Source organism: Phoxinus phoxinus (genome assembly GCF_949152265.1).
Source record: "Phoxinus phoxinus genome assembly, chromosome: 23".
Classification (NCBI taxonomy): Eukaryota; Metazoa; Chordata; class Actinopteri; order Cypriniformes; family Leuciscidae; genus Phoxinus; species Phoxinus phoxinus.
In genome coordinates, this window is record NC_136898.1 from 20,136,414 (window position 1) to 20,393,416 (window position 257,003).

The 257,003-nt window shown below is 38.6% G+C and overlaps 5 protein-coding genes and 1 long non-coding RNA gene across 17 annotated transcripts in view; 4 read left to right on the forward strand and 2 right to left on the reverse strand.

The window, feature by feature from the left end:
• The first annotated feature begins 41,621 nt into the window (after positions 1-41,621).
• LOC306991479 (keratin, type I cytoskeletal 18) lies at positions 41,622-53,985 on the forward strand. 2 transcript variants are annotated; one of them, XM_079599356.1, is made up of 10 exons: positions 41,622-41,797; positions 42,478-42,638; positions 44,129-44,526; positions 45,765-45,847; positions 45,930-46,086; positions 47,355-47,519; positions 48,812-48,937; positions 50,832-51,049; positions 52,524-52,558; positions 53,475-53,985. In XM_079599356.1, exons 3-10 carry the CDS (start codon positions 44,134-44,136, stop codon positions 53,588-53,590), a joined length of 1,293 nt encoding a protein of 430 aa, XP_079455482.1. In that variant the 5' UTR covers positions 41,622-41,797; positions 42,478-42,638; positions 44,129-44,133; the 3' UTR covers positions 53,591-53,985. The 2 variants fall into 2 exon arrangements, with proteins under 2 accessions (XP_079455482.1, XP_079455483.1); XM_079599357.1 differs by lacking the exon at positions 41,622-41,797 and adding an exon at positions 42,111-42,128 and having other exon boundaries at positions 42,524-42,638.
• A 1,746-nt stretch (positions 53,986-55,731) lies between these two features.
• LOC306991491 lies at positions 55,732-66,761 on the reverse strand. The gene is made up of 3 exons (XR_013796111.1): positions 66,624-66,761; positions 58,889-58,950; positions 55,732-55,851 (listed from the first exon to the last, which is right to left on the reverse strand). It is a non-coding gene; the product is annotated as an uncharacterized lncRNA (long non-coding RNA).
• A 4,386-nt stretch (positions 66,762-71,147) lies between these two features.
• Positions 71,148-95,941, forward strand: rc3h2 (ring finger and CCCH-type domains 2). 3 transcript variants are annotated; one of them, XM_079599342.1, is made up of 19 exons: positions 71,148-71,419; positions 76,813-77,116; positions 78,370-78,487; positions 80,432-80,665; positions 82,259-82,434; positions 82,839-83,039; positions 83,910-84,042; positions 84,121-84,239; positions 85,628-85,740; positions 85,966-86,193; positions 86,913-87,073; positions 87,152-87,534; positions 88,821-88,958; positions 89,361-89,513; positions 91,792-92,005; positions 92,090-92,174; positions 93,098-93,275; positions 93,363-93,499; positions 94,782-95,941. In XM_079599342.1, exons 2-19 carry the CDS (start codon positions 76,886-76,888, stop codon positions 94,900-94,902), a joined length of 3,123 nt encoding a protein of 1,040 aa, XP_079455468.1. In that variant the 5' UTR covers positions 71,148-71,419; positions 76,813-76,885; the 3' UTR covers positions 94,903-95,941. The 3 variants fall into 3 exon arrangements, with proteins under 3 accessions (XP_079455468.1, XP_079455467.1, XP_079455466.1); XM_079599341.1 differs by having other exon boundaries at positions 71,151-71,419; positions 88,821-88,988; XM_079599340.1 differs by lacking the exon at positions 71,148-71,419 and adding an exon at positions 73,421-73,553 and having other exon boundaries at positions 88,821-88,988.
• Positions 95,942-100,357: 4,416 nt separating this feature from the next.
• Positions 100,358-190,160, forward strand: rabgap1 (RAB GTPase activating protein 1). Of its 4 annotated transcripts, none has more exons than XM_079599336.1 (27): positions 100,410-100,535; positions 118,223-118,428; positions 120,477-120,608; positions 122,387-122,615; positions 123,162-123,369; positions 123,459-123,633; positions 125,047-125,204; positions 126,505-126,615; positions 126,963-127,029; positions 136,144-136,246; positions 137,163-137,332; positions 137,603-137,762; positions 137,873-137,966; positions 142,823-142,973; positions 171,333-171,446; positions 173,594-173,668; positions 173,964-174,089; positions 175,190-175,333; positions 176,011-176,052; positions 176,386-176,514; positions 179,902-179,994; positions 182,525-182,635; positions 182,734-182,838; positions 183,947-184,030; positions 186,899-186,970; positions 188,466-188,663; positions 188,899-190,160. In XM_079599336.1, the coding sequence occupies exons 2-27, from the start codon at positions 118,279-118,281 to the stop codon at positions 189,019-189,021; spliced, it is 3,324 nt and encodes a 1,107-aa protein (XP_079455462.1). In that variant the 5' UTR covers positions 100,410-100,535; positions 118,223-118,278; the 3' UTR covers positions 189,022-190,160. The 4 variants fall into 4 exon arrangements, with proteins under 4 accessions (XP_079455465.1, XP_079455462.1, XP_079455464.1 ...); XM_079599338.1 differs by having other exon boundaries at positions 120,579-120,608; XM_079599339.1 differs by lacking the exon at positions 120,477-120,608 and having other exon boundaries at positions 100,358-100,535.
• LOC306991482 (putative G-protein coupled receptor 21) lies at positions 154,951-158,854 on the forward strand. Its single transcript, XM_079599361.1, has one exon. The coding sequence runs from the start codon at positions 155,810-155,812 to the stop codon at positions 156,836-156,838; it is 1,029 nt and encodes a 342-aa protein (XP_079455487.1). The 5' UTR covers positions 154,951-155,809; the 3' UTR covers positions 156,839-158,854.
• A 4,656-nt stretch (positions 190,161-194,816) lies between the features above and the next one.
• Positions 194,817-257,003, reverse strand: part of strbp (spermatid perinuclear RNA binding protein) — a 100,526-nt gene continuing 38,339 nt past the window's right edge. For 2 of the 6 annotated variants that reach the window (XM_079599348.1, XM_079599347.1), the window contains exons 3-19: positions 239,457-239,582; positions 232,478-232,722; positions 232,172-232,361; positions 228,763-228,907; positions 223,647-223,738; positions 223,137-223,232; positions 221,768-221,879; positions 220,196-220,293; positions 216,815-216,920; positions 216,248-216,331; positions 215,151-215,362; positions 211,876-212,025; positions 211,469-211,603; positions 210,338-210,478; positions 209,940-210,072; positions 208,339-208,389; positions 194,817-201,132 (exon numbers count right to left, since the gene is read on the reverse strand). In XM_079599348.1, coding sequence (XP_079455474.1) covers positions 201,038-201,132; positions 208,339-208,389; positions 209,940-210,072; positions 210,338-210,478; positions 211,469-211,603; positions 211,876-212,025; positions 215,151-215,362; positions 216,248-216,331; positions 216,815-216,920; positions 220,196-220,293; positions 221,768-221,879; positions 223,137-223,232; positions 223,647-223,738; positions 228,763-228,907; positions 232,172-232,361; positions 232,478-232,722; positions 239,457-239,459 — 2,088 coding nt within the window. In that variant the 5' untranslated portion in view covers positions 239,460-239,582 and the 3' untranslated portion in view covers positions 194,817-201,037. Of the gene's footprint in view, positions 201,133-203,576; positions 204,327-208,338; positions 208,390-209,939; positions 210,073-210,337; positions 210,479-211,468; positions 211,604-211,875; positions 212,026-215,150; positions 215,363-216,247; positions 216,332-216,814; positions 216,921-220,195; positions 220,294-221,767; positions 221,880-223,136; positions 223,233-223,646; positions 223,739-228,762; positions 228,908-232,171; positions 232,362-232,477; positions 232,723-239,456; positions 239,583-257,003 lie in introns of those variants that run through there. The other 4 variants (XM_079599351.1, XM_079599350.1, XM_079599349.1 and 1 more) reach the window with 3 other exon arrangements.

The following is a 257,003-nucleotide window of genomic DNA, read 5'->3' on the forward strand; positions in this document are numbered from 1 at the left end:
AATCTCGTTGAAAAAAAAACAAGATACAGCGATTTATCATAATTTGCGTAAAATCCAGAGTTTAAGCTGATCCACCGACCGACCTGGTGGAAATAAGAAATGGTGCTGTCGGTGCTGTCACCAAGCGTTCGTTTTTAAACAATAACTTTGTCTATTCTGTGTCTTAACAATAAAACATTATCCAATAGATCTTAACTAAAATTACCATGGTAAACCGATAATATACGATTAGAGTTAGCATTTAATATTTCTTTAATATGGACAAATCATTCACAAAAATAGTACATAAAGAATGCGCATGCTCAGGCTTGAATCAGGCCAATAAGATTGCTGTATAATAAGCCAATTAAATTGGGGGTGGGCGGAGCGACACGTGTAACCCCGCCCCAAAGTGTCGCCCCGCCCCATCGTCCAGACTGCACTCTGGGGTACTACGAATCCATCGAGTGAGACCACGGAGGAGATGAGAGATGACGCAGTTGCAGCGCGAAAAAGACGGAATTCACAGTAGTTTCTTGTAATAGTCCCGCCTTGCATTATTTTCACAATAAAAGTCTAAATACGGTATTATATTGTGAAATATCACAGTAAAAGCCTGTGAATTGGTAATACTGCAATTTATTGTGAAATATTACAGTTATATGTTGTGAAATCCTGGAAATATTTTACAGTGTAGTGTGACGCCTGTACCCACAGACTTCCATTAGGTCCATTACTTTCAAAATCTTTTGCTTTATAAACTGACAGATGATTCTGTTCTAATCGACAACATGCCACAAATAGCATCAACTTTAATTGATTCTGGAGATTAAACACAATTATGAATTTACCCCTACCTTCCACAGTGTGTGTGTGTGTGTGTGTGTGTTTTTGCTTTAGGTTTCCCTAAAAGCTTGTTATAAAGGTGCTTTCTTTCATTCACCTGGGCTGCTGTTCTGGCCAGACACCACCTCCTGTCTAAGTCCAGAAGTATGGTGTGTGTTTTAAAACCAGATTGTGGCTGTGTTGTATCATGGACCTCAGGGGCTGGAGACTCGGCCCCCTTGGGTAAAGGCCAATTTCCCCCAGAGCTCCCTCCTCACTTCCTTACCAGCCCCTGGAGCAGGACTGTCTGAACAACACGACAAGTTCAAAGAGTCAGTAGTGCGCTGCCACAGAGCAGCACAGGTCAATTGGCCCTACAGGCAACAGCACTGCTGCCTTAAGAAAATAAACCTGTGTGCAAAGCTCCATTTTTCAGAATATTTTTATAACAAGTTTTCATGTTAACCTTTATGACATGCAGGTAAAAGGCCCTTACTGTCCCGGTAAAATGATGCTCATTTTCTATAAACTAATGTGGAGCGTTTTCTGGGAGGTCCCACATGTGAAATTTAATCAAACTGTGGAACTAAATCTGCCCTCCCCCCCTCCATCATATGTGCAAATTTACTCAAGAGTCCTCTTGCCCCATACAAGTCAAACGTCATTCTGGATGAAACTCGTACTCTTTCAAGAACAAAAGTAAACTGATGTCAGATTGCAGCCTGAGAGGCAAAGCTGAATTTGCTCTGACGTTTTTTTGGCTAGAGAGTCGGAATAGAGCAGAGCCAGTTTTGTGCCAGTAACAGAGGAATTATGGGATAGGAGCCCTGCGGGTATCAGATCAAGGGATATATGACCCATACCAAGAGTACCAGTTTAAACACTGCGGCAAAACAATAACTATACTGATGATAACAAGATTTGTAAGCTATAAAACTGTCGCCTTGAAAAATTTTAAATTACACCAGGGTCGTCTTTAAAATTACCAGGGCCTGGGATAAATTTCAATGGGGTCTTCCTAATACTCATCAGAGATGACCCCGCTTTACAGTAAACCTTGATTTGAGATCAAATAAAATAATAAACCATGAGAGGTCATCCAATACAGTGATTTTATTGCACAAGCATGGTGAAAAACTCCACATACAATTCTACATAAAATATTGTTAATTGGCCTAATTGTAGAATTTCTGGTTGCAAGGGATATTAATTTGGCGAATTAATACAGAATTTACTGATAATGTGCGATTATAAGTATCTCGTCTGTGCAGCTGTTTACGGCTTCAATGACATAATCCAATCAGAATAGAGTTGAATATGTCACTTAAATATAAAAGTCTTCTCTTTGGTAAATGTAGATGGAAACAGAAGATAGATGCTATTTCTTTAGATTTTTTTTTTGGTTAATATGTGACATTGAGTGAAAAATATTTGACATTTAACTGGACTGCTGTACCATGCCGGAAGATTTCACCCAAGAACACAGTGATAGATGTAAGAACTCGGAAATTATTAATATATTCAAAATATTCATCCTGGCAGTCAGCATTTTTATGCTAAGCCAGCAAAGGCCAAATTTTTCCTCTTGGACTCACAATTAGGCCAAATGCATGTCAATCATTATTTGCAAGCATTTAACTGTTGCTCAAACTAAGGGTTAGTGATTTGATCATTACAAATCATACAACTTAAGTAGAGCTTCAGATTCAAATGTACAATTTTAATGTACATTAAAAACCACTCTAAAACCAAGAGAACAGACCAGCCTGGCCAGTCTGCCAGTTTTTTTTTTTTTTTTTTTCTTCGTTTTTTCTGGCTTTGACTTACATAACCATTTTCCTCTGAATATTTATTTATAAAAAATCATATGATTAATAAGTGATGACAACATATGTTTTTACATTGCTTTAACTCACCAAAAGAAGTTGAGCAATTTTCAACTTTGTAATATAAATTATACAAGATACATTTTTTCAAAGTCAGTTTAATGTAATTTAATTTGAAGTGACTTAAACACCCAAGTTGACAGTACCTAAAACATTTTTTTTACAGTGCGTTTACTACTTAAGGGATAGTTCACCCAAAAATGAAAATTCTGCCATCATTTACTCACCCTCAAGTTGTTTCAAACCTGTATGAGTTTCTTTCTTCTGCTGAACACAAAAGAAGATATTCTGAAGAACATTATGATGAAAACAACATTAGACCCCATTGACTATAATTGTATGGACCAAAAAAAAATATATATATAATATCCAATAATTTGGATATTTTCCAAAATATCTTTTTTTAAGTCATACCGATTTTTGGAACGATATTTTTGGTGAACTACCCCTTTAAGGACTAGCAAGTCAAGCACCATTGTTGTCATTGTGCCAAAAGTGTCTTAACTGCAAAATTCCCTCTAGATGTCCAAAGGTGCGGTCCGATCCACAGACTCCCTCAGGAAACCTCACCAGCGGTGACGGTGACCCGGGCCGCTCCGCAGGTCCGCGCAGGGAGGCCTGAGTCTGTAGGCAGGGCCCGGGGGCTCGTGGCAGCGCTAGTTCAGACCTCAACAAAGGAAATGGAGGTCAGTGTTGGTCGACTCGGCCCCGGCGCAGGAAGCACGCTTTGGCAGCGGAAAGAAATACAATACTGGACTTTCACAAAGCAACAGCCCGCACGGGAGTCCACGGTGCTAAAACACTCAAACAAACTAGCTCATTCTCGTCCCTAAACTGTCAATATTCCTATTGTTCGCCACAGACTTTGACAGGATCAAATAAATATTTGAGGCGGTGATGTGCACAAACCGCTTGTTGCCTAGCGTAACCTTATCGTTCAGTCATCGGGCCACATGTATGCGAGCCAGGGGACACGATGTTATGAAGCGTGAGCTATGACCTGTTCTGAGGACCTGCCGCCTGCGTGATATGTTGAAGCAACCTATCGATTGTGGTTTTGTCTTGGTGTATGCGGCTAACTGTAGTTTTAACTCCTTGTTGCGTCTGTTTTGCTGCAAGACCGCATGTTATATGTTTACTTGAAGCTTTCTCCTTGTCTCTGATTTGGCGTGTTGAGAGGCGCTTTCATGTTTCCACTTAAAATGGCCTCTCACTCGAACGGCTTTGAACTCACATGCAGGTCTAAGTAAAATACACAGGCTGCCACAGTCTGTAGACTAGCGCTCCAGATGTCACTGTGTGTAACAATACATGCATATTGCAGGATAATGCACCACTTGATCCATACCATAACTATAATGGGCCCTGCTTTTTAATGGGATTAATGTCATGTGTTTGACAAGGCAGAGTGATTTTACTCATGAACACATGCAAACTCAAATGGCAGTTGGCAGAATACAAGAAACACACTGAACACCTTGACAGTCTCCACCAAAAAAAGGACTGTTTGTAATAAGGTACAACAGTAAGATGCTCATACAATGGTACCAGACGATTACCAAAGTCACATAGCATGATATTTAGGCTATACTTTAATTGTACACTAAACAATAACGGTAACATGGTGATACCATTGATTTTTGGATATCTACAAACAGCATTTTTTACCATGTACATATCATGAATATATGGCAATCCTTCAGGACCACAGTACTTATCAAAATGGTTGAGGGGGGTATTGGGATATTGTGGGCACAAGTTAAGGATTTGTTAACGAATTAGTACAATATGGTTAGTCCCATGGCCACGATTGATCTAAAACAAGGGAATTAATTTATAAGCAAGGCTGCAAATTAATAAATTGTGGGAATTCATCTTAATTTGTGGCTATGATATATATCTGTTATCTGTTATGTATCTATCTGCTATCTGTAGCTTAATGTTGTCGTATTTTCCAGGTTAAAAAAGAAAAACCAAATACAATTCTATTTTGTATTTTTACATTGACTATGTATGTTCTATTTATTAAAACCAAGTATAGATCTCATTAACAGTAACAATTTAAACAATATCTTTTATTTGTGAACTGATGTTGGGCTGTTCTTTTTAATAGTCAACTTATTTTTGGAAAACCAGTCATCAAGCTCCGTATCTGTAATTTCACCAAGCTGATTGCTCACTAAACCCCCCCACAGTCATCATGTTTTCAGGCCATTTCAAGTTTAATTTTGAGTGACATAAAGCGGTGATATCTAAGGGGGTGAGTTCTTCGTTTATAATTAGTGTTCATTCAGATTGATTTGCAAATGCATGAAAACAAGAGGCGGGATTTATCGCATGAACTAATCATAACCGATTATATCCAATCGCGATGGAGGCATTGCCTCCTCTCACGTGACTTTCCCCCATTCATTCTCAATAACCCCCTACCAAACCCAGGGACCACATTAGGGGATCTGTTAAAAATCAATGGACTCAGGGGAGGCAAGAGAGGTGCGGACACCTGCTGTAACTTTACCTGCTGGTGTCGCTGTTGGACAGTGTTGCTTCAGAGATGTAGGGATTTATACAGTGATATATACAGTTTTTAATGTGTTTTAAAGTTTAAAAGTTGTAGTCGCCAGTTATTATAATTGAATGGAAAAGAATGAGCAGTACATTCTTCAAAATTTCTCCTTTTGTGTTTCACAGAAGAAAAAAAGATGTGAAAGAAAGAGGTGAGTAAATACCGGTAATGACAAAATATCAATTTTGTGGGTGTACTGTCCCTTTAAGATGCTCTTCTGGATGGATATTCTCTTCTACTATAAGAATGGATATTTACATTGTAGACTTTTTTGTGGTTATAATGTTTAAGATATTAAATAGATTCATTAATGTAAAATAAGGGAATGTAGTAGGATAGTGCTTGTTTAACAAGCCATTTCCACCCAGCTTTTACCTCAGCTGACTGACACATTTGTGTTAACGCACCATCCCTGGACCTCCAGTGCTGGTTTAGCATGTATCCTTGCTAAAAATAAATTAAAAAAAATAGTAATATCTGATATAACTGATGTCTACTGGCTCTTTGCATTCCAAACGGCATGTGGAGACTTTTCTGTTTAGAAAAGGCTCGTGACAGCCTCGATTGAGTTATCCACTTAACAAGTTTTTTCTTTTTTTTGTAACAACCAAAATTGGTGCTAAAACCTGATAAAAACAGCACAGGTGTGTACCATTTTGACCACACCTGAGCAATGGTAGAAAACGCTCATATTTTGCTTGTTTATCAATCACAGTAACCGTTATTGGCGCGAACAAGCGCGTGTTGAAATGGAAAGGTGTCAGTTCATGACCGCTTGTTTATTTTCTGAATCGGCTGCATAATGCGATATTGCGCGGGTCTGTTAACGTTTTTGAAAAGTGTCGGTGCGTCACAAATCTTTTGTGTAAACCGATACTGAAATATGTGATGACACGCGACGTCTAAACGCATCCCGAGTCCGACCGGACCTTCCTGCAGGTGTCGCCACACTTTTCCAGAAATAATTGCAGAGCTCCATCCATCCTAACACGACAGTTTTTACATGGCAACAGCGCTGAGTCCTCTGGAGTGTACGCTTGCTTTGAATGCAACAAGCCTGGCTGGAGGCTCCATACTTGACTTCATATTGTATATAGATAGATAAACAAATAGTGGAGTGATTGATTGCTCATTAAAAGAGGTTCCAGTGAATGACAGGCTCAGCTGTTGACAGCTGAGGGGATGTGGAGTAGGGCAGCAGATGAGGGCATGGGGCTCAGGATTTGAAAAGGAGGAAAACGGGCCCAGCGGTGCAGATCCTCTTGGGCCAGCCCTGTGTTTGTTTTGGCTCGTGACCAGCCTCCCATTTCTCCTTCTGAGATACAGCTTTCAGGACTATTTACAGCCCTGGTTCGTGCAAGCACCAAATCCTTTTCTCTTTTTTTCTCTCTCACTCCTTACCCTCATTTCTTGTCAGAAGGGCAGTGTTATATACGGCATTGTTTGTTGAAACTTCAACCTCGATTCATTGGTTTCGCTCAATGAAGGGAGAATAATCACGGTATCCCATGGGCAAGACTTGGCCGATGATGAACTGAGATGTTCAGGGGATAGTTCATCCAGAAATTAAACTCCTTGTCATCATTTATTCACCCTCATGTCATTGCTGTTTTTTCTTGGAGCTATTTCTTTCCCAGTTCACTTTTTCACATAACGACAGTTCACAGTGACCACAAAAAAAAGAAAGTGCTTCAAAAAGGAAAAAAAAAAGCCAAGTTGTTCATGTTTCTTGTGCATATTCCAAGTCTTCTGAAGTCATACATTATGTGAGAAATTTAGTTAGTATTTAATGAAAATCTTCCCTCCACTGCAACTCTTAAATAGCAATCTCTATTTGGGATTTTCCAACTGGTGTAGGAAATTGTTAAAATGTCAAAGCAGCTTCTTTTCCATTCAACAAAAAATGCTTGCTGATCAGTCAATTAAAATCCCACTGTGAAAAGATTTGAAATATAGTGCACATGTTATATGAATAACTTTTAGGGTGCTTTAAACTTATTTTTCTCCGTTTTGAACAACTGTCCTTGTTTGAAATTTTCTTTTTAGGTTACACAAGAAAATAATACCATCATACAGGTTTGGAACGACATTGTGGTTAAATAATGATGTCATAAATTATTTTTTAGATGCACTGCAATTAAACTCGCCATACTCTTGAGAGAATGGACTATCTTTCCATCCACTCCTTTGATTTTTTTCTTTCTTTCTGAGATGGAGTTACATCATGTGAGCTCTCCAGCCAATGCATGCAATCATCAAACGAGCCTCTGCAGTTTTTTATTCAAACTATTCACTGTCTTTTTGTCCATGCCGACACATTCCTGGAGGGTTATTTCCTTGATTTCTCCAAACATCTTGGCACCGTCTTGCAGGCAACGGCATATATTTGCTTCTCCCAAGCAAACGGCGAGATCTCATGTCAGCTCACTGGTTGGCACTGCACTGAATGCTTCCTGAAGGCAGTTGCTCATTTCCCATACGTATCTGCCTACATGTCATTTTAATGCATTTGTGTATGTGGTTTCAGGGCTTTTGGAGAGAGCGTGAAGGGGAGGAGGTGCAGGATGGAGACATTCTTCTTCTGTGCGCTCATCTAAACAGATTGAGTTAAAAGCTGTACTGAGCGGTGCGGCCGAGCTCCTTTGGTGGTACGTATCTGACTCTGCTCGGAGCTGGGCTTGAGTTTCCTATGGATGTCAAGGTGTGTTAAGCTTTCCCTGCAACTCGAGTTTCTTGGGCCGTGGTGGACCGTCAGTCACTGTGGACCACCTCCCACTCCAACCCTGGATCTGATCCACACGCTGCTGAGCTCTGGGAGTCCCAGACCCTTCACCTTCTATTGTCCATTTTCATGACTTTCTTTATCTAATGTTTCAATAGTAGTTGACCATGGTTCCAATCCATTTCTCCACCTATATATGTATGCGTCAAACTGATTCATGTAAGATATATGGACATGGTTTTTAGCTTTTTTGCAATTACACTCTTAAAAAAAAATATATAGGCTATATACAGGGTTCCATGTTGCGCTCCTGTCACTTCTTTACTGCACTGTTAAATAATAAAAACTTGATTTTAAATAATGAATCAATAAATAAATCTTAGACTTAATTACATTTTAATTAAAAAATGTTTTATTGAATTCATTTTAAATTAGTAATTAGTTATCAGCATGGTTTGAACCTTAAAAAGCTTGCCATTTATTTATAAAGACAAAAGTTCAAATTAATTAAAATAAACAAATATATATATTAAAAAATATATTTTTTAAAAGATACACACTGATGAAAACAGCAAAATAATAAAGAAAGAAAGAAAGAAAGAAAGAAAGAAAGAATAAGTAATAAACCACACTTATTAAAAGAAACATGCACAGTTGGTTGGCAGCATGCTACCCATCCAAAGTTCCTTGGTTAACCAGTTTCACCAGATAGACATGCTGGTGACCGTAATAAAGTTCTTACGTTCTTCACTGAAAGTCTTCCCCACTGCTGCAGGTTTTGCATGAATTCTCTGATGAACTTAAAGTCCTCCTGTGGTCAATAATTTTATCCCTTAAAACTAATTTTTGATCACCAAAATGACACATTTAAATGTTTTTTTCCTTTGAAAAATGTCAAATATCTTGAATAACTCTACACCCTTGCCTCATTTAGTATACTCGGTTCTATGAATATGCAAATGAGCCCCGCCTCCACTCACTCACACCAGCCAGAGAATGTCTAATATGGGGAGAATTGCCACTCTCAGTAAACTTCCTGCTTCTGAACTGGTTGCAGTTCCACTCTGATTGATATGAGGGCGCTCACAGGACGAGTGCAGAATGAATGGAGGTCTATGGAGCTATACCCCTCAAAATCCACTTTTCTCAGGATATAATTTTTGTCTAGTAATTTGAATGTTGTATTCGAAAGGAGATGCAAAGAAATTGCACATTGATGGGTGTTAGATTTTTTAGAGTCACTTATTTGCTTTAAAAAGTCTTTTAAAATGGCAATGACGTCATACACATCATATGACCAGAGATACTGCTTTACGGCAATCCTTCAGTCACTTTGGTGCTTTCGCGCTCTGCACTTTCTTTTCTCTCATTGACAACACAGCTGACACAGGTAAACACACAACTCAGCGGACACAGGTAAACACACAACTCAGCGGACACAGGTAAATACACGTGCTAGAAGAGTTTCTGCTAGAATACATTCTGGTCCCGCTTCGGATGCCACGATGCCATCAAGCGGTATCTCTGGTTGTAATCAGTCCTTCACTGACCAATCAGTGTTCATTAGCAGAATGCTAGCGTGTTATGGGCAACAACAACTCAACCTGTAAGAAATCGAAAGGACATAAGTACTCGTTCATTCAACTTTCGAACTATAACCCATGTTGAACTTGCAAAACCTACAATAAAATCTGAGATTTCTCAACGGCGATCGGGTGAAAGAGACCAATTTAGCCGTCTAGCTCCATAGACTCCCATTCATTTTGCACTCGGGCGATCACCCTCTGATGGAACTACAACCTAAATTCAGTACAATAGGACTTAATAGGTTTGTACATGCTTTGTCTTAAAGCACATTGAAAACACTACATAGACATATAAACAACATTAAAAACTTGATGTTTTTTGTTTGTTTGTTTTTTTTACCACAGGAGGACTTTAAAATGCTCCAAAATTTCATCCCATAATTAACTTTTATTTTTGTAACCTTCTCATACGTATACACCTTTCCTCATTTTCTTTTTTGTACCTTCCTATAACTTCCAGGTTTTATTGACTCATACAGTCTTGACCGCCACGTCATTCATTGCATCTGTGGAGTTTTCCAGCTGTATTGGCTCTGCGACATTATTTAGTGTTTCTTCCATTCAACATAGCCCCTGTGTTTCCCGCGTGCCGCCTGGACGTCCAAGTAAAGCCACGAGTCAAAGGAGGTGTGTTTGTTCCAGGTAACCACAGGATAGTGTGGGTCGGAAGAATCCTGTTTACTGCTGAAAGCCTCACTGCTGCAGCTGGTCACTGGGAACAAGCGGCAAATCCAGGGAAGTCAAGCGCTTAGTCACTGCTTGGACGACACAATAGTCTTGGCGCTTGACATGAGAATGCGAAAGGATCTGGATTCTCCAGCGCATTGTCCTGAGAGACCTCTGCACACTGTGATGAAGTATGAATTCCTCTGTTTATGATGGATTCACTCAGCCATCCTGGAAATCAAAAGAAGGATGTGAGGATCGGTTCATGATCTCGCAGTGTGCCGGTGTGTTAAAGGTTCAGATTATATTTACACTGCAGACCTCACTCAGTGACAGGAAGGCTGGAAGTGTTTAGCTGGTAAGGATCCTGAATCCAATTCAGTTTTGTCACTCAATGTAAAGGTCAGTGCTTTTGACATGATTACAACCATATTCATCAGGTCTCATGACTTCATTCTTGTTTACCGTGACCTTCCTACCCTTTCCACTTCCACCAGCTATTTAGATTAACGCCGAATGACAACAGATCTTATAGCGATCTTTGCCGTAACAACTAACAGAACTTGACTTGCAAATGGTGGTCGACCCATATGGGTTTCTCATAGACATAATTGCTGAACCTAAATGAACGTTTATTTGACTCAAATTCATTCAAGAATATTCAAGGGAAAAAAACGTCATCCATATTCTATCATAAAGTAAAGACAAACCTCGCCGGCTACGATTAGGAGTACAGGGATGTTCAGAAATGAGCAATTGGCTTCCTTTTAATTCATGAGTACGTTTGAACGTTTAAATGAACGTTTATTTGACTCAAATTCATTCAAGAATATTCAAGGGAAAAAAACGTCATCCATATTCTATCATAAAGTAAAGACAAACCTCGCCGGCTACGATTAGGAGTACAGGGATGTTCAGAAATGAGCAATTGGCTTCCTTTTAATTCATGAGTATGAATTTGAATTGGCCACACCCCCCAGGAATTTAGCAATTTCTTCTTAGTCTCGAAAAACTTTTCTAGTTTAAAATTACACTTATATGAATGACTTTCGATTAATCTTAATGCTATTTTCCTAGGATTGTCTCTAATGAATGGTGGGACTACTTCTTGGGGACGAACGCGCCCCCTCCTCTCCCCAACACACCCAGTCCGTCAGAGAATAAGGGGCCCAGTAGCAACATCAATTCATTGACCCAGAATTCCCAGCAATGGCCATGATTCCTTACATTTGAATTCAAATGGCAATTCTGCTTCCTATTTGCTACTTCCATACCATTCTGAATGTCTTACAGCTTACTTGTTAAGTGTAGTTTTATGGTTCATGGGGCATGATTAAATGTGTTCATTTAAAATAGTTTATTTTACGACACTTGGCAGATTGCTGAAGTGAAAAAGTTTTAAAAAGTTTATTATTATGAAAAGTGCACAAAACTACTGTTTGCAATTTTTATATGAAATATATATTTTCAAAAACACGTTTTACTCTAAAACTGCAAGAAAATCAAAACCATAAATCTAAACAAGTTGGTTCCAAATTTGAAGTTGATGTCTAAAAAAAATAGCTTTCATAAGATTTTGTTTTGCCGCAGTACCAAAAGTTTTCATTAGATTTGAATGAATTTGTCTCTCATTCATTTCCAATGAAGCCATTTTTGACTGCAAGGAGCTTTGACTATTTTTTCCAGGACCATTTAACCTTTTTGAATCATGTCCATGATTTTTTATTGTGTTCACATAGCAAGTGCCAAAACCGTTCGTACCATTCCGGTGAAGTCAAAAATGCGAACAAAAAACAAAACGTAAAAATGTTTGGTAAAAAATTACTGAAATATGTAGAATTCAGAAACCTTGGATAGCGACACCGGTGGCCGTTAAGTGAACTGCATCCGGCAACTTGCTCCTCATCCTCGCACTCGCACACGTAACATACAAGAGACTCAATGCCCCGATATACTCACAGCAAAGTTCTTTTGTTGTTGTTGTTCTTGAAGTTGGAAATACCTTTGCAGCGATATAGCTTTGTTTTAACAAATATCCAGACACTGTCCACACATCTGAGAGCGACGTTTAGATGAATGTAAATGTGCTGCACGCTTTCCTCTTAAATAAACAACAAAATAAACATGCAACAAAAATGACAGCGGTAAGAAAGCATCTGATCTGAGCGATGTGGATATGTTTACACAAGCTCTGCAATTCACCGGCATCATGTGGAGAGATGACGTAATTAAATTACACCGTTATGATTGATTGCATTGGTTAGGAAAGTATATCTTAGACTATGGACTATATATATCTGGTTATTTGAGACTATAGTTTGAATGAATCCCTTTTCTTTTCAAGACACATTGACATCACAGTACAGAATAGCTCTTTCGGCATTATCCCAAACCTTCCGTCATTGAGCGGAAGAGAGGCTCTTGGGAGCGTTGATGTCACATGCCTTTGATTTTCCGAGTCCTTTACATCAAAATCAGTCTACAGGCTTTCATAGACAACCTAGGAAGTAGGGAAAGGCTCATTTTTTTAAAGATTCGTTACAAGCTGTTCACACACTAGCAATAAAAAAGCAATTAATAGATGGAAGTTCTTATATAGATATTAGGAGATATCAGACTCAAGAGAGAGATGGATGAGCACAATGCTTTATTGAACTGTGTCCAGAGCAGTCGAGTATAGACAACAAACTATGAGAAATGCAATAATGCTTCAGTTCGTAGGTTTGCAGGTAAAGATAGAGAAGGTGACTTCAACTGGTAAGTATATTTTAGTCCCAGACAGCAACATAGTGTCAGTCCTGATCCTGCCCACATCTGGTACACATGGATTTCACACGGCCCAGATGTGGGCCGGATCTGGGCCGACACTATGTTGCTGTTGCCGTTAGAGTGAATGAATAACAATCAATGTCTTTGTCTTACAGGATTGCAGGAACGCTGGCGGGACGCTGGAGGTGGAGAACAGACGAGGGAACTAGGAGACAGGATCTTGGGAATTGTAGTTTTGAGTGATATGGCTGGACTATGTGTGTGTGAATGGAGTATGGAGTGCATGAGGGAACCGCAGACAGGTGAACTATGACAATAGCCCCTTTAAATAATTAATATTTTTAATATAATAATTTGAATATTTTAAAGTTATAGTTTCTAACAAATGCTTTCAATTTAAAATGAGCATTTTTGTTTTCATGTTTTGTCCCAGTGGGATTGGTTAAGCATTTTCAAATAAGTGCATCACTATGGGGCATCCATTTGACTAGCCAATCAATGACTATATCAAATCTGCTGTCAAACACTTCTGAGGTGAGATTAGTTCACCAGTTTATGGACATGAGCGGCACAGACAGTAGCTGAGGTTTGAAGCAGACGCGCACCTTGAAAGCGAGTCCCCGGTTCATGCCAGGCAACTGCGTGGTTCGGGTGTTTTGTGTGAACACTGATGTGATGTGATGGGAATGAGAGATGAAGTCCAGTCCACCCGTCCAACTTCCTGAACACAAATAAGCACCTCACTTCCACGTTTGCCTTGCCTGTTAGTGTCCAGCCGTACACAACCCAATTACAACCACCGTGGCTTTAATTGTGTATGCGGTGAGTTTGCGAATAGTAAGTAAAATAACTTTTTGCAAAGAAAAATAAACGGCGGGGGATTTTTCCTGGGAGGAAACCTTTAGTTTACTATATGACATGTTTCTTAATAGTGCTAAAGTGTTCTGTGTTCTTTAAATAAACAATGGGGAGTTTTGCATAGAGGGGCATGGAAGAATGCAGGATTTCACTGCTCCTCGCACACATGTCAGCAATTTGGCTGCCTTGTGTATTTTGGATGTTAAAAAAAAAGCAGCATTTCAAAGTAAACGAAAGAGGGAGAGTCTTATCCGCCTGGCAGCTGCGCTCGGTACCAAATTGCTTTCAGCTGATACTCTGCTGCTCAAACTTGCTTGGGTAATGTCAAGTGATGCATTGCAATACTGAGAAAACAACACAGACAAAAATAAATAAGGGGAGAGAAAATGGTGGAAAGTTCCTATCTCGGCCTTCACCTCTGAGACCCCTGTTGTGCATTGTCCATCTGGGCCTGAGACGAGTAGTAGACTCTGTAGACTAGTAGACTAAGCTTGAAAAGACAATCTTAGACCTGGACAGGAGTACAGAGGCATTTAGTTGCAATGACAGTAGGCGTGTTTCCATTACAGATTTGCGCAAAACTTTTGCGATTTTTTTCTAAATGTCGAAAAAAAACGATTGCGAAATGACGGCGTTTCCATTAACCGATGTTATGCGACTAAAAGCGTCATTTTTCACATATCTGTCTCGTATTCTGTCCAAACACACCGTGTCAGTCAGGTGACTGTAAATGCACAAAAACTGTTTCCATTGCAGTTTTGCGAAACATTTCTTTTTAGAATTGTCTGAAAAACCACTTCATGCGAGCGTAAAAACGTTAAAAAAAAAACTTATTTTTTATTTTAAATTTAAGGGTAATGGAAACGCGGCTTGTGATGCACCTTAAAAATGGCACATGCAAATATATATTTGCCAACATTTTAGTAAACAGGTTGTGTAATCTATGACATAAAAAAATACAGTTGAAAAAATGGTTATCATTAACATTTCAATAACAAATTTGTTTGATACCAGTGTCACTCAATGAAAAAAAGATATTGACATTATATAATACATTAATCACAAAATTAGGTTTTTATCTGATTCATTTTTCTAAACAATAAAAAATGTTTTAATTATTACCAAGCGTAGCGTTAGTTCTGGCAGGTCACGTTAGTCAAGCTCGCATCAGCTGATCCACATCTACCTATAGGAATACGACGCCTATCACTGTATACATATATAAGCTCCTTCAGTATTATCAGCAGCTGTCGCGTTTCTCAGGAGATAATTACCCTCCTCCATCCCCAGCTCCTCCTCTCATCCAGTCAGGATTTGGCATTCTGATTCCCCTTGAATCAGAATAAATTCTCGAATTATGTTGTACTTTAAAATCTTGAATGAATGATATCTGCAATACATTCCTGTTGGTTCTGTTCTGTTTACCCTAATGGGGGTTATTGCTGCTCTTATCCATGCTAGGCTGAATGGATGCGCAGGGAGTTCTCGCCCAGAACAGAACCATACCGCCAATCCAAACTGTATTCTAATTGTCAATCGTATTTGATGATAGTGGTCCTGACAGAATTAATTAGTGTTCTAAAGTCTGGAATAATTAAAATAGATTTATTTTAATTTTATATAGGCCCCCTTAATGTAGGTCTATGGGATTCTTTCCCGTTTTATCATCCGCCAGGTGATAATCGTGGTGTTGTTCATTACACAAGTCACCCCTGCCCATAACCAGTAGGCCCATATTACCTCATTATGAGCTCTTCAAAGCTCTGAAATAAAGCTCTTTTGCAATTAGTCATTGTTTTTGCACAATTATAAAAAGGACTACATGTTTTCTTTCAGCTCTGATATCTCCACATAGTTCCAGTTCCTGGATTCCCACCCACAAAAGACCTTGAAATGTATCCTTTGGAGTGAAGCCACCCACAATGCAACATGCTTTTGGAAAATTATCGAATCAACTTAGTTTCTCCTTCAAACCTGACAAGCATTGGTTAGGAAAATGGATTCAGCAAATTTGCACCCTCATTGTTCTACTAACTTCCAGTCTGACACACAGTCGTTCCCAGTGTGCTGTTGTTTATACTGTCAGAGCCGAGGAATCTGGAAGCATTTGGTGGGTTCGCTCGCTGGGAACTATCAGACGATTTCTTTTTAAACTATTTTGATATCAGCTCTGTGGAGAGTTGACTTGCGCCTGAGAAACGAGACCTTCTGGGCTCTAAGGCCTGGCTGCGCTGCAAGAATAAACACAACAACAGGATGAAACCGCAGCCGGCCGGGGACTTTCAAGAGCGTCGCACAGCTGTTGCGTAGTTTCGTCATCCATCACTGCGGGTGTTACGTACAGGACTGGTGGATCGGGATGGCACTGCGTTTGTGGTGATATCTTGGTATTTTAATTATCCAAGCCATAAAGGTCAACGGTAAACAGGATATTGGAAGCTCCTCTGGCCTACGGCAATTACGACTGCTTAACTTCGAACTCCGCCACACGCTCAGACACGTAACGGCCCTAAAACGAGCAAGTCTGTTCCTTGTGACCTATTACCCAAATGTGTTTATTCTGGGAGCCGCCATTGCCCTGGCCACGATCCCACTTTGGAGCTAATGGCTGAAATTCCCTGCATAAGTTTTTGTGAAATAATTGATCACATGTGAGTGTGCCGGTGCGTGTTTCCTCCATTTTGAAGGTGATATCATGCGGTCAGAGTTTTCCTGTGATACTGTGATTGCTTCCTTGGCCGTGGCCAGGGCATTGAGATGGCGGCATTACGCCACGGCACTGGAGCGCTCTTATCAAAGTGTGCCGTTATCACTAGCGCAAACTGCCCTGGACTGTGGCCACATGGACTCAGCAAGTATGCAGTGTCTGCCATCAACATTACGTGGCAGGGAAATTTGACTACAATTAAGCTTGAAGGCCTGCAAGATGTTTTCAAGACAAAAATCAAGGGGGGAAATTTCGACTAGGGACGTCCAGCTGTTGCTCTTGTGCACGTGTTGGCTCTTTCAAACGAACACAGTGTTGTTTTATACAAGTAAACTTGCCTTTGAGCCAAAGAAATCATAATTTGATAAATACTATGGAGACTTCAAAGGGTTTGCTTCAGAAGGAATCACTTCTTTGGGCGAACCTGCAAGTCAAGTTTCTTACGCAGTCCCACTACATTCACTCAGTACTCCGTTCAAACAGTTATTTGAATTGGATTTTTTCTTCCATCTTCATTTGTTCATCTTGTTTTGTATACATCTAGTAAAACCACGGAGTACTACAGCACAATCTTGACTCCTCTCCAACACTGAGTGAAGGACCTTCTGCATTAATCTAACTGCTTTATTTTTCGTATTTTGACAAATTTGTGTTTCCAGGAAGTGGCTGAGGTCAGCGCAGCATCTGTTGCTACTTATGTCCAAGATGCATGCGTTGCTTTGTGTTGGTTGCCAGGGAAACCATGTCTGCACAATCACCTCTAAATGGTCACATCTTCAAAGACCTCATGAGACGTCAAGCCGGATGATTCTGACCAAACAGCAGTACTAAGGGTATGTTAATGTAACTGTCCGATTTCAATGCATATTACTAATAAAGGCTAATTAGAATTTTTTTATTCACCCTTATTAATTCAAACCCTGTATGTATGTATTTCTATTGCAGAATGCAAAAGAAAGAATTCAGAGGAATGCCTTATTTATCTATACAATGAAAGCCATGGGGCTCCAGTGTTGTTTTGGACCCCATTGATTTTGAGTTCAATGTATATACTGAAAAAAATATATACTTTAAACATTCTCAAACATTCTTCAAAGTATCTCCTTTTGTGCTCCACTGGGTGAATAAATGGTAATCGGATTTTCATTTTCGGGTGAACTATCCCTTCCTTAGATATCTTGTTACCCAAATATGGGTAAAAAGAAAAAAGAAAAAAGTGCCTGTGTATGATCTGTACTGCTTGAAGATGTTACAGAAGTTAAGACAAACATTTAAACTCAAGTTTTCTTGTGAGAAACCTCTGTGAGAAATGAATACAGCATTCCTTTTTTTTTTCTTTCTTTTTTTTTACTCATACTGTACAGCCGTGCTCAAATGTTTAAATACACCTCCCAGAATCTGCCAAATATTATTTTCAAAAAATAAGAGGGATCACAAAACGCTAAATATATATTTTTTATTTAGTACTGTCCTGAATAATATATTTTTTTAACATAAAATAATTTGTAAAAATGACCCCGTTAAAATGTTTACATACGATTCTTAATACTGTATGTCGGCACCTGGATGATCCCCAACTCTTTTTTTTTTATGGTTGTTCTTGAGTTCCTTGTTTGTCCTGAGCAGTTAAACTGCCCAACGTTCTTCAGGAAAATCCTTCAGGTCAATTCTTCAGTTTTCCAGCATCTTTTGCATATTTGAACCCTTTCCAGCAGTGACTGTATGATTTTAAGATCCATCTTTTTACACTAAGGACAATTGAGGGACTCAAACACAACTATTTAAAAAGGTTAAAATATTCACTGATGCTCCAGAAGAAAACACGATGCATTAAGAGCCGGGGGGTGTAAACATTTCGAATTTGAAAAGCAAGGTAAATTGTACTTAATTTGTCTTTCGAGAAACATGTAAGTATCTTCTGTTGCTTCCAAAGGGGCTGTACTAAAAAGAAAAATATATATTTAAACAAAATAAGAAAAAAATTCAAAACTGTTCAAAAGTTTTCACCCCCTGGCTTGTGGACTAAGTAAACATATTTTAAGTAAAAAATCTTATTCAGGACAGTACTAAATATTATGAACATAACATCCATTTTTTAGGATCCCTCTTATTTTGTTAAAATAAATAACAATTAGCAGATTATGCAAGGGGTATGTAAACTTTTGAGCACAACTATACATATATACCCCATTTAAAATCTCACTTATATTGAAGTCATTTCTAGAAACCATAATATCATTTGACATGGGCCAGTAAGCAAATACCTAGCAACACCATCGAAACCACCCAGAACACCATGGCAACGTCCTGGCAACACCTTAGCACTGTGGTGGCAAGTTTACACAAGTGCTACTCACATTTTCTTGTTGTATTTACATGTCCTGGTTGTATTAACCATTTCAACAACATCACAGACTGATCCCGTCTAAAAGAAAGAGTTGTTTTTATAGAGGATCATTTCGTCAAATGGCTCTATCGACAGGCTAATGAATTCGAGATCTGTGCTTGACAACACTGGCTCACTCAGCTGATGCCTCAGTTAGCTTATTAATTTACTTTTTGGCAGGATCCACAAACTGTGCTTTCGTCTTTCCACTCTTGAACTGAAATGTATGCACTTCCACACAGGAAACCCTTCTGGGCTCTGCCAATACTGTCACCAAGGGAACATCTCGAAAACCGATTTATCAGTTTTGGCAGATAGGTCTGTCTCAAGGATGTACATCTGTGGTTTCCTACTGGCACAGTCCCTTCTGTATCCTGATGAAGGCTAATGAACTAATGAATCAATTTTACAGGCATTCCATTGATTAGTTGCAGCTCAATTCAAAGATGCTTTTGAATCTGATCTTGGTTCTCCTCTGGAAGAGGAACCCACATTCAGGAAGATGCTAACGCTAGGTTTGCGTACTGGGGGCGGACATTTAGCAATGTGTTGTGCTAACAGGGCATTCTCCTTGTTGTGAGAGGACCACCCCTACACTAGTTTCCCCCAAAACTCAACCAGATGTGTAATGAGCTTCGCTGCGCTAGTAGTAGTAATTATTTTCACCTGTCCTATGACAGTCTCCCGTGTAGATGCTAATGTGTGCAGCCCCACCGCGGCCCTCTTTTGCTCCTCAGAGACCGCATGAACCTCGCAAACTTCGCCCTCATTTCCGTGTGTCATTGGCCTAGAGCTACGCCTCTTTTGTAGACAAGCTGAGAAAAGTCTGTCACCAACGTGAGCTCAGTCCTGCCAATTGCCTACATAAGATCCTTTTTTTCTGACTCTCCCCCAAAATCCTTTTTTTATTTTTTATCTGGAGTGCTATTTTCCATCTCTGTTCAACAACATGAGGATTTAATTTAGCCGTTCCTTCCAAGCCCCCATCTTGCTCATTTTTACCTTACAGCTGTTGTTTTGGATTAGCGAAATAGCTGCTGTCAAACAGGACAATCTTTCTCCAGCGCCACCCACTAAGCCACTGGAACTGACAGGCGAATGTCAAGACACGTCAAGGGTTCCTGCAGTGACCGTGGACGGCAGTGTCCTATTCATTGCCAGGTAGCGGATCGAAGCTGGTGTGCTGTTCACACCTTCCTGTGGTTTGTTACACACTGGGAGGAATGTCGTAAATTCTGTGCTTTCTTCCTCACCTCTTGTACGTCCTGCGCACACACTGTTTTCCTGTCCCATAGACTGAGGATAACAACTGAGTTTCGACAGCTTTAATTCCTTTGTCATTGACGTACAAGCCTACATGCTATTTATATGTGGTATAAAAAAAATTTGATTTTTCCAAAAAGCATTCCAGTCACTGGGACAAAAACAATGAATTAACATCCATTTCAATTTGAAGTGTGACTAATGTCATCAAATGTATTAGCAATTTCCTCATACCTCTGTGCTTTCATTACTATGACATTGTCACACATTCAGATTCAAAACATAACAGAAACTTAGGAACCATAAACCCAAATGCATAATTCAAAATAATGAAAAATATCCATTCCTATCACAACTAAATTTTGTTACATAAATGATGTACTATACAAGAAAGCTGGGTGATTAACTTTACACTTGCTTTTGCTTTCACTGATCTCTAGATTATAGATATAAAATATTATAGTGTCTATAAAGAACAGTCTTTCCACCATGTTTCAAAAATCGACACACCCCTTCCAACATTACTCGCAACTCGTGTATCGTCAAGAATTCCAAGTTTCCTACTTGTAAATATGACTTCATTGAGCCAATTGTAAATATGATATTTTTCCAACTCCACTTGAAGGGCAAATAATACCAGGTTTCCTTAAAGGTCCCGTTTTTCGTGTGTTTTTGAAGCTTTGATTGTGTTTACAGTGTGAAATATAACATGTATTCATGTTTCCCGTGTAAAAAAAACAGTATTTTTCACAAAATGTACTTATCTGTATACCGCTGTTTTCACTGTCCTAAAAACGAGCTGATGACTTTCTTGTTCTATGAAGTCCCTCCTTCAGAAATACGAGTTCTGATTGTGCCAGCGGTTCCTGTGTTGTGATTCGACAGCAGCTTAGCGCACGTTGCCCGGAAAGGTCACGCCTCTTACCATAACGTCGAGATAGATACATGGCTCAGTGTTATTGTAAACATGGCCAAACAAAGGTGATTTGACTCCGGGATGAAAATAACAGCATCTCGACGTTCTCTGTAGGAGCGCAACAAGACCACGCCCCTTTTTTTGTGTATTCCTGTGTGCGGAGGTTAGTCAAAAAAACTGTTCTAGTGACGTTATTAAAGCAGGATGTAGAGGGATGTAGTCCAAACCGGCCGTTCGCTGTAGGCTTCGAAAGGGGACTTCTGTTAAATTAAATATCTCGCTTTGCATTGAACTTTGAGCTTTATCATTTTACAGGTATTATTTATTAGCCTGGCAAGCCAGACTTACATCAAGATGTTTAGTCTGACAAATCTCCATAGACGCGGCTTAATCCGAAGGACGGGATAAACGGTTGTCTCTCAAAATCCCTCTGCACGCAATAGGATAGCGCTACAACCAACCAGAGCAACTACGAAGGTGACGTAGTCTGAGCGGCAAAGATCCGGTCCAGCAAAACTCCGAACACTTCTTCCTTTTTTAAGAATGACTTAAGTGCCGTTCTTTGCTCTTTTCTTAAAGAAAAACTTAACTCCAAGTCCTCCAGCATTGCGGCCAAAGCCGATTCGAAAGACCGCTGTTCTCCATCCGCAGACGCCATTCTTTGTTTTCAAGTGGCAGCCGTCGCAACTCTGTCATCATATGTTAAGTCCGCCCCCGCCTACTCTATACACGACGTGATTGGCCTGACCCAATTTAGGTTTTTGCAGCTAGAAGGTCTATGGAGAGTTGCTAGACTGCCCTGGCTGCAAAATACATTTTACTGCCGCTAGGGTGCGTCTAGATTTCTAGGTTAATTATTTATGCTCTAACAGCAACATTACACACTAGTTAAAGTTAAAAAAATGGGATCACGAAGAACGGGACCTTTAATACTCCCTTCATCTTCCATTGGTCAGAAAAACTGATGGCCCCACCCCAAACTCACGCCATTGGTTGAACCGCTGTTGCTATGCTAATGCAAATAGCATTGTTTGTGCATAACATACCAATGATTTAAAAGTGAGCTGCCTCCCAAACCCTGCACTAAATTGAACCTTAAGCCCTCGTGATCTTCCTCTGAGGCCACACTTTCGTGACGTAATGCCGCTTTGTCTGTCGGGTAGAAGTGTGGCTCGGCTAAAGTGCGCATATCGGCCGCAAAGAGGGCGCTCGCGAGCACCCTTCTGAAACCTAAAATGGCAAATGGGACACCCGACGGTCTTGTGGATTTAACGAACACACGCAGGCAGCAGCCATTGTAAGTCTACAAGACCTCAAGTGCACACGTGACAGTTCTCGGACTGCTTTAAAACTTTCACAGAGACTTCAAACAGAAAGCACAAAGCCTTACTTTAAAGTGAATTCCGTTTTGTATTAATTGTATCTTCATTTTAATCAATGTTTCATCCACCAATTGCCTGGATTTAATAAATAATAAGTAAAGCAGATAATAGATATCACGACACGGAGGTGCCGGCGCATGAACTGGAGCTCGTCTCATAAATGAACCGAAACTCAGCATAGCCTCACAGACCTGAGAAATATATCTATTATCTACAGAACGCTTGAAATCATACTTTTAAACAGAACAATTCAAAACGAAAGAAAACTATGTAATCCGTATGAAATGTGCATTTCTCTCCGGCGCGTTCACTACTGCGAATATCGCGAGTCAGCATCGTCAACTTCATCTTTGCAGCCGACAGAGAAAACAGTTGTTTATTAAAAAACAATTAAAATGTCTCCTTGCTATATTTGACATATTCATAATCATTACTTTTGGCGGTTCTTTGTGACAGCTTTTAGGTGCTTTATTGGCAGCGCCACCCTTACATGTTACATTAACTCGTCACCACTGCATCAGCACCGAAAACATGGAGATTTTTTTTTTTTATCTCCCAAAAAATTGTGATATGAACCGAATCTTGAGCCAAAAATCGTGATACGAACCGAATCGTGGGTTTGGTGTATCGTTATAGCCCTAGCAACCCTAAAAAAAGTGGTGGGTACAAAATGACTCATGACGAAATCTGATGGGTACGCGTCCCCACCGAAATCGACGCCTATGCATTTGGGACAGGGCCCCAATTCTGAGGCTGCATTCGAAGGCCGAAATCGGCACAGCTGCGTGACGAAGGCCGTTCCAATTCAAAGGCTTCTTCGAACGCAGCCTACTAATGTGTCCTTCGTTTCCAGGGCTGCGAATGATAGAACAAGTGGATCCTTCACAGCCTAGCCTACCCTAAGATTCACTATGCGCTCGACAGTCATGACTGGATTTGTTTGAGAAAGAAAATTCTGGATATCAACATACAAATGGCTTACTTAGTTGTCTTTGGGATGGGAAAAAGGTATTTTAAAATGAAAAAAAATTAAACAATGTTTAATGATGTAATTAAACAACTTTAAACATAGTTTATTTTTCACCATTACCGAAGTGAGATCATTACATTACAACCAGCAGCTTGATGGCAAAGTAATAGTTTTCATTAAACACGAAGTCTGTTTCACATGTGCAAAACTGCAAACAGTATGCACATTTACCACATTTTCAAACTAAAATAAACACGTGCACAAATATTGTAGCTTTAATCAATGAAATAGTGAGTGTAATGATGTTTCTGTTGACCAGCTTCTCTTTTTTTAATCTGTTGCAGATTAACGTACAGTTGGAAGACGTCACAGATGAGTGGACATTGGAGCTAATTATTTTCAGCGTAGCTACCGCAGACATTACTGGTTGATGGTTGATATCCAGTATGTTTGCTTATTCTTCATGGTGACCCTAATACAACAGAGTGACATTGAACACAGCATGATGGATGGCCCCTGCTGATGGCTTCCAGAGTTGAGCTGTGATTGGATCAAGAGTTTCGCCAGGTGTTAGAGGGATTCTTCGCCTAAACGTGAAAACTCTGTCATCATTTACTCCCTGTCACGTTGCACAAGAATATATATTTTTAGGAATGTTTCAGCTGTTTTGTTCATGTTATGACAGTCAATGGGAGCCAAAGCTACAAGGACATAAAGATAGTATGGAAATAATCCATTTAGCTCAACTCACTGTAAAAAAATATTTCCATGATTTGTTATCACAACTTTTTTATATTTTGTCAAATCAACTTAGATAATGTATGTGGTTCAGATAACATCATATTTTGATTTTCTATTTATTAAACCACTCATTCATTGTATTAACTAATTTTTTTAAGGCGACCAGGTAACTTCCTTTTTTAAGTTAAACCAACAATATTTTTGTACAGTGTGTATTGCTGTAAAAAAGTTTCTGGCTTCTTTTTTTTTTTGAAATTTCAACTTAAATTTTATTAAACCTACTTAGTTTCCCAGTAATTAATTGAATCTTAAATAACTTATAAAAAAGTTGAAATTGCTTAACTTATTTTGATGAGTTAAAGCAATGTAAAACATACGTTATCATAACTTATTGATTATATATTTTTTACAGTTTTCACCCTCAAGTCAAATCAAAACATGCAACAAAGCACACAAAGACGATACAAAAATCCAATGTCAATTATTGTTAAACCACTTTGGGGTTTGTATTGCCATATTTTATGTAGTCTGTGTATGTATGTGTTGATCAGTTTTTTAAATGATCATTGAGTTTAGCTTGGAGCTACAAATTATGGAGTTTGACATTTGGTCATTATGTTCTTTCATTGTATGGAAAGAGAAGAATGAAAATTTTTCTTTGAGTTTCACACCGAATTACGAAAGTCAAACAGGTTTGAGATGCCATGAGGGTGAGTAAACGCTACTCTTTTTGTTATCATAGTTGCTGTTGCTCTTGCAAACATCTGCAGATCTCCCCTCCTGTCTTCTTTCTTCTGCTGCCCCTGTGGCCCCTGGATGGAGTGAAGACGTAGCCAGGCCTCACTTGTGCGCAGGTTTCCTTTGAGAGACAATAGGGGGGACGTTCCAGGGCTGAGGGGGCAGATTTATTGCAGAGGAAACAGAAACGGGTGTCAGAGAGAACAATAGGGGATTCACACAGCAGTGGTGTCCCTAGAACAGACACTTACTTTTAACCAGGACTCTTTCCCCTTAGCCAGGAACTCCCTTCCTACAGAGTGACTAAAACAGCCAGTCAGAGAGAGCAGGAGGGACCCAGAGAAAAGAGAGATCAACATCTGACAGGGGGTCTGCCTCAGACCTGACAGCACACGCCTGTAGGTCATCACATACTGATATATGGGTTCAGCAGCCCCCCCGTGGAGACAGCGGGGTTCCTGTCTGTACTGGCCTGCTGCCCATTTCTTGATATTGAGACGCACCACCCTTCTCAAGCGCTGCAATGTGTCTGATTGCACTCGAGAGCGCCCCTGCTGTCAGATATCAGAACTGACGGGCACACACAAAGACTACATGTCCCCCAAAAAGTAAGCAATTGTCAAAATAATTCGTCACTGCATTAGATTGTGAAGTATCAAACCAGGGAGGTTTTCTTTTTTTTTGGATAATCTTAATACACTTTTTTAAAGGATTAGTTCCCTTTAAAAAAAACTTTTGCTGATAATTTACTCACCCCCATGTCATCCAAGATGTCCATGTCTTTCTTTCTTCAGTCGAAAAGAAATGAAGGTTTTTGATGAAAACATTTCTCCATATAATGGACGTCAATGGGCCCCAAACGGTTCAAGGTCCAAAAGACAGTTTCAGTGCCGCTTTAAACGATACCAGACGATGAATAAGGGTCTTATCTAGCAAAACGCTCGGTCATTTAAAAAATAAATTAAAAAGTTTAAGTTTTATAAGCACAAACGCTCGCCTTGCTCTGTTCTGTGATGCGCGTTCGTGACATCATGTAATACGCAATTACGTTGAAAAGGTCACGCTTCTATGAAAAGTCAAAAATTTCTGTCCTGGCGAAAATTTTCTTTTAGTCTTTTTAATATTACAACACCCAGGATACGCACACGAAAAGGGGCATTTTAAACGATAAACTGACACAAAGACATTTGAATATGTGTGTATGGTCCTCCTTCCGCACATTTGTAAACACGTCAAGCGTGACCTTTTCAACATAATTGCGTATTACGTGACGTCACGAACGTGCATCACAGAACAAAGCAAGGCGAGCATTTGTGCTTATAAAACTTTAACTTTTTTATTTATTTTTTAAATGACCGATCGTTTCGCTAGATAAGACCCTTATTCATCGTCTGGTATCGTTTAAAGCCCGGTGAAGCGGCACTGACACTGTCATTTGGACCTTGAGCCGTTTGGTCCCCATTGACGTCCATTATATGGAGAAATGTTTTCATCAAAAACATTCATTTCTTTTCGACTGAAGAAAGAAAGACATGGACATATTGGATGACATGGGGGTGAGTAAATTATCAGCAAAAGTTTTTTTAAATAAACTAATCCTTTAAGTAAAACATTTCATGAAAAGGTTAGGCTTAAATGATAAAACAAGACTGTTCAAAATAAAAAGTGTGTGGACTGTTTTAGATGTCAAAAGTTGCTGTAACATGTTATTAGCTCATGCAATGTGGTTACTCTGATAGGACACCCTCTGTGCTGGGAGCAGCAGCTTATTTGCATTTAAAGGGACACACACGAAACTACGAGTTCTTACTGACCCTCAAAAAGGAACAATTTTAACATGCTGTAAAAAATGATCTGTGGGGTATTTTGAGCTAAAACTTCACATACACACTCTTGACCAGAGCAGACTGTGTGCACAGCGGAGGTTCACGTGACACTAACGTGAAACCAGACTTCATTCGCCCCAATGAAAAGCATATTCATACTGTCTGACTCGTTCCCTATACCCTATATAATGCACTATGTGCCATTCTCCATAGAAAATAGTAGTGTTGGGTAAGTTACTCAAAAAAAGTAATCCACTACAAATTACTAATTACTGCTCTAAAATTGTAATTTGATTACATTACTGATTACTGCATGTAAAAAGTAATCAGATTACTAATTACTTTACTTTCAAGTTACATTGAAAACCTATTAAACCTACAAGAATACACTACAAAGTGAAACTCAGTTCTTACCGTAATTTAATATTGACTGAAAAATATTACAGAAATACGAAAACAGCAACTTGACTTAAAGATCCAATGCATTTCTAGAACTTAACATTCTTAACATAAACTTGCCTAACAATGAAACCTGTAGTCTTTTTAAATGTCTACAGTATGTCTTATCTACAACATTCATTGCTGCGTGTAACATGCACTGTATGTGTGTGCTACTTATGTGTTGTGTGCATTAAAGACAGGAAAAAATACTTTAAATTGATAACACTTGAAAACAGTATTTATGGTTTGCATGGCGTCCCCACTGCGTATAGCTACGCAATACGAAGTGACCGTTCGAAAGGGAACTACTCGGTTACTATCGTAACCTCAGTTCCCTGAGATAGGAAACGAGTATTGCGTAGCCGGCCGCACCATAGTAACCTGGAGAGTTGTCGCTTCAGTCGTTCTATAATGGCGAATTCGCGGGGCTATTATAGGCTAAGGCCACGTCCCTCGGGGGGGCTCGCTCATTGGTCACACGTCAGAGGCGCCAGCGCCATTGGGTGTGCAGTTGCTTCAGCACAGCCTATGAGCGATTCAGATGCTCAATGTGCTAGCTGTGCAGCTGCAAATGCGTTTTACAAGCTTCAGTAAATCGAGGAAAGAGATACAATAGCCCCGCAAATATATTTTCTTAACAATACATTTGTAACGCAAGTAACTTAATTTTATTGACATCAGTAATCAAATTACATTTATTTTAAATGTAATGAGTTACATTACTGCGTTGTCACGAAAAGTAATTAAAGTAACGCTGTAACGCGTTATACCCAACTCTGGAAAATAGTAATAGTGTGAACTAGTGACCGATTTTAGCCGCAGCTTCAGCACCTATTTATAATGAACGCTTTAGATTCTAGAGAGCATTTGATTGGACAGAAAATCTGATGAGAAGCTGAAGTGCAGAGTGATGTCATCAAAATAATTTATGCACATTGGCGGAAGTGAGAGACTGTAAGATGTGAATGCTTATGTCTTCTAGCTATATGCAAATTGTGTTATTGTTTGCACAGTAGCTTATAGATAACAGTAGCCTAACCTAACATATTCATACTAAAAGCCAACAAAATTTTGATTTCATGGGGACTTTAATGCAGGAACTATAGCATGGGATCATAATATTGTAAAGTGCACCATTATGCCATTCCTGATGCACAGCATTTAATCACATTTATTGCAGAACATTTCTTTTTTTTTTTAATGTCAGTGCTAAATTTGTGTCTAAAAGTGAACTTAGTTCTTCCTAATTGTAGCCCATTTCTATATAATTTTAACAATTATATGATAGCATAGCCTATATGTTTTTGGAGTGAGTTGAGGGGGTCCCAAAGGGCAAGAAGCGACTCAAGTCCACTCTGCTCACAAGCTGCAGGAATTACCATAGAACCGTAGCCTACTATAGCTTTCCATCTGACATTTTTCATATTCCCATTATGACGGAGAGGTAATTGTTGTTCTCTCCACGCGAGACAAGCGGCTTCTAACGAGCACGCGCCCGCCGAGGGAAAAAGGTGATATAAATGCATAAGATTATGTTGTTTCATTAAGTTCGTCTCCCTTCTCTTTCACAATGCGTTAACAGCCATTCAGAGCATAAAGCGGCGTAAATATAGTGTTTAGTGTTGTTGGCTGGTAATTGAAACTTTTTTTATTCGGCTTTTGTGTCTGCGGCGGTGATTGGCAGACTCGAGTGCGCGCGGATGAAACGGCTGCAGTGTTAATGAATAGCGCGCTGATTGCAGGATCCCGAGCTGTAAATTAGCAGTGCCGCCACGCTGACGTGCAATTACCGGCCCCCCTTCATGCATATTCATCACCCTGTTTTGCATATTGATCAACAACTTCAGCTCTCCCCACCAACAGCTAGAAAGGACTTGAAGAATTCTTTGGTCGGAAGTCGAAGGTATTTCTCCTGGGGTTCATAATTGGTGGTAACAAGACTTTTGCATCCCACAAAGCCTGTTTCATGCGACATTTAAGTTCCAGCTCTTTTCCATACGCTTCTATAATGAGCACATTGCAGGTCACTGTGAAGAAATATTTCGGAAGCGCACCACAATTATTTCAGTCCAAATACTGTATGCACACACAATAACAGTTATTCACCTGGCATTTGTATTACATCACGAGCTTAAATATAAAACATGTATGACCCAAATGATGCTCTTATCACAATCAGCCTGCATTCAGTTACAATTAAGGCCTACATAATTCTGGCAGCAGTTATTATTTTATTAACTAAATAAAGTTGACAACAGCAAATGTGGCTTGTAGTTGACGCATAATAAAATTAAAAAGCAACTATGGATGCACATTTATCTTCAGAACTGTGTTTTACCAACTAATGCGTTTTAAAAATTGCGCGCAAAAATAAATCTTTTGGATTTGGCTATTAATTTGCAGGTAATTCAAACATTCTTCACGGTTGTCAAGTCACTTAGAATTAGAATTCGAGTTTTGTATTTTACATTGGCTAATGCTGTTTTCGACTTGGCTTTGCATTAATAAGTATAAATGTTGTTTTCTCATTTAAACCATAAATATGAATATCCTCTGCAGTAGGCTGATTTAAAATGGATTAAAACCAAGAAAAAATGGTTAATCTCTATACACTGGTTGTGTTATCGCACACCACATAGTCACTGAAAGTCATACATTCAATATGAAAATGTGAAAGGATAGATCGAGGAAACATTTAGTAATAGTGGGAAAGTAGAAATGCTGCCAAGAGCCGTATGTGCAATCTAGACGAGTCAGAATCAGTGGCCGTTGGGAACAGGCTTTAAAACAATGTGGTTGGTTATAAATATCATAATGGGATTTTTTTCAGTTTCTGCATTCATACATTCATCACACCCAGTGTTTCCTGCATCGATGAATCTCCATGCACACAGCAAAAGAAATCCCATTTTACCGGAGTTGAGCTTAAGTAGTATGGCCGATTCACTCACGAATCGTTCAAAAAGAATCGCATACTCGCGGCTTACCTGTCAGGTTGAATCAGTCTGACAAATCCTTCACTGAATGACTCACTGACTGAATCGATTAGAGCAGTTCCTGAAACAACATCTGGGTCAATGACATGACGTGCTTATTTTTCCAGAGTCCAAGTGCATTATTTCCTTTTAAAATAATTTGATAAATTCATGATATATATCACTCTATTCTATCAAACCTGTTTAGTTTGAATTCATTTTTACTATACATTTAAATAAATTTCATATTATTTTGTTTTATCATCTTAACCCCCAAAATGTCAGGTGATGCAACAGTCCGAACAAATGAACGGATTAAGAAAACTATTTGAAATGGTGTTTTAATAATAAAAAATTAGATTTTAATAGATTTGAAACTTTTAATACAAAATAACAAAAAATAACAAATTAGATAAATATCAGTATACTGTAAAAAAAAAGTTCCTGCCTTAAATTTTTATGTACAATCAACTTGGATGTTTAAGTCATTCCAACTTAAATGACAAGAAACGGACTTGAGAGTTGAATCTTGTATAACTTATAAAAAGTTGAAGCAATGTAAAAAGATGTTGTCATAACTTTTTTTTCAAACTTTTTTTTAAAGCTGTTGAGATCATTTGAAAACCTTTTGTCCAGCAATTTGTATATTCTCAAATGTCAGGGTGGCACAAATGCAAACACGGCTCTTTTAATATGAATTTACAAGGTAATAAAGATGATAATGCATCATCCAGGAGCCCAACTGATCCTGGCAGAGTGAAAAGATGTAAATCTCTCTCCTCAAATACTGTTAAAACAAAGCTGCCGATTTCAAGTATGGAAGTACAAGTATAGAAGTATGGTACACTTTCCACGTCATGTGGTACAACTAAATATATACAACTATTTGGTTGTACCGCCTGACATAAAAACAGTCACAAATTGTATTTAAACACTTTGAAATGTTATTCAACAACTGAAACTTGTTTAAGCACATTATTCATGACTCAAAAATATGCATTGCATCAGTTTTAAGCTTTATTTGTCAATCACCCATCTACATTTTCTTGTAAAACTAATATTTAAAAAACATTACAGTTTAATTTTGTATTGATATCACACATCTATTTAAAAGTATATTTAATGAAAATAAAAGCACTTATGTTTCCAGTAATCTATTAGCATTTTTTTAATATTTGTTCTGAAGTATAAAATAAACATTGTTCACTGTGTCATGTTAAAGAGTGATTTTTAATGTTATTGCCAATTTCTGTAAAAAAAAAAAAAAAAAAAAAAAAAAAAATGCTGCAATTAGATAACTTATTATTTGTTGAGATAACGTCAATATCCAACTTAGCTTAACTTAATATTTTAAGTAAAGCACAAACACATACTTTTTTAAAAGTTGAAACAACATATTATTTCTTATTTTGTTGTTAAATTTTAAGTTGTGATAAATAATCACAGCAATATTTTTTGTACAGTGTCCTAAAGGCAGCATGAATATAGGTGTCGTTTTGCACAAATATTAGAAAATTAAAGAAATAACCAGCTCTAAATATAATGCTATTGTCATTTGCTCATTAAATTCTTATCTGAAACAACAAACATGCCCATCTGCATGAGCCTTTGGAAGCCTAAGAATAACTTGGCCAGGCCGTATCACACTAAAAATCCTACAATTAACCTCATATTTTATGCAACTCAAATTTTTCTCCTTTTGACTTTAGGCCATTTTTTTGAAGGCATACTTCTCCTTGATTATCTCTCTCAGTCTTTTAACAATTTCCCAAAGCTTTTCACTATCGCCTGTGGCGGTTGTTTTAATACCCAGGGTTCTCATCGCTCGAAGGATGGAAAATGATATTAAAAGCGGTGGTTTTAAAAGCCGCTGTAAGCTGGCCAGCGGTTAAAGTGTTCACACACGGGCCCTCTCCAGATAGCGATCTCTCCCTCAGACATGTCCATTCACATTTTGACTGCCTCTGTTGGGCCTTTTGAAGCACAAAAGCAACCTGTGCTTTGGGAGAGGAAACACAAACTGCATGAAAAGAAGAAGAAGGGAAAAAAAAGTAATGAGCGAAAGGCAAATGCAGGTGCTGACCCCCAGTGTAATACACATCTGTTCGTATCTGTTTGCAATTTCACCACTAGTGATCTTTATCATTGATTCAATTGAGCTATGAACTGCAGTCTCTGGCTCGGGCTTTCCTGGCCGATCGCACTGGCAGCGATTCAAAGGACCTGAACTGTGTTCTGAGCCTGCGAAAACGTTTCCACTTCCCCCCTCGATGGGCTCTGGATATCAGCAGACTAATTCTGCTAAGTGGTCACTGTGTGCAGTTTGGAAGACAAACAGTAAACACCCTGGCAGCATCTGTGCGCGTAAACACTGGGACGCTGCAGCCGGTCAAACAGGAAAGAATGACTTAAGATAAAACGAGGGGAACGATAAGAAAAAATGCACTAACTACAACAGTTTGGCCACGAAATTGAGAGTGGAAGAGAGGCTGATAATGCTTTCCATGTATAGGGTCCAAAAGCCTGAGACCTCTAGAGAAAGTGCCTCTATTTTGCCTTTTTTTCTGATTGAATACACAATATTTTAGAGTTGGGGTAATGCATGTGTAAGTAGCTACACATAAAAATACTTTTGTCAAGTAACTTGTAAAGTAACGCATTATTATAAACTTTACAACAGAATATCTGAGCTACTTTTACAAATAGGTAGTGTAAGTTACTTTGTTTTCCCATTGACTGACAGCTCTCCTGTCCCCATGTTGAGAGGATCGTGAGAAAGTGCAGAGGCGTTGTGTGCGCTGTTGTGCATTTACTCATCTCACAGATTCAGTGAAACGCAAACTCTGAATATTATGCAAACCTGCAATAATTAAATATGTTAAACGACACAACACTTTATGTAGGCTATTTAATCTCACTTTATTAACCAATGTCATACTAATAAGCAACATTTATTTTAGATAAGAATCACATATGTTTCTTTTTTTTATTGCTGAAGTAACCATGTCTACACCGGACGGGGTCACAATAGACATTGAGCACAAGTCATTTCTACGGACGCTGTAACGGTCCGTAGAATGACGTCACACTCTGCTGTGTCTTTTTTATAAACAAGAATTCAACATATAACAAATAGTAAAACATTGAAAATGTAAACTTGTGACTTTACTGCAAAAATATGCATTCTTTTCATTCAGTCGAGAGGTCATGCTCTGACGTATCGATCTTCTGGTCACATGTCTTCACGTGATACGAATTCTCAAGTCAGAGTTCACCAAACTTCAACTTAGGCCCTGTCCCAAAAGACACACTTCATATGCACTTTCGGTCTTGTGGACTTACAATGGCTGCCGGGCCAGTGTCCTTTAAGTCCATGAGACCGTAGTGTGTCCTATTTGTCATTTTAGGTGTCGGAAGGGTGTATGTACGAAAGGTGACCATCTGTGTGTGAGTCTACTATTACATTTTTCACATTTTTGGAGCTATATTGTGCCGACTTCCCCCCCCCCCCCCCCTTTTTATACATTTCCTTGTTGAGCACCCAATTTGAGCAACATATTGCTTTGCTGTGGATGTGCGTGCTTTGGATCTGATTTTACCAAGGTGTCAGAAGGGTGCTCACGAGCTCTTTGCGGTCGATATGCACCCTCCATGCACACTTTTGCAGAGCCCATGAAACTCAGTCAATGGCTGGATCCCAAATGGCACACTTCATGTGGACTCGCGGTCTCGTGGCCTTAAATTGCGTGTGCTCGCCAAGTGTACGAGTCCGTAGAGTGTCCCATTCGGCATTTCAGCGCTCAGAAGTGTGCTCGCGAGCGCCGCCTTTGGCCCTGTCCCAGATGACACACTTCATATGCACTTGTGGGGGGTGCCGAGCTCGCAGCAGACTTCTTCCCGACAGTAAAAGTGGTTACGTCACGGATGTGAGGACTCATAGGAAGACCGCGAGTGTTTAGGGTGCCATTTGGGACAGGGCCTTTTTGCCCTCGATGCGGACTTTGGCAAAGCCCGCACTCTCGCACCCTCCACACGTGTTTCTTACCCAGGAATCATTGCGAACGCCCAATCAGATAAATGAGGGGAAGAGTTTCGTGTCTGTTTGACTTTCGGTGGCATGATTTCATCAAGCCTGTCCCAAAACACACTCTCGCGTGCCCTCGTGGACTCTTAGGTCTGCACTTCCTGACGTCGACGTGTGAACTCGAAGGAGTGTGGAAGGAGAGAAAGACGAAATGTTTGCACGAGCTTGCGTTTCCGGTCTGACGCATTCACATGTGTATGAATGGAAGTCACTGGAACGAAAGTGTAGTGTGACCGCACCTTGTTGACGCTATAAAGCGACCGTTGCAAATCCATTTTTTCTTTATGACAGAAGTCCATCAGATATAGAACGGGCCATCAGTTTACTGTCGGTAATATGTCAAGTCGCTTTAGGTCACGTCACGCTGTGTCCAGTATAAACAGCATCGATTATAACTGGTTATTTGCTTTTGTCATGTCGCGCCGCTCGCGTCTGGTGTAGACGCACACTGTGTTCGAAATCGCCCCCTATACCCTCATTCACTCTTCCCTACATTAGTCTAATGTAGTCCACTTGAAGAAGTGAGTGAATTCAGACAATACATGCGCTGGAAGGGCTTCCTGCTTTTTAGTTTGTGCTTGCTGTTTAATAATCATTTGAAACTTAGCAAATGGCAGCTCCAGTAGTGATGAAAAGATGTATCTTGAACCCTGTCATGGAAACTAGCATGTATAAACCTTAATTAAACAAATGAATAATCAATTAAAAGGAATTTATACCTGTATGATATTACGCTCAGAGTGTCAGAGTGCTTGAGCATTCGGCGGTTGCACACTTGTTGTTGCGGTGCATTGTGGGATTGAATGAGTGAACTCTTTAGCAGCCACAATGGTTTCGGACACCACTACAAATGGCTGTCCCCAATGGCTGGTGGTGAATTCACATAAATTCATACAATCTATCAAATCCAATCTCATGAAGATTTACAATACTTTCATAGGAAAACGTAACTATGTCACGAGGTGGCGATTTCATATTAATTGTACAAAAACGTTATTCGAATCGTGAATGTGATTCATCATTCAAGTTTCATCACGATCCGTGGCCAGTGTCTTGATTTGGAGTAAACAGTGTTATTGGTCAGAGGGGAAAGTGAGAGCGAGGCTACAGGGGTCTGTCCGGGCTAATCATGTGTGACAGAGGTCAGCAGAGGTCAAGTGGGGTCAAAGGCTGCATCCTGACTTTGCACTGACTGATCAGTCTATTATTGCTTTAGCTGATTTCACTGACCTCACACTGACGCACTTTTATATATTTGATGTGTCCACTTTTTAGGCCGCATTATTTGACACGACCTACCAGGAATAAGGATTTTGCTTTGGGTTTTTTTAGCGTTCCTATGAAAACATCACAATATAATGGCAATTCGTAACTATTTAACGTTTTGGTGAATTCGTATGAATTTGTACGATCTCATTGGTAAGTTTTCTTACGATCTGTTCACGGCAGTGACGGGTATGTTTAGAGGTGGGGTTAAGGGGTGGTCCTTAATCATTACTTTTTTTCTAAAAATCATTGTATGAATTTATACAAAATAAAATAGTTAAGTTTGGTGGACATACCATGTTTCCAAAAAGTATTTGGACACTTCAAGGGATAGTTCACCAAAATATTAAAATTCTGTCATCATTTATTCGCCCTCAAGTTGTTCCAAACCTGAATTAATTTTGAACACATAAGAAGATATTTTGAAGAATGTCAGTAACCAAACAGTTGACGGTAGCCATTGACTTCCATAGTATTTTTTTTTCCATACTATGGAAGTCAATGGGGTCCAGCAACTGTTTGATTTCCCATATTCTACAAAATATATATATTTTTTTGTATTCAAAATTGAGAATTTTCATTTTTGGGCGAACTCTCCCTTTAAATCAGACTCAGCACATCTAAATGTCATTGTATTATAAATATGGAAAGTATTAACTACAAACTAATGCTAATAGAGCTTTTTCTAAAACTAGCTTTTCTGAGTCGTTTTGGCAGTGACTTTTGATCGGCTGTTGTCAATGTGATTTTCAGTGGATGTATAAAGTCAGTTCTCATAGTTCCTCACATTAACTATGAACATGATCCTTGAGCATCCAAACATTTGATTCTATTTTTAACCGTTTTTCTATTGTTTTATCATTTGAAAACAAACAAACCCAAGGTGTGCTTGTGCTGTCTTTTCTTAAAATAAATGCATTTAGACTATTTATAAATGTTTTGCTGGAAGAGAACAGATATTTGATCAGGCAAATATATGAACTGATATGACTGTTGAACAGTCGAGGATAGAGAATGAAGTGATGCTGGATCAGCACAAAGGACAGACGAACACTGTGAGTGTCAGGACTGAAGCTCGTGACTGACACCTGCTGGTTCCGCTTGGGCATTGACTTTTTTGTAGTAGTAGTAGGCTATAAAACACAGTTAAAGTGCTTTTTCAGAACAATACATGATAACCTTTTGATCAAGATGTGGATTTTTAAAACAACATCAATCACAATGTATCATAATTACAAATAATCAATTTCCTGAAACCTAAACTCATAGAAAATCAGAAAACAATAGTCTCAAACATAATTTCCCTTGCAAATCCAACAGCATTTCATTTTTAATAACAATAATTGAAAAAAAAGAAGAAGTTAAATAGAAACCCTAATGATACTGTTTTAACTGAGGAACAAAGCACACTAATAATTGTACACTTTCATGCTTTTTATGAATTATCTTAAAGGGTTAGTTCACCCCAAAAATGTAAATGATTCCATAATTTACTCGCCCTCAAGCCATCCTAGCCAGGTGTATATGACTTTCTTCTTTCAGACAAACACAATCTGAGTCACAATTAAAAAATATCCTGGCTCTTCCAAGCTTTATAATGGGAGTGAGCCCTAAAAAAGCGAATCCATCCATCATAAAACTTATCCATACAACTCCAGGGTGTTAATAAAGGCCTTCTGAAGCGAAAAATATGAATATTAATAACTTTATAAACTATAATCTATAAACTGGCTGTAATATACACCTTGGATGGGTTGAGGGGGTGTAAATAATGGGATATTTTTTAGGATGATTATGGGATAATTCATTTTTGGTGGACTATCCATTTAGGATAATTCATAAAAGTGTTGATCTTAGTATACGCACCCAATGCATAACCAATCATCATTGTGTCTTTGAGTAAAGCACTTCAGAATGCATTGAGTAAACAATACAACACATATCTGCTTTACATGAAGGGGATTGTAGCAAAAACAAACAAACAAACAAACAAACAAACAGTGAATGAATGAATATGTGAAGATAGGATTTATTAGTAAAGATTAAAGATATGTTACTCGGAAAATGACAAAAAAAAAGATGACAAACCAGTATCAAACTGTTGTAGTTTTACTAAAATAAACAAAATAAAATGATCTCAAATTAATTACTAAATTCAATTAAAATAATATTAAAACTTCTCAAAACGAGCCCACCGAATCAGACTAATGTTGATATAGTTTAGGCAATTTAAAACCCACTAAATAGAAATGCACTATTTCCTTCACCCACAAGGTGGCGTTGTTGTTTTGAGCATTTCTTCCCCTGTCAATGTATTTTTCTACACGCAAATTTTTATATTGTATTATATTAATCATATTATATTATTATTATATTCTTCTACTGAATACTTCACAAAACTCCATTACCCACTCAAATATCTTAAAATAATAGGCCTATCTTAAAATGAAAGTTGTTGGCTGCCAAATCCACAGTAGGCTATCCTGTTTCCTTTTATACAATAACCTGATGCCTGCGACATTCAAAGTGACTAGTGTAGTATGACTTCTTGCCAGATATTTAACACTGGACACAGGCACGGTAACAAAGCAAGGTGATCTTTGACTTCTCTACTCCCTCTGGTAAACTTACCCTGTTCTCCTTCAGCTGAGACTAAAAACATAAAGCGTTTGCTTCAACAGTTCACCACTCCTCAACCTGCCCACATCATTTACGTTTTCTCTTGTACTTCACTGATAAACATGTAAATGTGAGGTGTGGACAGACAGTTCATAACTCAACACTGAGCGATCAATACATCAGCATAAAACATGTCCTTTTTCAGAGAAATGTGAAATGTGTGCCCAAAACGTGATGCAAATATAACAGGAACATGCCTAAAAAGAAGTGCAGACAGACTGTGTTTTATCTGCGTGTGTGTGTGTGTGTTCAGGCGGACTCCTGTAGCGACTCGTTACGGCACTTCTGTATTAAGTTTGCTTTATCTTGTCTCTCACATGTTTGTCTTTAACCTGTCATCATATTAAGCCGTGTCCCATCTCTTGTTGAGATACCGTGAGTGAATTATGTGCTAAAGGATTAGCTCCTCTCAAAATGACAATTCTGTAGTTATTTACTAAAGCTTGTGCCGTTCCAAACCCGTTTTCTTTTATTTCCGTGGAACTCAAAAAGTGAATCTCGGAAGAAATTCTTGTGCACTCTTTTCCATATAATGAAGAGGATGCTTTATTGAAGTTATTCAATGGCTTTGTCTGAGTAGCTAACAGACTCAATTAAGTCGCTTAAGTTTTACTCATAATCTTCCCCTCCAGTTGTTAACGGCTGCACCAGAATGAGTCTGTGAGTTGAACTGGAGAACTGGATCAATTCAATTCAAGAACGAATTGTTCAGACCAGTTTTGATTCATTAAAAATATATAATTCCTTCATTAGTTGAAAATTGAGGGTATGTTTACACGACAACAATGTAGGTTACTAAAAAGGTAAAGTTTTTCCTTTGAGTTTTCCGCATAGGCCTACAGACGACAATGTTGTCAAAACGATCCCCATTGGAGAAAGAGTAAACGACTAAAACTATAATTAAAACTATAATTAAAACTAAATTTTTGTATTATTCATGCCAGGCCAGTTGGTGGCGATGTCACTTTCTAAATAAACACTTTGCGTATATAGACTGAGCACGTAGCCATGTGCATGACAACATCGCTTTCACAAATACATGTTTTTGTAGTTTACACAGAGACTTTATCGTTTTCAAAAACTTGTACTTTGAGGGGCTGTTTACACGACACCGTTTTCAACTAAAAACTAAAAACTTTTTATGCGTTTTGGCCGATCGTTTACACGACAACGGTGTTTTGGGGGCCTGAAAACGCAAACTTTTGAAAACGGGTTTCAACGTGCAAGTTTTTGAAACCTGTCTCCGTGTAAGCAACAAAAACGTGAATCTCTGAAGATGACGACGTCTTGCACATGCGTGTCACATGTTCAGTCTATAGTGTTTCATCGCCATCTATTGGCCTGGCAGCAGAACACAGCGGTTTTAGTCGTTTTTGCGGTGGTGTCGTCTGTACGTGGAAAAGTCAAAGGAAAAACGTATCCGGTTAAAGAAAATCGTTGTCGTGTAAACGTACCCTGAAACGCGTTTTGAAAAGTGTTTTCAGGCCCCCAAAACACTGTTGTTGTGTAAATGAATGGCCAAAACTAATTTTTCTTCTTCCGTTTTTAGTTTTTAAACAGTGTCGTGTAAACAGCCCCTGAGTTAAGATCAAATAAAACTATTAAATATTAGATGAAAAACTTAACCTTTGCAACTAACTGAAATAGTCAAATCTGAAGTAATGGCTAAAACTAAAATTAAATTAAATTAAATGGAATAAAAATAATAATAAAAGTACCACATAACAATATTACTAAAGCTAAAATTATAATGAAAACTGAAACAAGTAAAAAGATTGGTAACACTTTATTTTTAGTGGTAACTTTGAAACATGCCATTTAACTCTCATTAGAGTATTAGAAGAGTTTTATTAGATGTTGGGATTCGGATTAGTAGAATAAGTGTTGCAAAGTTATAGTTAGTATAATGTCTAAAGTGGACCATTCAGAGGAAGTGTTACCAAAAGATCATTCAAAATATCAATACATATTATAACAACTGGATAACATGAATATCGTAATTTTCAGTGTATCACAACTTAAATTTTGGTCTGTTCCTATAGCACAAAACGTTCAGAAGACTTGAAATGTAGAGCAAAATATACTTTATGGTGTTTTTTGGAGCCTGACAGACTCCTGACAGACACCTTTACTTTCATCATATGGAGAAAAGTGGCCAGACTATTCGTAAAAAATTCACATAACTTTTATTTTTGCGTGAGCCGTTACTTTAAGGACTGTCAAAACAGTTGCAGTACTGAAATGCTGTACTACAGTAAAAGTTGTAGGAAGGGATTCAATATGACAAATAAGTCAAGCTCCTGTCATTACAGAACAAAGACTCAGGGATGAATGTGAGCCAAACGTATGTTGAGTGATTACTCAGACCCCTGTGCTCTACCTGAGCTGCTGGGAAAGCTCATATATGAATTGCTGCTAATTTGTCTTTCTTTTCAATCCCTTGCAATGTCTCCATGCTGCGGATCTACTGTATTTGCCCACCCATGCCGTAAAAGAGTGAGAGAGATGATCAAATAGTGAATAATCTATATATGAAAAGAAGTTTAGTCATTACAATTGCATCAGTTTTAATCACATAAAAAAAATTATGAAAAACAATTTTTCGTATTTTTTATGGACTACATGAAGTAAATTTTAATAAATGCCTGAAGATCAATTATAATATAAACAAATAAATAATAAACAATATATTTATAATAAATAATTTATAATAAAGTATTATATATATATATATTATAATTAAATTATAGGCGAGTTTTGCATTGACAAGCATTTTCTTTTCTCAAGACCATGCAGTGTTGGGTAAGTTACTCTAAAAAAGTAATCAATTACTATCTATACTATACTAATCTCTCTGAAAAGTATTGGATTATTACTAATTATTTTCTAAATCCATATCAACCTTGACCAGTTGAACAACACAAGGATACACAGGAAAGTACACTTTTAACTATTTTAAATAAACAATATACAACTGCATGAATTATTCTTCAACTGGCCAAAGTATTTTAAAGGGAGAAGGTACATCAAAAACATATACATTAAATTTTGATGTTAAATCCACTGTAGTTTTATATAGATATATTGTCTATAGTCTAGCAGTATTTAATGCAATTACACCAGAAGTAATCCCTTACTATTCTGTTTCAAGGGGAAAGTAATTCAATTAGAGTAATCCGATTACTTAATTAATTACACACCCAACGCTTAAGATCATGTAAAAATATATACTGTACTGAACCAAACCTCTCCTTTCACCGTTGCTCTTAACTATACAGAAACCCTGAACCTCGGTGTGAGTGAGAGGATCAGGAATGTCACTGCGGTGAACGTCCAATGTGTGTTTACAGGCACGTAGGAAATGGACTAGGCAACATGTAACCTGAACCACACATGGATGTGTGAATCGAATCAATCGTGGTGCCATCTGAGAGTCCAGAGAGTCCCGATCTGGATCCTTCATTGTGTTCAGAGCGGACACAAAAGATCTCTGTTTGCTACTCGGCTCCCGTTCCCATGGCACAGTTTGAGTGAAGGATTACACTGGAGTTGTGCACATTTAAGAGGTGTTAACCAGAGCAGCTTGACTTAATCGGACTGTGCGTATCCTATAGCCTATATTTATTGCAAACTTTCAGAAAAGGCGAGTGGTTCTTCCCTGCTGGAAAATAGCTTTGTTTTGCAATATGATAACTGTTCAAAGCTTGATTTTTAACCACGATTCCTGTTCAAAACTTGCAGGTTTGTAATAATACAAACCAAAGAAGACATTTTGTGAAATGTCTCAGTGTTTTTTTTTCTTCTTTTTTTCCAAGCAGTGGATGTTAATGGAAACCAAAATGGTTTGATTACTTCTTCAAGATATCTTAAGTCATACAGCTTTGAAACATCAAGAGGGTGAATAAATAATGACCTAATTTTTTATTTTAATAAAGCGCACAAATACAGGACAGCCATATTCATTTTTCTGTGTGAACGTAGTCCCTGTAAATTAGGCCAGACCATCATTTTAGTTCAGCAGAGCACAGTTTGATAAGTAAAGTACTGAAAAGATAGGCTATCCTTCAGATCTATATCAGAGAGATAAGCATAGTATAATATAGTATAGTAAACACTGTTCTGGCTCATAGATCTTGTCCTGCAGGCGCATAGAGCAGCCTTTGTTTTTTTTCTTTCTCTTTGTTCATGTTACATCAGAAACCTGTTGAATATTTCATGCCATGATCTCTGGTGTCTTGAGTAACAGTGATGTGAAGAACTGCATGAGAGAGTCGGGTTGACTCCGCCCACAGGTGTTCAGGTGCTGTAAGCCCCGCCCCCCGCCCTGAGCTCTATATGAGGACACCGTTAGGAACTGACCACAGCTTAACGCTCTACACATCCCTCACCACAGGAGCCGTTCAACAGGTATGACTCTTCTTAAACTTATTCTCTTAAAAAATAGCCATGTATAAATACACTTTTAATTTTAATACTATATATTTGGACTTTGGAATTATACAGTAGTCAACATTTGAAGTGGATCAAAAAAGTTCAGCAAAGTCGTTCAGCAAAGTATTATTCTAAATTCATGTATAAATTTGATGAAAGGTTTTGATCCACTTCAAATGTTGACTACTGTATATGTTGTGATTCACATTAAATGTGGTACTTGTATTAATATTAACTTACATAGATTTAAATTGAAGAAATGATAAGTGACTGTAATTCCAAATTTTATTGGGTGCATGGTTTGAGAAAGTTTCCTTTTTAATTGATATCTAGTGTTATACAAACCTCACATTTGCAGAAGGTTCATTGTTTGATGTGCCAACATAAAATAATAATAGAGTGTCCATTTACATGTCATGTGATCTTTATCGTTCAGTGAAGTTTTGTGCATTGCTTGATGCCCTTAATATTTCACTAAGTAGAAAACATAAACAGTTAAAAGTTTGTTCAAGCATTTCAACAGAAGTATTTTAAAACAACTGATGTCTATTGCTATAGTTGGACTGGGTACTTGTTTCCTCATTATTGGTTCAGTTTCTGCTACTGATCTGAGATATATTTCACCCCAAAATAAAAATAAAAGAAATTAAAAAAAAGAATGTAAGGAACATTTGAACCGTATGGCCTTATATGATTTGAACATTACTTATTTGAAAGAAAAAAAAAAGTTAATAAATAAATTATATACACACACACACTCATTGCAAAATGGTCTTATATTTTATACATATGCACAATATTTTATGGTGAAATATAACCAGACATTTATGTGTCAGATTCACCCCTGACATTACTGAGTTGGATTCTGGTCCCAGATCAGCATGAAAAACTTGCTCGGCCCAGAGCTCTTTTACAGAAGCAGGCTGTCAGACGGATATCACTTTGTGACAGGAGATAAATGGATTAGAAAGGTGTGAACCAACTCTCTTAAGCGGCCCAGAGTTGAGAAGTCATTTTTTACTGAGTTTGGACGTTTACTTCTAGATGTAAAATCCAGCATGGGGGAGCAATGGAAAATTCTTGGTTTGAAAAGTCCATATGAAGAGCATTTGCAAGCTGGAAGTCTTGAGGTTAGGTGGAGATGTGTGATGTTCTTCTACACCAAATATGATTTTCTTTGCATAATGTTGTTACTAGTTTTTTTTTTTTTTTCAGCAAAAGGTTTCTGGCTATGATGGAGGTTTTGGGCATATTTTTATCCTAAAAGCACACATTACATGTACTGTTGTATACCTTAGTGTACATTTTGATGTAGTGGAAGTGTATCTTTAAATTAAACAATGCTGTGCAATCCATTTCTTATATAGTGATATTTTACAAGGATGTTATTTAACTTTTTGGTGATAGGCATTCATCAAAAATACTGAGCATTCGGGTGTGACATACTGTAATACTTCTCCTTTCAGAGGTCATGTCGTCCAGTTTCTCAGTACGGAGTTTCTCTCTGGGCCGGCAGCCCTCGTTCTCCAGCATGTCCCTGAGGGACAGCGGACGAGCCCGGTCCAAAGCCTCCGTCTCGTTCGCTGCCTCCAAGCCCCTGTCTCGCTCGTCCTCATTGAGCATGTCAGATCTGAACGGTCTGAGCAACCTGTCCAACAACGGCCTTCATGGTAACAGCACCAATGAGAAAGAGGCCATGCAAAGCCTCAACAGCCGACTGGCCAACTACCTAGACAAGGTTCGCACTCTGGAGAAGTCCAACGCTGACCTGGAGCTGAGGATCAAACAACTGATGCTGGACCGTGTGCCGAAAGGCCACGATATTGATTCCATGATGGCCCAAGCCCATGCCCTAGAACAGGAAGTAAGTGGACAATTCCCTCAAGGCCTTTTGAACTCCATAAAAACTGAGTTTGCTAGCATGGCTAGGTATACACATGCTCTGAACGTCTGCTCAAAAATGTTTGTGATCATTAGCCATTACAGACAGACATAGTTAAATGATTACCTACCGTCAGACTAAACAGTTACCTTTTAACAAAGAAGGAAAGTACCTTATACTTAAATCTGAATAAATAGCTTTGTAGAAGGGGTTGTTTAATGGTTGAAACACTCGGCCGGTTCCCCAATGGTACTCTACTTTGTAAGTTCAAACAGCACCATGAACTGGTGAATTAAGTTCCCCTCACCATTGTGTCCCTTTAGAAAAGCGACATAATCCTGACTGAGTTCATCCATGTGTGACGTCTATGTCAGGACTGTCCAATCCTGTTCCTGGAGGGGCACCTTCCCCCAGGGTTTTGTTTCTACCCGCTCCAACACACATGCCCGAAGGTTTTGAGTGATCCTAAAGACCTTGATTAGCTGGTTCGGCTGTGTTTAATTAGGGGTGGAGACGAGGGGTGCTTCTCATTTCTTATCCTCACTTCCTAACTCCACTCCCCTTGGGATGCAAGGAAAGGAAATGAGGACAGATTCATTGAAGGAAAGCCTATTTGTATATTGGAATATTCTTGATCACTCAAGCGTCACTTCAAAGCGTCATCATGCTCAAGGGATCTGCACTTTCTTTTGTTAATGTTTGGTTTAGAAATTCATAATAAATAATACCGTAATAAAGCAAGATGCCTGTTGAAATATGTGAGATGTTGGTTTATATAAACTGCAAAGGTAAAACACTAATTAAAATGATTGAGGCAGATGTGAAGGAGAATTCATAAATGCATCAGGTTTTTTGACAAGAAAGACTGTAGGAGACACATGTACATCCTCGCTTATAGTTACTCTGGAAGCTTCCTCACTTCCCACTCCTCGCTCCTCGCCTCCTTGCGGTGCAATTAGAGAATTGAGATGTCCTTCAAGTTGACTAACTTTGATTGGTTTCCGAGTCACAGGCTAGACCAAGGAAACACATCCATTTGAATATTGAGAAGCACCCAAACCCTGTGTGAAGGTGACTTTCCAGGAGCAGGATTGGATACCCCTAGTTGTAATTGTGCCATGCGTAATGGTTAATTACACTCTCACTATAATAATTTTATGTGTGCTTTCAATAATGTGTTTGAGATGAAGGCGTTCATCTTCTCATGCTGTACCTTACAGTTAAGGAAGAAGACCCTGGAGAACGCCCGGATCATGCTTGAGATCGATAATGCCAAGCTGGCTGCAGATGATTTCAGAATCAAGTGAGTGCCCGCACCTCTCAAAACCTCTTCTGAACACCTGTCGAGGAACTTGAGGAGAAATGTACTGGATGTGTGCTTGCAGATGGGAGACGGAGAGCGCGATGTGTCAGTCGGTGGAGCGGGACTGTGTGGCCCTGAAGAAAGCCAAGTCAGACCATGACCAGATCATCGCCTCGCTCCGTGGAGACCTGGACAGCCTGAAAGAGGAACTCTACTTCCTGAAGAAGAATCATGAGGAGGTAAGGACGTGGAAACAGTGACGAGTCCTGCACCTTATAGAGAAGCAACTGCTTCTCCACAGTCTACAAACTGGTTAGACTAGGGGTGGCATGTTAGTGTACATTAAGAGTTGGACGTGAGCCAGTCCAAAGTTCAATGGTTTTCCGTTCCTTTCAACTTTCTGTTAATGCAAAGCCCATTTTTCTGCATACGTTCATGGAGAAATGGATGGTTACCTCTGTGACAGGCTTGTCTCAAACCCTTGAAGAGTGTCAAGCGGTGACCTCTGTTGTCTTTGATAGACAAGGACAAGGAATCACTTGTAACCCAATCCATGTGGTTCTTTTGTCAAATGAAATCTAAGATGTGGCTCGTAGCTAACCTCCTGGCTTGAAGTCAAATGCTGAAACTTGCTTTACACAAATACACAAAGATGCAAATACTTGGCCAGCAAATTCCAAGTGCAAAGCAGCAGTACAAATACTAATACTTGAATTCTTTGAAAGTAACAAGTCCCAGTACTTGTAGGGCAATAGAGTTACCATTAAAGATATGTGCCGTTAAACCAGATTAAGGTATTCAGGTATAGCTAGCTATACACATGTCTAGTTTAACTAACTTGCTCAGCAAATGACAATAGTGGATATGAAAAAGAAAAGTACTAAATAACAGTCTGTGATAATGGCCGTTAGGTTTTGTTGTGAATTACATTCAGAAATAATATGTGTTTGTTGTACTTGCATAAAGTACATTTTAAGCCTTAATTGTCGCTGGCACATTGACATAGAAAATAAATAATATTCAGGAAGTACAGTACCATTCTCATACTTTCTCACGCATACTGTACACTTTATATACAGGGTATATTTGGACAGAAGGGTGTGGTGTCATGGTTGTAGAATATTCAAAATATATCTGGAGTGTTTGGCTTTTTTTTGTGAGAGGCGCATTGCATGCTCCCTTTGTGAGTAACATAAGATCAACTCTATTAAATATTCATAGAGAAGAACTTAATAATGAAGTAACTTCTACCCACCGTGTGCCACCATGTGGTATCAAATTCCCCAAATTCACTCTGCAGTCTCAAATCACCACACAAACCACAACCCAATGTTCAAACACAAAATGCGCACATTTAACAGACTCAAACTTGTTTAATGTCTCATTAGTCCAAGACTAACAGTTGTTATTAGTTCCACGGAATATTATCCCACAATTTGTTTAGTCGTGACTCGTGCCACATCCTTGTCTCTATGATTGTCTCATTATTTTCCCTCTGTCTCTGCAGGAGTTGGACAGCCTGAGGGCCCGGGTTGCTCAAGAGGAAGTCAGTGTGGAGGTGGATGCGGCCCGTGGGCCAGAGCTGGGGACGGTTCTCTCCGACCTCAGGTTTCAGTATGAAGGCATTGTCCAGAAGAACAAGGAGGAAGCTGAGCACTGGTACCGTAAAAAGGTTGGTGCTCCCACGGGAACAGGGTCATAAACAGTACCTTGTCTGTCAGCCCCCATTTAGAGTTTCCTATAGACCCAGATATCATTTCACTTACAAAAACACCTTGGTACAACCATGTGCTTTTGTACTGGTTTAATGGTATATGGTATTTTTGTACACTAAAGCATGGTATTTACATGTTAGTCCAAAGTATTTTAAAATACTATGATATTACCATGGTAATATGATGATATTTTTAGAAAGTGAAGGTAAGGTATGATTTTTAGAGGCCAAATGCAAAGACAAAACCTTTTCGATTCACATCGTCGTCAGAGTTGAAGGCAAGCTACAGTACTTCAAAAATACTGTGGTATTATTACCATGTTTTTCGAATATGGAGCCAATTTAATATCATGTTTATTTGTAAGCTATGCATTTAGTACTTCAAGGTACTTCCAATTTTAAACTATTGCAATACCATGTTATTTTTGGTATGTGTAACCATAGTATTTACGTATGGTGTTTAGAAAATACTGTTATTACCATGTTTTTTAATATGGAACCAAATCAAGGTTTTTTTTTTATACATGTTGACTATGGTATTTACGAGTTATTTTAAGGTACTTCAAAAATATTGTGATATTACCATGTTTTTTTTAAGCTAAAGCATGGTATTTATATGGTACTTCAAGGTACTTCCAAAATACCTTTGGACATGAAACTATTGTAATACCATGGTATTTTTGGTACGTGTAACCATAGTATTTACATATGGTGCTTTAAGTGTTACCATGTTGTTTTTTTTATATATGGAATTTTCACATACATGTGAACTATGGTACAGTATATAGCCTACTGTATTTTAAGGTACTTCAAAAATACTGTGGTATTAACATGTTTTTTGGATATAAAAAAAAACCATGATATATTTTTTTGTGTATGAAACCAATAATCAATAAGCTTGTAATTGAAACCATGAAATTTTCATACGTTAATTTAAAAATACAGTGGATTACCATGTTTTTATGACTTGGTAGCTTGACATTTTTGGTATGTTTAACCAGGATATTTACATCAAGTACTTCAAAAATACTTTTGGATATGAAACCATGGTGTTATTTGAATGTATGTCATAAAATTCGAAAATGAATATGGTAATCATCTTTATGGTAAATGGTACCATGTTATTATACCTGAATTGGTGCTGCACTGCAACAAACCTTCAGCAGGATATATCACTTTGGACTGTTGCATGGTGGTCTTGAACACCGAACACTTTTGTAACCCATTTCCCTGTGTATGTGTGTGTATAGCTGGAGATGGTGCATATGCAGGTGCGTGAGAGTAACGAAGCGCTGAGAGGGTCTCAGAGTGAACTCACCGAGAGGCAGCGCTTTCTGCAGACACTGGAAGTGGAACTGGAGAGCCTTCACAAACAGGTCAGAACCAGGCAGGAGGAACCTTTTAAGCACCATTTCTGTTCCCTGAGTGAACTTCTAGAGCCGTGGCCAATGCAGATACAGTTACAGCTTACCACTGGAAAGTGAAACCCTGCCCTTTATGTCGAGGCTATTTGAATGACCCAGGCCATAAATGCTCCATCACATGCCATTACTTACTTTCACGAGTCAAATGTGCGATGCAAGAAGCACAGACACAGTTTGTTGTTGGATTATGTCGAAACCCTACTAAAAGTAGCACTCTCTTAGATCTCCAAAGAGGAGCTTTTCCATCAGAACGGTCAATCAGAAACAGGTTTGCTTGTTTTCATGACCTTTGAGTCTCTTGCCAGTCCAGGATCACTCCCAGCATCTCAGATGTAGTAGCTATCAACAGGTCACGCTTGTGTAAATAAGCCAACATGTGAGTTCACATGGGGGTTGTTTTGTAGTTTCTCTGCTGGTACTGTTATATTTTAAGGGTGAAAGTAGGTGCATTGAGCCATAGCCTACTTTTAATGCCTTAATTCTGTCCAAACCCGTATGACTTTCTTTCCTCTATGGAGCACAAAAGGACAATGAAAGCAGATCGTGTATTAAAGTTTTGCAGGAATAGTGGCCTGTACACGGTTCACTCCTCATCAGCATGTGAGCAGAAGTTAAAGAAGCCTCATTGTCTGGACGGTTCACCTTATCACTAACCGGTGGTTGGCAGTTTAAACATAATTACAAGATTACATGTAAAATAAATAGTATTTATGAATTTACTGATGGAATAGCTTCATTTCCATGGTAGTTATTCTCCAAACACAAACCCACATACCCACATTTACATGTATTTTGGGATGTAACAATTTACATCATGCAACGATTCCTTTTGAAACCAAGCATTAAATATTATGTGCGACCAAATGTATACAGCTAAGCAATATATATATATATATATATATATATATATATATATATATATATATATATATATATATATATATATATATATATATATATATATATATATATATATATATATATGTTAGGGCTGTTGATTTAATGTGTTAATTTAATTAGTTATGGGGAAAACTCATTTAATATTTAGTATGTCATCTTAACTTTCATACCAAATTTTGTTTTTAGTTTGGTGACGAATATGAAGCAGGGCAACTGTGTGATGGAGACTATAATGCAAATTCAAGATATCAGGACAAAAATGCCCCATATGAGTTTCATATCATATTTATATATGATATGATATCATATAGTTAAGCAATATCACACGAGTAAAGAGTGGAATATCATACGAGTGCTGTTTTTGTCCCGAATTGGACGAGTGCAAACGTAATACTGATTTTACACAACAGTGTAATAAATATGAAGTTAATATTGTGTCATATTTTAGACAAAATATTGTCTGCTTTTGCTCAATTTTCCAACGGAAATATTACCTATAATTCCAGAGCAGAACTGGTGAATGCAAGCTTGTTTCCGCCACAGAATATAAAAAAAAATATATTTTTTTTTTATTCTTTTTATCTCACAATTCTGACTTTTTTATCGCAATTTTTCTTCAGAATTGTGGGATATAAACTAGCAATTGCGAGTTATTAAGTCAGAGTTTATATATCGCACTTCTGACTTTTAATCCATTTTTAATTTTAAACTTTTTAATTTTTATTTTTAATTAGTTTTTAGTTGATTCATTTTTCATTTTAATTAATTATACATTCTTTTTTAATTCGCTTGATAATAGAGGGAAGACACAAAGTGTTTGGGGAAAGAAATGGAAACAGGATTCCAATTCCCACTTGACCACCACTGCTCCATGTGTTAATGTGTGTGTGCTAACCAACTCTTTATAAGGCTTCAACTAACAATCCCCTTGTAACCTCCCTGACAGGTGTCGGCTCTGGAGGGTAACCTGGGTGAGACGGGGCAGAAGTACACCCTGGAGATGGAGCGACTGCAGACGACCCTGGTCCAGATGGAGGAAAGCCTGTCGCAGCTGCGTCTGGACATGCAGCGCAACAAGACGGACTACGAGCAGCTCCTGCGCATCAAGCAGAACCTGGAGATGGAGATCGCCACCTACAGGCGGCTGCTGGAGGGCGAGGAAACGTGAGCGCAACGGCCTCTGATAGCTTAACTTGTAGTGCTGTCAATCGATTAAAAAAATCATTAATCACACATTTTCTGTAATTAATCACGATTAATCGCATATTAATATAATATTTCTAAATTGTAATAACTTCACATTACATTTTCAAATTGATGTAGAAACAACATAAATACTTTTTTGTTTAATGGCATCTTTTTTTTAACATTTAATAGACTTTAAAAAATATATAACAACTTTTAATTTAAGAGAACATAAAACATCTTCACATAAACTATACATTGTATATGCATAAAATTTAATATTATCCTTATTAAAGCTACAAAAGTTATTTAGTCTAGAGCAGCGAGTGATTTTCTCTTTGTCTTTTGTTCTCTGAATAACATTAATCACAGACATCAGGTTTATTAGGATGCTGTCACTTTAAGAGCTGGCGCACATGACGCGGATCTGACACGCATCCAATTCTCTCACAACTCTTTATGCTCAATGAAGACTTTTGAAACTAATTTAAGGCTGTACTCTTCAAAGGATGAGGGTGAGGATACAAAATGAGGACAGAAATTGTTTTTGACCGTTCAAACCAAGCGGCAACCTTCCGGTCTCTCTTTTGAATCCAACACAGATGTGACTTAAACTGCAATTCATCGACTGTCTGCTAGAGACAGGCTCCAAAAGAGAGTCAATCCCATGTACGCCCCATGTTAATATGCCCAACTTTACAGCAGAACTTTTTTTTTTACAGCCTGGTAAAAGTGGTTTTGGTCTATATAGTTAATTTTGCCCTTCATAAAAACTGTTAGGGGGGTGAATTATTTTATAACCCATCCGTTTAAATTATATTAAGCCTTAAAGTTCTGCATAATTAAGGGCGTGGCCACTGTTAGCCGTCACCTCAGCTAATCCCGCCTCTTTGCCCATTTTCTAATATACTTTGGACTTCAAAAATGCTCTTCAGAAACCTGTGGGTGACGTCACAGGCGCTACATCCATTTTTTTTGCAGTCTACACTGTAAAAAAAATGTTGGTTTAACTTAAAAAAGCAAGTTACCTTGTTGCCTTAATTTTGAGTTCGTTGTAATAAAAAATTTGAGTTAATACAATGAAGAAGAATGGTTTAATAAACAGAAACTCAAAATAGTATGTTATGTTTCAAGTGAGTGAACCCTCTTATCGCGCTTGAATGGTTTAACAGCACTTGGATGAATGATAGCGTGACTATATAATGCAACACAGCCAAAGGATGCCAGGAAAAAGCGGATGTTGCGTTAATGGTGTATTTTTTTTTAAATCTGCTCAAAATAATCGCAAAATGAACACGTTTATTTTGACAGCCTTAGAAAATTGTCATTATTTACTCACCGTAATGTCAGCCGTATGCTGGTGTTTTTTGTGACACTGACATTGTTTTCTGTGATTTTTGCAGCTTAATGATTGTTTTGATGCTTAATTAATGTTTCTTGTTTTATTTCACAGGGTTAAAGAGATTCCTCCTCCTCCACCCCCCAAGAGTGAGTACTGCACTGTCACACGCTACATTCAGCAAACACTACAACAAATATGCACAAACTAATCTTGCAGTCAACAAACATTTGAGAAAATTTGCATAGCTCTAACAAATATTGCCATAATAAAATTGCTATAAGCAATATCACACCCGTGCTGTTGTACCTGCCGCCTCATGCCTACAGCCAAAACACAGAAATGGATGTCTTTTCCTCAAGTCATGAAACTACAGTGTTGTTTACAATAGAAAATGATGGTAACAGGACAACATATTACGATTTTTTTTACTGACAAACATCACAAAACATAAGATAAGGTATAAAAAGCGGAGACATTTGGATGATGGTTATGAAGGTTTTTTATTAGGGGGAAAAAACACAAATGTATGGACGCTTGTTTCTGCCACGGAATAAAGAAATGTAAAAGATAATTGTGACTTTTTTTCTCCCAATTGTGACTTTTTTTTTCCTCGTAATTTTGACCTTTTTTTGGTAAATTCGACTTTTTTACTCGCAAGTCTGTCTTTTTTTCTTGCAATTACGAGATTAAAAAGTTGCAATTACCTTTTTAATTTTTTTATTCAGTGGCTGAAACAAGCTTCCATACAAAGGCCCCCTTTCAGCAGAAAGACTGATATTCGGCAGCAGTGTGATAGCGAGTCTGATGCTCAAGTATACTTTAAGCTATCTTGAACTGTTGGGTAAACATTGGTCAGATATCCGAGCGTGGCTCTGGAATGTTCTGGGAGTGCGTTTGTCCTCTCACCTGGGCTCCACAGCGGCTGTGACTGAAAACTAATGACACATTAAACACTGCCAAACAGAGCAGCCTCTCATAACAGAGCCGTCCACGGCAACACAGAGCGAAAGGAATCTGGCATATCGCTAACATCTCTCTCTGTCTCTGTCTTTCTATCCACAGAGGAGCCTGACGTTCGTACCCGTAAGATAGTGAAGGTGGTAACGCAAACCATGATCAATGGTAAAGTGGTGGACGAATCCAGTGAAGTTGAACAGATTGAAGAGACAAAGAAGTAAAACAAGAACAAGACCGTCTGTGTGATTCTCCTTATAAAAGCCTCTATTGTCCATTTAGAAGCCGCATTACCTTTGGGCCCCACGGGGCCCCTGAGTTTTGTTTCATTCCCAGTCTTTCAAAGAGATCGTCTTTCCTTTCTCAAGCAACAAAAGAGCTGAAATTACTAGGGAAGGCATCAGAATAAGAGCTGAAACTGAGGATGAAACAAGTGCTCCTGTTATTGCTTTTAGGAACTTATCAGACCAAATCACTTTATTCTTTCTGCATGCAATATTTATTTCTAAATAGAGTAGAGTGAGGAGGAATTTATTACCTTAAGAGTTTGCTTATCTGTCATTTCTTTCACTCTTTATCCATAATAAAACTATTACATGCAAACTGCGTTTGTTGAGCCATTTATGACTTTCACAAGACTTTTGTCCAAAGTGTACAGTGGGAATTGAACCTATGACTTATAGTTGTCTTTATTCACATAGAAACACCAGATAATAATATTTAAAAATAAAATGTATCGTATTTATTTGCATCCATTTTCAGGATACAGTTATTTGTAGAAACACTATTAATATTCATTTACATAATATGTAAAGTTATAAACCCGAAATAAGAAGAAAAAAATATGCAAATTCAAAGTTTAAGTAAGCAGAACTAGCAGATTTTTATTTTGTACTTATATATTTTAATTGTTCTTAACTTGAAATGTTTGAGTACACTAATTCATACAATTAACTTAAAACTTTCATGTAATCTCAATGTGAACACTTTTATTAGTATAAACTTAGCTAGCTTTAACAAGCTAATCCACTAACATGCTATATTGTTAACATATATGCATGTTACATGTTATACAGAAGCACTTGCTGTGCGAGTGCAACAATATAAAGTGATTATTTGCTCTCAAATCAATATGCATGCACCACTTGTCACCATGATGGTAACTATCCTAAAACCAACATTAACAGAAATTCTTCTAAATGAGCATAACAAAACATTAATCACTGCTAAATCTCCCACTTAACATTAATCTTGCACACACACACAAAAAAAATCTTATTACACTTAATTTTAGCATTTACTCTCCCTTTCGAGTGCCATCAGCAAAGCATGCTGGGAAATAGACATCCCAGCCGTTTCAGTTAAACTTAAGTTCATCTAAATTAAAAGAAATAATTTCATAAAACTCAAAACAATGAAACAGTTCAGTTTACTTAAAATATATCAGTTCTGTGAACTTGAAAGAAAAAGAAAGTGCTAAATACTCATAAAAGTTAATTTGACTGAACTAATTTGTTTAATTTAAGTTTGTCCTACTCAAACTAATTAATTATTTTGAGCAACTTTTCAACATGTTCTGAGAAGTTATCTTTAGATGGACTGTTCATTATGTTTGTATCAGCTTCTATAACAACGACTCATTTTTTGGTCTTCTTTTTACCATTTTGAATTCATTTATTCTTCATTTGTTTCAATTCTGTCAAATTAGGGCAAGGTTCTCATGTTTCTCCTGATAAAAAAAAGTAGTAGACTAATAATAATAATATCTGTCACAACAAGCGTGACCAAGAATGAGCTGCTTGACGGATATTCAATAAACACGAGTTGTAATAAACAAGAAAGCAAGACTACACATACACAAAATCTTTAACATTTGTTCCGTCCAAAATCGAATACTTCCTTACTATATAGTATGTGAAAAACAGTAATGAGCAGTAGACCCTATGTATGCATATATAGTATTAAAAACACAGTTGGCAAAAGAGACCCAGATAACCTACTACTGCCGGTGAGATTCTGTGCGCGTGCAATGGACACTTTACTTTCCCATGAGGCCACGGGAGAGGATTTATATGTGAAGCTGACGCTGTAGGTCACATGAGAGTTTTTCAAAATTGCACGATGTCAATTTTGCAGTCCTTCCTTGACCTCTACCTTCCATTACAATGGTAACCTTCAGAAACATAACATAAATGCCTATTAATCCCAACATAACACTAACATAATCTCTCCCGATGGTAATCTTGTGCAAAAACCATTTTTGTTCTCCTTATTTTCACTCATTCAGTGCAATATAATCAGTTATTGAGTTCACTTAACTTTTTTCTATTAAGTACAAGGAACTTTCAGTAGTATTTGAGTGGAATAAACTCATTTCATTTGGTTAATTGCACCGTTGGGGTTTACAGCGAGGGCAACTTTAAGACAACACAAGGGTGAAATGTCTCATTCAAATCCTCTTTGGTCATCGTCCTCTTTTTGTCTTCTGTAGAATACATAAAAAGTATGGATTTGCATGGCATAGGAAAAAATTATTTAGGCAAATGCAAAATACTGTACTGTGAGTGTGACAACAAGTACTGATGGTAGAAAATACCTTGATGTAGAAATACCTGCACGTTCCGGGGAACTTTCACTTTGCAAACCAAAATCACTTTTAAATTGTGATTTGAATTTTAAAAAAAACCTGTAAATCGAGTTGGTTCACATCAGGACAACTAAGCTATTCATTTAGGCCTATCACAGTTTACTGTACTAGACTAGACATTTGCTCTTGTACTGTATTATAGAGATTTTTTAGTAATGATCTCAGAGGCACACAGAAATAAAATGGCTGTAGGCTTCTTATTCTTTCACATGGCACAATTTGAGAATTATGGTAAATTGGATCTGGAAAGCCCTTCCTGATTGGTGACGCCATCCTCCGCTTCGGCTAAATGGACTCATTCAGAGGATTTGATCTGTTGGCCAGTGAACGCAGCGGTGGATAGGCTGGTGAGGATTGAAGAGCGGTTTGGCATTCGGGGCCGTCTAGAGACTTCGGCAATGTGAACTGATCCCTGCAATGATCTGTCAGTGCAGAACAAGAGGATGTTCACTGAGAAGCCTGTCCTGAATCCATTTAGGAGTCGATACTGGAACGCTCTGTTTAATGCCTGATAGGTCCATGAGGGTTTGATTATAGAGTTGTTCTAGTTTTTTTAGGTTTTACTTCTGTTTATACTTTTTTTTACTTTTTACTTGATTAATGTTATTTATATTACTGCGATTATTGTTATTTATGTTAAATATATTATTTAAACATATTTTTTAAGTTTAATTTTATTCACAATATTTACTTTAATTATTTAAAAAAAATAAGCTTAGATAAAATAAAATAAAATAAGCTTAGATAAAATAAAATAAGATTAAATAAAAATAATAATAATAATAAAAATAAAAAATAAAAATCCTGGTTCTTTTTGGCCAGTAAGCAACAACCTGTTTTTTACTTTTATTATTTTATTCATGCTTTTTTACTTTTTACTTTTCTTGTTTTCATATTTTTTTAGTGCTGTCAATTAATCTCATATAACATAAAAGTTTGTATACACACACATATTTTGTTATATGTGATTAATCATGAATTATATATATATATTTACACTTTTATTTAGAAAATTGTGTTTTTATTTTACTAGCAATGCTTGCTTTTTCTCAGTTTCTTCCAGTTCTTTTGACAGTAAGCAATCACCTAGCAACCACACAGCAATGGTCAAAACCATGTTGAACACCTTAGAAACCACATAGAAACCCTTGCAAACAGCCAGAACACCCCATAGCATTGTGGTGATGAATTTGGCATGGGAAAACACCACTCAATTTTTGTCAGTGAATATAATTTTTTTTTTAATGTTTTGCATCATAATAACGCTCTAAAAAACCTTTTCTTGGAAACAGGACAGGGAACGTTAGCCAACAGTTCAGCCGTGGCAATGAGTGGGGAAAATAATGTCCCGGTGGCTGAGAACATGCATTTCACTAACCACTTCCAACTCAAAGCAATTTTGCCGACACTGACACTGTCTCTATATAGGGTCAAAAATGATCAGTGCAATCATGATCAAAAGACTGTCTTGTTTCTTTTGAAGAAACATCCAACGAAACATGATTTTTCAAGAGGGGATTTGTAGGAATAAAATGAATGTACTTCCCCTTACACACCCTGATCCTAAAACATACAAACTGACATGCATGATGTCTCAAAAGCTGACTTACACATCTGTCAAAGTCCTGCATCTCCAATAGCTTCACACAGCTTGTCAGTTCCCTGTATGCTGGAATTTTTGTAGGTACACTGTTGAATCTGACTTTTACATGTTGTCACTTGAAACTGTCCTGCTTAGACTGATGTCTCTGTATTGTAACGCTATTCTGAAGTCATTATTGATGAGAGCTGCCGTAAGTCTCCACCTCAATGCCAGAATTCCTGGATTTAGTTTAGCGATATCTTAAGGACACAACTGGATTCCAAAACTTGGGGGAAAAGTGCAAATGCAAAAATGTTAAGCATGAAAACATAATAAACGGGTATATGCCTAATAATACAGCTGCAAGCAGCAATTACAGGGCCAAGCACATCAATGAATGCACATTATGGGTTGAGTACATGTTTATGGTCACAGCACTTCATTATGATTTCAGGAAAAGGCTATGACCGGATTCATCATTATTTAAAACTTTTCTGGCACTGTAATATAATTTGGGGTATGTATCAATGATTGTATACACTCCCATTCAAAAGTTTCAAATAATTTAATTAGAGAATAGAATAGAAAATGAATTGAACATTCAGAAGAAATCTATAGAATCAATTTACTGCATCCTTGCTGAATAAAATAATTCATTTATATAAAAAAACACCTTTTACTGACCCCAAACTTTTGAAAGTTTGTCAATATGTAAGAGCGTTGTCTTAGATATTGCCTCAATTCTTGTTTGCCGTCCTAGTCGGAAAATGTATTATTAAGATTCAGCGTCAAACTCAAAAAAATTCATTAGGTTAATTTTTTTGAGTGTGAATATAATGAGAGTCAATTTTAATGAAGATTCAGCCACCACTGTTGTTGTCACAGAAAAATGGTACACAAACCCATTCAAGATGGTGGAAAAACATTGTAAGCCTCAAAAATGTGTTTCAGCAAACCCACAGATATACAGTAGGCCTACATTAATTAAATTATGTTTACCAAATGTTTTGACAATCCCAATACACTTATTGTAAACTCAAAAGTTGGCTACCCTGGTAATAATAATTCTAAACGCCACTCATTTTTCTTAAGTCATCTTGTTTAGTAGGCTAATGCGCTTGTATGAACTTCTGCCAATATGTGCTATGACTCTTTTTTTAATATGATATGCAAGAGTGAGGGAGACATTTAGCTAGCATGTGAGCACAGCTGCAAACTTCATTTGAAAGCTAAATGACGCACGCTAACCAGTGAAGCAAACAAAATTAATACGCGTTAAATAAAATCACTCACCGTGAGACAAGCAAGCATGTACCGGTGAGATGCAACAGGTACTGTAATCATTTCCTGCGGCCCTGAAATGAGACAATAACAGTGTTTGTCAAGACTATTACGGTTTGCTAAAAGAAAGTGCTGAACTTTATGAGGGAAATACCCAACATCTATCCATATTGTCCTGTCAAAACAACACGTAGAATAAGGACTATAATACAAAAAACCCACAAATTACTGTTGCTAAAGAGCTTTAAGCCTTTAAAAACCACTGGAGTTGTTAGCTCCGCCGCTAAGATTAGCACAGGCTTACGCTATGATAACAGTCTTACATAACACAGTCTAGACAGATGTGCAGGATAAACCACTATTTCATGTTTTTCTGAAAATTGTAGGTCCACTCTGTAACTCTGTTCCAAAAGTTACCTCAGCTTTTCAAAGCACAGGTGAAGTAGGCCAAAGGTTTGGGAATGACAACCACATTTAATGAAGTGAATCCAGCCACTCTTAAAAGTGTATAGCGATAACCACAACAATGTTTAGATGTCTCATAACTGAATGCCAACAGTTAAACCCCAGTTTAACAGTTTTTTGTTGACAGAAATGATGTTTTATTAACAAGGTTCGGGAGGAACACGTTCTAATGATCAAGCAATCAAGTAACTCCAACCAGCTGTCATCAATCAGTAATCAACAGATCCACTCAATCAGCATGAGTAAAGCCTATAAATATTCACAGTCAACTCACCCTTATTCCTCGACAGTTTTCAGCATTTGGTTCTCCGTTTCTGCAAACGATGTCTCAAATGCAACGTTCACCGTCCGATGACGAGCTCAACCGCTCTCCGGTTCCTCCGCCGCCATCAGCCGGCCCTAGGACCACTTCTTCTCCGCCTGATATCGCCTCCGAGCCCCAGGCTTCATCTCGCGGGCGCCGGTCTGCACAAGCAACCCCCCGCACGCCAAGACGCCGAGGCCTGCCCTCACCTCCACCAGCGAGGACTCCAGCTTTCTCCCCGGCATCCTCCTATCATTCGGCCGTACCCACGATTCCACCCATTGGAAAGTGGACAGTCATGAGTCTGAGACAAGCGCTGATGAATTCTGATATTCAGCCTTCACGCAGGATGAACAAAGCGCAATTGTACAATCTGTACGTCACCTTGCAGTCATCCAATCTCTCTCCCAAGTCCACCCCAGCTTCCACGGCAGCCAGCAGGCTGAGAAAAACCCGGGAGGCCCCGAATCCGCCTCGCCAGACACCGTCTCCTCCTCATTCAAGATCCGCTTTTCGGCGTGCATCAGCCCGCAGTACCAGGCCTTCAGCGAGCCTGGGCCGCGCCCCAGATGCCACCGCTGCGAGCCCTCACTCGCCTCCCGCCTCAGCTCAGCTTTACACCGCGGCGCTTCCCGCCGTAGCGCCTTACACAGCTGGGCCCGCCGGCCCACCCCCAGCCTCCCAGCTTTTTCCTCCCGCTATTTCCAACTCTTTTCCTTTGCAGTGGCCTCCGGCTCCCGTAGCAGACGCTAGCGTGAGGCTGCCTTCGCTAGCGGCGCAGGCCCGGCCTTTCAGTCATCTTCCCGCGACTACTGCTAACTCCTCCCCTTTTCAGTGGTCTGCAGCCCAAGCAAGCGCGAGGCTGCCTCCGCTTGTAACTGAGGCTCACACTTCTCATTCATATCCTCCTTTTCCCCCTCATGTTTCTTTCAATTTCCCTCCCCAAGCCCCTCAGGCCGATTTAAGCGTGAGGCTGCCTCCGCCGATAGTCGCAGCCCCGGCTTCTCTCCCTTTCAGCTCTCTCTTAAACGTAAAATCGAACTATTCTCTTTTTACAGCTACACCGATGCCTGTCCCACAAAACGCCGTCGCTCTGGAGCCTCCACCAGTGGCCCACAACATCCGAGCACAGATCCTGGCAGGTGCAGACATAGACCTTTCACATTTACTTTCTCTGCTCCCCGTGTCCGATTCTAACCGCCAGTTGGACTGCGGGGATTTTTCAGTGACTTTAAAAAAATCAAAACATGCATTCATCACGTTTACTTTCGTTTTCTGAATTCTCCATCGCTTTCAGCCATTTCACAGAAGTCATTTGTTCAGCATTCCCTCATAGGCGGCGCGAACTGAACGACTATTTAGCGCTCATCGCCGAGCTCGCGTTGTCTTACGGGGGAGGGCACTTTTATACCTACCACAAACTCTTCTCGGCAAAATGCGCTGTTAGAGTTTCCCAGTGGAACCAGTGCCCTTACTGGGGTGCACTCGACACCGACCTTCACAGCAGAGTATTCCTTGGCTGCAGGAACATTTCTTGCGCGGTCTGCAGGTCAGTAGCTCATTCCACCATATCATGCCCACAAGTTAACCCCTCCATTCCCCCTTGCTCAAACACAGCACCAGTTAAATCCACCAGTTATGTACCAAGACCGGCAACCATCAACGCAAATCCCCACGATGCCGATTTCAGCTCCAGAGCTTCTACGGATAGCAAACAGCCTTGCAACAATTTTAACGCTGGCAAGTGCACCAGGCAGCGTTGTCGATACTTGCACATATGCAGTTTCTGCGGCGGCGCCCATGCCCGTCCTGTATGCCCCGTGTTTAAAGATGTCAATAAAAAAATCCAAAAATTATTTATCGACTCCCGTGAATATTTCTCGCCTTTCTATCGAACTAGCTCACCACCCGGACTCCGACTTTACTGAATATCTGCTTTCCGGCCTCCAACATGGTTTTAAACCTGGAGTGGTTTGCCCGCTCTCCCAAAACGTCATCTGCGATAATCTCCAATCGGCTCTCGCCGAGCCCGACGTAGTAGATTACCTGATTAAAAAAGAAGTCGATTCAGGCTTTATGATTGGCCCTTTTGACGATCCTCCATTTAAAGTTTTTCGCATCAGCCCCATTGGCGTGGCTACGAGAAAGTTTTCAGGTAAGAAACGTCTCATAGTTGATCTGTCAGCTCCGCATAATTCATTTTTCCCAAGCATTAACAGCCTGATCCCACTTGACGAATTTTCTCTCAAATACCATGACGTAGATCACGCAGTCGACCTAATAAAAATCGTGGGTCGGGGCGCTTGGCTCGCAAAAATTGACATCACCTCAGCTTTCAAAGTGATGCCCATCCACCCTGATTCATGGCACTTATTCGGAGTGCGCTGGCAAGGGAAATTCTATTTTGCCGTTCGTTTAACTTTTGGATGCAAAAGCAGCCCCAAAATTTTTGACATGCTATCCGAAGCTGTTTGCTGGATCTTGTCAAACAACTACGCAATTCCTCACCTCATTCACCTGCTAGACTATTTTCTAATCATTTCGCCTTCCAGTGCCATTCCAGCCGCTCATATTCTCACAGTTCAAAGAGTTTTTTCCGAGCTCGGAATCCCCATCGCCCAAGAAAAAAACATGGGTCCCGCCACATCCATCGAGTTCCTCGGCATTAACTTAGATTCAGTTAAATACCAGGCCTCCCTGCCCAAGGAAAAAATCGACAGAATAATTCTCATCTCATCTACCCTCGTAGACCATTCAAAGTGTTCCAAACGCGAACTCCTATCCCTGCTCGGCCACCTAAACTTCGCCATGCGCATCATTCCACAAGGACGCCCTTTCATTTCTCATCTCCTCTCTCTCGCATCTTCAGTGCACGCGCTAGAGGATCTTATTTCCCTAACTGCAGCGTGCCGAGACGAGCTCAGGCTATGGATAACTTTCCTTAATCAGTGGAACGGCCTGTCTTTTTTTTATAAGAACCTAGTTTCATCCCCCATCGACATCCAGCTATTTACAGATGCAGCCCCCTCAGTCGGCTTCGGGGGGTTTTGCCAAGGTCGCTGGTTCGCGTCTCCATGGCCCCCCCAAATCCAGGACACTCTACAGTCGTCCGCACTCTTCGAGCTTTACCCTCTCGTAGTAGCAGCCTTCCTGTGGGGAAAGGAATGGACTGCTAGCAGTATCTTAGTGCATTGCGACAACGAAGCTACAGTCCAATGCATTAATAAAGGCCGTTCCCACTCACCCACACTGATGCCACTTTTAAGACGTCTAATCTGGATTTCAGCGTGTGATCAATTTATTTTAATCGCTAAACATATCCCTGGGTCAAAAAATCAAATCGCTGACTCTCTGTCTCGCTTTATGTTTCAGAAATTCAGGACGCTGGCTCCAGAGGCGGACAAATTCCCAACTCCAGTACCTCATTATTCGGAATTAATATTCCCGTAACCCACTCGTTAAAATCCCTCCTCGACACATCGCTCGACACCATTCTTCAAGCAGTTTCTCCCAGAACTCTTCAATCCTACGTGACCGCATGGAAATGTTTTAAAACTTCCCACTTAAAACACACCATTCCCTGATTTTTCTCTCCTTTCAATAACCTCCTTCATCTCTTACCTCAACAGCGTTAAGGGCCTCCAAGTTGGGTCCATCAAAGGCTACCTGAGCGGCATCCAATTTTTTCACAAATTGATACATGGCACCCCCTCCCCGGAAATTAATAATTCTCAAACCTCCCTCCTAATTAAAGGCATCCAACGATCCCAGCCCACCCGCCCGGACACAAGACATCCCATCACGTTAGATATTCTCACTAAATGTATTTATACCCTGCGCACAGGCTACCAATCCCTTAACACCTCTCGCACGCTCGATGCCATGTTTATTTTAGCCTTTTTTGGTTTCCTCAGATGCTCGGAACTGGCTATCACTTCCCGATTTGACCCAAAAGTCCACCCAAGCATCTCAGACCTATCAGTACTTGACAGCGAAACAATCTCCTTTTTGATAAAACAAAGCAAAACAGATCAAACCAAAAAAGGTCATTTTATATACATTTTCAACCTTTCATCACCAATTCAACCATACCAAACCATACTGGCATACCTCCAACTGAGAAACTCTCAGGCTAAATCCCATCTCGAACCCCTCTTCGTGGACGACTCCAACAAACCTGTGACACGCTTTTGGTTCCAAAAGCACCTCAAATCCGTTCTCCAACAATCAGGCATCCTGGCAGAGAATTTCTCCAGCCATTCCTTCCGCATCGGGGCAGCAACCTCAGCAGCTCAAAAAGGCCTCTCTCAGCAGCAGATCCAAACTCTTGGAAGATGGTCCTCAGACGCCTTCCAAAGCTACATCAGAACCAACCGATTCCACATTAAAAAAGCCCACCAAACCCTCAGAGTAAAAAAAAAAAAAAAAAAAAAAAAAAAAAATTATAGTGAGTATTGCCCTGTACGTCGAGCATATAGGTCTTCTCCCGTCCAGCGAGTATTGATCTCCCAGCGGACACAGCGAGAGCCTCTCCAGCCAAACTTGTCTCCTCTTTCTCCGTCCAGCAAGTATTGATCTCCCAGCGGACACAGCGAGAACCTTTCCGGTCAAGCATCCAAGTCTTCTCTTTCTCCGTCCAGCGAGTATTGATCTCCCAGCGGACACAGCGAGAACCTTTCCGGTCAAGCATCCAAGTCTTCTCTTTCTCCGTCCAGCGAGTATTGATCTCCCAGCGGACACAGCGAGAGCCTTCCCGGTCGAGCATATGTCTCCTCCTCCTCTGTCCAGCGAGTATTGATCTCCCAGCGGACACAACAAGAGTTCCCCAGGCCAGGCGACTTCGTCTCCTCTTTCTCTGTCCTGCGAGTTTTAATCACCCAGTGGACGCAGCAAACTCTTCCAGTCAAGCATTTGCGTTTTCTCTTTTCCGACGAGGCTTACCCGTTCCGATGCCGTGACAATTGCCACAAGTACCCTCCCGTTCGAACATCCATACTTGCCTTCCCGCATGCCTGCTGAACTTACCCGCCCAAGACTTTACATATTGAACCCCCGTCGGACGCTGCGAGAGCTCTCCTGGCCAAACAACCAGGCTCTTCCTTGAAATGCCAGCCCGCCAATCTCTACGCTCTTTTCGGGGGGTCTTTAAACTGGCGGCTGTCCTTTTGCTCACTTAGCTTTTTGGGGAGTACTCTGGGTTCGGGCCCAAATTCCGAGCTCGGAGCCCTCCCCCCGGACAGCACGCCAAATACGCATAAACCTTTACTCTCTGATCATTCGTAAGTGTGAACTCGTGAAATGATGTTTTATTAACAAGGTTCGGGAGGAACACGTTCTAATGATCAAGCAATCAAGTAACTCCAACCAGCTGTCATCAATCAGTAATCAACAGATCCACTCAATCAGCATGAGTAAAGCCTATAAATATTCACAGTCAACTCACCCTTATTCCTCGACAGTTTTCAGCATCCCTCCACCACCCCATCTCCTCACACTTGCATGGCTATCTTCCTAACCAGAAACGGGGGGAGTACTCTGGGTTCGGGCCCAAATTCCGAGCTCGGAGCCCTCCCCCCGGACAGCACGCCAAATACGCATAAACCTTTACTCTCTGATCATTCGTAAGTGTGAACTCGTGAAATATTAGACGCTACAGTCCAAAAGACACACTGTCATTGTATTCCAGTAGGCGAAAAACAGTATGTGACAAGATGTTTTCATTCACAATATTCATAAAACAGTGAACACTTTACTATCCCATGAGGCTAGGGGAGAGGATTTGTGAATGACACCAGTAGGTCACGTGACAATGACAACATGCTGGATGTACTGTATATGTCTGGGTTTCATACATATTCATAGTACTAGAAATATATGGTGAAAATAGTAGGAGTAGCATGCTAGTGCTGTTCCGAATTCAGCTATACCTTTTTAACAGTAGCAAAATGCGTTTCTTAGCAAATACCTACTAGACAGTGTTTGATTTTCTAGCCAGGGTCCCTTTGAAATTTCTCATGTGTTTTTCACATAGGCTAGTAGTTTTAGATTTTTGAGTAAAAATGATCAATAACCTTTTTAGCAGCCACTGCAACATAGCGACATTAGCTATTTGAGGAGATTCACATACTGCCAAAATTGAATTGCTAAGTACCACACACACATGAGTTTACATGCTGTATAGAAACTTATTACCAACAAACATTTTTTTAACACAGTAGGCCTAAGTGTGTACGTTTTTTATTTTATTTAGAATAAAAAAACATGTTCTTAATCCAGTTTTGTTCATTGACTACTTGAGGAGGATTGAGGAGATGAGGCGAGGACTCAAATGCAGAAGAATGGGTTTTATTAGCCGAAGTATACAAAAACAAAACATGAACAAGCAAAAACTACCCCAAGGGAGGAAACCTTAACTTGAGTTGACTAGATTAACCACAGGAAGAACACACAAGGGTAACACGGAAAAATTACAAGGAACCAGCAGGGAGGACAGGTGGGGCAAATTAATCAATAATCAGGTAACAAGGTGGGCGGGGTTAGACAATTGACAGGAGAGCACATGGCACAAGGAAACACACGACAAGCCATGTGCTAACACCAAACATGACAAAACACAAGCACATGGCCAGTAAAACAAATCACAAGCCATGTGCTCACACAAAACTATATGAACACGCAGCTAATGAAAACACTCATAAGCCACGTGTTCACACAAAACATGACAACATGAAAGCACACAGCCAGTTTATAAAACAAACTGTGTGCTACACAGCACAAGACAAAACATGACATGAAAGCACACGGCCGATGTAAACACCAACCGCGTGCTACACACGACACAACAACGCACGCAGACGGAAGAGCGTGCGGCTCGAGCGAACTCGAAACCGCAAGCTCACGTGACAAGACAGAGCGCACGAGAACGAGCGAAAGCTCATTGTGCACTGACAACAGAACCGAAAACCAAACTAGACCGACCTGTCGGGATCCAAACACCATGCGCCGCACTTGTAACAAGGCACGCCACGTAGACAATTGAGTGCACGGCTCGAGCACGTTCGTAACCGTGCACAGACAAAGACGAGACAACGCGGGAGTGTCAGAGCTCTGTCACAAAATCAAGAAATGAACTGGACCGAAGTGACAGAAGGAGAACCCTGACAGTATTTTACCCAAAAGTGTAAACATTGAGCACCATGAATTTCTTTCTTCTGCTGAACACAAAATATATAAAAAAAGAGATAAAAGAGGTAAAAAAGAAACCCCATTGACATATGGAGGAATACAAATACTATGGAAGTCAATGGGGCGCATTAACATGACCTTCAATCTTAAAAATATCTTCTTTTGTATTCAGCAGAAAATATAAATTCATACAGGTTTGAAACAACTTGAAGGTAAGTAGGCTTAATGATGACAGAATAAAAAAAATGTGGGTGAACTATCCCTTTATAAAAACACATCATAACTGAACAGCTGCTGTTCTTCTCATTTAATAAAATAAAAGTGTCAGCGAGTATTCATAGCTCTGATTTCTCTGCATACTGTATGTCACTTATGGGTTCCTAAATATTTGCAGATGCTTTCCCACCTGAAAAACCTGTCCTGAAGGGCTTAATGGAAATCAAGAAAACCAAGGGGCCCTCGCATAATCACACAAAGGACCACTAATAGCAACTAGAGTCTCTTCATCGTGGAGTTTAAAAGAGAAAGATCTCTTAGCAATCCATCAGATACATGCAAGGGATTAGAGAGATTTGCTCTAATGATTTACCTATGGCAGTGCACATCCTTCAAGCACAAGACAACAAATGCAAAGGTGTGTTCTCTGTCAAATGTGAACTCCTCAAAGCGATTGTCTTCAAACGCTAGATGTGTGTCATTAGCGTTCCAGTGACATTCTGTTCTCGAACTGATTTGAGTGGCCCTATAATTATCTCTAGTCAAGCTGTGAATGCCTTTACTTAGCTAATGACACATTGTCATTGAAATCTTATTCCAGATGAATTATGGGTTTGGAAAGTGGTCGTGGTCACGAGAGGGATTGACAGAAAAACAAAGTCTTTTTTACCTGTTAAGTTTCAAATCTTACACTGAAATTTAGTTTTCTCTGATGCTTTTATATCTGACCCCAGAATGTTTGGATTAATTGTGAATGTTAAAACAATTTTTAGACAAACAAGTAAATAATGTAAAATATGTATTTTATCATAAAATGGAATAGGTGAGTATAAAACCTCCTGAGTTAATATGATTTTGTACGTTTTTGAATCTGAAGGTTATAGGATGAAGGTTAAAGATGACATAAAATAGAAGATGATTGGATGTACAAAAAAAAAAACGTAGTTGTAAACTACGGTACTCTTAAAATGTAGCCTACCACTTAAATCATACTTTAAAGTATACTTTTATATAGGCTAGTAAAAAGTAGGCATATTTAGTCCCAAGTATTGAAGATAAGTACATAAGATAAGTACTTGAAAGTACATTTACAATTACATTTCAATTAGTATTCTTCTAATACATTGATATAAAGTATTCTTCACCATAAAGTAAGGTCACCATAGTCGAAGAGCGCCCTCTTGTGTTTAAATAAAACATTTCAAACTTTTCTAAAATATTATTTGGGTAATTCCTGGGATTTGATGATATAACTAATTTGATGATACCCCACATCATTAAGGTCCAAACAGATAATATTTTTCCACCTTTTTTGTAATAAAATTTATTAAAAATAAAGTGAAAAACTCCCTGTCACAAGTTTTCAACCCCGAAACAATGAGAAATATCAATATAGTGACAGGGTTGAGGTTTTTTTTGCTCAAAATTGCCACTGCTCCTCGTGTAGTGTAGGAGAGTAGACCACATATGGCAGCAATGAAAATATGTACATTGTATACATTGTATACAGCACTTACGGATTAAAATAAAAATTTGAAAATGAATAATGTTCCATCTTAATTTTATGTGATTTAGTTCTAAATTAGAATGTTTGGTGTGAAGGGACTGAGGGACATAACATTATCTGGGTTTTTCTTTTCATTATCATTTTGTCTGTTTTTATAAAATATGTTGCCAATTTTTTTTTTGTGAAATATTTTTCACAAGAAAGTTACACAAATATAGGCTACACAAGTATTGCAAGTACAAATTCAGTAAAGTTCTTCAGAGACATGATAAAATGCTTAGTGTATGATAGAAATAAGACATTAAATGATCAAAATTATTTAAATGCAATAATTATTTGTATCCATTATAACTGACATAGTATTGTGAAAAGCTTTTAACATTTCATTTTGGTGAACCAATAGTCTGGGGGACTGAAATATTAGAGAATGACCCAATTCATTAATAATATGAATAAAGACATTTTGTTAGATGTTTGATAGAAAATAAGAAAAATAAAATAGCTCGTAAAATTTTAGGCTTGACCTCTTGAGATAGGATTTTTTTTTTAAATTGTAAGCCTCGTTTCATTGACTATAATGGTAAGAATTTTTGTGGAAAAAGAGTTTCATTATTGCAATTTGCAAATCAGTAAGTAAGTATAGGAAAGTGAAAGATGCATGTTAGGTAAAATTATGAATGACAAAATAATCTACAGTAATTGATTAATTACCGTATTTAAAGGGATAGTTCGCCCAAAAATGAAAATGCTGTCATTACTTACTCGCCATCAAACTTGTATGGGTTTCTGCTGTTGAACTCAAAATAACACATTTTAAAGAATGTCGGTAACCAGACATTTGATGGACCCCAATGACTCCCATATAACATTCTTCAAAATATCTTATTTTGTGTTCAACAGAAGAAACTCAGGTTTGTAACAACTTGAGGGCGAGTAAGTAATGACAACATTTTCATTTTTGGGTGAACTATCCCTTTAAATTAATAATTAATCAATATGACCGCAGGGTCTTTTTCTGGCCAGACGGTGTCGCCAACGTCCTTATCAATAATGTCTCCCTCACTTGGGCTTTTCTGTAATAAATGAAAAGTGAGTGAATGGGGGTAAACGTGTTAACATGGTGACTGTCTTGAAGAGCGAACTGTGTTTTTCTTTTCACAAAATATGAATATCCTCAACTAGAACAGTAATGCAAAATACATGTGGGTTCAGGAGGAGACACCCTTCCGCTAAGGAGACACCCCAGTATTGTGCGCTATTGTTTATGCCACTTTGCTTTGTATAAATGGGGTCTATTTGCTATCTCTGCGAGCACACAACTAGCTACTGGGTAGGCCTACAATACATTGAACTCAATCTAGTGATCTCAAATCAGCAGTGAAGCAGGAACAGAAAGTGTGCATGAAAAACATTAGTGTGCAAAAAGAGTCAAATGGTTTCATTGGCAAAAGGCGAGGAAGACCTTACAGTATTCCCATGAGGATGCTCTTTGTCTAATTGAGGCAAATTAACCATTTCAAGAATATGATCGATTATATATAAAGGGATAGTTTACCAATATATCCAATACCAATATTTCACCAAGAGACATATAAGGTGCATGAACAAACAGATTCACATGATTTTTTTCAAGAGCATTTCTGTCTCTTTAAAATACATGCAGCCTACGCCTCGAAAAGCGGCTTGTTCCGGCTTTGCCCCTTTACATCTTTATCCTTGCCCCCTTACATGAAAATAGTACCGTGCACAATAATCAACAACAACCTCCAGTGGCATATTCTGTTGAAAAGCAGCACTGTTTCAGGATCTAACCGAGTCATTTCATGTTTAAACGAGCACATCCACAGCTCAATCCAGGATGCGAGCATCTGTGGCGGAGGGATATCGATTCTGAATCTCACTGCTCGACGGATCTTTGCAATTGCGAATCCTACTATGGCGAAGGCTTGGCTAATGAATATTAATTAGGAAATAAGAAGGTTGCTTGGTAACTTTGGAGAGTAAAGCTGGGAATCGTAAGGAATGCGTAAGGATTCTGGTTCCATTAATGATTATTTTTATTTTTTATTCTACATTTGAGGGGGGAAAGGAAATCTGTAGTTTATAAAATATTTCAGATTGCAGAATTTGCAGATTGCAGAAGAGATAGGCTAGTATGATTTTCCCTACTTTTTAGAGGCATCATAAATTCAACTGCTAATTTTCTAAAATATGTAGGCTATTTAAAACAAATAGGCTACTAAACAAACAAACATGTTTATTTATTTTAAATAATACTGATTACGACGAAATATATCTTGAAATACACCTTGTCATATTGTACAACCAATAAACAATACTGATTTCAGTCTCACAACCTCAAGTTTCCCTTCACGTAATAAGTTTCAGTAGCCTAACATTACATTATTCATTTCGAGTAGGAAATGACGAAGGTATTAAGCTTATGGTCCAACAGTTGAGAGAAAAAATGTTTTCCCTCAACCCTATAGCAGGGCTTGGCTTGGCTCATGAATATTGATTAGATAACGCAGACGTCATGTTGTTGTGTTCCAATGGCACAGGCCTGGCTTTTTAATATTAAAAAGGAACGCTTCGTCATAGTAGATTTGGTATATTCGCTGACGGTCATGGGAGTGTACCTGCTCATGCCGAACATGTCGCGCTGTCAGGGAATGCGCTCCCAAATCTCTGGAAATTAAATATGATATTTTATGCGATGTCCGGACGGAATAAAAGGACGCCCAAAAAAATCGGGGAAACTAGTTCGGCTCAGCTGTGAATAATTTAATGCGATGAAGAATTTGGGCTTGATGGCGAAGTGCACATAAACTATGGACGGTTATGATGATACTCTGTATCGCCTACGGTAAGTCGCGCGACTTTGTATTGGGAAGTATATCATTGAGGGTGGCTGCTGGTGTGGCACGCGCTGCTTTCGAGATGCGCGCGAAATGCTTATGCAACATCATCCCTATAATAAAATTATCTTCAAACTTTTTTTCTATGAAAGCAAATAGTCAGTGATGCATGAGCAACAGCATGCAGATGTTGCCTTGTTTTAAGTTTGTTGCTCAGCTAGTTATTTGCTCAAGAAGTTTCGCGAATGCCTTTTGCATTTGGAGTGATGCGCATTGCATAGCCTATCATATTAGATATAATTTCATTCGTTTATTTCAACGTCTAGAATGCTTGGTCAAGAATACGAATTAAAGATCATTGATTTTGAAGATGGTTTTGTGAACCAGATGACCCACCTGTATAAGACAGAGTGTATCTGCACTGGCCTAGTATAAGTTTATAGTGCACAGATGTCAATAAAGTTGTACAACACCATCATGCACAATTCGCGCTCAAAAAGACTTCCGCGTCTTGCAGAACAATTGATTATTCCACGTTTCATTCATTCGATCCACCCAAAGTATTTGATAATGTTCATATTCCATTGAAACTAAAAACGATGCTCGCATTTCTTCACGTTTAAAAAATACAGTAGCCTATACAGAAACACATTTCAGACAATAGACAACGTAGTTTCAGTTTCATTATTCACTGTAAGAGCTGCAAATGCACTCTTATGACTTTAAGATAAATTTCCAACATGATTCAATTCTTAGAAAGTAATATTAAACATGAATCATTTATTGACTTGAATACAACTAGTTGATGTAATTCCATATAGTCTAATATAACATTTTTACAGTGATGGTCATGTGCAGGCATAGCCAACATGACAGGATAGCAAACAGTCAATATGAAATAAAATAGATGCTATATTTCAGCTGGAGGGATGAGACCACAGGTGATGACAACAGTAGCGAGTGAGTTATACAACAATAACAGTTATGGAGAACTCTCACTGAGAAGTTGATTAATCTAATTGTTACTTAATTAATGAGTGCAAATTTAATTTTGCTGTTCATTCGGATTTGTGGCTGTTCGAGGGGGAAACTGTGTATGTGCAGAAGTATGAAGACAGGGTGACAAGGATAGGATGTTCCAACTTTGAGGTCCCAGTGACCTAAAGATATACTGGTGCGCACATTTGCACCATTGCCCCCCCTCAGCATTCCTGGGGTTCAGGTTCTGAGCCGGTCGATATATTGGAGCAAGTGCTTTCCACGAAGCACAAGAGACCAATCCATCAAGGGACTAGTACACCAGGCGCCAGGTGCGAATTGGCTTGATGGAAGTGATCGTTTTATGGTTTATCCTGAGTTGTGGTCTATCTATTGCGGTGATGTTGAGATGTGGGTTAAATCAGACGGTTGGAATAACTCTGAATATTTATTTGCATATGATATATACACTTTTTTAGGCGTTCAGCAGTGTGCAGTTTTACTCCCCCCTAACTTTTAGCCCAAGAATGTATGAATACAATATATTGTGTTTTACAGTAGCTACAGTAGTAAATGACTTTCAAACGTTTTCCTGTTTGAGTTCAGATTTTCTATTTTCTTCAGCCCCCGCGCGTCACATGGTCACAAGACAGTGAAGTGATTTCCTGTTTATGGCTTTTTGGCTTTTGCAACATGTTCCACACACGGCGTGCTCAGTTCAGACAAACCAATTTTAGACTTTATTATTTTAAAATGTAGTAGGCTATTTTAACGTCACTGCTGCGTCATTTTGGCCTCATTGCATAAGAATCGAGTCGCCAAATTATTGATATATAATTATTTTGTAATTATAAAAGGTAAAATGTGTAACACGCGCACAATGCAAATTGTGTCGATGATTGATGTTCCCTCGCGTGAATCGGGTGTCCGTGTGGGCGTGTAGCTAAATAACAGAGTTCCCTCGCGCAGATGCTCCCCGTGACCATGAATCACTGAATCACGCCCCGAAACCCTCCACCGCAACTATATTCAGACCCCCACGGACACGTTTTGTCACACGCGTGAACCCAGAGACGTTAAATTCAGCAGCAGCGTGGAAACATGACTCGCGCGAGCAGATTCAAGCTACGCTGTGGATGTTTCGCGCGCGCGGTCACTTACATGGTGCGTAATTGATTAATTTTTATAATTTAGCCTGTTTATGTACAACTTACTATCGTAAAGTGTTACTTTATTCATCGTATTTATTTTCTAATGTTGCATCTGAATTGTTTACAATAGTGTTTAAATGTAATGCAGTATACATTGCATTTTCTATTAGGATATTGCTTTGTTTTTAATAATTCACTTCACATAACCAAGTTTCTAATAATATTTGCGACGATTTCCTTTTACCTTACAGTTTATAAAAAATGTTCATGCCTTTAGATTATCAATGGCTGTTGTTTTGATTGTACTTTTAAGAGTGTGATGAATAAAAATGTACTGAAAGAGAGGAGTCCCCACATGGCCACATGGCTGAATCTCTCCCTGCCAAATGATTGATTCTCAACAGCAGTGGGGGCCCTTGCATAATTTTGCATGGTGGTAGTCCTGACTCCTGACAGGGTGTGGAGTGTCACCGACGAGGGGTTCGTCCATGCAGCAGGTGCTAGAACAGCAGCTACATGACAGCTGAAGCTCTGTCCCAGCCAACACAAATATACTCCGAGAACGTTTAGCTAACATTCCCTTTAACCCTCTGGTAGTCTTCACATGTCAGTAAAAAAATGACCTTTTTATTATTTCAACGAAATTATTGTACTATATTTGGGATTTTATGGTAAATTATATTTATGCAGTAGTTATAATCTATTTATTCACGTTTTTGAGCATGGACATGAACATTTTATTTTTGTAAATTAAAACTTACAAATGTCATAAATCTTGAATGCTTTGGAGCACAGACCAAGTTTGGTTTCTTTCTAAAGACCACACTTTTTTTTTTACAAGTTTACAGGTTTTACAAAATTTTACATTTATTGTTATGAAAAATGCAAAAAAATAAAATAATAATAAGATTTAAAAATTTTATATGAAATATATATATTCCAAAAACATGTTTTACTCTGAAACTGTGAGAAAATAAAAGTCATAAATCTAAACACGTTCCAAATTTGAGGTTGATATCCCAAAAAATGAACTTTCAGTAAGATTTAGTTTGGGCGCAGTACCAAAGGTTTCCAAAAGATGAAATTCGTCTCCCATTAGTTTCCAATGCGGTCATTTTTGACCGCGAACAATAGCCTACATGTGTGACTTGCCCCCCCCCCCCCCCCCCCCAAGACCATTTAACCTTTTCGAATCATGTTCATGATTTTTTTGTGTGTTCACACAAGTGCCAAACACTTTGCCAAGTTTCGTAGCCTACCAAATGTTTGCAAATGTTATGAGCTATTTAGTGTTATAAGAATGTTCCATAAACATTATTTTCAGAACGTTATGCCCAAACGTTTAAAAAAACGTTAAAGGAAAGTTATGGGAAAGTTTCCTGAAAGCTGGGGTTAGAGCCGTACGATTAATCATTAAAAGATCAAATCATCTTTTGAGAGTAACTTGACGCTTCAAATAACGATTGTATCGTTGCATTGTTACACCAGTAGGTGGCGACAAGTGACTGTTAAAAAAACAATATTTGTCATGAATCATTTATTCAAAAGATTAGTTCAAAAACAAATTGTCGTTTTGAGTCATTGAATCACTAATTTAATCCTATTTGTTTTTTAAATAATTCATTCAAATTAATGCATGCAACATTTTTAAATAGACTGCAGCAATTAACATTTTGTCAGAACCTCCAGTAAATTGCTTCAGAATGGTGAGAGAATCGTGATCTCAGTTTGAAACAAAAAAAAAGGCTTCTCAATTTTTCCAGAATTGTGCCGCTCTAGTGTAGTGTCCAAGTAGGGGAATGAATGATTTATTTTACCTCTGTAATTTTACACCTTCCGACAAGAGCCATCCATGAGCAGCTGGTGAAGATAAAGTCCATTTTCAACTGTCCTTTTTATATGTTCCTGTCCCTGACATTTTGCCCGGCGTTTGTGAATATGAAGTTTTAATCAACATACTGTTGATGGCTGTTTGTAAATCACTCTTATCTGCTCCACCTTCTGTCCTTCAGGAAGTCCCTGAAAAGCAGCAAACAGGCTGAGAGGAGTTCAGAAACACATCCAGAAAAAGAGTGAGAGAGGGCTTGAGTGAATGGAGATGAGAAGAACATGAATGAGTGAGAGCAAGAGTTTATTTCTGCAGTGCAGCTGACAGGTGATGGCAATAAGAAAATACATCAGAGAAAGGGGAAGTGAGAGCGAAAGATCATTTTTAAAGAGAAAATAAGTGCTATAATGCTATGGTGTTGCTAAGTGGTTGCTAATGGTGTTCTGGGTGGTTGTTATGTGGTTGCTAAGATGTTTTGAGTGGTTGCTTACTGGAACAAGTAAAAAAGAATACATGGGTTAGGCTACACGCAAAAGCAAACCATATGTAGTCCGATTCACGAACAAATGACTCTCAAATGAATTGGTTCTTTTAATAAACTCAACGATTGTATCGTCACATCATTACACCAGTAGGTGTCGACAAGTGGCTGTTAAAAAAACGTATTTGTGTCATTGAATCATTCAGAGATTCGTTCAAAAAGTCTGATTCGGAATTGAAACAAGTGAAGTATTTTACGAGTGAGTCATTGAATCATTTATTAAAACCGATTCTTTCAAAGAAATAATTCATATTTATTAAACATTTTAAATAGACTGCAGTAATTAACATGTTGTCAGAACCTCTTGCTCTTGTAAATTACATGTTGTTTTGTTTAGATGTCTGTTCAGACTCATGGGAGAATCGCGATCTCTTTGAATCTTTGTTGTGATTCTCAATTTATCCAGAATCATGCAGCTCTACTGTACATGAAATGATGAAAGATGAATTATAAATGTATAAAACTTCATCCTAAGGCCACACAGAATTTGTGATTTTATGTTTGTGCAGTTTCAGTTATTTTCCGTAAATTCAGTAGTACGAATTATACATAACGTAAAAAAGTTCTTTACACCAACCTCATGCACAGATTTGTGTGAATGCACGATTAGTGAATGAATGTTCACGCCATGTCGTAAGTACCATTAGTTACGAGATTCCAACTGGAAAAAAGCGCAGTTACAACTCGTAAACTGGGAATATGCTGAGAGCTCCTATATACACCATGTGACTGCTGTACCAGCTGACTACTGCAGATTCATTTAGGCGTTGATTGTGTTACCATCAAAACGGCTGATTCCCAATCCGTGGAGAGTACAACATCACGTGTGTTGTCATCTCGAAATTACGATTATTACGACATGGCGTGAAAGCATCATGAGCCGACGTGTTCTTCTCTCCGCAGGTGTGTTTAAGGCGCTGGGGCGTGGCAGCATGCGATCTCCCCGAGCGTGATAGTTCCCCCTGGAGGTCACAGGATGCCGGTGCAGGCAGCTCAATGGACTGAGTTTCTATCCTGCCCCATCTGCTACAATGAGTTTGACGCCTGCAGCCACAAGCCCATCAGCCTGGGCTGCTCGCACACCGTCTGCAAGACCTGCCTGCACAAACTGCACCGCAAGGCCTGTCCTTTCGACCAGACGGCCATTAGCACTGACATTGATGTGCTGCCTGTCAACTGTGCCCTCCTGCAGCTGGTGGGGGCGCCGGTGAGTGATGCATGCTGGGAGATTGATAGGATTGCTGTTGAGTTTTTGTGTAGATCAAGTCAATCCAGTGATGTTGCCTTTCAGGGCTGTGAAGCTTAAAATGACATTTTTTTATCGTTTTATTTTCATTGTTTTTAAGGCATTACGTTTAAAAAAATAATAATAATAATATATAGGCTATACATACATATACATACACTACCAGTCAAACGTTTTTGATCTGTAAGATTTAAAAACACCAAAAAACAGTAATACTGTTAAATATTATGACGATTAAAAATAACTGTTTTCTGATTCAATGTATTTTAAAATGTAATTTATTCCTGTGATCAAAGCTGAGTTTTCAGCATCATTACTCCAGTCTTCAGGGTCACATGATCCTTCAGGAATCAACCAAACTTTTGAACGGTAGTGTTTAATGTTACAAAACTTTCTATTTCAGATAAACACTGTTCTTTTGAACTGTCTATTCATCAAAGGATCCTGAAATAAAAATGTAAATAACTGTTTTCAACATTGATAATAATCATAAATGTTTCTTGAGCATCAAATCAGCAGATTACAATGATTTCTGAAGGATCATGTGACACTGAAGACTGGAGTAATGATGCTGAAAATACAGCTTTACCACCACATGAATAAATTACACTTTACTATATATTCACATAGAAAACAGCTATTTTAAATTGTAATAATATTTCAAAATATTACTGTTATGTGTTGTATTTTTAATCAAATAAATGCAGCCTGGGTGAGCAGAAGAGACTTCTTTTAAAAACATAAAAAAATCGCACCAATCCAAAACTTTTGACTAGTGGAAAAAAATATTTTCATGATTTGTTATCACAACTTTTTACCTTTTGTCATATATACTTTTTATACACAACTTTTTATCTTTTGTCGATAACTAATGTGTGAAGATAACATACTATTATGAGTTTCTGTTTATTAAACCATTCTTCTTCACTGTATTAACTCAAATTTTTAATTACAACAAACTCAAAATTTTAAGGCAACAAGGTAACTTGCTTTTTTGAGTTAAACCAACTTTTTTTTACAGTGTAGGCTATATATATTTATATCAAATCCCAATTCATTTCTTATGTTTTTTTTTCATTTTCATTACTACCATGCAATATTTTTATTTAGCTTCAGGTCATTTTCACCAGTGGTCAGAAAAATTATGTTTTTTACAGTGACATCACGATGTAGACACACAGTAATCTGCCAATGTGTGTGTTTTCGCCCTGCAGGTTCCGGAGGGAGAGATCGTAAGTGTGGGCAGCGCTGAAGACACGAGACATTATGAAGTGTGCAGGATGTGTGTGGAGGAGCTGGCGCTGTATCTCAAACCGATCAGTGGAGGAAAAGGTGAGAGTGTGAAGAGAATGATACAGATACGATGTCAAGAACAGCGCCGGTGCGCGCTGCATTATTGTTTAGGTTTGCGGCTCAATGAGCTCAGATTAGAATAGCGCAACACTTCCTGTTGTTCAGCGGGTACGTGTGCTTGATCTGTCTGTGGTTGGAGATATTTGCGTCAGTGGGGAAAAAAAACAACAACAACTGAAACCCAAAAGGCCACTTCTTAAACAAAAGAAAAGCATGCTGCTATTTTATTTGTTTACAGTATACACATATGTTTAGCAATTATTCATAAAAGCAGTAAACAGTAAAAACACACCCAGAGCATTTCTCCATATCACTTATTTTTCGCTGAATAATTTCACGCTGTGTTGACTATCGAGCACTAGATAAAACACTTGGTCTCCGTGAGCAGTAAAGCTTCAGGAAACTGGTGGAGAAGTCTGTTTAAGGACTCAATTGACTGTTTTATGTGAGTTACAATAAAAGTTACTCCTCACTGCAGACTAGTGGGGCGCCAAAGGCCAAAGCTCTTAAACTCCTCATTGACGAGCTTTGAGCTCCTCTGCCAAGCCTCCGCTATATTACTGCGCGCTGTAGTCATGAGACTTTCACCCTCGGGATGTTTAGCAGCTCCTGGAAGGAAGAATAGTTGTAGATATTGTTGTAGATAGTGCATTAGTTGTAGATTAACTAAACAACTATAAGCTGAAGGGCGGTGCTGAGTTACTGATTACATGTAAACTGGATTTGGTAATCAGATTTTAAAAAAGAAGTACTTGCAATTAGATTAAATTACATTATACTGGGAATCAGAAGTTACTTTTCTATTGATTACATGATTACATGTTATTTTTACAATGATGAATTATTCATAATTCAATGATTTTACTCCTTCGTTATATTTTAAATGTTCCTTTCTATAAAAGTCTACTGCATATATACGCTCAGAAGGTCTTCCGGGTTTGTGAGAATAATTGCACACATATTTTGTCTTTCAAACACATTAAAATGTACAAATTCACATAATTTTAATATTTACATGCAATGCAGAGATTTTTTTTTTGACACTTTTTTGGCACTTTTTTTTTGTCAGATGAAATTCTTTCCCCTGATATATTTACTTGAAGCCCTTAGATTAAGAGAATAAGTTACAAAAAAATTTTTTGTCAATTATTTATTTTGATTGTTTTTATTTGAAAATTAGTTATTTAAATTTTTAGGATTTGATTACTTAATAGCTTTTCATTAAACTCACGAACCCCAGTCTGGGAAACCCTGACTTAATGTAATATTTAATGCACTTCATGTTGTTGATAACAAAGAAAGGAATATATTTTTTTCTCTTTGTATTTTTATATCAATATGGTACCAGATTACCCTATTCAAATCAATGTGAAAAACGAGTTATGTCGAAAGTAATCTAAAAAGTAATCAAAAAGTAGTCCAAATACATGACCTAACATAAGTAATCTGATTACTTTACAAACTACAAATTTTGTCATGTAATTTGGAATCATTTACTGACTACACTAAGTAATCTACCCAGCAATTTAATTGTCCTTTAATTGCATCAAGGATATTTTGACTTCAGATCAATATGTGTCTCTGGTCATATGTATATGTATATGATTATGTATAAAAAAAAGCATGCAGGTATTTTATATGCACTAAAAATAAATTCACTAAAAATAGTAAATGCTTACAATATACACAAATGTTTAGCAATGCATAATTAAAAACAGCAAAAATTGTACACACAAATACTTAAAATAAGTAATTAGTTTTATACATTTTTAAGTTTAATGTAACTTATTTAAAGTTAAATATGCATGTTACAGCCGCACAGAATACTTGATATTTATGGACTGTGGATTGACTTCTTGATAAGATCATAAATATATAGTTTTGAATCATGTAAGTGTGTAATTTGCTGTCCCACACACACAGGTGTAGTGACCCTCAGTCAGAGCGCGCTCAGTAGACCCATGCAGAGGAAGCTGGTGACCCTGGTGAACTGTCAGCTGGTGGAGGAGGAGGGGCGCACGCGTGCGGTGCGGGCGTGCAGGTCTCTGGGAGAGCGCACTGTCACTGAACTCATCCTGCAGCACCAGAACCCACAGCAGCTCTCCGCCAACCTCTGGGCCGCCGTGCGGGCACGCGGCTGCCAGTTCCTCGGACCTGGTGAGTTCTGTGCCGCCGTGTGTGGAGCGCTTCATTTTATTATTCCTCATTAAAGGGGTCATGACGTGAGGAATCAAAATGTGCCTTGATCTTTTGACGTATAAGTGAAATTGTGAAAAAAAATGTATTAACATATTACGTGAGTGAACCTCAAGGAACATATTTAAAAATAAAATCCATGTCATGACCCCTTTAAAGATATATGATTAAAGATACAGACCTGGTTATTTTTTGCATATTTTCGGGTTATTTACAACTTTTAGTGCAAATTTATATCCAATATTTCAATTTATGACATGACCAGAAAAAAGTAAATCTGATTCCTTTAATTCAGTTTTGTGAAGGAATCGGAAGGGATGTGACAACTGTGCATACAGGACTCTTCTGTGTTCTGAAGAATATGACCAGACGCTTTGGAAATGTTTGACCAAAAGGAAAATTAGACAACTTCACACTATCTTTATGGTAGTGGCTGTATGTGTCGAATAGGCCAATGTTGATAGTGATATCTAGAGAGTAAAGTATAATGCAGATAACGCATATAATAAAATTGAATGACAGTGAATGAGACAGATAGAAAAAAAAGACAAAGACAGAAAACAAAACAGATATGTTTATTATTCATTAACAAGTCGGTCGGTAGGTTAGTAAGCTAAAGGGAAAATGTGTATTTGTACCATTTTCCAAAGTTGTTATGGTGTATTAATAGTTTTTTATATATATATATATATAATTTTTTTAAATGAATGTATTATATAGACTACCAATGAGAAGTTTGGAGTCAGAAAGTTTTTTTTTTTTTAGAGAAATGAATAATTTTATTCAATAAGGATGCATTAATTTGATCAAAAGTGACAGTAAAGCTATAATGTTACAAAAGATTTATATTTCAAATGAATGCTGGTCTTTTTAACTTTCTATCATCAAAAAAATCAAAGAATCCTCATGGCTTCCAAACAATATTAAGCAGCACAACGGTTTCCAACATTAATAATACTAATAATAATAATAAATGTTTCTTGGTTATCAAATAATCATATTAAAATGATTTCTGAAGGATCATGTGAGACTGAAGACTGGAGTAATGATGCTGAAAATTCAGCTTTGATCACAGGAATAAATTACATTTTACCATATGTTAATTTATTCATTTTAATTTTTACCACAATTTTTCAAACATTAAAAAATCTTACCGACCTCAAACTTTTGAACGGTGATGTATATTATGTATATATATTTTTGTTTATTTTTTTAATGGCGATTCTAATAATATTAAAATGTCTATATAGTTTGATTAATCAACCTGCTGATAATGCAGTCTGTCACTAGATGCAAAAAAGTTAGTAAATAACCCAAAATGCCCAAATATGTCAACAAATATGTCCAAATATGTCCAAATATGCATTTGTGCTTGGCTGTCAATGATGATTACTCATAGGGCAGATTCTGAATGTGAAAACATGTGATCTCCATTTGAGTTTTCTAGTCTGAGAACATCCAAAGCATAAATCCATTCCTCCGACATGACCAAGCACACACTGATCACGGCACTAACTATGTGTCTTTGTCCATATATGTATATGTATATCGCAGCCATGCAGGAGGACGCTCTGAAGCTGGTGCTGCTGGCTCTGGAGGACGGCTCGGCTCTCTCCCGGAAGGTTCTGGTGCTGTTTGTGGTGCAGAAGCTGGAAGCGCGGTTCCCTCAGGCGTCTAAGACCAGCATTGGTCACGTGGTTCAGCTGCTGTACCGTGCCTCCTGCTTTAAGGTCAGAGCTAAAATCAGCTTCACGCAGTGATTGCGCTAAAACCGCTGATCACTTAACAGCCATTACTCTCAGTATGAACCCCCTGACGGCATGAATAGACAGGAAAAGAGTTATCTAATGCGTTAAGCCCGACGTAACTTGATATTATGTGGATGTAAAGTGCTTGGCAATGGGGGATATCCAATACAGTCTTGATATGCATCTAAACAGCTTGATGTTTGTAAATGAGCTGGAATATTTCACTGGGGCTTGATTTACTGTGGCACCTTATGAAATAAATCATCTTAATGAGATCATTTACATCGAACATCAATCAGTGTCGCTTATTCGGAGAATTCGAGTGTGTTGATTATAGAGGCTTGTACACAAACAAGCCTATATTCCTCTTTATTTGTTTCTGTCAGGTGACCAAACGTGATGAAGACTCCTCACTCATGCAGCTCAAAGAGGAGTTTCGCACTTACGAAGCCCTGCGCCGCGAACACGACGCTCAGATCGTTCACATCGCCATGGAAGCGGGACTGCGTATCTCACCCGAGCAGTGGTCGTCTCTGCTGTACGGGGATCTCATGCACAAATCTCACATGCAGTCGATCATAGACAAGGTACTGCGTGTATATTGCACAAAGCATCAAAATAATAATATAACAATCAAATATATAATATAACAATCAAATATGTAATATAATATAATATTTACTGGAGTAATACCCATTACTCCAGTCTCCAGTGTCACCTTATCCTTCAGAAATCATTCTAATATGATGATTTGATGCTCAAGAAACATTTCTGATTATTATCATCAATGTTGAAAACAGTCGTGCTGCTTCATATTTTTGTGGAAACCACGATAAAAAAAAAATCTGGATTCTTTGATGAATACGAAGTTCAATGAACTGAATTTTTTCTAAATATGAATCTTTTGTAACAATATAAATGCATTTAGTATTTACTGTTACTTTTGATCAATTTAAAGGTATCCTTGCAGAATAAAAGTATTAATTTCTTTATTTTTTCTACAATCTTTCACAAAAAGTATTTTCAATCATAATAATATTTCACAGTATTACCATATTTTGATCAGATAAATGCAGCCTTGGTGAGAGACTTCAAAAACATTATAAATATTCCAACTTTTGACTTTTGAATCATAATAAATAATAATAATAATAAAATATATGAATATATAATACAGCAAACTGGAATTTATTGAATATATATTTATATGTGTATTTTCTATACTGTATACTGCTATTTATATATAATTAGTTGATACATTTTTTTTTATAAATTGTTCTCTTTTTGGTTTAGCTATATATATATATATATATATATATATATATTTTTAAATAACAATTTAATAATTAAAATGTAATAAAGCAAATATTTCTATATTTTAGTTGACTATGTTTGGCACTTTTGTCTCTCTGGTGCAAATCTGAATGCATTTGTCCTTTTCCACCCCAACGCCACAGCTTCAATCCCCAGAATCCTTTGCAAAGAGCGTGCAGGAGCTCACCATAATCCTGCAGAGAACAGGAGACCCCGCCAACCTCAACAGCCTCAGAGCTCCTCTCGAGCGGCTGGCCGGCATCGACCACAACCCTGGTGAGGACTCGCACTTCCACAGGGGTGCAAACACAATCAGATTACAGAGCAATAACCTGTGTGTGTGTGTGTGTGTAGATGCGGCCGCTCCGTCCTGGGCGGAGCTGGAGAGCGTGTTATTGGCCGTGAAGGTTGTTGTCCATGGACTGGTGGAATTCATCCAAAACTTCAGCAAGAAGAGCAATGAAAGCCCTCAGGTACAGTCTGATCTCTCATTACACTGTTTCAGGAGGGATTCTGCTCAATACATTTATTCTACATCACTTTAAAGGCACAGTATGTAAGTTTCGCCGATAGAGGTCACTTATTTAAAACAATAACAAAGACGTAGGTTGATGACGCCGTGAATAAGCATGAAATCATGGGAGTTGTCGTCTTCACCTCCACAGCCACTGGAAAAAAATCTGATGGGACTCATGTTCATGTATGAGCTAATGCATTCAAGTTTTATTAACGCTACTGTGGTGTGAAGCAGGGCGGAGCCGAGAGCCGCGGGAGCGGAACGATGCCGGTGGAGCGAATGATAATGAGAGACACACCAGTCTCGAGTCACATGGGCTCTGGTGGTTTTTTTATGCTTATCTGCCGCAGTCGCCCGCTGCCGCTCCTTTTGTTTTGTTGTCTATGTTTATTTTACGATTAAAGTTGAACTTTAGCTGGTTCCCGCCTCATTCTTCCCTGAACGTTAACTTTGTTACAATTGCGTTTGATCACTTAAAATCACATTATTTTATTTCGTTTTAATTAAATAGCCTACGGAAGTAAAACTGGAAATCGAGGGTAACGTGGATATGACGTCTTTGACAGGTGACGCAATGATACGGGCCGTTAAACTGGTTAAAATGGATGATTTCTGCATTGCTGGAAACATTTGGGAAAAAGTCAACAAATCATTATAACTTTGTTCTAGTGGTTTTGGGATATTTTAATCCAAAAATCTTTCGTATTGTCTTGAAGTACAGCTTCCCGAAATGCAAAAAGCTTTGAAATTATGTCAATTTAATTAGAAAATTCACACATTAAATGTGGTTTCAATACTGTTTAATGTAGTGGATGATAGATATACCTGTCATTCCTCTATAGAGGTTTTGTTAAAAGAGAACGTAAAGCTTACCAAAATGTAAACATTTAGGTCTGTCAAAAATATTGATTTCTGCACTTAATATTTTCTGTTTAACGCGAAATGTAATTCATTAACACAGCATTCATTTCCCTTCCTTGCATCCTTATAGTTTTACAGTAAAAGCTATTTCATGTATTGAATGCATTTAGAAATGTACTGTATGTTCATGTATAAATGTATTTCTGGGTCTCCAAATGATGGAGTAGGTCACAAATGATCACAGCCATAATTGAATATCTCTATACTTATACAGTACGTCAACTATTGACCCATTTGTATCTATTATTATTTCACCCAAGGCATTTTGAAAGAAGCTTCTGACACAATTTTGATACTTGAATATATCATATCCATTACGTTTCTTGAGCTCTGAAAGAGCAATCTATTACCAGTTTATTTTTTACTTTTTTGGCTGATCCTGAAACAGTTTTCTGAAAACAGTGTACTGTTCTCTTTGTGCAGGCTCAACCAAACAGCAAGTACAAGACAAGTATGTGCAGGGACTTACGGCAGCAGGGCGGCTGTCCGAGAGGGGCCAGTTGCACTTTTGCCCACACGCAGGAAGAGCTTGAGAAGTGAGAACACACACACACACACACACACAGATTTGATGACCATATCCCGCCAGTCTCGTGCTGTAATGCACAAAAAACACAGGCACATGAACCTCCCTGCCTATTCCTCATTCTTATTCAAGCTCACCCACACAATCCCATCAACACAACAGCACACTTTGCAGAATTCTGGCATGACTGTGCCCTCCTTCCCTTCCTCACGTTCTCTCTACATCTTTCTTTTAGGCACAGAATGAGGAATAGGAAAGCCAGTGGGGTGGTGAGGCCCTTTCTGTCGGTTCCAGCTGTTATGCCAAAAGCCAGCACCAAAGGAGTAGTCCCAGGGTCAGAGGTGAAGAGCCATGAGAAAGAGGACGCGTCTCCCACTCAGCTCATCCCAAGAGGAGGAGACCATCAGGAGGACAAAACTCTCCTCAACGGTGCTAACGGACTGCCTGCTATCAGCCTAGAACAGTAAGTTACATCACTGTTACTACTCATACTTACTGCAGTAGATTTGAACAAACTTTGGTGCTTAACGCCGGCAGCATTTGTGCCACAGCCTTGAATGATGCCTCAAATCATTGTTGAGGAGCGGTGTACTGGTTCTTTTCAACACGGTTGAACTTGCAATTGTCAGGGTTGCAAACTTTTTGGCGAAAATCACACCTTTGATGCCAAAATAAGGAATGTGTGTGTGTTGTGTAGATCATTTGTAATCTGCTGTTGTGTTTATAAATCTGTCAACAAAACAGAAGTTTTGAGGTCTTCCTGGAGCTTTGCGCCAAAATAAAAGCTCTACGGTTTAACGTTTTAAACCAATTAAGGCTGTCATAAATGTTAGTTTTTTAATTTTACTGTAAAAATTGTCTGTAACATTATTATTATAAATATATATTTTTTATTTCACAGTACTATAAAATGATTAATTTAGTAATATATTTATGTATTGCTTTGTTTAAATTTATAATTGAATAATAATAGTGATATGTTATTTAGTTTCCTTTTTAATAAGGAACTGAATGTGATAACAAAAATAAAGAAAAATTCTTTAATTAATATAAAATTGTATGTAAAAAATGTAATGAATTGAGAGCCAAATATGATTGAGACATTTCTCTCTACATTTAGACTCTCTAAAATGTATTTCTTTGCCCATCTTTGATTCTTATGGAAGCTGTGTCTTTTCCCAGAAATCCCATCAATCACAGCCAGTCTTCTGGGATAGCTTTGGTAAGAGAGGTAGAGGAAGGTCTCCTCAAACACGGCCCTGTCCTCTCGAGAGCTCACCCTGAGATTTACCACCCTCAGGACCAGAGAACATATGACCTGTCACCCTACCACCAACCTGCCAGTAAGCCACAAACCCTGTATCTCTCTTGTGGCATAATATCCTCCATTACACTCACTCACTTCTGTTTTTCCTCCACAGTTCCTCCTCACAGGTCATGCAGTGCTCGCTTCCATCGTTCCAGCAACGTGCCTGAGTCCATGTTACCCCCTTCAATGGGCCCTCTGTACTCGGATCAGCACCCCTCTATTCCTCCTCCGGACAGATTAGACCCCGGCCCTTATGGGCCCCCCTCCACCTACACCTCTATGTCCCCCGCTCACGCACACGGCATGTACACCCCCGTCTACGACAGCAGGCGCGCGTGGAGGCCGGCGCTGTATCCCAGGGAGGGGGGGAGAAGTAACTCTCTCCCTCCTGAGGTTTTCCATTCCACCGTCTACCAGCCGCCGCTCCGGGAGCGCTACAACTCGCTGGACAGCCCATACTGCAGCACAGCGGAGCAGAGAGCGGCACTGCACAGGGCACGTTTCCTCATCTCATGTCTTATTGTATAGGCAGTGTTGGGGTAGTAACGCATTACAAGTAACGTGAGTTACTAATCAGATTACTTTTTTCAGGAAACGAGTAAAGAAACGCATTACTTGTAAATTTACAACAAAAAATACTTTTTCAAATAAGTAACGCAAGCCATATTGAGAGAAATCAGGAGTAAGTGTAAAGGTGTTGTGTGCACTGTGTAAACATACAAAGTTCTGTCATGAAACTCTAGATGGCGCAGGCTAACTCAATCTTCTTGCATTCACATCAGTCTCTATAGGGCACAGCTGATTGGTTCCTGCTGTATCAGTAGCCAATGAGCAGCTCAACCTTCAAGTGCTTGTTCAGCATTTGCTGTAGCAGTTTTCAGAAACCCTCCACCTTCCCCAGCTCCACCTGTATAGATCTGCTATGGATAATTCATGTACGCTATATTGTACAGCAGCAGTGTGTCTTACTCGCTCACAGCAGCGTGTCGTGTGTGTATTGGCAGTAGCAAGTCCCGCCAAGACCAAACAAATCAACATTGAGTATAGCCATTACCACTCTGAGAGTTGTCATGACAGAAATTATGATTATTGTACTTCAGAATATATTACGATTACGAACACCTGCAGTATTATGTTAAACAACATACATTTATGTAATTCATCTCAATGTCTCAGTGTCTTTGATGCTGACCTTTGTTTTTCAAATTCATCCATCGAATAAGCAAAAATTAAAAGATGTTGTTTGTTTTATCGTTGAAGTAAGAGTGTTGAACTTTCTACTACTGCTACTACTACTAGAACCTTTACATTTGGAAAATACATTTTACAATTTGTTATAAAAAAAACGAACAAGCAAGCTCAGCCCAGGTGAGAAAGAGCAACGCAAAAGTAACGTAACGTAACATTACTTTCCATAAAAAGTTACTAAGTAATGCAATTAGTAACTTCTATAGGGAGTAACTTAATATTGTAATGCATTACTTATAAAGTAACTTTCCCCAACACTGTTTATTGGCTCTTTTATGTAAAAAAAGTCTGTAAAAAAAATTCTTCCATGGTAATTTGAGTTGTAACCGATGCCACCTGTCAGCAGCTGAGTGTGACAAGACATTTTGTAGGTCAATCGGGTTCTGTTTTGATGGATAAAAAAAAATATTGTTTGCATACCGCTGGTTGCTCAAAAATGACACCCTTCACTTTTAAATGTAAAATAGGTGATTATGCTGTTTCATTATGAGAATAGAGAAGTTTAAAACTTATTTTCTGTCTTTTGTATATAGGACGCAGCATATGCCCGTGTTCCTCTTGGCTATGAGGAACTCTATCGCCATAAACAGGAACAGTGGGTACATCACCACGGCAACATGAACAGGCCCTCGCAGTCCTCTCCGGTCTTCACTGTGGATGTGTGTCCAGAGGTACGGCCCAGTGATATGGTGTTTTTAGAGGTGTGTATCCTGGGAAAACTACAACACATGTCTGCACCGTGCTAAAGCGGTGTTAAATCAGATTTGTTGTTTCTTCGAATTATAACTTTGGCAATAAAGCTGCAGTCGCCCTTCTGAGGTGTGTTAAGCTATTTTAAGTGGGTCTGTTGCTCAGCAACTGATAAATCCAAAGCAAGAAGCAGTTCTGTGCTGAAAATTGTGTGTGCGCACAAGCGCTTTGAAACGCATGAACTCTCAGAGAAAGATTTGGCACCATGGAGGCTGAGTCACTTTGCATTGTTTCTTTCCACCCCCATTTTTTAATTCTGGCAGCCTGTTGCACACGGGTGGGTGTGAGCTAGAATGTTGTCATCTCTCTTTCTCCTCCTTTAGCATCCTGAGGGTGTAGGTGGTGGGCGTATGACTTGTAAGTGTCATGGTGGAGAAGAGAGTCTTGCCCACTATTCGCCCTGGTCGTGCAGCACCATCAGCCCGTTTGAGTCAGTGCCCCACCATTTGTCAACCCACTCCTGTTCCAAACAGCTAGTAAGTGGTCGCTTTAGAACACATTTACATTTGCTTACTCAATAACACATTTCTGTTGTTTCCTTTAAAGTGCATCAAACTGAATATAAAACAGGTACGAGAGGAGTCATTTCAGATCACATTTACACATACTAATATATCATTATATACTTTTAAATTTGCTCATTCTTTGACAAATCTCGTTTGATTCCCTCAAAGGGAGTTAAAAATTAATTTGTAGAGAGTAGAGTATTACTGGAGTCACTTCAGATCGCATCCACACTGATTTATTCTTAATTTAACTTACTTAGTAACACTTTCCTATTGTTTCCATCAAACTGAATCAACATAAATGTGTGGCATAAGTGGTGTCACTTTAGATTCACACTGATATACCTTTAAATTTGCTTAACATTTAATAAGTTACTAATAATTATCTCTAACTGAATTAAAAATGAATGTGTATAGAGCACAACTGGAACTGGAGTCACTTCAGATCGTATTCACATTGATTAATTCTTAAATTAGCTTACTCAGTAACACTTTTCTATTGTTTCCATCAACATAAATGTGTTGCATAAGTGGAGTCACTTTAGATTCACACTGATTTACTTATAAATTTGCTTGCCAAATAATGCATCCTTGCTGAATAAAAATTTATTTATTTACAAAAGCCTAAATCTTACTGATGTAAACTTTTGAACAGTAGTGTATACAATTATTGATACAAATAAAACATGCATTTCAGACACTTTCATTGTATAGCTTATAGATGAATCTACCTTTCATTTCCAAAGAAAAAAATTAATTAATATTGTTTTTTGGTGTCAATGATGATTACTCATAGGGCAGATTCTGAGTGGGAGAACACCTCTCACCTGATCTCAAAATTGAGTTTCAAGTCTGAGACCACCAACAAACAACAGAAAATGAATTAAAATTAAGATTTAAGTGTAGAGAGCACAACTGGAGTCACTTCAGATCACATTCACATTGATACATTCTTAAATTAGCTTACACTTTTCTTTTGTTTCCATCAAACTGAATCAACATAAATGTGTTGCATAAGTGTGTCACGATCCACACTCAATGAGACAAGGGAGAAGATCCAAATGCAGTAAGTGCTTTTATTAAGGGGAAATCCGTTACTCACAATCCAGTCCAGGCAGGGGTCAAAACCATACGAACAATCCAAACACAAAACAAGAACAGACAAGAAACCAGGACTCCGAAATGGCGTGATAATCGATAAGGACTCCGTGACACATACTAAAACAGACAGGGTATAAATACACAGGGAATAGACAATGATAATGGGGAAATGGCTGAGTGCAATGATCAGTGATAAGGAACCAGCCGAGTGCAATGAGAAGACAAGGATCGTGGGAAATGTAGTTCAATAGTGTGATGGACACCGTGGGGAAAGAGGACATCTAGTGGTGACCCAAGGAACATAAACCAGACACTGTGACAAAGTGGAGTCACTTTAGATTCACACTGATTTACTTATAAATTTGCTTGCCAAATAACACATTACTATGAATTCTCCCAAACTAAATAAAAAATTAACATGTACTGTAGCAGGTACAAGAGGAGTCACTTTAGATAATATGCACTTTGCTTTATTTCTCATTTTACATACTCTACAACACTAGCCTATTGATTAACACAATCTGAACTAAAAACGAATGCTTAGCAGATACAAATGGAGTCGCTTCAAATAACATTCACACTGGTTTACTCTCAAATGTTCTTACCCAGTAACACATTCCTGTTAATTCCCTCAAACTGAATTAAAATACTATAAATGTGTTACAGGTGTAAGTGGACTCACTTCAGATCACAATTGGACTGATTTACACGTACATATGCTTATCATACAACACATTTACATTTTCTCAAACTGAATTAAAAATGAATATGAAACAGGGACAAGTGGAGTCACTGCACATCACATTCACACTGAATTAAAAACGGATGCTTAACAGATATAAATGGAGTCACTGCACATCACACTGAATCACTCTGATTACTCTGCAACACATTTCTGTTGATTCATTAGAAATGAATGTGCAGCAGGTAAATCTACACATTTGGCAAACACTTTTATACAAAGTGCTACATACCCTTTTGTAAAATTAAATGACATATTTCAATATATTCAATCATATTTTTATTGTGATAAATAAATAAATGGTCAGTTTCAGAAATGACCTCTATATCATGACACTACACAAAGCAGTGCTTCATAAATGAGATTGTGATATGGCTCCTAATGGATATCTAATTGTCTGTCCAGGACGAGGAGAGTGGTGGCAAGCGGTGGCTGCACATGTTCGAACCCTACAGGCGACTGAAAGAAGAAGATCCCATCATTCCTTTTGGAGAGGGGCCCATCATCTCTAAATGGGGAGCCATCTCCCGAGCTTCCCGCACTGGCTTTCACACCACTGACCCGGTCCAGGCCACCGCGTCGCAGGGGTGCGCCGGCACCACATCAATCAACTTCAGAGGTTAGACGTTTTTTTGGTTTGCTATGCTTTTGACTCTGAATTTCTTTGGCTTTGAGAGTGATTCGTGTTTTCTTTTCTTTACAGACTATGGCTGCCATATTGGTCACAGTGACCTCAGATGGGGCCCTCGTGGTTCTGATTCCTCTAGTCACTCCAGCTTTCTAGAGAGGTACCAAACTAAAAATCTCATAGATTTGCATTGAAGGAGGCACCTGAGCCATATATATAGAGACTTTGGAGTGGGTTCTTTTGACTTGGTCCAGTGAACAACCACATAGCAATATCATGCATGTATAAATTATTATTAGTGTCATTTGTACATTCCTTTTAATGTATTGTCGGGCACATTGTACAAGTGGTCTTCAAAGTGTTTCCCAGTCTTCACCCCCATCCCACCCCGCCGTAGTCGTCGCGCTGTACCATTCTAAAAATAGAGCAGCAGCCGGAACACAGCTCCACTCGTTTGTGTTTGCAAAGCTCTTACACACAGCAGTGAGGACTTGCATTTAATAGTGTCTCCTTAACACACACCTTATCCAGGGCCATAATGTAGCAGTTTATTTTTTCCCATGAAATCAACTATAGTTAGTCAATGTCTTTTGCACAACTGATAATATGTAAAAAGTATGGTAACCCATACTCGGAATTTGTCCTCTGCATTTGATCCATCCAAGTAAGCGCACACACATTAGGAGTAGTGAGCAGTGAACACACACACACACACACACACACACACACACACACACACACACACACACACACTCTGATACTTTTGAACAGTAGTGTACATAGAATTATTGATCAAAATAAAACATGCATTTCAGACACTTTCATTTTATAGCTTATTCAATTAAATTATTATAAAAAAATCCTGTTTTTCCTCTGATGTGTCCTCTAATAATTTAACAGTGTTTTTTGGTGTCAATGATGATTACTCATAGGGCAGATTCTGAGTGGGAGAACACCTCTCACCTGATCTCAAAATTGAGTTTCTAGTCTGAGAACACCAAACAACAGAGCCGACTGATTTGTGTACTGAAGTGTAGGTATGTTTCAGAGCTCAGTGTGTGTGTGTGTGTCTGTGTTTCTCAGCGATCAGCTGGCCGTGCCCGGGCTGCATGTAAGGCGTAATTCCTTCAGCAGCGGGTCAAAGCAGGGCATAGATCTGCTGGAGAAGGATGGGACGGAGAGTGAGCCTGACAGAGACATCGAGCTGGAGCTTTCCGCGCTGGACATGGAGGACACTGAGACACAGGACTGCAACTCTGAGGTAACATTTAGACTCAGACTTGAAAGCTTACAATGCATTCGCCGGTTTTTGTGTTGTTTAGTGTTTAACTGCTTGTATAATCTAAAGGACTCAATTGAAACGCAAAGCCGCTCCCAGAACATCCACCTCTCTGCAGTCTTCGGTGATCCGGCATCCAGTTCTCAGATGGAAAACAACCTGCCTGACAGAATGGACAACCACCTTATGAAGAAGATGGCATTCAGGTAAGCAGAGCTTTGTTGACACTGCACACAAATCTGATTCGGTTTTCAAACCCCTATTTTTAGGGCTGACTGTTTGCTTGTCATTTTGCAAGTAATGAAATCGGATTAGTTTGATTGTAGTCAATATCCAGTGCATCTACATTGGTTGCTGTTGTAATGACGATAAGCATCTGCACAATGTCAGGATTCTTTTCAGGATTCAATCATTTTATCTTCACTTTTTCCCCAGTTATGTTATAGTTTTTATTATTATTTTAGAATTTGTTTTACGTAATTTGGTGTGACTGTCTGAGAAACATATTTAAATCAAATCTCACAACACAAACGAACATGTTTTGGAAAAAGTTTGAAGCAACTGCTCGGATTAATGATCTGTTCATACCATGTCTGTGTAATAAATGTATTATTATTACTGCATAGACCTAACAATATGCTAAATAATTAACTATTTCCCCACCAGCGTTTTTGAAAGAATTTGCCAACCAGCACCAGCATTTTTGACAATTTTTAGAAAAGTTTTATGGCCCCCAGAATATTTAGTTATATGAATATCTGAACATGCTATATATCAAAAGAAAGAACAGACCCTCTTCTTTAAAAAAATAAAATAAAACTGTTTTATTCTAGCTTCATGCATTCTTTTTTATCAACACTTGAATGTGGATAAGTTTAATAAAAAAAAGCCACATTTTGAGCAAAAAGCTGAGAAAATTGGTTTTTGTCAAAGACTACATCACGATTTTATTCAGAATGATGATCAAAACCAAGATGGAGTAGATCGAGTTCATCAACACCCCTAATGCTTGCACAGTCCTATAGCTCGTCCTGGATTGACATTTAATTCGGCAGCAATAGGCAGTTTTGATTTATATGCTGTTTAATGGTTAATGATCCGTTATTTTACATATGCATATGATTACATATGCACTCGCTTGTTTACTGTATGTTTCTTTAGCTGTTTTTTGATCAGGAGATTCTGTACTCTTTCAGAAGATGCCTAATAGCGGCCCCTATTGTATAACATTGAAATCACAGAAACCCGGAAAATTCCGTCAATGGCGGGGAAACGTTGTTTAATAAATGACAGAATGTTGCGTCAATGGCAGGAAAAGAGTAACCATGACTGAGGCTAAAAAGGAAAATGTATAATTGTGTGAATGCAAAAACCTTTGAGATCAACAACAAATAATTGTGGGAAGCATTTTCTCTTCCCTTTTAATAGTTGATCATTTATTTATATTAATAAGAGCTATTATTTATTATTTCTCTAATGACATTACAGAAAGACCCTCTCTCCTGGAGGCCTCAATATGGGGAAGATGCAGATGAGGACGTGCTCGCCCAGGCCCGGAGACCCCCCGCGACCCAGTCCAGGACCTGAGATGCTGCTAAACGGGAACTGAGGCCGGCTGGACACACCAGCCCTCCTCATGTTCTCATTCCATGGGGTCATGCCAAGAATCCACCATCCTCCTTAGGTAGAAGGTAGAGTTGCCCTTATAGGAGTCAATCGAGGCAGCAAGACGCAGCCGAAAGCCTTCTGTATTCATGTGTTCTCTTCATAAGAGCTAGCTATGCCCTGTAATTGTAATCACTCATCATCCGTTCAGAGTCAGTTTGTTTTTCTTAATCACTGCTTGTGGATGAATGTTCACTTTGAGTCACAACTCCACCTCAGGTAACTCTTGATGTCAGCCAATCAGAACCCTCTCCAAGCCAGGAAACCAATTACCCATGTCCCGTAACTCTGTACAGAAGTGACGGTTCTCACTAGCTTTTAGCTCACTGTGGAAACCATAATCTACTGTATACAAACTATATAGTGGACTCTTCCAGTATATATCAAGAATAACCAAGGTGCTTGGAATCTATAGTACTTGCATTATTAATATTATTGCAGTGTTAGCCACTGAAATGTTATGTGCATTAATTATTTGTTGGGCATCATTGTCTGAAACCACCGTTCATTGACCATTGTTTAAATGTATGTATAGATTGTGGTATAGGTCTGATATCTCTAAGAGACATTTCATAGGCAATCAGTCAATATTTTGTACTACTACTAAAAAGAACAGTTCACCCAAAAACGAAAATTCTTTCATTCTGTCATCATTTACTCACCTTTATGTCGTTCCAAACCTGTATGATTCAAATAATGTATGTTTCATATAATGAAAGTAAATGGAAACAGGCTCTCCAAATTCAGGTTTTATTCTACATTCAAATACAGTGCATCTAGATGTGTCTCATCAGCTTTGACAATGTCGATTGGTCACGAATCCAATGTAATAAAATTGGATGTAATAATAACACTCTGGTGTGATAAAAACACTTTGCAGTGTTGTAGTCTAGACCAACTCATTTGAGTCTGAGTCCAGGCCAAGACCTGAGTAGATTGAGTCCGTGTCAAGAGCAAGACTAGAAGAGGCCAGAGTTTTAGTCAAGACAGAGACCAGAAGAGATTCAAGTCTTAATCAAGACCCAGACCACAAAAGGGTCAAGCCAGAGTCAAGAGAGAGACCAGAAGAGGGATGAGTCCGAGTCAAGACAGAGACCAGGAGAAGGTCAAGCCCGAGTCAAGAGGGATGAGTCTGAGTTAAGACAAAGACCAGAAGATGGTAAAACCCGAAACAAGATCAAGACCAGAACAGGGTCGAGTCTGAGTCAAGGAGTCCAGGAGAGGAATGAGTCCAAATCAAGACAGAAACCACAAAAGGGTCAAGCCCGAGACAAGAGCAAGACCCGAAGAGAGTCAAGTCTGAGTCAAGAGAGAGACCACAAAAGCGAGTCTGAGTCAAGACAGAGACCAGGAGAGGGTCAAGCCCGAGTCAAGAGAGAGACCAGAAGAGGGATGAGCCCGAGTCAAAACAGAGACCAGAAGAGAAATGAGTCCAAGTCGAGACAGAAGCCACAAAAGGGTCAAGCCCGAGACAAGATTGAGACCAGAACAGGGTCGAGTCTGAGTCAAGAACGAGTCCAGGAGAGGGATGAGAAAACAGAGACAAGAAGAGAGTCGAGTCTGAGTCAAGACAGAGACCACAAAAGCGAGACTGAGCCAAGACTGAGATCACAAAAGGGACGAGTCTGAGCCAAGACTGAGAACAGAAGTGACCACAGAGACCACAGTCAGTGCACAAACATATAGCACCGTTGCGCTTCAGGCGACCTGAGTTCGAGTCCCGGCTCGAGGACCTTTCCTGATCCTGTCCCCCTCGCCTACTTCGCTTCCTGTCTACTTACTGTCCTATCATTATAAAGGCAAAAATGTAAAAAACAAATCTTTAAAAAAGAGAGAAAAAAAGACAGAGACCACAAAAGGTCTGAGTCAAGACCGAGACCAGAAGAGGGTCCAAGGTCAATACTTCAATGCTGAATTTTGATCATTTTTGGGTGAACTGTTCCTTTAATAGCTACAAGCAACAAACAGCACAATAGAATATTAGAGTTCAGTCAAGTTTGAAGATGTGAGATTGTGTTTAGTGTGTATGAAATGACAGTTCCCATTTGTTGTTTACAGTGGTCCAAAGGTCACCTCGTTTTCATTGCTTCTGTTTCTGTTTGGTAACTTCTGTAGTTTCAGTTTAAAGAATACAGACAATTAGACTTAGTTGAAGTTCCCCCCCACAAAGTTCCTGTTTTCCTTTATTTTATTACAAAACATTGCTAACTTCCATGAAGTTGTTGTTGGAATATTTTGTATCCGGTTTTAGTTGTTTAGTTGTTGAAAGTACTATCAACCCAACCCAATGTTTTGTGCACTATAGTGCTCCTGAAATGAGATGAAAATGTGTTACATCACTTAGAAAAATATCTCCCAAAACAGCATTTATTTGATTTAGTGTCTAATTTATGATGGGATTTTTATTTATTTAATGTTTTTCTCCCTTCACTGACTTCTCCTTTGTTAAATGTATTGCCTGGACCAGTCAAGTGTACATGTATATGTTTGTATTTGTGTATGAATGTGCACATGTCTTTGTTAAGCCTGAACAAAATATGAATATGAATGCATTATCACTCAAGACTGTTAATCACGGTTTTACTTATGTGGTATATTAGTGTTTTTCCACTGAAATGAGTAGTGAGGAGTGAAATCTTCCTGGTCATTAAATCTCATTTTGCCTCCTGCATTCGAAGTGTTTTTCGACAGGGGATGTTACAGCTGCACCTTCCAGCAAAGATATTGTTTTTTTTTTGCTTGCAAAATGCTGATATACACAGAAATGTGTTCATTTTCTGTCCTAGTGTAGGCAAGCGCAACATCTTGTTGATTTAGTGTTCATGTAGAGAATTTTGCCTTTATTTTTGTATGTTTTTGGCCTCATCTGATATGAGAGTTTAAAAAAAAATGGTGCTGGGTTGGTAACGATACGAGTTTCCATTTTAATTTCCACGCTAGCTGTCAAAAACATGACCTTTTCCTTTTTTATCACCCGTTTGCGACGCAGCAAAGCCTTATTAGTACACGTTTGACTCGTTTATCTGCCCAGCTCAGCCCTGTATCATGCATGCTGCCTTTGGCAAAGAGGTTCTTTGGCAAAGGAAGTATGATTGTGTAGTTGTGTCACACAACATCCCAGCGCTGTGAGTGTCCTGCACTGTCTTACATTATGCTCACTTCCTATAGCGCTTACTGTCTGCTCTTATGGATTAATATCAGGATTATGATTGTTGTTTTATATCCATAGTTCTGTAGTTCTTTTTCCCTTGGAAATGTCATTTTTGTTTGCATTTAAATTTTAAAAATTTGCTTAGCTGTAATAATGGGGCAGGACGTGTTTGGTTGTGATGATGCTTGTTTGTGTCCTGTGCGCAACTGCAAAAACGAACTGATGTGTTGGATATTTTTACGTCTGTATTAGACATTTTCTTTGCAAATCTATTGTTCGATTCAATTGTAAATGATTAGAAGATGGGCATCCGTCATTTTATACAACCAGAGCCATCATTAGATGGACATACTGCACATTTTTATGATGTATAATCAGATATGAGGCTATTTATGGTCACAGAGAGAACGATTCTAAAAGTCAGGAATATCTTTTGATGAAATAATAGTAGAGATTATTTATAATGCATTTGTTTCTTTTTAAATACCACCGGGCAAGGATTTCCCTTTTGCTTGTGGCAATGCAAGAAAGAATATATAGAAATGTAGCCAACGCACAGTGGATTCTTACTGTTTTGGTTGTTTGTTTGTTATTGCTCTTGTATCTTGGCTAAGCTTTGCTCTGATATATAGGGCAAGCTGCTGAGATGAATCTAAAGGTCATGACATGTAGTTGCATGCCAAGATAATAAACAGTTACATCATCACTTGAGTGTCCAGACTCTTTCTTACCACGAGGATGCAGTTTTATGAATTAGCATGACATCTGCTGGTGTGCTGTGGTACGACGTGTTGTGGTTGGCCTCTTGACTGCAATAACCTCTCCTGGACAAGCTGTGTCTGAAATAGTCATTGTTTTTTTTAAAGATTAACCCATGTACCCAAGTTTATTTGTATTTTTATGTAGGCTACACTCAGACAATAAAATGTGATTTTGTAACATGTAATGTAATATGTAATGTAATCCTACTTCACTTCGGTGTATTTGTGTTCTGTGTTGCGGCTGATTTTTTTTTTTTTGACAAAAGTATAGTTTTTTCATTTCCCCATTCATCCAATTTTTTTTTTTTTTTTTTTTTTTACATGTATTTATATACATTTTTTTTTAAAAATACCTAGAGACCCAGAACATCCTGAGTGGGACTTTTTTTCATGCCAACATACAATATTATTCTAATTTATTTTACTTTTTTGTTTTTTCAACATTTCTGTCATTTGGGGGTCAAAAAGATATAGCGTATAAGAGTCAAAATCCAGCTCACAAAAAATGTATTGTGATTATGTGGTGTGAAAAATGAGAAGCCGTCACAATGCTCAGAACTTTAAAATAGATTTCCTTGTAGTTTGTAGCAATGGGAAGAAAAAAACCCTGTTAATTTCAGTTAAATATTTGGTTGATATGAAAGTAAAACCAAAGCTTCCTATGTTGTGAAACCAAACAAATGGTAGAGGAACTTCTCTTAAAGAGGAAGGAAAGTTGGTCCAAGCCAATGTTGAAACATCACAACCTGGGAAAGTTGAAAGGAACAGCCTTGCACATTCATATTCGGCTATAGTTTAGTGTTACTATTGTTACACTTTCAAAATCAAATGAATATAGTTATATTAAATTTAGGAAATATGAGTAGGAAATATTCAGTTTTCAACACTTAAGTTATCTGCATGATCCATGCATTCTATACACAAGATATAGAATTTCTGAATGCATGGGTTATCTTTATGACAAAGTAGCCTACATATTCCAAAATGTAGGCTACTTTTTCAAAATGTACTTGTACAACTTTTTGTGATATATATGCTATGTATAGGAATAGCATTGTGACATTCTATCAAGGCTACTCTTTTGTTTCTGAAGTATATAGTATGCAACTGCTTAGTATGCTAACTTTATGTAGCCTATGCATAGAATACCCGGATGAGCTACTACATTAAAATGTGCAGTATATGCAACAAAGCTCACGCAAACTTGAATGTAACATGCTCAATTTGCATGTAATATATCAGCTTTGATTTGTAACCGATCTTTTTGTTTTTGACTCACTGCTTAATTTGACAGCCAAATGTTTCGAAATGTTATGCACATTACATAAAAAAATGTAAAATGGTTATTTTCTAAATAAACGGACTCTACTTAATCAGGTTAACACATAGGCTAACACATAGCGATTTCACTTGACAGCAATGTTGCATGTTGAAATGTTTATTTTCTTCCAAAACCTTTTATATAGGCTACTATTATTAAATCCCATAATGCAGAATTCCTTGCGTACGCTGATATTCGACTCCATCCCGAACATTTCCGAAGAGCGGCAGCGCATGCGCAGTTCGAGCGGGGTTTGGTTTGTGTTTACAGCAGCACTGTTGCTGGCTAATGTTCAGCGCTGTTATGTCAAGCCTCTCTGGAATAAAAAGCTTTTGTGGAAACAGGTAGGATGAGTGGCAACGATGCACACCACTGTGCTTTTATCTAATCTACACGTCCGTTTCTTTATTCAGTACTTTTGTCTTTTTAAGAGGAAAATATTACACCATATGCAGATTATGATTTGATGCTAGCATGCTACAGTGTGTTAGCCCGTTAAAGGCCGTGTGCTGATCTCTGCTTCACTGCATGACACAAAACCTGCAAAGATCTGCTGTCTGCACAGCTCACATACCCACCTTTGTGACAGATTCAGTTTTGTACGAAGAACAATAGAAAATGAAGGACATTGTTTGTGCATTTATGTCGAAGCCATATAAGATTTAATTCTAGGAGTTGTTCGCCTTCTCACAGTAGAAATGCATAATTTGCGATAGATGCAAACATTGATGTATTTCTAAGGTTTTGCGCATTTGGGGATGTAATTGTAATGAATTTAGTTGAATGTGCTTTGATGAGCATGTGTTTGATTGCAATAGCTATTGATGGGGAATTTGATTCACATTCATCGATATCCATTCACCAAAAAGATCTTTCACTGTTCAGTGACTCTTTTTGTATTCGGCCAATAGGTGACGACAATTGACTGTCTTTCTGTGTGTAATAAGCAAGTCATTGAATCATACACTCAAGGTATTCCTTCGTTCATGACTGAAACACATCTTATTATTATTCTTTATTTAGGGATGCACAATATATCGTCACCATATTGGTATCATAATATATCCGTATATGATTTATCTCATATAGGATGCGTTAAAGGTACAATATGTAAGAATTTTGTAATACAATATCCAAAAATCACTTGCACAGTGTGATATATTTCCTGCAGTGGTGTACTTCCAATATCCTAAAAGTTCCCAAAAGATTTTTTAATTTCAGAGAAATTCCCATTTTAAATAATCCTATTTTTACTTGTTGCCTGTCAATGATGTAATATCCGCGTTATCCCTGGTTTCCGCTCAAGTACTGCCATAGTAACCATGGCGACAGACGTGGACAACTGTGTAGTGCGTAACGTCTAGCTGCTCGCTCACGCTGTTGTTGTTTCATTCAAACATTATGGACCATGGCAAGCAGACTTTGTGGAAAAAAGGAGAACTAAAACGAGGATCATTATCAGCGTGGCGTTTTCAAGACGCCGAGAGCTTCATGTTTGTGACAAACTTTGACTTGCCAGAGCTCTTGCATGTGCTTTATTAGACAGGTGAGCAAATGTAACATAAAACTAATCAATGTTATATAGCCTAGTTCAACATGATGAAATGTTAGAATATGATCTGTATGTTATTCTAATGTTGATCTTACTGCTAGTCTCATATAGCCAACAAACTAACACATAGAATAACATTATGACTTTCAACACACTCAAATGCAGTTTAGTGTGATAATGTAGACCAAGTGAAACAGCGCTGCGTTACCTCACACGATTCATTCGTCAAATAAACTGACCTGTGTGAGTAGTAACTCAGCACTTGCGGGTAGTTCGGTAGAATGAAATGTCCTTATTCCTTTATATCCGTGAGGCTCGCGGGACTCGCGTGTGGCTCTAATGTCTCTCAATCGCGCCCTGCTTCATACCACAGTCATGATAAAAACATCAATGTATTCACTCATCCATAAACATTATTAGATCCATCGGTTCCATTAAGTTCCATAATTCCGCAGGAAATTTTGCGTCATCAAGCTACACCTTTGTTATTGTAAGAGGTCAGCGACCCCTAGCGACCAAAAAAATTACATATTATATCTGTAAGTTAATTAACGCGGTAGTAAAGCTCTCCAGTCTGGTGGTGACCATCTTTAGCTTCAGTGCATGCAGCTCAAATGGCAATGCACAACATTAATAACTATGATTGGGACTATAACATTATAATGAGAACTCTTGTAATATTGCATTGTGAATTAGTTTGGGTCAATTGCCCTGTTTCAGCAGGTCGTTGTTACGGGAAGAGCGCGTCCACAACAGGAGTTACACAATCTATCTGACACATAACTTTGTTCAAGTTCACTTGTGCATTCGCATCATTTTGTGCAGATATAAGTTTTAATATTATGTTTGTTGCATACATATCTGATTTATCTCATATAGGTTTCATTGAGTTAATTAACCCTCTAACAAAGCGATCATTATCACGTCAGCTTCATCGTGCGCAGCTCAAACACCAGTGCGGTTATTTGAAACAGTGATATTAATTTAAGATGTTTCCTTTTCAAAAAACAAACAAACATTGATGCATTATTAATGATAACTAGCACTTTTTTCCTGTATTATTTAATTAAATTAATTAAAACCATTTCATTATTGTCTGGGCGTAGTCTATTTTTAGGCTATTCCATTTTATTTATCTATAAGCACATGCATTTTAATTTTTTTAATGTGTTGTCCAATTACTTATTTGCATTATTTAGGCATTATTTAATTTTTTTTAAGGTAATTTTAAAATGTATATTTATCGGCCAATATATTAGTTCTGTCAGGACCACTATCGTCAAATACGATTGACAATTAGCATACAGTTAGCATTGGCGGTATGGTTCTGTTCTGGGTGAGATCAGCACCTGATTTGGTACCACTAGGGTGGTGGTGGAGGGGGTTTTGTCAATATTGAAAGGGTTAATTCATCCAAAAATGTAAATTCTGTCATAATTTATTCACCCTACCATCTTCGCAACACGAATGAAGATATTTTTAATGAATTATGAGAGATTTCTGTCCCACCATTGACAGGATAAGCAACAACCATTTGTCGTACCATTTTTTTAACCATTTCATAAAGAGATCGTAAAACTAATCCATAGGAATTGAGCCGTTTAGTCCAAATTTTCCGAAGAGACTGCTGCGCAACATGAGAATGAACCTCATTGGTTCTTGAGGAAGCTCAAACGTGCTGCGTAACACCAGAATGAACCTCATTGGTTCTTACACGTCAAGCAAACATGCTCAAGCTCACTTTTACCATATCTGATGTGTGCTTTGATGAATGTTTAAATGTAAATGAATGGCTATTTTAAGCCTATTCATCATATAATGCAATTGTGTATCTTCAGAAAATTCTGACTAAACCATTCAATTCATATGGGTTAGTTTTACGATATTTCTATGAACTTTATGAAGCGTTAAAGTGGTAGTTGCGTAGACTGTCAATGGTGGGACAGAAAGCTCAGATTTCATTAAAAATATCTTTACTTTTGTTCTGAAGATGAAGGGTGAGTAAAGGATGACATCATTTTCATTTTTGGGGGGAACTATATCTTCAACAAAAGCACTTGTTTCACACGTGTAAGCAAGTGCCCAAAAGAGCCATAGTAAACACCTTATCTAATTAGGCCTACACTGCATACACCTTATCTTTTGTGATAAATAATATCATCAGGTAAAAGTTAATTTATTAGTTATGGTTATTATTTTTTGGTTAAAATGAGATCAGCCGATTAATCGAAAAAAAGAGAAAAAAAATAATCGTTTGTTCTCAGTCTGGAGCCCTGGTAACATTTTGTTGATTCAAAAGTTCTTTCTCAAAAACACTGATTTATTCATTAGGAATACATCTTATTATTAAGTTACATCACTAACACAACAATATTTCTCCACTCAGAGGCAGACATGCCTGTTTCTTACCGACAGCAGTTAGTTCAGCTATCATAACATTGCTAACATGGTTGCATAACATTAGCCTTGTTGTCTTTGGATGAACTGTCTGTCTAGTACGAAGAGCCACCAGCCACACCTTTATGATTTAAACCCAGATTGGTAACTTTTTTCCCTGACAGGTTAAGTAATGTACTCAGGCTACTTATTGTGTTGTTGCCATTATTACTCAACATGTTTTCATCCGCTCATTCTCAAGTGAGCCACACAACTAAACATTCTGCTCAAGAATCATTTTATATTCTAAATACATAATAATTCCCAGTGTACTTGTGTTCCTCAATAATAAACATCCCCCTCAGTGGATGTTATGTTGCCAAGGCAGCATTTGCGAGTCGCTCAAGGCAGGATCCATGCCTTCATATGGGAAAAATAACTGACTTGCAGCACCACTGCTTCCATAATCACATATTCGACATCATGTAGAACAGGATCCTAAATCACAAGGTTAGCGTGAGTGGGGAAGTCGGTCAGGTGTGAGTGGAGTGAAAAAAAAAAAAACCCAGTTGATGACCATGTGTCTAACGGCACAATGACAGATGCTCCTCATCTCTTGGGAATGTGAGACAGCTGCTCGTGTGCAACCGCACCCTGACTCAATATCAGTGACAGAGGCACATGCTTCATTTGGACATCTGAACTATCCATTACAAAGCCATCTTGATGGGCGTTTCTTTTTGTTTTGCTTATTAAGTAACTGTTTAATGCAGCTTTATGTAGGCAAATATCCTCATACTATTAGTTATTAAAGCTACACTGTGTAGGATTTTCTCCCATCTAGCGGTGAAAGTGTATTTGACTACCAACTGAATATTACTTTCTAGCCCCTCCCATCCCGAGGGCGTTTTAACTCCTATGGTGGCCGTATTATTTCAAATCTGCCGGCAGTCGCGAGTAATCTCCCGCTCGCATTCGTCACGGTGCCACTGAGTGTAAAAACGCGAAAAGCGAAGCTTGAATTTCCAGGTATGTCCCTCTTTGGCTAATGCATTTTCAAGATGGAGGCGCAACATGGCTTCCGCCATTCGAGCGACTCGCTCGTATGTATTATAAATGGCAGATTCTACGCTCACGAGAATGCTTGATTAGTTGGTAGAAGTAATTATACATTAATGAGCACAATTTTGAAAGAAAGAAAGTGTTTTTTGCTAAGAATTAACTTAAAATTACACAGTGTAGCTTTAATGACAGGCACTGGTGAAGGTTATTGGTGCAGACTGTATGCAAACTCGAAAGCAACTTACTGCTCACTTAATATGGATCACTAGTTGTTTCCTTGTATTATTCCCCTTTTTCTCTTTCATGCTGCCTCTCCCTATTTTGTTTTGTCTTTTACTTTTTCCCTTTGTCAACAAAGTTTTATTAGCGTGACTGTAAAGGATTACAGTATTGCTAAAGTCTTTGACCATACCTGCATAGCACAGGCTTGGCAAATAGGTGGATCTCATTTTTCACACACCTAATCTACGGTTTCATCAGCTACTCTTACTGATCTTACCTGCTTCTCACTCGTGTATTTTTCCCTCCGTATGGGAAGTGAATTGGTGTCAGCCACAGAGCGTACAGCAAGATCACTCTGCTTAATGATACAGTGGCTCTATACTGTATCTGTTCTTTGCCTTTTAATTCCCCTCTTATTCTCAGTACATCGCAGAGTACAAGGAGAGGACAGGAAGTGATTGGGAGTAGGGAAAAATAATGTGTGAAATCTGACACCAAGCGGAGAAATACAGACTACTGTCCTGGCACTGTAGACCGCCTCAGTGATTATAAGAATACAATTGATTTATCATGAAATGGCTTCTTCTTCTTTTTTAAACCATGAAATGTCCTTACTTTAACTTGATAAAGTGTTTCCTGTTTGGTTTGTAGTCCAGCAGTAAGAGTTCAAACTGCTGGCATGCTTTTGACCAGGCAGGTGTGCGGTTGCTATGGTGAACGAACGCTTTCTCAGAAAGTGTGACTTCAAAAAGTGTGACTCAATGACTTCTGAGAGAAACCAAGCTGCCTCCGTCAGTCTCACTCTCTCTCTGCCTCAGTCTCACCTGTCTCTCTGTCTGCCTCAGTCTAACCTGTCTCTCTGTCTGCCTCAGTCTACCTGTCTCTGTCTGCCTCAGTCTACCTGTCTCTCTGCCTCAGTCTACCTGTCTCTGTCTGCCTCAGTCTCCTCTCTCACGCTCTGCCTCAGTCTGCCTGTCTCTCTGCCTCAGTCTACCTGTCTCTCTACCTCTGTCTGCCTCAGTCTACCTGTCTCTGTCTGCCTCAGTCTACCTGTCTCTCTCTGCCTCAGTCTACCTGTCTCTGTCTGCCTCAGTATACCTGTCTCTCTGCCTCAGTCTACTTGTCTCTCTGCCTCAGTCTACTTGTCTCTCTGCCTCAGTCTACCTGTCTCTCTGCCTCAGTCTACCTGTCTCTGTCTGCCTCAGTCTCCTCTCTCACGCTCTGCCTCAGTCTGCCTGTCTCTCTGCCTCAGTCTACCTGTCTCTCTACCTCAGTCTGCCTCAGTCTACCTGTCTCTGTCTGCCTCAGTCTACCTGTCTCTCTCTGCCTCAGTCTACCTGTCTCTGTCTGCCTCAGTCAACCTGTCTCTCTGTCTCTCTGCCTCAGTCTGCCTCAGTCTCACCTGTCTCTCTGTCTGCCTCAGTCTCAGTCTATCTGCCTTAGTCTACCTGTCTCTCTGCTTCAGTCTACCTGTATCTCTGCCTTAGTCTACCTGTCTTTCTGCTTCAGTCTACCGGTCTCTCTGCCTCAGTCTACCTGTCTCTCTGCCTCAGTCTACTTGTCTCTCTGCCTCAGTCTACCTGTCTCTCTGCCTCAGTCTACCTGTCTCTCTGCCTCTCTGCCTCAGTCTGCCTCAGTCTCACCTGTCTCTCTGTCTGCCTCAGTCTCAGTCTATCTGCCTTAGTCTACCTGTCTCTCTGCTTCAGTCTACCTGTATCTCTGCCTTAGTCTACCTGTCTTTCTGCTTCAGTCTACCGGTCTCTCTGCCTCAGTCTACCTGTCTCTCTGCCTCAGTCTACTTGTCTCTCTGCCTCAGTCTACCTGTCTCTCTGCCTCAGTCTACCTGTCTCTCTGCCTCAGCTTACCCGTCTCTCTGTCTCAGTCTACCTGTCTCTCTGTCTGCCTCAGTCTAACCTGTCTCTCTGTCTGCCTCAGTCTACCTGTCTCTCTGCCTCAGTCTGCCTCAGTCTACCTCAGTCTACCTGTCTCTGTCTGCCTCAGTCTACCTGTCTCTCTGCCTCAGTCTACCTGTCTCTGTCTGCCTCAGTCTCCTCTCTCACGCTCTGCCTCAGTCTGCCTGTCTCTCTGCCTCAGTCTACCTGTCTCTCTACCTCTGTCTGCCTCAGTCTACCTGTCTCTGTCTGCCTCAGTCTACCTGTCTCTCTCTGCCTCAGTCTACCTGTCTCTGTCTGCCTCAGTATACCTGTCTCTCTGCCTCAGTCTACTTGTCTCTCTGCCTCAGTCTACTTGTCTCTCTGCCTCAGTCTACCTGTCTCTCTGCCTCAGTCTACCTGTCTCTGTCTGCCTCAGTCTCCTCTCTCACGCTCTGCCTCAGTCTACCTGTCTCTGTCTGCCTCAGTCTCCTCTCTCACGCTCTGCCTCAGTCTGCCTGTCTCTCTGCCTCAGTCTACCTGTCTCTCTACCTCAGTCTGCCTCAGTCTACCTGTCTCTGTCTGCCTCAGTCTACCTGTCTCTCTCTGCCTCAGTCTACCTGTCTCTGTCTGCCTCAGTCAACCTGTCTCTCTGTCTCTCTGCCTCAGTCTGCCTCAGTCTCACCTGTCTCTCTGTCTGCCTCAGTCTCAGTCTATCTGCCTTAGTCTACCTGTCTCTCTGCTTCAGTCTACCTGTATCTCTGCCTTAGTCTACCTGTCTTTCTGCTTCAGTCTACCGGTCTCTCTGCCTCAGTCTACCTGTCTCTCTGCCTCAGTCTACTTGTCTCTCTGCCTCAGTCTACCTGTCTCTCTGCCTCAGTCTACCTGTCTCTCTGCCTCTCTGCCTCAGTCTGCCTCAGTCTCACCTGTCTCTCTGTCTGCCTCAGTCTCAGTCTATCTGCCTTAGTCTACCTGTCTCTCTGCTTCAGTCTACCTGTATCTCTGCCTTAGTCTACCTGTCTTTCTGCTTCAGTCTACCGGTCTCTCTGCCTCAGTCTACCTGTCTCTCTGCCTCAGTCTACTTGTCTCTCTGCCTCAGTCTACCTGTCTCTCTGCCTCAGTCTACCTGTCTCTCTGCCTCAGCTTACCCGTCTCTCTGTCTCAGTCTACCTGTCTCTCTGCTTCAGTCTGCCTGTCTCTCTGCTTCAGTCTGCCTGTCTCTCTGCCTCAGTCTACCTGTCTCTCTGCCTCAGTCTACCTGTCTCTCTGCCTTAGTCTACCTGTCTCTCTGTCTCAGTCTACCTTTCTCTATGCCTCAGTCTACCTGTCTCTCTGCTTCAGTCTACCTGTCTCTCTGCCTCAGTCTACCTGTCTCTCTGCCTCAGTCTACCTGTCTCTCTGCCTTAGTCTACCTGTCTCTCTGCTTCAGTCTACCTGTCTCTCTGCTTCAGTCTACCTGTCTCTCTGCCTCTTAACCAATTCCTAACCAAATGCATTCTATATGAGATAAATCCGATATAGATAGGCCTACACAATATTACAACTTACATTTGCACAAAACAAAAGGCTGCGAATGCACACGCAAACTTAGTCATGATGAATGTGTAAATTGGTCCCAAACATAGCTCCGACGCGCTCGCTTTACATGTTTCACGGTTAAGCGGCACGCAAGCGCATGAACCTGCTTAATCAACGATCGATAAGTATTATCAATTAAATGTATTGTCGACAATTAATCGATTGTCGATTAATCGTTGATTCGTTAACATCCCTAGCGCTCACTCACAGAACCATTAGGTTCGCTGTTCCGTTGAGTTTCACACTTCAAGACAACCACCTCAGAGTTTGTTTGCAATCTGGCTGAGTCTCAGGGCAAATTTTTTTGGTGTGGATCTGAGCGCGATTGCCGTGTTCACATATGCCTAAACTGACCAAACCAAGAGAGAAAACGCACAAGATTCTGAAACAAACTCTCAGGTGTGAAATCTTCCTTAGCATCACCTGTCTCTGCCTCACTCTCTGCCTCGATCTTTCTGTCTCTCAGTCTGTTGGACTTTCCCCTCAGTGCCTCATTCTGACTATCTCTGCCACAGTCTACCTTTTTATCACCATGTCTCCTCCTGTCTATCTCTCCCTGCCCCTCTCTGTCTTACTCTCAGACTTTGCGTGTCTCTTTCTCTCATTGCCTCAATCCACTTGTCTCTTTCTGCCTCAGTGTGACAATCATTCTCTTTCAGCCACAAGCCGGGCTCAGACTACAGGACAGGAGTTTTTCAATCTTAACCAATTGTGATATCTGGTTGCATCACACACATAAGAGAATCTTTACAGATTTTCTTCTTTAAAATCTCAAACCCGCACACACTACAAGATCTGAAAATCGTGGCACATCACACACTCCAAGATATTCATAAGATTATCAAGCCATATTTAGCACCTCGCGGGAAATCGGATGTAAACATAATGGATACTGTGTCGCGGCAACTTCCTAGACATTATATGAGGAGGCAGTCGTGTTGTTGCCACATTTCGACCAGCCGTTCCTGCATCCCTGTTGTCCACTGGACCCGTACAGCTGCTTGTTGTTTCGCGGTTGCCATTTCAAAAGTTCCTTCACTTACGCCTCCTTGTAGACGTGTCTCTCATTGGCTATTGCCCTGGATGCAATTTTTTTTCTCTCCGAATGTCGGGAGGGGTAAATCGGGCATAAATCGGCCTGAAACTCCTGTAGTCAGAGCCTGGATTTCAGTCTCTCCCTGCTTAATTTCACTTCTCTCTCCCTCCCTCAGTCAGCCCGTCTGTCTCTCTCTGCCTTATTTAGCTGCTCTCTCTGCCTCAGTCTGTCCAGCTCTCTCTCTCTGTGCATCAATTTGCCTTTGTTTATCTCTCCTCCTCTTTTCTTTTTCCTCTTTGTTTTGCCCCAAGCGTCTAAAACACCATATTGCGTTTCACTCCTCATTTGGCTGTTGCGTCCTGAGGCAGAGAGCGAGAGAGAAGGGAAGACAGACAAGGCATCCATTATAACAGCGCGAGAACAGAGCATCAGTGTGAAGGAGCTTCCTGTGTGTCTGCTCCACACGAATCCATTCAGATATCAGCGGACATGCCCATGAAGTCAGTCGTCTGGCTGTTAGTCTGTGTGTGTAAGGAGCCACTCTTCTATCTTAACCAGTAGCACAAATCCACACGACTCTTTCTAGGAGATCTTTGAGGCTTGTGTACTGCTGGTTTCTGGTCATTGCTCCCCAGGGTGTAGCACTGAGCCTGGTCTCCATTAGGACAGAGCACAATGTGCCCAGTCAGGAAGACCAAAGCTTCACAAAGAAACAACCTGCCATTCAATGTCCTCTCTTACAGTATCCCTGCAGGCTGAACCCACTGACCTTTGAATCAACTCGCGTCGCTCCTGCTACATTTTGTGTAAAGGGATAGCTCACCTACAAATACTGTCATTAAGGGTGCTTTCACATCTGTAGTTCGGTTCATTTGGGAACTACAAGGGCGAAAAATTATACTTTGTAGCAATTTTCAGGTGTTTTGGCTCCTTTTCACACCACACTGATTTCTCTTGTCCAAATCAGTTGATGAAACTAACCAAAATGCAGTCACGTGACAACATCCACATCACTCGTTCGTTGGCCAGATGTGTCTTGAACGCATTTCCATAACTGCACTTCGATGGTTCAGAATTAACGTGCGTGAAAATTCCAACAGAATCTATGAAAAAATGAGCTGTTTCCTGAACAAAGCAAAGATCTTCTTCGCAAAGATCGCTATTCTTGTGAGTTTTTGAAAGTTGGGACCTAATATGGTCAATAGATATGAGCTCCGCACCTCCTCACAACTCCAAGTTTGTCCCCGAGCTGCCATGTTATAAGTGAAAACTGTCAACAAACATTAGTCCTCATCCCATAATGCACAGAGCAGCTGACTACGGCAGCTGGTTTAGCCCAAAAATGCGCAGTTCTGTGGCAGTTGGGTCTGTTTGAGGTCGGATCACGTTCTCACCACAAACGAACCGCTCCAGAGTTCGTTTGAAAGCGTACCGAGACCACCTCGCTTGTTAGGTCCGCTTTTGGTGCGCACCCGAGTGTGATTGCTGGATTTACACCTGCCCAAACGAACCGCACCACGGGGGACAACGAACTCTAGTGCGATTCAACCGAACTAAACGAGGCAGGTGTGAAAGCACCCTTACTCACCATTATAATTTACTCAACACAAAAGGAGTTATTCAACTCAATGTCCAAGCTGCTCTTTTTCATACATAATATTAATAATAATAATAAAATAATATACAATAATAATTGCAGACAAAATAACTTTGCAATGTCCAGAAATCATTTCCAATAGTACATTGTTTAATTTTAATTTTAGTCATGTTTAATTAAAATTTTAGTCATGTTTAACATGTAAGTTTCATCCTTACATCTACTATTATACAATATTATTAGTCCTGACTCCTGAGATTCTTCACATCAGTGAATAAATTCTATAGATTCGCATTGAATGCCCGTGTGCCTTAATGGTCTGGCGGTAGAACTTTTGTTAAGCATGTCAGAGAGGTTCTGGGTTCTGATTTCTGGCCTCACCACTGGACTGAAATGTTGTCTAGATGGTCACTTCGTTTTGTGGCAGAGCTAAGGGTATTGAGATATTGTGATAATGTTGAGTTTAAGGGTGAAATGGATCGTAGTTGAACTGAGATCTTTACAGACCAAGCCACACGGTTCGGCACGCATTTGATTTGCAGATTAATTTGTTTAACCATCATAGATTTAAAGTTTATCATTCATTTGCACATGTTTTGTCTTGGCAGTTTACACATTCGAGTGATTTTAAACCATTCCACAAACAGAGAACCGCGTTTCAGATAGTGTGCTAACAACACATTGATTCCTCTTTCGCTTTAGAAGCGTGTCTTTGCGCTTTTTGTTGTCAAAATATCCGTCTCTGCAAGTATTCTCGTAAACACAGTCGGTCATGTCTTAAGTGACCGTAAACAATTGAGAAAGAAATCAGATATTCATTATATTGGATCAGTGCATTCTGTCTTAAAGTGACAGAAGCCTATAAATACCTGCTGTCTATTTCATAAATGTTATTCAAACAACAAAGCAACTTTAGCAAAGATTGATCTAGGCTATATTTAATTTACAGTGTTATTTTACATTTAATTATTACATTTCTGTACCTGAATACTACTGGTAGCCCTTTTAGATTGTATTCTTGTAATTAGTGTAAATTTGTTCTTATTTTATTACTGACTGTTCACTTGTCTTTAATAATATTTAAACTTTATTAGTTACGCTAGTTTTTTTTTCTTTCTTTTTTTGCCGTGGTACTTTAAGTACTTAAAGTTTGCTTTAAATAATAAATGGAGAGCAAAATTACATTTGGCCTATTTTTTCTTTCTTTCTTTCTTTGCTAATACAAAAAATTAGTCGATCCGTGACTCAATATGAGTCCGAACCGTAACATAACCCGAACAGTGAGATCTGGGATCTGTTGCACCAGTAGTTGTGTTGCACTCTGTGATTCCCGCTGGTACTGAACAGGTTTTCAGTTTCATTTCAGTTTGCATAAGTTGGTATTGACGAGTGATCAACAGAGCCAATTATACAACAGCAAAAACAAATATTTGTGTCATGCAAATGCATGTTGAGTCAGTCAAACTGTCAAGTCAAAGCTGAGCACAAGTTGTTTCAGTTTGTTTAACTCACCCGGACTATTTGCCTCGCATTCTGGTGGCGAAAGCTTATAGTGGCTTATTACTTTTGAAGTAAGATTTAGGTTCTTACTTAGGTTCAGTAAAATGGGTGGATCTCTTTAGTTTCCTACTGAGTATAACTGTCAAAACCAGTGTGCCCAAAAATGTCCCTGGCTTCAAAGAACGGATTTTTATTTTTCCACATTCATCACAAACAATGGATTACATAATTAGCAATATCAGCCTATATATATATATATATATAAGAAGAAAAAGAAAAAAGCTTTGGTGTCAACTACGTTAAATTCCAGTAAATAAATATTCTAACTTTTACAAAACACAAAACTATTTTTAGGTGACACTTTACATTAAAGGATATTTTTCTCAACATTAGTTTATGCAAAACCTCACATAAAATAGTAATATAGGTTTTTCTATTTTTTGGACATATTTGTTAACATTTCAAGTTCAATAGTTTAACATTAACATTAAAGGGATAGTTCACCCAAAAACAAAGTTATTAAAAGTCTAGTGGTTAAAGAAGGCAGGTAACAAAAAAGTTAGGGAGAGAACACCGAAACACTCCCATTTCCAGGTCCCAGTTCAACAAACAAGTCCACAAGAGCTTACCGGGAAAAAAAATTATTCTTTCTATTTTAGTTTACATAAATTAAATGTTTTATGTTTGTTTTTCAAAATCATAAGTGGGGATAACATAATGCTTCGGGAAGGGAACAAGGCCAAAATAACAAACAAAAGACCAATCTTCCAAGAAGGGGGTTAGAAATAACTTGCCTTGAAAAGATAAGAAAACCAAAATAAATACAATATCCTTCCCTTACTCCCTTTACTGTCTAATAAACCGGGGAAAACGGGTATATTCACAAACAAGATTGGCATCCAACAAACAATTAGAGTGATTAACAACTCTCTCTGGGGATCTGGAGACAGGTGATCTCTGTGTGGAGGAAATATCCTCAGTCTCCCTCCAAGTGAAGGTCTCTCTATGGTGTGTTCATACTTGTCATGTTTGGTTTGATTAAAACGAACCCTGGAGCAATAGTTCTGTTAGTAAACGCTACCATCTCGAACCCTGGTGAACACCAAACAAGAGGACTGAAGTCTCAGTCCGCTTCCAAACAAACTCTGATGCGGTTCGAATGGAATATGAACGCAACACCGACCAAAGACATGGAAATGAACCGGACATGATGTCACAAGATGAGACCTTTAAACGACAAAATGTTAAAGCATACCTGTTTTTTCTCTTCATAGTCGTGATGTTGCCCATCACAGTTCAGTTCAGGCATCAGAACCGCGTCTCCTCACAGCAGATCTTCATTTGTGTGACGGAGGATTCCTGACGCTGTTTTGACTCTTTACACATTTTTAAGCTCTTCACGAGTTCTCAGCTGCTCAAAATACCATCATATGTAGCTACACACATCGCACGTACAGCAAGAGCATTTATCCCAGAACACAGCATTGTTTTGGATGTTCCGTAAGTTTCAAAATATATGACCAAATGAACCAAGCGAACTGAACTACAAGTGTGAACACCCCTATACCCCTAAACTCCAGCACTCCTCAACAGAACCAATCAGACAGAGCAGTCTCCACGGATGAGCAGGGAATTGCCCCTTTGCAGGGAGCTTGATTGACAGGTGATCTGGCCAATCATACTACGCCATCCGCCATTTTGTCCGACAAAGCAGTCAGGAGAGTTCGTAGACGTTGGAGGATTTGAACTTGAGAAGCGGAGTGTACTGACGCCTTTCCGCGGTTAAAACAACATTCCTTCTTATGTTCATTCATGTTTATTTGATGCTATAAAGGAAGAGATGATCGGTTCACGAGCAGCTTTAACTGAGGCTCTACAGCGATTTTTTTTCCAGGCACATTAAAGAGCCACAAAACGGTATTTGTTTAAATTTCTTTAAAAAAAATGACAAAATTTGATAGGTGACACTATATTTAATGTTTAATATCAAAAGTAACCGAAAAGTAACCCGGTCTGTCCTGTCTGTCAGCGTGTTGTCAGTCTCCTCTCTACTCCGCGATGTATTTTTCACTGCGTGAGAACATGGTGTAGCGTGAGAGCGGTGTAGGTTGTCGGACATAGCGACAGTAACTAAGGGGGGCGGGTCTTTGCGAACGGTCAATTGACAACAGGTGGTGCAAACCTGTTGAGTGATAGGAGTGGCAACAAGAAATAGAGCACACAAGGAAAAAGAAATTCATGAGAGAGAGAACAAATACAGACACCAACAGATCTCACACAACCAAAAGCAAATAAACAATATGACTCAAAGTTGTTCCAAACCTGTATGAATTTCTTTCTTATGCTGAACACAAATGAATATGGGTAACCTAAAAGGCCCAGGGCCTATAGTATTTTCTTCCATAATGTGGCCCATCAACGGTTTTGTTACCCATATTCTTCAAAATATCTTTCGTGTTCAGGATATCATTTTTGTTAATAATTAGTTCTGAATATACACTGCAGTTCAAAAGTTTTGGGGTAGTCCGATTTTGTTTTTGAAAGGAATTAATGTTTTCAACAAGGATGCATTTATTGATCAAATGTGACAGTAAATATTTTTTATAATGTAACAAAAGATTTCTGTTTAAAAAATATATATTTTGATGAACATAAGAGACTTCTCAAATACATTCAACAACCTTAACTTTTGAACGGTAGTGTAACTCTGAACAGTAAGAAGTATACACCCAAAGCCTTTCATGAACATAAATGGCATTGTTTTAAACGTGGCTTTACTTTATGGAGCAATATGAGCATTGTTTTTTTGAGAAGCATTGGTCTCCTGAAATATTTCTAGCTGTAGCCTCAATTCTCTGAGACGGACCCATTGAATGTCTTCAGGAGAACTGACTGTTATCTGCAGATCTTGAAACACTTTTCGCAGGCCTGGCTGTAACTCACTGTTGTGACTCGAATTTGTTTCAACGACCCCTTTGTGCAGGACTTCTGGGATTGTACCACATTGTATGCGTGTCTGTGTAAATCACACAGAGGTTCTGCTCATTCTTCGACACTTCCTCCAAATGGCGCAGTGGCTTTTGTCCGTGTTTTCATGTCTGGACCTGTACGGTCCCATTATTTCCCTTCCATATCCAAATATAGTTCAGCGCTGCCGCTGACCCTCTGCCAAACCCTCTCAGCTTGTCCAGATATACACACAGGTACAGCTCTCATAAACACAAGTGTTTTTTCATCAGCCTTCTCTTGTTTTGCAGTTGAACTGTAAAGTTTGCTGCTATTTCTTTGGAATATTAAACGTTTGCATAACCGTCAAGATCGTCAATCTTAGATCTTGTGTTTGTTTTGATCTAAAGTGTTGTACCCGGTCACATGCGTGGTAATGTAAACAGCACTTGGCGCTGAGCAGCGTCACAGTTTACAATCCACAGCAGCACCAACTTTGTTTGTCATTTGACTGTTGCCGTGGAGATAAACATGGATTTTTAAATTTTGTGTACAATTGACCCTTCGCAGGGAGCTTGATTGACAGGTGATCTGACCAATCATACTTCGCCATCTGCCATTTTGTCCGACAAAGCAGTCAGGAGAGTTAGTAAATTAACATGGGAGGATTTGAACTTGAAAAGCGGAGTGTACTGACGCCTTTCCACGGTTAAAACAACATTCCTTCTTATGTTCATTCATGTTTATTTGATGCTATTAATGTTTATTTTATGCTATAAATGAACTAGAAGGAAGAGATGATCGGTTCACGAGCAGCTTTAACTGATGCTCTACAGCGATCTTACACGACAGATTAAAGAGCCACAAAGCGGTATTTATTGTTTAAATTTCTTTTAAAAAATGACCAAATTTGAAAGGTGAGACTTTGTTTAATGTTTAATATCAAAAGTAACCGAAAAGTAATCTGGTCTGTCGGCGTGTTGTCAGTCTCCTCTGCTCCACGATGTATTTTTCACTGCGTGAGAACATGGTGTGGCGTGAGAGCGGCGTAGCTTGTCGGACATAGCGACAGTAACTAAGGGGTTTGCGAACGGGACCGTTTCCGTTTCCAAGAACTTCGCCATGAGTATATCACAGCCTTTAAGCCGCCCGACAGTGACGTCATGTAAGCACAGCATTCAACAACATCAACAACTCCGTAGACTAGAGTAAAGTTTGAGTATAGGAGCCAATTTAGTCCCTCTAAAAGGCGTTTCTAACTGAAATCGTTCCCAGTTCCCGTGGTGCAAACACGACAAAAACTGGGTACTTCCGCCAATAGTTAGGCCACTAGGTAGGGATGCAATGATCGTGATTTCCATTTGAAATTAGAGGCAGGCACTGAATTTAATCATGATCCAAGCAAAGATGCTACACACACGACGCATGAGCAGTTGTTTTGGTCTGACTTTAGATTTTTTAAATTATGCTACATAAGACACACCTGCACAAAACACAAACAGCAGGCGGAGTGAACTAACATGTAAAATATACATTTAAGATGACAGCTAGGCTAGTTCTCAATATTAATAAATACTGTAGTATACACATAATAATTAATTAACATGACTATACAAGACAGAAAATCTACTTGCTTATACTTATAGCATAGCATTTGTTACAAAAATTGTATTACAGTGTTTCATATGTAATATGAGTGTAATAAAGTATAATAAAGTAAAATGTAGCCTACTCTTACAGTAATTAATGTATATAATGATGACCATATCAATGAGAATAATACATTTATTGTAATAATAATGTGGGAAATAATTGTCATGAAAATAATGCAACAAAAACACTGGGTATTTTTTATTGTTATTTTTATTTTACTAAGTCTGACTTATACACACGTATAGCGCTGCAGTTTCTAATAAAATGAACAGGTGTTTTTTATTTTCTTGCCGGTTGGTTTGGTGACTGTTCGTTTTGGACCCTTGCTCTATCCCCATAATATGAGTACCTATTTACATTTACCAAACTTTATCTGCCATTTCTTTATCATTTTACAATATTTTCCCCGCACACATCTCTGCCTTTAGCCAGCCTTATTGTAAAGGTTTTGAGTTTAATTTGCTTTGCAGACACCATGAGTCCATAAATAGCTTTGCATGGGAATGCTGCCATTTGTAGAACAGTTTGAGATGATTGAAACTTGAACCGTGAAGAGCCACAAACTTTATTTGTAGTTCAAGCTCCTCTCATGTTTTTTTTTCCTTTCCTCATTGCTTTTTCATCTCTTTGTTTTCCAGGTAATTTTGCTCATTAAACCGCCATTCATGACCGCGTCTGGCTTGATTTAGCAGTCATGGATGACAAGGCCTCGGTGGGGAAAATTAGCGTGTCCTCCGACTCTGTGTCCACCCTCAACAGTGAGGACTTTGTCCTGGTGTCCCGGCTGGGGGATGACACCCCCTCCACTAATAATGGTAGCGATGATGAAAAGACAGGACTGAAGGTAAGAGTAGACAGAACATGGAGAGGGAGATCTTCTGCTTTGGGAACTGTTGATGTGTGATTCTTCAATTAAGGGTTGCTTGGTGGGATGGAAATGACATCAGTGTTGGGGATATTTCACAAAATCAGTAAGTTAATAATTTTTTTTTAAGTTCTTTGGAAAATTGTAACATGATTTGACAACATTTTATCACATTTATCAATCAACTTTATCAAAAAATAAATAAATGTCTGATTGTGGACGAGCCTAAAGTAGAGAAATGATAGAAAACTGTAACGCTTCGACACTCTTAACCTCTGGTGGTCTTCGCTTGTCAGTCAAGATGTATTGTATTTCAATGCAATGAATGTACTATATTTTAATTCGTTAATGTTTTTTATTGAATATTTTGTATTTTTAGGGTATTTTATGTTACTAAATTATACTTATGCTGTAGTTATAATCCATTTATTCACTTTTTGAGCATAGACCTGAAAATGATATTTCCAATAGAGCACAGACTTAAGTTTGATCTTTTTTCAAAGACGACACTTGGCAGATTATTGCTGAAATGAAAAAAAGTTTTAAAAAGTGAACTCAAAAATGTTACAGAATTTTACTGTTGTGAAAAATGCACAAAAATGCTATTTTAAAAATTTATATGAAATATATATTTTACTCAAAACTGCAATAAAATCAAAGCCATAATTCAAAACGATCTGCATTCTAAATTTCAACAAATTAGCTTTGTCAGATTTTGTTTGGCCGCAGTACCAAAAGCTTCCACCAGACAAAATTCATCTCCCATTCATTTCCATTGCGGTCATTTGACATTTATTGTCTGTGTGACTATTTTTTTCGAGCCCATTTAACCTTTATGAATCATGTCTATGATTTTCTTTGTGTTCGCACAACAAGTGCCAAAACTTTTACCAAGTTTCGCAACATTCCGATGAAGTAAAAAATTCTAAAAAAACAAAACATAAATTTTTTTTGACCGAAGCTATTATTATTATTATTATTATTATTATTATATTATTACTACTATTATTATTAACTATCCTTAGAACTAGTATGATTTTTAAAAAAATCATCTTAGGGTACAGAAAAGTTCCCCTGATTGAAGAATCACCTCATTAAGGTATAAGCGAGTAAAGTTCAAAGGTGCTGATGAGATTTTAAATGTTCACATCTATTCTGACAGTCACTGTCAAGAGGACAGGCAGACGACACACGTTTTCTTGTCACCCTCATTCCATGTTTTGCTTTTCTGCTTAGCCTGTGCCCTGACTCCATTTCACACACCACACCACATGAATGCTGCCGAGATGTATGTCCAGTTCTCCAGTATCTCTTGATTTTTTTCCCGAACTCCTAATCCACTGATCTGATGTGACGGCACTACGGTGTGTTCTTTGGCCACCTCTCACTTTCTACAGCCATATGTACAAATGTGCAATTCCTTAACTCCACAGTGTCATGGTGGCCCACAGTAGGATGCTGCATCCACACAGGTCCCATTCATTCACGGACCAGAATTCAACTACGGCGCTCCAGTCTTCCCTCTTTTCAGATCTTGCGGTCATGATGCTTGTATGTTCATTGCACCGTCACTCTTTTGCTTTCTGCTTTAATGGATTTGTTTATTTCAAGTCTGTTCAATCATATTTGCATTTGATCATGGCTATGGACCAGCCAACTTTTAAAATGTTGTTCTTTTTCCTATTGTGCTTGTCTCCATTTGTCACATTCAGTGTTTACGGAATGGTTCACCCAAAATTAGCACTTCAACATTTACAACCTGTTTACAGTATTTTTTCACTATTAAAAAAAAACCCTACCAAGAAATAGTTACTTAAAATGCATGGAAAAGAGCAGTGTGAGTATTCTTCAAAATCATTTTGTGTGTGTGTGTGTTCCTTGGTAGAAAGAAAAGTCAAACATGAGGGCGGGTAAACACTTGCTATTGCCACAAGAGGGCATCATCACTTTTTATGTAGCAATGTTCCTATTCCACTGTGGCAGGTAAAAGCGAAGACGTTTCTTCTGGTTGTCATTTTCTTTTATAGTCTGTCGGTCATGATGTGGAGATCGCTCTCTCTCAGTTAACCCATTCATCACCATTCTCTCACCCCTGTGGGCATCTCTTAAACACTCTGTTTGTTACACAGGTGATTTCTGAGGAAGGGGTCAGCTTTAAGGTCAGTCTTTATCTACTCCTCTATCTCTTTCTCTGTGGTGATACTGTGTCTTTGTGCCCTGTTTCTGATTGGCTGATCAGTTTGATTGGCGGCTTCACTGGCCTGTACAGCAGCTGCGTGTGGGATATAAGCGGGACTATGGTAATGTGATTGTGCAGTGCTCCGTAGAATGTGTTTATAGGCTGTTGTTTTGTGTCTGGTGCTTTCACTGTTTACCTCATTCCTGGCCATTTAGTCCCAACAGTGTACAGCAGTCCATGCTAGATACCCCCTGGCTTGTATGCTAAATCTCTTTTGTCACACTTTTAAAGAAAACTGAACGCATTTGACAGAAATTCATTTTTAATTTTTTTCGTGGAGGTTCACTTGCCAAATCGTCTGCTCCCGCTGAACTTCCTGGCATTGGCATATGCAATTCTTGCTTGTTCAGAGATCTTTCCTTTCAGTCGCCCGTCATCTTGCCTGTAATGAACACCAATCGCAACCTCTGTCTCTTCAGCTAATCACAATAACATGAATCTGAAGAAATCTGCTGATTTACAAACTTCCTGAAGTGAAACCAAATAAAAAAACAAAAACTTACACTGATCATATTGATTTTAAATCCACTGTGAAATAAAAAGAGCTTTCATTTGTGTGTTATTTATAGGGCTGTCAATCAATTACATATGGTAATTAATTAATTGCAATTAATCATTGATCAGCACGTAAAGGCCCCAATATACTTCATGCGAAATTGAGGAATGAACTGGTGTGACAAACGTTTGTTTTCAGGAGTTAGAAACCGCTTGTGTAAATGAACTTTCTAGAAAAGTTGATGTGATAGGAGGGTGTGGCTCTGAGGCTCCGCCTCCATTGATGTGGAAATCTTCTCCGGTTCGTTTCTTCTGTTCAGTCCGTCGAGGTCAGATGAACTCGAGCATATTTACATATTCATCTAAACGTGGCCCGTGTCAGGATGCTCCTTGACAGTATAGTGCTTTAAAACTTTTGACCCCTAAGTGAACAACTTCACCGTGTGTGTGTATATCGGGGCCTTAAATGTGCACATTTAGACTCACAACTTTAGTCCTTGATACCGGTTTTCAAACTAAGTAATTCACCTTTAAAAATGTATCTTAGAAACTTAGAAAATTAATTGCATTAAAATAATGTTAAATTGGCAGACCTAATGTTTAGCTAATAGGCTTTCCTGAACACGAGTGTCTACACTGAACACGATAGAAAGCATTATAGTCAGTGATTCTGTCTACACTGCCACAGAGCGGTGTGACGCGAAGTCATGGACGGGAAATTGGCGCCCGGCTCTCTTTCTTACGTACTCCGTTTGCTTGCGTTACAACAGGACAAATGGTTTTGGAAGGTTTGCTTTGTCACTTCCTGACGCTGTGGTGTTACTGGTGTTAGTCGCGGTAGAGGCCAAATTTTATTTTTCACAAATGAAAACAAGGCTGTGAGGGATAGACGTACAGTCTGTTCAGTGGGTTACTTAAATGTGTTGTCCATTGCAGATGACACAATGAAAATATTTTTTATTTTTTATTTTTTTTACTCCTAATGACCAATACTTTTTTTTTTTTTTTTTTTTTTTTAAATGGCTACAACCTTCTGACAGCGCAACATGTTTGGCCCTCACAGCCTTCACAACAAAATTTTGAATATGCCAATTTCCACTGATTAATCTTTATGGCCTGGTACTGTCCAGTCTGTTCATCCTATTGAGCCTATATGTGTCTCTGATGTCGTGTACTGATGAGTGTGTGTGTGTGTGTGTTCAGATCGTGGGGAACGGCAGTGAGCAGGAGTTACAGCAGGAGCTGGAAGATGTGCTGATGGACCCTTCGGTAACTGAACTGGTGGGCGGACCGGACCAACTGATAGCGGGTGACCACGGCTATCCCACTACAGCTGCGCCATCACGGTCCGGCCCAATGCCCCCTAAACTTCAGATAGTGCTGCCCGTTCAGGGAGCTCAGGAGAGCGAACTCAACGAGAGATCTTACAGGGGTAAAAAATGCTAAAATCTCCCTGCTACTGTACAGAGCATCTGCAAACTAGAGCGAAATGAATACCTGAACATGACATGGTGTTTACCATCCATTTTACTTCTGAGAAATTAAATGTGGTACATTTTGATTTCATGTTGATTTTACATGACTGTTCGCAACCCAAGTCTGTTGTCACTTGTGATGCCACATTTCAAAGATTTTTTTTTTGTTTTGTGTGTGTGTGTTCAGAAAATTCAAAAATAGCCAATAGTAAAATCTTGTCATGGTTTTATTCATACAGAGAAAAGTAGAGTCAGTGTGATGCATATGCAGGTAGTGCCATCTGCTGGTCATTTATCGAGGTGCATATACAGTATACCTGCTTAATTGTAGTTATGACAAATAAATATGTAGGCACTATTTATTTTGGTGTACAAAAATAATTGTAAACAATTAAGCAGATTAAAAGGTTTTTAAGATTATGAGAAAGTGTGTCCAAAACGTTGACATGTACTTTGTAAAAGTTTCATTTTAAAGCTTCTGATTGAGTGTGATCTTCCTGTAGATGAGCCCTCTGACTCGAGTCCTGGTACCCCTGTCCCGGACGAGGACAGCGTGGTGTTCAGTAAGCTGACGTATTTGGGCTGCGCATCAGTGAACGCCCCGCGCAGTGAAGTGGAGGCCCTGCGTATGGTCAGCATCCTCCGCAGCCAGTGCCAGATGCCCCTGGACGTCACCCTCTCCGTGCCCGGAGTCTCGGAGGGCACCGTCAGGTACGTTGTGAAGGAAACTGGAAAAATATTGGTTTAAACACGACGAGAGACGACCCATCAAAGCATCTTGCTCTTGAATGTTCCATCAGGCTGCTGGACCCTCAGACCAGCACTGAGATTGCCAACTACCCCATTTACAAGATCCTCTTTTGTGTTCGCGGCCATGACGGCACGCCGGAGAGCGACTGCTTCGCCTTCACCGAGAGCCACTACAACTCCGAGATCTTCCGCATCCACGTCTTCCGCTGTGAGATCCAGGAGGCGGTGAGACACACACACAATTGCACTTTACACATGGATTGGTTGAGGAAGTTTGTGAGGGAATTTTTGTCAAGAAATGTCCAGGTCATATTTCACTCTGAAAAAAAATATTAAAAAAATTATGATAATATAAACATAAAAACACATAAATAATATATTATAAATAAATATATTTTATATAGGATAATGTTTGCCTTTTTTTAGGACCATTAAGAATTATTTGGAATGTGACATTATTTTCATGACAATTAAGCAAATTTTCCAATGTTCAATATCGTTATGACTGAGAAATTATTTTTTTATAAATATTTGTAAAATGCAATTACTGTATTTCATTTATACTGAATAATAATAATAATAAAAAAAGGTTTTTGGTATTATGGTAACAAGCTTTTTATTATTATTATAATAATGGGAATTCTGGGGGACAATGTATTTTAATTGTGATAAAAATCACAACGATAAAAATCTAAAAATAGGCATATGTTTTTCTTTTGATTTTGGGGTCAAATATAATCTGGACCTGTTCTCCATGAGATATGTGCTTGTGTCATGAATTTTTTCTTGCTGATAGAATGGTTGCAGTTTTCTGGTTTAGTCTAAAGGGGGCGCACATGTTTTTAGTATTTGCTCTGTGATCAAACCTTTTATTTCCTCTCCGTGTGACAAGCTTACCTGTGAAGTTAAATTTATCCCGAAATGCTCCCAAAATGATCCAGTTCCTCTTGTACAGACATGCTTAGCTTTAGCGAGAACACAGCCATGCAGACAAACCCGCTATTGTCATTTAAATTCACATTCATTTTGTTATTATGCATGATATGATGCAGCCTTGAACACTATAATTACATATGTAATTATATAATTACAAACCTTTTATAGTACAAAACTATTAAAGTCATCATAGAACGCAAAGCCGTGAATGCACATCCTGGACGTGGAGTGATGCGCTTCAATGTCACCTGAGCAATTAGACTCATGGACTCTCACTTCACATTCAAATATTTATAGATGTTAGTTTATGTTTAACAGTGATGAATATATGTACACACATATTTGATGGCTGTGTTAAAAGTCAAAACTTCTCAGTTTTTTACAGCACTGCTGACTCTGTTGGCACACTTAAGCATTGCAATGGAGATTTTTTGACTTCGAAACCAGTGGAGAAACACTAGTCCTGTGGTTCTCCACTAATGTGTCCTTGGAACCCACAGTACCCCATTACAATATCCCAAAACATAAGAACACTGATCCTGAAGGATATGATTTCTATTTCTATCTTTGTGTGTTAATGAGAGTGTTGATAACCTGAGAGCAGAGCGACTGTGAGTCACTGTAATACAGCCTGTGTCACTGGAGACTGTTTTGACTCTGAGAAGTGTGTGTGTGTGTGTGTGTGTGTGTGTGTGTTTGTAGGTCAGCCGGATACTCTACAGCTTTGCCACAGCTTTCCGCCGATCAGCCAATAAAGCGCCGCTCTCAGCCAAGGGTCCGCCCCTTACGCCAGACAGCGACGTCTTCACCTTCACCGTCAGTCTGGAGATCAAAGAGGATGATGGGAAGGGCACGTTTAGGTGAATCGCCTTGCTTCTCTCCCTCCATTATAGTTCATTCATCCACACCCCTCCCCGCACATATCCGCGTTTAACCCCGGAGGGTCTCGTCTCTAACTGCATAATTGAATTAGGTGTTATTTTCTGCTATCCAGCCTTCGGAAGTAATCAGCCGTGTTTTGATGAAGGAAACGATAAAAATAGAAAAATCTGCAGTTCCTCCACCTCTTCTTCTCTTTCTCTGAAGTGTCGACACATGCTTCCTGTCATTTATCATCCCTCACATCTTCGCCTCATTCGTCCGCCCTGCACAGAGATCTATTAACACAGATTTGCTGCAGACCTGCAGTGGAAAGAACTCGCTTCAAAGGAAACATTACCTCTCTCGACTCGTTAACGTATCTGTAAAGAAGCATTGTTCAGTGTAACAAGCACTGACACACAGATCCCTATGTGTGGAATATTATCATTTTGAATATTAATGATATTATTACAGTTACATTAAAAATAGAGCAGTTTGAAAACCTTTTAGCGGCCTATATAGTGTGTTTACACTGGCTTTTTCAATGCTGCACAGAAAAGGCAAAAAGAGAGAAAAGTATTTAAGGAAAGTGCCCAAAATAACCTCAACGTCTCCATCAGCACGAGTTGATGCTCCAGAGAGACTGTCCCTGTTATAAATGGACTGCAAGTCACTTTAGATAAAAACGACAGGACAAAATGACAGAATTACCTTGAAAGGTCCTTTCGCTCCATTGGGATGCAGTTTTTTACAAAGATTTAGTTTTAGACTATTCGAAATACACATTAAATTGATAAAGTGACAGTAAAGACATTTACTTTACAAAACAAATCTGTTCTTTTGAACGTTCTGTTCATCTCAGAAAATGTAAAAATGTATCACGGTTTCCACAAAAATATGAAGCAGCTTTTTACTGCGTTTCTGGTCAAATAAATGCAGCCTCGGTGAGACTGAAAGACTTCCAAAAACATCGTATCAACTGCGGTTGACTAAAAATAATCTAATTTTATAGTCGTATTTATAATCCTAATTTTCTTAATTAAATCTACATTTTTGACCAAAATGTCACATCATTTTCAACAACATTTTATATTCAATTTATGATAATTTCATTAAAAAATATATATAATAATAATCATCTGACGAGAATCCCCAATGAGAAAAATGTGAATTCTCCAGATAATTTGGAAAACATGCTTAAGCGTCATCAAAATAATAACTAAATCTTTTCATTTTGTGGTGAAATCTGGGAGCTTCACCCTAGAGAGCATTTAAAAAAACTTTCTTTGTGTCCATCAGTGCCGTATCAAAGGACAAGGACAGACAGAGCTTTAAACTGCGGCCAGGCATGGACAAAAAAATTGTGATCTACGTTCAGCAGACGTCCAACAAAGAGTTGGCAATCGAGAGGTACGTGCTTTACACAGGCTGAGAGGACATCCTCATCCAGAAGAGCCCCGTCTCTCCCATTACAGCCAATCATTCATTTATTAATGATAAACATGCACTGAATTATGTGTTTTCGGAGCTCAAGTGTTTCGGGCCATGAGAAAATGGAGGATGGTTTTTCTCCATGGTGACTGATGTTGTGTTGAACTGAAGCCAACCCTTCCTGAATGCACAGCTGTGCTTTTCTGTTTATATATGTTTTCTCAGGCTCAGCACACTCCGATGGGTGTGCGACTGTGCAGCTTTACAGTTGATATGTGGAGTTCCTCTGTGGTTCTGTCGCAGTGAGGAACGTGTTTGTGTTTCAGGTGCTTCGGTCTGCTCTTGAGCCCGGGGAAGAACGTGAAGAACAGTGATATGCACCTGCTCGACCTGGTAGGTGGCGTAAGACAAACCTTCAGCTCTAGTTTTGGATTTACTCCACTTATCCGTAGGGCTGGGCGATATGGCAAAATAATAAAGATCTAGATTTTTTTTTTTCCAGAACGATTGACTGATTCACGATTTCAATGATTCAAGTCACATTCTCTTAATTCACCATCTGGTTAAACAAACATACAAAAATTAAATTGAAAATGCATCACACCCGAAGTGATCAACATGATTTAAATGCGAAACAAATACTTATTTGTAGAAAATATGCATGCAATATGAAGGGAAATATTGTACAAACTTAATATAAATAATATAAAATAAGAAAAATGCTAAATATTTCTTAGCCAAAAAGTAGTTTTAGAGGTAAACCGAGAAAGACTTGGACTTTAAGAGTCCGAAATTTTACCATGCGTTTTTTTGTATTCGTCATCCTAAAAATTCGTCACACACAGAAACCTTGCACACTGAGTCCGATGCGTTCATTAAACTATTGCGGAAAAATTCGCAAAACAATACAAAATGGAGGTCCTAGCAGTGAGGGTGATTTTGTTGTCCTCTCTTATTAAAAAGAGAAGAAATAGGAGATATTGGGTCCATCCAATCCTGAGATTGCGTAGAAAGGAAGGAGAGTTGGCGTTCGCTTGTACGGTGGCTCTGAATTGTCAAAACACCTCTCTAAAGGCTTGCTACAGATGCAAAAAACGCAGAAAATCGAACTTGATCCGATTTCTTTATGACTGACAATAGTTTATTAGGCAGTGTGTAAACTTGATTGACATGAGGTCGTATTTTGGATGAGAATTTTGACTCGGTATGCAAAGACATAATAATACTAACGTGAATTGTTATTAAAACATATGAAAACTGATCCTGAAGAATAGAATAAACATCATACCTGAATGCAAATCCTTCCCAGCTAACACACGATGTACCGGTTACATAATTTATTGGTACTTTTTGATATTTTTATATTTTAATTTAATGAATAATTGACAACGTAACTTGTAATTACATTTGCTCTTTATATAGTGAAGTGATACACCGCATGCGTCTCCTCATTTGCGCTCTGCAAACACAGAATAACATCTGAAAGGATTGGAAAGTTCGTTTTCCTGAGGTGAGAGAAGTTAAATGACACCGTAAAATAATGACACTGTGTTACGGCTGGCTCCCATACCGTAACACAAAAAGAGGCCAACAACAAATGCTTAAACAATACTTAAATTTATTGTCCAACAAAGCAAACAGTTATTAAACAAACAAAAGAAAACCGACGTCTAGGGGAAAAAACACGCGCGTGTGGTTATTAAATAAACAAACAACATCTGACACTAACCAAAACAATAAGAGAGAAAATATATATATATAACAAAATGGGTATTAAATGAAAAGGTGGGAGAAAAGTGAGAGACCTCACTCAAAAGTGCGCTGCTCTTTATACTGACACTCATTAATTATATATTAAATACACCTGTTGCCCAACTAACACCTGCACTGTGTAGCAGAGCCAGCAGGGGGAAAACAGGAAGGCGTAACACCTCCCCCACAAAAGTATTCCTCTAAGGAATGCAAAAAACAAAACAAAAAGAAAATCTAAATTTTCACTGAAGATCCCACTCCACTTGGTTCCTGATTCCTGCTTCCTGGGCCCTAGGAAACAGGATAGAGAAAGACAAGTAAAGAGGAAAAAAAACAAACAAAAGAGAAGAGACAACAGAATATACAACCTCATGTCCGGGATAGGGCATCGGCAATTACATTTTCCTTGCCCCGGATGTGTTTAATGTCAAGGGAAAATGGTTGTAAGAAGAGACTCCACCGCATGATCCTCTGGTTACGATTCTTCATTCGGTGTAAAAACACCAAAGGATTATGGTCAGTATAAACCACAATTGGACTAGCAGACGACCCCAGATAGACTTCAAAATGTTGGATAGCCAGAACAAGAGCAAGTGCCTCCTTTTCCACAACAGAATAAACTCGCTGGTGGACATTGAATTTCTTTGAGAAATAACAGATTGGATGTTCCACTCCATCCTGACTTTTCTGTAACAGAACAGCTCCCGCTCCAGTGTCGCTAGCATCCACCGCTAAACAAAAGGGTTGAGAGAAGTCTGGTGCAAGAAGGACAGGAGCACTAGCCAACAGTGCTTTGGCTCCATCAAATGCCTGTTGAGAAACAGTGGTCCAATGAAAAGATACTTTTGTACTTATAAGATCGGTCAAGGGTGTTACAATGGATGCAAAGTTTGGGCAAAACCCACGATAATATCCGGCCATTCCCAGAAACCTACGCAACTCTTTGCGATTTGTAGGCACTGGAAAAGCACAGATGGACTCAATCTTAGCTTCAATGGGACGGACATGTCCATTTCCTACTATTTTACCTAAGTAGGTGACGGTAGCTTTCCCAAATTCGCATTTTGCCAGATTTAAGGTTAAAGAGGCCTCCGTCAAACGAACAAATAACTCTCTTATTTGGGCTAAGTGATCCGACCAAGATGAACTGTACAAAACTACATCGTCCAAATAAGCGTCACAGTCAGATAATCCAGACAACACCTTGTTTATAAGGCGCTGGAAGGTGGCTGGAGCATTTCGAACCCCAAACGGCATAACACGATATTGGAGGAAGTCATCAGGTGTCACGAATGCAGACAGTTCCCTTGCCCTAACAGTCAATGGAACCTGCCAGTACCCTTTTAACAGGTCAAACTTGCTCACAAACTTTGCAGACCCTACTCGATCCACACAGTCATCTATGCGGGGTAAAGGGTAGCAATCAGGCTTAGTGACGGAATTAAGCTTGCGATAGTCGGTACAGAATCTGTAGGATCCGTCAGGCTTATTTACAAGGAGACAAGGGGAACTCCAAGCACTAAAGCTGGGTTCAGCCAAGTTGTGAACTAACAAATAACCAACCTCCTTCTTCAACAATTCCCGTTTCATGGGGTTTACTCTATATGCATGCTGCTTAATTGGTAAAGCAGAACCCACATCAATGTCGTGTTCAATCACTGTAGTACAACTAGGCACATCAGAGAACAAGTTGGGAAAAGACTCCACCAACTGAAGAATGTCTCTCTTCTCAGACTGCGATAAATGTGGTAAATGATGGACCAACTGTAGATATATCTCAGAATTATTCAATCGTCCTTCAATAACTCCTCGAGAAGGAAAGTGAACTCCATCATCTCCATCGCAACTCAAGAAGGAACTCTTTGTAGAGGAAGTCCCCTCCCCACTCAAATGTGAAGACTCATCTGGCACAGTAGTTACTAAACCCACGGAAGATGCAGGAGGAAAGTAAGGCTTTAACAGATTTATATGGCAAACCTGCACTCCCTTGCGTCGTTCGGGGGTTTTCAAGAGATAATTCTGTCCAGAAAGACACTTAAGAACAGGATAAGGACCTGCAAAACGGGCTTGAAAAGGGTTACTTACTAGTGGCAACAAAGCTAATACTTGGTCTTCTACCTGAAATTTCCGAGACACTGCCCGCTTGTTAAATAACCTCTCCATCTTACTCTGCGACTTCCCCAGTTTTCTCTGAGCAATTGCTCGAGCCTCATGCAGCCGATATCGAAAACCACTAACAAAATCCAAAACATTTTTGGAGGGTTCAGAAGGGATCCAGTTATCAGCTAGCACAGCAGTGGGACCACGAACTTCATGACCAAACACCAAATCATTTGGACTGAATCCAATGCTTTCCTGAGTAACCTCTCTAACTCCCATAAGCAACCAAGGCAGCCCCTCCTCCCAATCAGACCCAAGCTCCACACAGTATGACCGTAGCAATGACTTCAGGGTCTGATGAAATCTTTCAAGGGCCCCTTGACTCTGAGGGTGATATGCACTGGAAATGTTATGACTGATTTTTAATTGTCGCAGAGCCTTCGCAAACTGACGGCTCATAAAGTTAGAGCCCTGGTCAGACTGGATAACTCTAGGAATGCCAAATGTTGTCATAAAGGCAGTTAAAGCTTTGAGAATAGATTTTGCAGTAATGGACCTGACAGGGTACGCAGCTGGATACCGAGTAGATAGACACATAACGGTAAGTAGATACAAATGACCAGTCTTGGATCTTGGTAAAGGACCTACGCAGTCCACTTGTAAATACTCAAATGGTTCTGATATCGCTGGAATAGATTGGAGAGGAGCCACAGGGATTTTTTGGTTTGGCTTACCAGTGAGTTGGCACACATGACAAGTTCTAACATACTTTGCCACGTCTCTTTTTAAACCAGGCCAAAAAAACTTGCGTTGCAATCGATCGTATGTTTTCCTCACTCCCATATGTCCAGCCACTCTATCATGAGCTAACCTGACCACAGACTGCCTGAATTTAAGAGGAACTACCACCTGGACATAAACCTTAGTAATGGGTTCAGACTCACTGACCCACCGTCTAAGCAACATACCATCTTTCAGAAAGTAGCAAGAGGGTAGCTGAGTCTCAATATCGCCCTCGACACAAACCATTGAGAACAAAGGTTTAAGAGTTACATCAGCTAACTGTTCTTGAATCAAGTTCTCTCGAGAGACATGAAAAATAGAAGATAAAAACCCCTCTGATACTCCCTTTTCCCGAGAGACAGACTCCTCAGAAAATAAATCAGATGAATCTGAAACAGTGTCTTCTGCCAAGGTCATACCAAGTGGTTCACCTTCAACTGTCCCATCATCAACCTGATTTGATGGAACAAACGCACACCGATCTACATCATCCTCAGAATTAACAGGTAACGGTTTCTCCACGGTTTCCTCACTGTCAAGACGTAAAGAAACTTCACTTTCACCCAGCTGGTCAACTTTAAGTTGTTTTCCTCTGGCTCGGGTGACAGCACAGGAAGGAAACACGTGGGGAAATTTCCGACCACATTCATCAGGAACATCTGCAGACACAGGTGAAGAGACTACAACAGTAGATGGTACAGGTTTTGATGTTCCCCAAACATTCCCCTGAGCAAGATCATTCCCCAGGATAAAAGAAACACCTGGCACAGGAAGGCAAGATCGTACTCCAACAATAACATCACCAGTTACAAGATCAGATGTAAGATGAACCTTATGTAAGGGGACTTTTGAAAAAGTCATTTCTATTCCCCTAATCAATACATCCCTCCCGGTTGCAGTCTGACCTGAGAGTGGAAGAACTCCCTCTAATAAAAATGATTGAGAAGCTCCTGTATCTCTCAGGATCGTCACAGAGACTTTTCCTTTTTGACCTGGCAGAGACACAATGCCGTTAGTAAGAAATGGAGCATACTCAGTATAATTATCCCTTACATCTACCTGTGTTGAGATCCCCTTCCCAATCTCAGAGTTCTGTTGACAAACATGAATCTCCAGCGGTTCAATTCCAACCAATCCAACTGGCTTAGCAGATTTCTTTAACGAGTTACATTCAGAGATTTTATGCCCAACTTTATGACAGTAAAAACAGATCACCTTACCCTTTTTATCTGATGAAAAATTCTGACTCACAGGGGGCACCCTTGACACAGTGTTTGACGTACTCACTGGAGGCGTCCACCGATTCTGAAACGACTTTCTACTCTGATCGCTTGAAACTCTATCAGGAAAAGAAACTCTATCAGGAAAAGGAACTCTATCAGGAAAAGAAACTCTATCAGGAAAAGAAACTCTATGAGTAAGAACAAATTCATCAGCCAACACAGCTGCATTAGCTAATGTAAGGGCCTTCTGTTCATTCAAATAAGTAGACACAGACACAGGTACACAATTCTTAAATTCTTCCACAAGAATTAACTCTCTCAACTGGTTCAAGGTTTCCACTTTCCGAGACTGACACCACCTTGTAAACGCAATATCTTTTTCGCGGGCGAATTCAACATACGTTTGTTTCTCAAGTTTTTTATAACCACGATAACGTTGGCGATAAGCCTCTGGTACCAACTCATACGCTCTCAGAATGGCTGTTTTTACTTGTTGAAAATCTACACTCTCTTCTTCCGAAAGAGAAGAAAACACTTCCTGAGCTTTCCCCGTCAGAACACACTGCAGAAGTAAAGTCCAGACTTCTTCTGGCCATTTTAGAGAAGAAGCAACTCTTTCAAAATGGGCAAAATACTTGTCAACATCACGTTCACAGAATGGAGGAACCATCTTAATGTTTCGACCAACATCAAAAGAAGAATGCACAGCCCGAACAGATTTAGGAGTTTCAGCTGTCTTAACTTCCAATTCAAGTTCTAACCTCCTTATCTCATACTGCCTATGTTCACGTTCGCTCTCACGTGCATACTCCAACTTTTTCAGCTCCAATTTTGTACGTTCACGCTCCTGTTCAAGCTCTAATTCTTTTAACTGAATCCGTTTTTCCCACTCATGTAATGCCTGAGTACCTTCAAACGATAGTCTCTCAGTTTTAAACTGTGTTTGTTTCTCTGTAAATGTTAAAACTCTTTCAATATGAGGATATTCTCCTACAACAAGAATTCCTTTGGCTATCAACTGGCTTTTAACAGCCCTCAACAAATCCTCCTTGCGCTTCTTATCATCACTATTCAAAATGAGTCCATGACTCTCTGCGATTTCTAAAAGTTGTTCTTTGGTGCTTCTTTTTAGAACCTTCTCAGAAATTTCTACATTCAAATCCTCAGTAGACGTCATTTTGAACAAGCATAAAACTCACACAATGAAGATAACCCAAATTATTCTAACAGAACCTCCCAACGAAAAGTGTCAGAAAACAGCCAGCTCAATCCACTATAACACTAGATTAAAGTTACTGCAACCATTCTAGTGTTCTACACGTGGACAATAAATCAATGCACATTTGCAATAGGAATGTGTAAAACCCTGCATAACCACTCAATGCAGTGCTAATTTACTCACAGTAAACAAATGGTCATACTCAATAGGTCACAACAGCTGTTTCGAAATTATAAATGAATCATCTATCAGCTGCTATTGTCCCCAAGATTTTCGTGTAAACAAAAAAAAAAAAATTTTTTTTTTTTAACCCGTCTACACAAGCATCCACTTCCTATATAAAATGGCAAAAATGAACATAACCACACGCGAAAAACATGCTCTCTTTATAATCAAATTAAGCAAAACCAAGGGAGAAAAAGTACTCACCAGGATTTCCATTGGCTTTTACATCTCCGATATGCCTGCCTGTTGAAACTATACTTAACCTAGCTAGTCTTCAAAGGATTGCTGGGCTCGAGGCGACTTGAAACGCTGAACCTCGTAACAACCGTTCTCCAAATGAGATCAGCTGCGCGAGAAGCGTACCCCCACCCAGGATTTCCTTCCGAAAACTCCAAAATAAAATACAAAACAAAATCAACAAAACAACAAATAGTGTTCCGATGGAAGGGCCGCTCACACGCAACCCAGCTGAAACACTCTGTCTAACCGGAGTGAAAGCCAATCATCACAAGAAATCCTGAAGAGACTTTACAAAAAAATAAATTCCCTCAAAACAAATGCTCAAAATCCCGGACGAGCCCCCATTTTTATGTTACGGCTGGCTCCCATACCGTAACACAAAAAGAGGCCAACAACAAATGCTTAAACAATACTTAAATTTATTGTCCAACAAAGCAAACAGTTATTAAACAAACAAAAGAAAACCGACGTCTAGGGGAAAAAACACGCGCGTGTGGTTATTAAATAAACAAACAACATCTGACACTAACCAAAACAATAAGAGAGAAAATATATATATATAACAAAATGGGTATTAAATGAAAAGGTGGGAGAAAAGTGAGAGACCTCACTCAAAAGTGCGCTGCTCTTTATACTGACACTCATTAATTATATATTAAATACACCTGTTGCCCAACTAACACCTGCACTGTGTAGCAGAGCCAGCAGGGGGAAAACAGGAAGGCGTAACACACTGACATATAACTCATCTGACAGGCACTCTTTGCTTAAACTGCGTCTCACAGAAGAGTCAACATTTATTTCAAAATAAAAGTCTCGCATCAGTAATTCTTTGATTACATACTCTTACATGCGTAAATTACATGGTACTTCAAAGTTTTTTTTTTTTTTTAAGTCATTTTAAAGTAAAATTACATATAATGCAATGTTCATCTATTTATTTATTTTTCATTTGTATATGCTACGCTAATCACCAATTAACAGGTTTTCACAGTAATCTTTTTTTTTCTGTAAAAATGAAAAATAATTGTAGCAATATTATAGCTGATAAAAGGAAATGGTTAATAAAACAAAAAGCCATTTATCTTTTAAATTTGTAAATTCGTCATGTTAAAATACATTTTAATGTTAATTAACACGTCTGAAATTACAAATTGTTGCTAAAAATAGCACAATTCTAAATGAATTATGTATTAATTTTACTTAATGTGACTTTTTTGTAACTAATACACTTAAGGTTCTCTATCCTAAAAAAATAAAAGGAAAATAAAGTTTGCATCCAAATTAATTTAAAAGAAATGTTTTAATATGACTTGTTGTGTTTGTTTGCTTGGTTTTATTGTATTTATATGATATTTGTATTTTTGTAGTTTAATTTTTGCCATGAAAATAGCCTTAGATGCTGACGTGGCATTAAATAAAACTATCTATCTACAGTATCTGCAGACACATGAGTGTATCAGGTTACATCATTTCAAGGCCCTGGCCGAATCTGTCGACTTTTACCTGCATATCCTTCACTGACTTTTTAGGAAAGTCTGCAGGATTCTGGATTTATAAAATGTTATGAATGACAGACATACCATTTCTCTGTTAGTCTGTGTATTTATTCTGTGGTCAGTGACCAAGCAAGGATACATGTGAGACAAGTGGCCAAACATTTCTTTGGGACAAACAGACAAAGTGTTTTCTGTGAAATGCGTCCTGTAGCTACAACTAAACTGTGCAACATTTCAGTATGAAACCGCTTCTGCTTGGCCCATGTGATCTGGAAGTGTTGTCCTCCATCATGTTAGTTCTGTAGACAAGGCCAGTGATCAGCAGTTAGGATTAACACATCATTCATTGTGAATGAACCACAGCTACAAATGAATTTCTGTGAACTCATGATTATGTTTGACTTTAATTTCGTTTTATCGTCTCTTTCTCTTGGCTCTCCTCACCTGCCCTCCGCTCATCTGTTAGGAATCAATGGGCAAGAGTTCTGATGGGAAGTCTTACATCATCACAGGGAGCTGGAATCCCAACACTCCTCAGTTTCAGGCCGTGAATGAGGAGACGCCTAAAGGTACAGACCCATAGACAGTTTGCAGGAGATTATTTTTATGTTTGACGTCTTCTGATGCTGATATTTTTGGAAAATTGGAATTCAAACCATAAGTGAGCCCCAAAAATTTGGAAAATTCCTACTGAAATTCAAACGTCAGATTTTAAAATCATACATCATCTGCCCAATCAGATTAGAGCACTGTTGTACAGTAAAGCAATACAGGTTACCATGCAGGTCTATGTTCAAACACGGCTCAACCAATCCGAATCAATGACTGGAACTGTCGGTTTTATAATAGTATTTATTCTCCTTCATTTCAGTTATTTTTCTTATTTATATATATATATATAAAAATTATTATTTTTATGAAAAATACATCTTATTTGTATAGCACCTTATAATTATTAACACTTACAATTATTTGTATTATTAAATAAATTAATTTAATTTGTATAGCAACTTTCATGCAATGAATGCAGCTCAAAGTACTTAATGATAAAATGATAAATTATTATTAATAATAATAAATAAAAATACATTTCATTTGTTTAGCTCATTTTGTACATTGATGCTCATTTTGTACATTGACGTTTTGTTGATGCAATTAATAATATATAATAATAATAATAATTTTAACAATTAGTTTTCTCCTGATGTTTGAAGTACTTTGATCTGCATTCAATCCATGAACGTTTCTATTCACATAGAATAGAGTTTAATTAATAATAAAAATGCATTTTATTCTAATAATTTAATTAATTAGAATTTTTCTATTATTATTAAAAAAAATTCTTAGAACAACTACAGTAATAATAATAATAAAAAGCCAAACTTTATTGGAATTCAAGAAATGATTGTGAATGACATTATGCATGAACTCATGTAATATGAGTACGCTTTGCTGACCGTCTGTTGTTTTACTTGTGTGACACAGATAAGTTCATGTACATGACGACGGCGGTGGACCTGGTGATCACAGAAGTGGAGGAGCCCGTGCGGTTCCTGCTGGAGACGCGGGTTCGAGTCTGCTCACCCAACGAGAGGCTCTTCTGGCCCTTCAGCAAACGCAGTTACACCGAGACCTACTATCTCAAACTCAGACAGGTGAGGACGAGCACAGATCAGGGCTTTTCACTGGAGAACCAAAAAATATGAGACACAAAACCCACTGAGTTCGCTAAATACAGTGAAGCTAACAAACTCAAGTTTCGGCCAAAATGTCACATTTCTGCTTTCAACTATTTGAACCGTCATTCACATTAGGAGGACTGCGTGTTTGCTAGGTTTTGAGACAAGGACACGGTATGAACGAGCTTATGGAGACACTGGTCTGTCAAAGATTTGTGTGTAACTGTGCCTTCACTCTGCTCTCAGATGGAGAACAAGGAGAGGAAGAGTAACTCAGACACGCTGTATGAAGTGGTGAGTCTGGAGAGCGAGGCGGAGAGAGAGCGGCGGAAGACCACAGCGAGCCCCGGCATCCTGACGGCCGGCTCTATGGTGCCCTCCCCTCCTGAGGATGATGAGGAGGAAGGTGAGCGTCATGTACATCAAGAGTCCTCCAGGAATTCATATACTTCAGCATGTGTGAAGATTTTCCTGAACCTCAGGAACGTGTCTCTTTCTCTCCCACTGTCCTCACAGATAACGATGAGCCGTTACTGAGTGGATCTGGAGACGTGTCTAAGGAATGTGGCGAAAAAATCCTGGAAACTTGGGGAGATTTACTGTCTAAATGGTGAGTGCTTTGAAAACAAGTGGAAATGAAGGCTCAGGGTTGAAATGTGTGAAAGAAATTACAACAGAAGATTGTTATTATTAAATATATTACCATATTGGTAACACTTTACAATAAGGTTTCAATTGTTAACATTAGTGAACTACATTAACATGAACTAACAATGATCAATGATTCTACAGCGCTTATTAATCTTCGTTAATGTTTATCTAAACATTTACTAATACATTTTCCAAAGTTGAATCTGTTAACGTTAGTTAATTCACTGTGACCTAACATTAACATTTTTAATAACTAACATTAGCAAAAGTTTCTACCGTTCAAATGTTTGGGGTTTGATACGATTTTTGAGTCTCTTATACTCACTAAGACTGCATATATTTGATCAAGAATACAGTAACATAATAATGTGAATATTATTATAATTGAAAGTAACGGTTTTCTTTTTTAAAATGTAATTTATTCCTGTGATCAAAGCTGAATTTTCAGCATCATTACTCCAGTCTTCAGTGTCACATGATCCTTCAGAAATCATTCTAATATGATGATTTGATGCTCAATAAAAATTTCTGATTATTATCAATGTTGAAAACAGTTGTGCTGCTTCAGAGATCTGTGAAAACCAAGATACATTTTCCCTCAATATTCTTTGATGAACAGAAAGTTCAGAAGGACAGCATTTATTTGAAATATAAATATTTTTAACATCTTAAATGTCTTTACTGTCACTTTTGATAAACTTAATGCCCTTTGCTGGATAGAAATATTGCCCCCCCCCCCCCCCCCCCATTAAAAACAAAACACATCTATTAAATCTATTCTTTATTTACTTGCATTTTGTAAGGTGTTCATTTTAGTCAGGCCACAGGTGTACATTTATGAAACTATTTGCTGGAAAAATTATTATTTGAGCCACAATGCTGTTGTTTAGGAGACGTGGCACATTATACAATTATACATTATACATTATGGCACAGATACAAAGCTTGGACAGATTCCTGTGGAGATTAATAGTTGCACATTAGCATTATGCACATTTAGATTAGAGATTGTCTTGTCCGCCTCTTTCTTCCTGACAGTGTTGAACCGCTGCCGTATGCCTTTTTATGCAGAGAGGCGTTAGAAAACCGGCCGAAAATCAAGAGCTCCCGTCCCACACATTCTTTTCTTTTTCTATCTCCAACCATAAAAATATCTCCACACACACACACACACACACACACACACACACACACACACACACACACACACACACACACACACACCATTTCTAATTTAAGAAGTCATTCATGGGAGGGAAATGAGAGAGATATTTTAATGTAGAGCACTAGCAGAGACTGGGGGATGAGGGAATGGTCAAATACAGATAAGGGTCTTATTAAGATTATTTCACGCTCCCATTACTCTTATTGTTGTTAATCAAAACCTCGAGATGAATTCAATTAAAACCCCCAGGAATTTAATTACAGGCTTGCGACTGTCTCTGCACCCTGAAGAACACAGCTGTCTCTTTGTGTGTGTTGTGCTCACATCTGCATCTAGTCCCTAATTTTCCTCCTCTTTAAGCCCTTGGCTCTCCTTGTTTGGAAGCTGAGATTTACAGTCATTCTGTTGTTAAAGGGCTCATGACATGGATTTTTTATTTTTTTAATATGTTCCTTGAGGTTCACTTATAATGTTAATGACGTTTTTTATATATATATATATATGCGGAAAAACAATTATTTTCAACTGAATGTTTTGACGTCATTGCACAGGAAACCGTTTCAGCGCACACTCGCTATTGAACGCAAGTAAGTGTTTTGAAAATATCATCCATGTATAACCGTCATTTCCAGACAAAGCATTATGAAATCATTTACTTATGGTGTGTGATGAAGCTGCTGTCAGATTCAGTAGTTGCTGCTTCATCTTTCAACAAAAGCTTCTTTGCGATCTCTCCATTAAACTGGCTACGTTTACTAAAGAAAATGCTCTGAACAAACATATAATCCTTCGACACGATCCGGGACGCCATCAAAATAAACCATACACTTGTTTCCGACTCTGGGATCCTTCCCGAGTCTGTACAGAGACACAAACAAGCTGTTTAAACTGGACGAGTCAAAGCGATTGTTCTTTCTCTCTTCCATTTGTCCTGTTGTCGGCAGACTCAAGTGTGTGAAGTCCATCAGAAACTGAACTTGTTATTATAATGGCTCTATTTGTGTTTGACGTGACGCTCACGTCCGGTTTAGGCAAACGTCAGCGGTCAAGCGACTGAGCGACAGTGGGCGGGGCCTATGGTGTGATGATGTATAACTATTCGTCGATGTCTTGCTCTGGAGGCGGTCATATGCAAATATATTTGCCCGTGTGATGTCACTGATATCTAAATATCAAAACAAGCTATTTTTGGAGCTCGATTAAATAAATGCTTTGTTTATACCGTATTTTCTGGACTATAAGTCCGGAACCAGGACCAGCCAAACTATGAAAAAAAAAGTGTGACTTATCAAAATGAATTCTGACTGAGATGAACCAAGAGAAAACATTACCGCCTACAGCCGCGAGAGGGCGCTCTAGTTAGCGGAGTTGTTCAGAAGCGACACCGAGGATGCAGAAGTGAATGGATTCAGTGATGAGGAATGAGATCACGGGAGCTTGGTGAACTTGCTTACCGGTAACTTGTTGGACTCACTGGCTTATGTTAATTTAGCCTATTCAGCCTCCCAGGTATATGTTCTTTATGCTGTTGTGTAGCTGAATAACTGTTAATGTGTTGCGTTAACATACCGGACACCTTCAGCCTGTTGTTCTGTGTGCTATTGTGGAGCTGAATAACTTGCCTTTCCAGATTAAATGTCTGTACTTGGTCTTGGATTTTGTGAAATAAATTTTGAAATAAATGCGACTTATAGTCCAGTGCAACTTATATGTTTTTTTCCTATTCATGACGCATTTTTTGACTGATGCGACCGGAGCGACTTATAGTCCGGAAAATACGGTAATGAGGATGTTTTAAGGTATAAAACTTGTAGTAGGGTGTTTAAATGGTACAAAGACCTCTTATATGTCAAAAGATCAAGACAAATTAGATTTTTTTGTGTCATGGCCCCCTTTAAATTAATTGACTAAGTAGTTTCCAAACCATTTTAACTCTAAACTTCTCTAGTTTGGAAAATTGACAGTAAATATGAAAACTACTGGCAATGTAAATAAAATGTGAGTCAAATTAAATTCCACCCCTAGAGGCTGATGATTAACTATAAGATCAGAGTTAACATATTAAAAGTTGTAATGCATATATATATATATATATATATATATATATATTAAAAACACTTACTGTGATTATTTTAATTCCTTTCTGCTTTGGAACAATATTTTTGTTAAATATTTAGTAATATTTATATTAATTTATAATGTTATGTATTTATAAATGCATTTCATTTGAAAAAAACATTTATTCTGATTTATCTATCTGATTTTAGTATTTGTAATAACGATATGCTGTCAACTTAACTTAACATTGAAGACTGGAGTAATGGCTGCTGAAAAATCATAGAAATAAATGTACTTTTTAAATTTATATTATATTTTATATTTATATTAAGAAAAGTTATGTAGTTAAATAAATGCAGGCTTGTTGAGCATAAGAGACTTCTTACAAAAAACATTAAAAAAATCTTTCCAAATCTGCTTAAAAATGGGTCACTATGCATGAACATTTGTGGCATAAAACGTTTTGGTCGGTCATGTTATTTGTCATAGTAATAGATTCACACACATGACATTAGTAAATAAAATCCTCTTGTGTTAGATAAATAGGTCAAATAAGTGACTGCACAGCTGCTGGAGCCCCGGCCTCTGATGTTAGTGCTTCCCGGTTCAAGAACGTTTGGTTTAAGGGCCTGGTGTAAATTGCATTAATAAACACATTTGCTATTTCCTACAACAACAAAAAACACAGTTCTACTGACTTTGTATTTGCACAACACGTGTCTCACGCTTATGACAGTATAACGTCATGCCATAAATAAAGCAATGTGTTGCACTGAACAAGTTCTTATTAGAGGAAACAGTTTGCAGTTATAATCCCAATTGAGTTTGTCAGTTTTGAGTGATTGGCAGAGTAAAATCAGTCGTAAAAATCCCGGAGGGGAGGTTTGTGCACGCTACAACACAATGGAAATATGCACTTTCCTTTTAATCAGCAAAGGAAAATGGGCACCAGCGACATTTAAGACATGCCATAAACAAATACAAATACATGCTGGTAAACATGCAGACCACATTCAGAGATTGTGCCTCTAGCAGGTTAACGTGGTCTTATATAAGCATATCTTTAGGAAAAGGTCCTATATGGAATAAATTACGCACCAGAATGTCACTTCTGTCTGTGTGGCAGAACGAGTATCACTAATTCATACTTTACATAGTCTCCATGCAGTAATATTTACTGTTTTTACTGTATTTTTAGTTAGATAAATGCCTTGGTCAGTGTAAGAGACTTCTTTCAAAAGCATTAAATCTTACCAACCCCACAGTATAATTGGGTCACTATACATGAAAATGTTGTTTTGGACCCCAATGACTTTCATTGCATGGACAAAAACATCTGAATATTATACGATAGGGTTCACGCGTGATTCACGAAACCGTTGTATGCCGCCAATCCCATCGTACGAATGATCATACGTTGATAAATGTGGTGGCTGAAAACAATCGTCATTTAGATATCACGCCCCTAAAAATTCACGTTTTAGAAGCCTCGCAACACACACACACACACACAACATGGACCGTCTTAAAATGTAAGTGTTGTACTTAATTTGTAACCACGAGTCCCTGTTGGTTTTGTAATGTTTGATCAGGCATCTGAACTTGGCCGTGCGACCCAAACAGCTGCCGGCGCTGGTCCGCAGTGGTGTCCCGGAGGCCTTGAGAGGGGAGGTGTGGCAGCTACTGGCTGGATGTCATAACAACGACCATCTGGTGGAGGAGTACCGTACACTTATCACTAAGGTAGGCATACACCTCCCATCCTCCTTTTCATTCCACCAGAGGCACATTTCATCAAATGAGGCAAAGCAAAGGTGCTTCTCCATTATCAGCATTTTGTTTGTTTGGATAAATAATTCAATGAATAATTCATCCAAATGATTTTTATACCTCTAACCTTGAGTAGGCCTATATCTCAAGCTATTTGTTGAGGAGAGATGTGATATTACTTTTCTAAGCTGTTGGACTTTTGATTTTTGTTTGAGAATAACTGGGATGATTCAAATACCGTAAGAAATTCCTAAAGTTCATCGTGATAAATGGCAAGAGCATCTCCAGTATTTTTAGAGGAGGTTACCAGTTAAAGAATGTACTTGTCTTTGTGTATTCATAATAGCGTATTACATGTATACAGAAATATTGCAGTAGCAATGTCTCTGAATAAAAGCTGAATCTGAAAATGGATCTAAAAGTGCATTCACATTTACTGTTGTAAAATACAGTCATTTTAATAGGAATCCACGCGATCAGCGAAATATTTCCATACGCAGATTTAAGCGAAGGGTTCAAGTTGGTCAAATGAATTTGCTACGTTTATGAACAGAAGCTGCTTGGTTTGAAAATGACTGCATGTGAGCTGTGCTTCATTCATTGCTTTGATTTTGATAATGTGACCCCATCTTTAAAGAAGTGGTATAATGCCCTTTTCACAAGATGTAAAATAAGTCTCTGATGTCCCCAGAGTGCGTGTGTGAAGGTTTAGCTCAAAATACACCACAGATATTTTTATATATAATGTTAAAGTTGTTACTTTTTGAGGTTGAGCAAAAACGCACCGTTTTGTGTCTGTCCCTTTAAATGCAAATGAGCTGCTGCTCCCAGCACAGGGGGCGGAGCTTCAACAGCTTTTGTCCTTTTACCTCACACAGACATGCACTGAAAATTTCAAAGACTTTTAGCCTTTTATGTTCAAACCGAAGTCAGACAAAGATGGAGAGACTCAAGAAGTGACAACTCAGAAGTGACTCAAATCCAACAGGACATTTCAGAATGGTTAGTTGATGAATTTATGTAGCTGATGTGTAGTTATCTTCTAGTCATTGATAGCATATTCTGCAAATCGTGTTCTGGGGGCGGGGTTTATGTAAATTCTAGGGTTTGTGATGTCACTAACCCGTGAGGAATGTCGTGTAGTCCCTACCAGCCGTTTGTTGTAGTCCTTAAAAAGCAATTACTTTAAAAGCAAATATCTCCCTTTGCTTCGAACTTTGAGCATTGTAACTTTGCAGGTGTTGTTTATGCTCAAACAGCAACATCACACACTAACTAAAGTTAGAAAAGTGAAATCATAATCAACTACCCCTTTAATCTAAACATCTCCTTCATATTTGGACACTTTTGAAGCAAGTTTGCAGTGCAGAGGCCACAGGAATGATTGGAGCAAGAGGATAGAGATGGGATCAGTACATGTTGCAAGCCAGACTCAGACTCTAGTCATCCTGATGAGCTTCACAGCTCAAGGCATCACGTCTCCAACAGGCTTGTCAAGTATTTCTGCACTATGCTGTTCACAGTTTTTAGCATTAAATTAGTGCATATTTGTACTTAATCTGACCAACAAATGTCCATTCCGATATGAAGTGCCATCTTTCCAGATTCAAAGAATTTGGTTTGGACGTCAAAACAGTTTCTTGGAAAAACGGCTATAATTACGTTTCCACTGTACAAGGAAGGAGAGCGGACACATGACACTCTATCATGAGGTACTCTGCATTAATGGATGGAGACGGCCCAGAGATCCTGAGAGCCGCTCGATAGCCAAGTAATGGCTGATGCGTTTGATATGATTAGCAGTAGCATTGGATTGTTAATGGCTGAATAATGTGAACGAGAAAGCAGGGTTGTTTTCTTTCTTAACCCTCTTTGTCTATTCAGAGTAGGGATGCTAACGATTAATCGATGATCGATTACTTGTCGATAATAATTTAATAATTTAACTTTAAAAGTGCATTCAAATTTAAACAATACGAAGTCTTTGAACATGGAAAGCAATCGAAATTTAGTAAGCATGTCAAGTTTAATTATATTTCCCGACAAAAATAATGATTTCATCATATATTGGGCTCTGCACTTTGAAAGGGCTTTGGGACACAAGAGGACAGAGCCCATTCATTGTCTCATACATGAATGTTTTCTCCCAATATTTCAAAGCAACTGAAACCTGTTTGTAAATGGAGAGAAAAGTAAATATCTTCCGCACGAGCAAGACTTTTATATTATCATCTGTGGAAGACGCAGGACCATCAAATATTCATTCAATCATTGCATTTTTATTTATTAAATTATTTATTCTGTAAACAAAGCTTTATACTTCACTCGTGTCCTAATATTCATATCTAGAAACATTCATATGCGCAAAAAAGTGTTTGGTCACACTGACCGCCACGCCTCCTATTACATTTGGTATCATTTTACATTAAATGGTGATAATGTTAATTGCAAACTTTAATGGCGATTGTGTTTTAAAATACAATACGGCGCATTCAGCGGTCTTCGTGACAGGATATGAAACTATAAAGCCAACAATAATCTTGTTTTAGCAATGTATGCAATTAAAACATTTTTGTAATTTAAAGTAAAATGATCCCAAACGTAACTAGGCACACTCGCATCATTTTATTGTGGTAAAAATATAAATATTAAATGTTAAAAGTGAGGAAGCTGCCGTTTTGAGTGCAATTTGCACATCATACTGGTGACTATATGCCACTGCAGTAGATTCATTTTAGGGGCTGTTTACAGGACACCGATTTCAACTAAAAACGTGAAACTTTTTATGCGTTTTGGCCGTTCATTTACACGACAACGGTGTTTTGGGGGCCTGAAAACGCAAACTTCTGAAAACAGGTGCAAGTCTCCGTTCCGTGTAAGCAACAAAAACGTGAATCTCTGAAGATGACGACGTCTTGCACATGCGTGTTACATGTTCAGTCTATAGTGTTTCATCGCCATCTATTGGCCTGGCAGCAGAACACAGCGGTTTTAGTCGTTTTCGCGGATCCGTGAGAATGGGGATCGTTTTAACAATGGTGTCATCTGTACGTGGAAAACTTCTCTGGTTTAAGCATATCGTTGTGGTGTAAACGTACCCTTGGATTATTAAGGTTAATGATTACTTGATTAATCAATGGTTAATTTAAATAATGGTAGATCATGGGAATTTGTGTAAATTGACATCGATAATTCAGAGCCTGGACACGTTAATGTGATGTGACTTCGCATCCAAAATAAGTGCAAAAGTTTTGAACCTAGGTGTTTTTCATTCAAAGCGCTGTGAGAGAGTATAAATAAAGCAGCAGAAGCATCATGTATTCACTATATCTTCCTGTTTAGCTATTCTGCATGTGAACTCAGTATGTGCATGTATAGCCGTGCTACAAGACCCCTTGTTTTAACCCGAGGGATGCATGTCAATGTACTGTATCTTGTCAATCATTTCACCATGTCCCCGAGGTGCCTTACAGTGGTTTGGTTATTTTCATGAAAACAGGAGCTTTTACTGTGCTAAAGTTTTGTCCTTTTCCCAAAACAACATTGAAGAGCACTTCTCAGAAATAGTAGCCTGTCCCATTTGTGCCTTAATGTGATTTTGTCTCTAATGTGAAAGCTGGTTGTCCCTTGTTAAGGTCTCGCTCTTCACTTCACAATGTTCATTATGGCTTCCTTTATTTTATGTGACTAGAAAAGGCTTGAACTTCACCCACTGGACACAAGTCCAGGGACGTTCACGCTGGCTGGCAGTGATTTGCAACGACAGAAGCGACCGTAAATCGTGCTTTTTCGCTGAGAGATGGTGATTGGAAGCGAAATAAGCGAGGCGAGCAATTCAAAACAAAGCAATACAAATGGTGAAATGTGGAAAAAATCAGAAGAAGTCTCTAGAGAATTATTCTTTCCTAGAAATCAATGTAGTGACAAATTATTACTAAATATAACTAAAATGAAAACGTGATTGCTAACTTGTAGCATTTACAAAATACATTTTACATTCAAATTATGTTTCCTATTTTTGAATTTTGTGTCACCTACATTTTTGCACATTTAATAATAGCTAACCCTACATACGATCATGTGAGAAATGTTATTTTAATTGATTTATTCAAAGAAACTTGAAAAAAAAATAGTGCAGTCACATTTAATTTTGTGTTGTTCATCAATCCTCAAACGACAAGCCAAACAGACGTTCAGTCTTTTTAAGGAATTAAGCATTCATTCATAATGATCTTCACTCATAAATGTGGCTGGATGACCGTATTAATATTTCATACACTCGCGATGTACCGTATGTTGTGCTAGCGGGTGATCACAAATAAGTGATAACATCTTCTAAAGAACTCTGGCTCTACTTTATTCAAGGCTGTTCTATACGCTAGACGTCTGATAAAAGTTTGTTCGTAATGTTTCTCTTTTTGACCCAATATAAAATTTTGCGTTCCTTATACCGAGTATAACCGGTAAGTGATGGAGGCTGTTTTAAATATGTCTTCATAGCAAGTAGACACATTTTACTGCTACTGTCTTTCCTGTAAACAGCATCACTGATTCTAAACGCGAGCGAAAGCGTGCAGCTCCAGAAGCAACGTGGTGATGTGAAGCCATTTGTGTGTGTGTCGTATTAACAGAGGGAGAGAGAGAAAGCACAGTATTGCATGTTTGTGATATTACAGTCTGAGAAAGATTTCACCTAATTGACTTTATCTGTTGCTCCGTGTGGATTCATTTACTCATTAAACCCACATTGCTGTTGTGAATGAATGCTTGTGGGAATTCCACGCATTATAAGCACAGAGCTTATTGGGAAAGAGCAAAATCATGCACAATACCTGCAATCCTGCTGAAATTCAAGCCCTGCTAGAGTTGGGCGCAAAGGCTGCAGTTTTTTTTGAGTCGAGCTACATACTCGCGGTGATTTCACTGGGCAATGCCGTGTCAGCTGTCATTATGTAAAGAAAACATCCCGCAGCGCTGAGGTCCCAGGTGGCTTCAAGATGTTCCTCTCTCCCACCCACCCGAAAGTCCAAATAAACTTGATGTACACACTGAGTGTGTGTGAGATTGTTAGGACAACAGCCATGCTGAGCAGCTCCTGCACGTATATATGCATGTTTCTCAAGCCATATACTGAGCTAAACAAACCCACATTTGTATCACTTAAAGGCCTTCTAAAGAAAGAAACTCGTCCAAAACTTCAACTCGCTCCTTTTCCGCCATTCGTCACTATTATGGCTTTAGTTTTGTGTCTCGTACACAAAGCTTCATTACATGAAAACAGAACGGTATGGCGTAACAGTAAATAATATCCATGAAAATGTCCTGAGCCCAACACTGCCAATGCCGAAGACCTGCACATGTTTATGTAGTGATCCAGAGTTATCATTTGTGTTTAGAAAGAATTGGTCATGACAAGAGCAGGTTTTGCCAGTTCTTGCGACACATGGAGTTGAATGAATACTGTGAATTCTCAAAGATTTCTTTGTTCACGAGTTCGGGAAAATCGCTTGTAAAAAGGGATGGTTCTGAGTTTCCTCTGAATGGTCAAATCCAACAATGTGGCACCAATTATGTGAAGAGTACTTTACTTAGAAGACTTCACCAACTTCTTAGAAATAATCTGCATTTGATATTCATTTGGCCATTGAGGGGTAGTGTAGCCTATCCTAAAATGTTCTTATCTATATCATACTAAAAACTGTTCCGTTCACACCAAGAACGATAAATATAGCGATAACTATATTTGTGTCCACACCTACGAACGTTAGCGGTCTGTTTATTCTACTTATTCTAATCGTTCAACAACTGGAAAAAAAATAGTTAGGAAAGTGATCCCAATGATATAGTTTCTCTATATTGTTATTGTTATACCTGTGGTGTGAACTCTGCTATTCTTTAATATTGAGAATGATTTTTAGAACTATATCTTTATAGTTATCGTCCTTGGTGTGAACAGGCCTTAATCCATCTTTTATTTTTCAAAAAAGAGAAGAAAAAAAATCTCACCTTCAGAAACCCAAACATCTAGCAAACTTTGCGACAAACCGAATAATATCTTGCAGATCAGTTTTGCCTTTGTTTGCTCTTTATTTTTTGTGCATGAAAAAAAAAAAAAAAAGTGAATTGTTAGATGTAAAAATATATTACTATAATGATATTAAATAAATATTTAAAGGGGACCAATTATGCCCCTTTTCACAAGATGTAATATAAGTCTCTGATGTCCCCAGAGTGTGTATGTGAAGTTTTAGCTCAAAATACCCCACAGATAATTTTTTACAGCATGTTTAAATCGTCACTTTTTGGGGCTCAGAAAAACGCACCGTTTTAGTGTGTCTCCTTTAAATGCTAATGAGCTGCTGGTTCACGGCACAGGGGGCGGAGCCTAACCAGCTCGCGCTCAGTGAACAATCTCAACTCACGGAAAGATGATAATATCGAAACAGAAACTCACAGTAACGGTGTTCATTTCGACTCGGACAATAATGCCTAGAGTCAGAGAATATATGCCGTATGAAGTTGGAACAGGTATAGTTTAGTTTAATTACGGTTATAACCCATGTGTCATTGATTAATAAATAATGAATAAAAAAGGCGGATTGCTCAAAGTGTTGGGCCAGGAGTCGATGTCCTTATTTGGCAGTTCAGCTGCAAATACTGTGACGTTATTGTTCAAAAAACGTAATAGAGAATAGAAAAATCGGAACAAGTTGCAAAATATGACCAAAACAGAATCTAAAGATATCAATAAAGCACCTGAAGAGACTAATTTCAACTTTTCTGTACTTCTAAACACTCCAAATATCCAACAAAATACATTTAAGGGCTAAAAAAAGTGGATTTAGCATGATATGTCCCCTTTAAGTATATATATTTAAATGATATTCTTTATTTTGTACTACCGTACTATTGTAGTTACACTATTTTACATGCACTGTAATATTTTTAGTACTGTTACATTTCCTTCCACCTGCTCTATTGTTAGAGGAGATTATAAAAGACGGACCCGGCTGCAGCCTTCGCTAAGCTGACTCACAGACGGCCTTTATATTGAGCTCTTGTTTCCACTCAGCTAGTTATCACAGACCTGCACTTTTCACCGTCTGCTCTCCTAGGGCTCTGCACTCTGAAAGAAGAGGACTAAAACGATCCCTCATAGGGTTTGAGTGAAAGCTAAACCGCAAGCCACGCGTTCCTCTCACATTGCATAATTAGTCATTAATTATCTTTTTTTTTTTTACCTTCTAGCCAATTCAGAAGCTACGCTAATATTTTTTTCAATAATGGCAGATGTTGAACCAGGCAAATTATGATTATTTTTATTAACACAACAAATGCTTCCCATCTTCCTTATGCTTTGCTTTGTATGTGTGCGTTTGATGCCTGGGAACCATGGTGATTCATTTCTTAAAAGCGTTATACAAAGAATAGCCATGCTCTCAGAGTTTTGCCATTGTGTTTAATTCAATGGAGGCATTGAACAGGCACACATTTCTATTTTGAGTTGTTATCACGGAACTGGCAGGCTGCTCTATAGTTCAGCGCTTACAGCAAGTTAAGCAACAAAGTGACATTGATGAAACAGTCTGTCTCTGCTTCCAATAAACATTTTAGTGAGAAATATAGTATTTCCAGTGTTTTGAGAGACAGGCCTCCCTCTGAAACATCAGGGCCAAATGGCTGGAGTGAGATGAGTGTTGATTTTCACCAGGGCTGGGTCATAAATACATGACACGTCTTAACACCAGGGCTTGAGTGATGACAAGTTTGATTTAGTTTTTACCGAGTGCCTTCACCTTTTCCATGTATTACTCAAGGACTGCCACTCTTTCTAACCCCGACAACTTTTCATTTATTTACACGTGTTGCCATGGGAGTCGTGGCCGCCATGACGGGTGCAGTACCAGTGCTGTTACACTGTGAGGTTTATGAAAATGACAGCTGGTTGGGTGTGAAACGGTTAAATTAGACAATTGGAAAAATGTCTGCGTGTGTAAATATAATAGAGCAAAGATGCAAGTGAAATAAGCATTGTTTTTTCAGGTAGGCTAAATCTGTATTCCGGTACAGACATTGAATTATCAAGTGTAAAATAACACTGCATATAGGCTTCACTGTATAAATTAAATATAATTAATTGAAAACAATTTATCTTTATTAAAGCTACAAAAATAATTTTCTATTTCTGAAGAAATGCACCGATCCAATATAATGATACGCATCTGTTTTCTTTCTCAATTCTTTACAACACATAAGCGTCAAACAAGATTACCCGCCGAGACGGGCTTTTTGAATTAATTTTGCGTGCCTGTGTCCGTTCAAGCTCAAAAGAAGAGAAGAAGAGGCTTGAATTCGGTGTTCACGTGCTGTCACGCAGAAAACGGCACGCGAGTTCCAGTCTTCTTGCGCTGTGTGTTTAAACTGACAGGACTTAAAAACACATGCAAGTGATAAACTTTCACTCTGTGATGGTTAAGCTTTGCAGTTAATCCGCGAATCACATGCGCTCCGTACCGGGCGGCAGCTGCCCCGCGCGGATCAACTACAATCCTTAAAGGTGCTCTAAGTGATGTTGGGTGACGTCACTTCTTGTTGACGTTCGAAGTATTGTCAAACAAAACGTAGGTTAGCTAGACCCTCGCTCCTCCTCATCCGCGCACTAACCCCCCAAACCCCACCCCCTAATCATTCTTGTCGGTTATTGGCTGGAACACTGTTTGTTATGTTTCGTGGTGCGGGTGAACCCAGTTTGTTTTTGTTGCTGTTTGTCGAGCCTAGGGTGTCTACAGACACCGCGTTTTCTTACAGTGTGTTCAGGAGACAGACAGCTAGCGGATAGTGAGGAGATGTTTACTGTATATGACAAAAAATGTTTTGGCCTTAAAAACGCGTGACATCGCTTAGAGCACCTTTAACTTGACATTGCACATCCTGCGATGTGATTATTGCGGATGCACACATCGTGATATCGATGCTAGTACGTTATATCGTGCAGCCTTGAGTTGATATATATGCATACAATAAAAGTCAGTGGGGTCCAAAGTAGTGTTGTCACAATACTGGACTTTCCAACTTCAATACGATACCTTGAAAAATACAGATATCAGAGTTAAGTGCTATTCAACTCACCAACACTATTCATCCGGAGTGGATTGGACGACTGAGTGAGACTGCAGAAAAGGAGAATTGAAACCATTTAAGATATATCAGTATCGATACATATCACAATATCGATATTTCGTTGTTTTGTTTTGGTATTACATGGAAACAAACTATTGAAACACTCTTTCTTTTTTTGTCCCACTAAAAATGGAACATGTTTGGAATGACATGAGGTTGAGTAATTGATGACAGAACTTTAATACTTTACTTTCCATTTAATACTTTAGGGTTAGGTTCGAAATTCGAACAAAAACTCCTGAAGTATGAGCAAAACGACATGGTGATTTGATTTCCTCATCCAGAACAGGCTAATCTAATGTCCAGCTAAGACTTTGCTTCAAATTGATCCAAATATGCTCTAAACTAGTGCTACGTGATGCTTTCAGTGGTGATGTCACAAATCCAATCAGAAGTTGGCATGGAGCCCATTTCAGTCTGTCCCCCATCCATATGGCGTCTATTTTTGTTAATGGGATAAGTATATTTTATTAGATCGTCTGCTTTTGACATGGTAACAAGCATCTTATTCTGTGGCCTTCTTTCACTCTGAACCCTTCTGCGCACCCGAACGTGTTTGATGGGCTGCATTTCTTCGGCTCATACTATTACCAGATGTTCCCTTGTCCATAAACACAGACACAGAGGTCAGACATACACACCGATTTCTCTAGACACTCCTCACACACCACCCCATGCGGTGAATAAAAACAAACGGCTAACACAAAGCCCGGTCTGTTAGTCTGCGGCAGCCTGCACCTCTTCGCACTTCAAGTACCGGAATTCGAAACACGCCACAATAAAAATCCATCTTAGCGCCAGGCGTGACTTAACAAAATAGGGAGCAGATAGTCTTGAGCTTGACTGCGTTCAGTAGGAGACCTTTAATATAGCGATTGGTAGCATACATGTCTGTACAAAAAGAGTGTCTCTGCTCTGTGGGGTTAATGTCACTCTGAATGGCCTAGACCCAGGGGATTGTGAAGGGTTTATGGAGGAAGACTGTGGGTGGTCTATACAGAAGGTCTCTGCTACAGCAGCGAACTCCAGGTCTGTGGGGCTTAGAGTTTAGCGGACTACTGATATAAACCAAACCTGCTGTCTCACTCTATGAAGGAATGAGTATGTGCTGTTTGTGTTCGCTGTGCAGCTGAGTCAGGCTGGACGTGGCTAACACTTTTCCATCACTATAGGCACAGCCTTTCTCTTATCTTCTCCTATACCAGACGACCTTAACCAGATCAGATGACCCGTTTCATTTGACGCATACAAAAACGTGGATGTGAGGGATAGGAGTATAGTGCATACTTGTTCTGTCTTAATGTTAAAACAAAACTGTTTGTTACCCGTTTTACCTCTGCAGGGATTTATTGTGTTTGTATGTGTAAGTGAAGAAGTATTTTGAACTAGGAATAAAATGTAGGACATGATTTTATCCGTTGTGATAATTGGTTGCAACATCAGCTGTTAATGAGAGTCATTGTAGAGTAAGAGCAAGTGGAATGTTATTTTATATATATTTTTTATAATCTACATGATTGAATTATTTCAAGTAGGACCAGAAATTTAAAGTAAAAAAGTAACAATTGTGGACCATATGGTTTCACCTAAATTGTATCCTAAACCATATGGTTCGGAGTTGGCGATCTGCAGAGAATTTGTGGTTGGACCGTTTCAGTGGTCCACCACAATGATCGACATGTCATTAAATAAACTGTAAGTCTGACTTTTACAGCCTAATTTTTGTCAAATTAAATATGCCTCATGCATTCAGCTCTTCATTCCTCTTTATCTCTTCCTTTCCTCCTCATTGTTCTCTTCCTAATGGATGAGCCCAGTGTTGTCTGCTCCCCACCTTTCAAGTTGGGCCTATTTTTAGCCCCTCGTGTGCCTGACTGAGGGGATGCGTGAAAGTGGGGACTGTGTATGTGTGTTCACTGATTCTGGCAATGACAGAGTGAAAGGAGACTGACAGGGTGCTATGGTTATTAGGTTATTAGGCTAAGGTATTACCATGGTGACAGGGAACAGAAACTGATAAATATGATCTAAATGGAAACAGACATTTGTGTTAGGGAAACACCTAGAGTTCAGTGAGTCTGTGTGACCGACTTGGCCTGGCACAAATCATATCATGATAACCTTAGTATTTCGACTGCTCACATGCGTTGACGTTGGCTACATGCCAATCTCTTATGTCACCATCTTTGAACCCAATTTAGGGTTAAATTACAGTAGCATGTAGGATGCAACTGACTTAATGCTTCCTAATGTGTACCGAAATATTCTTCAGTGTTAGGAGCCCACAAATAGGAGTCCACAACACTGCATAAAATGGGTATAATTTCATGTAAGATGACATGAAAAGTTTCATTTGATCTAGTAAGAAATGTATTCGTCTTTGTAAATGTATATATTCTGACCTTCTGCTGTTTTTTTGCATGAGTCCGCATAGGCGGGAGAAAGAGAGTGTGTGGGAGGCGTGTTGCATTGGAATTGTGATTGGAATAGAAGGAAAAGGTAGGACAGAGGCAGAGCAAGTAATATGAGTTTTACAGTAGAAAGAGTGTTGTTTAGGGAGTCAAAACAAATCTGAAGGGAAAGCATTTTTTCAAAATATTTATTTGTAAGAGATTGAGTGGTGGGTACGAGTGTGGTGAAGGAGTGTATGGATTGACAAGGGAAGGGGATGCCTCTCTCTGCTCATGCTTCGACATCTGCTCACTGGCTGGAGCCAAGGGTGGGAGGAGTTTGAGTGCTCCTGCTGCAGCGGAGGGAGGGAGGGAAGGAAAGAGCGGGATGCATCAGTGCCACAGAAAAGAGAGAGAGAGACTGCTCTCTGCATCACACCACTCTATCCTTCATTTACATTCCAGACGCTGGCTCCTCTCTGGAGAGCCCCTTCTCCGTTTGAAATGCCAATCACCACTTGCTGTTTCTTCATCCTGGATCACACGTACTTCCTCCTCATTGATGTGAGGGAGCTGGGAGCCTGGCACATGCTGAAGAGATTCCCCACTCTTCATTCGATTGACGACTGACAACTGAAGTTTCTGCAAATACATCACTCCTTACTGGGATTTGTAGGAATAAACATTTTGACTTCGTTCTTGTGAGGAATCTTCAGTGCTCTTTCGCTGTGCGCGCTTCTCCGGACTAAAGACTGTTTGAGAGCGACTGGGACTTCTGTGATCAGAGTGGCAAGGACTCCGCTTCCTCTGCTTTTTTCCTTGTGCAGGTCCTGTGCCGGCAGCTGCCTGCCTTTGCTCGGGCACAGCTGTGCTTCTCCCCGGAAAGGTGGGGGACTGATAAAAGAAGAGAGGGGTTATTTGTCCAGTTCTGCTACTGTGGTTTAATCCATAATTTAAGATAGACTGACCACCTGCCCCCACAATAGAAACTGTATGATTCGGTTTGTTTTACTCAGTAAGTGACTCTCGCCAGGATACCGTCACTGTGTGTGTGTTGGTGAAAGGATTGGAGTGGACGCTGAGGACTAGCGACTCATGTTGCTGCTGATATGGAAGGCACCTGGCACGGGCACCTCCCCCATGTCTATCAGGGGCAGCCGTACTGTGGGCAGCATTTGCTAAGCTAGGCCCCGAAGGAACTAGCACCCTAATTGTGTGCCCAAGCGCACCCTGAACAAGATGAACACCACTGAGTTGAACTATAGCACAGAACCCTTCTGCCTGCTGGACATTGGCTACTCTGAGATCTTTAACACCTGCCTGCTGGAAGTAGCTGTTATTTTCTTCTTGACAGTGCTCATCATCTCTGGGAACCTGGTGGTTATATTTGTTTTCCACTGTGCCCCGCTACTCAGCCACCATACCACTAGCTCCTTTATACAGACTATGGCATACGCAGACTTCCTGGTTGGGGTCAGCTGTCTTATCCCCTCTTTGTCTCTTCTGCAACATCTGGAGGGTTTGAACGAGAAACTCACCTGCATGGTCTTCAGCTACATGGTCTGCGTGTTGAAAAGTGTCTCCATGGCCTCTCTGGCATGCGTTAGTGTTGACCGTTATGTTGCCATCACCCGACCTCTTTCCTACACAGCTCTGGTCACACCCTGCCGTCTTCGCACTTGCATTACCCTTATTTGGCTGTACTCAGCGCTCATCTTTTTGCCCTCTTTTTTTGGTTGGGGCAAGCCGGGATACCATGGTGATGTATTTCAATCGTGCTCCTCCTGGGACACCCAGCCCCTTTTTACCGCCTTTATTGTTGCAGCCCTCTATGCACCAGCTGCTTTTACAGTTTGTTTCACTTATGCCCATATCTTTCGGATCTGTCGGCAACACACTCGGCAGATCAGTCAGCGGAGAGCTCGCTTTGGCCCACAGGATCCTGAGCCAGGTGAGCAAGCTTGCACGGACAAACGCTACGCCACCGTACTCTTCCGTATCACCAGTGTGTTCTACCTGCTTTGGCTTCCCTACATCATTTACTTTTTACTGGAGAGCGCAGGGATATACCACCATGCCATTGCCTCGTTCCTGACCACATGGCTGGCCATTAGCAATAGTTTTTGCAACTGTCTAATTTACAGCCTGTCTAACAGCGGCTTCCGCAAAGGCCTCAAGCGCCTCTGCCTGCTTTGTCTGCAACGCACCGACACCAAGAAGCCCCTAGGAGATCCACCAGTGCCTCCACGCCCTGTGTGCCATGTGTAACGCCATCGTTTGGCAAGATAGTGAGCTTTATGTTGATGGCAACGGCCTTGACGATTAAGTGGATCCTGAAGATTGGTTTCGGCATCTGTGCACTATCCTAGTTCGGTCCCGGTGTTCTGAATGAGGCTAGATGACAACGGTCCGTTTGCCTTTATGTATAGTTGCAGGATTACCCAGTAGGAAGGAATGTACCTTTGACCTTGGTCATTAAAGATGAAGTGGATAACTGTGTGAGAGTGGGCTATTCTCATTGGTGTTTTGAGATATACCATTCTCAGCAGTTTTTGCTACAACAATAAATTCAGCAATGAGGAAAGGAGATAAATATAATTCTGTGAGACAGAATTGTAATTATGAAGTCTTTAGATTGCATTAAATATTGTCAGAATGCAAAAAAAAAAAAACGTTTTATTTATGACAATAATGCAAAGACGGAGTTGCACTCAGCAAATGTCTTATTAAAAGAAGACAAGCTCATGTCTTTAAGCTAGCTGAGCTTTTAGACTTTGTGGTGAATTTACCTGCCTTTGTGGACTTTCAGTTCTGCTCATGTTGTCAGCACGGCGATTAACCAATGTTTCTCCAGTTAACTTGCTCACGTCTGTTTAAATGTAGGAAGAAAAGAAGGATCTGCCAGACTGATGTAAAATCTAAAGAATTATAGACTAAATGTTAAAATGATCTTCTGACAGTCTCTGACAGAGACTCTGCAAAGATTAAGAGCATTCACAAGGGCTGACCTGGTTTCGGACTCATAATCTTAGTTATGTTTTTACTAGTAATATTCAATTCTTGCCTCGTAATTTCCCGAGGATAATCTGATCACTACCCTGCTCTCAGTGGAGGAATGTGTTTGCTAGATCTGCAGTGTTTCTTGTCCATGAATCAGTGATAAGTCTTGACCTTCAGCAATCACAAATGGAATTTTTCTAAAGCCCTTTTCCCAAAGAGCAGAATTCAACTCCAGCCCCTAAGCAATGCCACGATTACATGGTCTTCCTATTTTCTGCTTATTTAAAGCCATGAAGGGATTACATAACCACGCCTCCAGTCAGAGGACATCATCCTTTAAAAACGCAGTAATACAACAGCAAACAGACGGCACATTAGACCTGATTCCTTTCTAACCCTTGATTGGACTGGAGATGATCTTCCTTGCTGAAACGAACATTATTTCACCCCAGCATCAACTCCTATTCTATAGGCTAACCATCCCGCAAACCTTCTGAAAGGTCTACTTAACTACTTGGAGTATTTTATCTGATTCAAATTGGATTTCAGTTTGATTTGAATGTCTCCTGGACAGAATGACTCTTGGACTTACTTTCCCTCTGCCATGCAGTTTCAATCCTCTTGGTTTGCTTCCACGGGTTACAATGTGTCCAAACGCACAATCGCACTTAAAATATTGCATAATGCAGTTAAGCACAACACAGAATAACATGGCCGTAATAGATGTTAGTTGCTTAATTCTGCATTTAAGATGAACAACGCCGCAGTGGTGAAGGTTGCTGATGTGGACAAGAACCAAAAAAATATTGTTGTTCAACTCAAGGTGTATTAGGACACTTCGATAAAATGGAGGTCAGAAGAAAATCTACTAAAACAGTGATATCTGGACGCAGAGGTCAACGTTTTAATGGCAAATGCTTCTGGAGAGTCCTGCATGTGCGTACACACACACACACACACACACACAAAAGCGTAACAACATTAAACTGCATCTTTCAGCGCTGTACTATTTATCTTTATGACACTCTTGAGAAGCCTAATACACAGATAGATTCTGTACATAATTCATATGTGGAGGTGCCAAGAAAATAGAGGGCATTGAAAATCATGTCCTTTGTCTTTTTTTTTCATGCTGTGACTATGATTATAAATTCACTCATTTGGATGGTACTGTTAAAAATTCTTTCTTAAGCAAATAGCTTTGTCCTTATAGCTGACCAAAGTAACACTATTTATTGATGTTCTCTGATGAAATTGTTTAAAAAAAAAAGTGTTATATATATATATATATATATATATATATATATATATATATATATATATACATACAGGAATCACAAAATGTAATAAGATTGAAAATACTTGTTGAATGGATTGATTATTTGTAGTATGCAAGGCGTTTATTATATCAAATACAGTCTGCATTCCTCTTTGTATTTAATCTAATAGTATTTATGAACTTTACCTTCTCTTAAATTGTTGTAAGAGAATTTTTTTTCTTTGGAGGAGAGGGTTATATACTGTGGCATATTCCCAAATACATTTTGTATGGAACCATGGGGGAAAAATGCTCAAATTTTATCACCAAAACCGGTAGTTTGACTGTTATACATTGGGTTAAGAAATGGATCTAGTTGTTATGCCACGTCGCTTCAGTTAATGACTGAATTGCCTAAAGGTTGAAGTTTTCATAACTGTAATACTGTGACGTGAGGAAGTGTCTTATGACTTCAAAAAAATTGTCTCTAAGTGTTTAATCAAGCTTTTGATAGGTGTCATCATGTAAAGTCTGAACTGCCATGTCATGGCAGGGTGCTGTGCAATACTTCTACTCACTAGAGAGTGATAGAAAACATATCACGCATAAAAGAAAAAGGGCTTTTAATTTTTTTCTAGCTTGTTTGTTCAAATGTAAGATCTTGATCTTGTGTCCTCTGGCTGTGTGCTGTTTTTGAACCAGAGCAGTTTGGCCATTTACCCATCTATTGCTTTATTGATCGCACATGACCGTGTGTGTGTGCGCGCACACGTGCATGGATGTGTATGCGCTTTAAACAGAACAAAGGTTCGTGTCTATTCCAGGGACTTGTTTTTAGCATTCGTCTTGATTGCTTTTAGGACTTTTTAATGACCCTGGACCTCTGGACTCACCCAGGACTGCATCCTCTCTCTTGTCTTAAGAAACAGTCCATGTATTCAACTAAAGGAATCAAATGAAATGAAACGGCCATGCTTGAGAAGCAAAAAACTGCTTGTTTATAAACCATTTGAATTGGTTGAATTTTCAGAAACCATCAATTTGTTTCTCTCATTCGACTGATTCTGATGTCTTTCTCATTGGTCACCAGTCAATTCTTTCTATATAAATGAAATCGCAATTGTAGTTGGGTTTTCTGCATAAGTTACTGAGAAAATCCAGATCTTGAAGCATGCGTATCTGTTAATTTTTCTGATGCTGTAGATATTGTCTTCTAAGGTTGTTTCTACATGCCTCTCAGTGTCTGAAGGATATTGTAAGTGGGATTGTATATTGGTTTGTAAATGTATGTTTTGAAATAGAATGGATTTCGAGGCTCTAATGCTGGCCAATCAGGTGTCAGCATTGTATGTTTTGCTTTGGTGGTTCTTCAGTCATGGGTAAAAGTTGGAGATATGATTTTAACTTTTGGGACGTTTTGATGCCAGAGAGCTTTTTTTTGTTGTTGTTTGTTTGTTTTTTGTTCTCCTCATGATGCCAAAGTATTCTTTTTTTCCTTTCCTGTGGGAAAACGGCTCTGTTCTTGAAATCAAAGTCAAGGGCTAGTGCTCTCATGGGAGAAAATCTCCCAATATGACTTGCTCTCCGCTGTGCCATATTAGGACGCAGGACCCAACCGGCCCCTGCCATCGCAGAAAATGGAGGGCTGAGCTGGAACAGTGTGTGATCTCTCCCTGAGGAACACACACACACACACACACACACACACACACACACACACACACACACACACACACACACACACACACACACACACACACACACACACACACACACACACACCCCTCTCCTTTACCTCATCTTGGTTGTGCTTGGCATATTTATTGAGTTTATTCACGTATGTTTTAACAATCCGTTAAATTGCTGAGCCTGGCTCCTTAATGAATTGCTCATGATCTTGCCCTCCTAAGCGGGTCCGATTTTTATTTGATTAACTGGAGAGAATTGTTTTTCGCCTTTCACCTTAAAGCATTCCAAATTGTATTTCATTTCTTACCATGAGTGAACACTTTGTCTGAGAGGATACGAAAGCACTGCAAAGTTTTTTATGATTTAACAGCATTTTGAACTGAAGTTGCTGGAATCTGCTTCTCTGTATTCTCTTCAGCATTTCGACAAATTGGTGTGTGTAGGGCTGTAGCTGAGGTACTGGTGTAGTGTACCACAAATTTTGTAATGATGTCATGTTTTAGAAAATAATTGTCAATAATATATTTATATTCTGGTATATCTGCACTGAGGAAATAAATGTGATCTTATCCTATCTTATTTGAATGCTTGTCATTGTAAGGAGAAATGTTGTGTGTGTGTGAGAGAGATGAATGACTTTTTAATGTAAATGTATGTGCTAGTATGCATTTCTGACAGTACATTAATAAACTGTTGGTACATGCTTGCGTTAGCACTTGTTCGTCACGACTCACGTGCACACATCCACAATTTAATGTCAAAAGTGCACGTCAATGTAATGCATTGGAAAACATCTGCTGATCAGGGACATGTTTTTACGTTTTGCCAACTTAAACATTTGGTTTTCTGTGACATTGGAAAAACAGAATTGTCTTTGTTTTTATAAGTGCTGTAAGTTTCTCATGACCTTATTTGATGTTGCATAAAATCGCTGGTTTCACCGAATTTATAAATTATCTAGGTTTTCTTTGCATGTCTAGACAAGGTTTCGTCAAGCTAGAAGACCATCCCAATTGCAAAGCATCAATTTAAACAGATTTAAAACAAAAATCGAAAAGCTTTTTTACTCTGCAGTAATATTTGTCTTGCACATTTCCTAAATAGGAGTGACAAGTTTCCAGCGACAAGTAATTTGTCCGTCTAACCAGCTGCTCGACGCACCGAGCACAGCCTAGTTAATGTTTAATATACAATTATGTGGAGCTGAATTTTGAAGCAGTGAGATTTCACAGTGGACGGACTACCCAATACGACTAGCAAAATGTCCTGGTTAGGACCTTGCCTGTGTGTTATATACAATATATTTGCAATAGGTTTTCTGTTAATTATAAGAAATAAGCGGTTTAATTAATATTTATGATTTTGTTTCATAAAGACCATGTCATTAGATTAGTTTCACCATCCTTATGTCATATAACGTGCGATTATGAGTGTAAAGACATGTTTGCTGCTCATTCATTCTACGGATTAATTTAGAAACTAAAATCCAGGAAACAGCCCTGGTTTAACGCTCTAAGAAGGGCAGAAATAAAATGGAAAAAGGATAAATTGCTACCAACTACCAACTATTGCAAAATTATTTGTCCAAATTTCAAGTGGTTGCTCTGCAAAGGTCCAAATACTTTAAAAACTTGATTTCTCAAAACTGTCCAAAAATTCACTTAATCCTCCCATTGTGGTTGGTCTTGATCACAGTCAAGTTGTGAGAAACAAAATCGGATGTATTAAATCTTAGATTTTAGCATATCTATCTCAGAAACTCTGGTACTTGCATATGAGTCTGACTAGCTTTTAAAATTGTTATCCTACTTCATGCTCTGAGTTGTTGGATATTATGTACAGTACAACTTAAGATTGAACACATCTTGATGCTTTTCCAACTGCTTTGGTCAAGGACGTGTTGGATTCTGTGTTGGGTTTGGACATCCAGTACTCTCTTTGTTATTAACAGTTGTTTTACAAAACATTTTTTGTTCCATCTTGTTTTAAATATGCTGTGGTTCATTCGTTGCTTAAAAGAGCACATTTTGATTAAACTGCATTAAACTGATTTTATACTACAGGGCCGTTGAATGCTTGAATCTAACGGAAAATAGGATACAATTCATAACAAGAAAAACCATGCAGCCCCATGCGCTTGATCTGCAATTTTCAATGTCTAACTTCACAATCAATGGAAACATGCAGTTTAATTTTAATAAATAAAGTATAGTCCTATATATAATCAATAGAAAATTAAACTGAATATTTAAATAAATGTATAGTCCTGCTGCACGGGTTTTCGTAATTATTGCAAATAATAAAATAAAAAAATAATTAGGCTATTGATAGGCCTATACTTGTTAAAAGCTTTGTGTTTCATTTATTAGGCTAGTTTACTGTCACTAATAGAAAAAAAAGAATGAACGAATTAATTAAAACGAATTGAATAAATAAATAAATAATAATATTGACGCACATGATTCTCTCCCTCTCTCTCTCTCATAACTGCATTAATAACTGCATAAAGCCGGGGACACACTTACTATAAGGCCGGTTATGAATGTAATTTGATATGACTGATCATGCACGCGTTTTCAGCGCGTTCAGTCTGTGTTCACATCGGTGTTTAAAATCTGCTAGTGCATTCACAGTCAGAGAATGTGTCGTTAAGTGTGTCCCAGCATTAAGTCTGTTATCAGTGGCTCAAACATCCGTTACTAACTCTAAAATGACGTTTTGGGATTAGCAACGGAGCATGGGTTTAGATGCGCAAGGAATTAGTCCTACATACAAGAGCGTTTTAATGACAAAAACTTTACAAACGTCTTGAAATTCATCATCTGAACAATATTTTGAGGTGTGGTAACTGTAGTATAAGCGGAATAATTGACGACAGGCCGTTGAATTATTAGAAAAATAATGCACACCCGAGGTGTAACGGCCACTCCGCTTCGCGTCGTGACCGCATCACCACCTCGGGTGTGCATTATTTTTATAATAATTCAACGGCCTGTCGTCAATTATTCCTTACTTAACTACAGACCCATTAAAAAAACTACCATTTTTATTGAAAGTGTTTGAGCAGCAAATCAGCAGATTAAAATGATTTCTATAGGATCACGTGACACTGAATACTGGAGTAATGATGCTGAAAATTCAGCTTTGCTTTAGGAATAAATTTCAGTTAAATTCATTAATTAAAATATTACTGTTTTTATTGTATTTTTGAACAAATAAATGCAGACTTGGTGAGGACAAGAGACGACTTTATTTATTTAAAATATTTATCTTAATTTAAAACTGACTGCTAGTGTATTTCTGGGCATTATTTAATTGGTCCATTTAAATGAAAAAAAAATCTGTTTTCTGTCTTTGTGTTTATTTAGCGAAAAAGTGTGGAAACCATTACTTAATTATTTTAACAAGATTCTTAGTGTTTTACTTCTTGCATTAAAAATGTTGAATCTGCTTGGCTACTATGGCCGTTTGGTTAAAGTGATGGTTACTCCGATTAAAAGCACTCTTAAGTCAGCGCCGATAGCCTCGTGGGCAGCGCCGATATATAGCGGGCGACCCGAGTTTGAGTCCCGAATCGTGGACCTTTCCCGACTTCTCTCCCCCCCACTTCGCTTCCTGTCTGCTTACTGTCCTATCATAGAAAAGGCAAAAATACATCTAAAAAAACAACACTCTAAGCAATTTCAAAGTAAATGCATACGTGACAAACATCGTCAGATGGGAAATGTGTTCAGTGTAACACTATGTCCTAACTTAGTTTCCAAGTTTTACAATTGTACAATCTCATTAAACCTTTCTTTAGTCCCTAATGTATTCTAACAGACCCCGGCGATCGCTGACTCTCCCAGACATGTGCCCAGTGGGTGAGATGTTGAAAGGAAAAGGATGTGGACCCTCCCTGCCTCCGTCTGTGAGGGAGCGGACTGCAGTCAACCCACCAACTCACCCAGCCTCAGTTTCTTACTCGGTTTCATCAAGCTCACTACACTTTTTATAATCAGCCTCCCCCCAAGAAAAACAAAATGCCATTTTCGCTCATTGTTGCCGATCAGAATAAACGACCGTAAACAATGGTGAGGGAAAAAAGTACAGTACTTCCTGCGGAAGCAACCTTCCTCCACCACACACACACACACACACACACAATCTCACCATCACAGTCAAAACCCAACACAAGTTGTGCTGCGCACTCACGCAAAAGGTTCTCGTCTTATGTCACCATGATTTTCTTAGCACTTTTCAGGGCCCAGGAGGACTTTCCCCAATGCTGGCAGAACATCAGTATGGCTCCTCAGGTACTGTGTCTTCCCAGCACACCCTGAACATGTCCAGTTTTCCTCCTCCTGGAGTAGCTAGACGGAGGAGGGTGAGAACGAGAGTTCAGATACCTTCTGAAAGAAAAGAAAAAATAACTCTTTTTTTTTTTTGCCATCATCTTTTCCTGCCATTATTTGCATTCTTTCTTTTCTTGAACTCCTCTTGGAAGAAATTTGGACCTCTTAAGACCTAATGCTTGGGTTCTGCTCAGAATATCCTCGTATCGTTTGTTTATTCATTCATTCTTTCATATGAATTGCAATATTAATTGCATTAATAATGCAATTAATACACACAATGACTTGAATACAGTTTTATATAATGTTTGTCATGTATAATCTTTTTATTTATATTTTTTATTTATTATTATTATTTATATATATATGATTATATTTAGAGTGCAGTATCAAAATTTTCATGAATTTTGTCGTTGAGAAAAAAAAAAAGAAGCTAATTAAAAGGATACATTTACAAAAAAAAACTAAAAAAAAACTTTGGTTTAATCTTTTATTACTATTTATTTGGATGAAACAGCAGTTAAACTTTTATAAACATTGAAAACCCTTTTGTCTGCCAAATCAACATGCAGAATCATACAGGATGCTGGGGGTGGGAAAAAAATGTGATTCACATATATGCCGATTCACAAATTCCAAAAATGTATATTCTTAAAGGATTAGTTCACTTTTAAAAAAAAAAAAATCCTGATAATTGACTCACCCCATGTCATTCAAGATATCCATGTCTTTTTCTTCAGTCGAAAAGAATTAAAGGTTTTTGAGGAAAACATTCCAGGATTTTTCTCCATTTAATGGACTTCAATGGCAACCAAATATTCCAATGTTCAAAAGAAGGTTCATATGTCCGTCTCAATGCAGCTTCAGTCTCTACATGATCCCAGTCGAGAAATAAGGGTCTTATCCAGCTAAACAATCGGTTATTTTCACACAAAAAAAAAAATCAATTATATACTTTTTAACCACAAATGCCCACTGTGCAGCATCTCTGAGAAGATCGTGTCTCTTGAAATATTAGATTTTTTGAAATTTGTATAACAAAGCAAGTTTAGTGAGGCTGTAAAATTTCATGTGGTACGTCCTGCAATTTCTTTTATTAATTAAATATTTATAAATTAATAATTGATGATATTTGTAAAAAAAACATCTAATTTTACCTTAAAATATATATTACAAATTCTGGATAGTTCCACCACTTTTTTTTTTTTGAAAATGATATCAAACCATTTGAAATTACATTCCTTGGCACATTTTAAAGCAGTAAAAATATATATATATATATCACCTTTTTTTTTTTTTTTTGGACCTTCTTATTTGCTTTGTACCCTTTCAAGTACCCCCCAATAGTAGATTTCTCTAATCTGAGACTAAACTATATTCTGAACCCATTCTGATCTTCCTCAGAGACATGCTAGATCAAGTGAGGTCCAGTCAGGCTGGTCTGACTCTGCTCTGATCTCGGACTGAGCTATTTTTAGCTTCTTCTAGTCCACAGGATTCACCATAACCCTATACTAGTTTCTTCTTAGACCCTTTTCCATTCTCTTCTCATCTTACTAGCTTGTTTGAGCAGTGGGTCAGTTAGCCTCTGCCTGAGTTTGCGTAGCAGCCGAGCTGCTGGCTGCGGATGCATTATTTAGTGGCTCCTCTCTTCCACATAAACATAGCATCAATTATAGAAAGAGAGGGCAATTAATCTTTGAAAAGGGGGTATGCTTACTAAGGCAGGAATCCACTGTTAGCACAAGTGTGTGGGCGCTTCCAAGCGAATGAAGCAGATGAATAAAACATGGTGTCCTGAATTCAGTCTGAACCCCACCGTCCATACGTGCACAACCAAAGAGAGCTGGGAAAACTGGAGGAGACCAATGTTAAGTGTAACTCTTTTGTGTACCTACTAGTGTAAAATAGATTTATTAAAGAAAATGGAGGCTAAATAGTAAAAGTCCAATAAAAATACACACTTGTACTAACATTTATGCAATTGGCATTAACACAGGCAAAATTATCATAAAAACAAAACTGAAAAAGACAAAAATGTCCATAAGGATGCACAAGGGTCAAATACACACATTTGTTTGATTAAAAAAAGAAAGAAATAATTGCTGAATTGTGTGTTGAACTTTCTTCTCCTGCGTCCTGAGGAGACTCCCCATTTCTACCAGGATGAACGTGTTCTGGCGTTCATGTAGTCAGACATTCAAACTGTGATCGTGGTTACTGTATTTTATAGTAAAATTGTGATCTGCAGAACCGTGAGAGTAGAGATTTCTAGTCGTAGATTTTGCCCATGCTCAGGCAAGTGTGTGTGTGTGTGTGTGTGTGTTAGACGTGCAGTAATGAGCCATTACTCTACTTCTCTCGCATCTCTGATATTAATGAGCACATTTAATAATCATTTTAATTATGATAGATAGTTAGTATGATTCTATCATGTGACTTCCCTTCTCACGTAAAGGGTCTTTAACATTGCCCAAGGCGGTTGCAAGTCAAATGAGGACTTGCATGGAAATAGCAGGGATACAGGAATCCGACATGAGCATTATGGGGTGACACTAGGAGCACATTAAGGAAGTAGGACTTCACTCTTCCCGGAATTGATGTAGGAGTTTAGTGCACTGTCTTTGCTGTACTGTGCAAGTATATAATAACTGACAGCCATGGGCATGATGTAATATTTTGCACTTTTAAAATGCATTTTTCCCTCAAGCTTCCGTAACTGCCATTGGGTGTGTGTGTGTGTTTGAAAGAGAGAGCACCTATAAATAGATGATGTATAATCTAGATTGAGTTTTGGGACAGAAATAACTCTGTAGCTATTTTTGTGTATTTGATACTGTAAGGAGTGTTGGGGTAAAGTAATTAGATTACTTTTAGATTTTACTTTTTTCAAGTAACTAGTAAAGTAACACAATACTTTTACATTTACAACGAAATATCGGAGTTACTCTTTCAAATCTGAGTTACTTTTTTCAAATAAGTAGCTCAAGTTACTTTGTCTTCCCGTTTATTGACTAACAGCTCAACTTTTACTTTTAAAAAGTATCTTTTCCCAACAAGGATGGGCCACATCAGTTGACTAGTCCATTAGTAAGGTGGACTAATTTATCTAGATTTTTGTTTGTAGTTTCTTCATTTTTCTGAATTTTATGCTTTAGGAGACACATTTCACAGCTCCCTATGCTGAAGTTTTCTGTAGTTTACATTTTTCTGAATTTTATGCTTTAGGAGACACATTTCACAGCTCCCTATGGCACCGTTTTCTGTAGTTTACATTTTTCTGACATTTTTTGTCTTCTATTTTTCTGCTTTTTTGTTACAATTAGTATTGTAAGAATCATTATACAAATAAATTGAAGTTAAAATATGACTTAAATTGTTAAAGTGTTTGTTAACCAATATTTTATTTGAAATGCTAAAACTTGAATGAATTCAGATTTAAGTAGGATATGTACAAGTATGTGTATTGTATTACATGTAGCCTGTACAGTATGTTCATTCAGAAAGTGTGTTTTCTTTTAGTAGTTTGCCTGTCTTTCTTTTAATTGTTTAAGAAACATTAAGGAAAGTATTCAAAGAATCCAAAAAAAAAAACACTGAACAGAATCATCGTTAATCAAATTGAGTCATTCTGAATTAGTAAAAAACAAATCCTTTGATTTAAAAAAAGATTGTGAATTCCAAATTGAATTGATTTGCTGTTAACCCAAATATCCGCAACTCCACTGAAGGCTTTTTTAAAGGCTAATTAATCATCTAGTCCAAGAGTTGCAGTTGAACAGCAACATAACTGACTGCTGCGGGCCAGGAATAAACATAACACAACACAGCCTTTGTTTACCACACTTACTCTTAGATTTGGGAGCAACATTTAACATCCAAAGTGATTTAATTCAGCATATTTGTGCCAACACGAGCAGGCTTTGATCTACCGGGTACAATAATAGATGGATGGGAAAACGAAAGTGCGACAGAAATAGGAATGGTTGTCCGTCAACAGTCTGCGGCCCCAGGCGCTCATGGTTTGTTTATTATGAGAGCGATCTGGTTGAATGTGATCTAGTATTTTGCAACAGTCTATCTAGACTGAATTGCTGTTGTTCTGAAAACGTTGGTGAGGACATTTATATGACTAGAAATGTTAGCAGTTCCTGATTTCTGACCAGTAGGTTTTAGGGGCTGGTGTAGAAACATGCTTATTCCCTGCATAGTGGCCAAGTTACAGCATAGGCTGACTGTCAAAACGAACCAACCAAACATTGGTTACACCTACATACGTAAAGCTTAATAAAATTTGAACATTTGCCCTCTTCTGTGATTCATCATCCTTTCCAGGACCATTTCAGATAATTCAAATCCACAGGAAATTGCGGTACAATCCTAAATTAATTGGATAAATTGAAATTGGAACACAGTGAACTCCAGTGGAGTGAGGTAAAGAAACATCTCCTCCTGAGGATGAGTCTCCATGTCTCTATAATGTGACCCATGCACAGGCTAATTTTGAGCTACAGGCAAAACAAGTGAAAAATAAAAAATGTGGTCTATTTTGAGGGTTATATAAAAACTTTAAGCCCTCGTCTAGCGATCCCAGTGCTCCAAATTGCGATTGAACATCTAAAAGTATCTTTATTTGTGTGTTTTCTTTTCCTTTGACCATGAAAAATGCAGTTTATCTCTGCTCGCTTCCCCTCAGCACACGTTTGGTATCGTTTTAAAGCGCTGTATTTCAACTTTGGGAATATTCCCTAGCGAATTCTCGATGACATGAGTCTGAACCAATGATGTGTGATTTTCAAAATCACGCCGATGTAAACAAAACGATCTTACTCGCGCTGACTGACAGAGCCGAAACGCGCGCACAAAGACGCCTCTCACATCCTCAATCTCAAATTTGTCAAGTCTTGGTTTGAATATGTGGAGGTATGAGAGATGCAGAAATGTCATCATTTTTAGCCGACTTCCCCAGTAAAGTTATGCTGGTACACTAGATAGACTAGCAACCAATCTGTCTTTAACCAGGCCTGAGTTTCCATTGCGGTCTCTTCAGTTATTAAGAACTGTGATCAGTATCTCTGAGGCTCATAGAAGCCTATATTTAGGTAGAGCAGCGCAGCAATATGATTTAGCTGGAAATTGTACCGTCACATGCTTTTTTTAGGGAGCATAATGTAATAGTTGAACTGCTGAGAGCTGTACTTTGACTGAAGACATCTGAGTTGTGCAAACTGAGAAATCTCTAGGATCTTTGGTCTTTGCTAGATGGCCTCCAGTGTTTGGCTAGCGTACATGTGACCATATCTCATATCTTGCAGCCTCTGACACTCGAACATACACACAGGCTGAGCTTCTGGGATGTTCAACATACTCTGTGTCTGTAATGCTGAAGGACACGCTCTCGAGCACACACACATAAATTTCCCCCTCGATTTGTCCACATTGCTCTTTGGGAATAAGAACACCCTGTTCCAGTCGACTGGTCTTGAGGCAATACGTTCTTAAAAACTGAGGCTTCAAAAAAGTTTTACAGTGATGCCATACAACTAGAGATCAACCGATATTGATTTTTTTGTTTTTGTTTACCAATACCAATTATTTGTGTTTATGTAACTGATGTATAGAGCCAATATTTATTTGTTTTAATGCTGTTTTTGAAAATAATAAAAACTGCACTGAACTGAATAAACTGAAAAAAATTTGATGAATAATTCCACTCCCTCTTTACATACAAAACACACTTCTACATCATTAAATAGTCTAAAAGAGTGCAAAAATGTAAATCTGTGTATGTATTTATATATATATATATATACACTGAACAAAATTACTTTTTGTTTGTTTACTCGCAACACTTTTGTTTTTGCCCCCATTTTTCATGAGCTGAAAGATGTAAGACTTTTTCTATGTACACAAAAGGCCTATTTCTCTCAAATATTGTTCACAAATCTGTCTAAATCTGTGTTAGTGAGCACTTCTCCTTTGCCGAGATAATCCGTCCGCCTCACAGGTGTGGCATATCAAGATGCTGATTAGACGGCATGATTATTGCACAGGTGTGCCTTAGGCTGGCCACAATAAAAGGCCACTGTAAACTGTGCAGTTTTATCACACAGCACAATGCCACAGATGTCGCAAGTTTTGAGGGGGCGTGCGATTGGCATGCTGACTGCAGGAATGTCCACCAGGGCTGTTGCCCGTGAATTGAATGTTCATTTCTCTACCATAAGCCGTCTCCAAACAAAGACGTTTCAGAGAATGTTTGGGGATGGGATGATCTGTTCGTTCAAACAAAGACAGATGGAGGGAGTCATTATTTTTACACTTCCGTTTTGTTTATGATAGACAGTGGCACAGAAATCACACACTTTGTCTTTAAATTGTAATATATTGTCTATTACGCATTGGATATTGGATGTTACGCATTGGATATTAGCGATGCCTCATGATAACATTTCTGTTTCTCTCGCTTGTCTTTTACTAGGAATCTCCACAGGACAGTGCCATCACCCGTGACATTAACCGCACGTTTCCTGCACACGACTACTTCAAAGACACCGGCGGTGATGGGCAGGACTCTCTCTATAAGATCTGCAAGGTGAGGAACCTGTCTGACATTTGCTTTCGATTTGTCTGCTCAGATTCTGCACTTTTGTTCTGCTCCTGTTCATTTATCATCTCCAGCTCTGCAAATCAATTTCCTACCATTTAAGAAAAGTTCAATTTGCACTTTCTTCCAGTTTTTAGGGCTCATAGGAAATGTTACATGTATAAAAACACTAGATGGATGGATAAATGGATGGGTATATAGCAGGATGCATTAATAAATAGTGATGGATGGATGGATGGGTGGATGGGTGGATGGATGGATGGATGGGTGGATGGATGGATGGATTGATTAATGGATGGATGGATGGATGGGTGGATGGATGGATGGATTGATTGATTAATGGATGGATGGATGGATGGATGGATGGATGGATGGATGGATGGGTGGGTGGGTGGATGGATGGATGGATTGATTGATTAATGGATGGATGGATGGATGGATGGGTGGATGGATGGATGGATGGATTGATTGATTAATGGATGGATGGATGGATGGATGGATGGGTGGATGGGTGGATGGATGGATGGATGGATGGATGGGTGGGTGGGTGGATGGATGGATGGATTGATTAATGGATGGATGGATGGATGGATGGATGGATGGATTAATGGATGGATGGATAAAGATGAATATATAGATCTTTGGATGGAGATATAAATGGTTGGATGGATGGATATATAGATGGATGGATAAAGATGAATGTATAGATGTTTGGATGGAGATATAAAATGGATGGATGGATATATATGTATAGGTGGGTGTATAGATGATTGCATGGATAGATAAATAGATGTATAGATGGTTGGGTGTATATAGTGATGGATGTATAAATAGATATATAGCAAGATTGATATAGATATCGCTGGATTTATGGATGTATGGATTGGAAATTAAATGAACTGACAGCTCTCATTCAAATAAAGGGAGCTGATACTGACAGAAGGGCACAGCTGAATGTGACATTTATTATGTGATTGTGGTGGTGGACGTTCAGTAACCCAAATCACCCGTTTAACAAACGCAAAACACAAAAGCTCTGATTTTCTCCCTAAAATAATGAGGTCAGTGGTTTTGATATGAAAGCCACAAATGATGAGGGGAATGAGGAGATTGATGGTTAGGTTTCCATCTCTTAATAATTCACCAGCCCTCTCTCCGACTGTGACCGGCATCATTCATAGAGCACCATAGATTTATCATATTGACTACACAGTTTGATTCAGTGCTCTCAATCCACAGTTCCCAAAAGTTTATTAGCGCTGCAGTTTATGATTGTCACAATATTAGCAGACATGTTCGCAGTTCTCAGAGGTATGTAGGTCAATTCCGTCGAGCTCTCAAATCTCATTTGCACTTCTGCATTTTCAAACGTGCCACGTGAAGACTTGTTGCTCTAGGTTTGGTGTCGCTGATGCTAAACAACTTAAATTCTCACGTCTTATACTCGCAAATCACTCACATAATCACAAAATGCAAAGTTTGAATACGCGAAAGCTGAAATTAGATTTAAAGGGATAGTTCACCCAAAAATTTAATTCTGCCATCATTTACTCCTCATGTCGTTCCAAACCTGTATGACTTTCATTCATCTTTGGAAAACAAATGAAATCTGAGAAATTTCTGTCGCACCATTGACAGTCCACGCAACTACCACTTTGACGCTTCAAAAAGTTCATAAAGAGATCGTAAAACTAATCCATTGAGTGGTTTCATCCGAATTCTATGAAGAGGCACGACCGCTTTATATGATTATATATATATATTATATTCACATATAAACATTCATCAAAGGACACATCAGATGGTTAACGGAAGCTCAGTCATGCTTGCTTGACTCTTGCTTTTTATAAAAATTTTGAAGCGACAACGTGTGTTGTGCAGCTGTCAATGGAGGGACAGAAATCACTCAGATTTTCATTTAAAATATCTTCATTTGTGTTTCGAAGATGAATGAAAGTCTTACGGGTGTGTGACGACATGAGTGTGAGTAATTGATGAAAATGCTCAAATCTTGGGTGAACTTTTTTATCCAATTATAATAACCAGTTATTTTCATCTAAATTGCTACCAAGCTATTTATAGCATTATCATCACCCATAATTCCAGTGTAACATTCTGTATCTTCCATCCTGCAGGCATACTCTGTATATGATGAAGAAATCGGTTACTGTCAAGGACAGTCCTTCCTTGCCGCTGTGCTGCTACTACACGTGAGTGTCACAGACTCTTAAATCAAAACATCTATAACATTTATGTAATACACATTATAAATGTAATGAATTATTATTATTATTAATATAATGGCATATTTGTGTATTTGCACTTTATAGTGTATTTATAAGTATTAGATTTAGTCAAGTACACTCCTTGGTTTGAACTAATGCATGTGGCATCCTCCTTTGAGATGAGAGGTGGTGCCATCTAGTGGAGATTCCCTGTCGTGGGATTTGTTTTTAATATTGAGCTCTGTGATCATTGATAGTTTGCGGTCTCCTTTGTGTGCAGATGCCAGAGGAGCAGGCGTTCAGCGTGCTGGTCAAGATCATGTTTGAGTACGGCCTCAGGGAGCTCTTCAAGCAGAACTTTGAAGACCTGCACTGCAAGTTCTTCCAGCTGGAGAGACTCATGCAGGTTTGTGTTAGAAACTGCATACAAGTTGATATGTTCGGTTACAAATAATGGCAGAATTTGCTAAAGGAAGGACAAAATAAGATCACATTTTAAATAAGCGGTTTAAATATCAAAATGTGCTATTCTTCCTATTGAAATAGTCTCTGACGTATCCACTAAGACTAATACACTACATAAAAAAGAAGAATATTTTGTCATCTTTAAAGTAAGATAAAGTCTCCTCAGAAGTACAACTACACGAGATATTAAGATATTAATGCTTACGTCTATTTCGTCATATACTTTGTACTGTAATTCAAAAGTTTGGAGCTGTGAAGATTTCTTATTCTTCTGCTCACCGAGGCATTTATTTTATAAAAAATACAGCAAAAAAAACATTATGATTTTGAAATATTATTGCAATTTCAAATAACTGTTTTCTACTTGAATATATTTTAAGCTGTAATTTATTCCTGTGATCAAAGCTGAATTTTCAGCATCATTACTCCCGTCTTCAGTGTCATAATATGTAACAATATCATACATAAGTATGTAGATTTGATGCTCAAGAAACATTTATTATCATTATCAATGTTAAAAACAGTTGTGCTAATTAATACAAAGTTCTGTCATGAAACTCTAGATGGCTGATAGGTCCTTAACTCAATTGCTTGCAATCACATCAGTCTCTATAGGGCACATCTGATTGGTTCCCGCTGTCTCAGTAGCCAATGAGCAGCTCAACTTGGTCCGCATTTGCTTTAGCAGTTTGCAGCGTGCTTTCAGAAACCCTCCCCCTTCCCCAGCTCCACCTGTATAGATCTGCTACTGGTAATTCATGTACGCTATTGTACAGCAGCAGTCTTGCTCACAGCAGCGTGTGTGTGTGTGTGTGTGTGTGTGTGTGTTGGCTCTAGCAAGTGGCGTACTTGATCATCAGCAGCAGCAAAGCCAACACCAAACATATCAACATTGTCATACCTATTACCATGCTAAACACTCACATGGTTGTCATGACAGAAATATTTTTGTGGAAATCATCATACATTGAATGACTGGAACGTTGCATTGACCAATCAGCGACCGGTACTATAAGTGACTTCTGCCTCTCTGTGTTGTAGGAATGCATTCCAGACCTGTACGCACACTTCCTGAACCTGGGTTTGGAAGCACACATGTACGCCTCCCAGTGGTTCCTCACACTCTTCACAGCCAAATTCCCTCTTTACATGGTGTTTCACATCATAGACCTTCTGCTGTGTGAGGTAATATTTCACTCTTACCTGCTTTACCTCATTTGTTACCTTTCCTGCTCTCTTTACCCAGTTTAGCTGTTTATTTGGAGTTATATACTGTTATTTACCATGTCATGGACTCTAACTTTAACCATCTTTTGATATTATCATACTGATTTCTGTAATTTTATGTAACATAAACATATTTTTACAATGTTTTAGAGTAATGAAGATCACAAATGAAGATCACAAAAAAAACATCACAGAATCCATCAAACCAATGCTAATTCTTACTGATGTTTGTGCTGATGTTGTCTCACCAAAATCTGTCACTAAAACTATTATAACGTGATGTAAATATGGAGGACAAAAGAATAGTCCTATAAATAATTACCAGATAAAACAACAATTACAAGACAACAAAAGTTTAGCTTGTAACTTTTCCTTAGGAGAAAGGATACAAATACCCGAAAAATAAAGAAATGCCTGAAATATTTAATAAATTGTTAGTTTGTCAGAAGATAATCTGAGAACATGACAATACTGCAACATATAATCAAGACAAAATTATTTAATTTCAACTAATATGATTTTCTTTGAAAATATTTGATCTAATATAATAAAACATGAAGTGGGCATGAAAATGTACTTGATCACAATAGGAATGACCCATTTCCCCCTCTTAATCTTGTATTCTTTCCTTTCAGGGCATCAGTGTCATTTTCAATGTGGCTCTTGCGTTATTGAAGGTAAGGACATGCTTGCAGAATCAGTTGCAACTTTTCATTTTTCATCCAGATTTTTTTCACCAAGAAAACACTGAAAACCTGTGCTGTTTTCTGAACCCTCAAAGCTTCATCACCATGGTCACAGCTATTCAAAGAATGTTAGATGTAATTGGCACACCTAATATTTAGAAGCTACACTACATTGTGATCAGATGTTTCTTAGTGCTGTCATCCAACCCTATAGGAAGAGAGACAATCTACCAGTGAACACCATCACACCTCGACAGCAGAAAATGAGCAGCATTAACATGAGCTTTACTGTCTGATTCTGAAAGGCTCTCTGTCTGTCCACAGACGTCTAAAGATGACCTGATACAGGCGGACTTTGAGGGCGCGCTGAAGTTCTTTCGAGTGCCAGTGCCCAAGCGCTATCGCTCTGAGGAGAACGCCAAGAAGCTCATGGAGCTAGCGTGCAGTATGAAGGTAACCGGCCCATGGTCAGGCTTTACATGTAGTTCTTTCACTAAGTATTTCATGTGATGATCATGGAATTTAATGACAGAGAATTTGAAGAAAATGCTGTTTTTATGAAGTATGTAGTGTAAAAATGGCATTTTTCTCTTCATCAGTGTCCCAAAAATGGCAAATGCAGTGATTACGATAGTATGATATTTGACAGGACTCCTGAAAAAACTCCTGCACCGTCTGTTTTACTAGTGTACATGTGCTTTTCATTTAGTTCTTGCTGTGAATAGACCACTCAACGCAATTCACACCGCTTTTTCGTGCTGTTTTATGGGGCAGTAAGAGTGGTGGTGTAATTCTCTGGACTGACCAGTAGAGGACACTGCAGGGGTAAAAAAAGAGACCCATGATGAAAAAAATTCTTGGTTCTTGTTTTTATTGTATTATAGCATCTCTCCTCATGTTATTTATACTTCTACTGTATTTAAAAAAATATATATATATACTTCTTTCAAATATACTTTCTAACAAATATATTATCACCAAAAAAAGGAAAGGTAAACAAATACTTGCCTTTACTCATCCTAATGTTGTTCCAAATCAATAAGAATTTCGTTCATCCTCTGAACCCTATTTTTAATATTTATATCTTTTTTCTCCATCCATTAAAAGTCCACGCAACCACAACTTTCACATCAACACATTAAAAAGTACATAAAGACATCATAAAAATAATCCATATGAATGGAGCCGTTTAATCACTTTGTAGGATAAACAGATTTAACCTTTTATTCACATATAAACATTGATCCGCGACATACATAGAGCACATCAAATATGGTAAACAAGCTAAACGTGAATACCAAAGTTGAATTTTTGGTTGAACAAGCGTTCTGAGACTTGAACGCCGCTGTATCGGTCTGCCTGTGATCCCTGTATCAGTTCCTCATTGCCGTCAAAACATGACCGATCGAGTTTCTTTTGGGCCTTGCTCCTTTTCCTCTAAATACAAGCTAACCTTTATTCCTTTCCCCCTCAGTCACGCCATCCCACCACAACACTGAAAGCTCACTTTCACTGCTGAGTTTGGGTGTGTTTGTGTGCTCTTTCAACACGAGGGGCCCAGCGCTAGAAAACCAGAAGCCCACGGCCCCTTCCTCAGGTTAACACCAGTCGCGATCAAAAGAGCTTTCACACACACACTACGACACTGCATTTCACTGCATCCCGGCCTGATTGTTCCCTGGGGTGTCGCTGAAAACACGCTGACTGATGAACTACTCTTGACATTGAGGGCTTTTATATGGATCTCATTTCATCTGTGGAAGCATTACGGATTAAATATGGAACAGAGCCGGTTCTGTGTCCTAGAGCTAGTCAGATGCGGCGCAGTGCTAAATCGAGCTCATTTACAAACCTGCACGTACCTGCGGCTCTCACACCGGCTCCACGCTCTTCTGCTGATGCTGTGCACACAAAACACACTCCGTCTCTCAGAAATGGGGTCATTCGATGGAAATGAGGTAGTGTTGCGCTGCAGGTGGATAAATGTGGCACGGCTTGTGTGTGTTTGTGTCCAGTGTGTCCTGTTTTAATGCTTAGTCTTGTCGCACTTGGATAAATTAGCTTGTTCAGAGCAAGTTTTTATTTTTGTTGACGGCAAGTCCGATCCTCTCACAGTTTTAAAGTCATGAAACTTCATGCTAGTTGATTCTTGACTATCGACGTCAAGTCTGGTCCACTTTGGAGCAGATAATTACCAAGAACTGAAATGAAGACATGTGAAGTGACCCTGATGGAGTAAAATTGCGTAGAAGTCAGCCAATACGATTGAATTTTAAGAGTTTAAGATCTTGTTAGGCTTGTGCGATGTACCAGTAGACCTGATAAACTGGTGCAAATTTGTTAACCGGTAGAGATGTTAGATTATTGTCTCTATCACGGTTTTATCACTGCATTTTCACAAAAGTTTATCCTTTTAATTCATCTTTAAACCTTTCCAATTTAAACTTTCAATTGATTTTAAACTGTTTAAGTGCAATAAGAAGTGAAAGAGAACTTAATTCAAAATTTCCATCTTTGCCAGTGTTCACGTAAACGCAGTTGGTTATCCTAAATTAACGCAATAGTCGGTGAAAAATTGGATTAGTGTAAATATATTGTATCTATGCATTAGGTCTTAAAGTGACCGCAGCTTCATATACCTGCGGATGTTGGTGTTCTTCATATTAACAAATAAAGACTCTTGACTGAACTACTTTTGTAGCTTTAATAAGAATCATTGTATATATACTTCATACAGACTCATACATTTATATTCAGTTTCTCTAGTAGAGCTGCATGATTCTGGATAAATTGAGAATACATATTTTTTGTTAAAAATAGAGATCACACTTCTCCCACGATTCTGAATACATAACTAAACAAAATAACAAGTAATTTACTTCTGCACTCCATTCAAAACAATAATTAGAGTTTTTCTTAAAGGTGCTATGTGGAGTTTTTCTACTAAAATGAATCCATTTTGTATTGCCTGTGTGTGCAGGGGTTGTAATCTCACAATAAAAAGATCCACTTGGCGGGTTTTGCTATTAAGTTTGCATTTATTAATTGGACTATCAGTTTTTGGAATCAAAAGTGGCATTGAGAATTGCAAGATTTAAATTTCCGCTACAAGTATGGCATGAAAAAAAATCCTTATTTCCACCCAAAAAAAAACTACCGGTATATTGAGAAATGTTTTTATGAAATAAAAAATAGCTTGTATCAGGATTGTGGTCATATCGCTGACCCCTAGCTCATGTCGTATTTGAGCAGAAATTAAGATATTTAAAATGTTATCCATATTTATTTTATTTGTAATATATTGTCCATCTATTGAAAGTCTACTCAACAAAACTTTCACACATCCAAAACATTCATAAAAACAAAAGTAATCCATATAAATCATGCAATTTAATCCAAGTCTTCTGAAGAGATATTGCTTTATATTGTACACAGATTTAATAAACTAGTGTTAGTTTTGCTTTGGTATCAAAATTGGTTATTAGAAGAGTTCTAGACCAGTAATTACTACTAGAGTAATAATTATTAGACTAGTATTAGTTTTTGCTTTGGTATCAAAATTATTAAGAATTGTGAAATTTCAATGTACGGTAATCTAAATGTATGCATCGTAACCTTGTTTGCAACAAAAATGGCTATATCATGACATATATAAGTCGTGAAATAAAATTGCTATACCGGTTTTGGTCGTGTCATCGGCCCCTAGCTCTTATCGTGTTTTGGCGTATCGCCATTTGATCTGTGTGGACTTGTTAAACTATGCCCTGTGTCCCTGGGTTACACTTTTACACTTTATCACGTCAATACCCTCTTCTGTGTCTTTGTTTTTGTATGTCACAGATCAGTCAGAAGAAGCTGAAGAAGTATGAGAAGGAATACCACACCATTCGAGAGCAACAGGAACAGCAGGAGGCGCCCATCGAGAGATATGAGGTAGATTTATTCTGGGTCTGTCCGCATGATGCGTCTCTGTCGGATTTACACTTCTGCATTCATGACTATGTGCACATGAATATTTACACGGCTCTTTAGCCTGCGCGTGCGTTTGCTCATATGCGTTTAATCTAGCCGTTAGATTTCGTTTTCCCCCACGATCAGAACTAGTTTCTCTTCAGCGCTGAGCTCAAACTCATTCTCCTTCATTTCCACCCTGTATATTGTGCCATTAGCATATGTGCTTTATGCTTATAATGAGCAGCGATGTGAGACGCGGATACCGCTGGGCTCAGAGATGATGAAAAAATGGCCAGATGGATTCCTGATAACGGCGGCCTGCCAGTCAACTGTTAGCCTGAGCCCAGCTCACGAGGAATTACTCTGATCATTAAGGAACTGTCAGTCATGCTCGAATGTCCACACACACACACACACACACACACACACACACACACACACACACACACACACACACACACACACACACACACACACACACACACACACACACACACACAGTACAAATTCAGTTTGAATTCTCTACAACAAAATATTGGCTCCTAAATATCACAATTAGAGCATCATGATAGTTTGCTAGAGTTGCCCAGATCTTGCGCTAGTTCAACACGTTACACTTCTAATCAGAACTGTTCATAGAAAACGCAACTACAAATACTAAGACATACTTACAAGTTGTGATCCAACAACAGATGGTCCCGACAAAGTGGAAACTGCTCCGTTTCAGGAGAAGCTTTTATGTGTAGCCTGCGTCGTGGTTCTGGAAGCCGTTCTTCGTAAAATGTGCAGCGCACAGATAAACATTGGGATTATGCGGCACCCCCCCTTTTTTAATAGACATGAAAATGCACATTCCTAACTTAAATGGTTGTAATTCAAGAATGCTTTGGAATATAGATGTAAGATTGGTCTTGTTTTAAAGACGACATTTGCCGGATTTTTGTAGAAGTGAAATAAATGAAGAAAGTTAAACAGAAAAACAGTTATAGAAGTTTAAGTTTATGAAAATGTACATTGTTAAAAGTTTAATTATTCATATTTTATATAAAATATATATTTTCAAAACCTGGTGGACTCTAAAAATGCAAAAAAAATCTAAGCCAAAAATCTGAACAAGTTGTTGTGTTTCAAATGTTAGGTTGATATCTCAAAAAATAAGCTTTCAGTGAGATTTTGTTTGGGCGCAGTACCACACTTTTCCACTAGTGGACATTTGCCCAAATAAGGGCGCCTCAATTTTCATGTTGTTTGAGTGATCTGAACCATTATTTTTACAATTTTCATACAATTTATGAAGTAGACATCCTATTCAGAAGTAGTATTGGAAGTTTGGCAGATTTTGAAACACATTCAACCTCTAAGAAACACAAAAAGAACACGTATGTGCATTATAGCTCGCTGCCACATCACAAATGGTGAATCTATTGTTTTTTTTCTTTATATTCAAAACATTTTCAGACCTTTTTTTCTAAAAGAATTGAATGGATGCTATCTTTTGAACTCTTGGCATGAAAACAAACTGAGGTTTCTACCATTCTCTCATGATTTTTCATGTTCATCACTATTTCAAAATAAAGGTCTGAACACGTTGCAAATTGGTCAATTACGGCTCCTTAATTTATAATTCAAGTCAACAAATATGTAAACTAGAGATTGTAAGCTTTCAAATGATATATAGTTTGTCAAGAAAGATTAGTTTAGGTTTAGTATAGGATATTACTGTTTTAAATATGCAATGGCCTCCGGGCCGATGCCAATATAAGGGGTTAAAAAATACATGTGACCCATTCTAAGTTCGTCAGCCTTAGGAAGTTCAAACAAGTGAGTTGTGGGAAAAACAGCGTCTCTTTGACACAGCGGCAGCTCATCCAGGCCTCGGTATCGTGTTGTTGTCCAAACGGCTCGTTGTAGTTCTTGGAAAGTGGATTCTGTTCAATGAAATGTCTCCCTTTGGAGTGGACTTTGAGCTTTTTAAATGCCTTTTTTTTTTAGTTTTTAAATGCCTACAATATGAATGTCGAAAACTTAACATATTTATAAATGTATCCCTCTTGTATTAATAATATAAAGTTAACTAATTTACATGTCAATCCACTCTTGCACTGAAAATTGCACACTCTATGTTGTATTGCCTAAATATGCTCCACTTAAATACATAAGCTTATAAATATTTCTGTGTATTATAACCAACGCTTTTGTGAGATCAAGGAAACGGTTATATAATGTTAACAGGTTTGGGACTGTTACAGTATGTCATTAACACACATACACATGCACAATACAAACACACACTCGCTATTTAACAGGCTCTTCGTACAATAGCCGGAGGACTGAAAGTCCAGTCAATGTGTTAATTGCTTTCTGACATATTTCCCTCTAACTGGTCAATTTTTAATCGGGTTTCTTCTCCAAGGTTCCTCGTATTCCCAGCACAGTTAACCATTATAGTGACTGTCACAAGACAGTGACTGAGTCACACACACGCTCACGCTCTGTGTCTGCTCTGTAGAGAGAAAACCGGCGGCTACAGGACGCTAACATGCGCTTGGAACAGGAAAATGACGATTTGGCTCACGAGCTGGTCAGCAGTAAGATCGCCCTGAGGAAAGACCTGGACAACGTAAGTCTTTCAGGCAGTTTTACACTTTTGAGGGCATTTTAAAAGTTTGTTCTCATTGCAGGTCCATATGTTAACACACACTGTCCTTTCTCCTTCAGGCTGAGGAGAAAGCTGACGCGCTCAACAAAGAGCTTCTCATCACTAAGCAGAAACTGGTGGACTCTGAAGATGAGAAGAGGCGATTGGAGGAAGAGTCTGCACAGGTCGGACACCTCCACTACCATCCAAAACCTTTCTGTACTACTGGTCAAAAAAACAAAACAGTATTAAAGGGCACGTCCTGATTTTGCCGAGTTAGATGCGTTCCTGGGTCAACATATTTAGTTGATCCTGGAACAAAATTCCTGTCTGAAAATGTGTCCGGTTCTGCATATTGAAGGTGTTCAGAAGTGTTGAACTATTCTTGGTTTCTTTTTCTTCACTATACACTCCAATCTAATGTAATACATATTAATTATAATAAATATAATAAATAAAATATATTTTCTCACACCACCTGAATGCAAAATATATGTAAAATATTTTATTGTAAGAAGTAAAATTACCCATAATGCTTCAGAAATAGCTAATGTCAATGATTGCACCTATGTAAAAAAAAAAACGAGCCAAGCGCACCGGCGCGTTTGCCGACCCCAGCGGGTTAAACATTGTTGAATTGCCAAATTCCCAGTGAAGGACCACACTACCCATAATCCTCAAGTGATTTCCACCAATCAGAGAAGTCCCTTTTACCATGAAACATTTGTGTGGTGCCTTCTCAACGAAAATTTAATTTATAAACCACGTAAAATCCCTGATTAAGCTTTATTGGATTATTTAATTGAATTGAAAATATATATATATATATATATATATATATATATATATATATATATATATATATATATATATATATATATATATATTATTGTTATATAAATTTTTTTAATTATCCAATAAAGTTATATAGCTATATATTCTTACATTGGCACAAGAAACATAAATTACGTGTGTCTTTTGTTTGGCAGTGTATTTCCCAATAAGCCCATAATGCGATTACATTCATATGTTTTATTTGTGTCTATATGTTGGATGGTGTTATCAGGGAATATCCCTGGAGAGGACAGACTCACGGTCTGCTGGATGTGTGCTGGAGTAGATTGCTCTGGTGCCTCTGAGACGAGTCTTACAGCCTGTGGACACAGTTGTCCTTAGATAGAGATATGTCTCCCAGAGGGGACACTTGGGTCAAATATAGTATTGTTGTGAAATGACGGATTACTTCTTAAGCGAAAAAGAGTGTTTAACTTGCATCTACGTCTGTGTTTTCAGCTGAAGGAGATGTGCCGGAGAGAACTGGATAAATCTGAGTCTGAGATCAAGAAGAATGGCTCCATCATTGGAGAATACAAACAGGTGAAGACACACACACACACACACACACACACGGTCTGCAGTTTCTATTAGAGAGTGCTCTGACTCTAATGGCCTTCTATCACTATAATGAAGTCCAATATCCCTCCATTTGCTGCATTAAACCCTAAATCAGTTTGAATGTCCCAGTCTCTGTCATATCTCATCTTAAAACACCCCATCGCCCTGTTAAATTACCTTCACAAAACACTTAACTGAGACTCTCTGTAAATGCGCATCAGTTTTACAGTAGGGTTTTCTCTTGCCCCGCCAAATGTTTGCCTAATTTATTTTTTACTTTAGTTTTATGTGTTTGACTTGCAGCGATTTCAAGGTATACATTGTATTAGTCCATGCATTCCCTGGAAATCAAACCCAAGACTTTTATTCCCAAGACTGTCTTGTGCATATCACTATGTCCTTGTTATCCCCATACCGTTATTAATGGGCTCTTTACCTTTTCCTTTTGTTTCATGCATCATGACTTAACTCATCCTCAAGGAAAAGAGCGCATTAGTCGGGAGCAGACTCGCCGCTGCTGTTTTTAAGGTCCCAGGCACTGCCGGTTTTACGTGTTGGGTCTTCATCTTTCTCTTCTTCTGCTGCTCCTGGCTGGGAGTCTATGGCAATGCTTTGAAGCGGGTAGTTAAAAGTTTGGCTCACTGATGAGGGTGGGTTTCAGTATCCCAGCTGGCCAGTGTGGTATCAATAGCTGCTTTTCCGCTGTCGGGCCAGTGTGAGCCAGCGCTAACAATGTGCCGGCCGGGAACAAAAGCCTTGGATCTTTGTGACGTATGCGGATGCATTAGTCGATGGATAAACCAAGTCCCACCCTACATTTTTTTATTTTCGATAATCCATTTCACTCTGACCTACATCGCAATACAGAAGAATATGTTGCTACTAAAGTTAAATCAAGCTTTTAATTGGCCTAGAAACAAGTTTGGAATATGTAGTCATGCATCTACACCGCATGCGTTTCATAGAAACTGTGAATCTGTACAACTTTTCACATTTTTAAATTGATTCACTTTTCAAATTTGTGCTGCTACTTCTCCTTCAAATGTTTTTTTTTAATACCAAAACTGGCTCAGACCAAACTTGACACTTCTCTACATAAAAACCTAGCTGGCAAAGACACCAAACAGGAAGTGAGGCGATATCACAACAACTGTGATTACATTGGTTGCAATGTTCCCTAATGGACAAAAGATATTGATATTGATGATTATAAAATATTGAACTGTCAATAATGGTAACTAACTTTCAAATGGCTTTGCCCAAACACATATATTCATCCTTACAACGTCCAAACGTTGTGTTTGGTCTCAGCTGCGTTTTATTGTAGTTTTGGCCTTTTTTGACACATTTATTGACAAGTGAGTAGAAAGGCGGCAGGAAATGATGAAGAGAAAAGTGCAGAACAAGTTTTGTAAGCCTGTGCACGTGTACCAACCATTAAACCAACCATTTTCAAGTCTCACATTTACATTTCCCCACAGAAATAAACCAAACATGCTGTTAATAGAGCACAGTATATAGACCAAAGGGCTCAATATGCTCCTGTAAACATGTAAGTCCAAACTGGAGCAGTTGAACATGCTTGTGTACGGATAAGAGCTGATCTGATGTCTGAGTGTGGAGGAGAGGCTGTGTGAGAGCATCTCTGTAAAAATAGTTGAGCTGCCGTCCCTGCAGAGCTCATTTTAATGGGGCCGCTGACAGCATGATTCATGGTGGAGCATGATAATGGTGTCCTCTGAGCTGAACTAGCTCTCTCTCTCACACACACACACACACACACTCACACACACACACACACACACACACACACACACACTCACACTCACGCTCTTACTGCCTGTATGAGGCAGACAACACACAACGAGCGTCAAAGGCCTGCAGGCATCATGCTGGACACACACATTCGCTCATTAGTGCGAGGAGGACAGGTTTAACACTTCTGCCGTGAGGAAAAACAAAGCTAGAACAAAATTATAATTCTGTGAAATGTTTTTTTTGTTCATTTCAGACGTCTGCACAACTGCACAAAGTAATAATTGATTCACATCTGACTTTGCTTGTGCATCACAAAATATGTCTTGTCTTTAAGTAAAAGTCTCTGTTCGATAACAATCCCTTCTATAACATTTGTGTGACCTTTAACTGACCGTTTAATGCTCTGGCCTCCAAAGGACTGGACTAGGAAAGACATTTGAGAAGCACGTATTCTCAGTCTAGTTTCACTGTGGCTTAGCACAGAACGCACACACTTCCGCAGGTTTTTCCAGTCGTCTTTACACTCCGCTAGCACACGCGCCTTGAGTTTCCTTGCACTAATTAGTTTGTCCACAAGGTGGCAACACTGACCCAGGCTGTTGTTTCACCGTCTAAAAAAAGAAACAGAACAACAAACAACTGATGTCTGCTTGTGTGAGATGCATCCAACCCGAGTTTAAACAAGTGCAAAGACGTTTTTGTCACTTCTGGAGAGAAATGGCTCAGACACGGGTTAAGAATGACTCTTGCGGTGTCGTTCGTGATATTAAATGGAGTACACTTTGAAAGGCGTAAAGATACGGTAAGTTTTGGCGTCAAAACTGAATTATACTTTGGCCTTTAACACGGTGTCATGGCTCAGATGTAAAACAGATTTCCTCAACAGTAATATTCTGGGTCTGCGTCGTCCCTGCTCATTCATTCATTATTCATGTGAAGCTACATTCTCTCTGATGAGGAACGCATGTTTAATGAGGGTCTTCACCCACTGAAGCCATGCTGAGCGACCGCATCGAGAAAGCTTGTGTGTGTTGTGCATTGGTGTGAGGCAGAGCGGTACTGACCCTTGACCTCTGTGTGTTTGTGTCTCAGATCTGTTCTCAGCTCAGCGAGCGACTGGAGAAACAGCAGACGGCCAACAGAGGAGAGATCGAGAAGATCCGGGTGGGTGACCACACACACACACACACATACACACACAGACAGACACACAGACAGACAGACACACAGACAGACAGACACGCAGACAGACAGACAGACAGACAGACAGACAGACAGACAGACAGACAGACAGACACACACACAGACAGACAGACACACAGACAGACACACAGACAGACAGACACACAGACAGACAGACACACAGACAGACACACAGACAGACAGACACACAGACAGACAGACACACAGACAGACAGACACACAGACAGACACACAGACAGACACACAGACAGACACACAGACAGACAGACACACAGACACACAGACAGACAGAAGTCCATAGCTTGATACAGGAATGTGTTTATTAATACTAATACTAAATATTTAATCTAGAATTTAGCACTCACTGCGGCATCACACATTGTGTATAATATTTTTTTATTTTTTTTATTCCCTCGTTAATTTTGAGATGTTGGGCTATTTGGCCGATGTTGTTTTAGACTACTGAAAGAAAACATCACTATACACCTTGATTGCACTTTATCTATTTGCATCTGTAGATTTTAATTACAAGACAAATCTTTAAAGCTATTTTCACACAAAATTAGTTTTTTTTTCTTCTAATGCACACAAAAATGTAGTTTATTCTTTTATTCCTATCTGTATTCTGAAAGGGTTTGTTCATGTCATTCGCTGGATCTGAGATGACATTTTATTCCTTAAAAACGTGGGGATTTATAAAAAAAAATATTTGTCATTTTAAATATAATTTTGTGGAATGATAAAAAGAATGAATTCAAAATCCTATCTGTAAAAACAAGGAACAAGAATTTAGAATCTGGCTTTATCCAGTGTTCAGGTTACAGTTCTTAAAATGTATGCACATTTGTGCATATTTAATTACATAATGCCTTATTTGCATATTTAAACGTAACATTTCAGAAAACTTGTAATACAAAAAAAAAAAAAAAAATGTTTGTGATTCCTAATGGAATGAATCAACTTTCCCCCATTCACCCGGCGTATCTCGCCTTAAAAAAAGTATATAGAGATGATTGCAGAAAGTGTTTTTGGCTCATTGTACTTTACCATGTTTCATAGCTATATAAATATATACATTTATTATTATTTAGGTAATATTGATTTAGCAATTATGTGAGAGACTTGCAAATGATGTTGTAAATCAGTGGTCTAAGACAATAATATATACCGTTTATCATCATTATTCAGTAATATTTTACCACAGAATACTGCGATCGACCAATCAGAATCAAGTATTCCAGATCAATGAGTAACAATATATCAATTATATCCCCCTAATCAGACAACAAGTGTTATACACTCCCATCCTTTAAAACTCATTTCAACATGGTAGATAGCGGTCTAATAAGCAAGATAATGTACGACCTGCGCCTCATTATTGCTTTGCTGATTGTCCTGATCTCTTTGCTTGTGAGGTTTAACGTGTGTGTGTGTGTGTGTGTGTGTGTGTGTGCAGATGAAGGTGGAGGGCTGTGAGAAGTGCAGTATTCTCTTCAGTAAGGAGGGCCGTCTGAAGGCTCTCAGCGCTCGTAAAGAAGGCAGCGAGGAGGACCTGGACGAGGAGAAGGAGGCGCTGAAGAACCAGCTGAGAGAGATGGAGCTGGAGCTCGCACAGACCAAACTACAGCTGGTGGAGGCCGAGTGCAAGATACAGGTGCACACTCACACACACTAGTGTCTGCTGGCTTTAGGACATGTCCTAGATACACATCCATCAGTGATGCGTCCTTTAAATCACACTTCTGTTCAAATCATGTGATTTAAAGGCAGATACGATAATAATAATACTTATATTAGTAATAATTCATATGACCGTTATTGCCATTCAGATTGGCGGCTGTTCGCCTGAAGTCACTTTGAATAAAGCGTGAGCTTAATGTCGTCTTCAGGATCTGGAGCATCATCTGGGTCTGGCTCTAAACGAAGTCCAAGCGGCCAAAAAGACGTGGTTCAACCGGACGCTGACCTCCATCAAGACTGTGACGGGAGCTCAAGGCAAAGAGAGCGTCTAACAGGACCAGACTTCATCTTCATCATCCTCATCATCTCCCCCGCAGCCGGAACAGTGCGAACAACATGACTTCTCTCTCTCCTTTTTTTTTCTCTTCCTTTTGTAAAAACTTTACTTCTAGGGTACAAGCGACCCCATTTGAAACACAAGTACTTACTTACTGAAAAACAAGACTTAAACGCTAGTGTTTCTACTACTGATGTTAAAGGACTGGGGCGTATAGCTGACTGAACGGTCTTCTGGGGGATGTTAACATTTCTATCTACTGACCTACTCAAGACTACTTGCACAAACACAGTCCGAGTCAACGTAAGGTACGTGTGCGGCCGGAAAACTAGCGCGACTTCCGTTATTGTGACAGGAGACGTGTCGATGGTGTGCATGTGTACGACTGAGGTCCGCTTTTATTGTACAGTGTATGCGTGCGTGCGTGCGTGTGTGTGTTGGCCAATATTGTGGTTCCCTGAGGAAGACTAAAAACAGGAAGTAGACAGGTAGCACACTGTACAGTGAACGTTTAATTAGATTCCTCCTCAAACCACTAGCTGGCGCCCTTCTGATATTAGTATATGATGGGATACAGGCATTGTGAATATGAAGGGCTGCTTGTGTATCTGAAAGGTTAAAGGTCGCTGTTGATCATGGCTAACAGGAAGCACTTATGCAGTGAGCACACGCCCTGCTCGGAAAGCACATCTGGAGGTAACGGAACCTGTGTGTGTGTGTGTGTGTGTGTGTGTGTGTGTGAGGGGAAGGTCTTTGCACCTTACAGTCATATTTATATTGATATCAAGCTTGCTCGAGTTATTGTCGTTGTTAAAGAAGGTCCTTGAGGCTTCTTAAGACAAATAAGCCGTTCTAAAAGGCACTGGGTTGTAAATAAAAATGCATATGATTTTTTTTTTTTTTTGGGATTAATTTTATATTTCAACTATTTGGTAACTGTACTAATGTTGCCTAATTGTACTGTGCTACAGATTATTACTCATGTTTTGCTTTTGTCTTAAATTTCAAACTGCTGTCTCATCATTACATGCCAAATGTACCTTTTACCCAGCATTACATGCGTGTGGACATGGTAATAGTGTAGGATGCGTTGTATACTTCCATGAATTTCAGTATAAACCTCTGAACACGTGTCTCCTGCCGCCTCGCGTCTGTTCTTCACGAGCCTCTCCTTCACAAAGGTTTGAAAAAAGTTATTAAGAATTTAATTTTTGCCATTATTAATTGTTTCCTGGACTCATTTAGGAATTCAAAAAACATTGTTTCGTACATTTTCAAAACATCAACAAATTTATAACAATTGGGGGGGAAACAGCTTATGTCATCATGCATTACATAATTTTTTTTTTTTTTTTTACATTCTCATTACAAAAACAATTCTCATCAATAAGATAAACTGAAGTGGAAACTAACATGCATGAATATTTACTTGCTGTGTAATCCGCACTAACTCCAACACACCACCTGATCAATTACAACACTCACATATGTATGACACAGTTATCAGACACCACAATCAGTCCAGTAAGAATCCGTTTTAATTCTTATAAACACGAGATACACACAAGAAGAGGAAGGTCTCTTTTACTGACATATCAAATCCAAATTAAATTATTACTAACATAAGTTTGTGGAGTTATGAGTAAAGCCACCAGATATGCAACTCTCACAATGACCACACATGAGACATTTAAATTAACTAATTACTTATTTCCATATTAAACATTATGCAATTCATATTAATAATTCAGATTCATAACGTATCTATTCAAGTGTATGATGTCATCAAATGTGATGGGGTTTCTGAAATGAAAACCATGCAGATGAGGTCATTTATCTATGAATTAAAAAATGGGGACAATTTCAAGATTTGTGCATTTAAATCAATACAAATGTAAAGCTATGATGAGCTAGATTGTCATACATCCCTATATAGAATCTGAATCACACATGTACAAATATTTAAATTTAATACAATATACTAAAGCACAATATTTTAAGCAAGATGATTTTTAATTTTGTCATTTCATCTGAATAACATTTGTGAGATCTAGTCAGTCGAAACAGTTTTGAGGTTAAATAATCATTATGTGTCTCTGGAAAATAGTGATCGATTATATTAAATATTAAAGTTTTGTGTCTATTTGTTAACGAGGGATTTGTGGACATCAGTGTTTTTGGATTTGTGGAGAAAAAGTTTATACAGAGCCATCTTGTCCCTATTTTAATAATTTACATTACGTGCAATAACAAAATGAGTAAATGTTTCTATTTATTTCCTATAACACATTGATGCATCATCATCCTGCACATGCTAACTATGTGTTCGTTTAAAAGGAAATTCACATTGTTCTTGACGGGGGCATTTTCCCCATCGTAACCCTATATGATATTTGTTAACATGCTCCTGAATATGAATTACTTTACCCCAGTAAGCCCAACACATCGGCTGAAAGGACGTTGCTCATTAGTTGGCGGATCAAGAAATCCTGCTATTGTGGCAGCACCGGTCATGAATGAATATTTATGAACACATGCTACTTGACTTCCCGCAAGGTTTCCATTCCAAGTCTGTAGGCTATGACTCAATTAACTGCTCTATAGACCTTATTCAGAGCGGTGAACAAGTGCCATGACGGGTATGAAAGTGAGGCTGTTGCTAAGCTCCAGTTCACAGGTTTCCTTAATACTGTATTCCAGCTCCGATAGACTTAACCACTGATCAAGTAAACACTCACAGTGAAATGGCTGTCCTACAGCATGTCTTTTAATATCATTAAGCTTGTTTATAAGCATGGAATGTTAACTCTTTAAATAGGCACTTGGTCCAGTAAAATTATCGCCCTGGGATGATGTGCTAAACCGGTTTGGGAATCTTGTTACTGGGAGTTACCTGACATCAGTACAAACCTAAACGTCAGCGCTGATGAAACCAAACTCCACAGCTCACTTGTCACTCGTTAGTGAACTCGTTTGGAGGTAGGGGACGGGGGGGACGTTGAGATCACTCATTTACCCAGAGCCTGACCAGTTCATGCTTGAATACCTCAACCCAACCCCAACTCTGCCCAGGTTTCGCTGACACAGGCCTGGTGTTCTGCTGGCTCAGTCATCCAAAATAGCTTCCAATGGAGGTGAGGAGCAGCTGCAGAGGGGGAAATCTGCAATGGTTTTCCCAGATGAGAGGTGTCCAATAAACAGCTGGGATCTCTTACATTCTGGCAACATGTATAATGTCTCAAATGCTTGGTCTTACCTTACCATGGCTCAATGCATGTTAACAGCTCAGAGGAGGCCGTCTTACGGGTCAGTTCCTAGTCCTTCTTCCGCCTCAGACCTGACTTTGGTGTGGAAGGACCTCAATGTAAAGCAAGAACTTGGCAGTAGGACACCGTAGAGCTGATTTCTTAAAAGTGTAGTAAGACGAGGAGCAGGTCTCCTGTCATTTCATCAGTGCCTGTCATCCAACACCAACATTCCCTGAAATGTTCCATCACTGATCCCGTCTCAAGTGTGGGTTACCAGACACTGACAAGACTAACCCTTCAAAACCCCATGGACCCGCACATGTATCACACAGACATCCCAAACTCCCTTATCTGATCCTTTTGAGTTGAGAGCACTCAGTCACTCTTGCAATCCCAAACCAGGCAAGTGATTGGGCTGCAGTTTGCCGTTGTCAACGACCTAAAACATCACTGATGTCATCTAATCTCATGGAATTTCATGCACTCCAGTCAGCGTGATTTACGGGACTGTTTGCTCTCCTTGCTGGACATGATTTGTATGGATTTGCATTCTTCAGATCGCTTATTTCACCCTTGCTGCAAGGCAGAAGCTTGTCGCCCTGCTCATATTACAGACCCATCAATGTTAAAGTGCACACTTTACACAACTAATCTCAGACTAGGTGCATCAATTATAAGATCATTCCCATCCCAGACAATTATTATCCCAGAATTAGGCCCCGTCCCAAATGGCACACTTCATACGCACTTACGGTCTTGTGGACTGCCGCGTGCGCGTGTCCGTTAAGTCCATGAGACCGCAGGGTATCCCATTTGTCATTTTAGGTTACAGAAGGGTGCTCACGAGAACTTTGCGGTTGATATGCGATCGACAGTCACTCTCCCTGACAGTCAAAGCAGCGTTACATCACAAAAGTGGGGACTTGTAGGAAGATCGCAAGTGTTTAGGGAACAATTTGGGACAGGGCCTTACAAGTCATGTGACAACATGGATGAATTCTGGTCATTTTTGTGCAATGATTTGCACAGAATGGAAAAAGAAGGGACATGTCCCAAATAGCACCCCAAACCCTCATTGTCTTCCGAGTCCACACCTTCATGAAGTATTTCTGCTTTGACTATCAGTGACTAAGTGTGGGCAGAAGTGCCTGCAAAGGGGGAACTTGTGAGCCTTCTTCTGAAACCTAAAATGACAAAAGGTCATCGGAGTTAATGGACACACGCATGCAGTGGCCAGAGTAAGGGTCCCTTCACACAGAACAAGTTTTTGCATTCCAGTGTTCTGCTTTTCCGTTAACATGCAAGACCAGGGGTCTCCAACCCTGCTCCTGGAGTTACACCTTTCTCCAACACACCTGCCTGTACTGTTCAACACTGAACACCTTGATTCGCTGCTTCAGGTGTGATTGAGGCGGAGCTAAACTCTGCAGGACAGCAGCGGCGTCCCAATGCAGAGGCTGCATCCTTTAAAGGACACATCCGAAGGCTGATTTTGTCACAGTGGCGTGATGGAGGTTGTCCCAAATCGAAGGCTCCTCCAAATGAGTCCTTCGTTTCCCGGGCAATGAAGGATACAACAGATGGATACAACCAGTGACGACATAATTTTTTTGTTGTTGAGAAATTACACTTTTAAACTTACATATTGGGTTTCAATTTACTCAAATATCTGATTCAAATGTAAAAACAATAATAATAAAAAACTTTAAAGTGATTAAAATGTTGACTTATCTTACTAAGATGTGATTTTATATAGTTTATACTCTTTATGTACATAAATGGACCATGGTGAACATATTTAGACAGGTTGTGAAGCCTGTTATGTTTTCAGATAGTTTCATATAACTTTCAAAAAAGTCCAGTACAAACGTTACGGTCACAGTTGGCAACAAGAGCCATCCTCTGTAGGCTAGTCCGTCGCATTTAACAACGCTCAGTCCGAACCTCACGGACTTCAAAGGCGTGGTCTTTGAAGTCTGCATCCTTCAGCCTCTGAATTGGGATACAGCTAGTGACTGACGGACGTGTTTTTGACCATTACACTCATTTTTTGCAGAATCTCGTGCATGAGACAGCGTTCTGAAAAAAGTGCCTTGCTTTCTAGGCCTTGCTTTATTTGCATTAAATACAAAAACACGTTCTTTGTGTAAAGCCACTAAGTCCCCAAGACCGCAAACGCACATGAATTGTGTCAATTGGGCAAGGGCCATGGACGTTTAAAAGCTTGCTCTCCTTGCTGGCCCAGCACTCCCTCGCCCTTCTGTCACGCTCTTTCAACTCACAATTTCATTGGCTGTTGCTCATTGCTGCCTCTGTCTTATTGGAGACAGTGCACATACCCAACAACTGGTTGGCTAGATTAAAACAAGCATAAAATGTATACTGTAGTAGCATATTCGACCTCTCCGATTCAATAACGGACAATTCCACGAACTGGGAATCTAGTTCGAAATTTAAAATACGAAACTGCAACAAGCTTCTGTCTTGTAGTGAACTAGACAAAGACAGAATGGACACAGAACAAAATACACCACACATCAAAAAGTTTTTATATATTTATTTAAAAAAGAAAAGTTTACACTTTATAGAGATTTAGCACTTTATTTTAAAAGCATAAATTATGGCAAAAAAAGTGACAGACAAACCACTATAGTATTTTCACAATAGTTTATAATTTGATACCACGGCTAGCAAACATCTACTGCTGTCATGTTCAAGCACTGCTCGCTCACAGAAGTTGTGCACAATCACCACTTCACATTATATTGTTACCCTTTATAATATCTCAAATCTAGATCATTTTTTCTTTATATAATTTGTCAAGTTACATAAAAGTTGTGATATGGATAACTGAGAATCCCGCAGACTGCTTTCATTCGCAGTCTGACTCAGGAGTATTTACAGAATCACGGAAGAGCTCACAAGCAGGGATTTGCCAATGCTCGTAAGTTACAAATAAAATGAAATAAACGTAAACAATGGGCATAAGCACACACACACACACACCCCCCACACCCCAAAAAAACACACACAATCACATGAATATTTTTTTATCATATAGGTAAATAATTCATTTCAGTGTATTTGGATGTGTCTACAAAGATGCAGTTAGCTCTTCTATGAAAGTACATTCTACCACATAAATACATTCCAAACCTAAACATGGCTCTATTGCTGGTTCAGTCTGCGGGGACTTCGGCGTCCCGGCTCGCGCGTGAACCAGCTCAAATGACGGCCGTCCCCATCTGCCCCGCTTCATACGCAGGGGGAGATCGGAGACGAGGAGAAAACATTACCTTCAGCAATTCATTTTGCAAAGCTTGCTCAATCTGAAACCGGATCTATATCGCTGTACTTGCGTCGCAAGCTCGCAAATTGAATTTCCAGCTTTTCTCAACTCCAGTGCCACACACAAGTCCCTTTCTTTCACAATCACGACAGGACAAATATTCCACCACTTAAAGTCTGCTCGTATTGATCAAGCACCAACGTTATAAAGTGTCTCTAATCTAATGGCTATCAATCTGTTGCAAAGTGAGTACTAAATGAAAAATGCCAAATCTACACTGTAAAAAAAGATTAGTTGACTCAACTTAACTAAATCAAGTCATCTTGTTGCTTTGACTGAGTTAATTTGAGTCAACTTATAGTGTCAAGTTTATTACACTTCAAAACACGAATTGATGCATAAACTTGACACTATAAATTGACTCAAATTAACTCAGTCAAAGCAACAAGATGACTTGACTTAGTTAAGTTGAGTCAACTAATCTTTTTTTACAGTGTAGTCAGTTAATCGTCATTTATTTATTACATGAAACTAAAATATATGGTGTTTGGACAAAAGATTTTAAATGGTGTATTGGTTCTATAAGAGGCAACAGTCCAATCAACCTTTTAGTGCCAATGTTGTGATTTTAATCCAGATTTCTTTCTAAATGAAGAGTTTTTGCTACTGTATTGGACAGAGAAAGTGAAGACACTGGGGACTTGAACCTGCATTACTCCTGTGAGCTCCGAGATGTCTATAGCACATATATGAACTGCTGCGTCGTAAGTGTGCTAAAACAGAATATCCAGAAAGTTGCGTTTAACATCTACCTGAGTAGAGCCGATGAAGTGGCGTACAATCTTATGCGTATCTTGGGGCCCCGCCCACAAACGGTGACATCACACACGAGTCGGCAAACGGAAATAAAACTAGCTTTTGATGGCTTTTGACGAGCTTTTGATGGCTCCCGGGAAACCAAGCCTGGTTTATTTTAATCAGATGTTCTCTTGCGGATCTTTTATTGGAATCACCTCAGCACTTAATTGGACAGGAGATGCAGCTGTGCAAATGTCTTCTCCCATCCCTCGCCACGATAGACCACTGAGATTCAATCGCAGCTGATGAGCAGAATTATAACCTAAGCTGAACTAAACTATGAGTTCTAACAACATGTTTATGAAGACCATCTGGCTGTCGGGAAGCAGGCTGGCATGAGGAGAGATATATTTGCACTTCAGGAGAAGATTTTGGTGTTTTTTTAAGCACTGCAGCAACAATGCAGCAACATCTGATGTCTATATAGAATGACTATGGCTGCGTTCACACTGAAACAAAAAAAAATCAGATTGTTTTACTCACATCTGACACATCAGGTTTTTTTTGCATGTGTTAACAGAAAAATCTGTTCTGAGACACTTCCAAATGTGGTTTTAAATCAGATATACATCTGATATATGGACAATATCTGACCTAAACATGTATATCCGATTCCCATTGGATTTCCCACTAGGTGAGGGCGACACGTTTGCCAACACAGAGCTTTTTAATGTTGTATTATGATGCAGATGTGGAGCATAGAAATGCGTTCTCAACCTCTGCCCGTGAACTGTATAATTAAAACCGCTTCACTACTGAATATTTCTTTACAACGAGATAACTTTGCACTTTTTGTAATTTTAAACAGCTTCACACTCAAAATCTCTCTCTTGTTAATTTATTCAAATTCATTTAAATAAACGTATTCTTTCAATGCTTCATTATTTCACTTCAGAATTCTAGATCTAAGTGAACCGTTATCACCGTTATCTTACCCGTATATATCCATTCAGTCAAATTTTGCACCGCAAACATGCTTTTAACTGATCCATGGAAAGTAATCATGGTACCAACCAACATGAATTATATAAATAATTCAAATAAATAACAGAATCGATTTGGGTGGGAGTTAATGTAATTATTTTCATAATGTATTATTATAGTGAATGTAAACAGGCAAGACAAAACAAAATCTGATCTGTGCATTAAGCCTTGCAGTGTAAACGCAGCCTATATGGCTTTTACGCTGGATTTGTATATTTGGATTAATGAAACATCCCTGTAATATCTTTATTGACTATGAGACATTGTTTTGAAATGCGTAATATTTTACAGCACATTTGTGAGTGTGGGAAATCATATCACGAGGTAATCTTGGTTAAAGTCAACATGTAACTACATTCTTAACTCATGTCTGCAAACAACATTATGTATTTTCAAATGAAATAAATTTTTTGTCGTCTCATTTTTAGGGCCCAAGGACTAATGGTGCGAGCACCCTCTTGGAATTGCTCCGTTTATTCCTGTTTTGAAATTGCAAAGGCGGAATGTTTTACATTTAAAATTTATTGGATTATGAAAATGAGCGTTACATATAAGCGAACCAGATTAGAGGGGTTGAAAAATAAGAGGGATTATTGACTTCAGCCAAAATTCATTGCAGAGGCATTTATTAGATTAAAGTTTGATTTTTTTTTTAAAAGGTTAAGTTACGGTGATGATTTGTTCATAATAAGCCAAGGAACGTGTATTAAGAAAGTAACTCGGGCCAATTTTCATTTCATGTTGACTTTATCGTTGAGTTTTATGTTTGTAAACTGATTAGACACAAATAACATGGACAACTTTGAGTCGACGTAATGTAAAAATGAACACATTCTTCGCTTCACTTTGTTTCCCCTCAATATAACTCAATATAAGGTTAACTGTGTCTTTTGAACTGCGTAATGCTGGTGTGGCGTCAGATCGAGGAAAGGGCCTTGTGTGTTTGCCGATCATTCATAAAGCTCAAAGAAAAATAAAGGCCATTTTGTCTTTTGATGCGCTTTTCTCTCAAATCTCTATTGCATTTCCATTCAAAACTTACCCATACAAGACTTACCAGCTTTAATTCAAAACTGACCGAAGTCTCGTCTGGTTGGGGAACAGAAAAATTAATTTGTTTTCAAAAATGTTCCAAAAAGTTAAAACCGAAAAGAAAGAAAGGTTACACTTTATTTTAAGGTGACGTTGTCCTTACTCAAATACGTACTCATGTACTAAATATGTACATTTAGTTATAGTGTTACGGTTAGGGTTTGGTTGAGGGATAGTTAATTGTAATTATGGATAATTTACTGTTATTACTATAGTAAGTACATGTAGTAAAGTGTAACTACGTCACCTTCAAATAAAGTGTTACCAAAAAAATAAACCATTATGATGACAAACAAGTATATTTAAACTGTTATGATCATATGATTCATGTTGTACTATTGCTTTTATTGAACTATGCTATACTATTATTATTCTACTACTATTCTGTATTGTTTCTGTGATTATATCCCATCTTTTCCTATTTGAGAGCTACACTATTACACATTCAAACACAACAGCTAAAATATGAGTAAATACATGGGGAAATTTATATAAGGGGACACATTCAATATATATGTGAGCTGGGTTGTGTCCTGTTTTTTGTGAAATCCAATTTTTTTTTTTGCCTTATACATTTGGGTTTTGGTGAGAAATTGTGACATTCAATTGCTTACTGAAAGCACAGTAAAATATCAAAACTACTTTGACATACAAACATCAATACATTCCTAGTGATATTGGTTGAATTATCTACTTGCACATGTGAAGCTAACAAGAGAAGGACATTTTTTATATAAAAATTACTTTACTTAACGATAAGCATTCAGAGTACAGTAACACAATCCTGACGGTTCCTCAAATAGCTGTAAATCTGAATATAGCACAGCTAAAATGATATCATCAAGCTTATTCCCATGTCTGTGCTCTGTGGTTGGTACTGTATCTGGGAGTCTTTTGAGAGCGGTTATTAATTAGTTGGCCTACAGTTGCGCTACAACAGACCTGCTGAAGAAGAACGCAAAAAAGTCAAGAGCGACTGCTCGCTGCTGCATTAACCCGAGGCCTGTTTCACAACACGTGTGAGCGGCGGTAAAACATGCATTGCGCTTTCACACCCACAGAACTGCAGTACTACTGAGAAAAATAGGGATTTCTGGGTGACTAAAATTGAGCATTTCCATAATAACAACCATAATGTATTAAACAGCTATCGGGAGTTAGCTACTGAAAATTGCTCTACACGGAACTGAACCCAAACACAAAGTGTAGCTATAAACTCCTTCAATGCTCTGGATTCAGTCAGATTTTCTGAATAGAAACTCCCGTTTGTGTGCCTGTCACTGTATAAAAGCCTTTAATGCAAAATATTGTGTTGCTAAATAGGTTTACAGCACATTTTCAGCATGTTTTCTGCAAGAACAGGCCGAGCACAGAAACTTGCAGCTACGCTTCTGCTATGATTGTGCAGGCAATGTGAATGCTGTAACATGGCCACTGAAATGTGTCCAAATATGTGCCTTTTGTGTGCAGTGTGAAACAGGCCTGAGAAGTACGAATGACAGAATGAATGGAGAGGCGAATGAAGGGCCACCTATGCCGTGTTAAAGAGAGTCGCCTGTGCTTTTGCAGGGAGAAGTGAGTGAGTGAGTGACCGGGTCACACTAGCTGCCCCTCATACCGTGATGACGTGTACGAGTATGCACCCCAGTCAACGGCCAGAAAGAGTAAGCCAATCTGCCGTCGGATGTGCTTTAGAAAGACCTGCGTGTTCGCCTGTGAGGTGTGGGTGTAGGCGGCACGGTGGCCAGATGTTTGGAGGACGACCTCTTAACCCAACCAGAACGCCAGACTTTGGTCGACTGAGCAAAAACACGCACACGCGCGCAGATCTGACGAAAAGACACGGCGAAGCCGCCCGAGTCGGAGAGAAGGAAGCATCACTAATCTACTACAGGTAGATTAAGAAAAGGGCTTTCATATTGCATTTTCACAAGAATAATTTACTAGATTAAATTGCTTAGCATATATGTATACTGTATATATAAAACCGGAAGAAAGTTATATCCTAGTATAATGGTTACATATCACTTTCCAATTCTAAAATAATTAATACCAAGAATATGTATATGTATATATATGTATATATATATATATACATATATATATACACACTGCATATAAATATACATAAGTACATCGGTATATCTACACATATATATTTATAGTGCCATAGACCATACATATATATGCATGTATTTATAATATAGCCACACATACACATGTGGTGAATATACAATGAAAATGACTATTGCAATGCCAAGTTTGAGTAAGACTCAACCGAACATTCACATCTCAAGTAAGCTTAAAGCCCAAAAGAGTTCAAGTGTATTGCTATATAAGGAGGAACCGAGGTCCCCGGCCGGTTTTCGGGACGAGCAAGTCAAATAGAGTATTGCTTTTGTAAGAGTGGTGCATTTTTGGATCCTTAGATTGGGTTTGGATGGGTTTGTGAATGAAGTTTGGGCCGTCTCTGTGCGGTGGAGACAGCCTGGTCATGCCTGGAGTGGTACGACAGTTTAGAGCCACACAACCTGATGGTTCTAGAAGTCAGAGAAGAGATCTTGAGGACCCAAGTGAATAAAAAAAGGAGCGATGGTCCGCGGCTGGTAAAAGGGATTGTCAATGAAAAGACCACCTACAGTGAGGACAAGAGCAGAGAGAGCTGCGATTAATGATGCGGCACGGCAGGAGGCAGCGGTATATATATATATACATTCTGATGGCAGGAGGGAAATGGGGTTAGGGTGTGCCACAGGGGTGGATACTAGGGTCTCTGCTCTTTCGGGCTGTACGTGGGGTTTTCATTGCACTGGGAGCGTCTCAGGTTAATAAAAAAGACATCAACAACTTAAGCTGCACGGTTAACTTTCCGACAAAACGGAAAAAAACTTGGAGCTCATTCCTTTGATAGAAGGCAGAGGAAATGTGAAACGTATGTGGCACCTCTGAGGTTTCCATACAGATGTAGTTAGTACATAACTCTGACAAATCAGATCTGTTGTGATTTTGGAGAGAGTATAGTACAATGACTGCTATCACTACCAAAGAGGACGGGCCATTGGTTCTGAGTGGACACTTGAGGATGACCATGACGAATGGGAGGGATCCGTTTACAATGAATGGGAATATAGTGACCACTCGTTTAACCATGGAGATGGAGTTCCTCTTTGGTGAGCGATGATCATGACCCAGCCATAAGCCAGCACAAGCATTGATCCAATGAGAAACAATGGAGTCAAGTCAATGTTTCATGAACGTTAAATTCAGAACGTTTGTAGAAACAGGGACTGGCGTCTTTGCTCTCAATGTACAGAAGCCAATGTTATATTACAGGTGTGTGGCATCGTCTGTAGCTCAAAGGGTCAGGAACAGGGTTATTACAGAAACTGAAAGTTCATGAATAAAATTAAATATAAAAAAAAACGTTTTATTTAGAAATAAATCAAATAAAAATGGCAAAAACAAACTAAATAAACATGAAAAAAAAAGCATTAAAAATATTAATAAACACTATCTCAATGATACTATAATAGCAGTGGTTAGGAGAGACCCCCCGAGCAAAGTGAGCGCACGTGAACCTCAATGTGAATTCGCTTGTGCTGGCCTTTGGAAGAGTATGACATAACATCTCACACACAATAAGACACTCACCAAGAAGTCAAAACAAAAAAGGACAAAAAGACATTTCAGTAGCATGTCTCCATGGATCCCTTGTTGCTGCTTTCGATTCTCCGCTGTAAGGCTGTGACTGGAGGCTCCGGTGTGTGTCCATGTGAGGGGTCGTGTGTGTAATGTGTGTCTTTGTATGGTTCAATACTACTAACTGTTCAGTCGACATCTAGAACCTGATCAACCAAACCTTCTGTGAGGACACATCAAGGTAATGTTTAATGACTATGAATGGAATAATCCGCTTCATAACTAGCTCGAGACGGGGTCACCATTCATTCATTCATTGGGACAGCAAAAGGGGTCAGGTCGGCATGAAAGGGTTCACAGGCCATCTCGACATGCGTTAACTGCCCAAAAAAGCTACTAAACTGCAGGCTGATATTCTTAAACGTCCAATGTTTTAAAACAAGCTCTGTCTGGAAACACAAGCTGCTAGAAATAAATAAAAAGTAATGTTCCGGGTTCAATACATGCTGTCAATTATCACAGAAGAGAACGCACTCGTCCATCAGTTTGTGAAAACAAATCGTGTGCACAGTGTACTTGATGGAAGTCTATTGCACTGGAATTTTTATATTAAAATACATAACATTAAAATATAGCTTTAAAGGATAATTCCGGTATTTAACACCTTGAGTCTATATTGTAGTTTGTTTTGGATGAACAAGAGTGGTGGACAACATTTTTTTGACAATGGTTCCTCTCTCGAGTTTTTGACTATAAAATAATTGGCCATGGACCCATTTAACATGGGAGTCAATGTGCATGTCCGAAAATGTCATTAAAACAGCCTTTAACATTATTTTTCAAAACTGTGCAACTCACCGAGTGATTAGTGATGTTAGTTGATGTTCCAGAAACAAAAAGTGTTGCGAAATACAGTTTCTGTCGTGTTTTATTCGTCATTTTGTAAAATCCCATTGTTGAAAAAATAGTTCCACTATAGCAAAATAAACGGATTGGAATCATATATTGAGACGATATATTGTTTATAATCATCAACGAACACCACTAACCACTCGGTGAGTTTAACAGTTTTGTAAACGAACATTATTGGCTGTTTTAATGACATTTTCGGACATGCACATTGACTCCCATGTTAAATGGGTCCATGGCCAATTCTTTTATAGTCAAAAACTCGAGAGAGGAACCATTGTCAAAAAAATGTTGTCCACCACTCTTGTTCATCCAAAACAAACTACAATATAGACTCAAGGTGTTAAATACCGGAATTATCCTTTAACATTACACATGTAAACACAGTCAATGCTTTGATTTAGTCTAACTAAAACATAACAAAACTTCAGAATAGACTTAGATTCAGTCCAAAAAAAAACAATGTGTGTGTCATCAAGACTAAAACAAAACAAAAAACTAACAAATCAAATCCAAAAACAAACCTTCAGAATAGACTTTCACAGAAAGTGCATTACAGAAATTTTCACTTACAAACTGAGGGACAAAGCGACCCTTTTTTCTGTGGTCATCATCAACAGATTGTGAAGATGCTGTCCATAGAGCACAAGTCGCATTGAACCTGGAACATGCCTTAAAACTTCTTTAAGTATCTGAAAGCTACGCCAAATGTTCATTCAGAGCGGCTAAAACTGCTAAAGAGGAATATATAACTGCTACACGAGTCACTAAACAGGTTTGAAATATACAACAGTCAGTGCTTGGCAGTTGATGAAGATAGAGGTTTATTTGTAAGCAGTAGTTTGAATTAGATCTATACATCTTAAGCACAGCTCCTGATATCCCTACATAGAGTAAAGCCTGTCATTCCCATTCTACAAGAAAAACCATGATAACAAAAGAGGCTGATATCATTTAAAATGTCCAAGAATGAGGTAACAATTCACAGTACAAATCCTTCAAGTTTTCTTTCTGAAGAACATAAAAACCTGTATTTGTTTAAAACCAGAAGACGAATGTGATAATGATCAAATAAAAAGCTCTTTACAACAATACCCTCAATGCTGTCCCTGCGTGTGATCGGGATGTGCTCTCTGACCTTCCCTTCTCAGGTACATGTACGCGGTGTGTGTGTGTGTGTGTGTGTGTAAGGTAGGCTCTTGAGCTAAAAGAAAGAGTAGTGGGGGACGGGGTAGGCGGGCATTTTCATGAAGGGCAACAGAAGCATTCTCTTGGGCAAACCTAGAGAGAAAATGAAAAGAGCACTCCACATAAGTCCAGGACAAAATAAAAGACCTGAGGGTGTTTTGTTTTAAATGAAGCTAGGGCCAATTCAGTCTCATTCTAGCATGGGGATATGAACCCAAGAGAGGGGAGGAGAAGAGAGAGGGCAGAAATCAAGCATTCATTCAGATAGGAGATGACACATGTACCTGCTGGCTAAAGTCATGTGATATGATATACACATACAGTTGACCTGCTGAACCACATGGTATATTCAGTCATCTTATGAAAAACGGCTCTTGAGTAGGGCTGGGCGATATACTGTAGATGAAATCAAATCTAACAGCTCCAGATCTTTCATTTGATTGTACAGAATATCAGCGACAAGTTGTTGAAATATCAACCATTGTATGCTGGTTTAATCATTTCAATATTTTCCAGCATTTATGTATTTGCTCGGAAAGTCCCCAAGATTTCAACCAAACCATCACTAATTTCGGCATTGTATAAATCAAACAATAAAATAAAGAGAAATTAGTTTAAAAATTCACGGTATGTTTTCCACAAAACTAACACACTAAATTAAATGAATAATAATTAGCTTTTCAATTTTGCTTTATTTACAATGTATAGATCTAACAAACAAATAATAGTGACATTTTATTTTAAAATAAACAAGTCGAGTTTTTCAGCTTTTCACAAACTTAAAATGAATTTATTTTATTCACAGTGTATAAATCTAACAAAAATTATCCAAGGTATGTTTTCCACAGTTTTTATGAAATTAACATCCTAAATAATTTTTTTAAATTGTATTCACAGTGTATAAATCAACAATAAAATACAGTAATATTTTAGTTTTAGTTTTTAATACTTGTTTTTATTCATTTATCAAAATAACTGTTTTCCGGAGACAAGTTGAACTTTTTTTTCCGAAAGGTTTAAATCAGAGACACTAATAAAAATATCTGTCTTTATCACTATTGCATTAAGTTGCGAAATGCAGTACATATAAGCAGGTGAGTTTACTAGTATAGCCTTGAAGAAATATAAAAACAGCACGATGCCATTGTGATATTCAGGTCCATATTTAATAATGTCATAAATATTCAATATATCACCCAGCCCTAGTTTTAACACCTAGACAGAACTATCTAATTGAAAGTAATAAAGTTAAAAGTGGTGTCTGAACCATATATTTGAATTGTGGGTCGGGGCACATGGAGGGTTACAGGAGTGATTTGCTGGCTGGCGCTCTTATGTGGAGTGTTCATTCTGTGCCGTGTGTGTGTGTGTGTATGTGTGTGAATAGAACTGTAGTCGTAGTCTCACAGTCGTTCCCATTTAGAAATCTCAAAGCAGCAACAGGAGGAAGAGGGTTGGACAGCGTAAGATGACTGGTGAGAATTACTGCATGCACACAGCTCTCAGGCACCAAACCGGAGAGACGTCAAAGAGAGGGGCGCACTGTTCTCTTACAGCACAATACCAGGTTTCACCTTCCACCTAAAGGAACAGTCTTTATGTGGCAGGCAGAGACCAGGCCGCTGGGAGCAACCCCACACCCACCCCCCTCGTCCTGCGAGGAATGAACACACAAACCCTCCAAATTCAGCCCTGGTTCCCGCTGAGCCCACCTCACCTAGTCCCCCCTGCACATAAGGCTCATTCAAAGCATCTTCATCTGGGCCTGACCGGAGAGGCGCGTACAAATCTGTTTACTGTGTGCGCATTCCTCTGTTTGTGTGTTTAGAAGTTGCAGTGCGAATGGGCGTCCCCGAGCGGTGTGTTTGCGTGGAGTATAACGGAATAAACTGAAAAACTGTCAAAACTCAGCAGCAATTTCAGACAGGCGCATGAATTTTCATGGCGCGTGATGAATATTAAACCTAAAACGTCAGTTATTAACTGAAACTAAAAGCATTGAAGCCATTATTGTTTTTTCTTAATAGAAATAAAGCTAAAATAAAAAATATATAGAAATAGTCAATGAAAAACTTACACTTAAAACTAGAATAGTTTTTTTTTTTTACTTGCTTCAAAAAAACTACTACTAAAACAAATATAAAGCTAAATAGAAATATTTTTTAAACTAATAAAAATTACAAAAGCACATAACAAAATTACTAAACTTTAAAGAAATGAAAACTGAAAATAGGAAAAATAAAAGCCAATTTAAAACATGAATAAATATACTACATTAACTCTGTTCTGAATGTGGCTTCTCTATAGCAGTACAGTATGTCCCACATCGCTCTATAAACAGAGGCTGAAACACCGCTGAGATTTTGAAGTGTACATCTGATGAACACTTAACTATCCCAAGAGGCCGCTGCACTTTTCTCATCAGACAGAGTTTTCTAGTCTAGTATGTACAGGCGAAAGGATGTGGGAAAGTTTGAAGATTATACTGCGTTTACTAGCATATTAACTGGGGATGCCAATTTAGAAAGTTGATTTAATGTGATTAATTATTAAAATAATTAAGTGATCAATTTAAAGGGATAGTTCACTCAAAAATGTTAATTCTCTCACCATTTACTCACCCTCAAGCCATCGTCAGATAAACACAAACAAGATTTCTGAGAGTCCATATAACGCCTGCTGCTCGGTTGACGCATGAAAAACCACAACCAGCAATCGTGACCGTAATCCATACAACCCCAGTGGATAAACCAATGACTTCTGAAGCCAAATGATTGGTGTGTGTGTAAAAAGTATAACATTAAATGTACATTTACTGTCATACGAGCATTCATGAGAGGGACAATGTGCCATACATGCTTTGGCATGCTTTCAAAACGCAATGTTCCTCTCATGAACGCTCATACCAGACGCAATGATTTACAGAAAGTTCAAAATATTACTTTTTTTTCTTACACCTATCGTTTGGCTTCATTGATTCTTCCACTGGGGTCACATGGATTATAGACTGTCAGCCTTTCATTGGATGGACTCACAGAGATGGAGGATGGCATGAGGGTGAGTAATGATAAGAATTTTAATTTTTGGGTGAAAAATCTCTTTAAATATTATAAACATGCCCGCTTACCAGTACATAAATTAAATAAGGAATTGTGCTACTAATGGAGCGATTCAAGCACATAGTAAAGGGCTGTTCACACCTAAGATGATAACTATAATGTTAACTATAATTATAAAGTAATTCCATGAAAACAGTGACGTCCACAACTATAACAATTTTGTTGGAATCACTTTCAGAATGATTTTTCCCCCATCTTCATCCAATCAGACTCTAAAGAGCACAAGCATTTAAAGCGGACGCTAATATAGTACATGTTAAATCATTCTTGGTGCAAACATGCTTTTAGATGGCGCAGGGAACTATTAAACTGTTATTTAATGGTGTCTTAAAGGGATAGTTCCCCCCAAAAAAATTAACTGTCATCATTTACTCAACCTTATGCTTTTCAAGCCTTTTTTCCAACCATTTATTTGTCTCTACAATGAAGGTCAATGGATTCCAATGTTGTTTTTTGTAACCCGCTGACTTTAATTGTGTGAAGGGATTGCGTGAGGAAATACAGGTTTGGAAATTACATGAGGGTGAATAAATGATGACAGAATTGTCATATTTGGGTGAACTGTCCGTTAGTTTGAAGACTAGTACTGTGACTAGCAAATGTGCTTAGCGTGATCTCTCCTCTCAGGCCATCATGCCCAGCGGCTGCTTTGAATGGTGTAACTGTGTGCTGTAGACAGTAGCACTACGCTGACGCTGACGCTTCGAGAGCCGCCCAGAGTCAGGAGAAACGGGCCAAGCGTCGAGCAGGCAGACTAGACGAGCAGAGTCACACTCAGGCCAGGTGCAGCAAGTCTTGCTCCAACCACAATTAAGAACCAAAAGGTTATGGTTCAGTTCCATCGTCCAGGGAGTCGTTTCTCTACGGGATTCTTTGTGGGGGTTTGAAAGCCCAATTGGAGAGCTGAACGGGGGAGTAAGTGGGGGCAGATTTGGACCCTAGACCCTGACTGGAGGAAGGGAGGACGGGAAGGAAGGGGTACGTACCGTATGCAGGAGTGGCGGCCGCAGCGCTGTACCCGTATGGGGCTCCAAAGCCTGTGAGAACACGGTATTCATGACGGACGGGGAAGTAAGTGTTAAGACTCCTTCACAATCTTGCTGACATGAGTCATGTGAAAGAGCCTTTCTGAATACTATTATATAAACTATAAAGTGATTATATGTAAACACATCTACCCATAAACAAGCAAATATGGATGCAAACAATGTTTGCATGAATGTTTGCACAAAATAACATGTTAAAAACAACAAGAGTTCTCATCAAAATGAAAGCTTATTGACCAGATCATTTTTAAAGCTATTGAAAATATTTGAAAACATTTTTCATCATTCCCTAAAAATGTTCATATAACTAAAGGAAATATATAAAAAATTGAAATTAAGTAATAATAATAAATAAAAAAAACTTCTGTATATTGTTTGGAGATTAGAGACGCACAATACATCAGTTCCATATCAGCGAAATTAAAGATTTTTGATAGTATCGGTCAATCGTAGGGATGTACCTGAAGCCGAATACTATGTTTGGAAATTAAATGATGCAATGGAGCCTCTAAAGGGACATGGTGATGGAAAAAAATACGAGATGGGAGGAAAAAAATATCTGTATATGAATTTGCGTTCTCTTGCAAGTATACAGTTGTGAAATTATATTGTATATAATTTGCGGGTATCAGGGATAGCTACTGTATCAATATGTGGGGTATTGAAATCGCTTTTGAATGCACGTTCGGTATTTACCTTCACTTAACTTTGTGATCACGCGTACTCTGTGTATAGGGAGCAGTGGCACTGACCGCACATTATTACAAGACAAGATATTTGTCAGTAACACCAGGATCTGTTGCGCATCAAATCTTCCACCATCGTCCTGTCACTCATTCTCCTTACCCTCTTCACGTGATCAGTGAAATCTAACTATCGCAGCAAACATAACCATGTCCCTTTTGGGGCTCCGTAGAATGCGTTACTCATTTTCCGTGCCTTTCCGAATTCGGACTTAGGCTTCAGGGCGCATCCCTAGTCAATAGCATTTAAAACAATTGATTTTTGTTTTCAGTGTATTAACCAAAACAGTACAAAAATTAGTTTGAATCATTTACTGTTCAAAAGTTTGGGGTCTGTAAAAATGTATTTTGTCTCTTGCACTCACTAAGGCTGCATTGAATTGATCTTTTTTTAATATAATTTAAACAGTAACAATGTGAAATATTATTACAACTTAAAATGCTTATCAATATTGGAAACATTGTGCTATTAACATTTTTGTGGAAACCGTGATACAGTGATTTTTTTCAGGATACTTTGACGAATACAAAGTTCAAAAGAACAGCATTTATTTGAAATAGAAATCTTTTGTAACATAACAATTTGTCTTTACGATCACTTTTGATCAATTTAAAGCATCTTTGCAGAATACAAGTATACTTTTTTTTTTAAATCCTACTGACTCCAAACTTTTGAACGATGGTTATAGGTAAATTGGGACTTCTTTTATAGAAATGCATTGTTGCATGCAATTTTATATGCGCCAAAAAAGTCAACTTGGCTTTTAGTCACTATAGAAAGACTCATCAAACACACACCTGGCGTGACGTATCCCGGCGCGGCCGCAGCGCTGACGAAGGCTCCTCGCGTGAGAGTGGGTCTTCCTCGTCCTCGTGCAGCCTGGACCGCGGCGGCAGACACAGCAGCAGCTGCAGCTAATGCCCCTTTACTCTACAACACACACACACACACAGGCTTTAATGAGCACTGAGAATCTACAGGAATGCCACAGTGTTTTATGTGTGCGGTTGCCACAGATTGATTTCTGGAGAAAAACGATGAGTTAGTCTGCAGGTCCCAGTTTCCTCCAGGACATTTATATCACAGAATATCTAATCCAGCAGTCATGAATCATCAGGCACTGACCCCCGGTTATTGGAGAGACACTCTGAATCTGGACATTATTGGTCACTACTGGAAGCAACCGACGACCTACCGGAGGGATTATTTTCTTCTTCTTGTTTCCAGCAGCATTAGGCCCGGAGAAGAGCTTCTCTAGAGCTGCGAGGGCAGCGCTGGCTTTGGCTACTTTCTTATTGGGCCCTGCGCCACGAAACTTCTGCCCGTCGACTTCCACCTGCCAACGAGAGCACGGGATGAGGAGGGTCTCGAACAGGAAATGACATCATACGTCAGCCATCAATGACTGAAATGTGAGATGTGTATAAGGTGCGAAGGGGGCGATCGATATTGGATTTTGCTGATATGATGACAATGTTTTCAAAGAGAGGCAATAAAAAGATTGCTGTGTGATACTAGTAAAATCCATATATTAAATGTGTTATATAATGTTCTCAGTCTTTCCTGTAACGGGTCGGCCCTGAGAGAGGCTGCGAGAGTTTAGTTGAATAAACCAGAATAGTTTATTTCGTAAATAAAATACTAAAAAATGTATTCTAATTATAAACAAGCCTAAAATACACTGGGACACTTATTTTGAAGTGTCTATGCGTCACTGCTCCCGGCTCATTAAGAGAGATAAGCACTCTTACAGCCACCTACAAAACATTAAAATATTAACACCATAATCATTTTCATTATTCATCAATAGTTGATCATAAGGAATCACTTAGCATACAATTTTTGACTTTGAAACTCACATCACTCACAATCAAATTAGAGCCTTTTGAAGTTTAATTAGCACATTAAACCATACTGCGATTCCTGTTTTCAGAAATTATAATTAAGACTTTAGTTATACTTTTGTTAAAGTCACCATACAATTTTAATTCTTATTTTTTATGGAACATTTATTATAAATTATTACATACAGTATATGCACATCGTTATTTTAATTAATTTAATCTAATTTAAATTAATCTTTAACCTCCTTTATAGTCCAACAACTGAAAAATGTGATTGCATAAAGTAACACCACATCTCTCAATCTGAGGCATCACTCATATCTGCATGTTACACAACAAATATTAAAATCTGGGTTAGAGGTTTGTTCAAAACCCTCACTCCAAATATGACTAATAATAATAGCGGTTTAGCAAACATCACAAGTAGACAGTATTGTATTGCTGAATAGAGATTAAGAGGTACATGTGTGTTTGAGGCCCACCTCCATGACGAAGCGTTTGTCGTGACTCCCTCCGCTCTCTGAGATGAGCTCGTACTTCAGCCCGCGACGTTTCTCATTGAGCTCCATGACCGGGTTCTTCCCGCTGGCCGTCAAAATAGGACCCTGAGTTCGCACCTAGATGCAGAACATGTTATTGACAGGATCAACACAGACTTGAGCTGAATAATGATACAATTGCCCTCTGTAGAGCTGCTTTAGAGCGGAAATCGTTTCAGAATCAAAGAACTTAGTAACATTAATACTGTTATTTTCTTGTTTAGCACTGTGAAGCTGCATTGAAACAATTGAATTGTTTATAAAGCACTCTCTAAATAAATGTGACTTGACTGGAACAGTTAGTTACATTTAATAAACGCTTGAGTAAATGTGGAGTTTGCAGTTTGTACCTCCAGCGTGTTGGAGTTGTCTGAGTGTGATGTGTTATTGCTTGAGTGAGTGGACGATTCGCTCTTGCCCTCCCCGTCGGACTTCTCGTCTGCACTCATGGAGTCCAGGTCTGTGTCGAAGCCTGTGGGGTAACCCATCGCCTGTAGCACCTACACCACAAAACACATCATCACACCACAGATCCAGCATGCAGGTCCAACAGGACATAATGACCGTTATATTTCAGTAAGTTGTCATTTATTACTCGCCTATGGGTAGGGTTGCATCAGACTGCTTTAATAACCTGAACTGGAACATAAAGTCCACACTAGAGGCTTAGTACTGTAACTACTAGTTTGTAACTAACTCTGTACTTTATTAGGTTGCACCATTTGTTCTCAAGGCAGAACGTAGCTAGTCGTTTATACAACGTAAAAATGATTTTTTTGTTAATAAAATAGATTATTGGAGTGTAATTCAGTCAATTTAATTTTATTCTAACCATTACTCCTTGCTGGAGGCTTACGTAAATATTTAGTTTATACGTAGATTTACATTTCAACAAATGTTTAGTGTTGCACCATTAAACTATTTAGTAGTGTGTAAATTGCAAGCTCGTAGTGCCCTTGTACTTAAAAAAAACTTGGCAAAGTTGTAACTTAAGCCCAGCTGGTGTAACTGGCCCCAGAAGACGACAAGGCAAGACTGTCATGAACAACTTTTATGGTGCAGTGAGAACATTGTGGAAACACCAATAGTTTTGCATGAATAAATTACATTCTGCAACTTTCAATTTAGGCTGTGGCTATGCCACATCAGTCCTCATTTTACTTAAAGTTTGTATCGAAAATTACACCATGATCCAAAAAAGTAAAGCTTTAAAGTCTCTCGTTTTGGATGTTTTGTTATGAAAGTATCATAAAATGATGACACATGCTGGGAAAGATCAGTTCATCTTTGTGGCCATCGTCAGCATGAGCAGGCGGGATCAAAAGACGACAGTTTCATAGATACTGAGGTCATTATTGAGAGAGAAATCATCACCTCGAAAAGATTGCTCGTAAAGTCATAAAAAGGCACAAAGCGGAGCTGCAGATCTGTGCAAATTACTGTAAGCTGGATATGTTTAACCAAACAAAATCCTGAATAATTAAAGAAATATACACAAAATATACTATACATATGCACAATATATTAGTACAATATCAGTTGGCAGTCAATAATATATATTGAAAATACTGAAGAATACTGATCAATTAAATCTCTAATTACCGGTATACATACACTACCGTTAAAAAGTTTTGGGTCGTTAAATTTTTTTTTTTTTATCTCTCGTATGTTCTTATAGTATCTTGTGGTCACCAAGGCTTTTTTTTTTTTTTTTTGATGAGACATACAGTAAAAACAGTAATACTATGAAATATTACAACTTCCAAAAACTGTTTTCTATTTTAATATATTTTAAACATTTCCCTGAGATAGCAGAGCTGAATTTTCATCAGTCAATACTCCATTCGACTGATGAATAGAGAAAGAACAGCATTTTTGAACATTGTCACTTGATCACTTGTACTGCTATTGATGGCTCATATCTCACAGTTAGGGTGAATGCATGCTTTAAGTGCGTGTGTTTACACAGGGTAAATGATATCATAAGAGCGCCAGGGTTCATTTGTCAGTCTGACCCAAATTGGGGCTTCTGGTACTGTTAATGGCTGCGCTCACAGAAAGAGGATTAGTGTGGTCTTACGCTCCAGAGCCTTTGTTCACAAGCACTCTGGGATTACATAGATTTGAGCCCTTTTTGCATCCTGGGAATCACTGGTGTGAGTGTGTGGGAACAAGCTTTACTGGTCTTCCTGAAGAGAAGCAGACATACTGTAGCTGTAACCTTCTATACAGTGACGGGTCATCTATACCGCTAACAGATGGATTTAACCACGGTCATGCGATCGAGTGTACATCTAATAAGAGCTTAACACTAGCACAATAACTAGGTATATGTATATGTTGGCTTGATCACACTGGAAAATGTGTAGTATATGAATATTGTAATGGAACAATTAATCGAAATGAAACTGGCACATGGCATAGAGCAATTATAAAATCGCAAATGCCGTGATTCAATTAATTAAATATATGTGTTTTGTGTTTCAGAATTAAGCGCGGATCAGCTCATGATCCGTGTGTTTTCAGCGTCTCGGTTCACAGTAAATGTTGCTCCACACAAACTCTAGGTCTGCATGTGATGAGTTTGGGTCACTCATAAATAAAAGCTCAATGGTTTAACACTTGAAAAATAAGAAATTGAAATACAAGTATTGTAATTTATTTTTTACGGAAAAATAAAAATGTTATTATAATTTTATGTTATTTTACTTAAATGCGTCTTGTTTCATATTTTTATTGAGCAATAATAATCATTTTATTTATTATTATTATGATTTTATAGTTATATTGATACATAATTTCAAAATGGCAAGATTGTGCAGCCCTACAAACAAGCACAGCAAACTGGAGCTTTAAAAAAAGTCCTGAATTTAACACCTGGAAACTCTGAAAATACGTAATATGGATGTAAATTGGGTTGTAAACAGCATTTAAACCTTTCACACACAAAAAAAAAAAACAAGGTTTGCATTTTTATCCGATTAATCAATTAGTTAAATCGAAAAGAAAATCAACAGATCGATAAAAAACAATTGTTCGCTCTAGCACTAATTATTCTTAAACCTTTTTGCCACATTTATTCAGTGAGAGCGCAGACCATGAAGAGGGAAAAATGGGTCAACCGGATCAGGACAGTAGGCAACCCAGGCTTGAACTTGCGCCGCCCGCATCAGCACTGTGGCTTATTGTGGATATTGTTAAAAGGAATAGTTCATCCCAACATAAAAGCTCTGTCATTATTTACTCACCCTCACCCAGTTTTTTGAAACTCATATGACTTCTGTAGATCAGAAATGAAGAAGTTAGACCGCGTCCAAGCTGCTCTTTTCCATTCAAGTGTGTAAAGCTACAGTACCAGAAGGCTAGAAATAATATCAATAATAGACAACATTTATGGTCTACATTTTGTTGTCCTTTTTAACGCTTTACAGTCAACGTTCACTTTCGGTGCATGGAAGAGAACAGCTCGGACATCGTGTGATTTGTCCGTATATGGGTTTCAAAGAACACAAGGGTGAGTAAATGATGACAAAATACTAATTTGAGTGAATTAATCCTTTATTTCCTTGCGTAATGCGCACCACTCCAATCACACGTAATGAAAACAACTAAAGTCCAGATGTACCTTTACAGCCACGTGCAGCTTGGCGGTCTTCTTTGAGGAGCCAGAGGCTTCGTAGACCGTGCCGTCGACGTCTACAGACATGGTGAAGACGGGGGCGTGAACCGGACCTGACTGAGACAGCAGTTTATACTGCAGCCCCGGCCGGATCTGGTTCAAGCGCATCAGAGCGTTCATGGGTTGATTCGAGTCTATTGCTTTACTGTCAAGAACTGCTGGAAGGGAAAAAGAACAGAAATAAGCGTTAGCAATTATAGCGAAAAGGACACACACAGATCGTCTTTAACTTTGTAGCATCCCTTCGTTCCATCAGCTGGCTAATTGTGAAATTCTGCTGCTTTGAAAGCAATTTATTTGAGTCCAGCGAGGAGCACAGGCTGGGGACAGCAGCGCGGCTCCAAGAGAAATTAAGAATCAATGCCATTGATTTCCCAACGGTTGTCTGCTTCCTGTACGAGAGAGCAAGAGATGGAGGTGCAGGAGGATGTGGAGCGAGAGGGAAGGGACGCCGCAAATAAAAGAGTCGAGTGAGAGCTCTACAGCTTACAGAAGAGAAAGCAGGTGAGAGATTAGAGGTACAATACAGCAAAGAAAAAAATCTGAGGTGAGGAAAAATGAGACGTGTTATACGGTAATCTTTCAGGAAAGAGGACAAAAGCTTTTATGGCCAAACAGGGGAATAATAAAGCATAAACGGCTGGAAAATGCAGGTTACAGTATTGAGGGTGTCCTTGCTGGTTTAAGACAGGAGATTATATTTAAGGCAGGCAGTTATCTGACAGATTCCAATTAAAAATTAAAAACATATTAACAAATATTGAATAAAAAAAATAGAAAATGACGTACTTTGCAGAAAACCTGACCAATAAGAACATACTACAGGTGCATTTTATAATGCCAAGTGCTGATACTGTTATCTACAGAGCATATCTTTATCTGCTGATGAATGGCAATGACATAAAACACAATGCAATTTAATGATAACAAAAAAAAAAGTGTGCATAAATTAAGACTTATTTTGCACAATATTTAATACAATTACACACGCACACAACAATAATCAACCACCAATATATTAGCCTATTATTACTCAGACGGACCTTTTCTCAGGTTGCGCTTCATCTTCTTGATGATGTCTTTGTCGTCCAGCAGACCATCTTCATAAGGCCTCTTCAGCCCTAGACCTGATACAACACAAGAGTAAAGTTAATGTGCCGATGAAAACACACCGACAATGAATTACTAAAACACATCGAAAACAGACTCATGGAGTTAGCGTAAAATTTCAAAATGATTTACATTATTAAAACAAATAAAAGGTAAAGCATGTAATTTCAGTAGCACTGAATGGATTTGCAACTGAACTGTCTGACTGTTTTCAAAGAGGTTTCTAAAAAACGTCCTCTCTTTGATTGGACAACCAGACAGCCCCACCTCAAACTCAAGCACTATTGGTTGAGTCAAAGTTACTGTTGTCGGGCAGATCAGCATGTTCAAACAAACAGAGTAATGTTTTAAAGAGCGCCAGTTTTCAAACTTTTCACAGATATCAACATATGAATGACGCGCTTATAGTTATGTCTAAAAACTAGACTATGAGTATTTAAATATATATAAAAAAGGGACACACTTCAGGTTTAAGTAATGAATTATGTATGTATGCTTACCTTCTTTATCTGACCAGGGGAATTTCTGTGAAGGTTTACTTGAGGGAAGAGGGTCCATTTCTAAGACCTTATAGATCTGCCCAAAGGCCATAAGCCGCAGAGCATGCTGAAACACACACACACACACACACAGATTAGATATGATAAAAATGTATGAAGTAGGGATGTGCCGAAGCAGAATACTATGTTCAGAAAGGAAATTACACATTCTATGGAGCCCTTAAAGGGGCATGGTGATGAAAAAAATTAAAAATAAATAATAATAAATATACATATATATATATATATATATATATATATAGTCCTTCTATAATTGTATTCTCTCGCAATTATATAGTTGTGTAATTATACTGTATATAATTTGCGGGCGTCAGGAAAAGCAATCAATATGCAGGGTATTGAAATCACTTTTGAATGAGTGCTTGCTTTTTACTTCCGCGATCACGCGTACTCTGTGTATAGGGTACGGTGATACTGACCGCACAATACAAGACAAGATATTTCTCAATAATGCTCAGGATCTGTTGCGCATCAAATCTTCCTGTCAGTCATTCTCCTTACCCTCTTCACATGATCAGTGAAATCTGATGGACTTTAATTGAACTACCGCAGCAAGCCTAACCTTGTCCCTTTTGGGGCTCCTTAGAATGCGTTACTCATTTTCCGTGCCTTTCCAAATTCTGATTTAGGCTTCGGGGCGCATCCCCAGTATCAAGGTTATCAAAGACCAAACCTAAATTATCTGCTCCTGAAAAAAAATGTCTCAAAACACCCTGAAGAAACCCACACACACACACTTGTTTCTTATTCTTTTAATAATAAAGCAATAACTCTGCTTGAGCCCAGAGAGCGCCTGTAGATGTGGAACATCGGGCACTGAATCACCGTGTTCAGAGGAATTATGGGGCAGACTGCCTCACAAATAATTCATGCTACAACTAACTCGCATTAACTCATCTCAACAGATATCGACAAAGCTGTTTACTTTAGTTATAGCCCATTAGGAGGCACCATTGTGTTTGGTTCCAAAAGTATCTCTAGAAAGATTTGAAAGCCCATTTTGAGAAACACCTTTAATTACAGTAATCCGAGCATCTGTAAGAATATCATCACTGAACAGTTTACAAATTGATGTGCTCCAAAAGAGGCAACGGAGGGGCACAGCCTAAACTATATTTTGAGGTGAAAATGGGAGTGATTTAATGTTAATAAAATTCCTAGTTATTCATTTCATTTCATGTCTCAGAATGTGCATTTCTTGCTCGTAAATTCACCACAGTAACACCATAAAATATCACTGAGATCGGGAGCACTACTGCTCAGAATCTGCCGATGTAATTACAATCTTTCGGAAACTGTGCCGAGGAGAGTCTGAGGGGACAGAGAAGGGGAGGGGGAGGCAAATCCATAGCCGGAGTCGTTTGCCTCCGTTACCAATCACAGAGAGTAACAATTATGGATAGTACTAGAAATATTGAATATTTGATCGCCAACACATTGACCAAGGTAGCATTCGAAAAGCAGCTACAAATAAAAAATAAAGGAAGACCCCACGCCTAAGTTGGACATAGGCTATATAGGATATGGATATAGACTGTTAGTGGCCGATGTGCCTTCACTTCTATTTTTGTCTTTTTTTTTTGATAAATTACATATGAATTTCCTTAGTTTTTCTATATCGTTTTTATTGTTTATTTAATTATAATAGTTAATCAATAATTGTCATTACACTAGCATTGAATAGTTTGGTTCCAGTAAGATTTTGTAATGTTTCAGCAGCATTACTCCAGTCTTTGGTGTCACATGATCCTTCAGAGAACATACTAATATGCTGGTTTGATACTCATGAAACATTTCTGATTATTATCAATGTTGAAAACAGTTGTGCTGCTTCATATTTTTGTGGAAACCATGATAGCTTTTTTCAGGATTGTTTGATGAATAGAAAGTTCAGAAGAACAGCATTTATTTGAAATAAATGTAATGTGTCCATGCTTAATTTCTTTTTAAAAAATTGTTTTAATTAAAAAAAAAACTCTGAATGCAAGTGTAAATCAATTGTTATGCAAAAGGATTTCAGCTGAAAGTTAAATCGGATATATACCGGTAGTTATTTATCCACTTTCCCAAGCTTAGCATTGAGATTAAAGATGATTAGTCCGTAGTTAGTAAACATTCTCAGAAAGTTTCACAAAGTACATGTTGTTCCTAATGTAAAGTTTTAAGTGACATTTAAGGTTAATGAGCAATAATGGCATTTTAATGAAGCAACATTTACATTGTCCTTCCTTTAAATTCAGTGATTAAACCCGCAGCTTATCTTTAACTCATGAACTCCTCATCACAGAGTAAATTATAGCTATGAGCACCATCTTTTAGTCTCATGTGACAACAGAAACTCTCTCTTGAATGCAGTATTTCTGCAGGTAGGCGTTACTCTGGCATATTACCGCAATGCATCTCATTTATGACTACGGCTAACTGCAGTAAAAACATCATTTACACCCGCAATATTCCCATAAAACCTAAAGCATCACATTCACAAAAGTAGAAGATAATAAAACAAGTATAATTAATTTTTTTATCTCAAAAAACATAATACGCTTAAAAATGATTGGAAATAATACAAAATGATAAAAATGTTAAGCAATAAAACATTTTCTCAGTGGTGTGTGTGTATGTGCTGAACCTCTTCGATCTGCTGCAAAACAATTAGACACATTGTGATTCCGATCTCGACTGCATGAGCGTTCAAAGGAAAAGCGATACAGAAATCTACTCAGAGATGCAGCTCACACACACACACACACACACACACAGTCCCCGGGGCAGGAGTAAGATTCACAGGCAGACTTCGTATCATTTTCCCACGCTCATTAGAGAGCCAATCATCAAGGTGCTCAATCGGGGTGTGTGTGTGTGTGTGTGTGTGTGTGTGTGTGTGTGTGGGCTAGGTGATACAGAATCTTCACAATATACTTGAGAAGATTTTGCTGATGATATAAAATCAAATGATTTTCATTCTGAAGAGCGTTTTGTTAGACTAGTTGCATGATCCACGATCACGACAGTGTTACGACAGGTTCTAACACTACCTCTGAGATAAACTTCAGTAGCAAAAATGGGGTTAGAGCTGATAGATTCAATTCTGTGAATCAGACAGTTTAAACTGATTTAAGGAGACATGACTCACTGCCAACTGTAATATCGTGTACATATAAGCCGGAATCACTGATAAGATCAGTGTGTGTGTGTGTGTGTGAGAGAGAGAGAGAGAGAGAGAGAGACACACAAGGCAGTAATCTAGACTAGACAGCACAGATGAGATAAGCGCCTCTCTGTCATCCACTGACACCTGCATCTCACACACACTGGCAGTACCTGTGCATTAAACGTGACGGCCTCTGCTTCCTCATCCGTCATGGCCGACAGTGTGTTTGTGTGCTCCTTCTCACAAGGATCATGCAGGCCTGGCCCACCTGAGAGGAAACAGAAGAGGATCATTATTCACACGGGAAATATAATAACAAAATATATGATTTATATAACTGACACAGTTAAGCGTTGTGGAAGCTACTGGAAACTGTGGTTTTTCATTATTTAGTTACTCCCCGTCACTGCAGGTCAGGTTAATTACACCTTTAAGCGAACCCTTAGCGTTTAAATCATGCCCTAAAGGTGCAATACAAATATATATTTTTTATGTTCAAATAAGATTATATATCACTGTGGGACAGGCTTATTTCCTATGCAAGCCAATCAAATGTTAATGCCTGCATCTCATTATTAATGAATAAGTGAGAAAAGAGAATAAGAGTAGAGAGGGATGGACTAGTTGTGTCAAGGGTAGATAAATGAAGCTCCATTATTCCTCTGGGCCACAGACAGGAACTAGAGCTCTGCAAATGAAACCCAGATCTGACAGTGACACCGCTGCGGTCATCACACTGTACATACTCACACATATCTCGCATATTCAGGCTTATAGTTATAGTCTAGTATGATGAGGGATCCACTGATACACAACAGATCATTTTATAAAAATGTTTTTTTTTACCCTTTTCAATATTTTCATTTAATTCATTTTCAAGCATTCATGTTAAAACTCTGACATCACGGTCTAACAAGCTTTAGGTTAACTTTTGAAAAATCAGGTATCAAATTATTATAATGTATAATATAAAATGATTATAATATACAGTTTAGTACAATGTATGATTTAAAAATGGTTAAAACTAAATGTCCTACAGCACTTGGTTAACAAGCTTTTTACATGTACAGTAGCTGATACAGTAGCCTACATTACCTTCAAAAGTAAAACAAATTATACATTTACACTTTTATTCAGAAAATATGCCTTTAATTGATCAAAAGTGACAGTAAATATCTCTCAAATAAATTCTGTTCTTTTGAATGCCGAAAAAAACAGAAATGTGCATAGAATTAATTCTGAAGGATCATGTGACACTGAAGACTGGAGGAGTAATGATGAAAATTCAGCTTTACATGTATAAATTACATTTTAAAATATATTAATTAGAAACCAGTTATTTTGAATTGTAATAAATATTTCATAATATTAATGTTTTAGCTGCATTTTTGATCAAATAAATGAAGCCTCATTTAGCATAAGAGACTTACTGACCCAAAACTTAAACTGTAGAGTATATTATGAAATATAATTACCTATATGTTAGACATCTATAATTTCGCTTATAATAGTATATATAAATTTCTTCCATATATAGATTTAATTATGCCAAAAAATACAACTTTAAACATTACAAAACCATAAAAGTCCCCCTATTTGTTACTCATAAAAATTAAATTGTCTGAAGCACCTGGGACCCTTCACCTATTTATTATTATCAGTTTTTACTTATAATGGATTTTCCTAAATGAGTTTTATTTTTGTTACTCATTTGTATGGCTTCTCTGTGGAAGTGTTCATACCTGGAAGCATTATGCCAGAGGCGAGACACTCCATGACCCGGCGCAGAGCCTCTCCCGCTCCCAGAGGTCTGTTACACGTGGCGATGGCCTTTTCACATATTAACTCCAAAGGCTGAGGACGAAAGAGCAAATCACTTTTCAAAGACTGATTTATTGCACAAAGAGCTATCAAGTCATCAAAATGTGCCCATGGGCCACTGGGATGAGAGATTAAATCTGTGGTTATTGTAAAAACCAGTCCGTTTAATCACTCAATGTACAAGTTACCGTATTTATCATTATAAAGCAGACAGATCCAGTCCTGGATGTTGATTGGCTAATGAAGTAATTAGACATGCTAAAATACACAAAATAGCTTTACCATGACAGGAATAAATTACAGTTTAAAATATATTCAAATAATAAACGGTTATTTTCAATTGTAATATAATCACAATTTTACAGTTATTACTGTATTTTCTAACAGTATGTATGTACTGTATACATGTATACCATTTTTAGCCACTAGATATGCAAATATTACACTTCATATCCATAAGTTATTTTCAAAATATGGAAGCTCTTCTGACTTACATTTCTGTTTTTGCCACATTTCTGAATTATTATTATTTTGAAATACAGTAGTGCAAAATTCGCTCAATTCTTTATTTTGGATGACAAAGTACTGTGTAATTTTTATATGCAATAAGAACTTGTATGAAAAATGAAGTATTTTTAAAGTCTTTACCACATTAACAGTTAAAAAATTATGTTGAACTGTAATGGCAGCTTGAGGTATTTTTAATCAAGATATTAATATTATATATTTAATCTCTGACGCAATAATGCATTTTGATTTGATTTGATTTATTTTAACAACAAAAGCATAAAAAACAGTGTTATAAGTTTCACAAAAAAATTAGATGGACAATTGCCGAAAGTTGCTGTCTTAAATTTAAAAGTACAATCAACAGATGTTGGATGTTTAAGTAATTTCAACTTAAAACACATTAAACTGACTTAAAAATTTGTTGAATCTTGTATAACATAAAAATAGTTGAAAATTGTTTAACTTAGTTGAGTTAAAGCAATGTAGAAACATATGTTGTCACAACTTATTGATCATTCTTTTTTTTTCTTCTTTTTTTTTTCTTTTTTTTTTTTTTTACAGTGTACAAAGATTAGTTATGGTATTAAAAATAAATGTATACGGGAGTATGTGTCACTAATCCATATTACTGCACGCCGTGGCTCCATTACACACTTGAGCCCCAATTTTCAACAATTCAACGTCAATTCATCCTTACTTACTGAATTCCCATTGGCAGATTACACACCTAAAGTTTTACCGTGTCATGTTTGCAGTGATAAACTCAATCTGACTACTCACCCATCCTTTCAGAGGTTCCCACGCCGAGACTCTATTGCACATGTCTCTCAGTATTCGTAAGACGATCACGCACGACTTTAGGCCGTTAACTCTAGCCTGAGGAAACCAGAGGGAATCGGCCAATGAGCTGAGAGCAATAATCAAACTCAACCTTTAACCCCTAAATCTCTAGATCATGACTGTGTGTGTGAGTGTGCAGGTGTGTTCAGCTCTGGTCCGTGTTGTGCGGGTGATGGAGGAGGGGGCGGGGCTTATGTCGTGGGGTGGGAGAAGGGAAGATACGGTGCAGGAAAGCACTAGACAAATCCTATATGATGACAAGCAGGTTATGGACAAACAAAAACAGGCAAAAGAAAACTAAAAGTGTAACAATTGCTTTTGTAGCCTTACGATACGTAAATGTTCGTGATGAGGTGTTGAGCGTTTGGAGAGCAGGAGGAAATTGAGGAAAATGGCATGTAGTTTTGGGTCATAAGGCTACAATAACAATGAGAAGAAGTGAGCGCCAACCTGGAACCATTTGGCATGTCGCAGAGAGGCCAACGCCACCAGGCACCTCTGTCTATCCAACAGGTCCGCCGGCTCGCTCGACTCAACGCTCTCTATCGGTGAGAAGAACGGGACAGGAAATCAAATCACACACGCGTAGACACGCACGCACGCTCACACACACACACACACGTGATGAGGGGGGGGGCTGTTAAGGCACAGCAGGAGGGAGAAAGGAGGAAGCCAATCGGCTCAGCTGGTCCAGTGCATCCAAAAGAGATGAAACCTCAGTGCATCTCCTTGGCTGGCTGGAAACTGGAGGAAGGATTCGCACAAGGTGTTCGCATGTGCCAAGTGTTATGAAATACTAAACCCAGCCTAAAACATGCCAAATGAGGCTGTTCAACACTATCCTAACCAGGCACGCCGTAATACAATTTTCATTTTAATGCAAGTAAATATGTGAATGTTTTGTGCTAATGAGCTGCAAAAGTCACAAGCAACAATACATTTTGAGTCACTATTATATATATTTTTGTTTTTTTTATGCTGAATAGCACTCAGATTGGTCCAGATTCCCAGTACCCATAGATGCATTGGTGTTTCCTCAACTTTCGTCACTTTTTTGCCAATAAAGTGTTTTGTTTTGTTTTTAACCAACAGATTTAAACTTTTTGTTATATAAAAGGTCACAATAAAACTCTTGGGAAATTAATTTGATTCATATTTTACAGTGTAATTTCCAGTCAAAATTACTCAAAGTGTGAAGATATTATCTTATACATAAAATTAAACATAAAATGCGTGAATAAGACTTTATCCAAATTAGAATGGTTTTAAATAATTCTGCATCTGAAAATTATTAATTTGAGATGTGGTGTAAATTACATGTGTTAAATTAGCATAGTGAAAAAAGACAACATTCTCCTCTGACATATACATTACCATTCAAAAGTTTGGAGTTAAAGTCAAAGTTTTTGAAAGAAGTCTCTCATGCTCACCAAGGTTGCATTCATTTGATCAAAAATACAATAAAAATAGTAATATTGTGAAATATTATTACAGGCTAAAATAACTATTCTCTATTTGAATATATTTTAAAATGTCATTTATTCCAGTGACGCAAAGCTGAAATTTCAGCAGTATTAAATTAATTTTTTTTAGGATCTGACCAATAGAAAGCTCAAAAGAAAAGCATTTATTTGAAATAGAAATCTTTTGTAAGACTATAAACGTCTTTACATTCACTTTTGATCAATGCACCTCTGCTAAATAAAAGTATCAAATGTCTTTATTTAAAAAAACGTTTGAACAGTCGTGTACAGTGTTAGACATTGTTAAAAGACTAACTGGTCTTGAAAAAACTAATGAGAGTGTGAAAAGCATGTTTTAGTTTCTAAAATTCCATATCTGAAGAAATCTGCACGCTGAATAAAACATCAAATACTTTCTGATCGGTTGCATCTCAAAATATTTTTCTAATTTCCTGCGTCGTGCCTGGTTAGGAGTTAATGTCAAAAGCATCAGCACACGCCAACACCCTCAGCGAATCTGTGCCAGTTTGTGCTTGGATTGACACTGGAGTAATGAAGACATGCAGTGGGTATTGTTATAGACCAGTCACAACAAGAGAAGAGATCGCTCGCACACAACACACACTAACATTTTGAGTTGTCAGACCATTTTTCTTCATCTCTCCCACCCAAACAATACAATAACGTTTGCTAATCTTTTCTTTTATTGGCTCAGTAGGTGAGCATCTACGTACCAGTGAGACCATCACATTGTGTTCCTCTGCAGATAAACAAATAGATAAAAAAGAAAAAAAGACAATGCTGCCGCAGTGTAAATCCAGGAAAAGGCGTGCAGGTGTACGGGGGTTATCTAGAGATTATATGATGATAACTGAACCATTACTCTTTCATAATTCCTCTCTGGATTTTAATCAGAGCAGCCCAGCTGAGGATGGTTTAAAGAGGAAGATCTGTCAGAGTGATGGAAAGGTTTAGCCCACCCTCTAATCAATGACACACACACCGCAAAAATCAACATCAATCCATCATTGATCACCCCACAAACTTCCACACATTCAAAATGAGACAAATGCTATTTTACAAATAATCTAATCATACACAAACAAAAAAATACAGTGGGGTCCAAAAGTCTGAGACATCTAGAAAACTGCCTCGTGGTTTTGAGGTTTAATAGATATTTTAACCAGTTACATTATCAGCAAAAAAAAAAAAAGCTGAATTAAAAAAGTAATGAATCATAGATTTACAATATAGACGTTTGGACTCCACTGTATTTAAGGGGCACTTTGTAATATTGAAAGCTAGTGGTTAAACTGGGTACTGCAATCCAAATTAAACATTGGATAGATTTTCCCCAACCCCTCAGACTCGGGTTGCCAGATTGAGGACACGCAAAAGAAGCAACGAGCCTTACAGTATAAATTAATCAGCTAATGTATACGTTTGCAATGTGTAATGAAATACCAAGGTTTTTTAAGTCGGGTAGAATTCGCAATCTCTGACCCAGTTCGTTTGCTGGCTTCCATCGCATTGTTTTCTGCCAACTGGCAACCCGGGGAGTCTAAATACTATTGTGTAAATTGGCAGTGGGCGGGATAAAACTGATATTCCAACACGGAACGCACATTTCGAAGTAGAATAACTGGCTGTAGAATTGCTTTTCAGAGAAACAAGTATGTGAACTTAATAATGTTTGCAGAGATGAAGGAAACATGCATGAACAAGTATTCTTATGCTTTAGTACAGTCTGTAAATGTCATGAAATAACATCACAAATGTAAAATATCTTAAATGGTCCTAAAAACAGCCTCCATGTTCCTTTTGAAGAATATAGTTTCTTATCTTACAGTGTATAGTTTCACCCAGTGTGTGAGTTTGAGTGTCATGTACTGTATATGCAAGTGTGTATGTCTGTGTGTGAGCTGATGAGAACTGCCCATTCGGGCCGGTCCTGAGATTGAGCAGTTTCTCAACGGGACAGGGCCCTTGACCTGGTCATGAAAATACGAGGTGCTCTTGTGGTGATCTACAACCCATCGCTCTATCTCTCCCTCCCTCCCTCCCTCCCGACATCTGTCATCCCACACTCCAGGGGCAGTGTCCACATCTGACACATCTGTTAGATGGATGAGGTGTGTGCTGGCACAGGTATTGATTCTTCAATCCGGATACATTCTTTCATTTTCCTCCCCCTGCTTCTAACAATTCACATCAAAGAGGATGGCAGTGTGAGCAAACCAATGAGAGTGTGTGTGTGTCAGAGAGAGCGAGATTAAGGCACGCTGGCCTTGATGCAGCACAAATGCTATTTTGTGTGGCACTTCTTTCGAAAATTCATAAAACATAATTAGCAGTTGACCAAAATAGTATTTTTTCCCAATGCTGATAGCAATGAATAGAGAGCAGGGTAGTCGATATAAGGCTGAAAATGTAAAAAAAAAAAAATAAAGTAAACTATTTACTTTGGAGAGTTGAGCATTATTCATTAACAGTGGCAATTTTTATCTGTTATTTGGCAGTGTTGATCATCTCAAAATGGCCAAATATTGGCCAGTATCTCTAAACTAAGTATAAGTTTTCTGTGCTGCCACTAGGGGTGCTATAAGATCAGCTAGTACAGTCAGTTTTTTTTAACAATCTGAATTTTTTACTATGATTTTTTAGGTAAGAATTTCAACACAAGTATACTTCATTACTTGGTAATCAAATTAACACAGTTAAATTCAGCAGAACTCTGTGGTGGTACTTATGAAAATCCATGAAGCCCGTAACAATAAAACATCTAGGTAACTCTATCACCCTCTTATGTATTGAGGTTTGCTACTGCCACTGTAACCGAAGAGCACTCAAGGATGTACAACAGGGCTGCAACCTTTTCGTTGGCAAAGCATTTGCATATTTGCATAGAGCGACAGAATGTGTATGGCAGTGTGTATGTGTGTGAGTGTGTGTGAAAGAGGCAAGGAGCCTGTGTATGAGGGAGAGAGAGAGAGAGAAACAGCCCGTTTCGCACCACTGCAGCTCTAATTGTTATAGCCTAAATGCCATCCTCTAAAGATACAACCGCTTCGGCTGTCAAAGCAGTCAGTCACGGGTCACGGCACCAGAAACTCCAATAACAGACTTCCATCTTGACTTAACTCATGTGTTCTGAGCTCAAATGCCTCTGCATCAGGAATTACCGACCCTAAGCCCAAATCAGACTTGACATTATGCATTCATATTAATGTCAAGACTAAAGAAAGATAAAAAATGTGGATTAAAGACAGGACGAAACTGAGTTAAAGGGGTAGTTCACCTAAAAATAAAATCCTGTCATCATTTACTCAACTTCATGCTGTTCCAAACTTATATGACTTACTCGTCTCATCTATGGACACAAAATAAATTATATTGTCCATACAATGAAAGTCAGCGGGGTCCAGTGTTATTTTGGACCCCATTGACTTTCATTATTTGGACTTCAACAGTTATTCTTTTGTGTTTTGCTAAAGTAAGAAAGTCATACAGGTTTGAAATGACATGAAGGAGAGTAAATAATTTGAGAATTTTAATTTATCAGAGAACTATCAGATGAAAGGCAGGAAAACAACACAACCCCTACCAGAATTGTACCCAAAGTGCACTGGCCTGCTCTTACTGTTGAGTATGTAATATGGATGAAATAATGGATAAACAGTCCCGCCTTACATTGTTCTTGAATGAATATTCAGTTTCACTTCATAATGTCCCATTACAGAAGTGTTTCATGTTGTCTCTTATGTCTGTGTCTACTCTCTTACTCTCCTCCCGCTGTTGTTCAGCACCTCCCGTGAGCGGCCCCGCGGGTCAAGAGTCTGACAGCGCGCAGACCACTTAACCTGCTGCTGAATCAGCTCTATGCGTGTGTGTTTTGACTACAAGATGAGTCCAGTGGTGTGTGCTTTATGTGCACGGCCCTAAGAAAGTTCTGGATGCAGAGTAAGACAGAGACTAAAGCTCGTTCTTCTAATGGACCATCGTTAAAAATGCACACACACACAAACATTCATCCATCCCTCCCCTTCACCTCCTGTTTAGAAAAGAAAAAAAAGAAAGGAAGTAGGTCACATGCTGGCTCAAACCTTGCTCCTCCGTCTCGCAGTCGTCTTTCATCTGCGGGGAGGTGAGCATCACCTTCAGTGTGAGTTTGGGTTCTGTCGTGGTGCAGACCAAGATGGCGGCCTCGGGAATACAGTGCTGTATCTCATACTTCTCTTCTGTCAATTTCTGTAGGGGTCAGAGTTTAAATTCCAAAGGGTTAAAAACATGCAAAAACAGCCCAGAATGAAAGATCATATCTATGGCTTTATAATAGTGTAGAGTTGTGAACTATTTAAACGGATCATTTCATGGAAAAAAAATAATTTCTTGCCCTTTTATTTGGAAATTATTAGATTTTTATTTTATTATTATTTGTTTTATAGACAAGGGGTGTCTCTATATACTGCTATTGACAATAACCACGATAGAAACAAAATTAAAAGTTGATTTCATGTTAAAACTACACGTATCATTATATAGTAATTTCTAAAACTTCTATCGCAATCATATTGTTAGAGAATTATTTTGGCCACCATAATCATGTAGCAAAAATGTGTTAATATGACAGTCCCAATGTCGACAAAGTAACTCCCCGAACCTATACCACTTCCTAACAACCAAGCTGCAATCCTGCCCACATTAAAATAATGTGAAATGTTTAGATAAAATCTAAATAAAAAAGGTATAATTTCACACATCAGGCTTTTATGGCTCATATATTACGATATAGGAGAATATTGAGCTCATACTCGGAGGAAAAAAATGTGTAGAGAACCAAACTGAGCAAAAAATATGCAAATTGGTGCAGCTGCTGATATTTATATAGCCAAAAAGTAAGATGAAATTCTGATTGCTTGTAATGTAAATCAGTGAGGTTGCACTGTATGTCAATTCAGTGAGAGTATAACAGATTACTTAAAATAAAATTAAATGCATCTTAATATAACTTGTAACTCTATATCTCCCGATAATATGTTTAGTAAGATGATATTTAAATGCCTAGTTTTATGATCAAAGCTCTGTAGTTTTTATTTTGGGGGGCAAAACAAATAAATGTTTCTCAAAAGCCTGATGTATCATTTTTGATACTCACAAATGTGATTATGGAAAATCAAGTAGAAATAGTTTCAGTTCATCTTGAAATATAACTAACAATATAAAAGTTATTCCTATGTTTACTTTATGTACAGTAAATGTATGTGAAGTATGTTTACTTTAAATCATAAAAGATTTCAGATCAAAAAGACATGTGTACCACCACCGGAAGGGGGACATCTTTACAATTGACTTTACTTGTTATAAAAAGAATGAATTATCCGACGACAGAAGGCTTGTAGTTTGTTGAGTTGTCTTTTCAGCAAACTTTTGACCAAGGCTTTATAAGGTTAAAAGTGCAGAACACACCTACTTAAAACAAACTGGACAAGAATTTAATGTTTAAGGATTTTTTTTGTAATCACATGACCACAGCTGGTCACACCGTCACAATGCATTTACAAACCAGACAGCACAGATGCTTGCTATAATGTTTAACGTAATCCGGTTTGATGTGGGGAACCGGTTTGCAATCCATTCAATTAATTCCAGCCGCACATTTCCAATCCGTCTGGTCTTTTCATGTAAACCAGAGATCAATTACATCTCCCACTCAGTCCCACCACAGTGACCCGTGTGCACGTGTGTGTGTGTGTGTGTGTGTGGTTGGGGGGGGGGTCCACACGCTTGAGCACACAGCTGAGACTGGAAATGTGCATGTCTATCACTCAATCACTGACTGATCCGGAGAGAAAGAGGAAGAAAGTAAAGAAAGGCAAAGTAGTGGCCTGCCGTTCCATTACGAACAGATCCATTATACAGAGAGTTGACCTGCTGGCAGTGCAGTCTGCTTTAATGGGATTTCTGTCTGGATGGGGGGTTCAGACTGGGTCACCGCGGATCACCCCACCCTCCCGGCCTGTCCTAAGTGTCTAATTAGGGAAACCGTTTGCTGGCAGGTTTAGATTAATTACACATGATGCATATAAATAGAGCAGGTCTGTTTTGCATGTTGCAGCTTTTTTTCTGTATGGAAATCTGCAGTTTCATTTCCCTCAAAACACTTTTGAGTCTACAACCCTGGCAGTGTAATGTGTGTTCACACTTGGCATGTTAGGTTGGATTAAAACAAACTCTCGTGCGATTGCTCTATTAGTGCGGTTCATTTGAGTAAGTGTGAAAGCTGCCATCTGAACCCTGGTGCCATCAAACAAGCGGACTGTGACGCTGAAAAGATGAGACATCTAAACAAACCAAAAACAGGACAGGATATCACAACATGTGACCTAAAGAGGACAGAATGCTGAAGAATGACTGGTTCTTCTCGTCATATAGGAGCTGTGTTTATTTTTTACTTTTTTGGTTTGTTCTAAATTTATCATTTTCTGGATCAAGAGAACAAAGAGAACCAGACTATAATATCCAAAAATACATTCAAATATGCAGTCTCCGATCAAATACAGTCACAAAACATCATACACATTAAACTGAGACTAGCTTGATAGACTGAATTACTGAACTTGTAAAAGTTACATCAAAATACTCTTGTTATGACCATGTAATATCAAAAATGTACATTTCACATTTTCGCTTTCTGATTTTAAACCCCCTATGGTTGTGTTGTCCCATAGATACTGTCCCATTATGAAATTAATTACTGAAAACAAATTTATCTGAGATTCAGTGTAATTCTAGTATTATTTATATACTACTATGCCATTTATTATTTATTTTAAATTATACTTTTTTGTAATTTTGTTACGTGCTTGCAAGTTTTATTAGTTTTTTTTTAATAGTTATTTTAGTTTTAGCTTTACTAATTTTAGTACTTCAAGTTAAACATTTAATTTCATTTAGTTGCCAAGGAAACATTAAAACACAAGTTTTAATCTAAAATTTAAGGTTTATTTCAGCTTTATTTCAATTAATGAAAAATCAGTTTTTTTGTTTTAGTTAGCGATAAAAATACCTTTGAGATTTGTTGTGGAGCAATTGGTGTTTATGTATTGCAAATAATAGAAATTACAGAAGCCGTTACAGTTGCGCATGTTCAGGAGAAATTGCAACTGTATTGCAACAATCGTTTGGTAACATATAATTACAAATCACCTTCACAAGCATATTTTAATAAGTGCATACGAGTGCATGCTTCATTATTAGCAAGCAACAAATGCAAATCCAGAGGAAAAAGTGTTCAGTTGCAGACAAGCTTCTCTTGTTCTTCGGGGCAAAACTAGTCGCAGAGCAGTTTTTTAACAGATGAAATGCAAACAGTAACTTTTTGAGTGTATATTTAGCCACAACAGATCAAAACTCCACCAGTAAAGGAGGTTGTCAGGTCAAGTGTGTATTTTGGTAGCTCATGTGGCTTTTGTGTCAGCAGGTGTGAGAAGTGTGAGCATGTGTCGTCGTTACCTCGATCTGCAGCGGGAGGTTGTCACAGACGGTGCAGAGCAGTGTCTTGGTGGGTTTCTCTTTGCACATGAGCACCAGCTCCAGGTCCATGTCATCTTTAATCAGGAGGCCTTTGGCCACCAGACCGATCCTCATCACTCCACATAACACCCCTCCTTCACTGGGACCACTGCTACAGCTGCTGCCCTCGCTGAGACAGAACACACAAAATATGACTACCGTCTCTGGATCAGAAAGATTTCTAGCCAATAAATCAACAACTAACAGATTCTGTCCATTTTCCCAGCATGCACTGGGAGCACTCACTTTGTGCTGCCTTCTGGTGATTCGTCGGCGCTGGCCTCTGTCTCCTCCTCCTGTGTGCTGGGTGAATTTGACTGATTTGATTGGCTGGCTTGAGTTTGGTCCATCCACTCAGACACATGTTTCAGGGCGCACTCCACAGTGGAGACGAGGCTCTGCACCGCCTCCAGGACCTCAGAGGAAGGGTAGATGGTGGAGTGCTTGGCCATGACGTGACGGTCATCGTTCCCGAACGACCGAATGGACCTCTGACGGAGAGAGAAAAGTCTCATTAGCTTGAAGAATAAAACATAGTAAGAAACAAAACAAAACGCTGAGTAGTTGTAGATGCAAAAATGTGCACACAACAATAAAGCGTTTCTTCAGCTGTGGCCGCGTTGGGCCCTATTTTAACAATCTAAGTGCATGGTCTAAATGGTAAATGGACTGCATTTATATAATGCTTTTAACAGACCCATGGTCACCAAAGCGCTTTACATATTGCCTCACATTCACCCATTCATTCACTCATTCACTCGTCGGGAACAGCTGGGGTTAGGTGTCTTGCTCATGGACACCTCGACACTTGGTCAAGTGGAACCGGGGATTGAACCACCAACTAAAGCGCATGGCCAAATCCACTTTTGCTATTTTAACGACGGGAAAAATGGTCGGAGCGCCCGACGCATGGTCTAAAAGGGTTGTCCCTATTCTCTTGAGTAATTGGTGTGTTTTGGGCATAACATGCAATAAACCAATCAGAGTCTAATCTCCCAATCCCTTTAAAAGCCAGTTCCACCATATATTTCTGTACACAATAATAATCTTTTACATTGTAATTGTATTATTTTTAATATTTGGCATGTTTGTGTGCTGCTGCATCCCTAACCCCATGTGTAATAAGCAGAATGTACGCGTGTTGTGGACCCGCCTATAGGTGCATATCAATGTTCCCTTTAAATTACGGCAGTTAAAATTTCAGTTGCCTGAAAATAGCAACACGCCAACAATGCGTCTGAACACACCTCATTTTCAGACCAGCAGCCCATGGGTGCACAAATGGCCACAAATGCATTTGCCATACAACTTGGCGCAGTACGTGAAAATGAGACCTGCGTCGGGCTGAAACTAGCAAAAAACACATTAGGCTGCCGGGTGAACGATAGGGCCCGTTATGTCTAAGGAGTTCATTTTCATTAAAACAGACTCTTTATATGAAGGTCACAAAACAAATCAACTAAATAAGTCCACAGGACAAAAGCACCCAGAGTTGAAGAAACAACTAAATACCGTAACACTGATAAAGGCGTGTTACACATAACTAGTACACACACACACCACTATGTTAACAACTTCTGAAGATCACCTTGGGTGAATTCTTCAATTTATCTCCTAAAGTAAAGTGTGCAAGGTTAGAGCGAAGCGTTTAGCAGCAGATTAAACTTTAATCAATCAAACTCACCTCTGCTTGCCTTCAAGGCAAAACAAAGTCTATGGAAGCAACATCTACAGAGCTTACAGAAAGAGGTTCACGTGTGTGTCCGAAGACGTGTCTCGCACCATCAGACACGGATGTGCTGTATTAACCCGTGTCTGCAGGTGTCAGTGTGTTCTACATCATCCTCACGGGTGGAAATCAATTTGAGCTCAGTGACAGTCGCCCAACAACCTCTTCTAATCAGACATGAAGCCCTCCTGCTCCCACTTACCCACAATCCTACAGTCTTTCATCAACCACTGTCTCTTACCTTCAATCAGTCTCTCATGAAATATCGCCTACTTCATGACTAGATCTAATAACCAACAAATCCTCAATTCCTGCATTAGAAATCCGGGAGACGCTTCTCAACTGGCGGGGCGCGACCGAAAAATGGTGCTAAAAGTGGCGCAAATAATGGTTAATGTAAGTAATAGAAAAATGCAAGTGTGCTCTTGTTTATGTGATTTATGAGGACACAAATTTGTATAAATAACATGTGTATTACACTGGTATTACAACTTAAACATGGTTTGAGGACATTTCATGAGTCCACATAATTCAAATAGCTTAAAAAACAAAGTTTTATTAAAATTGCAGAATGTTTCCTGAGATGGGTAGGTTTAGGGATAGGGGCAGTGTAAGGGGATAGAATATACAGTTTGTACAGTATAAAACCATTACGCCTATGGAATGTCCTCACAAGTATAGAAAAACACTGTGTGTGTGCGCGTGTGCGCGTGCTCGCGTGTGTGTGTGTGTGATAACCCACAGCTAGATGTGCATTAAACTAGTTTAATGCATGGAGGCAAATAACCACCCGACATAAAGTGGAGTGCATTTTAAAATAGTTTAATGCACAGCTAGCTGTGGATTATCCTGCTTATACTATGGTAATTTACCAGCATTGACAAGTTAAAGCTGTTATTGATGTCTGCAGAACAATATTTGACCGAAAGGGTAAAAATGATTCTGTGTGTGCGCAGTGTGATCTATGATATCTGTGTTCCAGTGGTGTGTGTGTGTGTGTGTGTGTGTGTGTGTGTGTGTGTTTAAACTAACTGGAACTACCTGTGCATTAAACAATTGTATTGCACACCTTCCAGCCAATTAGAATCAAGTATTCAGACAGACCATGATAAATTATAATTGGCTGGAAGGTGCCCAATAAAACCATTTAATAAACAGGTAGTATTATAAATATATATATATATATAGGTTAATGTCGAATTTAATTCACGTAATGAAAATATTTTTTGTTGTTGTTTTAATTAACAATAATAATTAAAATCAAATAAAATGAGTTGCCATCAGAGCTCACTCTTTCAATCAGCTACTTAACTGCTGTTTCTGCAGTCTCCAACAATTCATCAAAATCACTTAGTTGCAATTAATCTTTCTTGACATGATTTACTACTAATTAGAGTGTATGTGAATGTTAATTAGAGAGATAATGTAAACATAAGACAGTTTCACAACGGTTTAAGATGCATTCACAATTTTGAACCAGAAATGAAATCAATGGCACTTTAAAGAGGATGAGATCTTTAGAGATGCATCAACTCTGCAAGGGTTGTAGGTAGCGTTGGAAGGCATAATAGTTATTTCTCCAAGTATATAATATATATATATATATATATATATATATATATATATAATTAGAGAAAGAACTATTATGCCTTCCAACGCACCACAGCTAGATTATATATTATATATATTTAAAACAAATTGCCATCAAAGCAGCGCTTTTGTAATAAATTCACTGCCTTTAACAATCAATTTAAAGACAATTACAATAAAAAAGAAAATTGTGTAAAAACAGTTATTTAGCTTATTGATTTTGGTTTGATTAGTTTTTTTTTTTTTTTATTGGGATGTTCACATGCATCTTTGGCCACTGCTTTGCATGTTTTATTAGCATTTTGTAAAATGTGCATTGTGTTTTTGTCAGGCTATAAAAAAATTGGTTGTTGGAGGAAAGAAGTTTAAATGAAAAAAGTCTCTCATTCTCACCGAGACTGCATTTATTTGATTAAAAAACGTAATATTGTGAAATATTACAATTGAAAATAAACATTTAATATTTTTTATATATATGTATTAAAATTGTATTTATTCCTGTGAATTTTCAGCATCATTACTCCAGTCTTCAGTGTCACATGATCCTTCACAAATCATTCAAAGATTTGATGCTTGACAAACATTTCTCATTATTATCATCAATGCTGAAAAACAGCTGTGCTGCTTCACATTTTTGTGGAAGCCATGACACAGGATTCTTTGATGAATAGAAAGTAGAAAATTAGATGAATCTCATGGTGTTTCATGTTTCAAGCGGTTTACCTGCTAAACAAAAAATGTACGCACCTCTTTCATATGATCAAATGATCTTCCAAACCAACAAGGAAAACAAAAAAAAATTAAGATTTTTCAGATTGTTGCGCATTGAGAGCTAGTCTCTGCATGCAGCAAAATACGAAGAAAAAAAAAAAAAAGAGAAATAAAAAGGTAGGTGTGCACTACCAGTCATATCTTTCATCAATTCATTCATCATCCTTCACCGTCCTGAATCTCAATGATATCAGCTCTATTCAACACGAGTCCCATTCCCTAATCCCGTCATTTTCATTCTGTCGCTCTTCCTGTAGCATTTCTACATTCGACAGCAGACTTGCTCAATAGCGTATCAAAGCTCATATCAGCGCCACTGCAGTTCCCGGGGGGGTGTGACCTTTCACAGAATATACACATAAAAACGACACGATGCATCCATCTTCTGAACGCCAGCTGTTGTTTAACTAGCAAGAAAAGAAATACAAGATTCATTCGTTTCAATCGGAATTCACCGAGTGACATTTTTACACTGGAGGCTTCAACAAGACAGTCGGGCTTGTTTGTCGAGTGCGAAGCACTGATGGCTGAAGGCTGCAACCTTTAGTGGAGTTGATCAATTACGGTGATGCAGAGTGAACACTTTGACACCGCGATACAAAGCAGCCTTGGTGAGCATGTGTCTTTCAGCATCTGCAGCAGTGGGTGGCTGCTGGGATATAAAGATGCATATCTGTGCGTGTGTGTTAGTGACAGCGGCCTCTCGGTGGCATCGGGCCAGTATTTAACAGGGTTTATGAGGCGCTCCTAATGGCTGCCTGCGAGTGGCCGTAAAACATACTGGCAAGTGTAAAAGAGTGTAAAATAGCTGAGGAGGAGCAGAGAGCACTGCATCTTAATCACACATCATAGCGAAGAGAGGGAAAGGATGGGTAAGGATAGAAAGACGCTTAGTACGTACAAGCTGTGCACAGATTAATGGTTACATACAGGATTACAATAGTGTCGGGTATCTTCAGCTACCTCATAAAACACATAGGGCTGCATTGAAAAAAGGTGCAGTAAGCGATTTCTGAGAAACTGTGTTGATATTTTAAAAAATTCAACTTAAATAAACACACACCTCCCTTCATTGCTCCGCCCCCAAAAATACATGAACGCGCAATAGACCTTATTCAGAGCAGCGTCATGACCGGTATGAAAGCGAGCCTGCGAGGGATAGACTTACCATATTTTTAAAGGCATCCACTGTATAAAGGTCCTAGATCACAATAATTTTCCACAGCTCATTTTGTCTAGGATTTTTTGACAACTGAAATTTCTCAGAAATATATTTTTGCAGTGTTTTGTCAGCCGAACAATCCAAAAACACATTAAATAACAGTACAACCCACTGACGAGACGTATGTCTATCCCTCACAGCCTTGCTTTCATTCCCGCTACAAATCAAGCATGGCGCTGCTGTGAATAAGGTCTATGCAAGAGTGGATGTCTCCATCATAGCTGAAGAGAAGCAAAATAATGCTTCATGAAATGAAGCGAAGATGACAAGCATTGGCCATGTGAATAGATATTTGCGTTAATGAGCAGTTGAACAGGTGTACCTAATAAAGTGGCAATTAAAAAAAAATAAAAATACATAAGAAAGATTCTGAAAGTCATTTTCATGTCCGTTCTTTCGTCTAGGTACAGAATTCAGAACCCAAGATTCTTAAACTAATCAGAGGCTAAACTGAGAATAGCATAATAGTATACTACTCTATAAACAAACAGAAAAATCAGAATATCACAGAGCAAGATATTATTTGATTCTTAGCAGATTCTTTTAGGATTCTTAAGGAGGTATTCCAAATTATGACAAAAATTCCAAAAGGAATCCTGTATTCATTTGTATGTACTGGGAGCAGAGTAAGAAAGAAACAACAAGAAAGCATGCATGTGTGCGAGAAGGAGACAGAGAGAGAGAGAGAGAGAGAGAGAGAGAGAGAGAGAGACAAAGAAATCAAGTATAATCAAGCAAAGGAGAGTTTCATCAAACCACTGGATTAACAAATGGCACACTGGGGACACATTCAGATAAACCGATCTCAATTGAATGGAGTAAGATGGACAAGTGCATCCACATAGAGGGATAAAGCCCATTAAAACTGAAGGGGAAATGTAAATTTTGCATGGTTTATTTATTAAAAATGTCACTGTTATAGTGCAGTTTTATTGTAGTAATGTCTATTTATGGCTCCTGCTCTGCCTATCAGATGGAATAGATAACCGCACAAGGGTACTGGCATGTTGTGTCATCTCTGTGTGTACATTTGAGGTCAGTGTTCAGTAATAAATTAATTACACACCCCTAATTAAAATGTCTTCCAGTCAGGCAATGATCTGCAAAGCTCTGCGGCTACTTATTATAGACTCATAGGCATAGACTTGAGCTAACCACAAAAAGCTGTTGACTGATGCAGGTCTTCTTGATGAGTGAGTGAGAGAGTGTGTGTGTGTGTGTGTGTGTGTGTGTGTGTGTGTGTGTGTGTGTGTGTGTGTGTGTGTGTGTGTGTGTGTGTGTGTGTGTGTGTGTGTGTGTGTGTGTGTGTGTGTGTGTGTGTGTGTGTGTGTGTGTGTGTGTGTGTGTGTGGGCTCTGCCACTTTGGCCACAGTTTGACAGGAAGTCGAGTGAAACCAGGAAGGTCACCTCGTTATGTGCACAATAAATCAATATACAGAATCAAAAGACACAGAAAGCTGCTAGAATGAAAGCAGTGGGAAGCGCTTGGGTGTGTACGAGTGTATGCGCTTGCGTGTGCATATCCAAGGTCACCCCGGCTGCGGCGGCAAAGCTGGGTTAGCATTAGAGCTCACGCTAGCAGGGCGCTCATTACGTTGGGTTATTTATGAACCTCCCCCCCCCCCAACTCTCAGACTTTAATAATTCAAACAGCACAGCCCTGCTCTCCCATGAGACCCTGCTTCCACAAGCCAGAGGTGAGGCCCATTAATCAAACGCTGATCTCCTCCCCCCTATTCTCTCTTTCTCTCAAGCTCCCCATCACATTTTCTCCATCACATCTTAACTCGTTTTAGATTAGAGCGGTTTGGACAGAAACAAGTGTAAGGGAGATTTCGTAATGTAGACATCAACCTTGTATGAACAAGCAGTGATACTCAATCAGCCACACAAACAGAAGATGAGGGGTTTACCATGGCGGCTGGAGGGCTGTAGGCGCGGTGTGTCCGTGAACGTGTGTGTGCGAGCGGTGGAGATGGGGGTCTCAGGACGCCCTCTCCTCATGCGCTCGCCTCTCTGCCCACCCCGCTGCACCAAACCTGAGAGACAGACACAGAACAACATTAATTACACCATTCCGGCATGTATCCGCTATCTCTTTCTTGTTAGCATTGCAACAGTGGCCCAAGATGGAAAAACAGCACTGTAACCAAGGGGACTAAATGTGTAGCATCACAAACCCTCACACACTCTTCCCTCAGGAGGTATCAGTGACTCTTTGTTTGAAAATGAGCAATGCAGTATATGAATGTTATACATATTTCATGATCTGGGTGTTGCCACACAACTGAGATGCGGCCCATTGTTTTGCTTGTTTATTTCCCGACACAGGGAGGTTTTAGCATGTATACTTGTTTTATTGAGCACTTATCTGGGTATGTTTATCAGGGTTATCTCACAAAGTGCTTCCACTGCTCAAGATAAACATGACTAAGTGAAACTCACCTGACTGCAGAGAACACACAGACCAGAATCGTTTTGAGTGCTGGCAATAACCATAATTTGTGGATCAAACACTGAACTGTACATTTTTTTTACCCCACTTAATCCCTTCTTATCTGGCCAAATCTTCCCTGTATTAATGCAATTTCCCTGGAATAAAATTTCATTCTCTGGATTATGGCTTTCAGAGCTGAACAGATGTACTCTCAAAAAACGATTTCAGGCCAAAAATGTACAAAAAAAAAAAAAAATTGCACACACCGTGAGGGGGATAGAGCTGATCTCAGTCATATTTACAACAAACTCATTACATCATATGTAACCAGATATTAGTGCATCTACATTTTTGCATATGGGCTCGCTGTTGGCTGATAGTCCGCTGGGAATTTCAAACCAGTGAGTGCACACAAAAAAAAAAAAAGTGTCCGTTCCCGAGCACCATCCTGAATGTCAGAAATGACAAATGGGACACCTGGGAGCAAAGACCATAAGCCAATATCAAGTGTGCCATTTGGGACAGGGCCACATACTAGGATTATTTCCATGCTCTGGTTAATGCATATAATATAAAACGTTCTCACCTAATGGACATCATCCAATAATCCATAACCAAGATAATGTTAAACAGGAAGAAATAGTGTTGTCTAATAAGCCACAGCTTATCTCCCAAGTCCCTTTATGCTGAAACCCTCTAGGTTTGACATCCTTTTAAGAGATGAACAACTGTATCTCACGAGGGACCCCACGCCGCTGCCAACAGCGCAATTACGCTCAAACGCAGCCCTGCAGATCTTCTGTAATAATGTTCAGTGGAGTGTGTCCACACACAGACATTCACAGTCTGCTCGCTGGCGTCCCTGCTGTCACTGCCTCGTTATCAGTGGCACAATCTGCTGAAAACACACCACGTATCAGACCTTTCCGAGAGACCATTAGCCAGGACAGAGCTAACTGACAAACATTTAAAAAACAAATCACTAGACTGATCAAATGCTACATATAGCCTATTCAAACTACAACACAGTCTAGTTATAGAAGATATAACTTTAAGATGGATTGCAATATACAAGTAGATTTTTACATTTGGTTTACCTAAAAAAATTCATAAATAAAAAAAATCACAATGTTCAATATATTGACTGATTATTTACTATACTTTATTCTGTCTGGCAGAATAACAATGTTCTTGAATAATCTTCATTGGTGGGCTTTCTCAGAAGATATTGATAATTAATGAATCACCATATCATGCAATTAAACAAAATGTTTTCATCAACGGATGTCCCTAATCATAATTCTGTTAAAAACTCCCCAAATAACTGCAATGTGTATAATAGTGGCCAGTAATATAGAAAAAAGGAAAATCTTTATATGCTAAGTTCTAAGAAATGTAGGCTACTCTTTGCATTCATGTTTGTTTGGTTTAAAAAATAGATATCTTTATGCCATTTTCAACTAAAGACATGTAACGACTATAAAAATATCACGTGGTAACGGTTTATCAATCAGGTAAAAAGCAATAACATATTTTCCTTATATCTTGAATATGAGTGCATCTTAACGAATTATTCGAAAAAGTTTGTCTTTTTTCTTTTTCTTTTTAAAAATATAAATTCATCAAGCTGAGGTTCAACAAACTCATCATTGAGTTTATTCATCATTGAAAAAAGCAGGAGATCATTGATTACCTTGCAACTAGAGTGGTCAAATTATGAAAATACATTTAACATCTATATTTCACCACGAACAAGAAGAAATGCACATACATCCTCAAACAAATAAGTGAAAGAACGAGATAAGCCTTCCCTTCACCGACCTTCCCCTTCACCTTCTTTCTGACTGATGTCAATCCTTTAATCATTTTTTGGTTCCCTCTAGCAGTTTTAGATAATAGAGGTATTAGAAAAGCAAGAGTGGGATGTTGGGTTTAACTGGATTCTGTCACCAGGACCGTCTGGCCTTCCTGAAGACAGCCAGCGGCGCACATTGCTGCCCTGCAAACAATTACAGGCTCACATTGTTGCAGAATAATAAGGCAAACAAACTAGTTCACGCCCTCCAAATCCCTGCCAGACTTTAAACCAAAATAGCGAGCCATTCAGTCCCTTATTCGCCAAAGTTTTCAATAAAGTATCAAGATTTTAGCTTTTTTAACATTAACAGTTCTAGTTTGAAATGCACCGCTAAAACACTTCCCGTTGAACGCAAGAATGTCATCATATTCACAGACTCTATGAATCAAATTTATTGTAAATGTTTTTACAGACCGCAAACATCTCAACAGCAAAGCCGAGAATGTGAACAGCTCATTGTATTTCCAGTGATGATTAATATGTCTATTTATGCTAAATATCAGGGCTGCGTCCTAATAGTGGACTAGAATGGAGTCGACGAGAAGAGGCTCAGTCGACCAAATTTTAAATGACTAATTTAAGTTGGATAGTCGCCTCTTTACATGGCCGCTCGCTCTAACGTTAACCTAGATAAACGTGTCCTAGATATCCAAGTGTTTGTGCGGAGTACTGAAGCTGAATTACAGTAGCACTTACTGCATGATATGTTTACAGTAATGTGCATGTCTCTCTATACTGCAAAGATGAGAGTCAGCGTCACCAAACTCATCTATGCAGCCCGGGACTAACTCAGAAAACACTAGCTTATTAATAAATAGTTCAAATGTTCAGACCGTCTCCTTGCTGTTGTTTTTTTATTCCGACACATACATAATCATTGCTTTTGCCGGTGCAAAGCGCTTCATTTATATTTGAATGCTCATTATGGTTTCTTTTTTCTCTGTAATGTAACAATGTTACATATAATATTCTTTCTCAGCTCTGAAACTGAAACCATTTTCCGATGCCACTCTCCAAATATATATATTTAAGTAATAAAATTAACATCATAACCATCCAACTACTTGACTGATGTATTAAATGAGTGACTAATAGTCGACTAGAAACATCTTTAGTGAGGGGCAGCCCTGCAAAAAAAATGAAAAGTGCACAAGTTAATATTGGCTGTAGCATATCAAGTAGAAATGGTACCATAGAACAAATGTAACAAATCTGAGATAAATTTTGAGTTCAACAAAGATATAAACCATTTTTTACTCAAACTTGCAAACAATATTTCCAATCATGATTTGATAGAGTTAAAATATGAATTAAATGTTTTTATTTAGATAATGAATAGCTAGAAAAAGTGCTAGCAAGACAAAGGAGTCAGCCATTTTATTACAAAAATTACCACAACCGCCATGTCCATCACAAAATATTATTACGGTACTGTATATAATTTGAGATGCTGACAATTACACTGCGGTCGGAATTGATTACTTTCATAAAATGTCTAGTCATAGTTGAAGAATAACCAAATGACCTTATTTTGTCAAAGTGCGCCTTTAGAAACGTATGGGAGTCACTCCTTTGAAGATGTTTGTACAAAAATACGACCCTAAGAACAGAACGGATAGCACTGCACATTCAGAAACAGAACCTCCTATTGTGATTCATTGAAAATGTGCCGTTCTTTTGCATACTTAAATGAATTAGTGGCAAACCTCATTAAAACACATCAATCCACCTGAGACTTGAGACAACAGGGAGCTAAAGGAACGGCATTGTTCTCGACTCCCAAGCCGAAGACAGAAAGAGGTTTCGTGAGGGGAGCGGGTGAAGAAGAGGGTTACTACTATCATGTCTTTGCCCCAGTGCTACTAATTACATGCATTCATTTCCTTTTTCTTTCATTCTTCTCAGTGTTTTGAGGAAAACTGTTCATTTCTTCTCTAGGGTAATCAACTGAGCTGGCATTAATGAGAGGGACTTTCAATCTGAGCCTAGTTGACGTTTTCTGTACAAGTTTGGCATTTATTTTCTTGCCGAAAACCTCCTAAAATTTCAAAACGCGAGCGTGTTGATTCCCTCATTACAAACACCTCATTAGATTCCTCTAAGGAAAAGCGCTCTGGCGGATGGCATCTCATTAGTATGAGGTTGCCAGATCAGCGACACACTTCTCTGCACACTGAGTATTGGACGGACACTTAATGAATCTTACACCAGGCAAACCGCACCTGCTCCCACTCAGAGCATCCGGAAACGACTTGGGCGCTGGTTAGGGTGTGTGCAATAAACACATGTTAATTGTGTTGCTCCAAACATACAAACCATCCGTCTGGGAATGCCGTGTTATCCTAATGTTATTTCCAACTCGAACTGCAACCCATGTAAATGCAACAGTTATGTTTAGGTGATAGTGGGTTATTTTCACAGCTAAATATGGAGGCCGGTGCGGTGTTGACGCCCGGATGAGTTTAAATACCACTGCTCATCAAAATGTTTACTTCAGAGCCATTTTGACGAAGTCTATTAATGGTAATCTCAACGTACCCCATATATTGAGAGTGTTTACTGAAGGAAATCGTTCTGAACTTGCTCACGCACATACTTGAGTATTCCCTCAGTAGTGTGTTCGGGAGGAAGTGCCTGGACTCAAATCTGCCGACTGACACGCTGAGCGAGCGCCGTCTTACACACACCCAAACAGAAGCACACATCAATGCACATGCCCAGAAAGACAATGCACTTTAGGATGCCCTTCTCATGAAACTTCCTGAACTCTATCCGAAATCCAAGGTTTCTGGATGTTGTTGAATAATTCATTACTATGAGGAGTTTGATTTATAATTATGCAGTAGTCAAACCAAGGTTCTAGCTCAAATACATGTACACAAATCATACGACAAGTTGAGCTGAACGACGGCAGTGTCGCAGGTTTCTATTCTTATGCTCAACAATGAGACATTCTGAAAGAGAGAAAAAAAATCTGACAGATGAAAGAGAAAAGTATTTTGTTTTAACCTTCAGCAAACATTCTTACAAAAGAGCTGTCATGAGTTACAAGGGAAAGACATTGTCAGGGTGGGGGTGTCAATGTGGACATAAGATAAAGAAAAAAAACTTAGACTTGTTTAAAATTCATGTACCTTTTAGTACTTAGAAATGTATTCAACTTCTTATGGTTTTGACATTTTTATAGTGTAACAAAGTAAAATATATATATATATATTTAAATTACACCTTGAATACTGTGAGTGTACACACAAAGACAGAGTTTGAGAAAATATGAAAATATGTTTACAACTCAAACTCAACTAGGTAAAGAATAAAGTAAATTTAAGCTAAAGTTCACTTGTGAACAATTTTTCTAATCATGCTCTAATTTTTTGTTATGAAAAAAAAGTGTTAAAATATTATTTAAATGTTTGTATTTAGGACAATATTTGATAGCAAGACAAATGAGTCTGCCACTTTATTACAAAAATATAATTTACATATAATTGCTGTAAATGACACTGTGGTCGGAAATTTATTACTTTCAGAAAATGTTTCAAAAGTAATGTTTGAAATGGCCAAATTCTTTATTCAGTTGAAGAATACATTTACCAAATACATTTGTCAAAGTAGAAATGGCTCCTTTTAAAACGTTAATCAGATGATTGTACAAAAATAAGATTCTTAAAACGGAAAGTCTTATTGTAGGCTAACCCATTGAAAATTATCTGGGGGAAAAAAAAATGTAAAAGGAAATGTGTAGAATATTTATGATCATTTCATAATTAAATTTTTTTACACCATGAATACTTTGAGGGTACACAAATCAATATAAACTTTATTTTCAAAAGTATATTGATTTTGTTTTTAAATATACTGGCTAAAAAAAACAAATTACTTTTTTCATATTTTAAGGTTCTGCAAGGGCCCTCTATATATAAAAGAAATTGTGTTTTCTTTGGCATTTTTAGATGGCACTAATTTGGTCGACATAAGTTTATAAATAATAATAAATTATTTCTTAATAAGGTTTTGTTAAATTAAACAAAAAAGCCCAAAAGAGGAAAACCAACTTATAATTGTCCAGACTTGCTGTGAGATAATACCTACATTTAATAAAGTTATGTGTATGTGTGAATGAACGTAATTTTTCATAATAAAACTGTAAAGCAGAACAAAGACCTGAAAGAACGGAGGCAAATCTCAGAAATACAGCCTCCTAAAGCAAAAAAAAAAAAAAAAAAAAAAAGCTTTAAATGTCCTTCCAACACTTCTAAATGCAACAATGAAGCATCAGTACCACTTAAAATACATTTCTTAGAAAAATAAAAAATACAAATATTTCAACCGTTCATCTTTTTTTCTCAGGGTGAGAGCATTTAAGAGTCAATAAGAAAATCTAGCATGCTCCAAAACAACGCTCTGAGGTAAACATAGCCAAACGGAAACAACACCCTGTCTTCTTGAACAGATGCATACATCTCATTATAACCTGCTCTGTTCAAAGGCAACGGAAAAACATGTAAAGGTGCTAATATAACGGAAATTATTGCACAATGCAAAAGATACATCTTCCAAAAATCTCCAATGCTGACTTGTGTTTAGGAATCTCTTGATTAAAACATGGCTAATGTTGAAGTGGAAAGTGCAGCTTCACGTATTTGTTGATTTGGCAGTGAAAGAAAATGCTGAACATGCTACAGGGAGAATGGATGATCAATAAACAAATAACTGCATTGCCAATAAGATGGAGGGGTGCTTCCTGCTGACTGGAGGTCAACCCATAGGGACAGAAGCGAGGAAGAGGAGGATAACAAGGATATAGACATCACAAAGGGAAAGTATAAGAGACTAGCAACGAGTGAGTGACTTCCTGTTGTCATTCACAGTTTCTACATCATAATCTCTCACTTAGACTCGCTTTTCCTCACACAACTCTCATTTGTCTCACTTCTAAAGTTTTGCCACTTCCTCAAACAACTTCTGATTGTCTAATGTGAAACTGAAGCCTGATTTATACCTTCGCCTGGAGTCTCCGCTGACTGCACCCAAGCGGACGAGGCGTTTATACTTGATGTGTTAGTACACTTCAACAAAACCACACTACAAAACAATTGTGTAAACCTTTAGATTATTACTTCTGACATTAGAAAAAAAGATATGGATATGAGAACATGTACAAAATTAAACGACAATCTCTTAAATATTTTTCTAATTTCACTAAACATTTTAATTTCATTTTGTGATTTTTTTTTTTATTATTAAAGGGCTTATTTCTGCTATCGTAGAATCGTTTTGTAAATGTAAGCAATTAATTTAGACGAGTGCAAACTGGGTGCCGGTGTGCAGGTGAGACCTCTTCAGGAGCGGTGACGCACGGAAAGTTACAGTGCGCACGTCGAGTATAAATCAGCCTTAACAGACACACAGCAGACAGAAAGAGCCATCAAAGCAAATGGTTCCAAAACTGAAATCAATGTTATAATGACAGGATTAAGCTGCTGTGTGTAATTCTACCATGTTAAAATACTTTCTATCCTAGTTTTCCCTGTAGATTAGGTCAGAATACCAACACAGTTAATACATCAGTATCAATGAAATTCACCTAACTTGATAATCTTTGTAAATACTAATGGGGTGATAAACAAACAAATCCAAAAACATGGAAAAACGTGCGTGTGGCAGCACTTCTGTAAAATGATATCACGTTGCTTCTTGCACATCTTGAGAGATTTTCAAAGTGAAATGTCCAGTGAGTGGCAGTGAAGCCCGTTCAGATGAACTTATGAACGGAAATCTGACAACATTTTATGTTGGTTATTGTAAATATCTTGGCAGTAAACCAAATGTGGCATTGGCACTAAAAGGTTAATGCACATGTGTCTACACTAAAGCTATCTGAGAGAATTCAATCTTGCACTGCAGTACCAGGTGAGATTCAGAAGTTTACTACATCAGAAAAGACACATTTGCAGTTGGTTATGTGATGCAGCAAAAATGTAGCAGCTAAAAACTAAATTACTGAAGTTTTATGAGAAAATAGTTTTAGTTTTTCAAATTTTCATGATTAATTCAATGTGTTACTTGCCATTTCTTGCATATTTATTTGTGAAATTTACTGAGTGAGGTGAGTGAATTGATCATAATCTTTGTTCAAATTAAACTATGTAATGTTTATACACATCTGACATAAAACTACACACTACACATATTGGCTTGGGTTTCAGACATTAGTGTAGACATAAACCTGATCTACAGTATTGGCTGACTCGTTTGTGAAATCCAGCTAGGAAATTTCAAACGCGGAACCACAGAAAAAATGGCCAGGAATTATTAAATGAGTAATCAAACTGATGTCCTCTTCAATGTGGCCTAAGGACTCCAATAACACACACACACACACTTAAATCCTCATACAAACACCCATGCTCTGCCAAATACGGTTTATTCTAAAACCCTGAACTGCCTAAACGCACGGTCGCGCGCACACTCACTCACACACACACGTTACAAATGCGAACAATCGTTGTGGTATTAAAGCTACAGTCAGTCTGAGCATCTATTAATTTAATGGCTGGTAAAGTAGCCCTGGAATAAACCCACAAACTCAGACAGAGAATATCTTTCAACTCAAGAGATTATGACTGCTTTCACAGAAATCAACATTACATGCTATTTCTTTCTTGTTTTGGGCTCAATAAAGTCCGAAGAACCACAGAATGCTGCTACTCTTAATGTGAAAGTAGGTAAACAACAGTCCCGCTACAAAAAATAATCAGCCACAAGATAATAACAACTTTACAGTGTACAGTAAGATAATTATATTAATTGAAGCAATGAATAATTGCAAGTTGCTGAACAAAATAATTACATATTAAGTGCATTGCTCATCAGTATTACCCGGTACAGTGTAACTACATTATAACAAACACTATAGCACAATATTGCCCATAAAAGTACTGAGTGTCTGAGCACATCAGGCTCATTCACACGATAATCCAACTCGTTACAATAACATCTTTTAACATCCTGTGTTCTGTGTATGCATATTAAATTTAAGTAAATGGCGTAAACAAAAAAAGACAATTAATCACTTGTCAATTAATGTTGACAGTTCATAAGTGCTTAAACAAAAAAAACCACTCAAGTTTCTCAAAAGCTGGACTTGTTTGTGCAGTCTGAGGTTACAGTGACACATAAAAGAGTCTACAGACTCCTCAGGATACTTTGAGCTTCCAGTTGCTTCGGTAACACTGCAAAAGTGCTAAAAATACAGCAGCCCGTGACACAAAACAACAGCTTAAAGTGAAAGCCATTTAGAGTGGATTCAATCTTTGGAGTAGTGCTAATGGACAAAGAGAGGAAACGCATAAAACACTTGTTTAGCACTTATTGAAAAAAAACTTTAATAAAGGAAGGAAGGACAAAAAATTTGAAGGAAACTGAGCAGGGCAGAGGGAAACTCCATCAGGACAATGAGGTGAATATGCAGGAAGGAGAACGAGAAAATCATTGAAAACACTGCTGGACAAGAAAGAAAATCAGATGAAAGAAATAGTAGAGTGTGTGTGTGTGTGTGTGTGTGTGTGTGTGTGTGTGTGTGTGTGTGTGTGTGTGTGTGTGTGTGTGTGTGTGTGTGTGTGTGTGTGTGTGTGTGTGTGTGTGTGTGTGTGTGTGTGTGTGTGTGTGTGTGTGTGTGTGTGTGTGTGCGTGCGTGTGCGTGTGCGTGTGTGCGTGTGCAGATTCAGCCCACTCCACACTTTGTCTCCCGCAGATAAATCAAAGAGGCTCTTAGAACTGAGCCAAGACAACGGTTAAACACAGCACAGCGGTCAGCCTCAAACTCATCTTCCGGTTTCCTCGAGACAGACCTCAGAGACACATCACAGCTCAGACGCGCAGCAGATATGTTCACTTTAAGGGGTCATACTTGTAGAGTTTGATCTCTTTCCATGAAGCCTTATTATAATAGTCAAAGTTTCTTGTTCTTTTACACAATTATTTTCCACCCACTCTTATTTTTCACCGGTACTTTATAGGCTACTGTATGTAAATTACCTCTGTTGAGCTGGCTAACCTATTAGAAGTCAAATTTGTACAAAAATGGGTAACACTTTAAAATAAGGCAAAATTTTGTTCGCATTATTTAGATACTCAATACTTCTAATTGCATTTAATAATCTTACTATTTCTTAATTATAATCTTATATAATTTTATAATCTTAATTTCAACATTTACAAACACATGATTGAAATCAAGTCACATCTGTTAATATAATTTAATGGACCTGAGCTGACATGAACAATGAACAGTTGTACTGTAGCCTATTTTTTTTAACTAACATTAATGAATATAAATAAATACTGGAACAAATGTTTTGCTTATTGTTAGTTAATGCATGGCATTTACTAATGTTAACCACCTTATTAAAAAGTGTTACCAAAATACCAAATAGGTGTTACATCTGATTTGTGAACTGATTTGGTTCACTTAATCCAATCACACTTTTTCCCCTATACAGTTTATTTCATGTTAATAATTTTGCATATTGTTGAGCCTGAGCCACTCATGGAAATATATAGTTCATTTCATGTTTCATTACCAGAATGTTAGATTCGGTCACCATTCGTGTCCGTTCTGAAGCGGAACACCTGAGAATCGCTCAGTTTTCCATCATTTGACCCTTTGAAAGGACTCTTATATAATGGCCCACGGATCACGGCGCTCTCTCACTCCTCTCTCTCTCTCTCTACTTCAGCTTCACGTTCTCGAAACACGCAGGGCAATTCGGTGCGCCAGCTCCCCGCTAGAGCCGCATCCAACCTTGGGCCGCCGTGGCTCAGTATCACGGGCACCATCTGTTCGGCACAGCGGGCTGCCCCCTCCATACTGCACCGCCAACACGTGTGTGTGTGTGTGTGTGAGACCCGAGGAAGCGAGGTATATTTGTGAAAGCGGCGAGACCGTGCAGAACAAACTCAGTCTGTGGCTGCATTTATGCAGAAAGAGGAATTTAGAAACAAGTGCGGGTAAACCGAATGAGGAAAACAGAGCCCGTCTGTGCGCACGCATTAGCCGCGGCACCTCGCGACTCGGCTGCCAAAACACAGCGGATCACTGAATCCATTCATTCCAGGTCACTTTGGGCATGTTACCCGACAACACCAATTTATTAGCGCGATCCCTCGCCGTCTCGCTCTCAGAATAACCCATTCCCTTCGGTATCCAGCAGTAACTACGACCCACAATGCACTGGGACAAGCACTCGACGGTCAATCAGATTGAGCGATGTTGTAAATATTTCAGTGGCTGTCTTCTCTTCTCCATTCCTTCTCCCTCTCCTTCTCAAACATCCGTTTACTTTTTTTCTTCTCAGGAGCCTTTGGATTCCGAACATGATCGAAAACTCGAATCGCTCAATCGGAATGGCCCGGTTTGCAGAGACCGTCTGAAGTTAGACGTGTTGAATAGAAACGAATGAAAAGAGAGGCTGGGTTATCAAAGGAGGACGCCCACACGTGCGCTCTCACAGGCAGCGCTGACCCCGGGTGCACGGCTCATACGCTCCCGATAAAACGCTCTAATTAGACACAGGGAATTCATGCAGGGGCCTTGAGGCTGAACGGGTCTGAAGAGAGTTCATCGTACCTCTCGCTTGTGTTGTTGGGCTTGTTTGAATGCACAGGAAGTGGGAGAAACCTGATGCCAGATAAAGAACGAAACCTCACTTTTGAATGAACCTCGAAGGGGAGAGGAAGAAACGGAGGAAAGGTCAGAGGTCACGTCTGTCTCCATGCTCAGAATAAAACACAAGCTTACTGCACAGTATCAATGAAGACTGACAACTTGCTTTTCTTTTTTAACAGTATGTGAATAAGTTATTCTGTAGGGAGCAGAGATGCATTAAATATTCAAAATACATGTGTAATGATTTTGCTGGCGATATAATAAAGTATTACTGTGAATATTGCAATGATTTTATGTTTTGTTTTCGAAATGAACTAAGAACATGCCATTTGAAATATTTGGTGATCGTTCCTTTTCTCGTCATTTAATTTAGAGAATCAGTTCAAACTAGGGCTGTCAAACGATTAAAATATTTAATCGTGATTAATCGCATTAATGTCATAGTTGACTCATTTATTTTTAACGCACATTTTTATCTATTCTAAATGTCTCTTGATTTCGTTTTGTTCCATTATTTTTTCTCACTTTAATGCTCTTATCAACATGGAAAAGTGGATCGGCTTGATTTGTGCAAATGTTTTTTATTGAAAACAAGATTAGCATATACTGTTCAATTCATTCTCACTTGGAGCAAATAATCTCTCACACAATGTAACACTGTCCATCAATAATAGGGTGACAGAAATACTGACGAGGTAATGTTACTGATATTGACGAGTGGGCGTAGAAACGCATCAGCGGTGTGTGTGCTTGACCATCAAGTGGTATTTCAGACTGGACGTGCCGCGATGATAGCGCAGTTCACAACGACAAAACACACAGATCACTTTGGTCTTGTCAATTGAACCATTTGGCAACTTTTTAAAAGTAAACTTTCCATTCAGAATCTTATTGGCATCCATTTCGGCGTCTCGTGCTCATCATTCATCCACTCAAAGCGTATCGTTAAAGCGGGTCGCACACCGGACGAGAAGCGCAGCGCCTCGTATTTAAAATTCAAACACATTATTCTCTATGAGTGTACACACACCGGTGGCGCTGTTTGGCGTTTTTATTGCTGGCCATAAACTGAGAAAGTGCGCGTCCGATGTGCGACACGAGTCGTCCACTCTTTGGCCGGTTCGCATCGCAAGCCCAAACAAGTGTGTGCGGCGTGCCTGTTGTTTTGTTTCTGGTCTAGCTAGATCCGGTGTGGTGTAGTTGTTGCAAAAGCATGTGAAAACAACAAAGCTTGCTAGGCGTTAATCTCGCGATAAAAAAAATTGACGCCGTTAAAATGTGTTTGCGTTAACGCCGTTAATAACGCGTTTAACGGACAGCCCTAGTTCAAACTAATAAATTGATGAATGAACTGATTCTAAACTGTTTTAATGATTCAAGCATTATTTAAATGAGCAATAATCTCTGCATACCATGTTTACAATAAAATGTAAATATATAAAAAAATAATATTTTATTAATATATATAACACGTTAAATATTTGTTTATTACTACTGTATTATACAAATAAAATACATTTCTATTAAAATTGCAAAAAACAAATAAATATCTGAGATGACTATACAAATAAACATGCAAATGACAATGTCAAGCATCAACAAGTATATAAATATTTTTCAGCCTTTAGATGATGTTCAATAACCATTTCAATATTTAAGTGCTTGCCCAAAAATGATTAAATTTGACTAAACAGTCAATGTATCCAAATAGATTCACATTAAGAGCGTGAATGATTGAAATTTACTCAGTTTTATTTATATGCACTAATTTACCAATATTTACCCACTTATATTCTTACCAAAATATTTTTATATATATATATATATTTTTTTTTTTTTAAATACCACGGCAAAAATCAAACAATGATGCTTTATTTTATATTGACAAAAATACCTGCAGTAATTATAATTAATATTCTTATAAGTTGTTTATGTTCAATAAATGAAATACTGTATGTTCCGCCCAGCGCTGATAGTAAGCTTTTACAAACATCACCTCATTCTCATGGAGAAGTGCAGCTCTTGGGTGTTCAATGATGGTGTGAATGGAAAACAGATATGGGGCTTATGCTGTGTGTGTGTGTGTGTGTGTGTGTGTGTGTGTGTGTGTGTGTGTGTGTGTGTGTGTGTGTGTGTGTGTGTGTGTGTGTGTGTGTGTGTGTGGGGGGTGACGAGCGAGCGCTGTGTGTGAGGAGGGGAAAAATCAGCTTGTCTCAGCAAAGTGCTGAATTCCTAACAGAGTTCAGTGACCCCAGCACCATCAGACAGGAAGATGTGTTCATCTCTGTGCGTAAGCTGCAGTTCTGACCCCTGACCCCAGTTCCAGCGCGCACCACTGTCCTCGTTACATATTCATCACCTCTCATCCTGCATTTCTGAGTTCATCGACTCCGTGATGTGATGATCCAGCACAGAGATTAATGTCCCTGTGTTTGCAGCACAACTGCAGTTCTCTCTGCTGGTTTGGCTTGATACAATGTTGAATCTCACGATCAATGTAATACACTTTTCACTGTCAGTTCACTAAGTTTTATTTACATTATTTGATTTTTATTATTCCCATTTTATCTATTTATATTTTATTCATAAATGTAATATGCATAATATTTACAACAATTTTAAACTAGAATTCATTTTTTTATTTTTTCATTGAATTATTGTTAACTGAGTAAAAACAAGTTCACTTGTCACTAGCTTTGCATTGTTCTTTTCTTCTTTCTATTTAAACTATTTTATATGTTGTTGTTGGTGTTTTTTTTATTTTATTTTTTTATTACTATAGTTGTATATATAGTCATGGTCAGAATGAATGGCACCCCTGGTAAATATGATCAAAACTGGCTGTAAAAAAATAAATCTGCATTGTTTATCCTTTTGATCTTTCCTAGAATTTTTTACGAGTAAAATATCTCTGAAGTATATTCCGATTAATATTTACCTTTTTTTTAGCACACCAGGTTGACTAGGAATATGAAATTGAGATTAAGTCTCGGGGTCAGAAAGCCTATTTATATATAAAAAAAAATTATAAAAAAATAAATAAAAAAACCATCACCAGGGTTTCAAGAAAAATGCTCCTCGCTCATCCAAAAACAAACTCCAGCAAATGCAGTTGTCAGACACGACTGGAACTTCAGATGGCACAGGTTCTGTGGTCAGATGAAGAAAGAAAAAAAAAAAGCTATTTGGCAGCAAACACGCTAGATGGGTTTGGTGCACACAAGGATAGAAAGTACCCCATGTGTACAATTGAATATACCGTTGGATCTTTAATGTTGTGGGCATATTTTTCTGCTGGAGGTCCTGGACTTCTTGTTCAGATACATGGCATTGTGGATTCTATCAAATATCAACAGATAAAAAATCTAAACCTGACACCTTCTGCTAGAAATCTTATAATGGGCCGTGTTTGGATCTTCCATCAGGACAACGATCCAAAACAAACATCAAAATCAACACAAAAATGTGTTACGGAGCACAAAATGAAGCTTCTGCCATGACTGTCAGTTCCCTGACCTGATGAGTGGAGTGAACTGGAGAAGAGAAGCAGCAACATGGATCTGGGAATCTGCAGGATCTGGAGAGATTCTGTATGGAGGAATGGTCTCTGATCTCTGGTCAGGTGATCTCCAAACTCATCAGGCATTATAGGAGAAGACTCAGAACTGTTATCTTGTCAAAAGGAGATTGCAAAAAGTATTTTAAAAAGGGGTGCCAATAACTGTGGCCAACGTGTTTTGGAGAAAAACATTTCATAATGTGATTTAGCCCCACTTTCAATTATTTTACTTCAATGAAAGGTTAGAATTTTGCACATTTTTTGAATGAAAGATCAAAAGGATAAACAATACAAATTTATTTTTTACAGACAGTTTTGATTATATTTAGCAGGGGTGCCATTAGTTCTGACCATGACTGTATAGCCTATATTTCTTGTAAATTAGGATGTTCTTTGATGCAAAAATCTTGATAACATCACAAGTGGCCCTCAGAGAACAATGTTTGAGCCAGAGCCCGATCCCGAATCAGAAGACCTCAAATACAGAGGATGCTGCACAGCATGGTAATTAATCATCTTTATTTATATTTATTTATTTATTGCGTATATACCGGTATGTGAGGTAGTATTATTTTTTATTACATTATATTAGTGTTAAAACAAAGACTCTACAGAAAGATGATTATTTCGTAAACGTTGCCAACTGTGAAAAATGTATGCATATAGCCTAACATATGCTTTAAAAGTCTTGGTTGTGGCAAATAAAGTCTCTGAGATCTCGATAGCTTGTACTTCTGGAGACTCCGGGTAGGATACCGCTCTGGAAAATGGTGGCACTGGAGACTAAAGGGTTCCTGATGGTTCTCTTCACCTGTTTTTGTCTGACCCTGCTGAACCAACGAGCGTTTTGTTGTCCATTGGTCATGCCTTCATTTTGCAATTTCTAGTATTGCATCCTTCATATGAGCATTTAATATTATTTTTACTTTTCAGTGAGTTAAATCTCTTTTCTGGACCTTTTTACCAGTAAAAGAAAACTTGCTTAATAAATGATTAAAATCGGTCTTTTTTAAAAGTGAATCCCTATGGTTTTGCTGCTGGAGTATTCCTGTGTTTGCGACTCTCTCGTATTTACTACTACATGACATGTGTGAATCAGTGGGCGGGGCTAAAGAGGCAATGATGTAGAAGTAGGCGTTGATCTTTTGCAGAGGTGGTCTTTCATTGCACTATGACGTCATAATGTGACAAAATCCAGAACGAGTCGTTTTCTGAGCTTGGTTTCAATAGAGTGCCGAAGTTATAACGTCACTTTGTAGGCTAAAACGCGGAAGCGAGTTAGCATTTTAGCACTTCCGGTTCCCTCGCCCTAAAGTCTATGGGTTTTTTTGAATGGGTTTTTGCTAAATCGCCTGAAATAAGGTCTGTGGTTAACAAAGCCTCTCAATATTTTCACGTTTTGATCTATGACAAAACACACCAGTTATAACCTGCTTGTGATTTTTTTAACTTTATTGCGACTTAAAAACGGTGGTTGCTAACAAGTTGCTAAAAGGGACTACATCCTTTGGCGGGGACTTTAGACGTCATCATGACAAACACAAAATCTCTCACTACTAACCTGCGTTTCAGCCTCACGTTCTTTATTTCTGAGGAGAGACTGTTCGACAATGGTGTTTTGTTTTGTCCCGAGATGCAACCTCTATCTCTCCCTAGTTTTACTTACCGAGACTCGATAAACCTTGTCCCTCATGCTGGCCCTTACAATACCAGCAAGTAAAGCTGTACTGTTCTACATGTCCAGATTTATAGTGGTTCTCTCCTCGATCTATGGTTTTTCTATCATCTAAGAAAAAAGGACATAAGATTGGAAATTGATACGGTCATAATAAATAAAGTCATAATTTAAATAAAGTTTGAGGAAGCTTGATGATGACGTTGATCCACGACCATGGTCAGAGTGGTGTGCTGTAGTCCGTTTATAGCCTACCGTTAG

Bases quoted from the DNA above. Each gene is read 5' to 3' on its own strand.
- LOC306991479 (XM_079599356.1), top strand. From the start codon at position 44,134: ATGTCGTCCAGTTTCTCAGTACGGAGTTTCTCTCTGGGCCGGCAGCCC. The intron at 46,087-47,354 runs GTAAGGACGTGG...CTGTCTCTGCAG, and splicing joins TGAAGAAGAATCATGAGGAG to GAGTTGGACAGCCTGAGGGC. The intron at 48,938-50,831 runs GTCAGAACCAGG...CCTCCCTGACAG, and splicing joins TGGAGAGCCTTCACAAACAG to GTGTCGGCTCTGGAGGGTAA.
- rc3h2 (XM_079599341.1), top strand. From the start codon at position 76,886: ATGCCGGTGCAGGCAGCTCAATGGACTGAGTTTCTATCCTGCCCCATC. The intron at 92,175-93,097 runs GTACCAAACTAA...TGTGTTTCTCAG, and splicing joins CACTCCAGCTTTCTAGAGAG to CGATCAGCTGGCCGTGCCCG. The intron at 93,500-94,781 runs GTAAGCAGAGCT...ATGACATTACAG, and splicing joins ATGAAGAAGATGGCATTCAG to AAAGACCCTCTCTCCTGGAG.
- rabgap1 (XM_079599336.1), top strand. From the start codon at position 118,279: ATGGATGACAAGGCCTCGGTGGGGAAAATTAGCGTGTCCTCCGACTCT. The intron at 126,616-126,962 runs GTACGTGCTTTA...TTTGTGTTTCAG, and splicing joins AAAGAGTTGGCAATCGAGAG to GTGCTTCGGTCTGCTCTTGA. The intron at 186,971-188,465 runs GTGGGTGACCAC...GTGTGTGTGCAG, and splicing joins GAGAGATCGAGAAGATCCGG to ATGAAGGTGGAGGGCTGTGA.
- LOC306991482 (XM_079599361.1), top strand. From the start codon at position 155,810: ATGAACACCACTGAGTTGAACTATAGCACAGAACCCTTCTGCCTGCTG.